This window comes from Pogonomyrmex barbatus, unplaced genomic scaffold, assembly GCF_055798465.1.
Source record: "Pogonomyrmex barbatus isolate J1 unplaced genomic scaffold, ASM5579846v1 scaffold3, whole genome shotgun sequence".
Taxonomy (NCBI): domain Eukaryota; kingdom Metazoa; phylum Arthropoda; class Insecta; order Hymenoptera; family Formicidae; genus Pogonomyrmex; species Pogonomyrmex barbatus.
In genome coordinates this window covers 3,679,361-3,967,718 of record NW_028297127.1, presented here as the reverse complement: position 1 = coordinate 3,967,718, position 288,358 = coordinate 3,679,361, and the positions used below count along the sequence as shown (strand labels likewise).

Here is a 288,358-nt window from a genome sequence, read left to right as displayed (position 1 = left end):
TAATTTGTTACATTATATCTATCATTTATTTTGGAAACACGGAACATACAATAATACATCCAGCGTTGCGTGGTTAGAGTTACAAAATCCATTTGAAAGATTTTGAGATAGTTAACTTGTCAGTTCAGATAATTATCTCTTCACGATATACGTAGAAATGATTACTTACATGTCAAATCCCACACGTTTGTGCATTAAATCGCGCAAAAGGCCAAGAAATTATCTTTTCAAATACTACCTTTTGTAAAATCTTCTCCAATTAAATTTTTTTCATTCGTGTCTGGCACATTCCCCTATTAATTACCTCGTCCATTTCTCGGAAACTGTTCGAACCTATCCATTGCACAAAACTTCTATTTCTATATTTAACATCTAGCCGAAGGATATGATATGCGAAAAAAAATGCTGGTTTCTTCGTATGCCATATATCAACCTAAGCTAAAAAATCTTTAGAATGAATCTTTAGAATGATAATTACATCACAAATAAACTTTTTCATAGTTCTCATGTCCTAAGTCTAATTTCGAATTATAAAATTATTAATAAATGATATGGCGATATAATAAAGTTTCTCTCATAAGCTGACTTTTCAATAGTAAAATTTTTCTTTACTTTCGTCGAAAATCAAATCATTTCAAGTCACTTTATCATTTTTACAATAACTTTATATGACAAAATCCCAATCGCATTCGTTAAAATCATATTGATCGGGTACTTAGAGCGTTAAATTTTTGTTAATTTTTCTCAAAAGTTCGCAAGAGAACTTTAATACAAAAAGCAATCGCTATTCAGTCCGCAAAAGCAATCCGAAAACGAATTTACTATTGAACACGCGATTACACGAACGAAATAATGACATATTAATGGGCACTTCGTGAGGCACAAAGGTGCTGTTCATTTATTGAAAGCTCCGTTGTGCTTCGACGGGCCAATAGTCCGCTCTTAGAAATTTCCATTAACCTTATGCCGCGGCCGGGTGTTGCTGGAAAATGTCGGAATTGTTACAAAGAGCGACCTATCGTGCCAGCTGGTCCAGCCTGCGCAGGAGGCATGAATTAACTCCTAGGAACCACACCAACCATTCGCCGCAGGTATACATGGCAACATTCAGCGACTCGGCTACTTGTGTATCCTCTCACTTTACTAAAACGCCTATATATAGCCGTTTGATAAGCCAAACAACAAAAGCAACTAAACCAAATAATTTCGTAGCCCGTTCAAACACTCAATCCCTTTCCAGTTCTTATCCATTGATCCTCCGCACCTGACGAGATTTTCCACCCGCTCTTACAGCGGATTCTATGATAGGGAGTAATATTTCACGGAAATCCCATCAATCAATAGGAACAGATTGTTCCCTTCTCCCTCATTGTCTTTCGGTGATTTATTAAAAGTCACGTTATGTTAATTTAGTTAACTCGTACTTATGATATAGTCCAACTTGAATTCTGATTTCCCAAGAAAAATAAATTTCAGACAACAATTTATTATTAATAATTTTTTTTAAACGCCTACATCAATATCTGTGTTCGTTATCAGTATTCATCATCGTACTATGACTCAATATTCCTGGAAAACGGCAGTGATAGGACATCCCTGTTACGTCATTCTAACCCGCCGACTTAGGGCACGTGAATTATGACCAATCATTCGCCGCGATAAACCATCCGAATTTACGAGCATTGATTCTTACTGTCTGACTAGTTTGCCGACCACACTGCGAGATGGTTCTTTGAGTTTGACCGAGCACTGGTAACGCGAATAAAATGACTTATGAGCTTTCTAAGAACGTTAGGGGATTTTAGATAAATCCTTTAAACGTTTGTAAGTCCTCGTAACATACATGTGTGCCAGAAAGAGATTTTATTATCAAAAAAACTTTAAAATTTATGAATATATAAAAAGTAACAGTAAAAATTAATGAATTTCTTTCCTTACATCATGATTATTTTGAAAGAGATAAAATATTAGATTTAAAAAATTATATTATTAAATATTCTTATTTAAGAAATAATAATAATAATTCACGAACAAAATATGTAGCACATTATAAATTATGTCATGTTCATGATATTTACATAATATCTTTTGCTTGATCATTACATATACTTTTCAAATTATTCTCATTATTATCAAGAACGTAAAACAAAATTTATTTAATGTATTAATAATAATATTACATCACCAATGCATAATAAGTATTTAAATAGCAGCGTGTATTTTAAAGTTTCGTCGGCAATTTACTATTTTACTATTTCTTTATCGGTACGGTCGCTTTAACTCTCCCATCAGTAATGTAATAAATACTTTATTGCGATTGTAATTTCGTGCATCGTTTCAGTCCTGAGGGTCGTCGATCGTGCAGAGGAAATGACTCCTACCTCGTAACAAATGCTTCAATTTCGAAGTACACGGTTCCCATAAACATCGCCAGCGTTACGATCGCGGGACTGAGATTACAAATGCGCGGGAAGACATTACGACGATGTCGCAGAAAGACCCGTTTCGGCGTGCAGTCGTAGCGCGGATAATAGCTTGAAAGCTCGAATTAACGTCACGCGCGTATCCCGCAACATGGAAGCGCATTCGCAAGCTGAAATATTCTTACCGTCTCCCTAGAGTAATCCGACCGCCATCTCTTTTCCGTTCTCTCGGTTCATCCCGTCGCTGATAAGGCGGCAGCGGAATTGAAAGATCAAAGGATTACTGTTATTGCCTTGTCCTGCACGCGATTCACGTTTTTCACCGATGCGAATTAACCCTTTTTCCGCAAATTAAAATTTGCACGAGCGTATGTTCGGGTCTTTACAAACGTTATTGACATCAAAGCGCTACGGTCTTATCAACTTGGGAAATTTGTCATTTTACGAAGTAATTTCAGAATAATGATTTTACGTGATTACCCGTTTTCAATAAAATTGCAGTGACCTATAACATTTATACACATGAAATGTGTTGAAAGCGAGATCACGAAAGCTTAATATTCTTTGAGCTATATTGTCTCCGAAAGAGAAGGAAGGGCTAATTCAGAGTTGAAATTTGCAAATTTCGTCAAGGAATAGCCGGTATCATGTCATATCGATTTCTCGTTATCTTGATGCTTGATTTCGGAACGCGAACCATACCGAAAATAGAACCCGATAATATAAGAGGATAACCTGCGGCACTTTAGATTCAAAATTCATAAAAATTCATAAAAATTTCATGTATCTCATAATCGATGCGTCGAATTTAAATCAAATAGTAATCTATCTACATATAAAGAAAAATGTTTAACTAATGTTTAAATTTATAATTTTTATTTACACTTACCTCAAACATAACAAAATTAAGTAAAATTATCATTATATAATCATGATTACAACATTTCTATCAAGAAACTGCTGTTTCAATGCAATTATAATGACATCGATCGCTGTAGGCGAAATTTCAGTCATAACAATATCAAATACTAAATAAATAATACCTACTTATAAATTATAAAAAATGAAAAATAACTCATTCATAACACTGTCAAACTAACATCTTCAAAAATTCCCATAAAGATTCATATATTATTATTTATTTTATGATTTACTTGATTCAAGTAAAGATTTTAATTTAAAAAAATTATTATTTGCTTTATGTTAATTTCAAACAATGTTTGAAGTTCATTAAATAAAAATAAAAGAAAAAAAGATAAATTTTAATGTAATCGAAAAACAGCCTTGTCATAGATAAATTACCAATTCAAAAATCGAAACTAATTTTAAAATAATATTAAATTAAAATTGAAATGCTTATATAATTTGCAAAAATATAATATTCAAATTCAGTCATGTAGCATATCATACAGCATTAATATATATACATATAATACATATATACATATATATATACATATAATATATAAACAGTATTGAAACAAAAATAAATTTACTCACCAACCGCTACATGTAGGAAAATAATCCCCCTCGCTGAATATGTTGTTAAATTTTACTCTTCAATTCTTCAGGGATAAATATCCACAGATACAAAATCAATCACTATACATCTTAGTACGATCGCACGTATTAACACTGTATAACTCTCGATATATGTACTATTTTAAAATAAACACGCAGAAAACGATATAATTTTTATACACAAAAATATGATTGTTATTAAAAATTCAATATGTTGTTACTGAATGTCAATTTAAATTAATGACAATTGTGCATATTTATTATACGTCATGACTCAAGTTTTCAACAACTTTTGAAAAGTTCAATTATTTTCAAGTTCACATTAAATTTGTTAAAAATGTGTAAGAATATGATTTTTATCGACTTCAATGTATTATGCAGTATATTATGCAATGTATTATGCGTAATATGCGTTTAAAAGAGAACATCAAAATTTATTAATGTACGTCTTTACACATAATATGATATTTTGGTATTTATAATAATATTTATTCATAGTAATAATAACACAGTTGTAATTAAAATATTAGACACGTGATTCTATAAATCAGGACATTATAAAATTAATTATAGCGATCTCATATTTCTAATCTAAATTAACAAATACATACAATGATTAAATAATCACGGCTAATGTAGAAAATAATCGCGATTATATATATGCGATATAATCGCGATTAATTATTACCATACATTTTGATAAATTCATGCATATGCAATTTTATATGTGAAAGGACTTCAATATTAATTACAAGAAATTCTCGTTAATATAAAATAAATAATCAATAATAATTAATTTGACAGATACAAGTAATGATCTTCATTAATGCAAAATATATCAAGAACTACTAATTATTACTTTATATTTTAATTATGTACAATTTCATAACATGTACAATTTTTCATAACATAATATAATCATAATATTAATTAGAAAAATTTCCTATTTCTGATCTACAATAATTTCATAATCTAAGGACAAGCAATGATTATGGCTAATATAAGAAATAATCATGACTGCTGCCCAAGTGCATGAACCAATACTTTAAAATTTGTGTGTATGTGTACATAAACATATATAAAAATGATCATTTTTCATAAACAAATACTCTATATCTTAATTAAAATGTATATCCCATAATTAATCTATGAAACGTCAATCATATAAATAATATTATACGACCATCTGGATTCTAGTTAATAAATTTATAGCAAATATATTCGCGCTATATTCGACGTAATATCGCATTCAACGAACATTTTATTTAGCAAAGTCAATGTATGAATCTCGCATTACAAGAAATATATTATTCGGTATCGCTTGAAGTAGCCACTTTCACTAATCGGCCGAAATCCATTCAACTTCTTTAATTAAATCGATCAAGATTATTACCGTTTCCGACATACATAATCATCGTATTATAATATGGATATTTTCAGATATTATACATCTGATATATATCTATTTTGCATATGGAAAGTTCAACATCCCATCGAGAAATTTTTTATATTCGACAATTTACACGATAAATACGATACGTTGCCGTAAGCAATTTACACGATAAGCGATACTACAGCGATACTTTGCGTTCACAGAAAATTTACAGACGTGCAAACTCCGAACTCGGATTCTGAGCTGCGTAAGGCGAGGCGAAAAGTACACTCACAGTAATGCGACTGATTATGATCTGCTTAGCACGGTTCATGGCTCATGCCGTGACCGCCGCGTTGTACTGAAAGAGCAACAAACGCGAATTCCTGCCGGCGTTGTTTACGTCATTCGCGACGCACGGCCGCGTCGTGTCGTATTCGACAAAAAAAATTTTGTTTTCCTTCGACTTATGGCAAAGTACGCTTAATAAACATTAACATTTTCTACCCTTATCCATCATGTATCGCTATGTGCGGAATCGCACTTCCCTCGCATGAATCATCTCATTGTATAATATAGAGTTGTTAGGTATAGCGTACAAATGTTATCAAAAATCCATCGATTATTTAAAAGGCAATATATGTTTTTTTCATAAAATTTTTATAAATTTTTCACCAATTTTCTTTACTCATCTAATTTTCTTTCTTACACGCTATATTGGTTGACGACAAAAAGTGCATGTATCAAAATTTCTTTAATGACGTTTGTCGTATACTTATCGATTTTTCACGGTTTATAATTTCTTCACCTCGTATCTCTCGGTAAAATTCGAAAGCCCCGACGATAATCATGGCAAATTAATGTGTTGTGCACAACATGTAAATAAATAAATTTATACTTAAAGTATACAAATTTAACTGTGTAAAAAAGCAAAAATAATTAATTCAAGTTACTCGATAAACTGATGATCATATTATATTATTTTAATATTATTTTAATCATTATTATTTTACAATAAACAAAAATAAGAATTCACAAGTAGATTATTATTTCAGTCAGTATTTATTTCAGTGAAGTAAATAAGAAAAAAGAAATACGTAAAAATACCTTGATTTAAAAATTTAAATAGATAAACAAATTTGAGAGATAATATAAAAAAAAATAACTAATTTTAAATGTATGAATCGAAACTAACTTCGTTGTTTGTTTTTCATTGCTTTAGCTCTTATTACAATGATTATATTAAATAAGGAAAAATTTATTATATTCGAATATATATAACGTCGGTGCAATGAATATAAAACAATGAAAATCTCAAAAAATTAAAGTCATTAGTATAATCGGATGTGAAATAGTGATGATAATCCTTTTTTGAAGAACGATTATCCGCGTATCTTCGATCTAGTCCGTTTTGCGAGTCTCTGCATTTTGTATCTCGCATGTGAATATCGCAGACGTTCGCCACATGTCACGTAATATTCTAACAGAGAGAAAGAGAGACAGAAAGAGAGTATATACGGGCGGTCTTCATTACGTTGCATGGTCGCCGGGTATTTCCTATTTTAACGATCAAGCATATCGCGTCCGGCGTCGGTTCAACGAACCCGCGACATAAAATCCATTTGCGCCTCGAAGAAGAAAGGAAACAAAAAAAAAAAGTAACAGAGGAAAAAAAAGAGAATAAGTGAAACATGCGGCGGTGAGATAACCGCGGTATAATACATGCATGCGTGCTTGCGTACAACCACGTGCGTGCGTGTGGCAGGAGTTACGTCGCGTATCTTTCGCGAGGGTCACGTCGCCCGTCAGGTCGTACCTCGTTTTACGACATGGATGTATCCTCGAAGAGCGCAGGGCGGCTGCCGAATGTTTGCTTTATGAGCTTGTCGGCCGAACGAGACGCGTAAGTCGTCGATAAAATTTAGATGTTAGCGCACAAGAATGGGCCTGTCTGCAATACGCGTTTCTAGCATTTCACGTTGGCATACGGAATGTAGCATACGGAACTGATATGCAAAAAAGTATGCTGACGTTATGATGCATTGCCATGTGATTTAAATAAATAAATTATTTATGTGTCGCGGTTAGATATTATTAAAATATTGGCAGAACGCGGACGTTTTCTCAATGCATTCCGTCGAGAAGGACTTTAATTATTAATTGTAAAAGACATTAATAATAAAAATGCGCCAAAGCGCATTTGTATGTAAATATAAAATAATGTCTGTAATTAACTAATTAATTGATATTTTTAATTAAATATATATATATATGTAAATGCATCGATTTAATTATTAAAATTAATTAAAGCTTATTAAATTTTGTTTTCATTTTATAATGATTAAATTGTGTTAATTGTAATATTTATTACACATAAATAAACCCATTGTGAGAAAATACATGTAAAATATATTTAATTTTCACGTGAAGAAATATGTACTAAGAACAAAACAATAATGCTACTATGATGTTTAATTACAGTAAAACAACATTAAGAAATAAAATAATAAAGGACAAAAGATGTATTACTTTTAAGGAAAGACATAAGACGTATAATTTTTGCAAAAATATTTTAATCACGATAAAAAAGAGTTATTTTTTAAATATTATATTTTTCAATATACATTGAGTATATACATTGATTTATAAAATTAAATGTCCATATTTTTATATTATATTATTATACATACGTATTGATTTTTGTATTTAATAGAAAAAATAAACAATTTGAAAAAATGAATTATATTCTTAATGATATCGTTAAAATCTTAGCAGAGATCTATAATAGTTTACAATGTACCTACATTCTCTATGCATGCAATTAAATTCTAACGAACCTTCTCATACATACTTAATGTATTCATGCGAACAAAGGATCTAGAAAAATGGAACAATCTTAATTGTTTTCTTATATACAATTCTTATATACATCATTATTAACATTGCATTTTATTTTATATTCTTCCACGCGTATAATCGAAAATAAATTAGGACACCCACGAAGAATTCTTGAAACATCGATAAAAATTATGTCACATTGTCACGAAAATTCATTCTGCACATTGATTAGTTAAGGTCACGGGGAATAGGAAGCGCGAAATTGCAATGCTGTTACGAGACTCACGTTGTTCGATACATTTCGCTGCTCCAAATGCTTTTCACATGCGAGGGTGAGAAGCGCGAGAAAATGGTTGGGAGGAGGGGGACAGGGGGCCTTTCCACAACGGACCTGTCGGCGGGTGGAGTCTTTGGAACCAATTTCATCGGCATTGTACGTAAATATTGAATCATTGATGCGACTTCCTTTTTCCCTTCCCGATATTTAACGGCTTTTAAAGCTGAAAATCCGAACGCGCCTAAGAAGACAAAATTCGGTCGGTGAAACCATCATTTTTCATTTTCCCCTCGTCTTTTCACGCGATCGATTCTCGCGCCACAATCAAGTCCCACCCGGGGTTCTTCAGCAGAATCATGACTCGCTGTAAAATTGATACGCTCGATCAGGTGCGATCGTCATCTGAGAAAGCACGTGGACAATGAAGCGTGCAATCGTATATCTAACGCAGGACTTTTAACATTATGAGGATATTACACTGATCAATTTACAATTGACAGACAGAAACCGATGATTCCACGCTTAAACTAGTCGAAATCGACTAATTATTTTAATCTTTTATTTACACATTCACAGAATAATTTAATAATACAATTTTTTTTAATGAAATTGATTGAATATCAAACATTTGAGCATAAAGGTACTTAATTTCCTTTTAATCTTTGAAACGTAAAATTAAATGTTTATTTTATAGATTTTTTTATGTACATATTCTAGTAAAATATAAAAAATACATTAATAAAACATTTCGTACGTTAATCGTTTGTGTTAAACAAACCGTCGCGATGTGAAATTCCCATCCTATCAGACACATCTTCTCTAATTGTACTATACATCGGGATGTTAAATTTCGTTGGACTGATACCATACAACAAGCCGTTTGGCGTGATCGTCTTTATTGGTATCGTCGATCGATCGCGATCGATGTATAATTCCCAAATGCCGTCAGCCTCTGTTGGAATTTACGGGCCGTTCGTAGGCGTCTAGGAGTAACGGGAGAATTTCCGTGTATTTCGGCGACGATCGACATACGTCGCACGTGACGCTCACTGTCGACGATTCCTACCATTCCTGATGACGTATGCATGAAATTGCAGTTCGGTTTATCGCCCAGTTTCGTCGAAAATACAGATTGCAATGTGCCGCAGTGGCAAATTTAGACTTGAGCAGACTCCGAGTCTCACGATATTAACTTCACCTTGTTCAGTTGTATTCAATTTATGATTTATTAACGTTTCTGACTAATAATTTATATTAACAATTTTTGACAATGTTTTACGCTTTATTTCCATATAGTTCTATAACATTAAAATTTCACGTACGGCATACATTCAAACGTAAAAGTTTACAAAATAGTTTACAAAATAGTTTACAAAATAATAATAACAATTAAAATAAGACAACATTTTATTTCTTAAATAAAACTTAATAACAATCGATAATAATCCGTTTATTAAGAATGCTAGAAATTAATTAGGAATGCTAGAAAGAATATTCTGCATACTATAAGATACTTTGTAATATTCTTATATAGTATTACAATATTATAAAATATATTATGTATAATGTTTTTCATAATTTATTAAATTTATTAATTTTTTTTTAATTATTAGTTTTTTATTAATAATTGCGAAAATAGAAAACATTTCTGCTCACAATCAATTCAATCCTTTCCACGAGAGGCAACCCATACGTTAAAAGACACCCTGTATTTTGTGCGAGTCTCCGAGTTGTTTACGTTATTATGGGTATGTTACGGTGTATTGTACACCGTACACAAGGGCTTCGTGTTATCATTCGCTTGGCGACGTTCGAGCAAGAAGGTAGCGCTGCAGAACGTCTCTTATGCGTTCTTACTAATCTTCGAAACGCAATCGCGACAAATACTAGTACACCTCCAAATACTATCATTTTCTACAATTATCACAATTCACGATCACTAGCTCGCGCAATTAACTTCTGCGATTTATAAGCAGATCGAGACAACTATTTATCAAGATAGTTTATCGCGCAAATTACTCGTGTAATAGTAAAGTAAAAAAAAAACGCAGTGATAGAGGATCTCAGATCTCGTAGATCTTGTAATATACTTACGAGCGATGGTGATTTATTTAACGAGCGAGCTCTAAATTTTTCACCAACATAAATGTAATTAGATTGTGTTATGCTCGGATGGAGAAATATATGAATTGCCGAACCGGAATTATTAAAATAAATGAGAATCTTAACGTAATAGCTGTTCATTAATAATTTAGATATTATTACGCATATTTTTTATGAAATATTACGTGGTGATAAATTCACTGGCATACTATACCCGACGTTTGTTACTTGCGATGGTGTATTTGTGTCACCATACTATTGCGTAGATAAATCGACCGTTCTATCATTCGTGCAACAAGACTCGAGCAGGCAGGCAGCAACACGATCTTACTCCTCGTACCATCGAGTTATTTTTTAAAAAGCGATCATAACAAGTATAAAGCATGATCATTTCCTTAGCAATTAAGAAACCGCGTGATCAATTCTCGCACGATTTATCAATCGAGGCTACTTATTGAAGCACATTTTTGCGCGTTTTGCTCGTTTAAAAGAAAAATCAGGATAGAAATTTAACGAGGAAGTTATTTTATTGCAATATTTAAAGTAATAATGATTAATGTTTTGATTTGAATTTATCTTGTGTTATGATTTTGACTTTTCTCACAGATTAAAAGATTTCTCTATCATTTGCAGAGTGTAAAAATATCTGAATCATCAGATTGAACGATCTAAATAAACTAATGGACTATTGATATCCGTATCCGTATAATAATAATAATAAACCGTTACGTACGATTATAACATCGGGAGTGCAGTACAAAGTATTACGCGATCGTTCGCGTAGTTGTGTTTTCACGAGTGAATGTGAGTGAATTCAATGAAATAGTTTAAAAAGATGAGAACCTAGGAGGCATCGGGACAACTATGAGGTAACTTATTTTTTCAAATATTATTAAACATTACTTGCTATATCGCTTATATGTTTATTTAGAATTATTTATTCAAACAATGACAAAATGAGAAAAAAGTTTTTATAAAAATTATATTATAATTATTTTTATTAAATATCTGCTAAAAAATTAATTTTAAAAATTTAACAATAACAATTGCACGTGTACATGTGTACAATAACAATTTTTCTAAAATATTAATTATCTAAACGCGTCCGTGTTCTGTGCGCGACAGTATCAACGTTGACTCACATGTTAAATTTACAAGAAATACCACGGTGTTTTTGATTATTTATACGGCCTACATTTTATTCACACTCTCGTCCAACTTTCCGTCGTGCGCAACGGAAGGATACGGAGAATAGTCGCACGAGCAGTTAAAAATGCAGCATTCACCGTCACGTAACATCGATACGGCATGCTTCCATTCGCACTCTATTTATATATATAACAAACATAAATAATGAAACTATAATCGCCACGATTGTTATCCGCACGTGAAATGCCTTTATATGATATTTATCGTTAACGTGTCCGTTGAAAGAGCGTGCTCAGCGAAATGCGTGACTTTGCAAAAATCTTTTTTTTGTATTAATATTTTAAGTCTAACTCTCTATAGCAGATAATTTTATTGCGATATTATTTTTCATTGCCGTATAAACTCTCTCGGTAAAAATCTAAATCTTATATCGATCTTAAATCATTATAACGCATTGATCATTAATATTGCATTGGATTCTGCACTCTAACAATATAATTTTTGTTATATATTGTATTAACATTACTTAAATAATAATTTTATTGAATATTACTTGAATCTCGTTCTATTTTTTTTTTTTTATAATTTTGAAATATTAAAAGTAGAAGCGTTAATATATATATATATATATATATATATATATATATTTATCAGACATGAAACAAATCTATATTAAACGTGTGTTGGCAGGATTAAATAAAACATTTTAACGGCTACAAAAGATACAGTAGCAATAGACTTTATTACAAATTTTATTTTGCAATTTTACATGCATTATTATGTATCCGCGCATTAATTAACTTCATCTTCCGATTGCCAACATTTGTAAGATATTTCCAAAAATTTTATCACGGCTCTTCAGATTCTTACGAGATTCTAACAACTCACTTACGTTCTTCGAAGGATCGTTGACAACGTGATATTGATAAATTTAACGGAATTTAAAGTCGCCATTAAAGAGGAAAAGAATCTGCCGCATCACCGCGCTCAACGACCTCATCACGTGGAGATACCGCCGATTCCTCATCGACTTTACGAGACTCTGTCGCGGGAATGAATCGCTGTCGGTCGCGCTAATGACGATTTTGTCCACGTGAGCGTTCCACGAGACCACTCTGCATTCACGCGTGCATTCGCTCACGGCCTCCTTATGTTCACGAAATCGGAGTCGCGTCGCCACGGGGAATCACGTAACGCCGCAGGTGTGCCAAACACACCTTTTTCAGGTAACGTGAATGTCCGTCGGTTCAAAGTTATATGAAATTTCCCGCGGTGAAGCCCGCCTGTCTCTTGTAAATTTCCCTCTCCTTTACCATGTAGAGACATTAAAGGACGTCGTCGGAATCGATATGACATTCCTATAATACGACTTTAGTACATTGAATAAATTATTGATAAAGAATTGATATTCCTTTATTGAAACAAGGAATAAGTTTCTCGTATGAATAGGAACCAGTAAATTTAATCAATTTTTTTTTATACAATTATTATACTTTATTTATGATAATGTTGTCCCAGAAAAGAAGAAATTTAATAAAAGGAGGAATTTTTTGTTTCTAAAAAATGTTTCCTCATAGATACATTTTTCTGCAATACTGACTCAATTTATTTATTTGCTTTTATTTTATTTATTTTAACATATTATATTATTCTATAATTATTTTATTTCCTATTTGTTACATTTTCTTTAACAATAAAATTTGAAATTGTGTTTCTGTTCCATTTTACTTGATTGAAAATGATAGATTAATCATTTCCGACTTAAACAGTCATCATTTCTTTTGCGAATCGCAGTTAGAAACAGCGGAAATGTCTTTACTGATTAACGCGAGGAAGATATATTGCCGTCGCGAAACATAATCGTCGATATTCTAGTAACGTCGTTCAAATAACGAAGCTTTCCAATGTCGGAAAAGCGAGACACGTACATGTTCAAATTTATGTCGGTTAGTCGCGAATGCACGTCCGTGAAGTATTCCATCTAATGACGCTTTATGCGGACACGCGAACATAATTCACTGTGTGTGGGTTCTATCTGCCGCGGGGAACCGCACACAACTGCTGATGTAGCAAATATTTTCTAAAATACGTGAGCGCCATGTAATTCGAAATTACACGAGTTCTCTCTTAACCATAATAGTCGACACATTATTTCATATCTATCTTCTTTTATTCGCGACAAACACATTGCGCGAATTTAAATTGAGAACGATCGCACGAAGGTGAAATCATATTAATCAATTTTCATCGACATTATGAGATCTGCTCGTTTGTGTAGAGAGCCGTTGTTTTGTTAGAAAAAGAGCAAAACATCACGTTTGTTTATTATGTGATGTAACGTTATGCTGTATTGTTAACAGCGAACTTAGAATTAATTAATTACTTCTTTGCTCTCTTTTTAATCATATGGATGTCTTCTTTTCAATTTGCGTTAAAGAATAAATGAATAAGCTTGTTTGTACATCTATGACATCTATTCTTCAGAAAATGTAAATTTAACATTTAATTATATATATTATAATTTATATATATTACATTCGATTTAATTACTCTTATATAATTAATTATAATTATAATTAATAATTTAATTTACTCTAAGAGAAAATTAATTATACGTAAAACTTACTAAAAAAAAAAGCTTACTAAAATAGTTTTTAATAATTTAACGAATCGAAAGTAGGAATATTAAATATTTTGTGCAACAAATATCAATCTCTATAAATATAAAATTACTCAGTGGGGGATTCGTTAGAATAATATCGCTCACACTTCTCAACATAAACATATCATATATCCTAGTGTGTTTATCATGATCATAAGATCAGCTGCCGAGCGATGGATCAGCTATAGGGATGATGTAACGGTGCAGGTGTTCCAAATATTTTTTCAAGAAGCCCTAGCGCCTAAATTATATGAGGAAGTGCTTCTTACGGAAGGTCTGACCTCGCCTGAATCCGATTTCACATATCAAGGTTTATTCTTAGTAGGAATCGCGCAGAAACATCCCCGTTGCGCGACTCTATCGCGACAATACTGCAGGGGATGCATTCTCGTGCGAGGAGCTTCCAATATTTTTGTAATAATGTCCAAGCCGCGAGGATGGGAAGATTGGTACGGAAAGATGGGGAGGTACGGACGGTGACAGGAGCAACAAGGGATATGTCTCAATGTTTGGCTTGATCCTTCAGCTGTCGCTATTGTCGGCAGGAAATTGACAATGGCACGTTTCAAATGACGTTCTTAGCGTATATACCTGCAGCGTGCGGGCAATCCCACACCGCGGAGGTCCTATTTCGAAACGATTCCGTCCGCTTTTTGGGGACACTTAAGATCATCGTAGCAACCGAGCAGTTTGCTCTTTTGTGGCTCCGTTTATGAGCCTCAGCGCGCTCATAGGCCTATAAAGATCCAAAAAGAGATGGATACCTTCCCGTTTTCACCGAGGCCCAAATGTCATCCCGTTTCAAAGAAAGTTTCGTACGATCATTGTGACACGATTTTACAGAAGAACTAAATATTGGGAAATTTAGCGTATTAAAGTACCGTAAAAATTACTGAAGTGTTAAAATAAATATATTCGAGAATAGAAACTCAAAATATCGATTGTATTATTGACCCATAAAATTGATATTTCATTAAATCCTATTTAGCAGCATATAAATTTTATATTAATCTCATATTCAAATACTCTCGGACAGTTTTACAAAATTTCAGACTCGTTCTATTTCTGTATAACGTTTTTGTTCTAAAATAAAGTATTATTTTATCCTGTACTAATGTTAATAATTTTTAAGATATTCGTAAATTGGGATTTTTTTAGATATTCTTGTTAACGAGTAAATGCTCTATACAATTAAAATACTCAAAGCTTTATAATAATATCGAAGAATAGAGAAAAGGACTTTGCAATATTTTTTGTAAACTTACGAAAACTTTCCAAATATTTATAAAATTTTCAATATACAAAGCGAGATATTTAATATATTTTGTATATCATCCTAAAAATGTCGTAAATATATTTCTACCGACTCAGATAAAACCATTCCGTTCACTAAAATAACAATTCTTAAATTTCCACTTATTGTATCTGCCCACACGAAATAGTCCGTGCCACATTATTTGAGTCATCGCAGCTACATATATCATTACATCGTCAAAAGATAGTATTTCCCATAATGACATGATTGCACCGTTTAAAAAAAGGAACCTCTTTAATTCTTTGGCGTCGTTCCTTAAATCTCGAATCCCGCGGGCACGAAATGAAAGGGTACTGGGACTCGCCCACACATATATATATCAATCTTAGGAATCTCGCGAGATATTTCGACGGCGTGCCGGGCGACGTCCCAAATTACACGATGTTGTCTAAACGATAGAAACCAAATACTATAGTGCCTGCTTGTCAAGTTTAACGGCACGCTGCAATTATTCGATGGTCTCCGCCTTGTCTTGGCTAACTGACGTACGTAAGCATAGTTATTCAACCGAGAAAATCGGCCATCAAAATAATTTCGAATTAATTTGTAGAACGATCATTAACATCTCGTCTCACGCTCGTTAACGGCCCGCGGCTCCCGTTTCCCGTGAAACCCCTGTGAAATCCTTCGTGATTAAAAGACGGTGAAACGTCGACTCATATCGTGGCAAATTCGAACCAGCCGGAAGCGCGTGTCCTTTACGTGTTTTGACATCGAACTCGAAAGCGGCCAGCGCGAAAGAGGACGGTCTTACTATTTCTCTCTCTTCGCGTTTCATAAATCTTTCGGCCAGGGTGGCCGAAGCGGCGGCACGTTTGGCATCGAGTTTCGTGTCACGTGTCACACATATTTTATTGCCACGTTTGAAAAATCTCGAAAAAAATGGGAGCAGCTGTTTGTTGGATATATACGCCGAAAGGGTGCGAGGGACGCGTTCGTTTTGTATTTTTGCTGCGTATTTTGCTCGACGATCTTTTAATAGTAACGCTTTGATTACAAATTGATGGCGAACGAAGCGACTGGCCAAATGCGAAAATCGTACGAGTCGTTGCTGAATACTTTATGATGTTATAGCGTGCTATGGGTATTCACGCGACGCGGCCAATTTCGCAGCATATCTGATAAATATTTCCTTTTGACGGGAAGCAGTAGTTATTTATTTTAATCAAACGATCGTCGACGGGACAATAACTTCGAAATTGCCTTCAAACTGTTGTATACTGCAGATTTGCACTTTTACAAAATTGAACGCAAAATTTGCATTACATTTTGCAAATTATTTAGCGTAGCGTACAAAATAAATCGACATTGTTCGTGTTAATCTTTACAAGCTCCATTCCCAAAGCGTTCCTGTTGATTGACGAATTTTTTAGAATTGATTAACTCGATCGATATCAAGCAGTTATTTTTTAGTGGCTACATCAAAATCACTATTTTTTATTTCAATAATTAATAACTTTTAAATTCCTTATACAGAATCCAGAAGGCAAAATTAAATTTTGATTTCTTAACACACTTCGTGCTTTAATATTTTTTTTTCTAATTGTTTTAATAAATTATTTATTGCAAATCGTTCGATCATTCTGGCAGCGACATTTTGCATATTGCGCCATTTTAAAGGAAACGGATATGAAAAATAGATGTGTTCTGGTAAAGTTACAAATTACACCAAATTTTGAGCAGAAAGATGGGAAACATGATAACTGAAATTCCACACAGCTTGTTTTCGCTTCCCGAGCAGTCGGGAAAGATACTTTATAATCTTCGTAAAGCAAGCGTTGCATACCATAATATGACTAAATTAGAAAGTTTAGAATTTGCGTAGAGAATCTATTGTCTTTTTAAGAAAATTCACATTATTTGATTTTTATGTTATCTATTTTCAAGTATATCACAATAACTTTCAAGACAAAAAAGACCAATATTATTTTATTTTAAATTATTAAAATTAATCGAGCATTTCATATTTATTCATATAATATTTTTTTCTTTCTTTTTCCTTGTTATTAAAAAAATAATAACATACATTTTTTACAGTTTTTATTTTAATATAATTCTTTTCTGTTTCAAGTAACAATTGAGATATCAAACTATTTCTGCTTTTAAAAGATTTTATTGTTAAATAATAAATACATTTTACCGATTTATATAATATTTATTTTTAAATAATTTGTATTATTTTGTTTGTTATGATGTTATTTTTTAAAAAATTTATATGTTTTGAATTTTATTTCTTCTAACTCTGCTTAATAGAATCATTTTTTTTTTAATTAATTTTATTTTAGATTTACTACATATAAATTCTGTATCAATTTTACTAGTTAATTTTCGTAGAACTTTAGTAAAGCTTTTTCAAAATCGAATCAAAAATATATTTGTGTATACTTAGCTTGTTTATAATATGCATTATGTTCTGTATTGTGCCAACAAAATTTTCTTCAATATGGCCACGTATGTCTGGCGTGCGAAAACAGCGTTACGCCCGTACGCGCCAGAGATCTCCGGACTAAATTTGCGAGGATTAAGAGAAGGGGTTTCAACGCGGACGGATCTTTTTTCCGGCTAAGCCCTGCGTGTGCCACCCTTCTGTACTCGAGTGCCTCGTAGCTTTCCGCCACGAGCGACAACACACTCGTCATTTACAAAAGCCGCTCGGGTGAAGCTCTCGTCGGCTCTCCTCTCCGCTCTTCGGTATATTCTCCCTTCCATCAGAATAAATCCGCATCACCTTTTTTAAGGGTCGTCCGCCTGTCGTAGGGATAACTCTCTTTTTCTTTCTCTCTATATCTCCCTTTCTTTCTCGCTCCACTGTCTGGTGTAATCCGCCGGCGTGTTGCGCCTCGGTGCGCATTTCCGGAAGAAAACGAATGCGCACCGCAGTCCTATGATTAACTTCCATTCACCGATGGCTTAACCGACCGCGGATTTCAAAGAACACATTGGAACAATTCCTCTCCCCATGCCCGTCCCGTCCCATCCAATTTGCGAATGCCTCGCGATTCCAAGATGCAATTTGATATCGGCGCCCTATATGCGGCTATATTTTCTTCGTAATCCGATGCGGCGGGGTGATCCTGCCATACGATGCAGGGCTGATCTAATTTAATGCATTGAATTAGCGCGATTGGCTTAGCGTGGTCGATATTTGCACTTGGCTGATTAGTTACTGTGTTCGCATTAAATGCGAGCATTGTTTCTTGTTGATTAATCGGCAGATAGATTACTTTTGATCTTTGGAATGGATCCTATTATTATTATTATTATTATTATATTTTCATTATAACGTTTGAAAGAAGAAAATAACCTAAATTAAATTAATATTTATAATGATACGAGTGTTTAAATAAATTTTCTTTTTTTTTTTGTTTATGTATGCATATTATTATTTATATGAAAAATGTGATATATAGAGTGAGTTGAATTCATTATTTAAAGGTATACATTTCTTTTAAATAAACTCAATGATATCTTGCTCTAGTTTTGAAAGCAAGCCTGAAATGTTCTGAGATAATCACAATGCAGTATACCTACATATATTTACTCCGTTTGTTCTCGAAATTTCTCGTTCCAAGGAGGGTTTTAATTTCCGGAAACGCGTAGTCAAGTACGATACACAGCAAATGGTGCACTATTGAAATGTTCCCTCGGTGATAATGTAAACACTACAATCTTCCGAACTGCTATTGCTGCACGCGGAATTGCGAATGCATCGTTGCACCTGAACTCTACTCTAAAAAACAGTTCCACCATCATCTTCAAATGTAACTTGAACAATAGAAACGTATTCATTCATGAAAAGCATTTATTAGCGAATACAAGATAGGAGTTATTAAAAGTTACACTACATTCGTTAGCAATTATTCTTAAAGACATAAATTTAATTTAATAATAGGAAAATATAAAATATGTTTAAAAAAGTGTATGTATATCTTTAGGTTTAGGCTTGTATAATTATATATATAATATATATAATATATTTTATGATAAGAAAAATTAAAAGAAGAAATATTTATACATTTTGTGTATATAATATGCATGAATACTAAATTTTGTTATGATACAGTTTAAATGCTGTCATTGGGGATAAATCATACCTGCACATAATGCACTGAACTGCTTTCCAATAATTATGTATTCTATTTCAGTTATAACAATATTATAAATAGGGTATCTAAATTTGTATCTAAATGTGTAAGCTTAGCATATTAAATACACTAAACATCATAAACACATGATACTCCACATAATTTTATTATTAATTTTGTCGCAAAAAGAGAGTATTTCTCCAAAAACAGAATAAAAAAAAAACATTAATCTAATCTTTATAAGAGTTTGTCAGATCTAATTATAATTAATATTTGAAATTTTGTTTTGAATAAAAGTAATACGCAAAACTGATTTTCACGAAAAATATATAACGCAATTATTTTATTTTAATTTTCCTATTTGTTTTAAATATATTATTTACATAGATGTAACGATTGATTTATTATTGACGATAATTGCGAAGATTTAGAAGATATGCGTTCACGCAGATAATTGTCGGGGCACATTCAAAAGGAAAACGATTGCGCCATGAATGTGTGCACGTCCAGTTTAACTAAAACGCTTGGAGATTCTCCCGCTTAGACACGGCTCTCATGACGCTGTCATGTCTAGATTGCACAAAGTTTCCCACGAGCCTGAGTCTTAATGAGCGCTTAATTAATCGGACAGCTTGCATACATCGCAATGTCTATTGAGTTTCAACATGGTCCCTGTCAAAGAGGCAATCAGCGACACTATTGACACAAAGTCGTTTAAATTCCAAAGACTATGGAATATACGCCCTGAAGGTATTACCTTTTATTCGGATCGAAAAAGGTATTAGTAAAAATAAACTTAACATACGATTTTTTTCAAATTTTCTTGTCGAAAATCTTTGATCATGCAATTGAATATTTAACTTAATAATCAATTTAAGATACAATTTAAATTTAATTACTGAATTGTAACGAAGCTTGATAACACTGAGTATTTTTTTATATATCCCTTCGGAGAACATTCCATATTTACAGCAAAACTTTGAATTTTTTTCTGACAACGTAATATTAAAAATATAATATTCGTTTTGCTTGAAAGTGTATGAATTTAATAGATATGCACAGAACAGCAAAGTGTACATTTTCTTGTGAATGGCTTGCGCCACAAGACGTGACAAACGTCTTCGCAACATCGCGAATGCTACAACATCGTTATGCCTATTCGGATTTCTAAAGCTTGTATACGCGATTCCAGCAGTTCCTGCGGGAATTCCTTGGTTCGATAATAATGTTTGACAGGTAATCCGAATGCAATCTGTAATGAGAGCCTTTACCGCGAAACACGCGTATTTCTTCATTAACTCGCCTTGCATTGCAACGTTCCATCTCACGTTGTGCATAAGCTGACGTCCTTAACGCAGCTCGATCTCATTTCACATTGTCGTCTCGTCGCACGTCCGCCCATGTTCCTACCTTAATAGACGAAGGTACCGAAGTGTTTGGCCGAGCAAACGAGCGTGTGTAACCGAGAATAGTCCGCAACGGATTCAAGTTTTCGTGCTAGACGAGAAGCTCGTTCCAGCATCGCTGAAGTTTGCTGCAGCCTTAATCTCCCACATTAAGGACAGACGAGGGCTTAATTAAGGGAGAGACATAAATCGCAATGTATCCCCGAACGAAACTCTGTTTGACGTCGAAAACGAGCTATCAATAAAAGCGTGATAGAGATAAATGTCTTCTAAAATATAATTGCTTTTTTTTTTCTTTTAATCTTAATTTTCTCTTAATCTTTTGACTTTTGATTTGACCTTTTTATTATTACGGATTATAGAAATTGAAAGAAATTGAAAGAAATTGAAAGAAGTTATTTCTATTATTACAATGTATATATGTAATGTATATATATATATATATATATATATATATATATATATTATTCACAATATATAAATCTTTAAAATTATTTTTGCAAATAACAATATCGCCATTATTTATATAATTTTAACGAGAGCTAATAATGATTCTTGTTACGAGGATAAATTCTGAATAGAATATCTTTTCTAATAGCACTTTGATATTTTTTCCTTCCTTTCTTAGTAAATATTTGTAATGATGTAGCCTCTCGCGTATTATTCCTCTTTATTATTTCAAGAAGATTAGCTTACAACATTTAAAATCGATTTAGCCTTATATATTCGAGAAATAAGGTTTGGCAATATCCGTGTTTTTTCGATATCATCAAAACACGCCGCCATAATACTGTTGTCCCAAAAGAGACATCATTAAGGCTCGCTATTTTCTCATCGCGAGCGGTGAAGATTACTTTGCTATCTCTGCTGCGTTTTCTCATTTACTTCGTCTTACCTCGAACGGATATGTCGGACGAAATCGGTTTACGCAGTTTAGTGAAAAAAGAAAAAAAGATCTATCCAGTAGGTACGCGATCGCTATTAGTTACGTAAGCTCTTAATTGAGCTGCACGTATATATCGATCTACCCACTCTTTAACTTTCGTTACAGAAAAAGGCTATCAAATTCGATGGTCATTGAACCTGACTTCGCCGCGAACTTCGTTACCTCGTTTCACGAAGCCAACTACTTCAGTAATTTACCGTTCCTTCTACTTCATTCTTTACAGTATCTTCTTCAAACATCCATCTTTTAAGATGTAATAAATGGATAATTATAGCGATGTAACAACATTTTATTAACATCAACAGATAATTATAAATATTACTAAAACATTACAAAACGCGCGCTTTGCGTGCGCCATTTACCGTTAAAAAAAGTATAAAATATTTTTATATAAAATATTTATATCACATATTATATAACCTCACTACTAAAACCTTACACAAGTACTAATATTAACATTTGATAGTTATGCTCGTAATACGAAGTGAACAAAGCGAAAGAACAATCAACATCACAAAAAAGCGAATCTAATATAAAATTAACTCTTAATATAGTCACAGCATATTAATTAAATTTTGTTTGAAATATAAAAATTTGCAAACATCGACAAATATCGTCGAAAATTTTTTGAATAATTTATTCTGTTATAATCGACATACATATAATAATAGATTCATGATAATTATGAACGATTACTTTTACTAATGATCTAATGATCTAATTCAAATCTTTAACATTAGGCACTTTTAAATTCTTATTCTGGATTTTATTATACGTATAATTTGCATAGTATTTTGTAATACATACATATATACATACAGCGACAGCTAATTTATTTATTGTAACAATTATTTATTGTACACATACACACAAGATATATAATGTTTACATATTTATCTCTGATAAGTCGTAACGAATTTATGAAACAAAACGATAAATGGACGATAATAGATTATTCAGGATAGAAGGTTTGAAATTTTAAATATTAAATTTAAACTTAAATATAATTTTAAAATTATTAATATTATAATTAAAATTATTAATATTATTAATTTTATAATTTTAAAATTTTAAATATAACAAATTTTAAAATTAACAATTACAGCATTTTAATTTTTATTAAATTATCAAAAGGCGTCTCGCTTTAAATGTTATTCGTTGTAATATTGTTGAATATTTCGCCTTACACATTGTTAGCCTTGAGAATTGTTTACGCGCCATGGCTAGCGCGCACCATGGTGTGTGTATAAAAAACAGAGAGTCCCGCGCGTGTTTACGAGCGATTTACGTGCTACCATTCACTGTCCGGCGTTCGTACGGGCAGGTAGCAATGCGCGTCGCTTTGTATTTCTTCACATTTCTTCAATGTTAAATGATATTAGCCGTTGCTGTATCTCACGAATGTAATAGTAAATGCTTATTAACTGACACGATTGATGACTCGTAAGCGTATTGAAACGACGATTCTATAACAAGATATGGTACATATTTTGTGCGACTTGTTTGACTATTCTTTTAAATTATCAAAAGGCGTCTCGTTTTAAATGTTATTCGTTGTAATATTGTTGAATATTTCGCCTTACACATTGTTAGCCTTGAGAATTGTTTACGCGCCATGGCTAGCGCGCACCATGGTGTGTGTATAAAAAACAGAGAGTCCCGCGCGTGTTTACGAGCGATTTACGTGCTACCATTCACTGTCCGGCGTTCGTACGGGCAGGTAGCAATGCGTGTCGCTCTGTATTTCTTCACATTTCTTCAATGTTAAATGATATTAGCCGTTGCTGTATCTCACAAATGTAATAGTAAATGCTTATTAACTGACACGATTGATGACTCGTAAGCGTATTGAAACGACGATTCTATAACAAGTTATGGTACATATTTTGTGCGACTTGTTCGACTATTCTTTTAAATTTATAACTTTTCTAACTGATAACCCCCTCTAAAGGGTACGGCCTTGACGTGGCAGAGGGGCTTAGTATTCCGAGGGGTTTCGTACCCCAAAGACGAAGAAGCTAACAGTACCCATTGCACCGTTATTGATAACATTAATATTACCGTTGGGTAATACTAATGTTATTAATAATGTATTAACACAGCATAGCCACGAGTCGTTCAATGGCTCTTATGTGGCAAATTGTGTTTTACGCAATTAATTGTCGGTTTTTAACACCGACATTCTGCCGTCGATTTTTAAGTGAATGAACGAACTGCAGCCAGTTCGTCGTGTCGCGCGTTTATTTCGGGAGTGCCGTACAAGTGATTGGATTAAAAGATTTTTTTTTTGTCCAGCAAGGGCTCGTTCGAGAAGTACCATAGTTCATGCCGGGATTTAAAATTAGTTTACGCGCGATTATATTAATTCGCGAGTGTTTCTCGCGAGTGTCCTGTGCTACGAGAAGGCCTGACGACGTAACATCCTTCTGAGAGGAGGAGGAGGCCTAGGAGAGGCATCAGGCACCGGCGGAGCAACCTTGCGGTAAATATACATTTTTTTCAACGTAAAATTAATCGTTTTCTCATTTGGATCATTAAATTTCAATAATTAAAAATTTATAATTTGAGAAAGAAAAACAATTTAAAGTTTTATACGAGTTTATTTGTATAGAAATCTTTTTTGAAAATTTTATAATTATTTTAATAAATATCTAATTGAAAAACGTATATGTAGATTCAATACGCGTTATTTTTCAAAATATCTTTTATTTAGAGCTCTGCTATAATTTGAATGTTCTGTTTGTGTGTTACAGAATCATCGTAGCTACGTGGCAGATTTACTCCGCTGTTGCGCATCGGATCGGTGAGTGACGAATGTTTTTTTATTTGAGTAACAAATCTGTGAAACTTATATTAGATTATTTTTATATATTCACTATAAGAGTATTGCAATTGGATATATATTTTCATAGATTCGTTATCTTAAAATAGGCTTAAGATAAGCTTAAATATGCGAATTTGCGAAAAAACATTATTATTAAATCAAGTTTCTAAGAATCGTTATCATAAATTTCATATTTTATTAACATTTGAATGACCCTCGCGATCGACACGATTTTATAATCAACGTGCGCGTATAAAAATCAAGAAAATCTGCCAATATTGATAATTAGTCGGTATGAGGAGTATATCTTTTTCTTATCATCTCTGGCTTTATGTAGCCAGAATTCCTGGTTATGCAACTAATGATGGAGTAATGTGGCCAGGAGTAACGAAAGATAAATTCAATCTGGCCTGAATCATAAAAAATTAATCAATAATATATCAAAATGAATTAAAATGTAAATAATTGATAAAGATTTTTATATATATGTGCGATTGCACATAATTATGGGGGGAAATGATAAAATGCCATCTATTTTTGGAGATTTCTAAATATTGATGTTGAATTCTTGAATAGTTGAATTTTTTTCCTATATTTCCCATCTAATGATCACGAGTTAGGAACTGCGTTGGATTAGTTAGGGATTTAGTTAAGTAGAGCGATTAAGAGAAAATTTGCCGGTAGATAGAGATATGATAATATTAAAATTCGCGGATAGATAGCAATATTATGAAAATTAGGATAAGGTTAGGAAAGAATTGAAGCAGATAGGAAAATAATTTAAAAATTAAAAACTCCACGATGAATCCATTTAAAACATTAATTAATAAATAATACAAGTAGATAAAGATTTTATAAAAAGGGTAGGATAAATAATTTATAATTATAAATATTATTATAATTTATTTCTTGATCTCTTGTGTAAAATATCGTTTTACATGAAAAGTGTTTCTATAGAAAAAGAAATGTGATATTCATTACTGCTTTATAATTGAGTCATCCGCTAAATGATGTAGAGAGAAATTGTAACCGCGTTGAAAGCACATTCAGCCGAGGTGAATAGATCCACACAAAGTCAAGTATTCCAGCTTATGTCGGTTAATTTATTCACTTCTCATTTATACAACTGCCTTTCCATCAAAAGCTCCGTACTCATTCTTAATTCTCCTTCCGTCCGCATTGCAGCTTAAGATGCACCTCCGTTACGCTGCATTACCGGATGGTTAATAATTAATAATCATAAGCGTTTGAACTGATTCGGTAAGAAAACAGGAAACCACAAACCGCTTAATCTTGAATCTAGCAGAAATAATTATTTTATTAAGTATCTCATGTAAATATCTCGTGATTTTTGTCAAATTGTTTACTTTATATAAAGATATTAAAAATTTCAAATAAATATATGTGTGTCAAAACTAAATATAATTACACACTTAAACAAATTTTATTTATATAAAAAGATATTCTAAATTTTAAATAATTCTGAAATGACCTAAGTAGATAACTTTTGTAAAGACTTTATCATTTAATTATTTTTATTTCAAAAATCTTACAATATAATTTTATAATAATAATGTTTGATAATTACATTAACAATATATATATATTTCATCTTTAAAAACATGTGATACTTTAGTGACAATCCATTATAAGAAAATATAAAATATGATACCACATAATACATTTTAGCACAAATTTTGTTATTACGACCATTTTGATCATGTACTTAATTAAACAAGGAATGTACTATAACGTTCATCTTATCTCTTTCTTCGCTTTTCTCATAGAAGAATATTGCTGCACGGTAATCTCATGAACTTATTACATCTCTCCACTACCTTCTTATATGAGAGAGCAGCGTGCGCAGTTTGCTACCATAATACTCGTCCTCATTTTGCATTCCCCTTTACCAACTGACTATGTCATAATATACCGAAATCTTATTTAACCGCTTTCTTCAAGGACTTTTGCAATCTACATTGTGTATTCACTCGATGCGCTTGCATGTCGTCCCTTCCTGCTGTACTCATGCATATCCATTGATCGAAAATCTTATTAAAAGATTGGATGCACCGAATGTTTAATTAATAAAAGAAATTGTTTAAATAAACAAAAATTATAATATTATGTTAAATAAAAATTTAACTATTCTCACAAATATAATATGTAAAATTGAAACTGACTATTGCTATTAAAAATAATGAAAGATACGTATACGAAAGTATCATAAATATTAACGTGATTAACAAAAATGTATAATTAAAAAAAAATAAAATTCTACACTTGAAATCTACACTTTATGTAATTTATAACAAATATGTTTAACAAGAAAAAAATCCAAAAATATTTTCAAATCTCTCTCGTTATCGTTATCGTAGCGCTTTGACTTTCAACGGTACAGCAGAGATCAATGTTTCCGAAACAATTTCGTTACTACCACGACTTGTCGTGTTTCGGTGTAGGATGCAAAAAAAGAGCGAGTACCCTGTTCTACTCCGTGTTCCTCATGTTCGATCCTTAGGGGCTACCGTGCACGCCTCCACAACTCGTTCCCACCTCCTCGCGTCGCTCAGGCGCAAGTTTGCTCTTCCTGTGTAAGCTCGGACGTTCTGCGCGGACAAGCGCTTAATTAAGCGAATAACATATATCATCTTAACGCCTAACGCCCACCTCCAACTTTCTCGACTATCTTACCTTGTGGAGGTACACGACCGGAGCAGGCGGATCCGTACGTACGTCGGGCAGCAGATCCGTTCGGTTTCCACCTACCCCGCCCTCCCATACCACGAGAGCTTTGAGCTCCGAAGCCACCGAAGATCCTTGTCCTCGTTCTATCACGTTCGACCAACGCGTCTTAATATCTTCTCTACGTTTACCGTGTTTCCTATTACCGCGGACGCTGAAAATCTATGAGGTCACCCAGGAAACGTATTACCCACTTCGATGATATTAGAGACGTTTACACGCTGTCATCTGTATATTGAGAGAGAAATTTGTATGCGGATAAAACAAGAAAAATTATTGTGTGTTTACGATCTACTTTGCAACTTTTTGTTTGGAAGGATTTAAAAATAAATTGCAATTATATTGCAATTATAATTATTTTGATAATAATTTGATTATAATTATGTTTTTAAAACAATTACTCAATTCTCTCTTCTGTTCTTATTTAATTGATTTATTTAGAGATTTAATATATTTAATTATTAATTAATAATTTTAAATGAATCTTATCTTATTAACTTTAATAGACAAATTTCTCAGATTAAATTGTAATAGGTAAAAAAAAATTAATTGATAAGCGCACGCGAGATATTCCGTTCTTCCGTTCTTTGATATCTATAGCTTTCAGAAATTTCTAGTGTTCTATATGCTTTTAAGCGGTTCGATCGTAATGAAGAGCTTGTATACGATGTAGCCTTAGGCAATGCGAGGGTGAGATAGCGAAATGAGGTCTTCCCCTGATTTCCAAAGAGATCGAACCGTGCGTTTATTGACGAGCCTCTCACGTCGGTGATTTCAAAGTTAAGTTTAGCGATAGTAGTACGGAGGAAATACTCGATAGATAATCACTATAAAATATCGTACAAAAGTTTTTCGCATCATGTTTCCTAAGGAAACGATTTTTTCTTTTTACATCGTTTCCTAAGAAAACGATCTTTTTCTTCTTGCTTAGTAATATCAATGAAAACGGTATAGAATTTCTATCTTACAATTTTATCGAACGAAGAACACAGAACGTAGAACAAAACTTTATCTCCAATAGCAATAAATAATTTAACGAACATAATATAAATATTTGTACATAATCTATGAAGATTTTAAAAATCTTTCTTCAAATTTTTAATTTGATTCAATATAATTTAATATTATTTTTACAATTAAGAGAATTTTCCTAAATTTTTAATGTCTATAATGGCACTTATTTTTAATAATTAATCACATTCTTAATATATATATTTGGTAATAATGTGATTAATATGATAGAGAAATTTAACGTCATGTTTCATAGCTTAAAGAGATAAAATTGAAATATGAGAAGGATATTACGATAATGTATGTATAAGTAGTAGAGAGCAGGGTAATATTAGTTGTATTTGAGGGAGAGAATGGATGTCGTCACAAATGAGGCAGTGGATGGGGAAGTAAGAAACGTATGATTCATACTACCAAATGAAATTATCAAATTATCTCGAATATATTCATTCTTGCTGTTTAACACATCCGTGAATAATCATTTTAAATGAAACATTTCAAGATTACTCTCAAAATAATAAATCCGAGATATATTTTACGTAAATTGAATGCAAAATAAAATCCTTCTCATACTTATATTACAAAACATAAATATATAAAAATCTAAACAAATTAATAAATCTTTTACTGAATTCTTTAGCTTCTTGAATATTAATAATATTGATATGCTCAAGAAGAAAGAAGAAGAAAGAAGAAAGAGAAAAAGAACAAACGAGAAATTTGTTTCTGCTTGTCAGAAGCAAAAATTACTTGTAAAAATCTACCTCTCTGGATCCACGTTTCTTTTCTAACTAATCTCAGATACGTTATTTCCTCCGGGATTCCGGGAACAAAATGTTTTAAGCTTGCTAGTGCGCCGGGATTCAACGGCGACCTCTTCGTCCGTTAATACGCGGAAAGGAGCTAGCGCGATATTGAATTATCATTAGCAAATTCCATTATAGGACAAACAGCGCAGTCCCCCTGCTAATTGTAACTCGTTAAAGCCTTTAACTATTTGAGTTGGAAGTTACCTTCCTGTAATTTCAATGGCGCTTTCACGGTCGTTCTCTATTCATGCGCGACGAGAGAAACTACTGTCACACCGCTGGGTAAGGACTCTTCCTAAAGACTGAAACGTGTCTAGCATAATTGAGACCATTTGAAATGCCTGCATGAACATTTTCAGAGCTCCGCCGACACGCCTGACCTCTTAATAAAGTTATATTATTCAAAATCGCGATGGAACGTTATTTTCTCTCATGAATAAGCGCATTATTTAAAAATTCTCTTACACATTTAGAATCTTACAATTAATATTTCCCTTGTCTTGAGGGTACAGCTACGAATTTATAATAGGAAGGTATTATCTTTTAACAATGAGTAGCAATAGACGAAACTTTTTTTTTCTATAGATATTTAATAAATTAATATTATATCACATAGCATATGAAAATTCATGACGTCAAAATAATACAATATAATTTATAAATATTAGATCAATATTTACTATCAATATAATTGATTGTGTGAGATTTTTAATCTGATTGCATGGAAGTTAATAGGATCGTTACATTGTTGTTATCTGTCAATTCATTCGTTCGATATGGGGATATCATTCATCATACCTGAGAAGTGATCGCTTATATTTTTGAGCTGCTGACAAGTAGCCATCTATTTGAAAGAATGGTCGAGAAGACATGTGATTAATGTGAGAGAGAGAGATAAGAGAAGAAGGTGCGACTTCCGAACAACTGACTTAACTTACTCACACAATGCGTACAATAAAATCACAAGCGCCACTTAATGAAATTGTCAAATTTACTTTGCGCTTCCTACGAAGAAACATCCGCGATCGCAAATACGGAAAATTCGAGCGCTATCGGGAAAATAGGGATTTGTAGGGGAAAGCTTGCACGCCTTTTCCTACAAATATTTGAAGTTACTTCCCAATGTGTCCCCGTTTGTGCCCCAAATAAAAATTTAATGGATAAGCCTGTTACGTTTAATGTCATTTTTACTGTAAAAATGTGTAAATTTATAGAAATCGTTGCATTAAAGCTATACATAAGTATTAAGAATAATATATCATGTCTTTAAAATATCAAAGATAATTGCTTTTAATATAATATAATTATTTACATTTATAATGCATGAGTACATATTTAAACAAACTTTTCAAAATAAATCGGATAAAATTTGATAAATACTTGTTCGATGAAAATTGAAATGATTGTTGTGTACGTATAGTAATTAATAACGAGATGAGTAATTAATATTTTATGATTGGTTTTGAATCCGGTTATAAGCATTTGCGATTTCACCAAGTCATTTTATAGTCGTTCTCTATAACGTGTATTTAACCGCATATAAATTGCAAATTTTATAATACATGATAATCGTAAGTAATTAAAATTTAAAAATATCAAAAAAATGAATTATTTTATTATTAAAAAAATAATGTATATATATATATATATATATATATATACATATATATATATATATATATATATATATACTATATTGTAATATACTTAACTTTGACATTTTTAAAAAATGTTATTTAATTTTGCATTATACTCTATTGTACACATTATTTCGTAAAAAATAAAAAAAAATCTTTTTTTTTCTTTCTTTCCTAATATATCCACATTTACTTAAAGAAATTGATTTACTGAAAAATAAATCTATCGCATTTATATCTTTACACACTTAAAATTTTACACTATTTAAAATTCATGAAAATATTTCTATAGTTAGCCGCGTGCTCGTATATATATATATATATATATATATATATATATATATATAAAATAGAAATAATTGCAACCGTTTAAGAAGTACACAGCATAATTTATACGCAAATCCCCGTACAAAAAGCTTCGTAACGTAACGTAAGCACAACGGCCGTCAGTGGAGTAATTCAATGTGTCAGCGGTGATTAAGTTGGTTCGCATTCGGCGGGAATTACCGCAAATCATATATTTCGCATTTAGTTGGTGTCAGCGGCAACGTACTCGCATATTAGTTATTACAGCTGGGAACCAAACAGCTCGAGTGTGTGCTCGCGCTCAAAGCAAATCCAGAATGCTCCGTTCTACCTCTGATCGTTGCACTCTGCTGCGGTCTGCTGGCGGAATGCGCGCACTTCGAGACAGCCTTTAAAACCCAGCGTCAGGAAAGACATCAAAGGCTTTGTTTGGCGCAATTACTATCGACGCACCAGTACACCACCCCGCCGGCAAATCCGCTTCGCGCTGGACCAGAACCGTAACGACGCGAATGAGCAGTGCATTATAAACAGTCGAATTCGTAAACCCTTGCCGCTCGAGGTTATCCTCGCTTTATCTGTTATCTATGGATCGGCCAATTTGAAACGAATTTTTTTAATCCTGAGGCGGTATTCATTTTTAACTAACAAACGATTCGGAAAAATAAAATGTGTAATGTATCTGACGATTCTTTTAATTCTCAAATTAATCTATCAATAAAGGGATGTGTTTAAAGCGGTATAAAAAATTTACAGGAAAAATCAGAAACATATAACAAAACTTGGATAAATTTTTAATAATCATTTTATAAATTAATACAACAAATAGGTCTCACTACTTTAGCAAAAAATATCTTATTGTTATTAATGGCCAAATGTTTTATACTTTTATAAAGTGTTTCTCCATTTCACTTGATCTCATAATGATGAAAGTCTCACGTCGGACTTCAAGTCATCGATGACAAAATCTTAGGCTCATGACACGTCTGTTAGAACGTGTCATTCGAAAACACGTGTTTATGTTTTTCCCGGTGTCGTTTCGAGAGAGGAATTAGGGTTCAACAGACAGTGACACGCGAGAGTAGTCGAGGGTCATGTCCGTCTGCCAGTCAGCCTCATGGCAGGAACTTTGAAGTTGATCGATTTAGCAGCTGCAGTCATTCGGTAGATCGTACCTCTTCTCTTAAGTTTCCTATTAATGAACGAGCCAGTGGGAACAAAAATATCTCACGATTATTCCGTACGTTACACGTTATTATTTACGCCGCGTCTGTATTCCTCTCACGTTTAATTTTAACAAAATAAGATGTTTTTAACGCGTTTTCCTTCTAATTGGCTCTACCAGACAACTAAAATTGACATAATTACTCATTATTATATACGTACGTATATATTTGGCCGTCCCTTAACAAGAATACGGAACAAGTCCGCGTTAGGGGTTGATGACTGTAGAGATAAAGTGTTGGGATAAAAGAACAATTATTACGGCGTCTGATTCTATTGTATGCAAATAAGAATATAAATGCGGACTAATTTCACGTCTAGCACCTACGATGTATACACAGCAAAAGGTCCATCTTGCTCCTCTATTCATACAGTAAAAGCTCATTACGACCAGTGCCTCCGGAGAAATAAGAACAGGAAAAAACCTTTTAACATCATTTTTTTATCCGGCAATACCATCTTTTAATGTAATTATGCAGAACTGGATTGTGATGCAATTATCTGTTCATTATCAGGAGGTACATTATGCGCAAAAGCGAGATACAAAAGGATGAAATGTTTGTGAAGATACAATATAAATCAAGAGAATTGTATTAGTTTAAACACGCAAATTTAAATGAAGACAATCCCAGGTATAGCAGTATCGAAATATAAAAGTTTTGTCGAAATTTCTTTATCATCAGCAATCTGATTATCGCGATTATTTTTAAATCTATCATACGATTCTGCTATAATAGAATAATTTTGGAAATTGAATAAATATTGATAAGAGATTTTGTCTTTCCAGCTCTTTTCGTATCGACTTTTTAAAATCTGTTACTTGATGTCACATGTGAATTTATCTGATAATCATAAATTATACTGCAAATCACGTGTTCTGTCCAGCTAGCTCCCTTGTCCCGAATTAATTTGCGAAACTTCAAATTGTGGCCTGATCTTTTTTCCGACAGATTCAATAAACTTTTCCAGCGCTCCACTTAAACGTTATCGTCCGAATCGCGGCAATTTTTGCGCGGAGATTTCCATACGGACGCGCAACCAAGTGCAGGTGCATCGGACGATCCCCCACAGGTTATTTAGGAAGCGTTTTGCATTAATTATTCAAATGAGCTTGCGCGCCGCCGAGATTATCGCAAGTTACGTGGCTCCTCTTCTTTCGACGACTTCATTACGGGACGCTAACCGACAATGTAAGAGAATATATTTGAAAAAATCGAGAAGTGACCAACTGGTGTCGCCAATATCACTATCTCACCGGTCCGACGATAAATACTTTAATTTTCCATTTTAATATTTAATTATTCGTTATTTGTTATTTTATCATGGTTATATTTTATCATCTTTTATTCTCACTGTTGTAATAATTAATAATAAAATTGCGTGAAAGTATAATGACGTATTAAAGATTACTTATGAAATGAAATAGAAAAAAATTCGATGACACGCGGTTGATTTCATTAACATAACTTAATTGAACAAATTGAATTAAAACGTCAGCCGAAAGTTTTATCAGTATCTTCTTTTGAAAACTCGGAAACTAGAAACTGTCGGGTGCAATGTCAACGGTTTAAATTGGCTTAAGAGACAAGCTTTCTTATGCGGCTGCTATTTAGCCGGTGGTATTACCCGATTGCTATGCGAAAGTCAAGAAAATTTCATTCCGCATCCAGTCCTATCGCGTAATTTAATATTACGTCGTTGGAATATTGGATATTCAACCTCGACAGGCGCTGTAGCCCGCGGCAACAGTTGTCTGTTACTGAGCTCGCTGGTTAAATATGCAAAATTCATGCTGAACACGGTGGAAGTGTCCAAAACTACTCCCAACAACCGGACAGTTTTATGATCATAAATATACTTGCGTATCTTCGTCATTCTAATAACAGATCGCGTCGCTATAACCTATTTTATCGTCGCACTGAGACATTAATTTCAATTCGCTATGCTAAGAGGATTTATTATTATTCAGTTTTGTTCCATTTTTCGTAATGACGTTGGAATATTTTTATAATTTCTCACGTAACGTAAGAAAATGACACAAATATCTTTGTGTTAAAAATAAAATTTAACTGTGACAAATCAAATTTTTCACAAGTGTAATTTATAAACTACTTTTCGCTTTTTTCCCACTATTTTGCCAATTTTATATATTTCACATATAATATTGATTGATATGACGCTGCAGTCAACACTTTTTAGTCATAATTTTGCACGAAATGACTATTTGCGCAATGACATTTTCTGGCATCCAATCCCGATCGTTATATATTGCAATTTGATTTCTATTAGTTCTGTAGTTTTCTGGGGGAAAATATGAAGTTATTTGGGAATACATGATATTTTAATTTGGAGCAGACAATTTTTTGCATTGCTTTATATATCGTAATATGAAAATAATGTATGAAATAACAGAAAAACTTACTTAATCAAGATTAAAATGTGCGATGGTGAAAACGATTGCATGTATCGTAATGGAATTATCCCCCCTCCCCTTTATAGAAAGAATTAAGCACGTCTCGGTCTCCGACGCCAGACGGCATTCTTTTTTATTTCACACGCCTCTCTATTCTACCTGTTCGAACCAAAAGTCACACGTGGTGGTGGCTTTTAAGAGGCGACCGGTCGAAGGATGTGATATACGTAATAAAATACGACATGGCTCGAGCACTTAGCGCCTCAATGTAGCGATATGCACGGGGACCCCGGACGAAATCACCGTAAGGCCCGTAAACAGCGGTCGGCGATTTGACCAGGAACGAGCCTGTCGCGCTCGGAATTAAGACATAATTTAGTGCCACGGCGGCGCTCATTTACGTGCCCCTTTTACGGGAAAAAGATAAACACCGCGCCGAATGCGAGAGATGGCCCTCACCGTGAAATTACGCGCGTCATTAAAAAGCTTACTTTACGCTGATTAAGCGTTTAACAGGGCTGCCGTGGCGTGCGCGTATACGAGAGCGTTTTCCGTACATGAATATGGATGAGTTCTAGTGTAACCGCGACAGAGGGAGAGAGAAAGAAAGCGAGAGCTACGAGATGGTCGCTATCGATGTGATCGCGGCGCGGAGTGGCTTTATCGTGACCGATAATCGGCCCGAGGTTTCTCAAGGTGTGGAAGAAAAAAAGAAAAGAAGGAAGCTAGCTTTCTCATGCGACAACGTGTCGACGAACGTGTCGTGTGGAACACGTAAGTACGGAAAGTATGTGCCGACTGGTTCGGCCGGCATCGGGAAATATACTTATCGTGTTGTAAGTATTCCGATCGGCGGAGTCACGCTTGCGTATAACTCGGAGAGAGAGAGAGCACATGGCGTGTATTTTTCCACGTGGCTTACCGTAATAAGATCCAAAGCTGCGTGAACGACCTACGCGAACTGAACGCGATACTAACGCGCGGGGGCTGTATTAAACGTATAAAACACGGGAGATATGCAGATCTCTTTACGATTCTTACGATGAAAGGTAAAATCAAAGGGGATTTCTCTGAGCGCGATCACGAAAATACCACGGATGCATTTATGGGAACCTCGTCGCAAATTTAGAGCTGTAAAATATTTTTCTCGATTCTACGATATATCTTTTTCGGTATTGAATTGTCGAGAGAATTATCGGTGAAGAAGATTTGGTTTTATGGAAACGTGGATACCAGGAGGGCACGTTGGTATTAGAGGCGCGTGGTTTCAAGGGATCCTTGAGAAATGACGTCGTGTTCAAAGATATTTTGCGACATAAACTTAACATAATTTTTCAAGTACCGTTTGGAAGTAAAGCACTGTGACAGCGCAGAAGCTGTTGAAACTTCCCGTCTCTCTAGAAAACTTAGTTGTGTACTTACTGCTAAAACGCTTGACGTAAGCCGGCGAATAATTGAACATGAACCAACACGTAATTTTCACGATAAAAAAGTGCAACGTAGCATAGTTGTAAGCTTGAAGCAGAATAGGAGAGTAAACAATTTTTAAAGTTGTTGAAAATGTCCATATTTCGAATCCCGATTACGACGCCGCATTTTCATAATATAAATTCGCAAAAACAACATTAACGATAAAATTGCGAGCGCAGATATCATTATCGTTGATTATTCATCTATGGACTTAAACTATGGAAATATCAGCATATTTATCATGGATATTTTGAAAGTATACATGAACATATATATAGCGCTATCGATCGCAAAACTACACGAAAAGTACATCTCGCCACGAAGCTTAATCCATGGTTTATTCTCTCTTCATACATGTTACATCACTATCAAAAAATACACAAGTTGAAGTTAAAAATCTTTCATATATACTCTAATAACAATGATAAAAGAATATCTTACGTACCAAGTAATTTTTCGAATCACTGACGTGTTTAAAAAATTTCCATAAAATTAACTCTGAAAAGATCATAATAGCAATTAAAATTGATTTAATACTCTTTGTGAATATTATTTTTTTCTAACAAAAGATTATATTTATTAATGGTAAAAGCAGTATATTTTTATAACAACACATTTAATTTTTTGCAGTTTGATATCGTTTCAACATTTATATAAAAGTAACAACGCGATATTTTGGCACGTGATACATTTCACAAAAGATATCGCAATCAAAGAAAAATATGAGCGCAAAGCATTTTTGCTGGTGCGAATAAATCCGAATAGTATCAAGTATCCAGTATGAAAAGTTCCTATTGATGAGAAAAAGAACATTAAAACTCGTTATGTACGTTATCGTATAAAAAAATTCTGCTTTGATGACATCAAATCCTTATCCGCGCGCGCCCACCCGTTCGAGGAAACATGAAAAATGCAAATGCTCGAAACACGCTAAGAACTTCGCACGAGAACGGTCGATCACGTGTCTTTTTCTCCATCCCTTTCTTCAACCCCATCCATTACGTCTTGTTGCACCCGAAGAAAGATCGCAGAGTGTTGCGTCCCATGGCACAGCTACCAACAACTTTCGCCGCCCTAATTTCCCCTGTCTGCTCGAACACTTTCGACCCTTCGATGTATCAGTTTCTTTCCTCGACTGTTTCAGAACATTGGCAAGATTTTTGTCTGTCTAAAAGCGTGTTTGATATCAAAAAGATTCTAAAATTAGAAAATTTTGATTGAAGTTTCTTTTTCTTTCTCTAAACAAAGTTACTAAAGATTTTGGAGTAATGGACAAATATCATTTTATTTTGCTATCTCATATCAATGTGAAATGTCATCATGAAATATTATGATAAAGAAATTAAAAATAAAAAGTAGTCTTGTTTAACTTTTATTTAATAAAAGTTTATTTGCTTTTTTACTCATATTTTTTAAATAATATCATACGAAATATATAAATATATAAAATAAATATATAATAAATAAATAAATATATATATATATATATATTTATATATATATATTTATATATATGTATATGTATTTTCAATTTATTCCGCGTTTTCAAGTCTTAGAGTCACGATCCGTCATTGTACGAACATGAGTAAAATCCGTTGATTCTAAGGGAAGAAAATGTTGCTCGTGTCTCCCGAAATTGTCTAGCGCGAGAAAACTCGCCGGGAGCGAAACTGACGAAGCAAGTAATCACGCAAACAACCAAGTCTCACACACCGAAGAAACGAAGGAAAGCGCGACACTAGGGTGGCCTCGAGCGTTTCTATAGAGACCTGACCGGAAATATATCGGATGCGAGAAACTGTAACCATGCTGCTGTAAGACCAATGTTAACTTCGAAAAAAAAGTTTTGAGATTTTAAAACAAATATCGAACATATTTTGTTTTCTTTTTCATAAAAATCGTTTACAAGATCTTAGCGATGTTTATAACAAAACTGCAGGAAGAATTGTAATTATTAAAAAACTTATATACCGATGTTTTATTAAATGGAAATAACTTAAATAAAAAGTTATTTATTTTTATCGTGAAAACTTGTGAAAACTAAATTAGTTAAAAATTTATTGTGAGTTAACAAATTATATTTTTTAAAAGAAGAAACTTAAATGAATTTTAGCATGTAAATAAAATTAAATAATATTTGGAGCGCACATTGCAGAGCAAAAATATCTCGATTTAACAATATGTATATTTTATAACGTTCCACTTAGGCATTATTAACGGACCATAATAATGTCAATAATTACTAATTTAATCTATAAGATGCTAATTTAATTAGCATCTTATTGATGTCAACTGCACCAAAGCTTATAGTAAATTAAAATAAAATAAATAAAGTAAATAAAATGAATGATGAAATTTTATTGTTTTCTATTTACGTGCAATAAAGAGACACTGTAAGCTTATTAAGCTTTGGAAATTATTATAAGCTTTTGAAAATTAGATTAAACACAAAAATGTATGCTAATATTATTATTTGCCATAATATCTATAATCACTCATTAAAGATCAATTTTATCCATTTAATGATTGCGATAATCAAAAACAGATAAAAACAGTAGTAAAAATATATTACGATTCAATTGTATGCCAGAAACTTTAGATCCTTTCGGTAAACCTCTTCTTATAAGAATCATTGATACAAACTGAGTCGTGCGTTTCAAGATCTACATCTTCGATGGACGAAAGTTGAGAGTGGCATCGAGAGGGGCACCTTCGACAAAAACGGAAAGGAAAAGGAAAAGAAGGGGTGCAGAAGTCGTTAGGGAGACACATATGTATATAGAGTTACGGGGGTGAATTTCGACAAATCTGAAATAGATGGCGAAGGCATCCGGACGGGCTTGCGGTTAATAGAATAGCCGTTTGCAGAAGCTGTGCTGCGGAATGTGTGCGCCGTACATGGACGCCACTCTCGCGAAAGAGATAATTCAAGCGTTTCCAGCCACGTACTCGCGGGAAACTATTCCGGTCTCCTCCGCACGTCCGGCGTCGACCCACTTGTGTGTGTCGCGTTTCTCGATACAACCCGTTCGAGAGCGAATCGATACGATGACAGGCATCTGAAGAATTCACTCGACGTCATATGGTTCTCTGAATTCGTAAAACATTGATATTCTCGGCAGAGAAGAATCACGCGCGGAAAACGCCTCGTATCTCGTATTGATTCGCAGTTTGGCTTCCATTCTGAATATATATATATATATATATATATATATATATATATATATATATATACATATGTTTTATATATAGACATATTTTTATGTTTTCCGTTATTGGCCTCCGTTATAAAATATATTTTTATCATGTCCGTATTATCGTGTTAAAACACTTTAGCGCATGTTCTCGATACAATATTCAATGACCAAGAAATATATAATATATCATTTGATGTGGTTTTTTATGATGATGGTTTTTTCAGTAAGGGAATATTTAAAGAAAGATATTTTTATAATTTTATTTTTTTAAATAAGCGCTTCTATAATTCTTATTATTTAAATATCGAGATATATTTAGACACACGATATATTTATTATCGTGAGATGAATTTTTATTAAGAGAATTTTCTTGGAGTAAGTAATAAGTTCTCTCAGAGTTTTCTTCATTTTTTTGCATTTCTTCTTTTTTAACTGGAGGAAGGACGAATCAGTAATTCATATGCGTGATAGCTCGCACTTTAGGTGCCATAACTTGTAACCAATTTGGCGTTTCTTTGAAGTGCATATTGGGAAAGTCTTTGCCTAAGTGGTTGGCTCTCAAAAGTAAACCGGCTCTTTCGGAGATCTGTCAAGTGGGCAGGCTTTTAAAACGAAAGCAGAAAATGGCAGGCTGCACGGGATATCAAGCGCAGATACGTTTGAAGAGACAACGGCGTGATTAGAGCGCGTGAGATAGTTGATAGCTCTTGTAAAAAAACACTACTAGTAGATATCAGATCGTATTTCAAACATTTTTATTAAAATTTTCGAGAAAGAGGATATTTTTATCAAATACATCAAATAGGTTACATCAAATTTATTTCAACAAAATGCATTTTATGGCAAAAAAATGAAGAGAGAAATCATTCTATGATATAAAATGGCATTAAGAAAAGAACAAATAAATATATTATTTATGGTAGCTGTAGGCGCCATGTAAAATTAAAAGCATATAAAATTATAAAGAAACGAATACCAAATAAATATTTTAGTTCACTTTGAAACATTTTCAATGAAAAATTAAATTGATTAATTAAGCTTTTTCTAATTAATTAATAATTGGGAAAAAAGTGAATAAATAAATTAAAACCTTTGACATTTTTTATATATAATTTTTATATATTCAACGTTATTTGCAGAAATCATAAATAAATATACCTATGTAGCTACTTTTATTTTTTAATATTATTAATATTAAATTATATATTATTATATTATTATATATTACAAATTATTATAACAAAAATTATAGGGGTTCATAAATATAAATCAAAGCACTCATTTTCTTACTTGTTATACTCGTATTTTTACATTTCTTTTAGTATTGCGAGTGAATATTATATCAATTGTATTTATTCATTGTTAAAGAGCCTCGTGACGTTTCTATGACGAGTACAAATACGACATAATTACGATCGGCACGTAACACGTAACGAATCACGCTTCGGGGATAATTTCGAAATGCTTGTAACAATCGCGAGGATACGTGACTTCGAATTAATGTCAGCAGCACAAAAGCCCGCCGAGAGGTCGGGAAAGTTTTCGGATAGAAATCGAAATCAAGAAGTTGCGATAGAACGCGTTAATTGTGCGTGCAATTGTTTATAGCCTTAATCGCGTTAATATAGAGTCGGCCTGCTGTTCGTCCTGCATCGATCATATTTGTAATCGATTTTTTAACGGACGATTTTCCCAAAACTCAATATGGTGATATATTGAAAACAATCGACTTGTACTTAACGTGCTATTCATTAGCAGCAGCCATCTCTTGTTCAGCCTTTCGTGGCGCGCCGGCGCTTCGTCCTTTATTCCGATAAGCGGGATCGGCGTTACTTAGCGATAATGTATAATTAACGAGGCATCCCGGCCGGAATGTTTAAAGGCTCGTCTGGCGCGTGTAATCCAATCGAATTCGCCGGCATATCCGAAGGTGATGGATGTCCGTAAAACACGAGAAGGTGGTATAATGAGAAACGGCCGGCGTTGTAGCGACGATCGTCGGGGAATTGAACGAATAGAAAATCGGATCATTACAGTTGCGGATCACGAAGAAACTGCGGGACGAAAGGTGTCGACGAAAAATGCAGGACTGTATGAGATGCTGCCGGAGGAGCCGTATTCATTTTTCAGAGCAACAAGTCTTGAAAATGCAGTTGAAGTAAATTCTGCGCGAGATCAGAAAAATTCACTGTCTTTCTTCAGAAAAATTCTTTTTCGCCTGAAAGCTAAATCTTTTATTTTATAAAATGTCTATTAGAGATTTATATGTGCGCGATTGTTCCTTTGATAATATCTCTTTAAATTATATATATATATTTTTATCTTCTTTGTCTCGCAAGGAATTCTCAGCATTTTCATTTCACGCGGCAACCTTTCTTTTTCGTATCTCGCTGACTATAAATCTCACCAGACAAAAGCAAAAAAAAGATGAGAAACATCAATTAAAGTCAGGCTCCGGCTTGGTTCGATGATATTTGGAAATTCCGCGATGACGGGGGCGTGCGAACCCCTGGGGATCTTCAGATCTCACAACTGACAACATATGTCCGCAAGATGTTGTCCGCACATAATTACAGTTTACGGTCACTATGTTCTATTCTTGGAAGTTAATGATATGTCCATATTAATTAAATTTATGAAAGAGAAAATATATTACCAAATTTGTATACTTTTTTTAAATTAAAGTACTAAATTGTTTGATTTTTATCGTGAGTATGAGCTACAAAATATTTAGAAATCAATATTTTTATTAAACATCTTTTTTGCGATCTTTCTTGAGCATTATTAAAAAAACAAATACTTTTTTACATAAATAGACTTTCTTTTTTTATAAAAACTGAAAAAATATAAAATATTATTTTAAGTTGATAAGGATAAAAATAAATACATATTATTGAAATGTTTATAACAGACATCTGAATTATAAATTGTAATTGAAAGAACTATATTTCCTAGCGACTTTATAGTCAACATCGGCAGATGAACGACTCATTCTCGCTTACTAATAATACCGGAAAATTGGAGTCGTCACAATTAAAGTCACATTCGTTGCATTAAGTTCAGTGGCTGATGGAAAGCACACAAAATTTCCGGTTCGTTTACTAATGTCCATCGCGGACGGAGGCTTTTTCCTTGCTCGTACCCCGATGTATTTCTGACGGGACCGTATCCCGCTTTGAACTTTTTCCTTTTTGATGAAATGGTTATTACTACCGCAATGGTGAACGATTCTTTTTCGTTCCATTTCCAGGTCACAAGCATTGAGACATCGACATCAATGCTTTCGAGTAAACCGATCTATACTTTGCGTCGAGACAAATATCGCGAAGCAGCCTGAGCGTCCATCAAATATTTCTATATAATACACATCTTTTGCTCTATATATTTTATATACACATATATATATATATATATATATATATATATATATATATATATATTGAAGTCATTTTCTCCTCTTCTTTTTCTTCCTTCTTTCTTTTTATAAAAAACAGTTATTTAATTTGTAACATCAATACGATTAAGAAAATAAAAATATACTTCATTAAGTATATTGCAGATGATAAATAAATATGTAATGAAAAAAAATTTCTTAATATGTAAGCTGAAGAAAAATAGTTGAAGCATAATCGTAATTGTACAATTTTGTAATATTGAGAACAATGTAATTACTAATTAAATGTATACTCTGTAATGTATTTAAAAAGTTTATTAACTACTTTTTAGTGATTTTATAAATTTTTGTTATATTTTTGAAAAGTCATCATCCAATTTAGCTAAAAGTACTATTTCATTATCAAAGCGCCTTGTTAAGAATTTTTTTCTGAGTATTTGTTTAACCCTAAAAAGAATAATAATAGAATAGAAAATGTAAAAAAAAAAAAAGAAAACACTTTGTTCGAGCCGAGTTTCTCGCTCGATAACGAAACGCCGCATTTAACTCGCGAAATGCATAGAAACATTTCCGTCTAGGAAAAATGCAGGGTATTAGGAAAGTAAAACATTCTCCGTTGCGGCCGCGGCGACGGCGGCGGCACCGGAGAAAAGCGCTTTTTACTTCGGCAATTTCAGCATAGCGCACCGCGTCGGTCGGTGCTGAATTTTTATCGAAACGTAGCCGATAGCCGTCCTCCGGACGTAAGGATTTTCATTGTCCGGTGGTCCCGGAGATGCAGCGCGAGTATACGCGGAATATGTATGATCCCCGCTTACGGCACCGCCGGCGAGTTATGAATAAAAACATTTCGCGTCCGGTAAAGCAAACGGATACCACCGGCCGACATATGTACGCGTCCATTTTTCTTTCCGTGTCAATCCCCGCACGATAATGTGCCGCGCTGCGGAACGAGTACGCGGTACCGTGTACCGTTCCGCGTTCTCGATCCCATCCCTCGATCAGATCGCGACAGCACCTGCACGCGCGAAGCCAGCCACCTGGAGCCTACCGTATTTTTTCTGCGAACGCGATTAATAATTTATTTCCAGCGCGTGTCACCCGGATATTGTCCCGTATGCATGTCACTTTTTGTTTTGTTTAAACGCTTGCTCGGTTAATGATTTCAGTGGAACGAAATCGCGTCAGCTATACTACGCCATTTAGAGACTTGAGAGTATCAAAAATTCATAAAGTTCATAAATGCCCGCGATGATTAATATCTTTTTAAATGATACTGGAAATATTTAATGCTTTTTTTATTATTAATCAGATTTATGTTCTTTTGATATTTATTAATTACTAATAAATATCGAAAAGATTATTGGTCAATATATTTATAGTCAATCAAGGTAATAATGATTAAATAAGTGATATTATGATCTATATTTTTATTAACAAAATTAATAATATTAATTATGATAGCTATGAAGTAAATAATTATTATTTTTAATAATTATTTTTAACAATCAAACAAATTTGATAATAATTATTTAAATTTTATAGTAACAATATATTATAATTTATATTATGATTTTAATTGTGGTTAATTTTACTAAATCCTAAAATATAGTATTCTCAATTGTACAATGTTATACACATAGAAAACGCTCTCTTCATTACAAAAATTTATAAATAGAAAAATAATATTCTTCATTTCAGATCGATTAATATTTTTGCAAATGGAAATCTTTTCATATCAAGCTGAGAATTGCCAGCGAAAATGATAATTTAAGAAAACATTAGTTATAATACTGTAACATTAAACATTAAACATTAAACATTAATAATAATGTATTTCTAAATTTATATCAAAGAAAATATCTTGATCTAAATAATAATACTTTCACAAATTCTTATAAACATATGCAACACAAGTGATACGAAAGAATAACGGAAACATATATAATTCAAAATATATACATAGCTGTTTTTCCCGTTTACAAAATCTATGCTTGACTTTTCTATTTGCACTGTGATCTGCATCATCCTAAATAAATCATGCTTTCAGTATCGTCCGTTTGCTATCATCACGTCGAAACACATAAGGCTTCCAGCTGTTGATAGGCAGAATTCATTGCGTCACAGCCATATCGGTCGGTCTACCTGCCACTCGCGAAAATATGTGACTTCATAAAGTCGATCCATGTAGGGCGCCTTATCTCGTTTTCCGCAAAAGCTACCGCGGTAAACATTAGACAAAGACAAAGGAGGAACTAAAACGGAGGAGAATGATTCCGTTTTAACAGTGAATTTATGGCTGCGCGTGATTTTCGGTTCCGAGGAAGATTTCTAAGAGAAGGGGGGGGGAGAAGGAAGAGAGACAGAGACAGAGAGAGAAAGAGAGAGAGAAAGAGAGAGTGGTGGCAGGGCTCGAGCCCTCTCGTTGGTGTTCCGCAACCGTGAAAATACTTTTCCTCGCCGATAACGCGGAAACGAGGCCGAACGAGATTGCAATAGCTCCGCCGAATGTGTGCATTATAAAGAAATAGCGCAATCTTCGTCATGTACGCGCGAGAGGGAAAGAAATGAAGAAGAGAAGGAGAAACAGAAAGAGAGTGGAAAAATGCGAAAGAGAGCAAAATGGAAAATGGTAAAGAGAAACATTCAGGTTGCACGGTTGTCCTGGAATCGTTGCGCGTCGCTGCGGCACGCGTATCTCCGATTCACACGCGCCACACACACACACACACACCACACACCACACACACACACACACACACACACACACACAACTCTCGCGTGCGCGCGCGCGCACGTTGCACTTTCTCGCTCGCGAGTCCTCGGCTTCAAGGCATTTGCGAGGCGTTGCCGTCGCAAAGAGCTCTTCCAGCCTCGGCGGGTGAGATATGGATCTTCCGGCTCGTTGCACATACAGAATAGAGCGTAACGTTATGCGTTAGGTCACATTACGTTACGTCTGAAGGGATAGGGTTGCTGCGGCAGCTCGGCCGATCTCGCTTCGGAGAAGAACATGTAACCACAACGACACCCCCTGCCGGACGGTCGTTCGACGTTATTATTAATACGCGACAATCCAGTTGCGCCACGGTAAGGGTGCATTAAGCTTCGCTCTCGCATGGAGAATACTTTATGAATGATGAATGTCGAATATCCCACAGCGCAGAAAGTATACGTCACTTTTTTGGAGTTAAATGCTAGATGTGATTGTTTCGTATATCTTTTAATGATTTTTTGTTACTGTGGTTCAGAGTTGATTTATTCAGCTTAAGTGAATTCAAACGAAATCTATATATATATATATATATATATATATGTATATATGTGTGTGTGTGTGTATAAATATTACGATTAAATAATAATTGCATAATTTTGGGAATATAAAATACATATATTTTATTTGTATATTAAATGTATACAAATAATTAAACATGTATATTTAATGTCTTCTCTTTCTGGAGATTCTCATTTCTTTTGAAAATCTTGTGAAGATCCTTTTTCTAGCATCTTTTTGCGCGTTTTCAATATTAAGATGTAAATAAGTAAACATCAATGAAACGTACGTACGTTGTTCTGAGTAAGTAAAACGAATGGAGCTACATCTCATGTAAACCCCGGAGCACTTTAATCCTACCGTCGTTTGGGCTCTTTAAAGTTTCAAGCATTTGAAGATAGCCGTTTGTGCTTCGCACGCGAGAGCTTTATAGATATCGGAGCTTAAAGTACCGCAAGATAACGGATATCTCAATAATAATACGCCAGCGTGGTGCAAACACAAACGCGATGTTGGATTACCGTATACCGGAGGCCCTGCAAACCGAAAGACCGCGACATCGGAATGAATTAAAGCTCTCTATCCCCTTTAAGCGTTTGCACAAAGCCCGAAGTTTAAGCGAGACTCGTCGGAGAGCACTTCGGTGAATGCGCGAGATAAATCAGCTTCATTATAGAGAGCGGTTGCGGCCGCGCGCGAAAGGCGAGCGAAAGAGAATTGCGTAATACATAATACGAGAGTCAAGTATAACGCGATCTACTATATGTGCTTTCCACCCGGGGGTGGATGTGCGGGTGGTTCAATTAATACGCGATTACGTACAACGTAGCTGCGCCGCGTAAACGCACAGCCGGAGGAATTACGACAAAGTAGCGCGCGCGCGCGCGCACGGAGGAAGAAGGAAATCCCGCGCGCGTCGCTTTTCGCGTTTTCCGCCCATTCGCGTATTTATTACATCGCCCGACGGCCGACAAACATGAGATACGAAGCATGCAGCGTACGTGCAGCCCGCGGCAAGTTTACAGTCTCGCGAAAAGCACGCGCGGAATAATTATGCGCGACGCATCGCCCCGGCGTATTACACCACGATACTTCCTGTTTAATCCTTCCGTTCTCTCTTCTCCGTTGCCCCATTTCAGTGAAATTTCCACAAACTTGAGTAACGTGATTTTAGTTTAAATAGACGCACGTCTATACATCGTTTAATTATCAAGTATTAAAAGATATCAAGTAATAAATAACGGTGGAATGTTAAATAAGGGCGAGTAATAAACGAAATTAATTTCTTCTTAAAGTTGATAAGTTAACAGAATCGAGTCGAGATAAAATAAATTCCTGTGGAATTGAAAATATCTTGAAATCAAATATTATGTTAGAGAAATTCTTTTATATACGTTCTTATATATACGTACTTATTCTATAATTTTTAAATTTTTATTCAGTTCTTGTAAGAAATAAAAATAAATGGATAACAAGATAAAAATAAAAAAAATTCACATTTTCTCTAAATAGCAAATTTTCTCTAATAGCAAATTTATAGTTTTGAAAAATCGATAATTCATTGTTTTAGCAAATTATTAAAGGAGTTTTGATCATAATTTTTTCACGCGAAAAGACAGTGAGAAAAGAAAGCGAAAAGAGATAAAGCGCGCTCAATTAAAGACATTTTGTAGAGTGCAATCGTTCTTTGATTCGCAGCAGACAACGGACTTTGCTGCATAATTTTTTTACATTTACGTTTAATGAAAAGGTCACTTTCGTATACCGAATAACGTATACCGAAGCAGACTGCCAGCTACCATCAGCATCTCTATTAATCTCGACAATAGGACTCATCGTTGAACGCCCGGGCAATCGTGCCTTTCAGTCCGTTTCTCAGTTATGCATCTCAGCAATTACTCTCGCGCGGCCCGCAAGCATTGACGCACAAATCGACCGTGTCGTGCAAATCAAAAGAACTACCTCCAGGAGGGTCCGCAGTAACGAGCAACTTTAAGTCAAGCGCTCGCGATTATTACAAGAACAATTCTCTTGTCGGCGTCTTTTCGATGCAAATCTAATTGTCGTCGGTATCTAGCGTGATATCTCTCTCAGTCAAGTTCATCGCATTGTTCTTCACGGGTCTCACGGGTGGCCCGTAGATGAGGACGATGAATCCCATCTGTCCGTCTGCCCGTCTCTTCTCGCTCGCGAAACAAGGCCCATGTTAATTATCCCCTCCGTTTCGCGTCGCATCGATTCGAAGTCGTTTGTCGTTGGTAAAAAAGGTAGACAACAATGATGAGCGCGCGTGATCGAGTTGCTATCTCGTTACGTTGCATTTCCGCGCCGCGCCGAACGATCGACTCGACACACAGCCGAATAATAGGTATACGCTAGATGCCCAATATGGTACTCGTTCACCGAAAACTGGAGCATAATCTCGTTTCCACGGTTTCGTGAATTCAAAGAGAGATCCGCCATAACGGCGGCGGCGGCGGCGGCGGCGGCGGCGGGAAGCTGCACCGCAGCGGAAAATCAGTCCGATAACGATAACGACATTTGCAACGTTGCTGTGAGTTTGCCCACCGGCCGGCCAACCGGTCGTCGGTCGATCGGTTGTTCGTCCAAACCGAATCATCCTGTATTTGTCCCATGGCTCCTGCCGTAGCGATCGGAAAGAAGAGTTTATCGTTCCGTGAAATGCAAACTACCCGGAAACGTAAATAAAACGTTTAACGTTGTCGGGACCCATCGTTGAGGCGAATGCAGCCTCTCGTCGCGAATCGTCGTGATAGTTCGGTATAATAAAATAAGAGCAATCCACCCGTAGGGAAATTGTAATCAGATTTGATTATCTCTTTCAAGAGAGAATTTTTTATTCTTGTACAAAGTTTATTTATAGATATTTAGTACGAAATGAAATTAAATTATATGTAATATATTTAAATAAAAAAATATATTAATAATATAATATTTTGTACGTGACGTTTATTTTGGATATTCTCTGAAGTTTATATTTTAATTTTACCTAGATTTGGATTAATTTTTCATAACGTTATAAATGAAAGAGATAAAAAAAACTTTGGAGGCATTGGGAAATAATTTATGTCAGAATCATTATTGGGTTTTTAGAATTTTTTATTTGAACCCATTTTACATATTGGTATATGAGTTGACACGAATATATGCTTTAAATAATCAAGAATATGCTTTAAATAATATCAATAAGTAATGATACTTTTTTTGAAAATTTTCGTGAAACGCTTTTGTAACATTTTTTTCCTATAGTGTTTCATGTAGACTAATCCTCACGACAATTGCCTCGCGAACGTTGTTGGGAAATAAAAAGTTGTGAAATATATTTGTCGGATGGGCGATGAATGCCCGCTCGTCCATTTGTCTTGCAAGTCAAAAGTGATTAGCGCAACGAGGCGCGACTTTGACGAATCGCGCATCAGCGAGCCTGCCTCGATAACGATAATGACATTCGCGCCGTCCGATGGGGATACTTTATATCTACCTACCGGGCTGCACCCCGACGAACAATTATTCTCCAAACGGAATCGCGCAGTCTTGTTCCGCGACGTGATCTCAATCGCTATGATCAGGTCTGGAACGGGCGTGCATCGGCGCGTGAAACACAAGCGGAATGATTATTTCAATTATCCAAATGAACTTCCGTATCGAATTAGGCGACCATAAGCGCCGCTGTCGCTTCGTCTCGTGGAGGCTTCAAGCAGGTACCAAACTCTCTATTGAGGATATATATATATATGTGTGTGTGTGTGTGTGTGTGTGTGTATGTGTGTGTGTGTGTGTGTGTGTGTGTGTGTGTGTGTGTGTGTGTGTGTGTGTGTGTGTGTGTGTGTGTGTGTGTGTGTGTGTGTGTGTATATACATCTTATATATTGCGCGCGCCCAAGAGCGACGCCTTTCTCCGGATTCTGAGCCGTTCTCCGATGAACACGGCGATGAGAGTTTTCGCCTGACTTGCCGGGAGTTTAATTTCGCGGGCGAGTCTCCTTGACGGAAATGACGAGGAGAGCACGGTGGATAGAAGGGAAGAGGGTTCTATTCTTACCGCGAAAGGGCATGTCTCCTCAGCGCGCGAAAGAGTTTAATCCTAGTAAGGTTGAGTGATAAAAAGAAACGTCAAGGCGGAACTAGCAGATCCACCGTAATTGAAACCGATTGGAAAATTTTAGGAAGCTTATTACGAACCGACGCATTAAAGTAATGAAAAAATATATTTTCTTACCGTCGATAAGAGCTCTTTGACAAGCGCAATTAGTGCAATTTTGAGATTTTATGGAGGAACGAAGAGAAAACTATAAATAAGCTGTAAATGCTTAGTTTTAAGGTAAAAATTAATTTATTGTTATATAATATTTTTTAAATGAAAATAATTCAGCGAAATATTTTCTTTTCGTTTCTATTTAAACGGATTTAAATAATAAATGTAAATAATAACAGATGCCAAGTTATATACTAAATGCATTACTTTATATTAAGGAAATTATTATATCCAATCAACAGAGAAAGAGAGAGAGAGAGAAAAAGAAAGATCAAAATGAATGAAATTTAACGATAATTTTATTAAATAATTTGGTACAGCAATTTTTCAAGACATCTTATGTGAATATAACGGCACAATGTTCTTCCGAGCAAGCGAGAAACGTGTGGAAGGAGTACTGCTAACAAAAAGTTAATTACAGAATCACCGGAGGCAAAGAAACCGCATGGATTCCGCTTTCCTCTTTGCTCTCTTCGCGATCTTTCGGTTATCGGCTCCCCTCCTCGGCGTTCGAATTCGATGCCAATCCCATTTCTACCTGCTAATAATGTGGGTTCTTGTCCCGACGAGCCAGAATGCAAATTATTGTGCGTGAATAAAATTTCAGCTGCCGCCATCCGGACTCTGCGGTTGCCTCCTCTCCTCCCCATCTCTCGCTTGCCGATCGTTTGGAAAATAATACTTGCATGAACCGCCGTATGTCCTACGAAATGTATGTGGAATTTGCGTGTGCGATATGCACACGTGCAACTGATGCGCGTTGCTCGCGTTAAAATCTATCGGTGTAAAGAATGCGATAGAATTTCGTTGGTCCAAATACTTTTAACTCCCAGTAATCGAAACAGAAATTGTTTACTACTAAACATATTAAAATTAACAATTTACATATTTTACGAAAAATTTTTTATAAGTTATAAACATTTCTTTTTTCCCCAAAAGCTACAAATCTATATTCTTTATTAAACAACACAAATTCCTATCGTATACAACACGTGATTTAGTACCGATAAATTTGGCTAATTATTGAACGTATATATTATAAAAAGAAAAATTAATATATTTTTTTAAAAGATACCAATATTTTTTTAACAGGAATGCTCAAAAGATCGGGTTCCCGGGTCAGATCTTGAAATCAATTATACATTGTTCTACATAAAAATAGAATCACGCGAGGACGCAGCGCAATTTTGTAGGACGAATGATTAAATACGGCCGCGCAAACTCGCTGTGCCATGCACATGCCAGGCGGCTGAAAGATCGATTAGGCGCGTTGTCTCTATTTGAACTATTTTGAACTGCGAATCCATCCTCGGAGACAAACGGGCGTCGCGCATTTGCGCGAGTGGTCCAAGCGGTCGGCCATGGTTGCGCAGCTGGCCACGTTCCTCCATCACCGATATTAATACGTGCGCATACGTCATTTCGCGGCGTGGCTGAGCAATGTTTATCGTGCGTGCAGATCAATCACTGCGTCGCAGCAGTACACCAAATTGCTCTATGATCTCTCACAACTATCCCGATCCGGGAATCGCGGCGCGTAAGAATGTCCCTGGGCATTATTGATCTTCTCGCTTCGGAGTTTGTTTATGACAGGGATATGCCGGCAGGGGGATCGGACACTGTGAGTGCGATCATGAGGAAAATCCGACAGTTGTGGAGCCAATGTGCGTGACAGTGGATATAAAGCACTACCCATCATCTTTTTTTTATACACTGATTGTTAGTCATTAATTCACTCGAACCGTAGACGTAATAAAACAGGATATTCTTTTGACGTGGATCATCTCTGTCATTTCAATTGCGCGGCGGACGAGCTCGAGAACGTAAATGTTGAATCGCATCAAAAAATTAAATGTCATTAAATCTCTAGCGTATATTTAAAATAATTTTTAAACTCTCGACCGATTTTACAAATTCTTTTCAAAATGCTCATATATTATTCGATCCTTTTTTTATTATGAAAGGAGGATACACGTTGTCAAAACATGAACTTTTTGCATGAACAATTTATTCACGAGACATTTTCAGACAAATCCTCGACATACCTAATATAATCGAATATCGAATTTCCCTGTGAAAAAAAAAAAAAAAACTCTGATTGAATGCGCTTACTTGACGCTTCAAGTTAAACCACCCATCCAAATTACACAGCCGCCGATTCGAGCCGCCAATCCACAATCGGTAAGATCCGTTTACGCCAGCCGGACACCTACACATCATGCCGCAGGGCCAACTATTGGATTAGACTCGGCGGACTCGACTCGCGCGGGAAGATATGTGCGCGGCCCAGCTGTGATTCTCATTGAGCGCGCTCATCAATCACTTAAATGTAACACGCACGGCGGCCCGATATCGCGGGCAACCCCTTTCTCTACCTTTCCCGCCACGCATTCTCCGCTCACTTTGTCCTGACATCTGTCAAACGCGACACACGGGGCCCACCGCGCGCGCCGCCGCGCTTTTCTTTTTCCCTTTACGCTCCACCGCACGGCCCGGTCGCGTCTCGCGCGCATAATTTCGTATGCGTCCCTAAATAAGTCCGCTCGGACGGTCATTACCATTGATACCGCTTGTCTGCCTCTCTCCTCACCGGCCCTTCCATTTGTTTCGCCCGGCCCGAGGCCCGAACGCACACACACACGCACGCACGCACGCACGCACGCACGCACGCACGCACGCACGCACGCACGCACGCACATACACATACACGCGCGTGGCCATCACGATTCCGCCCGAGACAGGTTCGTAAAATATGAAGACTTTAATCAAAAGGGCGACAGAATAAGAGCGAGAATCTCGGATGAAAACTACCGCGACGCGGACAGTGAAGAATTAATGATCGACGCGACGAGAGAGGGGTCGACGATCTTTGAAAATGAGCTGGCCGCGATATTTTGTGTCCTTTTGTGTAACGAACAAACGTATGAAACGTACGACGTTCTAGGTTTGTCAATGCTCGGCGATTCTGTCCGTTTGTGCGACGCGACTTGCTACGAAGATTGATAAATGCATCGCTCTCCAAAACGACTCGGCAGCGAGAAAAATATTCGAGAGAAAGGGTCGATTCCTTTTCGTCGTCTATCGCTTAGCATGTTTCGTACAAGCTTCTAAAACCTGTACGGTATAACATTATTGTGTGAGAAATTAAGGATATAAATTAAGATTTCATTGCACAAAGAAAAGATCTACATTGTTATTTTTTTTAAGGGTACGTATATATAAAATTAAAAATGGCTGATAAATGTATATATATGGGTATTTATATATATACTAAATAAAAATTAAATGACTTATGTTAAACATGTATCTGTCTTTATCTATCTTTTTACATAGATAAAGACAGATACATATAAGTCTCGCTTAAAAAAACGTTGATGCAATCAGGCCTTATAGATGAATTAATTTCTATGTAAATTACAAAGTATTTTTTTAGCATTTTTTTGTTACGAAGAAATGTATATTAATACAATTTATTCGTTATATTGATCCTTCTAATTTGATTTCTACGTATCAATGATTAGATATTTTCTAAAGATAATTATTGCTTTAAATACACATTACGATCAGATAATCAGTTTTCTAATGCAATTCGTTTAAGTTTTCCAAAAGATTTGTCCGGAGAAAATGTACTTATTCGCTGTAAAGTACTCACTGTAAAGTTCTGTCTTATTTTCAGAAAATCACTTATAAATGTGATGTAGATTCTTTTCTGAAATAACATGTTTAATAGTACTGGTACCGTCGCTACTGGAATTGCGTTTTTATAATCCGTAGAACAACTTTTGCGAGGGAAAATGCTCGCGTTAATGGGGAAAAAGGGGTAAAAGGAAGATTTTATTAGACAGGATAATTAAAAATGTAATAATTTACATCACTACGCGAAATGAAGGCTTTAATGAAAAGGATAAGAGGCGCGAGCGGGCGGGAGCGATCAGAGGAAAATTGCAGCGACGTCCGGAATAAAAAGTTAATGAACACTGCAAGACTCGTCCGACGTTATAATGCATTCCTTATTGATTATCTTACCCGTTCTGATGGCCCGGTAACGTAATAATTAATTGCGGAATATTGATTACGTACGAACTCGATGCGTTCGGTCTCATCCGTATACGTCGAAGCGAAAGCTTAATTTTACATTCTTACAATGAATTATTCCGTCGCCTCGATCGTTATTCACCGATTTCAAATTAATCCATGCACCAATCGATTTCCCATTTGCTATATACGAGAATCGGATATCCACATATCACAAAGTTATACCTTCTGTTACGACACACGACAAATGTCGAATTCCTTACAAGTACCTACGATTTTGGCCATTTATTACTTATTCAACTGTAATCTTGATAAAGGAGTACGAAAGGTAAATTTCTTTATGATGTTTTAGCTGCCTGTATGGGGTTTTCTTTCGCCGTGGTAATGGAACAGCTGAAAGTGCTGAGAGTAATAGCTCGTGCTTGGGAGCAAAATAATTGAGAAACTGTGTACGTCGGTTTACGTATCCATAAAATATCGAGACCTTAATTAAAACAGTAACGAGACGAGAAAGAACGGAATTGTAGCGACAGCGACAATGAAAAATTAATAATAGATGTAGGAAAACACTTGCTTCATACTTGAGACACATTACAATTTATCACTCGACTTAATAGGTTTCTCTAATCAGATGTTATTTATCCAAAAGAGGATATGACAACTTTTTGAGAGCATTAACAAGATTGCTTTGCTATCATCGCGCTTTAATTTATAACTGCATCTTGTTTGATTTTCGCTTTTACCAGTAGTTATTAAACTAATTGACATATTGTTTATATCTATGCATACTTTTTACATCACATCTCATATTTAAGTTTAAAATAGTATTTTTGTTGACAAAAGTTTTAATAAAAGAATTTATCTTAACATTGTCTAATGTATTATATTAAAAATCTGATTTGACGGTTTTGATACACTAAATTTCGTGAGAGACGGATATATTTTTTCTTCAGTATGTTTCTCGCGCGCAATCACAATAATTTCTCCGCATAAATGGAATGTCCGCCTCAGCTGTATTTCATTCATCTCACGAGCTGGCACAACTATTATTTATGCATGCCGCACGTACCTATTACCTGCTGCATCCTGCGTAATCGCAGCCTAAGTCGAATCTCGCACTAGCTCCCAATATATCGAATCAGTTTGCAAATGCAACATGGGGGGGGGGAGATCCGCCGGGGGTAAATGTAATCATCTATATCTAGTTTCCATACTAGACTGGGACCTAGTTAAAGCCACCTGTCTCGCAGTAACGCCATGATCGAGTCGTAATCATAGACAACCAAGTTGCCAATCCGCGAATTTCATATACTTCCTCAATTAAAATAAACTTCGCACATTCGATTGAATTGGAATCTTGCAAAAAACATCATCTCTTTTGATACTAGAGACTACGATAGTTTTACAAAAATAATGCAAATAAATGATCTTACAACAGTTAATTTATTTTAAAGAAAAAAAATATCAAAAAGGAAGGAAAAAGGCTTCTGGAGCAACATATACTTTATATTTCATAAATGTTTTAATTTATTACAATTAAAATGTATAAACATAAACATGGAATTAATATAAAATACTAAAAATATTAAATACTAAATATATTGTGAAATAATTATCTAATATATCATCTCTTGTTACGCTTTGTTCTATCGTAAAATCGAAATAACAATCAAGTCTCATACTCGTGTCCTCGACGATTGCGAAGATTGATCGTTTATGGCACTCTTACCAAAAATTCAGCGTGTGAGAGGGCGAGCATCAATTACCTCCATGCTACAGTAACCGCGAAAATCCGTAGCAGAGAGCAGTTTTTCTCTTTCCACTTTCAGTGATTGCCAAAGAGATTTACTGTCGGTGTCGAGGATCGTTTTCGATCGGGCCAAATACGCAGGTAAGATCTACACCTTGGAATTTATTCCACTGTCTGACGTAACACACGCGCATGGCAGTATGCCTGTGGAATTTGAACGCCGCAAACTTCGGCGGCTTGATTTACGTGCAATAGATAAGTTGTAACTCACCGTTTATATCGATACCAAAGATAGCGCGCGTGTTTGATCTGACATTGATATGTTCTCGTCAGAGGGTTTAGGATCCACATTACTTAGCAGTTACAGCTTCTCCGGGAAATCTAGAATTGATCTTAATTTATTAAAGATGCAATCGAAAGCTGTTTTTTTTTTTTTAATTTAAAACATTGGAAAATCTGATGACAATTAATTTATAAATTATATTTAGACTAAGGCATGTGTCAGTAAAATCGATCTATATAAGGCTGACAAAACTTGAGATATGAAAAAGAAATTTATTTTGTCTTTATATTCTAATTTGATGGTTGTGATTTATAAATTTATTTGTACAATCGAGTTTAAGTTTAATTGATATTTTTGTGATTTGCAAAAAACTTATATTAAGTTTAAATGCATTTTATATAATAGACACGTTACAGTAATGACATACTTGTTACTTTCTAAAGAGCAAAATCTTTCAAATTTTCGATTTTTTTGTTGACGCTACAATCAAAACAAAAATGATTTAATATAATATTATGACAATAAACTTTTATACATATAAAATTTAATAAAAATAAAAAGATGAATGTATTTGTACTTCACATGTAAATTTAACTATTTAATTCATATGCAGAATGTTCTACAACCAGTTCTTCATATTTTGACATATTCCGAAAATTAATTAAATCTAATATGAAAATGTCAAATTAAATAATTTTCGCAATAGTTTTCGAATTAAACGATAAAAGTTAGTTAATAATTTTGTTTAAAATTTGAAGCATATCTGTGTGTCCTTTATAATAAGAAAATAAAAATTATAGATAATTTTTATTATAATTTTCTTGAACATCTTTTTATTTAAAAAATGAAATTGTTTGTGTTACTTTGATAGATTAAACAAAAGAAATAAGTTTCTATAACTTTTATGATAAATTAATTACAATTTCACAATTTATTTAAAAGTTCTAAATAAAAAGAAATTTATTAGAAATTATAACTACTCTAATACAATTCCTTATAGAACATACAAATTTAGTATAAAATGACTAATATATAAAATGGACTAATTTACATATATACTTTTTCTATTAATGTACAATAGACTTAATTTCATTCTTCAATTAAGCTAGGAACTTAATGATGATAATACATAAATTATTATAAGAATTAATTTGGAAAACAAGATAGAATAGATAGATGGAAAACAAGATATTTGACGTACTTTGATTTAAAAATACATTAAATATTTCGAAATAACAATAATTCGACGATCTTGATATTTACATATATTGTAATGTGATGAGCCATAGCGGATGTAAACATTATCATCCATATATCTATATTCAAGCAAGCTGTTAACCGCTACTTCGTTATATTATGCCTTGAGACACGATTATTCTCCATAATTATCAATGATTATCAATCCATGATTTATTAACTCTCACGATTAATGACTTGCAAATGGATGAAGGCAACAGGTATTTGTTGAAGCGGTATTTCGAGCAATTTACTCATATAAAGCAAGAACTAAACAATGGCGAATGTAACAATAAATTATTGCTTCATCATTATGCGATATTTATAAGCGACATATATTTTTATAAATTGCTTGCTTTCAAATTATATTATTTTTATCGCGCTTTGTATTTTACAATTTAAATTGTAATTTGCCTACTAATTTTAAATAAAAAATGTAGAATAGTATAAACGAATTGCCAAATTAAAAGCGAAAAATTTGATAGGATTGCAAAATAATTTTATCAAAATTATTTTGCAAAAGGAAAGAATATTTATACATTTCTGCTAAGTTAAATATTTGTATAAATTGGAGACGTGCAACCTTGTCATTTGTTTGTTTACGCAGCGCATTGTCAAAGTTTCATATATATAAGATTTCTATGTTATCGCTCGCTTGAACAGATAGCAGTGTAGGCGGATTCATATATTTTTATATTATTTTTTAAAACGCTACATTGAATATCAATTCCGAAGTTATTGTACAAAATATATAATATTCACATTTTGATCATCATTAGTTTACGCACGATCGTAATTACCTATCTTTCCGCGAGTCTTATGAACATATGAATGTAAAAATGTATTAAAACAAACAAAATGTTTAATGTTTTTTTTTAATAATATTTTATATACCGTAACGAAATTACACAATTTGCATATTATCAAAAATGCCGAGCAAAGTATCGCATTGTTAAAAAAATATTAAGTTAAAGTAATGAGTAATAATCAGAATAAATATAAAATATGATTTTAACCGAATTAAATAGCGATAATATTTTAAATTTATTTATATGTAATATTTTTTTATAATTCATCATAGTAAGATATCTCTTTCTTTATTCTGGAACGATGATGAATTAATTGGTGTTCGGATATTCATTTTTCAAATATACTTATGATCATCTTTCATTGATAATCACTCCATGGAGACGACCTTGAAATGGTGGAAAGACTCGGTATCTTGAAGGGTTCAATATCATAACGGAGAAGCCAACGTTCCCATCGTCGTCAGTTTAACTGAATAAACGAACCGCAGGCGGCTCGTCGCGTCGCACGTCAGCTTCGGGAGTGTCGTGCAAAAGTAATCGGACTAAAGGACTCTTGTGAAAGCCCCTTTGATTGATAGTCTAGCTCGAGCCGATGATTGCATTTCTGATATAAGATAGTATACAATTTCACATTGAGACATTGCTGAACGTTTTCACGTCCCAACTTAATTATTGACTTGAAATCGACTCGATAGAAATTAAATATCTTATTATGGACTTTATAAATGGGAGTACTGTACAGTATCGCGCGAAAGACTTTTATTAATAATTAATCCGCGCGTGATTGTAATTATTTGCGAGTGTTTTCTGCAAGTGAATGCAAGGAGAAAATCTAATAACCTAAGATCAAACATCCTGAGAGAAAATCTAAGAAAGGTATCGGCGGCGGAGCAACCTTACGGTAAGAATTATTTTTTTCATCTATATAAATTATTCTTTTTCTACTTATATGACTTGTTTATTTTAATAATTTAATATTAATTAGAGAAAAAGTAATATACAATTTTATAAAAGTTTTTCTTAAAAAATTTTTTTTCACCAAAGGCGTATTTATTTTAATAATTAAAAGACGAATAAAAAATACCATATATTTAAGAATCTTATCAAATATTAGTATTCTTTAATGAAATATAATTGACGTAAAATTTTCTTTCTAATTTTTGATATTTTTTATTAAAAAATTTAATTACACATTTTACACATAATTCTTTTTCGCAATATGATCAAAATGCACATTTAAGAAATGGGCATAAAATATTTACACTTATCTATCGGAATAGGAATAATGAACCAATAATAGAAAGAATTTCCTTTCTTTTCAATTTCTGATTCAAATACTATATAATCAAATAAACTAAATAAATCAGATTACGACCAAGATTAAAGAATGAGTTATATTTAATTACAAGATAAAAATGAAAATTATAATGAAAGCTTTAATAATTATTAAATGAAAGATGCAGTAAAATGGAACACTATTCTCTCATTCTCATTGTATGAGTATTATTATATATTGTAGCGCATATAATCATAATAATAATTTTTTCTGTCCCTTGAAAAATAAGATACTTCTTATATCTCAAGAGATTGCGGATAGATAGTTGAATAAAGTATTGATCAATTAGTAAATACAATAAGTAGAAATACAAGTGATTATATTAAATTACATAATTAATTAAGAATACGTACAAGAAGAGATGGAATATTATCTATATCTATATATAATATCACTTTGAAATAGATAAATTGAGAGGTTAATATTCAGAATTAAGGTAGGAATGCTATAATAATTCAGCTAGATAGAAATATTATAATAATTTAGGTACGGATAAAAAGATTTACCTATATATTTGGTAAGTAATAGATATAACTTTGTGACACTTCTAAATTTTTCATAGAAAATATTGGCAGAACTAAAATTAAACGTCGCAAAATTGTAACTAAGATTTTAAGCTGGATATATAAGTAAAAATATATAAAATGGAACATATAAAGATGTTTAAAGATAATTTTATTATGAATCGAATTATATATATAGTATGTTAATTACATATAATATATTAAAATTATAATCTAATTAATATTAATTTAAATGAATGTCATAGTTATATAATAGTTTTTTTGCAAAAAAACATTTTAAATAAAAGAAAATTAAATTCAATCCTAATATGAATATATGGAAAATTAATTTAATGCTAATAACATTTAACTAAATTAAATTATAAAATTGAATGTAGACGTATATATTGTTATGTGAAAAAATAAATATATGAACTTTACATTAATGCGATTCTTATTTTAATATTTATTAAGGAATTTTCAATTTATTTTTATTTCTGATATCAAATAGTAATTAGTAAATTTGAGATATCTTCGAAATTATTTTTGATTCCGAAATATCGTCAATTTTTATGACATTTGACTGCCAGTAATTAAATACTAGTTTTTCAAAATTTAATGTCCACGGTTTTTTATATTGCGGAATTGAGAATAAATTTTACAAAATTATTATGATTTAGGATATGGAATTATCACCGGTTATAAAAAATCAAAATTTGCGAAGCGAGATATTTTATCTTGTTTTCAATTAAACGTATTTGCGTATTCTGTGTTGCATAAAATGTTTGCTATATCGACTTTTAAATTAAATTTTGTAATAAATATTTATTGAAAACCGCGGAAGCGAATGTTTTCTATCTTCTTGATGCAATCGCTGTCTCGTAAAGAAATATTGTTGTTCTTCGTTATGGATGTTAAATGCATGGTTTGTACTGAAATAATCTTTATCATGAAGAATTATTTCCCGATTTCATTAATTCTCTTGAAATCTATTCATGATATATAATTCGATGTTCCATTTAATATCTTCTACCTTTAATAAAATACAAGACCGAAATTAAATTCGAGTTTTCATGACAATTTTTCGAAACAATTTTTTTAACTTGCAAAATTAATTGTATAGTATATCCTAAGAGATATTTTTTCCATAAAACGTTTTCATGTTAATATTAGTATCGTTTTAATAATGAGAAGACTTAGCAGTTAGAGACTTAGAGTAAACAACAATTGTTTACAGAGCCATTTTAATTATGAAATAAATTAAATGATTATCTTCTTTTAAAAGTTTTGAAACAGATATCACATAGATATACAGGTGACTCATATCAAAGTACTTTCTCTACAATTGAAAAATGAAATAAATAAATTTATTAATGATTTCTTTGATTGCGATTGTTTGTGGTAAAAAACTTAATAAATTACATGAATATAAATAATAACCAATAATTTATATTAAACATCGCATAATTAATTATTGATGTGTCAATTACAAATAATATGCGTGAATAATATACATGACATAAAAATTATAAAATTTATTGTTATATTGCTATATAATTTTACACTAATAAAATGTTTAACATTGTAAAAAAATGTTATGTTGTAATAAAATGTTTTACATAATAAACAATTTTAAGAATATAAATGACACAAATATTTGTATTATTTGTAAATTTTGCATTGCAATTTAATTTATTGAAAATTTTTCCCAGGATTCTTACAATAAAGTCTGTAATCTCTCAGAAAATAGATCGAAAGAAATTGAATGAATTGCCAGCTATATATTGCTTTATGCAGAATCTTTAAATATAAAGTAAAACGATAAAGTGCTCCGTCACACAGTGCAACTTCGTGGAAGGATAATAATTCCTTACGTACACGCAATCCAGACGGAGACTGCGGCGACGTGTTCGGAATCTTCCACAATCGAACCGGAATTTGTTGGACGTCGATCACGGAGCGGATTTTCTTGGCGCAGTCAGTAATTTCCCTAAGGCACCGGGCCCGATCAAAGACGAAGTTCGATATTTCAGTAGACGACGCGCTGCGTGGATGCAAAGATAGGTGTAGGGGAAGGGAAAAGCAATAATCCGTACATCGGTACGGAGCAATTCATCGGCGAGGATTTCGTGCGGGATTGCGTCAGATTTAACCGTGCTATCCGGTTAAATTCTCGCGTTTCAAGACTCTGCGGACGACTTCGAGACTCGTGAATGATTGGAGAATTCAAAATCCGAAGAAGAGCGGCGGTCGCGCGCGCGCGCGGGATAAAGATAATACTTTTCAATTTTATTCCGCCACTTGAAAATCTCGCCGAAGGGCTGCGGCTGTACATTCGCGATCGCCATGATCGGCAACGTGAATAAAAGATGTTAAAAATAAAGGTAATATTCACGCGCACAACGAGCGTGCCTGAGAAACTCGCTAACTCCCCGAGGTTTAAATCTTTCTGCGTTAAGGAACATTATATTAGAGCGAACGCCGGGATAGCCACTTTGCACAAAATTTTCGCCTGACTGCTTCGAAATGCAATTCTTGATGTAACACAGTCACAGTATACTAAAGAGAAGATAAGGCAATTTTCGAAAGACAGAAATTCGCTTGAGCGCAAATCGTGCGCGGACCTAAATGAATTCTGCAATCGCTAGTTTAATTTAAACTGCTGCGTCGACATCATGTACCGACGAAAGTTGATTTAATTCAATGGAATTTAATATAACGCGCGTAGTATGTAGTGTGAATTTGCATAGGTTAATTCTGTTATTCTATACCAGTTCATATCTCGTGTCAATTTTTCTCGATAACATTCCTCCATTATATTCATTTTGTCCTAAGTAAATTATGCCACTGCTCCACGTCTGCTGTTATATGCCAATATCATGAAATTCAACAATTATGTAATTAAACATTTCTTTTCAATTGGTGGGCATGAAAAACCTTATTGAAAAAAATTATTACATTCGAATATATTGCATGTTTTAAAACATACACGTACATCAATATAAAAGTAACCTAATATTAAATTAACTGCCATGCCATTCAATCTCTACCAATCAAATTTGTAATACAAATATTAATTTATCGACCTTTGATTTCTTATACATGGCAAATTGAAAAGCAGAAGGAAAGAGAACAAATCTTTCATTGTATTTCTTTAGTTGAAAGAATACGTGCCTATTGTCTATATATTTAAATTATTTTAAGCTACTTAGCAATTTAACGAGCAAATTAATATTATATTTACATTTGTTTAAATAAAAATCAATCTTTGTTAAATGCAATTAATTGTACGATGGCATTTAAGATTTAGTTAATAAATTTATTGCATTATTGTATATTAACTAGCACTATAATTTAGAACATTTTTTGTTATATTTCTTTATTTCGAATAAATTAATTATATATATTTACTCAATCTCTATAATGAAATTAGCTACCTTTGCAGCTCGGAGAAATGAATGATACGTTTCCTTTTAAGAGACCTATAGTACTCATTCAATACGTAAATCAGCTTCAAAGTGAAGCCATTATACCAAAGCGCCCATCAATCGGATACCCTCGATATCGCGCCGAAATAATATGGCAATCGCGTCCCGCGCAAGAATAAAAACCGGTCTTTGTTCCGGCGCAATTAGTTATGCTGCAACACTTCGAGCTTCAATCGACAGCAAAAATCGCGCTATTATATCGCCACGTGGAAAGGAGAAAGAGTGAGCATTGTGCGCGGCCGCGATCTCTCGCCGCGATTTATTTCTCCAAAGGCCCCGCGGGCGTGCGAAGTCACATCGTAATGCGGCTGACGCACGATGATACGACATGATGAGATTTAATTATCGGAATCGATCACGTATATACGGTTTTAATCGAATGGGCGTGGACACGTCGATCGCACGAACAAAGGACCGGGGAAAGGAGAGTTGGTCCGATTGAGAGAGATCGGGGGAGGAGAGATAGCTCAAACCGACTTATGGCCGACGTATAAATTGGGGTAAATGCGCACTCTCCCCCCCCCTCTCTCTCTCTCTCTCTCTCTCTCTCACTTCCTCTTCCGTTTTGTCCTAAGCAAAGGGTTAAACGCTAGACGAAAGGAAATAGCAATTAAGCCTGAAGTCGATCGAATGGACGTATCTGAGATTTTCATTGGAATCGGACATTGTTTGCGTCTACCATCATTGAATAAGCGGCTCTTAAACTTTTATTTGATAGACTAGAAAAGAGGGATTTTTCTAAGACGAATAAGTAAACGAATTCACTGCGAGTATGTGTCGAGCGCAGAGCTCTTGTTATATATCGCGATATGTCAGAACGAAACGAAATCTAGAAATATATAGTATTAAATATAATCTTAAATAAAAAAGATTTAATATATGTAACTATTATATAAGGGACTTGAACCATATACATATAATAATCAGTGTAATAATATAATTATTAAATTGAACAAAATATTGAATAAGTTTTCATATTTTTATAATTTATCATATTTTTTAATGTTATTTATTACATTTATTTCTTTTTCTTTACAAATTAGATTTTTATATAGTATTATTCAATCTACCACTCAACATTTTTAAATTCTATTCGTGATATATAACAGAACTTTTTTAAATTAAATCGCAAATTACAACAATCAAGATCGAAATATAAAACATTTCCTATATAATTTTGAGTCGGATATTAATCATATCGTGAGAAAATGCGATGTTATTAAGTTAACATTATAAAAAGCGCAAATTTCGTATTTTATTAATATTTGAATAGCTCTTGATCGACACGATTCTAATTGACGTGCGCATATAAGAATCGAATTTGGCATTGATAATTAGTTTGTAATAGAAAGAATATTTTTTCTTATCCTAGCTAAGTTTATGGTCAAAATTTCTGTATAGTCAGAATTGACATGGAGCAACATGGCCGAAAATGATAGGTCCAATTTAAAGAATAACAGTTGCGAAAAATAAATCAAGATTGATCGAAATGGATATATAATTAATTGGCAATGATTATGTTACTAATGCACGTAATTATAGTCGGAGAAACGGTCGGAGATACCGTCCACGTCCCTCTGTCGCTAATCTCACTTAAATCCCCTTGAATTCACATTTCCTATCGGATGATCGCGAGTTAAATGTCCTGCTGGATTAGTTGGATTTAGTTAGGTAGGAAGGCTGAGAAAATTCACGAATAGATAAAAACACTATTAAAATTCGTGGATAGATATGAACATTATGAGAATATAATAGTAGAGATAAGTAGGAATACTTAAAGAGTATAGACAGATAGGAAAACTGTTATAATTTGAGAATTAAAAATCGATATTTTAATTAAAAAACGTTAAATTGAAAAAAATAATATAATATCGATAGATATAATTCAGGTATATTTAATGATTATTATAATTTATTAATTAAAAATTGATGAATCGCTTAGCTTCTTATCAGGTAGAGACACTAAAAATTTCAAATAGATAATAAAACTATTATTGTTACAATCTAAAATCTAAAAATTAAAAAATTTCTTAAATACGTTAATAAAATCTTTATTTATAAAACATTTATTAATTTGAACTGAATTTGAATTGAAATATAATTTGCAATATTATATTAAATTGTGTAAAATTGTGTTTATAAAAATTCAAATAAATAAAGATACTATGAGAATTTAATTGGATAATGAAATTATTATGATTTGCGATTTTAAAATTAGAAAATTTAAAGCATTAATTATAAAATACTAATAAGAATATTAATTACTTATAATTTATTAATTGTAAGTTAAACTAAAATATTGTTTGTAAATATAATATTAAAATCGTACTTCTATATTGTATGCTTCAGAAAAACGCAAAATATAAATAGATAAATGCAAACTCTAGAAAATGATTGTAAAATATTTTAGATTTTTTGTTAAATATTTTACAAATAATTAATTAATTATGTTCCGTGATAAATATTAGAGCATTGCAAAACAGACCGCATTCTTTCTGTTTTTGGTCACGATAGAGAGAGATCTTATTGTTGTTCCTCGCGTGAACATTAGCAAATGCCCGGTTTATCGGTGAAGAATAAAATGATTTTAATAGAAAGTTATTTCTCATCATTGTCGTAAAATTCATCTGCGATATCTAGTTCGGCAGCTCGAAAGTTAGAGGGATTTTCAACCTTTACAGAGCCGAAATTAATTCCGAGTTTTCTTGATAATTTACGGAACAGTAATTTCGGCAACTAAATTAGTGACGACTAACTAATATTTTTTTAAGACTGAATCGCAGAATTACTTAAATATTCAAAGAGAGGTTATTCTTTTCTCTATACCTTTTTTTATTTTGTTATTAATATATTATTATATTGTTATTAGTATATTATTATAGTTATATTATACTTAAGATAAAAAGGATTAATAGAGTACAATGTATAAGAAAGTACAATGAACATAAATAATAGTTGTTTATAAACTTTTTAATTATTAAATAAATAGAATTATAATTAAATTGTATTTTTTTACAAATTTTTTTATAAAATATATATATGGTTATGAAGAAGTATATTTTATACTTTAACATTTGTTTTCTTTTTAAAAGTCATTTCCAGCTTTGGGAATTCTGCCATCTCGGAACATTAAGAATAGTTTTGAAGTAGGTCATAATATAATTTATTTTAAAATAATATTTTAATATGTGTAAAATGCAAGCGCAAATAATATCTTATTTATCATTTTTATAAAATAAATGCATATTTTTAAATATTTTAAAGTGGTTTTATTATTCAATATGTATGAGTACGTAAAATATTCGAGAGAGAAAAGAAATTGAATGATATTAATGTAATATTATAACTTAAAATATTTAAATGTTAATATTTAGTTAACATTTAGGTATCTTTATTTAACATTTGTCTGTGAATGTTATATGAAAATTTTAAAAAGAAGTAGAAAAACAAAACGATAAATGTTATATTATCAAATATTGAAATATGAAATTTTTCAACTCTCATTATTATCGCTCTTGACTTAACTCGCACAGTTGGTGCCCAAGACTTCTTTGTATTCGCAAATATAGTAAAGATACATGTATTTTAATATTTTTAAATATATCTTTTGTAATCATTTTTTTCATAAAAATCTGCGTTCTATCTGCGTATTTTTTGGTAAGAGAAAATGTTTTTAGTAATGAAGAACATATTTTCTCGTGCGAATTTTGATTTAAAAGTGATGACAAAGATGGATTAAATTAACACGAAAATATTCGGGAATTGTATAATATTTGCATTACGCAAAAATTTGAAAAACGGTAACTGTCGTTAATTCACTGTCGAAATTACTGCTGTTGGAAACAGTCCGGAAAATTTCAAATTCATTTCCTCCTAGAACGAGTTTACTGACGTTTGGCGGTTCACTTAACTTTCCTTCGCAAATTGATTTCGCAGAATCTGATGTAGAAATTGAATGATATTAAGAGATCTAGATTACTAAATTGTTCTCCACTCAGATGATTATTCTTTTCTGTATCGACTATCCAACATATTATTTGACGAAAAAACTATGATTTGTTCAATTAAGCTAGTTTTCTTCCATAGAATGCGACAATAACATAATCATTTTCAAACGCTTATGAAACTCATTTTATCTTTAAAATTAGTATTAATTATTGAATAAAGCAGTAATTATACATACTTGTATCATACTAAATTATGTAATATTTTATGTATTATTAATCATATATTTTTTATTATATTTTATTATTGTATTATATAATTTTTATATTATATAAAATATAAAAAACATCACATAATGTAACAAAATAAAATAAAATAAATATATTATTTTGTATATTCTATTGAATTTTGTTAAATAATTTGCATTTTTATTATCTTTTATTTGCTTGTGTACTTTCATATTTAACTTTATATTATATTGTTTGGTAAACTAAATTGTATATAAAAAATAATAAATATTGCAAAATTTAAAATATACATGCAAAGAAAAGAGGGCTGCCGATTAAAACTGATAGGGCTGGTAGAGAGATATAAACTATAAATTGATCAGTTTTATAGGATAAATATTCTGACCAAGCAATAACAATTTTTAACCAATTCCACACAACACAATGTTTTTATTGGATAAATATTCTGATCAAATAATAGCAATCTGTTAATAAGACACGTACATGTAAGTACATTACTAACAGCAAATTTTTAATATTGTACGCACAAATTATATAACTGTTTGTTTTAACAAAAATTTAAATAGTTGATCATTATTGCATAAACAATTTAATTTATTTAGTTTTTTAAACACAATTTAAAAGTTTATTTTGAAACTGTAAATATTTAATTAAAATTATTATTTTTAAAAGAAATAAAAAAGCACACTAAGGATTACTAAACATCCTACATTAAACAAAAAAAAGATTTTATATATAAAAAAATTTGAGAATTGTCTAGATATTAGATCTAGAACTGCCTAGTACTAGACATCAATTTATAGTCGATAGAATTTATAGTCGATAAAATCTAATATAGCTATTGTATGTGTGCTTGTATATATATATATATATATATATATATATATATATATATAAAATTATATTCTTCTGCTGTAGATTTCATTTTAAATTCTAATTGTATAAAACAATTTTATGACCAAATTGATATATAAAAGCTTCCCCAAAGAGTATGGGTACTTTTTTATCTTTTTTGAAAATTAATTAATTTTAATGGTATCATAGTGGTATTATAGTTAAAACTCGCGTTTTCTGATATCTTATTTAATGCAGACTCAAAATGTTATAATTAATAAAAAATTAAGTAACATATATCTATTTTATCTCTCTTAAACTTTATTTTTTTTATAATGTTGATCGTGCGATATTGATTATTATAATTGAAACCGCATTTTCTTAGAGACCGCATGAAATCGCAATTGGTAATGTGCGAATCATCCAGTATTTATACTGAGCCAAATCGAAATTCCACGTCGAATCCCAGGCGGGTTGCCCGTCGATGTTCAACTAAATTATCAGAATTTTGGCATACTAATTCGCTAGTAAATCCAGCTTTTGAAGTTACGTATCGCACACATGCGGTCGCTCGCGGAGCATTTTGCGTCCGCATGAAACTCGCAAATTCGCATTCACGGGATCGCCGCGAAACCAGCGAGGGCGTCGGCCAGGTCTGACGGCAATCCGAGCCCAGCGGGAAATCCACAGAATTGTAATGAAGGCGGAGAAAGGGTAAAGAGGGTATATATAACATCAAGAGTAAGGGGCGAGAAGAGGCGATTAATCCCCAAGACATAAGATTTCCCGATATCCCCGTCCCTGGCTTCCCCCAAACGGTAAATCACGGTCGCCGTCTGCGCCCAAAACGCCCGCCGCTTTTCCGGCCCGTGCTAGTATTCGCGAAATCAATAACGTCGATCGCGTCCCACTTTTCAGCGCGGAATGTTCGCCGTCGCCGCTGACAGAGAATGCTTTATTAAAGTCCAATCAAATCGCCAAAGGCTACACCGGTTATGGCGCGAGCGTGAGCGCTTGTACGTTATTGGGTTTATCGGAAATTTGCTGAGTTCACGCCTTGCGAGCAACCGATGGCTTCGGTTCTCGCCAATGATTCCTCGCGATGGAATGGAAAGCTCGTCTTTAACTCATGAGCATCAAAAGAAAAAAAGGTGAAGAAAGAGATGTAAGAAGTTCTCTTTCTCAAAATTACAAGAGCAGATTTAATACTTGCGAGTAATTGTATCATTAAATTAAGTGGCATACAGTTAAAAATGTACAATAATAATAAATGGTACTTTAAGTATTTATTTGTATAAATGCGCTGAGAAAAATTTAAAACATATTTGAAGTAAAATTGTAGTTAGAAAAACACGGAATTTGTAAGAAAAAGAAGTAGATGGAATGCTATATATTTAACTTAACTACTCATATCTTGAAACCGAGCTCTGTGCACCGATGGCACAACATATTTTCTTACAACAAAATTGCGCGCTATTAGAGATAATTATAAGCTTATCACGGTTTACGAACCAGCCTACGACCAGCTGCTATCGGCCGATGATTCCGCCTTCTGCAAACGACGTTAAACGCTCTTTGATCACCCTAGTTGGGTTTAGACGTCGCCGGTTATTAGTTTGTTTTAGCAGACAAACGTTTATGCCTCCCCCTTCCTTTGCCCCCTCTTTTTTATTGGCAATTATTAGGCCATCATCATTCCAAATGAACCTTTCCCGGGCGTGATTTAATCAGTCCGTCGTTCTGTAACACTGTTCATTGCAATTAATACGAGCACGTCAAACGAAGAAACAGAGATTCGATGCGCGAAATTCCTTCATGATGGCCTATAATTATTCTTATATCGAGCAGAGCGATTTAATTGCTTTTTAAGAAGTAGTCTCTTCGCGATCGTTTTTATAATATGCAATGAATATACACAAGGTATCTCCAGGTATATGGTAATCAGTGATACTCTTTGATGAATATATATATGAAATGCATAATCTCTGACATTGAGAAGATCTCAGTTATCTGAACTAATTTTTTATTAAAATTCACGCGTTTTATTAAGGAAAAGTGTAAGATTTTGAAATAATATAATCTCCTAACAATTTGTGATATATTTTTTTATAATATTAAATTATGCTTGCAATTTTTTTTCGCAGCTTTATATCTGTACAAGCAACCTCAACGTTATCAAAGCGTCAACGTTGCATGGCGAATGGCTATTCGTCATTCTAATCTGATCTGGACTTTAACGTGCGTGTATATTAAAGCTATTTGCGTATATTAAAGTTTATTAAATTTTATACTTTTCATTTGCAATTGATTCGACTTTTTTCATGATCATGTTTGCTTTAACAAAAGAGTCGTTAAATCTAAAAGCACAATATAAAAACTTAATATAAACTTGAAAGTTTAATCTAGGAACTTAATCATAATATCACAAAAAGTAATCTTCGACTTTTATCTTATTCTATTATAGGATATTTATTTTCAAATACAATTAATAAAGTCGCTAGTATTAATATTATATTATTTGATCATGCAGATAAGATTTTCGATTTTAATTTTGATAAAAAGTATAAATATTTATTAAAATAATATTTTATATATATACTATAATAGACGTTTTATGAAGTTAGCTTTTTACAATAGCATACATATAAAATGTAGATTAATTTTATACTCTATTGTATTGACTTAAATTTTATCATATATTGTTATCAATTAATTACATATATATGGCATTTCGTTATTCTTACAATATTATTTTAAAATTATATAATAAAGAAGTAATATTCGCATAACTATCGTACTCTTTGCAATCTCCTCTTCATTCAACTTTTTCAAACTCATCCATAAACTCGTTTCAAGAAATTCGAGAAATTGCACGTGTTTTCACAAGAAATCTTACGTTCGTTTACACGTCGTCGTACGCGCAACCTGCCGTGCGATTCAACCTGAAAGTAGCCGATTTCGGGCGGAGATTTCATTCCCTCCTTTCCCCCGTAAAGCTTCTTCCATCGAAACGATAAATTTGCCTCATCCAAATGGATCTTCCACTGTGAACGCAATCGCATAACGTCACTCTGCCTTTCGTTCGCCGAGTGGATTTAGGGATGACGAGCCTCCGAAATCCATTTGATTGTCTACCCCCGCTTTTTTTCCCTTTCCGTTCGCATGTATTAATCTCTTTTCCTCATGCGTTCGTGTCAGATTGTCGACTTTACCCTCCATCTGTAATCAAATGACTCGTTAGTTTTTTCTTCTTTTTTTAATCTCTTTATTTGTGTAAAAGAAGTAAAATCTCTTTCTTTTTTACAATATATATATATATATATATATATATATATATATCTGACAATATTTATTCATAATACAAAATATAATTTATTATATTTTAATTCGTTCTTTTAATTTTTGTAATTTAAAATTCTATTTATCTTTTCGTGTTTGACTTAATCATACTTTATTTCTATCTTCATTAATATATCTTTAATTAATATTATAAATTGTTAATTATCATCATTTTTATTTTGGACAAATGTATGTTATAACCTATCTAACAGTTTTAACCAAAATAAATATTTTTGAAACTAGTTCTACTAACAGCTTTTATCCGATGAATATTATAATAGACGCAAATATTTTTAAAATTATTTATTCAAATAATTCTTTATAAAGAATTTATTTTAAAATTTTTTACATTGGCACACATATTTATTTTGTTGCACGCGTGTTAAACTATATCGTAATTTTGTGTATAAATTCATGTATAAATAAACTCGAAACAAAGGTAGTACAAATGATAATACTAATTATGCATGAAAAAAAAACATATGTTCTAGCCTAGCATAAATGTTCACAAAACACTCCAAATCTTTTATTAAAAAGAGGGAAATATCATTATATACATTATATCACTTTTGAAAACGCGTTCATATGCAACACGACGCAATTTGTAAGGGAAGTACATAATTGTACCCCGTGGCAAGACACAAAGTTGTAAAGTGTGTCGTCTGCGTTATTGCATCCGGTGCTGTCGGCTTTTGCACAGACAGTTTCCCTTGATTGCTACGTCAGACCCCGAATCTTGCACGATCGTCCACATCAGGGTGGTAAACGCAGGGGGCCAAGGGAACGAGAAGGCAAAGGACGTCGGAGGCATGGCAGCGTCTAATTATTATCGGGAAAGGGGAGGGGGGTCTTCGTCGAATGAAGGAGGACCGGCTGCATGACACGATCTCGGTCCTCCACATGTGTCTCCAGTCGTGATTGCACATCGCGCTGTTGCCTTGTAATCTCACCTCCTCCACTCTCGATGCACCGAGATCTTCACCCTCCACCTACGCTCTCCACCTACATTTCTCCATGCTCGCTTCTTCGTCACCCTTCCGTCATCGATTCTCGATGAGCGGAATCCATCATTGACCGTAATCGCGTCATGTAATTGATTTCTTGGTTTTGTCATGTTCTCTGAAAAAAAAATTTTTTTGATCGTACAGTGCCTAGAATTGATAATATTGATTGATATTTAATATGGATTAACTGCAGAATTAAAATAAATGAATTGAAATACAGATTTAATATCATTAATGAATTGATAAATTTTAATTGGCTCAAATGAGGTAAAGCGGGACTTTATTATATTGATATTAATAATATCAATATTAAATAGAGTAAGATTTTATATTTTTTAGAAGATTTTAAAACTTTTAGTCGTTTCGACCAAAACAAATTTATAATATTCGTAACATGGAAATTTTATTTCATTACTATTTTATATTATTCCAGAATCATTCCTACATAATGGTTTGTTACATAAATGGTATATGTTTACAATGTAATTTTATCTTACAAGTTTTCGATTTCAATCGGAAATCGAGTCACGGATCGACTTACTGGAATTTCATTACTGCACTGTGAACGTCCGTGTACATATTATTGTAATCGCCATTATGAAGGATCGTTCAATAACGCATTTAATGTAATCTCACGGCACCCTTGTCACCATCGAGCCTTCGATACATCCTCATCCTTTGACATCCTAGTATGCCCCTCTCTCTCTTGTCATTCACGTTGATGATCTCGGACACACAAGTGTCATCGAATACGGTTCTCAACATCGATTCTGTTCTAATCAGTATTATGCAATCTGTTCGTTTTTATTGTTAATTCTTTCTCAACGATCATCAAACACTACTAAATTACAAACAAAATATAATATAAATCAACGGAATAACAGTGAATAAATATCAAAGAGCGACAAAGTGGTAAACAAGTATACACAAAATAATATTTACAGTTAAAATTATATTTCTTAGCGCTCTTGCATAAATTAATGTCAAGCAATATTCATTTGCAAATTAAAAGTTATCAAAATGTCTATTTTATTAAACATTTTTATAAATTTTTTTAACTTTGTATTCTTACCATCCAAATTAGATATATTTTAATGTTATAGTTTTAACAATTTTCATTAATATAGCACATTTGATGTTTAATATCTTTCCGTTAATACATTGATGCATTTATCTTATAAATGACTGCATAAAAAAAATCTTTGAATACCAATATTTATCGTATCATATTAGGACTGACTGATTTTCAATGCGCTTTTATTTTGCTTTTCTTTCACATCCGTCATATAATCGGCTTGGCATTACTGATCTAACATTTGATAGTAGTCAGCGATACTTCAGAATAATCGACGTGAATGACGGGAGCGATTGCGACGTCAAAGGACGAGGAGATTGAAAGAGAGGGTCATGAGACGTCATGAAAGGAACATGTCAGATTGTGGACAGTAGTGTAGACGCAATTTCAAATTGCAATCGAAACGAGTATCTAGCGACGTAGGATGTCTAATATCCGTAGGATGTCTCTATGTAATGTCTTATCTTGTTATTTATAAATAAATTGTTATTATAAATAATTTGCTGTATTATAAATCATGATGTTACAAGCCATTGAACAGATTCTATGTAAATAATGTAATTTTGAAATGTTCTTAACAAATTACTAAAAATTTGTTGCAAGGTTATAAGCAGTTTATAAAGAAACATAATTTTTTTATAAATTGATATATTATTATATAAAAAAATGTATAATTATAGTAATTAATTAAAAAATGTTGCTAAAATATGAAGGAATAGGATATAAAATTAATATGAAGATAAAGATTTTATAAATATATATTCTCATTATGAAAGTTATAAAATTGTAATTTTTTTTTTTTTTGGTATAGATTCTCGCTTCTTACATTCTTACTTCTTAATTACTTCTCATTATATTCTTTTAAATAAAGTATAAGAAATCATACGGTATGTGAATCGAGTTACAGATAAGTTGATAGTTAAAGTTGTGGATTCGATCATGCTTATTTTCGCGATAAAAAAAGAATCGATTCTTGTTTCCAATTTTTAACTCTTTCATAATTGAATAACAGCGCTCACAGCACCATCTTCTCATTAAAAAAGTTTTTCATCCACCATCTGCGCTACTCACTCCATCTTCATATTTTATTCTTTTAAAGGCATATATAAGCAACTTGATAAAAAAACCAATTTATATTCATCTAAGTTGGCTGCACGGAATTCGTCATTCTTATTTATTTTTGTATTTTGCACATCTTGTCCGTAAAACGGATGCCCGGATTCTTTGCGCGACAATATAAATTCTACTCAGTTATGCGCATTTAAAAATTTTCACGGATAAATATATTATATGAAATATTTTTGCGCCTGATATTATTTTACGAAATACTCGCAACTACGTTATTATGAAAAGTTGTATTTTACGCGCGCTAACTAATTTAAAACGTATGCAATACACATATTTACAAAATAATGCATTAAATTATAATAATGGATCGTTTTGCTAAAGGTGCAGACGAGACCGTATTTTCAGTTTTAAATATCATCACTTTACGGATATTTACATAAATAATGGTATCGATATATGGAAATGTACGAAAAATATAATGCGGCGAGTACGAAGCGATATGCACTCTGATGAGAAATAGAATAAAAAATGGCGGGATGAGAGAAATTAGCATTACATTTTACGAAAGATATTACGTGATTAATTTTACTAACTCCATCTCTCAGAACTAAGACTTTGGTTGTGGCGACGAAAGATTGAGCGGTCGACAATGTCAGATGCGTGCTCGTGATCAAAACACGAATATGATAGTACCACCAATACTGATACTTATGGTCGGTGAGAACGCTTAAATGTATACGTGATCTTTTCGATAAGAGATGTATAATAGCGCCGATCACCTGCTGACTTTCGTCTTCATCCTGACTAGTCACCGCTCAACAATAAGCGTCTTCAAAGCAAGAACTTAGCCACGACAAGCGGTCACGTTAACTGAGCAAAGGGAACTCTCATTAGCTCTCCTTTATTAACGCAACCTGGCTATTATCTCCGCGCTCGGACTCATCACGTCAATAAAACTTCAAACAATTTGTCATCGTACAAGAGCAAGCTCGAGATGTTGTCTGTTACTGAAAAAAAAAAAGGAACTTGAATAGAAACTATCTAAAAAAAAACTTAGATATTTATTTAATTAAATTTATTCAATTAAAGATTTTATTAATTTGGACATTTAAAGTAGTTTTTATGACGTTTTAAAATAAAAATTTGAAATCTAATTGTTATGTAAGTGTATAATTAAGAATATACATGTGCGCGCGCTCGCTCGTGTGTTTGTGACGACTGGACAAATTCATTGTGAGCGATGCTTTGTAATTGTTAACAGAACAAAACCAGAAAAAAATAATCGACAATACATAATCTGCTACATATACTCGATGCTTCTTCTACCACTGTGCACTGTGCACTTTAGGTGCAATTTTCATCAGTAGGCAATATTTCCTGTTATACCTCAATCGCGAGTAAAACGAGCTAAAATCACACGACGACCGAATGGAATAAAATCAACACGTCGGCCTGTAATTTGCGAAAATGTCCGGCCGGGCGTCGCCGCCGCGTTACGGCCCGGTGTTTGTTTGAACACTTTCAATATTTATGCCGCTTCTGAACGCGTAAAAGCTCCAATAAGCCGGGCTTAATCGTGCAACAGCATTCACGGTGAGCTGCTAATCCGTTGGTGAACGAATAATTGAACGAACATCGAGTTTCGCTACCTTTTGGCAGGTAGAAGGGGCAGAGGGAGGGGGCGAGTTTTGCGGGGGGGGGGGAAGGGTGAACTGCAGCATTATCGAACTGTTCCTATATTATATTATAGTCCCGCGTTAGCTGCATCTGATGGCGATTAGGCCAGTATCAATTAACGCGCGCCCGCCTGCAATTGCTCGCATTAATCTCCCTCCCTTAACGGGTGTCCCTAACAAACGGCAGTAAATCCGCCGGCTCTATCTCGCGCTGTATATACGCGCACGATCAAATATTCTATTAATCGCATACGCTCGTCAAATCGTTATCACCCCGTGTCACTCATACGCTGCGAGTTACTGCTAATGAGGAACGACGAGCGTGGAATATTAATCTCGCTCGCCGCTGGCGAGTTAACCGCATGAATTTTTAAATGCATTTGCTATGCACTTAAGTCTCTCATATACAAAGTGTTCGAAATATGCAATACGCGAAAAACACTCTATTTTTTTAGTTATACGTTATACGATAAGTCTTGAGATATTGTTGATTGCATAAAATTTAACACTCATACACCAGATAAGTTAAAAAATTTTTAGATGGTTATCTTATTCACTTGTCTCTTCTTGTCTCTGATAAATAATAATAAAAATATTAATTTTAAAAAAGTTTTAAAAATTTTAATATTCTAATAATATATATATATATATTATTATATATATAATTCAAATAATATATATTCATAAGATTTTTATTTAACTTGAATTATTACAATACAGTTAAAAGGTTTTTTATTTAAATTATTCTCTATGTATAAACTATTAATAAGAAAGCTGATTCTTTTTTAAATAATATTTTATTGCAAAAAGGTATTCTCCAATACATTAATACAATATATATTTTTCAAATTAATATTTTTCTTTTAGATGTTCTTTTTAAACAGCATTCTAAATGTTAAATGTTAAATTCTGATCTTTCTTGAAAGCTATTTTATCCTGTATATCAATCCTCGCTCGTGTCCATCGCAAATTTTTACTGCGGAAGGAAAAACCTTCAAGTAATCACCACTCACCTTTAAGTAGGATCGAGGTCAGTTGTTACTTCGGTTAAACTAACTCTGATCAGCAATTCTCTCTTCCCTTCCGGATCGTAGTTCTCGTATAGACAGACAAGGAAAATGGAATTAACAGTGGTCAGCATTAACTGGCTCTGGCGAAACCGTAATGTGAAAATACCCTTATCTTTTCTTTAAAAGCATGTTCCCTTTTGAAATCATCATTGTGAAAATATTTACAAGTGCACGCAGCATATTTTCGATAATCTCGACGAGAGTGATATACTCACGCTTCATAATCTCTTTGAAGCATGATTGTTATATTTTACATCCCATTTAATCGTTGCATTCTGTTGAATATATCATGTTTTGCGTTTATCTTCGCTAAACATAAAATAATCATATCGGTAATATTTGTTAATAATAACAAATAGTGAACAGAAAGTATACTTGACTGCAGGAAAATAGTTCAAAATTATTTGGGCTTACAGAACTAGCTGTAACGCCATTAAAAGAGATATTTAATTTTTGTCATTTATGTATGGTGGTAACGTATCATTCACATAAAGTTTGCTCATTATTTAAAATACGTTAATTGCCGGATTAACTCGAGACTGTACGAGATATAAGGGATTTAAACTGCGAGGATCGTTAAAAATAAAATGTTGCGGGGATGCAATGCACCCGTTCAGATAACGGAAGCCATTAAAGTGGCGTTTGCGACTAATTCGCGGTATTTGTAAGGAGGACCATCCTTGTTCTTGTATCTTATTGCAGTATCTTTACTTTGCGTAACTGTTCCATCTGGCAATAAGTAACAATTAGACCGCTGTTTATTCTTCTTCTATATATTGTATTGCGCTGTTGTTACTCATTAAAGGTGTACTTTTGTAAGAAGCTAATAGCCCTCGATTATACGTTTCATTCAAGTTTGTGGCGTTATATCACACGATGCAAACTGTAATAGACAGGTTCGAAAACGTATAAAAAAGCCGATAAAAATACGTTTTTTAATAGGTTGCGACTGATTTTCTCTCAGCAGTTATCTGAGATTGTTCGCAATCTTTTACTTTTTCTTTTTTACTTTTATCAATATCTGTCCATTTTAAACAATATCTTCTATCAAATGCAATTAAGTCTTGAGTGAAAGTTTTATTAAAATGAAATCTGCGTCTAAATCAAGCCAGAAATGAGATTCAATTATTCATTCAGACTCTCGAGCTTGAATTCAATAAACTTCTATTCTGCGACTTTATAATTTCTCATTTTTCTTTATTCTTGCACTATCAAATTTCGAACTTTCTTATCGCGTATTTTTACACTTTTTTTCTCGCTTTTTTACCTCATAGATACGAGTTTAGCGCGACTCGTTGAGAGGCGAAGATTGATCGATTCTTTAATATCGCAAATTACCGTGCCTCGTGAGGACGTACACAAGAACGAAAACACGTTACAATAACTCCATTGATCTATCCATTGATCCTATTTTTTTATTCTGAGCTGGGCAGCCGTGAACATTTCTAGGAAACCGCGCAAGGTTACAGAGGGGATGGTGCAACGCTGTTGCGCGTTGAAATCGATAAGTGCATGTTTGCGCGAGAGATATAAAAATATTAACGGCTGGCTATACCCAGCTACGATCATTATCGCGTTCGTAGTAATAACCGTAGTGAATACGATCTCTCGATTTGCGACACGCAACGAACGATAACGTATTCCCTGATATTGTAGAACGACGTAAGTTTACAGAGCTTATGTTTTTCCATGGTATTTTACGCGACAAAAATTTTCGCTTCTTACAAGAGTGATTAATAATGTGACATTTGCTAAACGCGCCTTTCTAAGGGAGCAATAATTCTCGGATAATTTACGTATATTCCTGGATTTACGGCAAAAACTGTCGGGTTAAAAGTGTCGCTCTCGTGTGTTTCGGATGTGTGCGCGTATGTCCATTTACCTTTCAATTTTTTTTTTTTGCGGTGAAAAACGCATCTGGTTACCTACACATCGATATCAATGAAAATACACCTGCGACCGGGGACAGAATTATACTCCCTTATAGTTTTTAATGTCTCTCGAGACGCATATCGGCGCCAAGTCGTATTACGCGACCACGAGATCCACGTTATCCGAGATACACACTTGTACGCGCGTATACAAATATGCGTATGAGTCCACCCACACATCCGCTAGTTCGCACGTGTATCTGTATGTATCCCATAAAATTCCATCTCCGTTACGAGCGACGTGTGTTCCGCGAGAAGCCATTGGAATAATTGAACGAAATGGGGAGGCACGCGGGTGTTGCGTAACACACACACATATACATACGTACGTATGTGCATGCATGTGTGTGAGTGATGTATGTACGATGTATGTACATTGGCCGAAAGCAGCGTCAATAGAAAAGCGGCGGAGCGTTTTAAGCTTGGAGTAATCGTTAATTTCACCACGTCCCTGTATCACCCCTTGCTTGAGTTCCGGGTGAATTCTTGCGATACAGCGTCGACATTTCAAGCGATTCTAAAGCCGGTATGTGTGGCCGTAATGCAACCGAATAGAGAAGAGAAAGAGAAAGAGAGAGAGTGAGCGAGAGAGAGAGAGAGAGAGAGAGAGAGAGACCAATCGTTGTAATTAATTAATCCTTCGAACCGCTGCGGTAATTTTATGCAACCGCTTCATGGGACTTCGAAAATTGTTGAACGATATATCGATACAGAATCTCATAATTCCTTGCTCTTGATTGCACACATACGTGCATACGCTCTATAAAATAATTAATCATGAAAAGCCAGCAAAGGATTCATTGAAATTCATTAAACTTCTGCCAGACTCATATACCGTGTTTCAGCCTTTCAATGAATGAAATAGATATTCTAAATGTCGGAAATACTAATGAAAATTACAGTTAGAAATACGAACACATCGACACAAGTAAATACAATTCCTTAAAAAAAAAATAAATAAATAATAAGCGCAGATACAAAACTAAATGTTCCGAAGTATAGAAGTGCTGTATTATACAATGAAAATCAACTAACGGTGGAAGAGTAACGTAAACTGACAGTGTCTATTCATCTCACCGACTTCTTGCTTCGCTCCTGCTCGCCTTCTTCGTCCCACGGTGGTAATGGAAATCTTCTCTAGTACGAAGGAAGGAGCACAATTAGAAGCTTTTTGTAGGTCGCGATCTCTTAATTACGGGATCGATCGATCGGTCGAGTCGCCCTGGAGGCGGCGCGACCCTTCGATAGCCGAAGGAGGGCCGAGGAGTGAACCTTGATGAGGTTGGAGTACATATATACATGCACACACGCACACACACACACACACACACACACACACACACACACACACACACACACACACACACACACACACACACACACACACACACATTTCTATCTGAGAGAGAGAAAGATATATATATATATATATATATATATATATATATATATATATATATGGTGGGGGAGAGAGAGAGAGAGAGAGAGAGATTGCGAGCTCCGGGCGGTCGAGATGCCTCCCGTCGAGCGGCGTTCTACCACCCGCGGCTCTTTGTCCTTGTTTAGATCCCGCGCATCCCGACGAACAGGCGGGCTTACCGAAAGAGACCATTATATCGGCCCGCAAAGGCCCGCTCATTAATTCCCGTAAAACGACCGTGGAGACCGCTCCGTTCCGTTCCGTTCCGCAGCCGGTCCGCGATCCGCCCGAAGGCGGACTCGCGTGTATACATCGTGACTTAGACTGCGCCAAGACGGTTTTAGATATAAGGCCAATCGAGATAATCGCGATAATGATACAAATGCGGCACAGAGATAGCTCTCCCCTGATTATCTATCAAACCGAGATTGCTTCTTCCGAATGGTAAGACGCCTGTTCTCTGCATACGTCATCTAACAAGTAGATAAATATTACAACTGCTAGAAAATTAATACAGAATTACCGTTTTATTTTATACAGTAAATTAAATTTATTCTGAAAAGTTTTTCTTCGATGCAGTGAAATGGAAAATTTTTAAAAAGCATAATTCCATTATTCTTAACTCTGAAATAATGTTATTGAAAATAAAAATTACTTCCCTTTCTCTCTCTGTTGCCTTCTTCACGCGACTTTATAAAAATATTACTGGCACAAGTAACATTAGTGGGGATATTAAAAAGCAAAATTTATCGGACGTATTAATAAAATGAAAAATGCGTAGGCATGTGTACATTTTCCATCTGAAAAAAAATTAATTGCCAATCAAATCCGGATACGCGAGTAATTGCGGCATAATGCGTACAATTTCGCGGCACAGCAGCCGTTAAAAAAAAACTGACGACTGCATCGATCACCGTACGTCTACGTATCGCGACGTAAAGCACGTACGCATTTACTTCACGAATTTGTGTCTGTACGTGAATATATGTATGTATGCCTTCGGCATACCTAGGTCGCACACACAGCCGAGGCGCTGAAAGGGTGCAAGGGTGTAGATGAAGGCCCTCGTGGACGTTTGAATTACGTCCCTTGAATACAGGCGAATTCAAGTTTGACCTCTATCCGTAGCTCCGAATGGAGATATATCCCGAGCAGTTCCTGCGATTTGGCTTTTCACGTAATTCGCAAATGTTAGACCGAGATCGAACGAACACGATCTTCAGCACATTTTCACCATTTGCCTCGGTATTTTATCGATTTTGCCTTTTCACGAGCGTGCGCGTATATATAGACACAAGCTGGGAGATATTGTTGCTCTTTACGCAAACTTTTCCGAATTAATTCTAAAATATCGCATCTACTTATCGAAGAAAAATTAATTGATTTTTCAAAAATATATATTTACAGCTTTTCATAATGGCTATATATACTTGACAAATATACTTCACTATATCAGACATGATATTCTATATGATATAAACCGGATGTTAGATTTTGCCTGTAAGCAGAAAATCAATTAGCTTTCAATTGTCAATAAGTTTAGAAAGTGCACATTATTTGAAAACTTTAAATACATATTTGACTGAAGACCATAAATTTTTATGACATTTATCGAAGCTCCAAAATTGAAATTAATTTTTTTTTTTAGTCTAATCTAGATTCTGAATCGAGAATTAAAAATGATGATTGATTTGATCGGGTAATAATAAATAATATAAAACTAGAATATATCTTCGTGTAATTAATATTATATAACGCAAATTATCGATCTCGCGATAGCTGGCAAATAAAATATTTTTTATCAAGTATGCTAAAAATTTTTCGCGGTTAAACATACAATATAAAGATAATAATAATTGGAGGTTTAATAAGAGGATAATTAAGGAAGCTCGCGTGTAATTTTACGCAATTAGAGAGAAACCGCAGGTAAAACCGCCATAATATCTCAACCTTCAGCAGCTCGGCATAACTCACAAGATTTATGAGTCGAAAATAATCCGCCAAAATTTATCTCGCTGAATTAGTAAATCTGAGAATTTAGGTGCTTTTTATAGATATGATATAAGCTGCTAAGAGAAAATACGATATTAAATTTTATTACAATTACAATTAGTTTATAGTGATATTGTTTACAATTTTACAACAAATTTTCTTTCTATTTAATTCCAAAAAACAGTTTTATTTGTGAAATAATACTGAAATCTATTTTTTTAGTAAATATTATGAGATATTTAAATTTGTATTTATATTTTTAAGCAAAATCTTTTTTGTTAGACGTTTAATTAATTTTCTTTTTGCAAATAAATAAACATTCATATTTGTTATGGATTGTAACATATCAATGTTAAAATTGAAATATCATTTTTATTTATCATTTTATATATTTTAGAATCAAATTGCAATAAGCATATTCATAAGATTATATCCTTAACAAAGTCGTAACCAAACTGTGTAAAACTTTTTAATCCTTGGCATACTACTCGCTTGATACTTTACAAAACTGTATTTGTTTACTTACTCATATCGTCCCAAAATGTAAATTTATCCAGTTACTAGTTATTAATATACTTAGTAGTAATCTATCTGACAAAAGAGAATAAGGCCAACATTTGTAGTCTGTTTTTGTTGTTTAAGAAGTAAAGATTTATGAACAAATCAAAGAGTCGTATTTGCATCTTCAAACATTATTTAAAAAAGACAGTTTTAAAATAAATATGGCTTATGAATACAAGTCTAAAAAAAATGATTGATGTTAAAAGTTATTTAGAATTTTCGGCACTGTTATAACTTTCCATTCTGACATCATAAAATGCAAAATGAGGAATAAGTAGATAGTATTTTCCTTCTTTATACATTTGTTTCGAGTCTATTCCTTTATTCTTTATATCTAACGAAAATTGAATTCAATGAAATTATATCGGTTTCGTGTATCAAGATTAGAATCGAACGAACAGCAGCTGTGAATCGCCGATCAATCCGGGACTCGCGAGTTAAGTTGAATCATGCGAGACAGCGGAAACGTCAACATCCTAAACGAGTGGTGGATCGAGGCCAAAGTGGCGTGTAATTTTTAAGCAATTAGAGGAGGAACTTCTCGTCGATCGAGAATGACGAGCCGCGATCTGAGTTTGACCAGCGGCTCCCCCCCTCCCTCCTCTTTCTCTTTCTCTCGCTCTCTCATTCTCGATCTCTCTCCATCTCTCTCTCTCTTTCTCTCTCTCTCTCTTCGATCTCTCTGTTTCTCCTTCTCTTGAATATAATGGCCCCGAACTCGATAATACACGTCGTGCCTTTTGACAGATGGTGCGAGGACCGGCAAATTGCCGCTTTAAGCTCGTCCGCTGCGTTTATCCCTTCTCACGCTAATGCGAGAACGCGGGCCCGAGACGTTGTTTTGATAATTTATTGAAATCGTCGAGGGTCTAAGTGCCGCACCGCGCTCTACGTAAGAGCGGACCCACCGTCCGTGAAATATATGGCCCTGCGAATTACACGAGACGTCGGACCCGCGTCAGTGGGCAACCCGACGATACGAAATTTCCCGGCGGAGATACGAGAGCGCGTTTATATCGCGCTAATATTCTCAGAATATCGAGTACTTGAGATATATCTTGACACAGAATACCTTATTAGCAGCTGAAAGAATTTTAACCCTTTCGCAGCTCGGCAGCTCTAATTGCGAACGCGCCACTTCTTCATTTGCAACACAAAGAAAAACTTATTGTTTTAAAATAACAATAAATATTTAATATCAAATTAATCCATAGGTCCGTATATTTGGAAAAATTTTGAAGAATGAATGAATAACACAATAGTTTAACTCTCTATTTTTAATCTACACAATATATTATTTTATTATTAATATTTTTAATATTTTTATTATTAATATTTTTAATTAATATTTTACTGATAACTTTATTATTTTATTTATATTAAAAGCAATTTTTTTCGATTTCATGAACTTGCAAATAGACTTGATATAATAATACAATTTTGTTACGTTATTATTTTGATTTTTTTCATTTTGCTAAAAGTTTATAGAAACAAGATTATATACATTTATTAAAGTGACTTAATTTGGAAGGCCGCAAAATACCAAGCAAGCATTTCACTTATACGAATATAAGATGGTAACAGCGTGGAATTTGTATTCAATCCGAGTTCCCAATTCGGGTATCCGGCGGGATTAAAAGGACCTTGATTTAAGCGAGACCGGGATTATCGGGTCTCCGCTATCTCGCACGTAAACTGCATAAAACACAATCGTATCTTTAGACGAGCGTTCTCCGCCGCTGTTTAAGTCCAGTATGTCATGATTTTGTTAAAATGACAAAATTAATACTTTTCTTATCAGCGACTTAAATTTTTATTACTTCATACTACTTAACATGTGAAATCTGAATATCTGAAACAACCTTGTAATAAATAGAGAAACATAAAAATGATCTAAATATTTAATTTCCGTTATTTTTCAATATATTGTAGCTGTATATTAAAATAAATATTGTGTAATTAAGTGTTTACGAAGCATTAATACATCTTGCGCGCGCTGAGTTTATCGAAAGTAGCATACAATTATCGAGAAAATCGACGAAGTCTTCGCAACGAATGTCTGACGTGGAATCTAAAATAAATGAAAAAATGGAAGCATTTTTATTACAGGTCGACATTCGACCGGTTTTCTAATAACTGCTTCTCGCAGACGGACTGAATTTAATAGCTAACCCATTGCGTTGAAGGACGCGGAAATACGTCCGTCAATCACGCCGCGATTTTACGCGACATTGCGATGACGGAATTACTCGGCAAATTAATTCACTACTCCGCGCGTCGCGTTTTCCTACACGTCGATCAGCAGTGTTATATTCACAGATTTTTACCACGACGATGCGAACGAGAGGTTGGAATGCTATCGATCCGGCCGGGATATATAATGGCTCAGATTTATTGCAGCGCGCATTTTAGAATGGCAGGTCTTGCCGGACGAATATCACACAAAATTAAGAAACGTACGTTAAAAGGTGTAATTGTGGTAACAGTAATAACCCCTTCGTTCCAATCTTCGAGAACTTTATATCCGTTTGTAATATTATACAGCAATAACCCGTAATCCCGTAAAGAGATTATCCGGAATTACGATTTAATAATGATAAAAAATGTAAAAACGTAAATGTAAAAATAACATTTTATATCACAGCGGAAATTTTCCGATGATTACGTCGCTTTTATCAGCGCTGCAATTTAGTCTAATTTATGTTAAACGGCTCGAAATCGGGGGAGGATCATAAAAGATCGATCTTCCGCTTTATTCGTGCAACTCGCCCGTTTCCCTCCCCGGGGGAGGGTGGGGAGGGGGAGGGGGAGAATCCCTATCAAAACTGAACGTGCATCGACCCGGTCGACTATGGAAATGAATAAATAATGTCTAAACTGGTTAAACGATATTGCACTCCTGGAAGCCGCCGCGCGGCGCGAGATCCTGCATCCATTTGCTTTTGAGAGGCGATTTTTTTCGTGCCTGCGTCTATTACTTGGCCTCTGGAATGATTAAAAGCGTCGGATAAAAGGTTAAAAAATGCTGGGCAGAGAACGCGCGCGCTAGCATAATCTCCGTGGACGACTAAAGAACGCGATGAGCCAGAAGCCAGGGGATCAGATTTGATGTATCGTGTCAAAGAACATATTACTTGCCATTTGAATAAGCTCTCACGCTAATAGTTATTCCTCTTTCGAAATAAATAATGATACCCTTTCACGATCATCATTATTCTAAACTGCTTATATTTTTATCGTATACACGAACACTGAAATCGCTCGTTTTATGCTCCCCACGATTTATAAAGAGCTTTTAATACGACTTTATATAATGTTTTTATTAATAATTTTTAAAATTTTAGTATTTAGTTATATCAATCAGAAATTATTTTAACGTGCGATCTCGTAAAAATGTTAAATACTCTTTAACGGACGTGCTCTTTAATCGACGTAATAATATCGCTGAAAAAATATTTACTTGAACATTTTCTAGCATAAATCTCATTAAAGAGATGTAATAATCGTGGCTCTCTCGTAAAAGAATAATTTTTTTTTTTTGTATTTTCTTTTGCGCGCACAAGTGATGATTCGTTTCGCGGCTATTTTCTCGGTAAGGGCAATTACCGAAAACGATAACGAACGCGAGGAGGCAGACTGCCTCCTCTGTAATTGCGAATAATTGAATGAAAAGCGCCGACTTCGCGCAACAGGCGAAACGTCAGTGGCGGCCTTTGACGTACCGACGCACCGTTTCGTTAAATCCCCGCACCAGCCGTAGTGATGGCGTCGATATTCTCGCGTGCAACATCGTAAAATCGATACTTTCGATACGTATAACAATGATAACGGGAGATGATGCACGTGATGATTTCCAAGACCAACTGAAATCGGATTATTGAAGCTTTAGCTATTTGAAAATTACCAATACCGCACGATCAGCCACGCGCTCACGATTTTGCTCGAAAATCGCGACACGCCTTCGTCGCTACCAATACATCTATATGCCTTCTCGTCACGTTCGCGACGCGCATTGCTCGGCAAAAACAAAAACTCGTACACGACCGTGGAAAGCATCCGCACCCCGACGTGCGTGCAGCGGCGCGCGTCGAGATGAAAACGCACCGCATACATCGACGCGGTGTCAGTTCTTTAGCTCCCGCGAACGGCTACAAAATGGCAAACGGCAAAAAACACAAAAAAAATTTTAATAGTTTTAATTATTGCGAAATTGATTAACCTTTGCTGGTTGAAAAAGCCTCGGAATTTTTCTCAAGTTGCAGTCATAAAATAAATCTTAATAATGAAATAATTACTATTTTTTTATAACAGTAAAGGTCTCTTGAATAATTTAATAATTTTTCAAGGTTTTTTTTTTGAAAGATGTAAATAATGCATCTTTTGCACGTTTTGTTTAAATCTAGCATTGCGTGATGGAAAATAAATCGCCATATTCAATCTGACAAGCGATGAAAGTGATGCATATTGGAATATTGTATCATATATATCGTACGAATGTTAAAAAATTTGACACTTAAACAGTCGAAATTTTTGCCAGTGATAGTTTACAAAATTCACCTCGCAAAATTGAGCCGAACGAGCTGTCATAAAAATGGTTCGCCACTTGACCCAATTCGTTCGACAGATTTTAGTGATTATTGACATTTTGCGAGGAGAAAGATGTTCTTCAAAGGAAACGATATCTCTTAAGTAATGTACAATGTTCATTTTAAGTTATCCTAATTTAACAGCGTTGCACGTGTCAGATATCGCCGGATTGAATGAGTTCACGTTATCCGCTTTTCCAATATCGGAACTTCGCGCAATGAAGTGGGTTTTAAAAAAAAACCATATATACTTTTTGCAAGGATCATCTGACACGTTTCTAAAATCGCGATCGGAAATTTTGTCGCTGGCAAGGATGTAACGAAACGTTTGTATTTTTTCTTCCTTTTTTTTGTTTCATCGGAAATACGTGCTCGTTATCGACTACCATTTAGATATCATCGATTAAATAAATCCAATATGAGTCTCGCGAATGTCGGTAACGGGTTAGCAATTTGTACGTCTCTCGTCGGTACACTAATCGCCAGACTGACCGAGCCATTGCTTCTCACCTCGCTCGAACCGGCGCAAAAAGAAAAACAGACACGGCGAGAGAGAAGAGCGGTTGTTTCTTTAAGTGTGGACGCCAGCAGGCAAGTGGAATCGCTTTAATTTCCGCAGCCAACGCTGTAATTAAGGACCCTAGAGCGAGACGTAAGGATCTCGCAATAATTAAAATAATGACTAGAGTGCGGCGCAACTACGAAACATTTAACTCGCGACGTGTAGGAACCGTCGGTTCTTGATCTAAATCGATAGTTTTTGGACCCGTAATCGGCCCCGCTTTCCCTCGTGGTCTTAATCGTTATTGATTGCTCCGTCGCAACGGTACGCGGAATAACGATAAATTAGAACCGAGTGAGTCACTTTTCTGTAAGTCCGGGGTATTCGTAATAACACGCTAAATCGTGCTCCGTGTGGCGGCGGGCTTGATTGCGGCCGCGGGCACAACCTTCCGAGTAACAAACGTTAGCGTTGCACGACAGGGATACGCGCCCTCGGGACGGTACGTGGCCTTGTAAAAATAAGGAACGCGTTAAGGAACGAAGTGACGATGAAGGGAAGAGCGACTCAATGTTAAGATGGCGTGACTTGGAAATAAGAGTAAAAGTAATGTTAGAAATGTTTTATTCAGCATATCATGAATTTAAATCGATGTATCTCGTTGAAAGTTAGAAATGAACAAGATATATGAGAGATACGTAGAAATCGCGGAAATAGTATGGGGTGGATAATGAAAGCAGCATTCATGGCGAGGCGGTGTTATACAGAACTTTTTTGTTATATGTATAACGACGATTATGGAATTTAAATTGGTAAATTTACTAAAAGTTAAATAACATATTTCTTTAGCATTCAAAAAATATTTGTATAAAAAAATGTGTTCGTATTCGAAGGACAGCCATAGTCCTCGTTTTCGCGATAATAATTACACGGAATGAGTGGAGAAAACGCGCGCGGGATCGAACGACTGACAGGAAATTACTAGGCTGAGAATTTCGGGAACGAGCCAAATTAGGTTTAGCTCGTTTCTCTAAGGTTGCGAGGAGCAACAGTTGTCTTCCACCTATTTCAATTCCCCGATACTTCCGAACCGTGGAGAACGTGCTACTTCGCGGCCGCCGCGGTGGCGGCGGCACAATTCTCCATTGTGCCGTCGACAGTGCAACGTAATGTCAGCAAACGCCTTGAAAGGTCCTCGAGGGAAGTGTGTTCAAAAGGCCATTGTTCCGCCCGTGAAACAAGTGTACGAGTCATTCTTTTAAATTTGATTTGGCCGCACAACGGCACCGCAATCACGCATCTCTCTCTCTCTCTCTCTCTCTCTCTCTCTCTCTCTCTCTCTCTCTCTCTCTCTCTGTCTCTTTGTACTTCCTTCTCTCTCTTTCTCGGTTCTCGGTTCTCTCGGTTCCTTTCCGTTAAACCTTCGTCTCTTTCTCAACGACTCGCAAATCGACTTGAAAATATTGCTGACTAGATATTCGCTTGTATATTAGCTATCACGATTATCATGATATATACTTAAGTATACAAGAGATAGGTTCTCAGGATTTACATCGAAATAAATAGAATAAATAGAAAGAATAATGCGTAAAAAAATAAAATTGAATAATTATTTATTTAGAAAATATTTTAGTTCTCCATTTTTTTTTTAACAAATATTAAATTTATTTTCATTTTATCAAATTTTTTTACCTTTCTGACATTGTGTGAATATCAAATTTTAAATATCTCAGACGTTAAGATTTTAATAATAAATAGATAACAAATAAATCTAATATATATTCTATTTTCTTTATTGTACTGCTACATGGAGATTCAAGAACGAACTTCTTTGTCCTTCTTGGTAAGTTCACGGTCGTAACCCTGAGTTATCTGCTTGCAAATTAGCGCCGTCGATTCTTTGAGGGATGTAGATGCGCCGCGGATATGGTGTAATAAAAATGGAAATCAACAGAGGTATCCTGAGAGATTTCCAAGAGCTTCGGGATTTTCGCGCGTAGCTCTCGTCGATAAATCAGAGGTTTAACCCGGATGATCCTAACAAGGACTCCGCGAGCTCTTATCTAAACCATATTGATTTGCTCCGTCGCGAAAAGTAGTTAAAAACTACTCGCAGTTCTATGATGCAACTCGTAAAGACGATAAATTTCCTTTTAGAGACCTTTACGAGTAAGAGGCATCATTCTGATCTTGTTCTGAACCTAAGACGACTTATAATCTTATCTGACAAATCTGCATTTAATATAGCATTTGATATTTGAAACGCGTTCATTAAGACATAATTCTATACCGCTAGTAAAAAATTTTTAAATTTTTAATTTCATTTTCATCATTAAAAAAGATATTAATTTAAAAACGAGAACACTTACTTAACTGTGTATGACTAATAAATAGTAGTTTATCAAAATTAAGATATATATGTGCGTGTAAGTAATGAAACATTGTATGCCTCTTTCCATTCGCAAAAGAAGTAACACCTTCGTTTCTAATGAATCAATTTTTCCTTCTTCGTAATGAATATTCATCGTTTCGCCACGCACGTCTTTTTAGAAAGAGGAGCTTTGTGGTCTTAGCAATATGCAATTTTATTCCTCTTTAAATAAATATCATAATTGTGTCGCAAGAAACAACGGTAAAATTACGCGGAGTCACGCTCAGCGTGCGATTCGAAGCAATCAGGCTCTTTCTCCAGGCTAGATGCGTATGTATACGTATATGTATATATATATATATATATATATATATATAGAACTTGGCGAGTATAACTTGCTTCAAATTAAAATGGTCTATATTCGTGACCTACGACACGGAGCTCGTTGCCGCACAAAAGAGACGAACTATGTCGTATTTAGTAGACACTTCGCAAAGATATACGATTCGGCAAAGTTCGCCCGCGGGCAAGAAATAAAAGTTTATTCACATTCAAAACTTTACACGCGGTATTCGCGACGGCGAGGGGCGGGGTGAGGGAGGAAGGAGGGGGGGGGGCGGAAAATGGGGATGGCGAGAGGGATGATGGTGGTTGAGGAGGAACGGAGGGCGCACGCTTCGTTTCGCCACCGTTTCCATAAGTTCCGAGAGCAGAATTTCCGTTACAGGGCAGACGTACTTGTCATGTAGATACTTGGCCAAGTACTTCGCTCCGTTCTCAGTCAAAGTACCCACGACGACGGCGAGATGATTCAAAGGCGGTAGTCAAACGCAACTCTCTTTCCTTCTTCTTCTCTCCTCTTTCTCCTCTCTCTTCAGTGAGAAAAATGTGCGCGTCGGAAAAATGCCGGCATAGTCATGTATTTTATTTGGAATCTCGCAGACTTTTCACGGGTACCTCAAAGCATCCTAAAAATGTATCGCTGCTCAACTTGTGCACATCGAGAAAAGAACATTCGAAAATATCGGAAAACGGAAATCGACGTTTTTGGACAAGTTAGTTAGTGATTTAGGTGACCATTATTATTTTTGTTATTTTAATTATTATATAAAAAAATAATATAGGCTCCTTGCAAAGGAATAGGAATAGGAATAAGAGGATTAACGGACAAGTTTGAGCAAATTAAGATAGAAATGATGAACTATGAAAAATTAATTATGTAGACATCTTAAAATATCATGTGATTAATTTTTTTCATTATTAATTGTTTCTATCTTAATTCGCTCAAATTTGGTCGTTAATCCCCTCGTATTACTAATTATCATACATAATTGTAATAACAATCATGCACATTGTTATCATTTTTGGAGTCTTGCTTAATGATTCTCTCATATGAGCTCACGAAAGTGATTTCTCCTATAGATATTTAATCTTGTTGTTGATAACAAGAATTTCTCCATTATTCAAGAAGCAATCGCTAAATCATACCACAAAAAATAATTAAACGTCCTTTACTAGGAACTCGATGAAATATTCTCTCGCTTTCGCGAAATTACACTTCCGCGGGCGTAGAATCTGTCTGTTAGATCACCTACATTTCCACACATCTCGATCAGATTTTCCACATCGGGAAATTATCAATAAATACCGTCGTGGTAACGAGCTGTGGCGCGAGGTGGAGGAAGACTGGAAAAAAAGGGGTCGACGAGCGGGGGGGTCAAACCGTTAGTAAAGTGCGCGTTCGCGGACGTCTGTTCCCCATCGGCGTGATAGAAAGAGGACAGGAAATTGTATCAAATTGGAGAGCGGTCCACGGATTAAGGATCCCTCGAAGCTCTCGTGGCTTTTTCTTTCTTTCTTTCTCTCGCTCTCTCTCCGTCTCTCTTTCTCTCACCCGAGCGGTAAGTTCTCGCACATGCCGCACTGATCCGGGGCATTGTTGTGCAAATCCAACAAAAACCGAAGCCCCTCTTCCCTGCCTGTCCCCGTTGCCTAATCTTGCGAACCCACTTGAGATCGCAACATGCGGCCGCGAGGCCGCACAATTAATTTATGTAGCATCTGAAGCACTCACGAGAAAGAGAGAGCTCGGCTATCCGCATCGTTCCCCGTTGCATCTCCCGCTCCGGATTCTCGCACGAGTTCGTCGTTGCCATAATCTCGAGTAATCTCTCTGTGTCTCTCCCGAATGTTTTTTTTTTCCTCCTTTCTCGATCTCTCCCTTGTATTTGCATTCGAAATCGCTGAGGATTATTTCGCAGCAGGGTATTGCAATCTGAGATTAGAAGTCCATACATTTGATTGTACATACATCATGAATTGCATAGGGATGAATAAAAAGATATTCGATTCTCATTTCGTTTATATTCGACTACAGCTGTCTAGTAAACAATTCGCGCACAGATACTGCACAAGTTCATATTTAACGTTATTTATTTATAGTATTTAATGTACTCTTGAAAAATAATAAAAAAATCAGAATATTCCGAATTCAATCAACTGATACGATTTTTAAATTTTATCATGATATCAAGATAGTAAATATTATTGATCAATTATCGTGTACAATATGATTAATTTGTCTGATCTGATGATGAAAATTTTATTTTATTACGACATATGTCTTTTTATTCATTTTGTTTTATTATAGCTTGTTTCTATGCAATCGATTTTATTTCAGTTTTGAATTTATATCTTATTTCATGTTTTTTAATGATAATAACATACATGATAAATATCTCAACTGATAACAAAACATATTGACACGAACATGTTATTCTTACTCTGTACATTTTCTATATGTTATTATTCAACGTAATTTTTCACGACGATGCCGATACATGGGCGCATACGCCATTTAATTACAAATAGCATCGATTTAATTCGGTGACTCGTCTCATTATCACATCTCATATATTTAATTATAAATGATTTAATTAAATCATCACATATTCGTTAACGTCGCGTTAATTTGATAACACGTTTAATTAATACGAGACGACTTGGTAACGTGAATCATTACTAACGAATATGGGTGAATTGAGCAAAAATAATGGTTAAAATCACGAAAACATATAACGAAAATTAGAAGTTCCCATAATGAATTATATTATATTCATTATTAGTTAATTATAGCAATGAACATAAAGTGTAATCAATGTTCCCTACGTAAATACGACTTAAAATTATGCTCTGCATAGAACTCGATTCTCGAATATCTCAAATGCCTAAAAATCTGCATTAAAAATATCTATTTTTTATAATGTCCATATTTTTATATATTTATTATTAATTATATTAACAGAAGTATTTTAATTCTATATTACATAATTTTTTTTATAATTAATAATATACATATATGTATAATATAGATTTGAAATTTGTTATACATAAAATACGCGGTTTTGGAAGACTAAAACGATATTTAATCAAATTTATCTCAAATTATTACATTCACTCTTTACTAAAACAGTTTGTAATATAAATCATATACAGAGGCAACCTTTTTTTGTCGTACTCGATAAAATAAAGTAGAATCTCGAAATTGTTTAATTACACCTAAAGCGTTATAAAGCAATTTTTGAATAAGTGAAAATATAAGATTTATATGAATTACATCATTTAATTGTTTAATGTGTGCTATGCAAGAGTAAAACGATTCTGATATCAAGTTAATAAAAAATGTATGAAAGTATCCTGTTGCGCGCGGAAAGATTGTTAACTTTTATTTTCCCAATTTAAAACTCGATATATTTTCCAATTATAAACATTTTCATCTTACTACAACCGCAAATTTGTTCTGTACCGTGCAACTGCCGCATTGTAATTACGATTGAGACCAATATAGACTTTTTTTGTTATGCGTAACAATTACGTGATGCGTTGACATTATTTTTATCTCGTGCTATGTAATATCTCGCGCACTTTCCATTTTCAGGGAATGCATTTCTGCTTGGTCGAACCGCGTTCTCGCGCATTTGCATATTGAAAAATCCGTGAGCGCGCCGTTTTACCAGGAATTACGATAAAACTGTGTATGTAACTCATTTGACGCGGGACAACGCCGAATTGGATTTCACGTGGCATTGCATAATATCATCCAATCACAATAGTGATGCTCGCTGATTACTATCTGAAATGTCACTTGACATTTATGAATCTACAAGCCGCGTCCGTTATATATTGTGTGTATGCATTATACAAATACACTGCGAACGGCAGGTTCGCAAATTTATTGCTCGTTTTATTTTAAAAATATCACCGGGTTGGAAATTTACCGGTTGCTGCAGTTTTCATACATAATATCGCTCGAATAAAAATATATTCCGGCGCTTGTGATATGATATTTAAAAATAAATGTAGAAATATTTCCTGGCTAAATTGATTTTCAGAAAATTATACTTGCAGAGAATTAATACCGTTAATATCGTAATGCACTTCGAAATAATTATATTTTCAAAACAAACTCATTAATATACTTCTTTAACGTCGTAACATTAAGAACCTGCAGAAATATATTTATTTCAAGAATGTTTATATGAATGTTTATATAATTTATGAATCCATTTTAAAATTATTTGTATTCTACATAAACGCAAACAACAAATTAATATTCACACAGTTAAATAAAAAATTTGAATGTTTATTATAAATCTGAAAGAAGAGAGAGAGAGAGAGAGAGAGAGAGAAAGGGAAAGAGATTAGTTTGAATCGAGATTCGCTGGATTACCATCCCTCGTAAAATCCTGATTCTGAGCGGCCGAGTCGTCGACCCTTCGAAACCTGCTCGTTTTTGCCGGACATTCGCAAACGGCGCGATCATACCCCTGTATTCGTGGGCGCAGAAGCGCATTGTACCATTGTAAATATAAACTGCGTCTATCGCGCGAGCCGTTTTCCCGACTATTCGTCGCGTTTCTCGGCATATTGCACGCCGTAACCATTTAACTGCGCTCGCGCGCGCGCGCTTATTGTACACGGACAGCATATGGCACGGAAGGTAACGTCTCTATTATGCATCTCTTCCCCTTTTTGCTACTTGATAAATGGCCGCTCGTATTTAACGCGACTAATCGAGCTGCATGCATCAATGGAAGAAAGTATCGCGCGAGCGAAAATGGACGGTAGGGCCACAGCGAAATGGAACACATTTTTCTTTTTTTAAACGTGTCGTCTATCAACCAACCACTTTTGCCGGAATTACGTGTGTCAATTAGCGTAATATGAAGACTAGATTGAAAAATTAGTGAATGGAACCCCCCCCCCCCTATCCATATTTTTAAACTATTAATAACCGGTTATTGGACTTTTCTTCGGATTTTAACGGATGTTGAATTAACATTGATTTGACACTGTTTAAGGAATGACAAAAAATAATGAAAATTAACGATAACGGAACCTATACGATCGATAAAATATAGGAAGTCGCATTTAAACATTAATTAAGCCATTATTTGGCAAAAAAATATGATAAGATAATAAAATTAATTAGTTTTTAAAGCAACATTCTGTTGAATAAATAAAAAATTAATTCTTTTCTATTTTAGTTTTGTTTAATTCTTAAAATTAAGTTCTTAAAAAATTTTTATTTATTAATGTTACATAATTTGCAAATATCTGTAATTTGTTAAATAAGATAGCTACAAATTATTTTAATTAATATTATTTGTACATATACATATTATTATTATTATTGAAAGGCTTAGATGATTTTTTGATCCCCCGATAGAAACGCAGCGGGATTCGTGATTTTCTGTCTTTTTTCCTACGATCATAAAGAATGGCCACGTAGAAAATACTGGGCAATTTAGTCGTAAATCAACGTTGGCTATCGGTGACAACGATTATTTATAGAACGGCGGAAACGAACGCATGTTTGGAGAGTTATAGTATAGGAAGTACGCTATATAAATATAGTGCACTCGATCATAAAATAACCAGACACTCGTTACCTTTTTTTACGGTTAAATATAATCATTATTTCTAACGTTTTTGTTGAAATCAAAGTTAGTAATCTGATTTGTTTTATCGGCGAACAGAATTATCACATACTCCAGCACGATTTTGTAACTGATGTAACGCGACAGCATTAATCAAAATGTGTCGTGAAAGTTATTCCAGAATACGAAAATTATTCTAGAGATAACTTTTTAAAAAAGTGAATACTACCTATACGTTTGTCATACGGCTTACGAATTCCCCGTTATAATATCAGAATACATTGCAACCACAGCATCACTTTTACGAGTCCACATGTTCCGTTCAAGTAATCGATAATTCACTTTGCCGAGGGCCGAGCAATTTCGTCCCTCGAGCGCGTGGATCGCTTCATTCACGATCGTCATGGCCGTGAAACATTTCTTCAGCCGTGGTACGGAAAATCCACCGGATGTGATGAAGCCTCTTCACTTGGCGAGTAGCCATGCCGGTTGCGTGGCACGCAATCACCGAGCAAGATTAACGCCGCGAGTACCTGGCGGCTAATTGAAAGAGAAACGCGTTGCAGGCGAGATATGCCACATGCTGGATACACTATGTTATCAGCGGAATCTAATAAGCGCCCGGGACCAGAGCATATATGGATTCTTCTTTCGTTTCGAGCGAAATCGAATTGCCGTCATCCCCAGTGTATACAATCGCGATGCACATAGAATCGACACGGCCTCGCTATAACGGTCCCTCCATCCTTCGTTCTCTCTTTCTCTCTCTCTCTCTCTTTCATTCTTCTATCTGTCTCTTTATCTCTCTGCCTCTCTCACTTTCTCGCACTCGGTCCCTACTGTTCGCTCTCACTCTGCAACGAGATTATGGTAATTGACTATCCGACTTGGAAACCCCCATCAGGCATATCAATTACGTACGTATGCATCCCAACCGGGAATTTGCCTTTGATCCGCTCAAACTCCGCAGTAACACAATTCACGCCTGCGTCTAATCTCAAATGGGATTGCCTGATGGCACAAGGGACCATCGAAATGGGCTTTTCCGACTTCGCGGGGCCGCGAAGTCCTTTCGAAACCGTCGTACATCGCGAAGAACCGAGGCCTCCCCCCTTCTTCGTGAACAAAACGTAATCCGATCGTTCTCGTTCCTTTGCACAGGTTTCCAAGAGGCGAATCTGGGAATCTCGATAGTTGCAGATGCATAGTCTCATTGTGTGATCAATATCTACGTGATTTCGATAGTTTACTGTATACAAAATCTCAATCTCATCAAAATTTAAATTCAAGGAATTTAGTGCGTTAATTTTAATGCGGAAATAATGGAAAATAACATAAATAAGTAAATTAAATTTTATCATACATTTTTTTATTTAGATTTACAAATATTAATCTTATATCTATAGATTATTTTTAAAAATTTGTTTTTGTTTTTAGAATTATTTACACACACACCACACACACACACACACACACACACACACACACACACACACACACACACACACACACACACACATTTTTATATAGAAATAAAAAAATTTAATATTTTATAAAGTTATACTAATGAATAATTTCTTTTTACAATTTACTTTATTGTAATTTTAAATATGTAACATATGTAATTGGTTTAAAAAAATATAAAAGTAGAGATACTTCACATGTATTTATTACATTTATTGTTACCGTACATTTAATTCAGAGATTCAAGAAGGACGATTCTTTATCTCTTACCGAAATTTACTGGTATGTCTTTAGTTACGCCAAATCCAGCAGATGCTGCTATAAACTATTGTAATCTGTTGTAAGTGAATCATCATTTTTAAAAATTGTAGAAACGTTAGAATTTAAAGTGGTGTTTATGCGAACAGGAATCCTCTTTTTATTTTTTATCCTACATTAAACTCCACAAAAACATCCAATAATATATAAAATCAAAAGCAAAAGATATATATGTTTAAAATATATTTAAAATTTACAATTGATTATAAAACGTTTTAATTCTGTTATAATCAATTTACATTAAAAGAGAAAAGTATAAAAATATCTGTTATATAATAATTTATTTATTTTAAAATAATCTTTACACAATTATGATGCATTTATAATTATTATTATTGTTGCAATCATAAAGTTAATGATATTATGAAAGAAAACGCTCAAGCAATATTTTTCGCAGAAATGTATATAAATTTATACAAAATAGTTACAAAAATTAAAATAATAGTTTGGTGTCACTGTGATAATTTGCGTAATACAAATCACGATTTATTGGTAGTAAGCTCGCTAATATCACGTACATGATAAGAATATGAGGATGACACGACGATAAATTGAGGTTCGTATCGTTCCGGACGTGATTAGGAAATTTAAACCGAGATATTTCTTTCCGCAACTTTGAACAGCATCAATACATCACGAGATAACACAAAAATTTATTACATGGAAGGTGGCAGATAATTTAGTTACTAATTAATTTAGTTACTAATCGTGTTAAATGTTGATTCCTTGTTTTGATACCTATATAATAATAATTCACGGAACATACATAGTAATAATACGTGGAACTCTAAATTGAATGCTTGCACTCTTATTTAATGTTTATTTACTAAATGATTGCCAAATGATGATTTTTTAAATGAAAACATGCGTGATAAATTCCATTGGATTAAAATAATTTTCAAATAACAGAACAGAGATTTAAAATAATTTTGATTTTTATATTTTTATTTTACACATAACAAAATATTTTATTGTCTGGAACTTACTAAAAAAATACAAACTATGATTTAAATGAAATACAAATAAGGAGAAATAATAAGAGTAAAATAAAATAAAAAAAAACAATAGAAAAATATTAAAATAGATTTTAAATATTGAAATAGATTTAAATCATTACTTTGTTTAATATTAGAATTGAATTATATAATTATTAGATTATATAATTTTAATATTATATAAAGATATGTTTCTAAAAATATATTTAACAAAGAAACCCAAGGAAGTGTTCTCTTTCGATATTAATGAATCTTTAATGTGTTATATTCTAGATCAAAATATGGGACACATATTTTTTTATACTCATGTGAATTTTTAGAGGGTCAAAACATCTTTTTGAACAAAAAATCGATAAAAGATAAAAAAAATGTTTTGAAAAAAGTTGAATAATTGCAAGAGTTTATAATAATAGTTACAAATAAATATGTTACAAATAATTTAAATAATATTAAATTTCTATTAATCAATGCATATAGTGTTACTGCTAATATATATTGCATAGATATCAATGCAGTAAAGTAATAATATTAAAATATGAAGAGTACACTGATAAAAGAGGTGTTTAATTTTAAAACATTAAAGTGTTTTATTTCTCCATTTCTGAAACATTTAAAGACATCTTAAACGGATGTGCCATGATGTTTAAATTTAATTTTAACATTTAATTTTAAAACATTTATTATTATTAAACGTTTGTATTGAATAAAACGTTTTAAATTTAGATGTTTTCTTCATGTCACTTTTTACGATGTAAAATGTTTAATATTTACAATATTTTATATTTATCATTTCGCGCGTGCACTTTGGATCATTCATATCTTATTTTTCTGCTATTTTTCAAAGTTGCGTATCAAAGTTGCGACATTATGACCTTATCAAATTGACCTTATTCAAATATTCAAGTATTTTTCTTGTTGTACGTGATGAATAGTATAGAATAGAAATGTGTTTGTTTTAAGAAAGTGAATAAGGCGTGTCATATAAAAAATCAGACTGATATGGATAAGCGTTTATAATTATTTTTTAAAAATGATATGTCAGAAAATAATTTTATCGTATATGATTGAATTTGTATTAAAATAACTTTGAATTAAGAAAATGTAAAATTTTCAAAAAATATGAAGTGATTTATTTAAAAAAATTTTTTTTTATTTTTTATGATTACTATTATAAGTACGCTTGCAATCATTCAACTTTTATTCAAAACTTTTTTTCTGTCGCTTACTTATTAGTTTCGAAGATATTTCCTTCGAAAAAAAAATTACTATGATTTTTTTCAAAAGGAATGTTTTACCCTCTAAAAGTATGAGCACGTATAAAAAACTATATGTCCCTTATTTTGGCCCACACAGAATACAACATATCAAAAGATCATCAGAATCGGAGGGGACACTTTCTTGGGTTTCCTTGTATTTCTTTACTTCTCTAGAAAGTAATATTTTTAATAAATTTAAAGACTAGCATAAATTATATCAAACATCATGTTTTTTAATTTCATACAATCTTAATACTAGATCTACATAAGCATTTTGTAGTAAAGGTATATTTGCGCGATTATTTAAACGTCAGCTATTTATAGTCAGTTATTTATACGAGTTTAATCGCTGACGCGTTAAATCACGCGTTTGACTATCGTTATATAAAAGAAATCATTCCGTCGCTCGGCCAGTCAAAGTCATCGTCGCTTATTCGGATAGCATGACGCGCTTCATCGTTTTCGTGCTTCTTCTTCTGATCGGGCGCCACGTCCTCGGCGTAACGGGTAAATCGTTAGATTTATAGTTCTTCCGCGGTTCCACCCTTTCCCTGTAGGGCCGCGGCCACCCTCAGCGACCCCGTCCTCTCTCCTGTCTCTCTCACCTCCCTTCTCGCTCGTGCGGCTTCCCCATCCCCGCGCGCGGCGGTTCTCTCCGTGCAAAAGCCTGCATCCCACCTTTCGTTTGTTTCGGAATTTATCGAGCGTCGCGTTTTTCCTCGACGAGCAAAAAAAACGAGATCGGATCCGTTTCCGCCGAAACCGTTCCCGGTTTTCAACCGCGGTGATCGACGAGAGGAATGCTCGAGTGAATCTCTCGTCGCACACCGCTACGGGTGACATGCTAATCGGAATACATCGAAATGATATACTTGCAGAGAATATCGTGAACTTTTCTTCGGGCTTGGACAAGGAGCTGAAAGTTGAACCAATCAGGAATGTAGTAAGATGCGCCCTCGAAACTAATCAGGACAAAAAATTTGAATACGTACCCTTAAGAGAGTATCACGGAAAGAGTATCAGAGAAGACATCTCAATGATAGATAATGTGTGCTCAATTCGCATTTCCGGACTTAACGAAAGTCACGCGGGTGTATGGAAAGTGACAGCGTATACCAAGAGAGAAGAAATTAAAGAGAATGTTACTTTATATGACATTATTCCGGAAGTATTCTTGTTCAAACTGTACATTCACGAGGTAAAACTTGCACCACACTATCGTCCAGTTTGATCTGATTTTGTTTTCGCTTGGATGTGACAAATGCGAGAAAGTTTCATGGAATTGATCGCCGCAAGTTACACCATACGATCGCTTTTATCGATTCGCCGTCTATTATCCACTTGTTATATCAAAAAGAAAGAAAATTGACCGCTGATAGAAAGATCTGCATGTATCGTAGATACATGATCTATATGTGTTTCAGGAGAAGCAGGTTTTACCTTCACAATATGTTGATTTGTACAATAGACCATACAGAACATACGAGAGAAGGGAAATGCAATACATCAATGTGTACGATGGACGTTACGTATATATAAAATACAACGAAAATTATAAAAATCTTAAGGCATGCAATCTAACAGGACCTGTGGTATGTTAATAAAAGTATAAATAAAGAAGACGCGAATTAATAATTAAGATAAATGTTTGTGATTTCTATTTAATATTCTCACACTTACCAAAAGTTGAAGTCTGTTCTGATCTGATACTTATGAAATCTGAAAATGCTATTACAAAAAATTTATAAAGACTGCAAAATATTTTATTAAAGACAAGAATATTTTATTAAAGACAGCTCAAGTTAGCTATTGACTTCTTTTATTATTAATATTATTATTATGTTTATCGTTGCGTTTTAATTTTGCCAAAGTTTAAATTAGCATCCAATCTGTTTATTTATTTTAACAATATTTATATCTGAAATTTGATTTAATGATTAAGTTAGATGAACTTTTTAATTATGATATTACAAAAATATTTTGATGTTATTCAAAAACTTGAAATTTCGGTATTTAGGTATTATCAATAGTTTATTGATATAAAATTTGTAAATTTTTTACTTAAATTTTTAAATTTAAAGTATTTTAATATTTTATTTTTATTATTGCATATTGTATCGTAAAATAAATTTTTCAAATACAATATATGAATATAATATATTTCATAGATATTTGCCGTGTGAAGTAATTTATAATAATTATTCTTAACAACTACACTTAATACTACATTTATATTATATTTAACAACAATTTAACAAATTATATTTGAGTTATATTTTATAATTGAGTTCACTTTTACGGATAATATGTTCAATTTATAGATAAATTCCACAAATTTACTAACAGAGAAACGAGACGATTTTCAACTTTTCGGTCAATGTGGTGTCCGTATGAAAGTGAATGACACTTTCAAAGGATCTTGGAGACTTGATGCAATTATTAATGATTATGTATCATATTACATATCCTTCTATGTCCATGTCCATCAGAAGAAAGAAAAAGCAAATCTTAAGAACATGGTAAGTTCACGATTTTCACATACGCTTTAATTGTATTATCCAACTCTGATGCTCACAAATTCTTTACAATCGTTCAAATTCTTCACACATCTTTCAATGCACAAAAAATTCTATAAGGTGCATATATAAATTATTTTCTATACTCAAACCATGCGAAATCATACAAAAATGCATTTATAAAATAAATAAATGCATTTATCATCATTCAACGTAAGAAATATTTGATATATTTTATAAAAATATATATACTTACATTTTTACCGATGATTTATTATGAATTATTTGATAAATTAATCTTTTTATATTACATATATATATACATATATACATATATTAATCCGCATCACATCATCACATTATACAGTATTTAATTAGATTTTTTTTCTTTATTAAAATTAAAAGCATCTTCAAATTAATTTAAAGGAAATTTTACATTTTTACATTTATTTAAATGAATACTATTTATTTTAAAAACTAAGATAAATAAAAATTAAAGCAATTTAAATTAACTGACAAATTTAACTAATTTAGCTTAAATATAATTAAAATAACTAAGAAGCTAAACGTAAAGAAGTAAAACATATTATTATGCTTGATTTGAAATCGAAAGAGGACATTTTCTAACTTTACAAAATTTCATGATTTACACGATAAATTCGCTCTGTAGTAGTGATTGTCTAACTATGCCGTTTGTCTGCGACTCAGGTAGCGAACATTGTACCTAAGTATATCGCCTTATGTCTTATCGCTTGCGAGTTAAGCTGCGGCCAGCGGCTTAAAGGGCAAGATCAAAATCGGAAGCGTACATTATGGTTAGCAGATTCGATCATCGTCTGCGATTACGGCGCGACTCTCCATGTATGTCGATTCGCTTTTATCGCGACGGTTTGATAAAATCGGTCGGTATCGCCATAGTGTGTCCACATATACTCGTACACACACACACACGTATGTATATACATGCAGACATTTACGCACACATTTTCGGAAAACAAAATAACGATCAAAATGCGACCGCTATGAGAGTGCTAATGGCAAACGTTTTCCGTCGAAATGGACGCGTTTCGAAATAGCACGTTGAAAATCGCTATCGAAGCACGAACAATTGCCCTCCGCGATGTGACGAGTAATGGTTTAAAATCTGCTAAAAGGATTGACGTGACGAGTTTAACGGAGAAACTAAAATTGCGTGTACTGCAATAACATGACAACTTATTTATATTTATATATTATATTGGATCAATGGTTCTAGGGAGATATAAACAATGGAACGGAAAATAGCTACAACATGTAACTGGACAATAAATTTGGGAATTTGGTGCGGCAAATACTATCAAATAATTTATTTGTTTATTTATTGTATTTAGAATCGGCAATTATTGATTATCCATTTGTTTTTTCGGACAATCGAAATTTTAGGGGAAAAAAAATAATTGAATTTAGAAAAAAAACGAAAAAGAATTTGTGATGTTTGAAATACGGTGGATACGTGTAATTAATAATTAATAATTTTATCGTTGACAGTTTTAAACTGTTTTTTCTCGTACGTGTTCCGTTAAAAAGATTGTAATCTGTGGAGAAAAACGGCCGGAGATTGAGGGGCGATTATTTTCACGATCGTTCGCTTTTTCCCTAAATTTTTCCAAATTTGGTGCGTCGGCGATTGCGCGGACGGGGCAAAGGCTCGTAGCAATAAACTGTCGCAAAATAGCGGCGTAAAAATAAAAGTAACGATCAAGCTTCGGGCAACATTGCAATTGGCGTTCAGACGTTTTCCACCGAAACGCCGAAGCTTGCTCTCAAAAAGAGCGCCAAGCTTTTAACTGAAAGCTTGGTTCGCGTGAAACGTGCGGAGCTCGCCGGGCCTTGAATGCGTCGAATAATCTTCGATGTCGCTAACGAGAGGGGTTTACACCCAACGCCAGGGGTTTACAGGGGAGTACCGGGCCGAAGTTGTATCAACTCACGCCAACTTCCTATAATAGACGCCTAACAAGATAGCCGAAGCTGAACGCGAGCTATCGCTGTTTCGAGAAACACGTAGCTATCGTTAAATACGTTGTAACAAATGTTAAAAAAAAAAAAAGAGGAAGGAAGGATACTTGTAATGTTAGGTCTCACGCTACTTCCTCGTTAGTTCAAGAGGGAAATGTCGCAAATAAAAGACTAAATCAGCAGATGAAAGAAAGAAAAAGTAGATCATTTTATGACTCAGATATAAGAAAAACAGGTTTCATATAATTGTAATAACAATTTATAATATTGTGTGCTAAATGTGCTATACGTAAGTTTAATTTTCAGAAAGAATTGTAAAAATTAATATAGATTAAAATTTAATTTAATTTAAATATCAGAAGAAGATTTTTTTAACTGATCTCTCTCTCTCTCTCTCTCTCTCTCTCTCTCTCTCTCTCTCTCTCTCTGCTTTTTTCTTCTTTTTGTAATATTTTTAATATTGTTTATTCATGATTTCATTTGTAGCAAATTGTGGAAACTGCAGTAATCCGTGCGATATGATTATGATCGTGATAACTGAATTCCCATGATGCAGGTGTAATTAACATGCATTAGGAACTTGACCATTGCTATCGCTACGCAAAATCTGATCAAATTATTGGAACATGTAATACAATACACTGTTAGCACTGTTTCTTAGTCAAAATACCTGATCAATAATAAACCTTAATTTAAATTATACATATATAATAGTTATTTAACAAGATATATTTTATTACATACATATTTACATATGGTTTGATATTTTTATTAATATATTACTTTATACAAAATTAATTAATTTTATTCCTCTTCCTTTATTATTCTTATATAAAATATCATTATCGTAAAAAAGTATAATTAATTAATAAAAATTAAATAAAGTAAATTAAAATAAACTAAACTAAATGAAATTATATTAAATTTACTCGTGGAATTGCATTTGTTAACACTTTATTATTTAACTTTTTCTACTTCGAATCTTTGTATTATGCAAATACAAAGTAATTTGTATCTTAATTAGAAGAACAGAAAATAAATTAAAATTTTATTATTGTATATATACTAATATATACTAATATATTGTATATATATTAATATATATATATATATACATATATATATATATTAAATTTATATTTGTACGATTTTGAATTAAGTTAAAAGCTCCCACATCTAATTATTGATATTATCTAAATATTAAAATTAACTAAAATGGATATTTAACAATCTATTGTATATAAAGTATATAAAATATTTAAATAATAATATAAGTTTCACATGTCTACTCTAATATTATACCTATGATTATAATAATCTACAAATTTAAAAATTAATACATTTCTTCCTAGCAATCATATATAGATGTATACATATGTATATGTTAATAATATACTTTATGTTGTTTGACTTTTATTTTATAAGACAAAGGAACATACTCGTTAATAACAAGATTTGTATTATTTGTATTAAACAAAATAATGAAAAAGTGGTCTCATCGAGAGAAATATTCTTATTAAATGTGAAACTATATATTAGATTGTAAAATAATCATGTACTAGCATGATCAGCATCTCACATAAACGCATTAATTAATCTCATTACGAATTATAGCTGGCACAAAATTATCGACAAATATATCTTCAACAGTAATTAGGTTTCAAACTATTGCGTCGTCTATTTGCTTTGATAAATATTATAATGCACTACCGGGAATTATAGATGTTTAAAACTTATTGATTTTGCTAAAATTATTTAACATGTACTTGAAAATTTATACAATATACTTTCGACTAAAAATTTCTAGTCGATTTAAACAATTTAGATTTAGATAATTAGTTTTTAGTTTTAGTTTTTTAGTTTTTAGTTAGACAGTTTTTACTTAGATTTAGAAAATTATTCGCGACTTTTAAGTTAATAAAAACTTATTATTTCTAAAATACATTACTTATTAATTTGTTATTTCTAAAATATAATTTTATATGATGAAATATGTATTTCTAAAAATATTAATTAATGATATTGTTACTTTGTATACAGATGCCTTTTTCAATCTTTCATATAAAATTTAAGAAAAATAAATTATTTCTGTAATAGTTAGTTATACAATGGACTCGCGGATCCCCAGGCATAATTGAATTACCAAATCGAGTATCAGACCAATCAAAAATTTGTCAAATAGTGAATCCCAATGGCATAATTGTAATAGTCTTATTTGGAAAATGCTATTATCGAGTAGAAGTTGCTACAATTGCACACAAAGGTATATGGCTTGCTCGTTACAATGTAGACGGGATGTTGGAACCTATTGAAGAGGAATTCAGAATTGAAGTCAGTCCTGGTAAGACTTTTATAAACAAAAAAAATTTTTTTTCTGATGAAAACTTATTTCAACTCAAGATATATTTGATCTTATAAATCTGAAATAAATTTTCTTAAATTTTAAGCTAAATATTTTGAATATGATTTATAATTTCGCAGTTTTACAGTTGTATTGTAGTTTGTAAATATAATTTATTAAATTATTAATTATAAAGAGTGGCATTATGTAACAGAATTGTAATTTAATTTAGAGTAGTCGGAAATTTAATCAATAATGATATGCTATTATATTAATTGGAATATACAATCTGAATACATATATATACACTCTTTCTCTTTCTCTTTCTTTCTCGACGCGAGTGTGTGTGTTTAAAGTAATAAATTTTATTAAATTGCTTATATATTTTATTAAACTTCTAAATGCAAATAAAGAAAAAGATTAAAAGAAACAATAAGATTATATCAATAAAATATTTTCAGAACCATTTATCTTCAATGCCAATGTCACTCACACCAAGAACGATAGCGCCACATTAGTCTGTCGACTAGAGATGAAACAATATTCGGATGCACAATATTCGAACAGACAGAAGTCATGCAATTTTGTTAGACCTGATGGCATGACTTTTTATCTGAAAGGGCCTGGAATAGGTACTGAAAGGTAAAATACGATTAAAAATCCATGATGTTAATGTTAATAACATAATAGTGCTCATATATAGCTTATAGCAGCTTAAAATTACACATACTTCCAACATTTATTTAAAAAATGAAAATATAGGCAAAGGATTAACAAATTCTTCAATATTTTAGTAAAATATGAATTATTGTTACATAATATATAGATACATCGCCTACATAAATTCTACTGTCGAACAACCCAAATATGGAAGGAAATTATGGAATAAGACTATGGAATGTGCAATAACAATACGAAAGCTCGAAGATGTCGATTACGGTGCATGGCGATGTTATCTTGAAACACACTTTTCCGACAATCTGTATGGATCCATGCTTTACGTTGACTATCCCGATTCTCGCGGAAATATTGATCCTAAAAACAAAACGGACATTGTGCATGTAAAGCGTGACGATCCGTTTACGGTAAATTTACTTAAACGTAGAGCATAAACATAAAGCATAAATTTAAAACGAATCTCATAATGCAAGCGACATAGAAAATTATTTTGGCAAATATTAAAGATCAAAAAAGAGATTTTGCTTTATATAGGATTTATTTATTAACATATCAGCTATCTTAATTTAGATTTTTAATGTAAATTTGATAAGATAATTGATCAGATTACTTATATATTTCGTATATATTTATTAGATAATAAATGTTTAATCTTATTTTTTTATGTTAATATGTTAATGTTCGGGTAATTTAAATGTATATTAACAATTAATATACTATTTTACGTATTATAATACTACCTGTTTAGTAAAATAATGTATTATCAAAATCCTGAATCTGACTATTTCACAAGCAACCTTGGAAACATAATTGTCATTTATTAGATAAAGTGCGTTGCCGATTCTGTACTGAAGTATTGCTGGCTGCGAAGTCCGAATGGAACTTCTTATCTCGTCGCACGAAATAACGAAGCTGTGTCATCATCTGTCTTACACTATCAAAGTAATGGATTCACATACGGTGAATGTAAAGCAGAAATTTCAGCAGCCATGGATTCTGATTATGGACAATGGACTTGTTTTATGGGAGTAGCTGACGGAAACGAGATATCCATGACAGTATTAGTCATAGTAACAGGTTAGAAAATTTATTATTATTAAATTTATTATTATTTGATGAAATCTTTTATCAAATGCAATAGACATGTACTCTGTTTCTACTCTATAAAAAATATTACACATGAAAAGATCTAAACAATACACAAAAGCATAGTATACAAGCATATTAATTGATAAAATATTCAATATACATTCCTCTAAAAATGTGATAACATTAAATATTTTCAGCCGAATTATTTATATTAAGCTTTCCTAATTAAATAATTTTATGCATAATAGTCTTCATTGCCAATGTGAAATGGCGCGACTGATTGAGTTTATTATTTATTTATCACTGTATTTGTTCCTTTGTCTTTTAACTATCTTAGATTCTTTTCTAATCCAACTTTGTGTTTTAAATTTCAAAATTTACAGAAACAAAACTACGCGAATATCATATATTTTTTAAACTCAACCATAACATTTGCAGCATAGAATTGTTTATACATCTAGAGAATTAATTCCCTCGGGCTAAAAAAAGGACATAGAATTCTAGAATATATCGTCGACGTCGTTACCAGCAGTGAACTTAATAGCGCTTCTTTCACGAGCCAACGTATAATCGCGAAACTAATTAACTAAGTAATCTCAAGATGAAGAGATAACTAAGTTATTTGCTGGGATGCTCTGCAAACGCGCAACGCTTGACAGGCTTTACCTAATGCAATGGTTGCTTAAAAAGTGCTAATGTCTGCTTTTATATATATATATATATGCAGAATTTATATACATGTATATATTTAGGTATAGTTAACGTAGCAAGAACAATTAACGAAGTTTTGTATAATAATATATATATATATATATATTTGTCGCCCATTTTACGACCCGTGAACATCCTTTATGCATTATGAATCTCACGTATTATTTTCGAGTCTTTTATGCTTACAATCATGAAAAGCTTTACTATTTTACTTACTATTTTTATTTTATAAAATAATTTTATAACAAAATAAGGTTAAAATTAATGTAATTATTAATTAAAATATTTAATTTTTACGACAACATATTGTTGCACTTTTTATTTATTAGATATTTTATCAATGAAAATATGATCTTGCAAATTAATATTTTGTTTTTTTTTTTATATAAATAGCGTAAATTATATGTAATTTATCATTTAAAAATGTCGTTTATTTTCTAAGTAACAAGAGAAAAAAATAAGTAAGTGAAAAAAATCACATTTACATAGTGAATATATTTTTTCTTACATGAGATAATTAAAATCTTAATATTTTAAATAATAATAGAAATATTAAAAATTTTAGTATTTATATTTCGATATGTCTATGTGATAGCTCTTTTAAACTAAAAAGTTATTTCCATATTATTCGTCTTACATAAATGTGATTAATAATATGAGAGAAAACAACTGATAAAGGAGCGATTATATTTTCTTTCTTTATCAACTTTGTGCTATCAAGAGAGAAGCGAAATTACACGTATCGACGACGCGTTATTAGACATTTCCTCTCAATGAAATACGGTATAAACGGCTTTTCAGAAACCTACCTAGTGGCCGAGCAGACGGAAATAGCCGTCAGCCCTCGAAACGATCCAGTTCTGTCTTGCCACATCCTTCCGCGCACGCTGGACAGAACAGTTCATTACTGCCGGTGGATCCGCCCCGACGGATATGGAATTTACAATGACATAAGCCATCGATATACGACCAACAGCAGCTACTCCCAGTGCAGATTAGTCATCCTGGGTAAGTACCACGGGCACGGAGCCGCGCTACGTGCGTCGTAATGTAACAAAGTCATCCTAATTGCCATGCCGTGTGTGTATGTACACCGCGTATGTCGCCAAACGAACCGCACGTAAATCACTATTACATTAATATTAATTAACGACGCGCCGCGATTGCAGTTTCGCTAGAAACTGCGCGTTGTCATTTTCAGTTTCAACCGTATTATGACTGTCATGATATTTTGATTAAATAAGATTAGATAATACGGAGTTTAATTAGAATAGAAACGATATGTTTTATATCCCTAGTCTTATATCTTTAGCCGCTTACGAGTACTCCAGAAAGATCTAAAGTATTTAATATATATATTAAATAGCGAAACGGAAGATTATTTAAATATTAAAATATTTTATTAATATTAAGAATGATTGTAATGTATACAAATATGTTTAATTTATTCTTAACAATTTTATTTAAAATTGATGCATAATTCTCTTACATGAGAGTATCTTAGAGTAGTACATATTTAACACAAGATATTTTTTTACATAGAGAAATAAATGTTTATTCGCAGGAATACAATATTTTAGAAGAAATATAAAACATACATAGTATAAATGCATATTTAATACAGTATGACATAAAAATTTGAAAGCGTGCCAGTAATGAAAATCACTATATTATTAAAAGTAGATTACATATTTATAATAACTATAAATTGCACATAGTGGTAATGTTTACTAAATAGATCAATTAATTTCACTTAGCAATGGACAACATCTAAACACGCTTACTTAAATAATAGTGCATTCTAGTTACATTGTGCGAAATAAGCTTCGCAGAAATAGATTATTATTACATCAGCATTAATTAACGTCACGTCACGATTGCAATTCGCGCAATATACCTATCCCTCATTCAATTTCAATATTGTCATGATTATTTCAATATTTCGACTGAATAACTCAGGACAAATCCGCTTACTATGAACCCGTTACATTAATAATGATTAACGACGCGCCGCGATGCAGTCGATTACGCGATATATATATATATATATATATATATATATATATATATATATATATATATGCGCGGCTTCCGTATTTCCATATCATTTTGCGATCATTTCGATATTCTAATCGGATAACTCGGTGTACATTCGTTCAATCATGTTTCGAGGTATGAACGCGCGTAATGTCGCGCGGAAGTTATGCTCGCGATATGCCGACGGCAACTTGATCGAATTCTGGGCTGAATCCGTTCTGGCGAAGATGCACAAAAAGATTACAGCTCACCTTCCCCCTCCCCCTTCCCCGGTCAGTCGTAGAGAAATCACGATCTGTCGGATCGGGGGCGGAAATTCAGCGCGAGTCCTCCGTAAACACTCGACGACGAGTGAAACTTCGTCGTCGGCGGAGAAATAAAGAACTGCGAAATTCCGAAAAGTTTCTCGTCTTTATGCCGGAATACCAACTACCCGATGTACTCATGCACGCTCGCCGCACCGAATGAAATCGATTCGACCGGGATGAAACATCCATAAAATACGAGAAAATACGCGAGCTCCCCTTTTTCGCTGTTCTCCTCCTCTGTTTTCTCTCGCGGACTCCGCTCGAGAACACCGGCGAATTCTCGCGACACAACCGATTCTCGCTTGTCCGACCCGTTCCTGTAAGTCTCGCAGGAGTTTCTCTCTTCTCACAGGCCACTGTCGCTTTATATTCATTCCAGAGTACCGTCCCGAGGAAGACAACGGTAACTGGACGTGTGTGGCCGGACTTATGGGTAAGAACGATCAAGTGCAGGAAGCCTGGGACCATATCAACGTATATGAGATATCCTCATCATTAAATACGTCAGAGATATCCTCATCATTAAATACGTCAGAGTTATTAGCGTCACACTGATAATTCTTGTCGTCATTGGCTATGCTTTGAGACGATACAAAGTCCGTCGATCTTTGCCGAAAAAGTCACCAGCTTATAACATGCATATTATCCTCCGAAATCGCTTCGAAAGCTCAAGGAATATTAATATTGGGAATATCAATAATAGGAAAGATAAGTGTTAGTAGTAATAAAAAACAATATAACTATAGCGTTGTTTATGCTGCTTCAAAAGTTAAAGATAAGAAATAATGCTTAATTTATAAAGAAGAGTTAATAATTAGAATAATTAATGGTTAGATTAGACTAAAGAGTCGATTAAATTAATTTTTAAGTTGTGTTGATTGATTGATAAAACAAATATATGCATGTGAAACTGTTTTTTATGTTTTTTTTTTATATATGTATTACGTTGAACAAAATTATTGCTTTATATTTTAGCTAGCTATATTAAATCTGTCATTTAGAAATTTGATTGCAACGTTTAATTAATTTCAGAAAAATAATTTATACTTGTTTAAATAATTTTTCTACGTATAATAAAGGACGTGAAATAATATATTATTTTGATAAATCAAGATATATTTTTTTTAATTGTTAATTAGATACATTTCAAGACAAAATTTCTTTCAAATCTCGTTAGAATTATATTGCAAAGTAAAATTAATAATTAAACGTCTCCGTAAGACGCAATCGTATAAACAATATCTTTTCAAGGATTTTTTATATATTAAATGCGTCCTTACTAGATTTAAATTAGATACAAAAATTCTGATTCAGTTTCTACTTAGTTTGGAATCAATTCGCGAAAACTTCGTGAAAGTTCACCGTTGTGCGGACATGTAACTGTAAACTCATTTCTGGACTTTAATTCTCGAAATCGATTTCGATCTGGAACTGTTCGGAACGCTCGTTTTGGCAAATTAGGCACATTAGGCTGGCTTTTCAAACGTCCATCTCGGCGAGCTCGTGCAGCACACCGCTGGACGACTCGCGAGACAGGCTTTTATGTCCACACACGCTACTTTCCTGGAGTCATTAGTCGCTGGACGCGATCCCTTTTCAAGATTCATCGGTTTGCTACCAGAAGATTCATCCGGTACCATCAAAGTTTCTTCCGTTCGTCCTCAAGCCGGAGCATCCGCGAGACTCAAAAGAATCTCAATATTGATCCCGATTCCCCGCTTATATCTGACAGCCTCAACGAATCAAAGTCCGTCCTGTAATTGGAAACGGCAGCGGCTCGTTCGACTGGAAGATTCACGACTGAATTGTCGTAGAAACACAATTTATGATGGCGCGCGCGGAAGGCGGAAAGAAAAGGGGCGGCTATCTTGCCGCCGCGCCGGTGTAACTTTGATATTCCGTTCTTGAGCGAGGGAAGATATGCTAACGATCTGTAAAGAGCCACGGCGCGCAAGCTGAACGGAGATTCAGGCTTCGTCAAGGCTGGATAAATCGTGAGTGAGATTAATCGCCGCGTTGTTGCGGTCGCGCAATCAATATACAACTTCCGATCTGCGCACCAAACTGCAGTTTGCAAAAGAAAACTTAAACATAGTATAAGTACTGAAAACAAGTAAATAATTTAATGTAAAAAATTGTTTAAACTTTAAAAGCTATTTTTTTTTTTACAAAACGATATTTTTAATAAATTTGTAGTATAATATTAATATTAATATTTTAGAGGAAAATTAATATCAATAATTATCATTTTATGGAATAATTATAAATATCAGTATAATATTAATTATAATGTGTTAGTGTAATGTTAAATTGATGGATTATATATTCTCTCGATAAAAAGTTTATAAAGTAATTTTTTCATCGAACACGCAAAGTATCACATTTTTCGGCATTGATATTTTATATTATACATAAAGCGAAGTCTGCAGTTGTTAAATGAAATAAAAATTTACATATACTATTACATTTTTGCTGCGCATTGTTGAAACTATTTTTATTACTTGTGTTCGGCTTTTAATCTTGATCTTATAAAACGATGTTAAGGAAGGTTTAGTCTGAAAGATTATTGTGAGAAGACGATAAGAGAGAAAAGACGAAAACAACTGTCGGAAAATAAATATAACTGCGATAAATCTGAGCGTTGGAGTGAATTTGTCCATCGGCGAGTGAATCGCAGAGCCGAGGAAAAAATAATTTCAATGCAGACTGCTGTTGACAGTTTTCGTTCGTTAAGAACTGAATTTGTAAGCACTCGATTTCGCAAAACTCGATTTTCTTGTCGAGGCCCGGGGGAAAAAAAAATAGGACGGCGCTCGTTCTCTTTTTCGCGCGCGACGACGATTTCGGAGTGACGGAATTATTTCCGCTCGCAGCTAGCCGATAACGAGTTATTGAACTCGAAAGATGGAAATTGTTGTTCGCCGTTCGCAAAGACTGACGTCGAGATACACAAACGGAACGACGCGCCGATAAATGCGAAATGCAGTCATCGACTCTAAGGCGACCCGAAATTAATTAACTCTTTCGGAGACAGCAAAAGCTTTATACGCTAAATACGGTTTATTATTTTAAATTCATTTTTTTAATCAACAAAATCATCTTCTATATTAATCAAAAACTCTCGTTAGAATCAAACGTTTTGAATCGCATCACTCTTAACATTGATGTCTCATATTTCACAGCATCAAGCGAGGAGAAAAATAATGGAAAAAATAACGAAAACTGAAAGTAATTGATTCGATTATATCATATATTCTTTATGTTAAAATAATGCGTTATTATATATTCATTTTTCATACTGGATTATGCAGGCGGATATAAAGAGCAAAGTATGCAAGCTCGGACATTTTTATCTTCCATCATTTTTTGCGTTACTCATCAACGTTTTCATGTCACATATCGGTTTATGTACTCGAAAATATCAAAGGTGTTCATTAACGTTCACATTAATAACGCAATTTATATGTAAAATCTCGAAGGAACATATCAAAGGCAAACAAAATTCCTCAGCAAGTCAAACGTTTTTCCCTGCTTTACGTTCATTAGTTACGTATTATCACGATGAATCGATACGCTCGTTTATTCACAAGGCAGAAAGAGACTTCTCGGTTTTAAAAAGCAACGTTTGGATTTAATCCCAGAGTATATGAAGAGCTTATTTGCGCGAAAAACACATTATGTGACATTTGATTCGGTTAACAAGATGGATTAACATGCGAATTGACAATAGCAAATTTTAAAAATATCGTCGCGAAGTTCTCATGACGGTCTCGAAAATTATATTCATTTTATCTAAAATGCATTTATTTATAATAAAGTAATTGAATATTTAAGCGAGATTATCTGCACACAGAATTATATAGATAAATTCATTAGATAAATGAATTTAAATATAATTTTACATTTAATATATAAATATTTATTTTACATGTCGTAAATACTTCGTTTTAATGGAGAAATAGTGTTTTACTATTTATATTCCGCTGCTTATAACTTCCGTAATGATGCTTAAAAGTATTTAAAACACTGGCTATAAAGTATCGTCCAATGCTAAAGTTCTTTTTCTACATGGTTGACTTAAGCAGATCTTTTCCACGCCATAAAAAATAAATTATAGTGCTCTATGTCAACCGTTCAGCGCAAAAGTACTTAACCTTCTGTTTTGTAGCCAGTTATAAATTATATCTCTATTAGTATTAATAAGCCAACATAGAAAGGATAGACTTGTGCATACATTGGTAAACTAAATCTGTACGATAAATGCTTGCAGCGATCAGATAATTGTCATATTGAACGACATTAAATTATAAATTTTTAAATCAAATTTTAAAACTATGATATTAATTAATCATCAAATTTTATTAGTTCAAAAATTCAAATGGTAGCAAAAACGTTTTACATAATATTTGCAAGTAATTTAATGATAATAAATACAAATGTATTTTCCGTTGATTATTAATGATGAAAATTAGAGACATAAAGACAGTATGATTACTTAAGTTTAGTAAACAGATTTATTATTCACTTGATTTATTAAATATATGCTTCTTTTTGAGACTAAAACATAATATAACAACGAAAACAATATTTTCATTTAGCAAAAAAGTTCGATTATCTCTGCAGCTGACAAGCTACAATCTCTCGTTAACTCGATTCCGTATTAACTCGAAATGGAGTTTCCACGTCTCCGAGTTTACCGCAACGTAAGGCCGTTCAGTTCTATCCCCCCGCACGCACGTTCACGTGTACACCCCTCCCCGTCTCCTCCTCTCTACCGCGTGCAATAATATTCCATTTGCGCGTACGACGATTATGCGAGCGCAGACAATCAACGCGCGCGCGCGCGCGCATGCAGCCTCCTCCTGCGGACGATTATCCTCCGTGCTTCGTGGACCGTAGCTTGTTCTCTCTCCCTCCTTCTCTCGTCCTCGTTCTATCCTCCGAGATTCTCATTCGCGTGCGTATCTCCTCGCGCCGCAATAACAGCGGCGCCGCGTGGCGCGGGATAATAATAAGGAAGGATAAAGCGCCGAGTGTGTGCGAAACTTCCACCGGCGAGAACCAATTAGAGACAGATTGCTCAGAAATCTGACAGTCGGCTGAGAGTTACACGGCTTTGTTACGTAAATTCATCATCGCGGCGCGAGGAATGGCGATAGGCGACGCGAGCGGAGCGCCGATGGTGAAGAAACTTTCATTCGCAAATGATCTGCGATTCTCCGCGAAACTGTGCCGCTCGAGCTGGACCAAACCGAGCTAGATCCGAGAGACAAGGAGATTATTATTCTCTCCTCGGAATTTTATTTCATTGTTTTCGCGTACGGAAGCATTGCTGGAGCAAAGCGAGAATTGAAATTGTCGAGAGTATTTGCAGCAAGAGCGTGTACTACAGCGATGATGTAACGATCGTTCGTTGACTCAAGATAATAGGTCTTGGTGTATGTATGTGAGCGTGTGCGCGCGCGCGCGCGCGCGCGTGTGTGTGTGTGTGTGTGTGTGTGTGTGTGTGTATTTGTGTATATAAATTGCGGAATGTTGGAACACGTTGCACGAACGCTTGCGTTGGTATTGACATGTGCGTATGAAAGCAAGACTCCATCAAGATAACATTATTAATTTAATTAAGATATTGTTATTTACCTGTATCTCTTATTTTTTAAATTATTGATCACTTGAATCATAATTATTTAAATTAGCAAATTTTATAAAAATTATGTAAAATATTCCATCTCTAAAATCTATATCTAAGAATTGAAATCCAGTTAGAGATTATATTTGCATTAATCTTGATAAGAATTATAAAGCGATAAAGCGATAAAGCGATAAAGCGATTTATGAAAAATTTAATCAAAAGTAATTCAAAGAACAACACGGAAGAATAGCAAGACGTTAAATTTTGTTGCAACGAAAACGGCATACCCTGTATGCGATTCTATCCAGTTATAGAACCGTCGAGTTCCAGATTGCGGGCAGCAAAAATAACACGGGGTAGCAGCAAGAGATTGTCGGCGTTCTAGTAATTTCGCGGGATTAATATTTAATAACCGGAAGGGAAGCAAACAAGGGCGAGCACCTTTTCCCTTCTTTCTTCCCTTCATTTTCCCGAACAGATCAGATTTCTGCAACTCTCTTCCTTCCAGTTGATCCCTCTCTTGTCGGCAACGTTATCTCCAACAAGGGCTGACATATGCATCCATTTCGCTACCATCCCGGGGCGATGCAACCCTTGACCCACTGTTCTAGACGGTCCGTAGAAACAATGAAACAATCTGACGGCTTCTCATTTCGTCGCCGGCTTCTCCGATGAGAAAGCAAAACCCTGCTCGCAGAAATATCATACACGACGTGCTGTTCGCCCTCTCGTTTCGTGTACGTTGCCACAATCGCGATGAGTTTCCGTTTCGACCATCGCCGAACATTATTGCGGAAACGTTGCGGCGGATATTGAAACACTGCCGTGCGATGTATGACTGTCGTGGCTTAGCTGAGGAGAATATCGGCCGTGATATTATTACACTACCATCTCGAGAATATGGAGAACGAACAGAACAATCTCTTGTGACTCTCTTGTATTATTAAAATAATTATGCATTTCTAGAACAGATGTCAGATAAGTCAGGAAGAGTCTTTAAAATGGTACGGTATCGCTTTATATAGTTTTTGACTTGATACTAGATAAAAGAGCATCTCAAAAATATTCTGATCTTAAATAACTACTGGCTTACGAATCCTGACAAAAATTTTTAGGACAGACGCATATTGTATCATGAGAGTGTACTGAAATAAACACAAACTTCTGTCATACTAAAAGAAAATCGTGAGACATCAATAACATCAATTTAATATTTTAAAACTCTTAAAATAGAAGCTCTTAAAGTAATGAAATTGTTATAATATTATTTATTTAAATCTACATCTCTGTATTTCAATGTCCAATGCCTATAGATTTTTCTTTTATCATTTTGATACACGCACTTATACGAGATTTATTTAAATATTACATTACACAAGCACAAAAGATTTCTAAATCAGTTAACCAACTTAAAGAAGCATTACGAAATGTCAATGTTAAAATTTTCACAAAAACCTCATTTGTTTGTTCATTTGTTTTACAATTTCAGCTTAAATTCGAAAAGACCTCGGAGAAGAAGAAAGGATGCGAATGTCAGTCTCACGTTGAAGCGCGCAAATGTCCGAGAGACCGACCCTTCAGTGACGATCCGTTCTCTCTCTTTCTCTCTCTCTCTCTGTATCTGGTCCGTCCCTTCGTGCGGCTTTTGTAAAATGTTGGCAGACCGCACGGTACCGCGAGAACAAGCGTCGCTCGGCTATCTCTCACCCCCGTTTCAATTATCTAATTGAAAGTGACGGCACGCCGGCCGTCCGCCCCCGGTCGTTCTCCGCGCGTTTCTCCCTCGCTCTCCCTCTTTCCGCACGATTCCACACTCCAGATGCGCGTAACCTCCGATAAATCGTTCCGCACCTCTAGAGGCCTCTCTTTCTCCGCACGTACCGGCCAATAGCTGTTAAAGATCCCCCCATCTGCTTTGTTCCCGGGTGCGAACGACCGAGCCGACCAACGAAGGCAATCAAGCCCTCGGGGCTCTGCTGACGCGGGTGTCCGCGGCTTCGCAATTACAACGCGCGTCTCGTTACACGCGTGCGTCGCTACGGGGGCGATACGTCTCTCCGCTTGTCCCGATGCTGATTTCCCATCGCGATCGCGCGGTTGCTATCGCCATCGGATAATAATATCTGGCTCCGACGTTTCAACAGAATCGAAGAAGTTAAAGTGGCTCGCAGTCATAATAATCATATCTTCTTATTTGCCCTTCTCTCCAGTTTGTTGTTTGCAATAATGAATTTTGCATTTGGCGCAAGACAGGTTTTATGAAAACTTGCAATATCAGGGGGTCTTTATTCCGTTACGATATCTTTTATAATCGTTAATATCGTAATCATAAAATATGCGTTAATTATTTCAAAACCTTGTTCCGTCGTGATTATGAATTAAATTTTCTTCAAAAGATGAAAGAAGTTCGCCTTTCTTTTTAAATTAATATTATAGATTGAAGATTGCGTAAATAAAGAAAGGAAATATTTATAAATAGTTATCCATTTTCTTTGATAATATGTACCCTCATAAATCAAAGATGAAGGAAATTATATTAGATAATTAATATACAATGCATAATAATGTATTGCATAAAGGAAGAAAATACAAAAAAATGTGCGATAATTTTATTTTTCTTGCAGATTAAATTGTTACATGTATCTATAATTCATCTCTGTATAATAAAATGTTGTACCATTTATAATTTGAACATATCTAATCTAAAAGAAATTTACTTTAAATTGTTTGCATTAAAAAATAACAAAATAGTCTTCTAAATTACACAGAAATAATTTTCTTTAATATAAAGTTTTTACTCTCTTCTAAAATGTATCTTCAGACTCGTTGATTAAATAAAAATATCGATTCGAGTATCCAGATAGATATCGAGAAAACTTTAATAGTTTTCTGAGCTACAAAATTCTCTTCCCTCCTCCTCTCTCTCTCTCTCTCTCTCTCTCTCTCTCTCTCTCTCTCTCTCTCTCTCTCTCTCTCTATCAAATTTCTCAGTGTAATAATTTCTGTAGATTTTCTGAGCTCCATCTAGAAACAGTCCTGCTGCGTGTGCATACATGTCATGAAATCGAACATACGGCACATCGTTAGCACATCGAAAAAGCAACCCTTTCCTGCTTCCTCCTCAAGACGTCGCTCGGAGGTAGGAAAGTTTTTCGCGTAGCCTAGCGGAAATGCTGCGGCTTGTTTGCTGCCTGAATACGACGACGGTAATCGATGGTGCGTGTACCACATGGAGTTTCCCGGGAACTTGAAATTTCGAAATCTCTTTCAAAAGCTGCCTTTAACTATATTAGCTCTTTTTTTTAATAAATCCAAATGAAAATGTAACGTTAATAAAAACATATTCGTTAATAATATTTGTGGTTTTTTGTAATAATAAAATATTGAAACAAAATTAGCGGAATTAAAATTAAATCAAAACAATGGCAAAATTAACAGCCGTTATTTTTAGTAATACTGGATATGATTAAACGAATACTCATTATTATCAATGATATTTACTATTTAAAATAATTATTATTTTTGCTCATTGAAGAAGTGTGACTAAATATTGCATATCTTTTAATAAAGTATACCATTGAATATAGCACCATTGAATATAATTAGATTTTATCTTAAAGATAATTCAAAATTATACAATTACATAATTATTTTATCTAAACACAATTATTAAGAAACAGGAAATGCGCATTAAAATAAATATTGTTAAAGCACTTGTTTGAACGCTTTAAATTACTGCAAGAAATTTTTCTTTTACCGTAATGCACCGTTATCCTCGCAAGGCCAGGAAAGTAACCCCATCTGACATTACACATACATGTCCTCGAAGAGGATAGACAGTTTCGCACTACGGTTACGCCTCTACCAGCCTAAGAGCCGGCATAAAAATTCGCGTCAGGCCACGTCGTGCCAACCGTAACAAAAAGACAACCATCGAGGAGGAGAGACTGTGGGTAATCAAGGAACTCCGTAGAAAGGAAGGAGGAAAGGAAAAGAAAGAAGAAGCGGCAAGCACTTCGCGGGTCGGCTTGCATTAGATACTTTTCTCCTAAACTCGCTAAAAGCGGACCGACCACGAAACGACGAGACAGCTCTTTCTTTCCTCCGTTCGCGTCCATCGTGTCCGCCGTGCAAACGAAACGGCGAAGCGAACGGAGACGCGCAAACGGACGGCCGTTATACGTACATACCCGAAGGAAGCATACGTGCTGGCCGCGTTTTAACGGACAGGACGAAGCCCCGACGTTTTCGTGACGTCGACTAAAATAATCTGCCCGCTCAATTCGCGAGGGAATACCGCGGTGCTTCCGAGATTAGATTTGCTACTCGTATTCGAGAGAAAAAGATAAAAAAGGAAGAGAGAGGGAGAGAGAGAGAGAGAGAACTCCCTTTTCGCGGAGTTAGCGCGATAGAACTGATTTTTATTAAATTCGTCCACGATACAATTCCGCTTCGACGGCAAGATTTATCTTCTTATAGGTAAAGAAGATATTTCCGTTCTGTTACTCTTTTCTGGCAAGGATAAAACGCGCCAAAGAGAGTAAAGTCTTATTCTCGAATCTTGAGCTTGAGGAGACACACTGACGAGAAGTAAATTTAAAGTTATATTATGAAATATGTAAAGGAAGAAAATTAAACTAACAGATATAGCATAAAATGCTACTTTATATTGCCAAGATCAAGTATTGAAAGTTTAGCTTTATTAATAATATATTATAAAATTTTGAAATATTCAAAATTGCAGCTCTATGATAGATGGAAAGGATAATAGAAAGAGAAAAATATTAAAATGTTGACGTTAGATTTTGATAAAAGTTGTTTAATTATTACAACGGATAAATTAAAGCAAGATTTTTAATTAATGTATTCGAAAGACTTTTTAACATTAAAGATAAAAGATTTTTATTTAGTTTTTAATAAATTCAATATTTGAATTAGATACATCTGCATAGTGAAATAAACAAAATCGAAACTCGAACGTGTATTAATTTGATACGACAAAAATTGGCATCGTTGATATAATATTTCTTATCTTTCGATACGGCTGTATGAATTTAATCATATCATCAACAGTGAAATATATTAAATGAGCGAATATTCGATACGATTGAATATCGAATCTAACAGAGTTTAAACGAATGTGCATATTATTCTTATATTTAATTGATGATATATATTATTTTCAACACACATTCTACAAACTTTCATAAAATCAGAAATACGCGAAAACTAACAAAGAAAATAATCGAAAAGAAAAGAAAAGCGGTTCAGCCGTTATGTGTGATAGTAACCAGGGCTCGTGGAAAAATCGATTATAGTTTATATGCACCCAGGTCGCATGGATTGTAATCGTTAAATGTGAACAACGACTCAACATTCCTTCCTATAAATCCCGAGCGCCATTTGCAGTAAAGAATCACACGGCTGTCGACGGACAAATGTTTACGAGCCCGTGTATCTGTATCGAGTGCCAATTTCGAAGCGCATAGAACCGGTTTCACAACGGATTAACCCACTTTAATCTCTCTCTTTCGCGCCTTTATTATTCCTATTATAAATCTCTATTATAATCCTCGCGCAAAAATGAACATCGCGTTTATTACGTTACGGCCGTCACACGTCATGCGTTTCACTTCTCGTCGCGCAATACAAACACTGAATTTTTCTATTAACAATTTATTTTATTATACCCGTTTGCTGAAAGCCGCTTCGTCAGTGGATCATATCATAAAATGCACCGCAAATAAATAAATTGCACAAATAACAAACGATAGCACAAACAATAATCGACTTCTTCGTAATTTACTGAATTATGAAATTGTATCAGAAGCAAATAAATATTCTTCTTTGACTGATCAATAATCATTAATTAACAACGATAAATATCTTTTAATTAATTTTCTGTCAATTATGTTAGCTTTTTACTTCTTTATTTTATATTGTTTATTAATTTTCTTATTTCAGTAATTCCGTAAATTAGGATAACGTTAAGTTTTTACTTATTAATAATTCTTAGAAAATAATGCAAAAAATAAATTATTTTCTTTTTACTTTTCAACCTATTCGATATTTTGCAAGATACATATGGCTAATCTAAAAACCATATACATTGTGCGGAATCAATTATAAATATGTTAGTAAAAAAGACACAGTAAATAAGTCATTTGTTTTTTCCAATAAATCAATAAACCAATAATTCAACAGTTTATGACAGTAAAATAGATATAATTATATTTGTGCATAAAAAAGGGGTATCGTCTAAATAATAAGTGTAACATGTTTTGAATAAATTTATTTCTAACATTCGCGAAAAATCGCTCCAGAGTTTGCAACCTTTTCGCATATCCATTATCGTAATATTATTACAGGCACGGGGTAGCAAATAATTAATATTCCTGCATATCGGTTTTAGATACGGCAACATATATACCTACCAAAGAATGCTCATGCAACGCAATTGGAAGTAACGCAATTGAAACTAACGTATCGTTCCGCTGACGAAAAAAAAGAGGAGGAAGAAAAAAAGAAAAATATTTTTACGAGTCGCCAAATTTTTCATCGCATCATCGCTTTTTTTCCATTTTTACCTCTGACGCCTCCGTCTCATGCATATTCCGGCGAAATCAGCCGCGCAGCGAGAAATGTGAATTCGAGAGCGAGTTATTTTCAACGTGATATTTTAGCGGGGGTTCCGCCGGGGACGGACAAGCCGCGTAAAAAGTTAGTAAGGCATGAAACAAGAGATAAGAATAGCAAGAGCGGCATGGCAGCGCTGCGCTGCGCAGAGGAAGCAAAAGCGCCGCGAAAATACGTACTTCCTGAAGCGAAATACATCACGTTTAAAAATACGTAATCGCGAGAGTTCCGGAAAAGCACGTACTCGTTATGCAACTGCGTATCACCGCGAGGATCCGCGCAAATTTTCGTCAACGTACAACTCGACGACGACGGCGCAACCGTGCGTCATAATCTGATTTGTCGAGAGAATCGACTCGATTGCTCTCAGAATAACGACTGCCACGTCCGCCCGCGATAATCTAAACTCGTCGAAAATGCTCGACTTGAGCGTTGTAACAAGTCGGACACTTCAACATTCGGACGCTGTTCAAAGTTTGGAATAAAAGAATCGGGACAAGTTCGGGGCGAATAACTCGCTTTATGACTTCTATATGATTTTCTAATTCGAAATTCAAATTTTAATCAATTTCACGTAGAAAATACGTGAAAATATATATAAGAGTCCACAAGTTATAAAAAATATTTTAATTGTAAGAAGAAAAATGTCTACTTGAAGTTTTTAATAAATTATTAATGATTCATTTGGTATTGGTAGAATAAAAATAGTTTATTTTGAAAAGAAAATCATTGATTTTGCAAATCTTGCCAAACTGTCAATTCAAAATTAATTATATTATTTTTGAAATATACATTTGTACAAATATGTTGCATACAATAAATAATTATTATCAAGTTACACATTGAACACTAATGTATGTTAGATATATAAAACATGAATCCTCGTGTAAGAAAACATTTAAGTTGTAATCTCGTTAATTGTGTCAATTGATTTATTCTTACATGTAAAATTATAGAAAAGAAGGAAGATACAGTTTTGTTCATAAAATGATTTATCAAATGCGTATTTTAATATAAATTTATTATAAATCAAACATCACATCGGAAGACATAAAAATGTCACAAGATTAATTATTTGGAATGCTTTCAGCGTTGCTGAAAAATCAAAATATGAAAAATGATACTTGGAGAGTCAGAGCTGATTGTCGATGAATGACTGCAACCAGTATGCCTTCGTTATTCCCATTTCTTTTTCCTTTTCCATGACACAAAATATTTGCTAAAACCCCTAAATGCCTGGTGTTCGTGGTGGCGATACCTTCAATTCTCGACACCCTCGTTTCCGGTGTGTGTTCAATGAACAGCCCACAGGAAATGTCGAGTGCAATTCGAGGATTGGGCCTGTGGAAAAAAGCTCGCTAGCGAATATTTGCAAAGCGCGTTTCCATGTGCTTTTACGGTGATCAGTCCGGGCTTTCGCTGTATCACATCGAGATGAAAGCTACCCTTTATATACCAGTGAGACATATCTGTCCCTGGCGACAGATAGACAGGACATATGTGAACATTTCTTGGAAATTTTCTTAATAAAATATGTATTTTCTTTTTATGTATATTTATTTATACATTATTTTATATATATATATATATATATATTTATATTATATTATTTTTCATATATTAATATGAAAAATGTATAATATAAGTTAATGTTAATATATATTATTTTTATATATTTACATATAATTTTTTGTACATTAATATACATTATTTTAATCATATTTCCGAGCTTAATAAATAAAGATTTTCTTTAATATCTGCTAAAACAGCAAGCAAACCTAAAATAAATAAATTCTACAAAAGAGATAAAAATTTTTTCAAATTTCACGGAGACGCGACTACGATCTTTGGAAGTGTTAAACGTGGAATTCACGTCGGTTTAAGTTGGAAGTAGAACCGAGGTGTGAGTTCGGTGAAAAGGCCTGAGGATAGTCCGTAGCAAACTTTGCCTTCTCTCCGTCTAAACAATTCTCTTAATTCACCACGGCGCGTGACGCTTTCTATTTTCACCGTCAGCGTCAATTTAACATACAAAGCGGTATTTAATTGACGAGGAGAAATATTGGATACATCATTTGTCAAACAAATCTATTCTTAGAAAGCCTTTTGCTCACAAATTTATCGTCGCACTTTCACGTACACGTAATTCATCATAATTGCTTTTGTGCGCACGAAACATATACCGGCATTGCATTACAATTCGTCAATGCAATCATACCAAACGAATCTATTCTGCTACGTATTTATTCGACTCGATGCTCGTTCGATGCATTTGCAATGAGCAGACCGACGCTATTAAAATGCTATTTTTTCAAAGTTTCTTTCTTGGAAATTTATTTTTAAATATGTGACATCTTACTTCAATACTAATTACATTTACATGACGCGTTGCAAATGTCGTAAATGATTTTCAGATTTCATAATTTTTTAATTATATCCTTACGATGGAACATATTTCATTTCTATCTTAATCACGGATAAAAAATTTTAAAAATAAAGCAATAACGATCATATACGTATAAATATAAATATCTATGCCAACCGAAGCGCTTGATACACACACATACACATACATGCGCGTGCACATATACATGGATATACATATATCTTGTTATTGCTCACGACTTGTATCCTATTCCTTTAATATCACGATCCTCTTTTGCCATCGTACTAGCATACGAGAGATACATACAGATTTTATATTATCGACTTCATATATAGGACGAAATATTTGCCTTGCGGCCATGTTCGATAAAAACGATACGTTTCCCAATATTTCTACTACCGTATGCAATCTGATACACGTACAATTTGCCACACGTGTAATTTTATGCGTTACAAACGTCCTATCCCGTTATCAACGTCCTGTCATAGTATTAATAGATCAATGCTCGCGGATGCGCGGCATATCAAAAGAGAACAGAGCACGAATAGCAGCGGCAATTCTTTCTATAATATGTAGTCTAATCGGAAAACGGTTAATTAATTAATTAATTAATTGCGAAACCGATTTGCAATCACCCGATAATTAATATCGATTGTCATACCCGCAATAGAGTCCTAATTTGCTGTTCTTGCCAAAATTCACTATGCGATAATTATCGAGCTCAAAGCTGTGCGTTACTATATATGGGCGATTATTTTACGTAATATCCCAATACCTAATTCGCATAACGGTGAACATGTCCACGCCGCTAATTGATTTCAGAAACTTTTAGCAACCGGTGTGTCATCCTTATATTACAGATGGACACCATTATACAATTATACATGTCAAAAGCATTAAAAAGCATTATTCAAATTATACAAATTAAAAGCATTTATTTTATACATAATATAAAACAAGTACGTTTCTTTAATATCGAAATTTTCTGTCGGTGATAGCGATGAAGATTAGAAACTAAGCGAGTCTCTTCATCGCGGAAAAGTCGATGCGAAATGTTGCAAGTTTTGGGTCATTATGACAAGCATATTCCGAACGCACACATGCATCTCGGGCTGTACAAATGGGGGAGGAGAGTACACATTTATCCGGAGCAAGTCCCATTTCCCTACTCATTTCACGCAATTCCGAATAACGAGATTAGCGAGAGCCTGCGCTTGAGTTTTGTTTCCGCGACGTCGACGCGTTATCTCGTTTCGAGCGCGACTCTCGAGCTAATTATCCCCGCCGCTCCTTGAGTACGCTAATCACGAGAAAATTGGCACAAGTGCCCGTTGTCAACGTCGGCCTGGGACAAGCAACGCGCGCTGCTCTCGCAGCGAGAGAGAGAGAGCAAGAGAGAAGCGCGATCCGCGAGGGAACTTTCAGCGCATCATTATCGCCGGCGTCATTATCGCGAAACGCAATTTGCCGTTATGCCTTTTAACGTCTCGCGAGCGCCAGAGAGGATACGATCGCGGAAATTTTACAGCGTATATTAAAAGCGCGCCGATAATGCCCGCGAGCCTATAACTACGTGACGTGCGATATGCATAATGCCATCATTTTAATAGCCGCGCCGTCACCTTCATTTCGTTCATTGTAACACGAGCTCATCATACCTCCCCCGATCCTCACCTGTCCCGTTTCCCCCGTCCCGATTGCCCGATAAATACATTAGAGCATACGTGCCTGAAATGAATATTTAGTGGCGGCAAAATGCGCTTAGCCGGAAATGTTATTTTGGATCCGTAAATCGATTAAGCTCTTCGGCCTGTTAATTAACGCGCGAAGATTGATATTGAGATCGGTGAGGCGAGACTTATGCCTATCTATTTGGAGCCAAATAACAGGAATAGATTTCTCCAAGAAGGAACGAAAAGCCGCGACCTGGTAATTTAATTCGCCTTATAATTTATTGCAATTTTTATTTATTAGATCTCGAAAAAGATATAAATGATTGACACTTTTACGCGATTAAAAATTTCAGAGAAATTAAGGAATAAAGAAAGATTATGTCTAAACAATTAAAATCAATCTTTTATTTTATCAGGAAGACTTAAAAAATACGATTTCCTATTTTCTTTCTTGATTCCCCCATTAATTATTAAAGTTAATTATTAAAGTTCATCAATCTTTATCTTTTATTTGCTATGATTTTTTTCTTAATTAACGATATCACATTTGTTTGAAATTTTCACACATTGTAAAAGAAACTGTGTCCAATATTTTGACGGCTTAAAAGCGACATGTGAATATGTAGCTCAGGCACTTAAAGGGTACCGAGCATCGTCGCGCTCCAAAAAAGCGCCGCCTTATCCGAGACACGTGTTTCTAATATCTCAAACTCTGGGGCCCTCTTCTTAAGCAGATATATTTATATACCTAGAATGTTTTATTGCATTACCCTGAGTCGTCTCGGGTATTACATCCTTTGCCCTCGATGTAAGTCGACGACGCGTTTTCCTTTTGCTCGTCTTCTTCTCAACGTTTCTTGCAGGAACGGATCGATATAGAAACTAGCGAGACCTTAAGCTTCAAAACCTCCCTAATCGTCAACGAGAATAACAACATAATTTTGTTCAAGTATTGCATTGCGCATGATGCAATAACGTGCCTTTGCTTCGATCTCTATGTGTTACGAAATAAATATTAAATATTTATTTTTAAAGAAAATTTAATAAGTCTTGAATACAGCGAAAAGCTAATATTTTAATGATAATCTTATATTCTAGCAAATTTATATTCATATTCTATCTATATTCATACGTATATATTTTATTTGCCAATTTAACATTTTCCCCTGTAAAGTGCATCGCGATAGCGCGATATGCTGCTTATTTCGTTACTGTCATTAATAATTTACATCTTGAAACAAAAATTAATGTTCCTACTCGCTTAGTCATGCCGCTGTTGAAAATTTCCGGATATTCGTTAATTTCCTCAAAAAGTCTGGTCCGCTCCTGGTATCCCCTTTCCGGAGTTTTGCTATTCGCTTCACGAATTTCTTCACTGCTTGTACATTTTTCAACACTCTCTCCTTCTTCTTCTTAACACTTTCCTTGCTTCTCGTTTTGATTTGAATATCCACTCTGTAGGCTGACTCTCTGGAGACGTCAAAGAAGGGCGGGTCGACAACATCCTAATCATGATTCGATCTCGTGGAGGAAGTCGTAAAGACATCTCGACCCCCGGTTCGCGATGGTGATATCCGATATGTCGCAGTTTCCTCTCTCCATTCGCCACCCTTCCGAGCTCTTGCGTGATCTCGATTGTGTGATCGTCGCTAATGCGTTTACGCCAACCGTCGCCAAGAGCTATCTTCCTCCCCATGCAGATAGAAGGTATATTGTTATTACTGTTGCTGGGTATTTCATCTTCAGTCAATATATAAAGAAAGATTACAATTTAACAACTAGAATAGAATACTCGGTAAAACAAGATTTTTGGCACCTTTTTATTTTTGTTTATATATATATATATATATATATATATATATATATATATATATATTCAAAATAATTGTTGTTATGTCATCAACTATGTGCCATTTTAATTAATAATAATTAAATTTTTCATGTATCTTTGAAAATAATTAGAGCATGTATATATTAATATGGCTATAATAATATACAATTAACAATATGAAAATGTTGTAAAATTTTTTTATTTGCTGTCATTATTTTTGCTGTCATTATTGCGTTATTTATATTGAAGTAAACTTTATATAGAATTAATTAAAAACAAAACTTTTATTATTGTTATTTACCTACATTGCGTAAATATTTTTACACAATTGAAAAAATAGCAATAGTATAACGGAATAGTAGGCTGCAAATGGTTATTAATTAGTAAATATGAATACATATTTTTAAATCAAACGTATATATGCAACGCGAGTGTTTTTACTATTCTTTTATTATCATAAATAACGATTCATGAATCTAATTATTCGCACTTAGATGTATTTAATCCAGCGAAAGAGAGACAGCCCCGCCTAATCATTTTACTTGTCGCCGAGTTGTTCTTTTATTTTTCCCACCGTTCGGTATATAGTGGATCATAGATCGCGGATCACGCACAACCCTCCTCCAGGATATCGACGAGGGGAAGAACACCCAAATCGCGTCTTAATCTACTCGAGCAAAACGACGGAAACTCTCTCATTCTCGGTGATCCGAGTTTGTAAGGAAGAGAACAGTTAGGATTTTGTTGAGAGCAAGAGAAACAGAGAGAGAGAGAGAGAGAGAGAGAGAGAGAGAGAGAGAGAGAGAGAGAGAGAAGAGGTGGACCCTTCATCCGCGAGGACTAAGCCAGGGTTTGATCCCTCGCACGTAAAACTAAGTCTCGAAATAATTCAATAACAGCATTAGCAGGCAACGCCCCCGTCTCCGGTAGGGACGGAACGTGCCGTCCTCGTGTATCCCTTGGTATATGTATAAGCCAGCCCAGGACTCGTGTCCTGTGCGAGGAGGTGAATTAGTGCCAGCCGCTTCTCATCGGTCCATCCTCTCTCCCACCTACGAGTTTGCAAGATAGATCTGATGCTAATACCGGCCGACTAATTGCATCCTCGTAGAACGCAGCCTTGAATAACCGGACCCACGTCGCTCATTCTTTGAAGGGAGTCAGCTTTAATAATCAAAGATCATCGCTCTTCTTGCAGTCTGATCGAGAATACGGACGATCTTAATTTTAATGATAAATTTTTCAGTCGATTCGTAGTTGAGTCCTCTTTCTTAACTGAAATATTATATTGCCAATAGTTATTCAATTATTACTAATTAAAAAAAAAAAGATTTTATTATGTGCTTTTGATTGATAATTAAATAATTAAACCTTCCAAAACTCTGACTTCAATCTGATAAATTAATTTTAATTAAGACAATTTTAATAAAATTTAAGATCCTTAGGAATATGTCTACAATTACATTTTTTCCAAAAAACTCAGTTAAAATTAATCTTGTGAGATGAAGTGCACTTTTGAAAGATTTTTTTCATATTTGTAGTTGAATGTGCCTGATATTTATGAAATCATGATTTAATTTCAAAATTTAGATTTGAAATTTGTTTTTCAAAGTTCAATAAAATTATCAATTCTTGATTATTAAGGTATTGTGTGATAATTTTTAAATTTTATAAAATTTTTCCCAAAATATTCTTTTTAAAAAGAGAACGATTATTTGTATATGAAAATTTGTATATGAATTAAAACTCAAAAATAGATTTAAATCATCAAAATTAAGAAATAAAACAATATTTTTATTATTACATTTTTATATATAATACATATAATCAAATTAAATACTATTATTAAGATTTAAATAACAATATTTCTATTTTAAAACTTTCTTTTAATTGAATTGATATAAAATCAATTATTATTTCAGATCATTATTAAGTGACATTAATAAATCCTTGAAACGGAACAGAATGTATAAAAAGGATCTCAATTATTTAAATTAATTAAAAACACAAAGAACAGTATATTCGACATATAATTATTTGATGGAAATAACGTTGAATATTTCATCATAACGAAATTGTTTGTCGGGCTTAGTGTTATCATTCTTGCGTCGAAAGTTGAGTCGATAAACGTCAAGTATTGCCGCTTCGCATATCGTTATATTATCTATTGAAATGCAATTAGTTCTTACAAATAGTTAGCTCCACTATAAGTATACAAATAATTATACAATTAATATTACAATTAATAATAAATATACAAATAATTATACAATTAATATTACAATTAATAATATACAATTAATTAACTAGCGGTTAACAATTGCAAATTTTGTGATTATCTTTATCAAGGCAAATATGTCTCGCGATTTAATTGTTCTATTAAAATATCGCATCAAAAGATGAAAATTATAAAGTATTATTGTAATATTTTTCTAAAACAGTTGTATAATACTTTAATAACATATAATAATTCGCGAAAATAATCGTAATACTTTTTATAATTTTGCGGAATACACTTGGAATTGATTTTTAAGCAAAATATAATTATTGAATTATTTGTATGAAACTTCATTCATTTTATCAAGTATGCTTTACGATGCGACATATATAATAAATATGATCCTTAATATCAACGGCAACTACCTTGGCTAATGCTATTCGAAGTGAATAAATTACAAGGAATTTGTGTGGAATCTGAAACATTCAATATATACGTGATATGTAATTTTGAGATGCAACATGGTTTACAATTTGTGTCGCAAAGATTGCTTATATGCGTAATAGACCGAAATATTTGTCCAAGTATAAATTCTTTGATAAACTTTAAACATTGATTATGTTTTAACTTAAAAAAATCAAAAGTTTAAATTTAAAAAAATCATCTTCTTCTTTATATACTAAAAAATTAATAATTTTTTTAGAATAATTAAAAATAGATTCATGTGTAAATATACTATATGACAATATACAATATTTAATGTACAGTATTTTTTAAGTAGACAAAATATTCAATTATAATTTTTCTGCAATCATTAATTGTGTCATAATAAAATCTCTCTCTCTCTCTCTCTCTCTCTCTCTCTCTCTCTCTCTCTCAAACATTTATTTAAAGATAATCAATCGTATCTCTAAAAAGATAAATGTGAAGCAATATGTTCCTACATTTAATATACAACATTGGATATATAATTACTGAAAAATATAAAGTTACTCCGTGTTTAATTAATTACAATCAATTTTACATTTTGTTCTTCTAAAAACCATGAAGACGTGACATTAATAGTTGTGCCTCTTACACATGTCTAAAACACGAGAATGAGCAATCATCTGTTACATTAAAATTGACTGCACATTAATAACATGTCCCCGCACATTCTCCTTTATAATGCATCATCGCATTAATGAAGGAAACGTCGTTTGCATCTTCTTTTCATAATATCCATTATCGATATACCCGGTGGCAGCAGTCGCATCGGCTGTTATTAACGACCCAGGGCATTAATTTTCGTGGCTCGAAAACCGTACGAAATTTTTCAGTAACAGGCGTCGCCGTTTCTCCCGCTTAGAGATAACCCAAATATATTCGATGTTACACATAAAATGCACATAATGTGTGTGGTGTGTGGTGCGCGCGCGCGCGCGCATATATGTATGTATGCAGAATACGTATGCGCGCAATCGCGTAACGTCACGTCGAAATACACCAACAATATGTAAGTATACTGTCAGCCACCGCAAACCTGCAATAAATCCGGGAAATGCCTCTAGCCTAGAATTTCCACATAATACATCCCGAGCCATTCGAGCAACATCGTAGCGAGACGTATCGGGATTATAATACGTCTCTCCCGTTGCGGTATCGGCGCGGCCGCGGCGGGCATTCATCTCGCGCGTTTACCATCTGCAAAATTATTTCTATCGACATTACGCGCATAAATTTAGGAATATATATATCTAGAAGCTTGTCCGAGAGGATAATAAGGCGCACGTGTGAATATAGCGAACTAATAAGTTCCATTCAAACGTCATGTGCGAGGCAAATTACGCGGAAGGATACGTTTAAATTTAATTAGGACGTAAGAGAGTAATCAATGTGTTCTATACAAGTATAATATTCGGATATCTATGTATAATGGAATAATGTTAAGATTAAAATCTGTCTAGTTAAATGGCTGCGAAAATCATTTTGTAAATAAGTCTTAAAGATAATTGTGGTATTTAATTTTCATCAATAGGATGCTGCGCAATATTATTTTCAACCTTAGAATAAGTCAAAAAATCAATATATTCATACTTATTTCTTTATTTATATCTTTCCATTCATTACATATTTATTACATTTATTTTTACGATTAAATAATAAATCAATTTCAATGTTGTTAAAAAAAGCAAACATTTATCGGTCTTAAGATAATACACGTTAGAAAGATTACAAAATAGTAATAGCATAAAAATTAAGTCTTAATCCTTCTGCATGATATTATTTATAATATTTAGCGTAAAATTAAATTATAATGTTCGCCGATTCCAATGACCAGTACGTGCAGATTTCCTAACCAAAGTACTAGATTCGATAATTCGAGAGCAACCGCGTTACCACCCACGCGAGAATTCATTTCATCGCATTCGCGAAGCGAATAACACTGAAACACGCCATTAATACACTTAAGCGACCACAAATCATCATTTACGTGGAGAAGAATTATTGTTCTTCCTCCTACTATAAAACCATCGGTATAGCGAATAGCTAAACTGCCGAAGCGCGACGTGTTCTTACAAGATAAAGGCTTATTGCATCGCAAACTACTGGTTACCACAAATTACTGCGTCTACCATCGCGCGAAGCACACTTGTGATTTTACGTGCTAAACGACAGACACAAAAAGATAACAAGTGCACTTTAGTCATCTTATAACATTTATTTTCACTTTTTTATATTTAACCTTTTATTTTCCAGCTTTTTGCTTTTCTCTGTATCTCTGTATTATTTTTCAAACTCTGAATTTTCGGCGAGCCATCCGAGTGTTAAAAAAGTAGACCATGGCACACGATCATATAATCCGTTTAATTCTAAAGGACCTACTTCAGCGCGTGCATTTACAAGATTTTTAATAATAAAGATTGATTTATCGAGAATACCTTTTTCTTTTTTTATTTGGTGCCGCGCGTCTAAAAGAATGTTCTCGTATTAATCTGTCAGAATAATTTTTCGTTCCAGCATCCCCTCCGCGGGAGCAGAGATATTTCATTCGGTCTCGACAATTCCTAACAGCAAAAAAGAAGAGGAGGGACGCCGACTAACCGACTAATCGTGTCTTACGTCTGCAGACGCACTTTTGATCCACGCCGAGTTCACCACCATAAATACCTCAGACGAGGCAGACTACGCGAGCAGACGAAGAGCATATGGCCCAGGTCCGAGGGCCACCATCGAAAAGACACATCCTGGACGGCGGGACACCATCGTCGACATCTGGTTTTGCCAGCGTGACGATAGCCTCGTTAGTCCCACTCTCTCGGAGTTCTCGTAATCTTATTATAGGTCGTGTGCTCTCTCTCGGATTTTATTCCGAGTCACCGGTTACCTCCTCGACGACCGCCGACCGACGCCTGGTCCACTTGGAATCTCGCGATTTACGACCGTTTCCGATACGCGCGTCCTCCTCCTCCTCCGCTTCTTCCTTCTCCTCCTCTTCCTCCTCCTCCTCCTCTTCCTCTTGCTTCGTCTTGAATGACGACGACGCAGTCGATATCGCGAGACGACCAGCTTCCATCGGCCACTCGCGATATTAAACTTTCAAGCGCTTGACGATGCTGCTATTAGTAGTATATGTAACACAGCTAGCAGCTGCGATGTAATATTAAAAGAAGTGGATTATAAAATAGCAAGAAAAACTTGAATGCGTGGTCAGACAGCAGCCGCGAGATCACGAAGGATCTTTCAGAGTAAGAGTATCACGACAATACTTGCGCAATTTTTATTAATATTACATTTTTTTTATTGACAATTATTATTATTATGAATTAATTTTTTAATTTGATAACAGCACATTTTTAAGTAGCACATTTTTAATGGTTGATGTGTAAAGATAAAGTCTTCCTCCTTGTTACGTTGTATAATGTTCTTGACAAAAGATACAACCGCATCTTCTTCTTCTCTAGTTTGTTCCTGCTTTGTTAGAGAAAATTTTACAAGTGCTCTTTTCCAGTTTTGACGTGAATTTTCCTTCATATGCAAGAGGATAGGGAAAATTATTCTGACCTACATCTCCCCTTACATAAGCGTAGAAAAGACCAGTTCGACAAAGATAATCCATTTGCAGAGAATAAGCGAAAATCACAAGGAATCATATAAAATTATCAAAGGAAATCTTTCTCTATAATCTCCATTTTTTTCTATAATTCCCATCCGTAAATCTGTCAAATCGCGTATTAAATTAACATTCAATTCATAATTCGGTGGCACCGCTTTCACGTCTATATCATTTTGACGCTTCGTGTGACTATATTCGTTTCGCATTACGTTGAAAAAAAGTTCTTCTCTCAAAAAGCTTGCGATGAGCGATCGCAACAAGCCGGGCAATCTGTATCGGCGGGCAAATACAATCACGGTCGGCAAAAAAAAAAAAAAAAAAGAGCGGAGAGAAGGTAAAAAACACAAATCAACCGCATCTACCTCGTTCAAGCGTCGAATGCGAAACAACGAACGAGCCGAAGCGCGGACGGCGGAGTAATTAGTCCGGGGCACTTACATAATTCAAAAAGCTCGAAAAAAGGTCTCACCGCAATTTCCCCAAGTCTTTTTTTTCCTCCTCCATCCCAACCCCCCACCCCACGGATTCCCTTTCTACCCAGCGCCGCACGAGAACACTCAATCACTGTCCCGCAAATAAAGTATTTTAATGCGCAGTCGTTAGCATGCTAATAAACGGTCGGCTTGCATAATTCTCGGCGAGAATAAAGTAGAAGAATGGTGCGGGAGGGAGATAGGGGAGAGGGACCGCGAGAGAGAGTCAATCCTTGGGCCTTCGGGCCCCCTCGCGATTAATTACCGCGCGGTCAGACCGTCACGGCCGATGAGAGTCATTAGTTTCTTCGGGAAATCTCGACGTCGAAGCAAACCCGGCCTGGAAAATCATGGGGCCTGATGCAATATCTTCGAATCCTTCCTCTTTCGTTACGATCAAGCACTTTTAATCAGGCGTAAAGTACAGTGACGAAATGATACATTGATCTAACACAGTCTGTCTCGATTAACAAATATATAATATTATAATGACATATTTTCTTCATCAGCGTAACAATTAGCGTCTTATACTCTACTTGTGCTACTTAAGCTTCACGTCGGGGATATTTAAATCCTCCATCAATTTACCAACTTAACGAATAAAAAATGCAGACAATGAAAAATCTTTCATACTAAAACTTGATGACAGAAACCCGTCTCACTACTTTGAAAAGTAGTAATACCCGCGTTATTTCTGCAATGTTAATCCTCCGATCCGCGCTTTGAAGCGATTGATCCATTTTTAATGGACGCAGATGGAAGTGTCTGGCTTTTTTTTTTCCTCCGGACTGGTAAAACGGCGAGAGCGCGGCGACACTCGGCTGAAACCGGCGCGCGGTTTTAGCGCATGCATCGCATGCATCGCGTGCATCGCGCGCGCATCGTCCCGACAGGCTTCGCCGAGGAGGCGAAGCGCGAGATTCCGCGCTTCGGCGCGAACGCGGCGAGGAGGATCGCCGGGTCGCGCGGCGAGGCGCCGGTAATTACGGCCGTTAGTTCGTGCATACATCAATTATCGATGACACGACGACACGGGTCCCGGAGCACAGCTTCCCGCCCCTGTCCCCGCCACCGCCCCGTCGCCGCCGATGGGAAACGCGGCCGCGTTGCGTTGCGTTGCGTTGCGTTGCGTTGCGCCACTATATCATCCGCACCACTTTCCGCGCGATCCGGTGCTCGATATTAGTATCCGATGCGGTAATCCGCGCAGATCTCTGCCGTCGAAGACACGTTGGGGATATTGCTCACCTATCGCGCGCAGGGGATTCAGCAGTCACGCAGATATCCCGTGACGCAGAGCTCCTCTTAGATTAGCCATAAAATTAGTTCGATTTTACGTGCGCGTGAAACGCGCGAGAAAGCGCGAATGAGAGAAAGAGAACAAGGATAAAAATTTTATTCTTCATTTTATATATATATATATATATATTTTTTTTATATGTCAGCAGGAAAACGGGTTACAATCAAGAGAAAAGGGTAAAAAATGTAAAAAAAAAAGGAGAGTTGGAGAGTTGAATGGTTTAACAAGATCACACGTTTTTCTCATAAAGTTTTCTCGACGATGCCTGGAAAATATAAGTATTTCCTTGAAATGTATTTCTTAAACATTTTCAGCTTACTTTTCTCCAAGGATGTTGAGGAAAGATATATCTTATATCTTATTTTAATATTTTTAGCTGCTTTAAAATAAAAACCTGGCTCGTCTACGTAAGAGACGTCATTAAACATTACACACGGGTGTTCAGTTTATTTTAATAAACGAAAGATTATTGCTTTTTTTTTATAATCCTTAACACCCAAATTAGGTGGCGCGTGTTTTCGTAATATTCAATGATAGAGAAGCGGAATCTCTCTCTCTCTCTCTCTCTCTCTCTCTCTCTCTCTCTCTCTCTCTCTCTCTCTCTCTCTCTCCCCCTCTCTCGCTCTCTCTTTCTCCTTGAATTACCCAAAACCGATGAAAAGCCCATTAGCTCAAGTAGAAATCAAGCCGACGTGACTAAAAACGCGTTTAATGGCCGTCGGCGCGCGGCACGGCACACCGGCGGTCTTTTCGTTGTCGAGTCATTAAGAGCCAATCTCTCGCGGGGCTTCTATTAATCATGTGCCATCGCCGGAACGCCGGCAGCTTCTACGATCGTTTCCGCGAGCACACGCATACTTCGCCACGAATTAATGATCGGTTATGTCGGTACGTGTTATTACGCTATACGAGCCGGAGCTTGAGTATAGATGCTTAATCGTCAATTGTACCGTGGTTAAATTTTGGTAACATAACTACCACCGAGGATCAGGATGGATTCCGATAAACGCGAAGAATATAATAAGTCATCTTAACAGATCGTAAGATAACGTCCACTTTATTTTCCACTCACGGCGAACAGGGAAAAAAATGAACATACGTGGAAGGAGCACAGCTGGACATAAAATTCAGTGAGGCATTTCTTTTTTTTTTTTTTTTTTTAATTATTATCTTAATACTGTGGTGTTTTGTATGCAAAATATTATAAAAAGAAACAATCGTAGATTATCTTGCGCGATTAATAAGTAAAGTTGAAACATCAATGTGCCCATAATTCGATAGTTTTCTTTCACGTATCACGAAAGATATCGAATTTAAAAGAGTCAGTATCGCAAATGGAACATCGACAGTATTGAAGAATCATCTCGACATTTCCAGAGGATGTTTTATGCAAAATTGACATAGTAGTAAAACGGACCGTTTCTATAAATAGAAGTAAGTTAACTTAATATTAAGTTAACCGGTCGAATATAATTCGAAGAGGAAATACGATGGGAAATACAGTTAAGAGAGAAGTGATATCATCGGAAGGAAATAGAGGACATCCAGCCGGATAAAAGTGGCATAAATCTGCTGAATCGAGATATCGAGACTGCCGAGTAGCAAGGTCGTTATCCGGCTCTTTATTTCCTAGTAGATCGTAGAAATCTTTAGAGACTTAGGATATGCTTCTCAATTAATTCATAGAATTAATTCACACTGTCTTATTTCACGGATGTAAATATTTCATTTTAATTAATAATTCATTTTATCTTAATTAACATAGCTTTTACGGACCGCGCAATTGATTTACTCGTGCTACTCATCCGCGCTTTGATATTCAAGATAACCCGGATACGTTTGTTCCAATCCCTTTGTTACATATTATTTGAAAGATATTTATCTAACGAAATAAAGTTGTCTCAACATTTTACACACGATGAAATAAAAAAATAACCAATTATCATTTTGAACTTCGACGGAAGAAATTAATAGAATATCAAAAGAATTTGCGATGATAAGCAACTCCGAAGCGCTATGTCGTAATCAGAATTCTTTCATTCGCATTTCGTGCTCAAACCAGATCTTATCCCGCGTGTCTGCGTCTAACGCGCTCTTCTTGTTATAAAAATAAAACTCGAGGAGTGGCACACATACAGACAAGTCGGTATCGAGTGTAACGATGAGAATACGAGCCGGAGTCACTCACGAAGCGTCTCGGAAGATCCGCTCGCGCATTTTCACACGTGCCGGGACTCACAAAACGCATTCGCTTCCTCCGCGGTGCAGATGATATCGCGGAACCGTAAAAACAATTCCCAACGTTGGTCTCCTCGGGTCGAGGAGCTGATCGCAACCAGCCGGCGGGGCGGTACTCTCGGAACCGAGAAATCCCTCGTTTCGACGGAAACGAGGGCTTAAATAAAGTCGCGCGCGACCCTTTTTTACGACTGATATACGTTAGCCTGGTCGTTAGCAACAGGGCGATCTCGACTTATTCCACGTTAAGTCGCTCGAAACATCTTCCGAGGATATCCGACGCACCTGGCGAATCGCTATGTGGGGTCATCCTCTTTGTAAGGTGACGGAGATCTCGGAGAGTTTAGTGAGATAGAATCGGTGTGCATTTGTGATATTATGGAGCCGGAGAAAATTATATTAAGGCTTTTTTTCAAATAAAAATCATGTGATAACGATAAACGAGAGGAATTTGTTCCGTTATAACAATTTTGTGTTTATTTAGATATTTACAGTATCACTTTATAATAATATAAATCGCATTTTGGAACTTTGAATGTAAGATTTTAATAATACAACTTAAAATAGTAAGATTAAGAAAGTCAAAGTTTTACATTGTTATTGTACTTTTGTATTTTTACATAACTTATGAAATTCTTCTTTTTTCTTTAAAGAAGAAATAAGTATTCATATTTTCTTAATTATTTCTTTCTGAATTATACATTTAGTCTGCTTGCACATTTTCGCGAATGTTGTATAAAATTAAACAAATATCTGACTACAAATTGGAAATGCAAATTGTTAAAGAATTCGAGTGCTAGAAATTACAATCTTTTTTTTATCAAAATGAAGGAGCAATTGTTTCATCTTCGATTATGTATTTGTAACATTTTTTTAATTTGTTGTATGAGATGTATCTCAATCCAATTCCGGAATCTTCAACAAGCAATGGTACAAGCAACGGTACAACGCTGGATGGGATAGTATAAGGGTGGCTGCAGCGCGGAACAGGACAGCAAGGGTCGAAGAGTGATGCTCCTCTTGACCGTGGACCATACGTAAAGCGGACGAAATTAATCGTGCAATAAAAGCTGACGGCCGGACACTAACGTGCTAGTGCACTCCAAATTCCGGAAAATATATCGTTCACACCTGCACGACGAGCAAGGTAAAGCCGAGACGTTAAGGTCATCTTTATTAGCCCGACACCAGTCTACCTGAACGCAGCCTGACGATAAAATTAGTTTCTTGTTAGAGAAAGTATGTAGCGCGTGACTAAAATGGCTTTAATTAAAATTGTAAATGTACATACATTATAATCTTTCTCGCAATTAACCAGGAAACGAATAACGAGTCATCCAAGGTGCATTAATGTAATGTTGTGCAATAAACGCCACGATATTTTTATGAAATAGAAAGAAAATCTCAAAAAAAAATAATATTAATAATAATAACGATAATAATGATAAAAACGCGATGCTCAATTAGAGCGATATGCTAAAATTTTCTGAACGAAATGTCGCCAGATCAATCCACCGAGTGTTGCGTGCCATTATTGCGTGCGACGGCGCGTCGCTCGTGGTCTTCGAAACTCGAGAAGAAACGTGTCGCGTCACGTTGCGCCGCTCCGGAAAGGAGCAAAGTGTAATTCAATGCCCGACGTGTGCAAGCGGACAGAAGTAACCGCGCGATAACACGATAACATTCCTCTGTGAGAGGCTAGTAATTAAGACCTCAACTGGTCCCAAGAGGCCGTCGTCCCGACGAGCGCGTTGTCCCCTTCTGTCTTATCGTGCGGCGCGCTCGACTGTTCGATCCGCTCGTGGCTTATTTCTCGTCCGTCCTCGAGGATTTGTGTCGGACGCGGTAGTGGCGAGTAGTTCTTTTTCTTAAGGAGCTTGTATCCCTGAATGCGGATCGATCGAGCTTAGGGTGGATCTTTCCGCAATGGAAAAAAAAAAAAAGAAAGAAAGAAAGATCGAAAGTCATAATCAAACGATTCTGCCTTCAATATCCCTTCGTATTAACATTTTCGAGCTTTAACCCTCTCGTATTCCGACTATCCTGTGTAATTTTTATAATATTAATATTTCCAAAATTTATCCATGTATCTAGAGGAATATAAAAAGGAAACGTTTGATATTTTTATATAATCTTGTATTTTTAATTAATTCTTATATTTTTATAATTTTCTGTACAATGTTTACGACGCATAGTATTTTCAATGTATATTTTTGACGCAACGTGCTCAAAGTTTATTCCCCCGTGGCGAATATTTATTCCTTTCTGCGGTATGAAAAAAAAATCATAAAAATGTTACAAAAAATAGGATACTTTTGGAAAATTTTAAAAAAACTTGTTTCTCTACGCAAACGCAGTATCAACAGCTTTATCGATAATTCCTTCTCGCGATGTTTAAGCGTACAACAGCAAATATATATCAAAAGAAGATTACGTGTACCGAAGAAACGTAAAAATGAACCGGAACCACTCTTAAAAGAAAATCCTCGAGATTTTGCGAATTATTGTCCCCGGCGATTTGCGCGCGAGTGCGGCGCGTGGCACGCAGCGACCGTCCATTAATTATCAACGTCAATCATTCTCGTTACACACAGAGGCCCCCTCGCACACGATCGGAGTACCGGAAATACGGCACATTATCCTCGTCTCGATCGTACGTTCGCGTAACGCTGATAAACGCGAGCCCGATGGAAACGATTTCGCCCCGCTCGCTCGAGAATCGCTGCCGAAACCGAACGCGGTAATAGACAGTTTACATTCGGCAATCCCGGCGAACAGCGAAACGTTTACCGTGACGGTAACCGATCGTTACGTTATCCGCCGTACGTTTCCCGATAGCGGCACGGCCCCCTCATGAGTTACTGAATTCGCAATCAGCGAGAGAGCACGGCGGCAAAACCCCCCCGAAAGATCGCATGCAAACGAACGGGGACACGGTGTATCGCAAATTTGCGATGAATATCGGGATCATCACAGGGATGCCGTGATGATCAAAAGCATTATCTTTTCAGGATGCTAGAATTAACGCGCACAAACAGAATGTGATGCGATGCAAATTTATTACATTGCAGTGCACGACGTCCGTTAGACTTCCTTTTCAGAATATTAATATTAACGCACGGTTTTCGACTTACAATAGAAAAAGATTATATAATCTTCTTTTAATTAGAAATACACAATACAATGTAGTGAAAGGGTCTATTGATCCAATTGGCAAATATTATTTTTATAGAATAGAATGTGAAGTCAAAGGCAAATTAAGAAATGATTTATTTGACGAATTTTTTAATATCATCGTTTGAAAATATGGTTTATTTAAAATAAATTAATAAAATATTTAAAAATCATTTAATCCTAAAATATCAGAGAAAAATGAGACAAGATTTCATTAATAATCGCTAATTAGAGATTTTATACTATATAATAAATATTCATATTGAATATTAATATGAGTTATACCTTGAATCGCAAAAAATCTTAATTTGAAATTAATTATTAAAAGGAAATTATGCACAACTACAAACGTATTAATTATACAATCTTATTTTTCTTTAGCTTTCAAGAAAATGAATATTTTATTAATTATCTCTTCTGCAAAAATGTTTACAGATCTTTAAGTTGTGAGACACCATTTTTATTTATTTCTATTTGTATGCTCTTAATAAAATAAACTCGTCGATCAGACGAAAGACGTTCGATGCCACGTGGTTAGGGGTTTCTTTAGAGGTTTCTCAAAGATCTCTTTGGGGATCGATGTTCTAACCGCAATTGTGATAGCCGTACGGCCAAGTCGACGCACGAGAGATCGACTGAATTAAAGTTTTCGACGATCTATCCGCGATCGATGGGACGTAAATTCGAGAGGGGGCTGATGCTCCCCATCATCAATGGGAGCAGGTGAGCCGGGCTGATGCTCACGCATGCATGAATCGGGCGGTTCCCGCTGCACTTCAGATGCATCCGAGCGCGATTGAAGCACTCGAAGATGCAGGATAGATTCGTGATTCGTTATTTTGATAGCGTACTCGTGCTTCGTATTCACGGGTGTTGTTCGCGCAGAGTGTTGCGTCAAATCGAGTTAAGGAAGGCACCCATGAGCCATGCCGTGAGAATGCCGAGGTACCTCTTCCCGTCGGGTGGCGGGAATTGCAACAATAAATTACAACTAAACAATTAAAGCGAGGACTACTAGACTACTAGAGTTAAACTCTCTCCGGAACGTGTGGTAATCAACCATGGTAAAATTACTTTGCTAATCAGTCTTGTCGCGGAAAGTTATTAGAGTTTTACGCAAAATTTTCACGATTGTCGCATTACGTAAGAGGTCATTTTAAGGATTATTTGACGAAATTTAATCTATTTTGCTCGCTTTAGTTGTTTTATCGCATATTTATTCATTTGCATCACATCGTCTTTTATTTATTTGTACAATTAAATAGAATTTGTATAATTATTGCTTTACAATTTCTTTCTATTAGACATGATACTTTACTATTTTATTATATTATATTATTATATTATATTATATTATACTATTATTATTTTATTATAATAACTATCTACATTCTAAAAATCTTGATTTTATTAGAGTAAAGTAAAATCTTATGTAATACATTATAAAAGTTCTGTTACGTCAAAAATTCCTCTTTTGCGATAACAAACTTATTTTCTTTTAATTTATTTTTTCCACGTGAAAAATATTTAAAATATTTTTAATTTTGTTCTTTATAAACGTTTAAAGAAAATTAAATATATAATTTATTTGTGCTTATTTGTGCTTCATCCAATCTCAATTTATCATGAACAAGATGGAAACTGTTTGCTTTGTAAATAGAAGTAAATAAAATGCTGACAGAAATAAAAGCATTTTGTCAGCTTTTCTCGCAATAATCCCGTATAAATAATATACGGGAATGAAATATTTATCGTACGTTCAGACTGCTTATTAAAACATATTCAATTATGCGGTCTGCATTTGACATTTCGTCAGGCATTGAATTATGATCGGACGAACATTCGACTTTTATCGCGCTTGAAATTTAATTTTTTGCAGTTTATGATAAACGCCAGTCAATAGGAAATAGTCACGCTGAATTATGACGCTTGTGTTCCTTCACGGAGATGTATTTCAGCAGATAAACCAGGACACCATTGTGTGGCGGTTAATAGAAAAAGGTGGAAATTTTCGGAGCGGGATACGTATAATGCGAAGGAGCAACGATGGTATGGTGTTGTTGTGTGCATGGAGAAAACTAAAGAACTAAGCATCCGTCGCCCTTAGCTATTGACCCTTAGCACTTGAAGCATGTAATGCATCTGTGCACCTACGTGCACAGTATCCTCTCGCCCTCTTCTCTTCTCCCCCTAGCGGTTTTCACGGCCTCGTGAACCCTTTCGAACGTGTCCGCGATGATCGTGAACGATAGCTCCGAAATATTTTGACCACACACAATCCCCTCGGTGCTTTTTATTCTTGAACCAAACTATCTCAAATGTGTTTACGACAGACAAATAAAAAAATATTATCCAAATGTGAAAATGCATATGAATAATTTGTACAACTTTTTCTAAAAATTAAGTCAATTTTGAGGCATTGAAAAGAAAAAAAGTATACGAGATGACATAAATCTCTCTTTTTTCACGCAATGCAAAAATTATTTTTTTCTAATGTCTTCATTTTTAATAATAAATATTTCCTGATTTTAGTTTCTAATTTCTATATAAACTCATGTAAGATGTATTATAAATATTGATCTCTCTTGTTATTTTAAAAACACGTTTGAGAAAAATACGTTTCGTTAAGGTGCAACAAAAATGAAAACCAACAAGAAACAATTTGTCATTACCGAAACAAGTTCGTTTATACGTTACGAAGGCCAGGAATTCGCGTCAGCGACAATTTTTGCACGAGAGTTTCGCGAGACGAGGAACTTAGGGCTAGCTGGCAGTTGCGCGCGAATAACACGCAAACTCCCCTAAACTGACGAACAAAACACACACACTGCACTTTCGTGCAGCCGCCAGCGGGTGCCGTTTCGCAAACGACAAAACTAGACGCAACGCACAACACCGGGCCAACCACCTCTCTTTGGTATTACTTCGGGCATGTAATGGAGCTCGCCAGATCGACGAGAACCAAAAGGTGCATCCTTTCCAGGCAAATACCACCGTGGTACCAGCAGCAACGCGAGAACAAATATTTGATAGAACGAACGATGCATAAACCTGCATCGGAGATCGAGGCTGGAAAGCAACGCCAGCGAATACGCGAAATCGCGCGAAAGATCAATGTTTATAATATAATGTAATATATCTCACACGAGTTTATATAGGAATTAGAAACTAAAATTAGAGAGTATTTGTTATTAAAAGTAACAACAATACGATTTCGACATTAGTTTTGATAATGAAATAATATTTCATTATTTCTTAATACTTCTACTAGTGATATTAAATATATTTAAAAAGTTTTCTTGTTTAATATTTAATTTAAAAGAAAATTAATTTCAGATAAATTTTGAACAAATCACAAGAATAGAATCACATTTTTAAATAAATTAGAAATCATGATAGTTTTAAATATCATTTTTAATGATGAAAGAGTTATTAATGGTTTATAGCGATATGAAATGTTCAAAAAAGTCATTTTTTCTTTGTATGTACTTTTATTATCATTAAATAATAAAAATCAATTTTAGTTTTCAATTATGTTACTTGAATTAATCAAAAGTAAAACCATATTTTGAAGTAAAATTTAAAATTTATAATCGTGACACAATATTTTATAATTTTTAATAGTTAAATAGTAGTTATTATTTTAGTAATATTGCATATCTATTCTATTTTCTAATATTTAACATTTTTTTCAAATTATACATTTTAATTTTTAAATTTAGACAAACTTTTAAATTTCAAAATTTAATTTATATATATATTACTATTAATATTACTATTAATTTGATAAAAGAAGACATGGTACAGTAAATTACAATACCAAATAGAAAAGAATTTTCAACGAGATGTTACTTGTCCATGTTATTTCGAAAAATACAGAAAAAATAATTTTTACGTTAAATAATTTTGCGTTCCCGTTTCATACTTGTGAATAACAGCTTGTAATGTTATCTCTTTGCTACATATGATACATGTTTGTTCAATGAAAAAAAAAAAAAAAAAAAAGAAAACAATTCTGAGAATACAGCACTTGCGATCTTGTTAATATTATGTATTATTTTATATTGTATTATATTTATAATTAAATATATAATTGGGTTTAATGTTTCTTAATTATTAAAATTATTAAAATTATATCCTATAATTTTTATGTACATATTATTTTACTGTACATATTCAATTTTATCCAGATGATATATAGAAAAAATTAACAAAAATGTCCGACACTTTGTGATAAATCTTGCATAATGAAAAATCCGCAATGCGTTTCCACTTTCAGTAAATGTACGCTTCCGGTAAAAACGCAATACCTCACTTACGACTCATTAACGGATTGAAATGGCCATAAAAGATACGCACATTTGCAATGATGCAAAACCTTTTAACAGTCCATATTCGAAATGCAAAATGTACTTTCGCTAAAGGGAAAGGTCGATATTGTGAAAAATTGGCGGACGACATAGGAAAAAAACAAGAGACGATGCTTTTCCTACTTCTTAAGATTTTTTGGCCTAGCGAAGGAAACTGTTCGTGTATATGTGATCTTTAACACTAATTAGTCTATTCTTCTAGAGGATATCCTTTGATAATTAATGAATTCTCGAAACAAAACACACATCATTTAATCCCCTGTCAAATTTATCATGGCGCAATGTTATCTTAATTAGACGGGAATAATTTTAGATATAACGCTAGAGAACGTAAATTATTACAAATATGTAAAAGATGCAAGAAATATGTATTTTTTCCTACTCAAGAATACAGCATACGTTTTATATAATAAAACTTTTTAATGTTATATGTCCATTATACGGTTTACGCACATCAACTAATGATATTTATTAATTACTTTCCGCGTAAGAGAAGACAAATAAAACGAGAAAAATGTAATGTTGATGAAAAGTGTATCGCGCTTTTATAACGGAAACTGAGTTGTATACTCTGCACTTTTCTGTAACACGAAATAAAAGAATTCCAACATATTGTATCATTTTAAAAATAAACTTAAAAATGTGTATGTATGTACATGTGATATGCAATTATTTGAAAAAAAATTAATAAAATGTGCAATTTATTTTAAAAGCAGGATAAAAATTATCACATAACTTCTCCGATTTTTGCAATTTGCTTTCTAAGCATCATAATTCGATGAGGTAATTTTCGTCCAATTACAACTCGACCCGTTCGTCCGCGAGTACACACGCGATGGATGAAATTACACAACGAGCGCAGACGTTACATTTAGCAAATTTGACAAATCCTTGCTTGCTCACCGATCATTAAGCTGAGTTGACATAAAGCGCAGCCGCCGGGTTGCCGGTCGAACAATAGAATGTTTTCATTTCCGCCGCATCTACCGTTTATTCGGCTCCCGTGTAATTTGTGCGAATAGCATTCCCAATTTATTAATGCTCGGCAATTAAATATGCAATAGGTGATTGTAATAAAGCGTTGTGTTAAGTGGTCAATGTATCATTTAATAAGGCTACACAAAATAATGACTACAATACATCGATAAATATTATCTTAAGTAGGTTATCACAGCAAGTAGCAATAATTTATAAAAATATAGTAATAGAGATACTCTTGCGATTCATTAGAAAAAATAATACACATAATTCGTATAAACCAAATATTAATAAATTAGCGTAAAAATATAAAGTACGCTTTAAAATGCAATGCAATATAAATTTTTGAAATATTTTTAAAATATTAAAATTTGATGTTATACAGGTAATTTAAAATCAATTTACGATCATGCCAATATTCTTTTTAATGTTATAATATAAATAATAGGCTTAATAGAATCTCAAATATATAACATTAGTATGCTTATTAATAGTATAAAAATAATTAATAATCTAAAATTAATAATTATTAATAAAATAATTACTGTATTTATGACAATATAAGAAGTACATGGTTAGCAATTGCAATCACAATCATCTTTTTTTTTCTTTTTACATTCCATTTCTATGTTTCCATCTCTATCTTCACTTTCATGCTTGCATTTGTTACGTTTTTTCTTTAAATAATGCATATCAACATCGCCTCCAGCAGGATCTAATAAACGGAAATAATCATTTTATTATTTATGAAAATCTATTACAAATATTTTATATCTCTTATTTTATATCTCTTATTTCTTTATTTCTTAATATTACCATTATCTTGTTCCAATGTAATTTGCTTCATTTCTTCTGATTCTTTCAATTGTTGCTTAAGTAAAGTATTCTAAAAAATAATATGTATATATTTAAATATTGTATATATTTATAATATTTAGAATTCTCTCTAAATATTATAATATATTAAAACAGTAATTTTTTAACGAGAAAACAAGTAATTTCAATTATAATTTAATCAACGAATATAAAAACAAAATAAATAATATATAAAACAAAATAATTTTAACAATAACAAAAGAAAGTAATTAATACCTCGTAAATCCGATCAATGCGTTCTTGTTCTTTAGAGCTTTCTCTGCCCTTTATTGCAAATTTAAAGAATGGTCCAATACCAAAATTAATAGATCCGCCAATCCACGAAAATGGTATCAATATTATACATATGCAGATACTTATGAAAATAATGATTATAACAGGAAACCTATAGAAAAAGTTCAGATTACCTGAAATAATGCATGATGAAATTAATAATTTAATTTACTGTTTGGATGTATTTACTATTGACATTAAAATAATTTACTCACCAGTAGCATTATCTATAAATTCAGATATAGCAAGTCCAAAGTATGATAAAGGTTGGAAAATAACTGTACTGAGAAAGTGAGTCAATGCTAATGCTGGTGTCACTTTCAGTCTAGGATTAGTCATAATTGTTTCATAGTATTTTTCACAATTTGTAGCTATAAATAAATTTTTATTTACAAATAAAAGTAAATAAATAATAAATTGTTTTGTTTCATATATTATAGAAATATTACTTACGAGAAAACCATGTAACCATTTTATCCCAAAGATTCATTTTATGTGGTTGACAAGCAATCGGCATTTCTCGAAATTGCGCTTGTGCCGCCATGAATTTAATTTCTGCTTCCTACAAATGTTCAAAATAAAACTAAGATATGAAATTATAATTCTATTACAAGTATACATGAATTTTTAATATGCATCATATAGATGTTTATTTAATATTTAATACTTTATTTAACCAATATATAAATATATAAAATATCTTTTCTATGATAAAAAAGTATGCAAATTACCTGTATAAGTCGCCACCAGGTCATAAAAAAACTCATTACAAATATAATATCAATTATGAGAAAGATAAGCAAACTTCGGGACCATCTTTGCCTTCTCAAAATCATAAAACTAGCTATGACTGTAAAGAAGATTATAGTTATGTCCCACTGTAACAATTTAAAAGTTGATTAAATTCACCTAAATGCATAAAACTTAAAATATCACATACATATTATTAAATACCATAAATATTCAAAATTATTCTTACATGTTCTTTCATAAGCGACAGATAACGCACCCAATGGTCTGATATTTTGCTCACAAATAAATCAAAGTAATGAAACATCTCAGCCATATAGTAACATGTTGAGTATTCAGATTGCTTTATCATATCATCGAGTATTCTATCAACTTCTCTTATAGAACCTTGGCCATTCACGAAGTTTTGAAGGTATTCGAATTGTGCAGAAGACATGCTTATGCTAAGCGTTCCAACTAATCCATTATCAACTTTCTACAAATAGTTTGTCAATTTACTTTTCCATTATATTTAATATTATATCTAATTAAAAATTTTATATGAGATTGACTTGGAATAAGGGATTATTACTAATATTTTTAGAGATTTTCATGTATTGCAACTTGCCTGCATCGCAAGATTTGATAATAATAAAGTGATCAAACGTTTGTAGAAAATTGCATCCTGGGTATTTTGTTCTTCCATATCTTTACAGTTGCATGGTGATGCCATGGCAGAGGATTTCTCATCTTTTCTTGCATCTACAAATGCACTAAAAATTGAACGAATCAAAACTGTCAACTTGTTTAAAACTTGATTGCTAAATTTGGTATATAGGACAATATATATATATATATATATATATATATACCTAGATAAGTCTTCTTTTGTAGATTTATAGAAAAATGAATGTATATTTTTGAGTTCGGGAGTAATTCTAAAATAAAAATATACATATATATTCAATTCTATCAATATATAAATTAACTTTAATATTAATTTAACCTACTTTTTATTATTTAGTTCTAAGAATTAAAAAAAATAAGTTAAACCAAAATTAAACTTAATTTATAAAATTATACTTAAGCTGGCAGAAATTGATAGTAAATATTTATATTATCTGTAATACATTTAATATTTATATATGGTATAGAAACGTATAAACCGTTTGCTTAAAAATAAAAAAAAAAACATTGCATAGTTTAAAAAGTTTAAAAAGAATGTATATATCTTAATAAATTTATTTACGACAGCAAAATACTAGTTAAAATACTTACGACGTGACATCATCGAGTGTAGCCTCCTCACAATAGATACTCAAGAATAATCCACATAGATACAAAACACCATATAATGTCGATTGGAGAATGTACATATCGATGCTTTTATGTGCTCTGCAAAAATCGTCTTACTATGAAAAAAATTCGAAATACATAAAATATTCTGCGAGACGATTGTTATGAAAACACATGCCGGCAGGGAAACTATTTTCTTCTAATATCACCAAATTGTTATAAAGAAATTCCCTATTAAAGTCTAGTCCTCTCGAATCTCGAATATCGATCAAATAATCGTAAAAAAAAGAGAAAGCGCCATCACATTGTGATTTAAGCCAACGGCACACGATGCTTTTTTTCTTGCTGGTTTGCTAGCTGGATTTGCATGCTTGTTGAACTCTTGTCTTCGATTGGTATATTTTTTTAGATCCAAAAGAATATACCAATCAGAGACAAGAGCTCAACGAGCACGCGAATCCAGCTAGCAAATCAGCAGGAAAAAAGTAAGCAATCGTGTGCCGCTGGCTTTAGACATTGCTAATCTTGGTTCAATAACTGTAATTAATCGCAATGTGCGATTAATCAATCTATTCATAAAAAAACATTAATTGACGTAATATTATATATTTTTTATATTAATTTTAAAAATTACGAATACTATGTCGTTATGTTAATTAATGTTTATGCATTTCATATAATAAATTATGGAAAAAATATTTTCATAAAATTTATTTTTTTTGACAAAAATCATAAAAATTTGTGTCAGAAAAGAAATTTCTCTGATTATGCACATGCAATTTAAATTTCTGAAATTTGGGATGTGTTCTTCATATTGATAATTACATCTTGCCTCTGAATTATGACTAAAATATTCCTTATATATGTTTGAGTTTATTCATTACATTCATTTACATGTTCAAGAACTTTTATCTCTCATTTATATTTTTATTCATATGAGATAAATACAAAAAAAGTATCGAAATGCTTTAATACTGAAATGATAATGGTATTAAAAAGTACATTATTTTCAATAAATCATTGTTTTCCACATATATATGTATAATAGCTTTATTGAAAATAAGAAAACTTAAATTAAGAATTGTAATCTAAATCGTCGCTTTAGTATATAACACCGAGTATCATTTAACAATCTTAATTTTATTCTTAGATATTTTATTCTCGACGGGCTTCACTTCACCGAATCTAGCCTTTCTTTTCTCCAATCGTTCAGCCAATTCAGCCTAAAAAAATAGATATTAGAATAGATAAAACTAATAACTAAAAAAGTATAAATAAGTCTTTGAAATAAAATGCATATATTTGCAAAAATAAGTATTTTTGTTTACTTTTTCCATTAAGGTTGACACTGAGCTTCCAAATCTTTCCGCGCGTTTCTTCAATACTTCGTATGTAGTAGGCTATAAAAAAATTTTCATTAATAATATAAAATAATTCTAGATAATCTAAAATAATTCTAATATTTTATTAAGAACATAAAATGAATTATTTCTTACCACGGGTGTCTTTATAGATGCAGCTGACTTGTTATTTTGATTACTGTTAAAACGAGCTAATCTAGCCTCCTTTTTTGCTGCCTCGGATAACGGCATTCCAAACTTCTTAGCCCTCATTTCTAATCTCTATTGAAGAATAGAAGCAATCGTATATTAATAATAAACAATAAACGATAAAAAAATTGTAGTCAGAGAAAATGCTTTTATTACTTAATATTCTATAAGAACATGATTTTTAGTTACCTCTTTTGTGCTGAGCTCTGATAGTTTAATAATCTTTTTCTCTGGTGGTGTGACTTCGGGCACTTTCACAGTTTTATTTTCTTTCTTTTCTACTTGGTCATTTTTTATTTCCTCCAGTACAGGTTTGCGATTCAGCACTATCTTTTTTGCATTAGTATTGTTGCTCTCTATGGACAATTTTCGCTTTTCAGGAATCTCCTGTGAATCCGGCTTACTCGATAATTCTTCTATTTCTTCATCCTATAATTAATCCAAAATTCTTGTATATAAAAGAAATAATAATTAATAAATATGTATAAAATAATAAAATTAAAAGTTAAATATATTATATCATCTCATAATCATATCATTATTTGATATGTGAATATTATTAACATTATCATTAATATCATGTTAATATTTATTAATTATGTGTATGTGTGGAAGACTTACACCAAGTACTTCATCTTCATCTAAAATTTCTTCTGTAGTTTCATCCAACGACAATGCAGAATCTGTAAAATATAAACAATTCTTTCAAATAATGTTTAAGTTTATATCAAAGTAAAAAAATAAAGTAAGAACAGAACCTCCATGGATTGCTAGTTGGAGTCTTTCTACCAACTCATTTTTATTGCCCGTAGTGGGAAGTCCTCGTTGCTTTAATTCAACTCTTAAATCAGCCACCTAATGAAAAAATATAACAATATATTACAAAAAATTTTATTAAATAGAAAAAAAAATTTATCCCACGATAAAAACTCAAAAAATTAAAAATTTTTCATGTTTCATCAAAGAACTATTGCTTCAATTAATTATTGCAAAAATTAAGATGATTTAAATTTCCAAAATTCAGGAGAAAAAAATCCATAAAGATGAGAAAAAAATTGTACATATTATAATTGAAAAGGGTGCATAAGAAATTTGCTAGCAAGCATATTTTAATTGACTTTCCATGTATTAAATTATTTTGAAATAAGAAAATAAGAAACAGAATTGAACATAGCTGTGTTCAACAGAACGTTTATGTAATTGAAAATCATCTGTTGATTATTTCTAAGAGTGTAATCAAATCTTTACTAGGAAATTTTTAATAGTTGTAAATATTTCGTGGAATGTAATCAATGTTACAATAAATAAAAGTATTTATTTGTCATCTATATCTATGTCATGATATACTTGTTCTGCTCTTTATCATTATTTCTAGGACATATTCCAATATTCACTGCCAGTACTAAAAATCTATAATCTATGTGACATGAACTATATATTTTCAGTACTATCAGCAGTAAATAACGAATACAGTCTACAATAGGTATAGTAAGTTTTAAGTAAGCTTTATGTTCTAAGCTAAGTAATTTGAGCTACTTAAGTTATAATCTCTAAGCTTTAAAAGTTGACCAGATTCTGACTATAAAAGGCTTAACAATGTAAAGAATACTTTTTGCCACAAATAACTTAACTTAGAATAGGCTTATTCTACCTGTAAATCGGGGATTATGTAGTCACAATGTTAGAAATGTAATTGCATGTTACACGTATAGTGCCCAACAATGTCGGCCACCAGTGACCGGTGTTGATCTTTGCATTTATGCCACATCGATCACCGATGACCGTTATAACGACAAAGGTATGAAAAATCAACAGCGGAAATGAATGAGATTGATCGACGAGCCACGTCTTGTTCAGGATTGAAGATTTTTTTTTTAAGTACTCCCCAAGTAGAGAGATGATTAAGTGCATCAATCATCTATCAGTTATACAGCAAAGATCTTCTTTTTTACTTTCCATTCTGCAATAAGTCCTATAATTGATATCAAGAATTTTCTTAAGTAATTTTTCCTATCCTCTTAATGAAATGATAAATGCAAGTGATCACCATTCTTAGGATCGAGGGGGAAGATCGGTGGTTAGGGTATCGCCGAGAAACAACGAGTCTCTCGCTGCACATACGAGTCGACTCGCGACGACTCACCTTCATCTTCGACAATTCGGTCAGTCCTTTCTCGTAGGACGAGTCGGCCATCGCGCGTCCGCCGTTTATCTATTTCAATTCGCAAGTGACGCTACTGACGAGTTGGCATCATATCGCTATACACGAGTTCGATTCCTCACGTAAACTCCGCTATGGAACGATTCGGAATTCGGACACAACACTCTAGTTTTATCGCCAGCTTCAGGAATGTAACTGCAGGAACGAACATAGTCGATCGATAGATAAACGCGTTTTAAAGCGCGACGGAACGATACGAAAATAAGAAGAAATATAGAACCGAGAGAACGAATATATATTTTAGCATAATTATTCAGAAAATTAAAATATTGATCATGATCAATTTTTCTTTAACAATTATTCAAATTTCAATATAATGTCACTCTTTCACTGAAAGAGCGGCGTTGGATTGGCGACACTGATGGCATCATAACCTCCAAATTGCGGAGTGATGAATGTTGTTGATGGATTGTAATCCGCCGAGATGGTAGACGAGTCGACGAAGAAGACTTTGAGTAACATTCCGTTATTACAAACCAAGGCGGGTCCTAGAGATAAAGATTTGTGGGTGCAGAGATTGAAAGAGGAGTATCAGGCTCTCATTAAGGTGAGAGAATTGAAAAATTCTTTTTTTCATTGCAGGGTTATAAATGTCACTTCCATATGGACAATTTTTTTATCTACTGTAATATAGATTAACTTTAATCTCGATTTAATTTACTCTTTATCTCTCTAATTCTTAGAACTAGAAAAAAACAAGAAGTAATTAAATTAAGATTAAAGTTAATCTATACTGGCAGATATTTGTTGCTCTAATTGGTATATTAACTTCAATCTCGATTTATCCTTTAATTTATTGTGACAAATCACGCCTACAGAATTTTTTCTATATAACAAATAATGAATTTAAAATATATAAATATTATAATAATATATAAATTTGATTATATTATGTGATTTTATTATGTTTTAGTATGTTAAGAATAATAAAGAGGCAGACAATGATTGGTTCCGACTAGAGTCGAACAAGGAAGGTACCAGGTGGTTTGGCAAGTGCTGGTACATTCAGAATTTCCTGAAATATGAATTTGAGGTAGAATTTGATGTAAGTAATCTTTATATCTACTTGAATTACAGAATTTTCTGAATAATAATTTATTTGTGTTTACAAATTAATTATAAAATAATAATAATAAAATTATAAAACTTGAAAGTGAAGATTCAGAAATGTTTACCCAAGAATAATCTTTTTCTTCTTTGATGATTAATGATAGATTCCCATTACATATCCTACAACTGCACCTGAGATTGCTCTACCAGGATTAGATGGTAAAACAGCAAAAATGTATAGAGGTGGTAAAATCTGCTTAACTGATCACTTCAAGCCATTATGGGCTCGCAATGTTCCCAAATTTGGCATTGCTCATGCAATGGCTCTTGGTGTAAGTTAAATGGTTAATGGTATTGATTACATCTAATACGTTTAATATTAAAACATTGCAAAAGCATTAAAAGATTTATTGATAATCTTTGTAGTAGAATACTATTGTAAAAAATGTAATTTTGTTTTTTTCAGTTGGGACCATGGTTGGCAGTTGAAATTCCAGATCTTATAGAAAAAGGCATTGTAGTTCACAAGGATGAGGAAAAGAAATCGTGAAATATATGTGCAAAATAACAAAAATAACAAAATGCGATTGTTGTACGAGTTATTTTTCATGCTTATAATTCAAGAAAAAAGAATTTATATTAATATATATATTTATATTGATATATTAAGTTTTTACAATATAGAATATTTACAATATCCATCGCGCTGTTAAATAAAGATTATTTAATGTCGGCTACTTATCGTCACCCTTTAGTTTTAATTTGTTTTTGATTATTTCATCGAGTTTGTCTAAATCCTTCAACGATACTTCTCCTGTTCCTCTCTTAAGAGGCTTTGGTTGAGATGCATCTGGTTTCCATCCTAACATATATATTATTTGAAATGTGGCAGGAACGAATGCAGTGTTATCTTCTTTCGTTTTTCCATAAAGCTTCTTGTATATAGCTGCAGCTGCAATCAACACATCCTTTGATAGATGCAAGTTACGATTTCTGGTCGCATTATTCTCAGCCATTCCTAAACAAATATATATAAATTATGGTAGATATTTATATACGAACGTGCATGATTTTTATTTAGTTAAAAATTTTATTAAAAATGTTATTTTACCTTTTAGATCCCACATAAGTTCAAACATGCTTGGATAACCAACGACTATTTCGTCAGTATCAATAGTCAACATAGTAAAGTTTGCTCTCGTTAATAAAGATCCAATGTCTCTGATTTCCACGAAAGGCGAGATATGTGGCGAGATTCCACCATTTCTCTCAAGTTCAGCTAATTGCAAGGAACTTCTGTATTATCAGAATGAATAAGAAATAATAGATACAAGTAGATAGGTCATTCTGAAAAATCCTTGATCTAAATCTGATTCTGTTATTCTTAAATTCATACCTCAATTCATAAAGCGTATCACCACCAAACATAGCTGCCAAAAAGACTCCATCCTTCTTTAGGCTGTCATTGATACGTCTAAAGCATCCAGGAAGATCATTGACCCAATGAAGACTCAAACAACTAATTACCATGTCGAAGCTGTCTGGTTCAAAGGATATATTCTCTTCATCAATGACTTCCCTTTTGACTTTGATGCCTTCCGTAGTCTTGGCTTGCTGCAAAAAAGTTGGACTCATCTCTGCCAGCACCAGCTCTTCAACAGACTCGTTAAGGATCCGCTTGGACACATGACCACGACCACATCCCAAATCAAGGGCCCTATCAAATTTTCGTTTGATATCGAATATTCGATCAGCCAATCTGTCACCCACCTCGTCCTTAATATAATCATATAGATGGACGTCGCTATTCTTGGCGGCGCGTTCGCGCTGCAGTAGTTTCGCATTCCTATCGAATACATTCATCGGACTATCAGGTGGCAATGTGGATAACGCGGCATCACACACATTGTTAGGATTACACTTGGTATTCAGCAGGTTCAATTTGCTACGGAACATCCGACTTGCCCCGCGAAAAGGAATCTTCGACATCATTTCTTAATTATACTACGATTTCAATTAATTCTTTTACAATTCTTTTTTTATATACTTTTAGATACACAATTCTACTGTATCTTTTTCTAATATTTCTTTTCTAATTTTTTTGTAATATAGGATTTCTCATACTCATGATCGAATTGTCAATGCTTTTCTGGTATTATTCATGATGAAATTTGATTAAATCAATGTTAGCCGCTATTTATTCGCAGCAGAAATCGAGGTTAGAAATAATTTAAACCTTTATGCCCGATGCTAGAAATCGCTCCGAAATCTCGGACGAAGAGAGAATTAACCAATAACTGCGAACACATGATTATACAACGGTGAATAATTGGTCTAAATTTAGGGCTCTAACCGTAAAAACTAATAATCATTGATCACTCACTAATGTTCCACTGAATGCATCGTTCCACTGATAGCTGCGTTCAACAGAAAAAATAGTTTGCAACTTTGCAAGATTCTTTAATATTGATTTATATATTCAGATCTGAAAAATCAAAGGTAAAAACCAAATATCAAAGATGTTTATATTTTTAGAATATATTCTATTGATTTAACACAGCGAACTTTACATGTTCTTAAATTAAAAATATTTTAATTAAAATTAATAAAATTTTTAAAATTTATTACTATATTTCTAAGGAAATTAATTGAATGCTTTTACATATTAATAAAATTAATTAAACACTTCTTTCAGTTCATTTTAATTAATGTATTAATGTAAATTTGAAATATAATCAGACATAATATATTACATTAACAACAATCGGCAGTAGATTTTAAAAACTATTACTATTACGTCAATATCTATGAAAATGTATTAATGTTAACTTTATAAATAATGCCGAGTTTTGAAAATACTGTTTGTAATAAGTATGACGAGTTTTTTCAATTCATAATGTGCAAATACTGCTTTTATAGGGTAAAGTTGCGTTTGCGTATAATGCGATTTATTAATCGATGAATTAAAAAACTCGCCTTATATTATATAATAGTTTAAAAGTACCGCTCTTACGAAGATGATGTGTCAATGGCGTCATTGTCGCTTCAGTGGCGCTTTGCTGCTAGAACTTCCTTTACGGTGTCGACGATTGTGCTTCGCATCGCGTTTAGCGAAGTACCACATTTTGTATCCGGCAGAACTGATAGAAATCCTTTGGATTTTTAGTTATAAGGATGGTTCAGAAGAAGGTAAGCTCACTGAGCCATCGCATACGAATAATATTTCTGTTAAATAATGTTCTTAGCAATAAATATTGATGTTCGAATCTCTGGCATGTTTCTCCAGCATGTTTCTCCAGCATGCAATTCGAAGATGTTTTCGTTTCGCAATCAATTGATTCGTAATTGTATAATGGGAATCTAGAAAATGCTCTTTTTGTAAAACTTCTGTAAAATTGTTTGTAAAATTGTAGCTACAGACTGGTCGATTTGCGTTCACATGAAATCAATTTAATGTTTTATAACCTAATTGCATAATACAAAGTAACGCTATGGTAACTATTGGAACGGCTGATTAGGGAAAGTAGGGAAGTTTTCCTCGTTTTTTTAATTTTTTTTTATTATTAGATAAAAAGGTAAATCTAAATTTTTTAAATATTTATTGAATGAAATTGGCAGTAATTGTAACTTTGATTAGTTCATATATTTTAAGATTATGCTTATTAAGATTATGCTTGTGACTATTGTAAACTGTTATTTGAACTGTTAACTGAAAATTATTTTTATTGATTCTTATTAAATTTTATTTTCAGCCGAAGAAGAAGGTAGGAAAGAAGGTAGCTGCCGCACCATTGGCAGTTAAGAAGGTTGAACCCAAGAAAGTGACCAATCCACTCTTTGAAAAGAGAACACGTAACTTTGGCATTGGTAAGACGAAAAATAATATTGTAGTTTATAACTTTCAAATTAAATTAATAATTTAAGTTTCAAATTAATAATTTAAGAATGAAGAAGCTATATCTTTTATTATAAAATTTTCCTAAAATTTAGGCCAGGATATCCAACCAGCACGTGACCTTAGTCGTTTTGTAAGATGGCCCAAGTACATTCGTATCCAACGCCAAAGATCTGTGTTGCAGAAGAGATTGAAAGTACCGCCAACAATAAATCAATTTGCACAAACGTTGGACAAACAAACTGGTAACTTAAATTTTGTATAATTTAAAAGATTAGACTATTAAATTCTATATTTATGTGATAAAATTTAATATAATGACATTCTTATGTCACTGTAGCTACACAGTTATTCAAAGTGTTGGAGAAGTACCGTCCTGAATCAGCTGCCATGAAGAAGGCAAGATTGAAGGCGAGAGCTGAGCAGAAAATCGCAAAGAAGGAAGATACACCGACAAAGAGACCAAATGTCATTCGCAGCGGAACTAACACAGTGACCACATTGGTGGAACAAAAGAAAGCTCAGTTAGTTGTTATCGCTCATGATGTTGATCCTATTGAGGTTAGTTATATGTTCAAATTCATGATTGTTAAATTTATGTTGTGATACATCTATATTCTGTTTCAACAATGATGCTAAATTTCTTCACCTGAAGATACAAAAGTCATATTTTATTTGTATTCATAAGATGATATTTGACATCTGAGTAATATTTTATATTAATTTATTTGCATGTAGAAAGGAATCATATGTAATTTAATTAATTCTGTCTTTATTAACACAGATCGTATTATTCCTTCCTGCCTTGTGCCGTAAGATGGGTGTACCATACTGCATTGTTAAAGGCAAGGCACGTTTGGGACGTTTGGTTAGACGTAAAACCTGCTCAGCGGTTGCACTTACTCAAGTATGTAAAATTATATTTAATTCTCTTATATTTTTGTTTTTTAATTTTGCACTTGATTGTATTATTTTATGATGAATATCACAGAGCCAATCCAATGATAAGTTATGATATTACCAAAAGATTTCTGATATGGCGTTTACAAAAATCTGATTTATTTTTTATTTCAGTTTTATCATAAGACGTATCATTGTTATTTCAGGTTGATTCTGGTGATAGAGCCAACTTCGCAAAGATTGTTGAAGCCATTAAAACTAACTTCAATGATCGATATGATGAAATCAGACGTCACTGGGGTGGTGGTTTATTGGGTAGTAAATCCGCAGCCAGGATAGCAAAATTGGAAAAAGCTAAGGCCAAGGAACTTGCACAGAAGCAAGGTTAACATCGTTGCCTATTTCATCTACAGGTTACATAAGAAAATAAAGGATAAAACATCTGGACATCTCCTACATTTATTTGATAAAATTGTCCCATTCATATCTCCTTCCACACATTTAGTATAAATGATTTTTATTATTTTAAGGTAAGAGAAAATTTTTTCTAAGCAAATATGTACAATTACAATGAATATTATATTTATTCTTAGATTCGTTCCTTGATGAGTTTCTCTAGCCTCTTGATTCTTCCAGCTTCATGTTTCGGGCTGCTACGTACTACTTGACTTTTCGTAGCGTTTGCGGCATTTGTATTTTCAGATTGTTTAAATTGCTCAAGCAATGGAGTTTGGTCCGTCTTTTTCAATCCCTAGAAAATAATACCAATTTTATTAGATATTTGATTAAAAATATAATATATAGTATTTTTATTTACATTACACGAATTACCTTCATATCTAAAATTTTTTGGAATTCTGAAGCTTGCAAACCAGGCAAGCGTATATTGCACTGTTTTACGAAATCACTAGGCGATTCGATCGGGGACATGACAATTTTTAATATCATTTCGGCATTTGCCATGCCTTTGACCACAACCTGCATGATAAATAACATATTAAATATGTTTAATATATATTTATTTTATTATTTACTTTTTAATTTATTTAATTACTTTGGTATATGTTACTGGAGCTTTTCTCTGTACTTGATAACCTGTCGATGGAAAATCCAGCAAAGCTGTTTTCAACATGTGGACATCTAACAATAACTGTTCTGCACCGACGGCATTCAATGGCTTACACTTAAATAATTGCTGTACTAATTTTGCTATGAAAGAGCTGAAACAAATCATATACGATATGATATACGAAAAAAACCCTAAAAGATATTTAAACACGTGTAAGATAAACGTTTTACCTAGCAAACTTGACGCAAAGCTGTGTGAAATATTTTCTACAAGATGACAGCCTGTCTCGTATAGTTGGAATTGTTTGTCGAAGGTGCGCTATTATGGTATTAACGTAATTACTTTGATCACCTACGACTTCCACTGAACTCCATTGTACCTAAAATAAGACAATTTTTATATGATATTGATACCAGTTTTATATATTATATTCTTATTGTGATGTTATTAATTTGATTTTTTTATCATAGAATAAGTATCTAAATTATTTTACGATATAACTAATTGTATGCTATTAATTGTGATTTTTTATAATTTACCTTAGTCATTGCAGTCAATGCAGACTCACATGCTGCTTCTAGATCTTGAACTAGTAACTGAATACAATTAGAAATCACTCTGAAAAACGGAGGGGATTAAACAATCTTGAAATTTTTTTAAAAATATGTAAAATTAGAAAAGACATACTCGTTAAAGATATCCTGTTCTTGACCTAAATTTATTTTATTTGAAAAACATTTATCTGTCTTTTCACGGAGTTTCTCCTCTAATTGTTTTGTTGTTTCTAAACAATATTCAGCCGTTGTTAAAATACTAAAAGAAAACATGTAATAATTACTCATTTTGAATTGGAACTAAAAAATTGATATCAAATGCTTATATATACTCGCTTATATATACTTGCCAGCATATACGAGATTGTTCTTCTTTGCTAAATCTAGCAGTTTCTCCCTCTTTTAAAAAACTTTGAAAGTTTTGAATAAAGCCTGAGGTTGACACAATATCACGCGTGATATTGCTCATGCTGGTACCAATTCCTGCACTACCTCCAATTCTACAACAGCCAGAGAGAGAAAGATATACACACATAATTACATTTCTAAAACTAATTTACATTATTGCTACACTCACTTAGGTAAATTATTCTGTAAGATCTTAACTGCATATTCCCGCAGATACTTTTGAAAAGTCTCAGCAAGACTCAGCATGATTAAACCGGTGCTAAGTTGCGTGCATTGCAACATGCACTTCTTATAAAATACAAACAAATCGGCACAGGAGCTCAAGACGCTGCTCGGGCCTTCAATGCCGTCAAATTCCTTGGCACCTGGTGGTTGCGTTTTAGAATCGGATATGAATTTGTCCATTAGCTCTGCTAAATTGCGATCCAAACTTTCTATATAAATATTCAGATATGGTTCGAAACATCTTCCTATTAGCTTCTCGAATGGGGATGGTCTCGATTTTTCATTTTCAACCTACATTTACAAAAGAACAATATTTTTAATGATGTAATGAATATAGATACACATAATAGTTGAGATATAACTATATATATATATATATATATATATATATATATATATCATATAAATGCCTTTCATACTTTCTCATTTTCTTCGAAAGAATTGCTCGGGACTTTTTCCACCGTGTCATTACTAACTATCGTGTTCTTAGCATCAGTTGTTTCCAAAGTACTACCAGTAAAACGCTTCGCTAATAATGTTTCGAAATTACTAGTTCTCTGAATTGCATAAAGTAATAATTTAACATCTATTTCATTGCGTCTTTTATTCATCAGTTTAGAGAGATCTTCACGTGTGACGTGACAGAATTGTACAGCTATCCGCTCGGAAATTTCCCAATCTTGAGGAAAAATTGTACCAAATTTCGACTCGAAATCGAGCAAATGTTTCTTGATCCATGCGTATCTTCGATCTATCTTATCCAACCAGGCAAAATCTTGATTCTCGTCAAATAAATGTGCATATTCTTGTAATTGTATATTTACAAACCATACGAGCAGATCTTTCCTTTGAAGAAAAAGATTATTTAAGATAATCAGAAAATCCTATTATTTAGAATAATATTATAAATATTTATGTAACATACTTCACTTTAGAGTGTAATATTGATAATACTAAGCATCCTTCTGTCAATTGATTGAAATGTTTTGGATTCTGGCCTGAAAAGGCTTGCTTGAAATCCGCTGTAATTTGCTGAGCCAATTCGTCTTGTATCTGACGTACCTTTTTCCAATAATAAAAAAAAAATGCATTAAAAAGATTAATTCTATTAACTATCAATGATATGATCCACGCCCTTACTTGGTCAGATAATTGTTTCACTTGTGGTATGTCCATATAGTTATTGAAATGCTCCATTACTTCCATTACTGCTTGTAAAGGTAAGATAATTTCTCCATATTGTTTTTTTTGTGTTAATACTCTGAAGTAATCAAAGAAATATAATAGATTTATTAAAGTCCTTGTATAAGGACTTTGACACAATAAACGGGAACAAAAAGAATTAAAAGTAAAGAATTAGAAATAGAACATTTTTTTTGACAGAATCTTAATATTCCTATATTCCTATATCCATTAATATTAAAGCATTATTTTTTATATGTGGAAATTTAATTCTCTGTTCCTAATTTATGTTTGTTTCTTTATTTCCTATTTCTTTCATTATGTTTAGACTCTAAAAAAATGTCGAAATAATGTTTCTATTGCACAATATATGCACCTTAAGGTATCTACTCCTTCCACAAGCATGTGCAAATGGTTTAATGCTGTTATTGAGGCAGTAAGATTCTTCTTGGCAAAATCCAATTGCTTGATGTCCCTTGTAATTTCCTTGACCACTTCCTCAGATTGCTCCGCCTTGTCTTTTATATCTTTTATATGAACAAATAACTGTTTTATCACCTTCTGTGCATCTTCTAATGCCGCTCTACCATCCTGACCCACATTTGTCTGACCACGTACAACCGACCGTATTTCTTTATCGATAGAATATATTTTATCTTCTATTTCATTTACCACATCATCAATATTTGACAATGATTGTTCTGTAGGAAACAAGTTGTTTATGTAGTCCACCACATTGAAATTGGGTTGATCTAACGTATCAGTGATAGTCAAGACCTGACAGCAAGAAAAACAGTGTTAGACCCATAAAAAAAACATAGAAATTTTAAACAGATGTTTGTAAATTATAAGCGAAATCAGCCAGATGACAGGTAGCTATCGAGGAAATTGGTTTAAGGAAGACATTGTAGTGAGAGAACCGCTGTATTGAGGACAACAGAAATTCATTCGTACAAAGAGATATTGTAAACGTTAAAATAAATCCGTAGGAGACTCAAAGAGAGTCTCCGTTACTTCAATCGCGCAGGATAGACGCAACCTGGCATCGCCGATGGTCGCCGAATGACCAAGTTTGACGAATCGTGCGTCGCAGTAGAACCTAACCTGCTCGATTACGTTCTGCACGTTCGGCGGGAACGTGTAGACCGTAGAACGGAGCTCCTCCAGCTCGTCCTCCTCGTGGTTCTCCATCGCACTGCGAGACACCGGGCACGGGCGTATCTCACACGTGCCGTGCACGCGTATCGCGACGGAGTAGGTGTCAGTGGGATGTGGCAGGTGACATGTCGACACAACGACACATGTCAATGACAGCGCCGCGCCGCACCGCGTCGCGCGCGCGCGCGCGCGAATGCCCTCGTCGCGACGAGACGATTTAAAGCTTTATCGAACAGCTTTATAAACTCTTTACCATCGCCCTCGATCGATTGACTCCGGGTAGCTTCGACCAAACTCCGCGATTAACTTCAATGGCGATCAAGTGGCTTATACTGTTTTATTAACGTGAATAGAATAATCATCTTTTACTGTTTAACACGTGATAAAAAAGATTAAATATGAGATGATGAATTACATAATTGGAAATGATGCGGCAAACTAAATAATTCTGCCAATTGAATTAATTATCGGTTAGTAAATAATTAAAAATTTCACTGTATTTTCTATTAACATAGAATTGTTAAATATTATTACAAAGAATTAACTGATAGAGTTTTATAACATATAAAAAGAAAAATTGGATAAAAGATAATAAATTAGCTAGGAATTTTCTTATAAATACTCATTTGACTTTTTTTTTATTAATTTTCGATCAAATTAATTAAACTTTGATTGCAGTCACTATAAATTGTAATAAATGAATAGAATTAATTACATAAATAATAACAATTTTATCGTCTATGATTTGATGAACTTTATAAATAATTTCGAAATTTTCTATCTCACTCAGACATTCAATCCCTTGTAAAATAAAGAATTGAAGCGTAAGTAAGTAGCGTAAGGAAAGAGGGAAGAAACGTGAAGGAATCTTCTAAGAAGTGTAAATTAGAACATTAGAACACACTAAAAAAGAGTTTTGCTTCTAAAATGCTTGTTTCGATGTTCCAATTTACGCTTCTTAGAAGGTTCATTCACGCTTCTACATCCCTTATGCTATATTTCGATTTTTTATTTTCGTCAAGGACCTTTTTTTGATGATATTACAAACTTGATAAAGTTTTATCTATTATTTGCATCGACTAATTGATCTTTGTGCGCTAAATATCTGTTGTATTTTTTTCTGTTTTATAATTTCTTATTCTTTTCTATTATTTCTATTATTTCTCCTATCAGATACGAAACAATGCAAATTATTTTATTTTTGTACAAATTATTTCACTTGTATTACAAAAATTTAAATATATTCTTATAATATTTTTTAAATATAATCTATATCTTTTATCTATATCTTTTATTTAAGAATGTGGAATAAAATCTCTTCCATTTTTATTTCTATTAATTTTGGAAGAATTAAATTTTTTATTATAATTATTTCATTCTTTTATTATACAAATTTAACAAGAGAAAGCAGAGTGATTAATTATTTATTTTTGAGTATTAAAAGCATCGAACAATAGTAAATAATTTCCAATATCATATTTCTGATATTAAATTAGATTTCTGTAAAAGAGGTAAATGTATAAACATTTATATGAAATACTGAGAAAGTACAATATATGAGAAAGTACATATAGGTATCTAACTCATAAAGACAAAATAACAAATGTTAAAATCTGTATGAAATCCAAACCGAAATTAAATTGAGGATAAAATAATATTATAACAGTAAAAGTTATACACTTGATAACTCAAAATATCGATTTTTTTTCTGATAAAATAATTTAATTCACAAAGCGAGCTCCACTAGATTTTATATTCCACTTGCAGCATCACGAGATACATGTTAATTAAAAAGAATTTACGTTTTATTCTTCAACGAAACCAAGGGTTTGTTTAATACATTTTACAATGTATTAAATTATCTTTTATATATCGTTTCCGAACGTAGAAAGAAGAATAGATATGATATAATAAAATAATACTTTTTAAAATAATTAAAAGAATTGAAAATATCTGTCACTTTATAATAAGAACCAAAAAATATAGAATATAATAAAAGTTCAATATATAATTTTATTATCTAATTTAACATTTCATAAATTTACAATTTCACGAGATAAATTCACATTCGCATCAATTCGCACGTACAAAAACACGCACATGCATACGTATGTGTACGCTGTGCACGTGCGCATGTACACATACACAAAATTCAATTTCTTTCCAGGGTAAACAATTTGTCATAATTATCGAAGAAATGAAACTAATTATATAGCGTACTTCATAAGACCATCGTTTTTATTTCCAAGTATTTTATTCTCTCGAAAGATGGACATAATTATCAGAATACGTGGGATGAACTTCCTCTTAATTCCCAATTAGGTTTATTACGATAATTGAATGGACCGAAGAGGAATCGAGATGCTCGACGATCTCGAGGAATCTAGTTTCTAATCTTATTATTGGCGTTATCAAAAATTCTCAGTTTCGCGGATTACGCCGTTATCAATAATTCTACGCCATTTGTTCGTTTTGCAGGATGGTCAACGACCCCTCGTCAGGTAGAACCGACGTCGGATCTTCGTCGGATTTCTCATTCCGGGGCGCACACGCGGCTTCCCTTAATAAACCGGAAGGCGGCCGGTCCCGCCTCGTGCGGGCGTCGCGACGCCCGAGCGCGCCGCGTCGTCGCGCGTCGTCCCGCGTCGCGACGCTCCCCCCGACGTTCGCGTTCGGTGGGGGGTCAGGTCGGTCGAACGGGAACGGGTCGGTCGAACGATCGAAAGGCCCTGCTCCTCGGCTCAGTTGTAGCGCCGACTCCCCGGCATACACGAGGTCGCGTCGTAGTTTTAAAGGCACACTCTTGTACAAACGTAGACACGCACGCTCTTTCTTCCGTACCTCCGCCTCGCCTACGCCTTCGCCTTCGCCTCGCCTCGCCTTCGCCTACGCCTACGCCTTCGCATCCGCCTTCGCCTCCGCCTCGCTACGTAGTGAGCAACAGATATTAAACGTGCACGTTGTCGTAGAAGCGAGCCCGACCTCGTAGAAAGCGAAATGCAGCGTCCGGCCGCCGGTCACTGGAGAAAAATCCTACTACTCGTATATAGTTTGCAATTATTTTCATGTAAGTGAACGTGCGCGCGCGCGCCCGCGCGCTCGCGCTCGCGCTCGTTTATCCCTCTCGATAACAAACATCGACACCCTCCCTCCGTGCACGCGCGTACCCCGTTTCCCGTATTGTATGTACTATGTTCCTTCATCCCTTTGAAGAGTCGTTGTTACGCGAGGGGTGGTTGCGCGCCGGCAACCGAATCAAACTGACTGAAATTCGTCGGCTCGCCGTCGGGCGTCAACTCGCCCTTCGACCCGGATCGCGTTTGCGAACATCCCTCCGTCAAACGGTTTCCGAGGCATGCCAATCAACGTCCATCCAATTTACCAATTAATTTTTGTAATTTTTGGGGGAGGGATGAAATTTTCACGTCATTTGTCTCCATCATCTTTTCCCATAATCCTTCTTTTTCTTATTCTTTTCAGCATCGAATTATTTTGGTGACTGATGTAAATGTCTTTGTTTTCTGTGTGACGTCCGCTCAGTATTTCATGAAGAATAAGATTCTTTGTTAGAATGATTCGCGCGTAGAAAGAGAAGCTTTATGTCTTTATTTGTTTGTCAATCGTTACCGATTGTGCCCGATTGTGCCTGTTGATTAAGAAATCAACTCCAGATTGATCAACACGTCCGGAGTAAATAAGAGTTCGGGATGGGAGTGGTTGGTGGGGACTGGTACAGCTTATCTTATCTCGTTAATCGTAAAGATAATACTTTTACTCCAAAGTCAGAGGAGTAACACAGATTTCTTAAATTTATTGAAATTTATTTTTATCGTAGAAAGTTAACACATGTAATCTTTCTCATAATTAACATCGCTACGTTCGTTATAGGAGATGGACACGATATTTTCTGTTTCTCTCGTAGAAATTGTTCTATTGTTTCAGTTGACGACCGGTGGAGGCTGCAGATTATTCCCCATACAATTCAGTACTCTGACAATATTACACATTTTGCACTTCATGACGTGTGACATATGTCTCGGCTTAATTGTTCAGTGCACCCTAACGTGTTTCCATGACGGAGAATAATTCTACGCCATGTTCCATGGGACGTTTTCCAGAGAATATGTGAAGCGACACCGTTAGCAAGTCTCACCGTTTATTTATACCATATGAATATTCAAATTAATCATTGCGAAGATAACATAAGTCTGAGATTTGCATTCGGGTAATAAAGAGCCTGATTTTCAAACGAGACACGCAACCGCTCTCAGAGGAGAAAAAAATTAATGACATCGTTAGGCAAGATTAATACATGTATGGACTTGTGTTATTTTCATAATGACCGATATTTATATATCTTTAATAAATAGCGTCACGTTGCGGAAACGTAAACGTGACGTAGTGCTTTTTCACCGATTGTTAAGGAAACAGTGTATATGCGTTGTTCTTAAAATGCTACTATTACTGTCGCAGCAAGTTTGATATCACAATAACGATTCGCTCGCTTCTTTAATGTGGAATTGAATAAAAATAGAACACTTTATCTCATGTACATGAGCTCCTATCATTCATACCACCCACGTAGAATTACTACAATGTACTACATTCACTATGAATCCTCAATGGCCTCGATTTGTTTGGACACGTACAAGCGCACACACGTACGCACACCGTTAATACATGTCAATACGAATGAAACTCGAACACGGCTCGAACAATCCGGCCGTCGCAAAACTTTTTTTTTTTTTTTTTCACTAAACTACTTTCGAACGCATTCGACTTGCCGCCACGTGTTTTAGGTCATTCCGTGGCAATTTCCTTGATCGTACGTGTTTTTCTCACGTAACGCCGTAAAATCAAATAAGTCTCCGTGATGAATACTGATGTGACTCAATTCGACCTATTTTCCTATCCAGAGTATAACAGCACGCGCCGTTAATACGCAAATTCATTACAGATTTAAGAGCATTATGAGTGTTAACTGGAAATCGATAGTGCAACAATCATAATTTTTCTCACGTGCCGCGGAAACAAAGCAAAAAGGCGTGTTTATATTCAACTAAATGAACGATTCCATTTTAATGCCAGATCGATAATGCGTTATGACACAATCATGCACACACGGTACAGACATAAGAACACTTTGTCAAACGTTTTGCTCACGGTAGGAACTTTGTACAAGTCAGTTACCGTGAAACTAGAACTACGGCTCGCCCGATGTGGAAGGTAATGTCAAAGGAAATGCTCGACATTGCTGCTTCCCGAAATTCCAGCAGACAAAAGGTCGCGACAATGGTCTGCCGTTATCTTAATCGTTAATCGCGGAATTCCGGAATTCTAGAAATTTCGCCATTCGCTAGTCCCTAACAATGGTTTGCTCGCGATCCGATTACTACCCGGATCTCACAATAAGGCGGGAATAATTCCCGGGATTTCTCCGGATTCGTGCAAACTACTATAGAGTTTGACAGATGCGATTAAAAAGTTTGGAATCGGGAGATCTCTTTGCAGTAACATGCGATCTGAAATTAACGTCGAAATGTAGAACTGTTACACATAGGATAAATAAGTAGAAAACATGAATTCGTGCACAGTATTAAAATATTTAAATACTTTATTACATTATTTTAAAGCACATAACACCCAGAGAATTATAAATATATATAAAATATTGATATATTAAATATATTTAAATCAATGTACATTGATATATTTAAAATCGTATTAAAATCGTGGAAGTATAATAGGATTTATATATATATATATAAAAAGGAAATTACATTCAAGATAAAAACTATCTTCTCTATTTTCCGTATTCTAATTGAATGTGGAAAGTTTCAAAGTTAATTCCATTTTCTGACAGGTTTAATATAATATAATATAATATAAATGAGAAATATATGCAAAGTAATATATTTTGAGAAAATAAATGTTAAAAACGCACTTAAATAAAAATCGAAAATCCAATTAAATTAAAAAATTAATAAATTACTTTAATTAAAACAGCTAAAAATACCGTCACTTTTTCGGTCACTCGCACACAGCGTCACTTTAAAAGCCATTGTGGCAGAAACCAATTATTCGACTATTTATCGATCCAATTATATTCACCCTAATTGCACATTATTTACATAAAAGAAACCGAGTGTCGGTTTTAATTATTATGAAATGAACAGAACATTCTCAACATAATACTTAAACATTTACATAAAAAAGACTAAAGTATTGCTATTATGTTACTGTACACTCTTAGATTAAAACATTTTATATTTTTGTTCAAAAAGAAAGGTTTAAAAGAGGTTTTTATTATTTTTCTTTAATTCTTCATTATTTTCTAATTTTAATTTAAAACTGTTTTTACATAAATCGATCAATACAAGTCATATTTTAAAAAAATACGTGAGAGGCAAAAATGATTATAGAAATCCTTGATGTAAAAATCAATTTTTAACGAGAAAGATTATAAAAAGAGTATTATTTTATCGTAGTGTAAGTCACACATTTATATACGTACGTATATCCTCTGAAATCAATCATTTATTCCGTACAATCTATATTGACTTATACTACTGTTCCAGTGGACGCAACATCGCAAAAAATCGGTCGATCCTAATTGCGAAGAACTCGACTAATGACATTGATGCGATCGGCTGTTCAGCTTTAAGTTGAAATTTTATCAGACAGGCGCGTAGAAAATCGCGTGGTATTAGCATTATCCGACGGAACAATCGACCTCGAAAATAGACCTCTTGTCTCGAAACGTCTCGAAATAATATACCATGCGTGCGGCGGTAACGCGCGCTTTCACTCTGATCGATACAGTAACACCTCCCAGCAACAGGGTGGACTGCCACAAGTAGTTACAGTCGGCCGAAGGCCCTCCATTCTTCCCGCCGTAGCTAGATTAATCCGTTCGCCGTCGTCTCGTTGTCACGTCCGTGGCATTTCGATGAAAATCGAATGCAACACGATCTTGACAGCGTTTAATCGAAATATCCAACGCCACTCTGACATCTCTCGTCATTGCTATATTATATATTTTATATCAGATAACTCGCATATAGCACGGCGAATGGGGAGACGCGTAATTCTTTTTATCGGATGTCACAGTATTTCGTACATACTACTTACGAATCCCACGATTCTCAATTTGGAATTGATATTTTCCGTTAAAGGAATATTGAGAGATACCGATGGTATTTTCGCAGTTATAAATAATTCACGGACGTAAGGATTTTTATAAATTAAATTTTACAAATGGTAAAAGTTGATGGGAATCTTATTCTTCGGTGAAGTTTCAGGTAAACCTTTTTTGACAGAATTTGATCTCAAAATATTATGTTACGTGCACGGAAGACACCCTATACGTGACCTCATATAGGTTTGTGGGTTACGACACCCCCTCGAGGAGAGAGTTAACCCCCGACGAATTCGATTCTAAATGAATATCGCATAAACCACAAGATATATGGCATCAAGTAACAGTTTTACGATTTTAAAAGCCTTGCTCAATTCTTTATTAAACAATAATCTTTCTGAATATTTCGAAAAAGTCGGAAACGTACGAAAAATGTCATACTTTCTAATTTACGAAATGGAATTCATTTGAAAATGAAAAATACACACGCATTCGATAACGTTAAATAAAAATATCTTGATAAATTAATCGTAAAATCGAAATCGTAAAATCGTTCGATTTCAAACAACAATTTCAAATGAATTGAAAAGCCTAAAAATATTGCAATATATCGAAAAATATATTTCATCTTTTTCTCTCAATTCTTCAGTGTAAATTTTTAATTTTCAACTTTTTTAGACTTTCTTTTTACACAACTTACGACTACCGTCATAGAATCGTCCTTCAATCGGAAAAAAGTTCGAAAGTCGTGCCCTGCAAATAGAGTACCAAATTAATGCCGTCAATGAACATTATAAATAATGCCCGCGACATTTCGATGTCAGGATTACACGGTAGATATACGAACGGTGATTTCACGATTTCCAGACGCGACATTGGCGGAGCACATGAAGGTGCAATTGATAGCGCCGCAGTATGTAACGCAGGGCAGCACGGCCATCCTGTTCTGCAACCACACTGTCACGGACAATTTGCTGCACAAAATAGAATTTATGAAGGGCGAGAGGAGGATATTTCAGTATATTAAGGAAAGAATTCCGCCGTATATCCCCACGCCGTACGTCGATGGCTCCAGATTAGAGGTAAGCGAAACAAAACGGCCGCACATAAAAAGTTACGATCTTTAAAGTATACCCTTTGTTAATATGCTACTACATTTTGTACCCTTTTTTTTTTATCTTATTATTTTATCGCTCGATTACTTGCTATTATTTAGAGAGCGAATTATTATCCAGCACGCACAACGGAAATGAGAGGAAAGTAATGGACGATTTCATTAATGAACTATAAACTTGATCGCTTTATCTGATTCGTGACGGTTCATAAATATTTCGGACATCCCTTATTTTGACGTATCCGTGATTCCTACTGTGACGTATACAATATTATCTCAAAAGCATCTCGCAGTCGGGTCATAACAGGCATGCAAGGTTCGATAACACGTCTACATAAATTTGTGTCAAATTTACACGGACCGAGACTGATGGCATCGACCTTTGCATCTCAATCTATTCACGTTATATATATATAAATATACGTGTGTGTGTGTGTGTGTGTGTGTGTGTGTGTGTGTGTGTATGTGTGTGTGTGTATATGTATATAATATGTTTCCTATATAGTCGTTTTAATCCTGGATGTTCTATTTTTGGGAACTTCCATCTTTGTCAGGCGGAAGTCGAATATGTCTAGACAAAAAGACAGATTAAACGCGTATTAGAGTTGGGCAATTTTACATTTGGCAGTGCACAATTTTAATTCAACGTGAATAATGTTCAATCTATCTCTTGAAAGCGAAGGAATATGAGATTTTCAAAATACTAATTCGTTCTTTTATGTGTCCAAAATCGTGTCGTATAATAACCTGATGACGTTATTTCGTCGTTATTAGACGTTATTTTAACTGCAAATAACGTCAGACTTTATCTGGAATGTAACATTGTGAAATTTTGAAATTAATCCTGATTCAATTCAATGGTGCCACATGAAGACTTATATAAATATCTTTTTCCATTTGTCACTTTATTAAGATACAATATTTCGAAAATATGACATTTTATTCTACGAACAAAATTTATCTTATATTAAACTAATATTTGCTTTTTTGTAATTTCTTAATTCCTCAAATATTTAACGTTAACTTTATGTCTTCTTTAAGTCTTCTTGTCAGTCTTTATACGTCTTCTTGTTATGAACATTTATCTTTTATTGCAAAACTTTATACTTTTCTTCTGTTACATCATGCATTTATTTATATAATAAAATAACATCTTTTTTTTAAACCTGACATTATTACGTGTACAGATAAAAATACAGCTTAGTATTCTTATCCATATCGGTACGATTTACAAGAAAAAACTATTGTAAACAAAAATCCAAAAATAACGAGGCTGCCCTCGATAGCGTAAGCTGAATATCCACAGGAGTCCTCTCCTGTCTCTTGCCAATGATTAAACGAGCAAAGCTAACGCATTTACCTAAGGCGCAGTCTTTATGTACATCGACACAAAGCAAAGTTATTTACGTACGTGTACATGTACTCTGCCACGTGAAATATCGTTCCGATCCCCCGACGGCATCGTGCAACAACGCATGGCAACGCAATTTCCTTCGCGAATGTTTTCGATAGAAACGAGGTGCAGATGGGTGATCTATTAAAAAAAGAGATAAGGTAGAGAAAACCAATACTCGTGCTAATCCATATGTGATACCACACGTCACGAAGGCGAAGCGTTTGTGTCGACGTGTATGTAGAGTCAACACATTAATAATGAGGCTACACGTGATAGAAATAGAACGCCCATTTGGCGAGAGTCTCAGGCTACTGACGACGAGCGATTGTAAGTGCCGAAAACACTCTTCGCCCTTTCTTTGCGAAGAAATGCCGAGAAATACCCTTCTGTACATGGCACTTTTATATATATTTCATCCTCACTGAAAAAAAAAATCGATCGAATTGCACGACCGAGTTACATGACACTTCTCTTTCTTTCTTTATGAATGTTTTTTTGGAACGCTCTTTTCTCCTATTACTTTTTTTTTATTTCCCATTTCAGTTTCCGTTTAATGGTTAAGTTTAATTTAAGACAACTATTTTACATTGTCATTATCAGAGGTCTTCGCCGTTGACAACAGAAAATTTGCGGCTGTTCTACACAACATCAGTTCTGAGATATCTTAAAGTTATTACAATATGTCATGATAGATGTAGGTAAAGATATGCGTAACAAATGGGACGCTAAGAATGATTAGATCTAAGTTACTTAATAACGAAATTGAGTTAATGTAATAGAAACTTTCAATTATATTATCTCGATAATACTATGATTTCTGTGATAAGCGATAGTAGTGAAAAAAAAAGATAGAAATTAAATTACAGAATTTTTCAAATATTTAATTTACGATTTAAAAGTTTATCTTTGTCATTGAAACGTTTATTATTTCAGTTCTAAGATGTAATTAATTATGCGTTCTAAAGCGAATTCTTGATAGATATAATCTAAACATAAAACAGGACCAAAAGTGGTAGAAAGTAACGACTATCGCGCTGCGACCTGGATTGCATTATTCAAAGTGCATTGTTTTGTACCTTCAAAGCATTTCTCTTTGTACTTACGCAGCCACTCGATATAATTGAAATAGCTTGAAATGAAAGGAATACAAGTGACAAATTTTGATGACGTAAATTGATAGAAAGTCATTCTTGTAAACTTGTACTTAAACATATCTTTGACACGCTTTAAATTTGACATGTCTTAAAGTGGAGGACTGACGTTAAAAAAAGAAAAGCGCGGAAACACCACAATGTAAAGGTATTTTATTTTCTCCCGTGCAAACGTAGCTCTTGCTTGCTTAATTACTAAGTTTGAAGGGCTCAGAAGCTACAGACGTGAATATGAAATTCCACGCTTTGAGAGAAACTAATTTTCACACAATTTTGTACACACTTCAGTTGTTTATACAGTATTTGTTACTTATGTATATATGTGTCATTTTTTTAATACAAAAGGTATCGCGATTAAAATGACGCATTGTCACTTTAATCGATCATAATGCAGTAATACGTCGTTATTTGTTTTCAGTATTCGCCAAATGGCACGACAATCAAATTGCACGATGTGCGTTTCGAAACTTCCGGTACTTATACCTGTGAAGTCACTATGACAACGCCCATTTATACTGCTGGCGCTGATCCCGTAGAGATGAAAGTGATACGTGAGTGACAGTGCTGGTTTTATAAAAATAAAAATAAATGCACATCTCTCTGCTGATGACATTAGCCGTTAAAATTATTGATTATGTTAATTTTAGAAAGTAGCAACTTAGATACTAAGCATATTAGTATCGATCTAACCGAAGCAATGTTAATTAATTTGACATGAAAGTTTTTGCTGGAATTTGTACTGTAGTATTTATAATGGCAGATTTCTCGAATTAAATGTCAAGATCTGAATGTTGATGAAGTCAAGAATCTTAAAATGGCATCGTACATCTCCGATATTTTTTTTGTCATTTTTTTTTTAGATCCACAGAATGGAATTCCTAAAATTTCGTTCAAGAAAAGCGTATACGTGATCGGCGAGAGCCTGGAGGCGAATTGTACATCCTCGCCTGCACGTCCAGTACCTTATATAACTTGGTTTATAAACGACAAAGAGGTAAAGGACAATAGAGATTAAAATGTAATTTCGATTTTAACAAGTCCATAAAAAGAATACTCGTCTACCATTGTCTGACGATTTTACCAGCTATGTATTTAAAGAAACTTATATATTTCTGATTTTTTTCGTATTTTTACGACATTTAAACGCTTTAACATGACGTTAATAGATTTTTTACGCGCTTTGTGTGTATAAAAATCTATTTGAATTTACCTGAATATAATTACGCTCAATTAAGTTCTTTAATATCTTTATAGAAATGTTCTTTACTCGATTGCGAATTTTCTGGTTATTGATTTCGCCAGGTGGATATTGCTTTAGTGACTCACTATCCGCATACATATCACAAGAACCATCTGATGTCCGCCACCGCCAGGCTGAAGGTGGAAGTTTCTGCGTTGCACGCTGGCCAGAATGGACATCTGGAGATCAGTTGTCGGGCAACGATACCAGATTTTGCCATGCACCACGAGCAATTTGCCGATATTAGGAAAAAGACGGTGTCGGGTAAGTTTTTCACGATGGAAAGATGTTAAATTCGACGAATTTTTTTTCGTATATTATATATATTACGAAATATATTAACAACTTTTAATCACCGAGTATGCAGGATGCCCGATTTTTAAAAATGAAAATTAATCCCACGCAAATAAATCCAAGAAATTATTTTATTAAACGACCGACGTTATCAGAAATAAAAGAAACACTAGTTCTCATGAGCTGATCTTTCTGTAAAATTTACAGTTTATTGCATTTACTTTGAAGGCCAAGGCTAGAACTTTCATATTCTATCAACAATTAACAATTTATTAACAATACGTTCCGTCTTTTGTACATACGACTTGTTTCAGTGGAAATCATACCAGCACCGGATGTGACGTCTTCCGCGGCGATTCTCATACGAGAACTAACGCTACTTATGATATTGTGCATACTGAGCGCGATGCACGAGTTTATTCCTTAATAAAAGTCAATTGCTCTAGGATAATTCGGCTGTAACATACGTAATCGTAAGGATACTAAGGCGATGAACGTAAGATCGAACAATCACAATGTCTTCCTTCGATAGATCGAAATACACGGGGGCAGTGGTTTTATTGTCTTTGCCGAAGTTTTGTAAACTCATAGACGCGGCTTCTTCGTGCGCAAACTATTTTCGATTATTGCTTATAACGAGCGTCGTCTATCTCGCGAAACATATCAATCCCATTAACAAGAGAAACAATATCCGATTACTCGGCAAGGTGTGTCGGAAAGCTATGTCTCTTCCTTCGATTCCATTCGAATCTATTTATTATGTAGAACATATCGAATTCTATAAATTATTGTCTGAAAATGAAAGCAAAAAAAATAAGAAAAACAAACTATACAAAAATATTTTTGCAACGTGAAATATTTTTATTTATAGTAAGAAACTGATGATACGTAATGCACAATGGTGTAAATACTCGTATTGTTGAATTAATTAAAATATCTTTAAAAAAAAAAAATAAAGTTTATTACATTTTTAAAGTAAAACATGACTTTATTGTTAAACGTATTGTTAAACGTATAAAGATCTGAGCTATATTAATGTTATTGAAATATCATATGAGATCTATACATTACGTAATTTATATTTTACTTTAAAAATGATATGGTTTTCCGATACGCGTAATATAACATTTCATCTAGTTTCGCCTCGCCGCTGGGGAAATACAATGTTTTTTAAGCTAGCAAATACGTTCGTGTTATTGCGGGCATTTTTATAAAAACTATGCAAAAAGATTCGTGACTGTAAAAAACGTTTAATATCAGTCGAATCGTTTTAATAGATTTTTCTCTTTCAGGACGATATTCCATTCTTCAATAGCAGTTTCCCATTTTTTTATTGGTAGATTTTTCTTTTTCTGTCATTTTCACATCGTTCGATCCATCAAGAGCGTGATAAAAAAAAAATAATTTCAATTTAATTTGCGATAAGTGTAAAGTGATTTGTTTATATTTTACGCCCCGTTTCATGATGTTTCATGATAATATACAGATATGAGATCAATTTTCCGACAATAATCTAGAGAAAAGTCAACCGCGTATAATAGATTATAGATTTTAGAGCAAACGTTCACCGTCATTTTACTGTCATAATCTGGAGCTTAGCGCTCCGTAGAAAACACATTATGCATAAGAAATTCTAAACAAGAATGGCGTAAGTCAAATACGATGATGTGTAAGACTCTTAAATTTTTGCATGTGTTGAAACATCCCCGAGCTGTTCTCTTTAATAAGCAATTATTTTAATAAATTATATTATACAAAACATATGAGCCGCATATAAGAACGCTCACTTAAGCCGTTCTTGTTTTCGAATCTTCTCTATTTCACTATTGTAAACTGAGAAGGATATCGATGAAACGGGATGTACGATTCACAATCAGTATTACATTACGACTTCCTTCGGTGTGAATTTTAGTATAGAGGCAAGCTTAAAAAACACCGCAACAGCGGCTAGGCATCTAGAGAACTGCGAGAAGAAGATATAAGACATTAGATATAAAGACATATTTAGACGTATTCGAGTCAGAGACTGATCAATAATATTTATATGATCGTTTATTCGTTATATATAATAAATATATATATTATAAATTTTATAAATATATAAAATTTTTAATATATTAAATATGTACATACATATAAACTAAACGATGATACGTAATTTCTTTCCGCTGAGTTCAATCAATCTGATCTCGTTATTTATCTTTTTGTAATTCAAGGGATGGAACGTTATATTGATTTTATTGGAGCCGAGTAAGAGACTGGCTCGGACTGATTCGATCGAACTCTGACTCGACCATCTGTAGAAGTAGCGATTACAGCCGCCGTGCTTGCGGCCAACTTTTTGGAACACTATTGGGCGCGTTATCCGTCGATGTGACTTTGACGCAATTTAAAAGACTTGACACGATGTACCATCTCCTCGGTATCACCGAACGGTGTCGCCATACGACCAAACCATGGGATTATCCTCCGTCTGTGTTGGCACTTCCTCGCGAGAAATCGTAATTCTCTCTATGCTGTCGGTACTTGTACTAAATACCAGCAACTTTAAACAGCCATATTGGCTATAGCGTAAGAGTATGTTAGTATGACTACCTAAGCTGACGGTACTTTCCAACATTAAAAGGATTATATCGACGAGCGTTATACTAGAGTGAACGCGAACGATGCTTTCCGAGGCTTTAGAGTACTAATCTAATCTTGATTATTAGGATAATCAGAGAGAACGTATCGTCGTCTCTAGTTAGAGACTAATTTTAACTTAAAAAAAAAAAAAGTTTTGATAGCTTCACGGATCGAACCTTACAAACATAAGTCTATAGCTACGTTATGACTAGATACTCACGCGAGATCGAATTCGGTTACAATTAATATAAAGTTAAAACGGCAGTTTACTAAGTGGTAAATTAATTGTCATAGTTAGAGGAAAGAGGAAACGTAGGGAACAACATTGACTACGTAGTGCTTTATAGAGGTAAAGAATATATTTATGATCAATGAATTTTTATGCATATTTCAGATTGCAACTATTTGCTAAAATCGAGATAACTAATACAATCGCGTGTAAATTCTTACATGCTTTCAAACTTGCAATAAATATAACTACTTTTTAATTTTTATTGTATTTACAACGTAAAAGAGCAGGCATCGGTCGTCTAAGCAAAGTTTGAAAGCTTAGTAATGATATTTTAATTGAAAAGTGCCTTTTCATATTGTCCGCATATTAGAGAATATCTCAAGCAGAATCTTAGTCTGCTGGGCGATGTTCTTCGCTCGGAAAGCAAGATCGCAACATTGAGAATTGAATATAGAAAAGAAATTGTCTTTTTTAACGACCTTTCACTCTCTTTCTCTAATAAAGCTATTCTTATTCGTTCCAGCGTTCACTCTAGCCTGTCAAAAGCGAAATTTACTACAGCGCGAATTTCATGCAAGCTTGCTCTTTCTGGCTGCGCCTTCCGCATATAAAATTGATTTTGAGGTTTGCGAAGAGAGAAAGGGATGAGGTATCACCGAGTATGTATGTGTGCGGAAAGGATTATATTCGGAGTACTTCACGTCAATCAATACATTCATACGGTACTACGCACATAAGGTTCTACTTTTATCTTCCGCGAGATATATTACGGATTTCGTTGGCACGTGCGCTCCGCGAAAGCGGAAAACCTGTCGGAACGCGATGATGACTTATTTATCTCGACCTCCAGCGGAAAACGTAAGGTGCACAGCTGGCGAGAGCAGACTCGATATAAATTAGCGGAAGAGAGCGGAAAAAAAAAACGAAAATCGAGCGGAGCGTGGCCACAGAAAATGGAGGATCCCGCTAAACTTTTATCGCGGCTCGCACGCGAGTCATGACGCTCCTCGCGGTGGTGGTCGTCCTAATATTGTATATCTGCCCGATTTCCCTAGTGACCGGCGTCGAAACGAACACGACGCCGTGGGAGTTGACGACCGACGTGGCGGTGCGCATCGTCGGCGGGGAGATCACCGACATCAAGAATTATCCGTTCATCGTACGCGTGCGACGCGCCCACAGGCCCTTTAACCTTTGCGAGGAACATCGGTACCGTTCCTCACACCTCTCACCCGAATGTGCGTAGCGTAATGATTCTGACGTCAAAAATGTGAAAGCAGTGCCGAGTGTATTATGCAAGTCCGGGGGCGTTTTATCAACCTCTGAAATTGACATGGCGAAATATTTAACGATTTTACGCGAGCACGGAGAACGATCGATATAAATCTTTTAACGCTCTTTCATGAAATCAGATTGTTCCAAACCAGACATCTCGATGGTAGCTTATAATAAAATAATATAACGATGACAGAGCCAAGTTTTGGTTGACTGGAACTTTGATCTTACAATAAACTAGAAAGTTCTCGGATAAATTCACGTAGGACCAATTTCTATCGGAAACTTTGATATCAGTTTTATTCCATAAAGCACAAGTTAGATTTAGTCGTACATTTTCGGCGCTTCTGATTTCTGTAATTTCTCATTTACGCGCATATTTAAATGTCGACGGTACCGATGCACTTTGAATGTTCAAATGCCAAATTAATTCTGAATATTTCGAGACAACCGAAATCTCAATTTTCAATATATAATAATTCAAGCATTATCTTGAATTGTGAAATACGGATGTTGCTGCGTTAAAATGAAATGCAGTAAAATGCATTTACTTTACTTGAAGTGTTGAAGAAATAGGGATTATTTGAAATCGCATGATTTGTATAAGAAAAAAATTGTACGAAGTGTCTTTCTTGTAGATGTAACAATGGAGAATGAATATAAAAGAGATGATAAAGGGTCAGGGGAAAATTATTGATGAAATTGAGATTCAAGTGGTCTCGAATATGGTGGTACTTGAATTAGGGCGCAAGGGTTAATGGGGCAAACCGATTCGACTCGGACTCGGCGAATCCGAATTTTTCAAAGTCAATTCCTCTTAGGTCTCGGTGCAACGTCGACGCTTTAGTCACTCGTGCGGAGGCACTTACGTCACCTGTAGGTTCGTCCTGTCGGCCGCCCATTGCATGGTCAGGTGCGTGTCACAAGACTGCGTTATGCATTTTGCGCTATATATGTCGCGAAGGGTGGTGTAGTCTCTCTCTTTCTAGCCGGGGCTGTAGCACTTTGTTCGCCCTGCATATTCCTTCTCAACACGCGATCTTTAATCCTAGGATGTATAAAATATTTGAATATTGGAGGCGGGATATATTCGGGATCCTATCCCAAAATACATCTCAGGATTAAGGTAATAATAGTCTAAAGCTGTAGGGTGAAAAATGAGCAAAGAATATTTCGCAGAAAAATTTTTGGTAATAAAGTATAAATAAAAATGCGTGAACTCTCCGAAGAAGATGTTAACGGCGCACGATACTTCTTGAGCTTGATTCTATGTTGATATTAACTGTGATCTTTTTAATTTTAATGCTATTGATATATCGATCTCTTGCTTATTTGCTTAATTCATAAATAAAGATGTATATAAACGCTATTCGTTTTAAAGGCTTCCGCGGCCGATTATGATTAGGAAACACTGCCATTATCGTACAGCGAATTTATCATCTTTTCATGTTTTTCTATGACATGATACATTTACTATACAAATTTGATCAAATTGATATTTGCGTTGTAATAATATTAATTTTGATAAAATCATTTTTTTAAATGTCTTATATTAAAAAAAAAAGATGATGTATATAAATCAATATACACGTATATTAAAATTTTATATTTAAATTTTTGTTTTACTTAAAACTCTAAATTACTTTATAATTACGCGATTTGGAAAGACTTGTTAATATATAAAACATTTATTTTTTTAAGCTGTACAAAATCATAAACTTTAGATAAATTTTAAACTTCTTGAAGATAAAGCAAAAATGTTAAAATTTCCTTTATTAAATGAAAATTCCATTTTCATTTAATGCCCGGTGTAAAGAACATGTTACGTCACGTATTTCTGTAGTTTGCTTTTAGCATATCTAGAGCAGATAAAATATTCTTAAATGTAAAATTTTTCTTAGATAAGTTGATAACTGTTTTACGCTTTCACTTTCAATCTTTCAAGAAGCTGAGAAAATTTTCTCAGTTTTTGATATAATTAATTCTTAATACGGAGCTGTCTATGATCTAAATCTTTTTAGAGTTAAAGTAAATTTTATGAGATGAAGAAATAGCGGAGGGAGGAATCTTTTGCTGGCTGAAATATAAATTACATTTAGGTATTCTTGGGAGTATAATCATGCAATTGTAAGCGAACCGAACGCCCTGACGTAAGACATTTTAGGATTACACCATATTACATGAGATATTAGTGGCCGTGTTTAACCTCCTTGCTACTGCAAAGATGTAACGTGTTTGTTCACAAGAAAGGCTTGTGTTTGATGTAATGATGTGTCTTGTAAGATATAAATCGCTTCCATTCCAGTGAAAAACTAAACAAAGTTGATAAATTTAAATTTCCAGTAATCTAGTTTGAAAACGCGTAATATATTTCAAGGGAGAGAGAGAGAGAGAGAGAGAGAGAGAGAGAGAGAGAGAGAGAGAGAGAGAGAGAGAGAGAGAGAAAAGAAAGAAAACCTCTGTCTGTAAGAGAAATATTTATACCTATACATTCTATTAAATATTTATTGAATATCGCAAAGAGATATATCTGAACAGTAATTCTGTAACGCGTAAGTCTCCAGTGTATTTATGACGATGATAATTAATTTTTATCGCGTACGCGAAATATACATGGAACACATTTGGATTTATATTTTCGCTACTAAATGAGAAATCCTCCTTTGAACTATACAGCAACACTCGAACGAACAGGATTGGAGGGTAAATCGAACAGGTGCGGTGATCAGACATAAGAATAATTGCCTGTTGACAATCGGCGTATCAATTATAGAGTGAATTTTGACTCGTCCCTTCCACCCTGTTCTCTATCATTGTACCTTATTTATTTCTGACTGTGAGTAGTGATGTACTGTCTAGCGTATATATATATTTCACGAGTAACGAGAAGGTTAGCAGCGCTAAATCCTAAGGCAATGATATCTGTCGCGGTATCTATCTGTGTATCGATTAGCTGTGTATGTATTAACGGTGAGATGTACTACTACTCGCGTGAACATAGTTTCTGTTTTACGTGTCAGCTCGGCCGCTCGTGATTGTACGTAGAGGAAATTGGGGCGCAATCAGACATGCACGTTTATACGACGAGCTACATAAGATATTGAAAGAAAAGAGATTTAAAGCGGATGATACAAGCATAGTAATCACGTCGAGACGATCTTAATGAATACACATACGTTGCTTAGCATCAACCCCTTCTTTCGTAGCCAAACACCAATTTTATCTAAAAGATGTTCATTATCTTTTTTTTAGTCTTTAAAAATAAAACAAACCACTTAATTTTTCTTGTTTTTTTATTTGATTTTAATTTTATCAAAAATTCAATTTTCTTATCTGTTTTCTTATCTGTTTGTTCAAGACACAGACTTGAATTACTCATATTGTAAGACTTCTTTTTTTGAAAAAAAAACTCTTTTTTTGAAAGATTTCGTAATTTTATAAACTTTATATACATCTCTAAACTTCGTCTACTACTGTCTTTTATTTGACTTTAATTTAGTCTTCTTGTCTGTTCATTGCTCAAGACTAATACAGACCTAAATTATTTATACTGTTTCAAGGCTTCTTCTTCAAAAAGAGCTTTTGTTTAAAAAGATTTCGCGATTTTATGAACTCTATACACATATTCTGTATATTCTTGGGAATGTTTTTCTAGAAATTATATACCTTCAACAGAAAATGCAGAGAAAAAGACCGAACTCTACATTATTCAAGAAGATTTTGTCATTACTCTTGTCTCGCATCTGATTACGTCTCACTTCTCTCTACACCGCTCCGTTGTTTAGATGAAAAAAAAAAAGATGTATAATTAACTTGATAATTAACTTGTTTTAAAGACCGTTGCTTGACGGTACGTGGGTAGCAGAGAATCCACGCTTCTTCTACGTGATCGCCGGCGCAACCTACGTGTATTTACCAATTTGGGGTCCCATGCAGATGGAATTTGTAGACAAGACATTGCCGCACGCAGAGTTTCGATACTCGGACATGCAAAACGATATTGGATTGTTCAGGGTGACTGTTTATGCCGTGTATATAATTCTGTGTCGATAATAAAGAGAGTAAACCTTGTAACTATCGTGTGTCTGGCCTCGCACTGTCATCTCTGCTCCGCTCTTACAGCTGAAGAGACCTCTTTACAGGAACGCGTACGTACAATATGTCGCACTTCCTCCGGAATACATCGCGAATATGTTCCAGATATACACGGAAAATTGCGTCGCCGTTGGATGGGGTCGACATATACCTGATTCAGACGTAAGCTAGTAGCTAGCCATTACAGTGTTTTATTTATTACAGCGATACAAATGGGGATAGTATATTCTGATGAAAGCACTTTGTATTTCTTTCTTTTTGTATGAAATGTTCCCAAAAGAGGTGGGATATCCGAATATTTTTTTTTTCCTCTCGCAGCGTCTAGAGAGTATAGCCTATCCTGAAATAATGATAAAGCCATTTCAGACTCCGTTTAAAGCGGACCTGTTTTTGTCAGTTATTTCTTCTCGAGAATCTGTTGTCGTGTTTTCTTTTAAAAGAAATTTGTTTTAATTAATAATTCCGAAAGCGGAGAGTTTTAGCGGAAGAAGCTGTATGACGAAAGAATAACTTATTTCTTTGATAATTTATTTATTTTCATGTGACTCGTTATTAGAAGGAAACTGGCACGTATTTGCGACATGTCCAAATTCCATTAATCTCACCCGAGGAATGCCCTATGCTGAATGTGCATAAAGAAAAGCAATTATGCGCGGGTCTTCCAGAAGGTGGTCGCGATGCCTGTCAGGTTTTGTATTAAATTTTGTAAATATATTATATTCTTATGTGAGGCTTTCGCGGGTATTTCTTTCGTTATAGTGGCTTGCGGATTACCACCGTGTCATCCACCATGATATTAACAATGATTCACAATGGTAACCCGCAAGTTATTATATAATTCTGTATACGTATATATAAAGCTTTTCTTTCGTAATGGCAGTAATATGTTTCTTTATCTCTTTAACTCATAATCTCTGAATTAACAATAAATCGTATTATTTTGTGCTGAACAAAAGTCTTAGGAAAACTACATTAGTATTCTGCTTTGGAGCTGTGTTTTCTTTTTATTACTTTTTCATTTGGCATTAGAATTCTATGCCACGTATATCGAATTTTCAGGGTGACAGCGGTGGACCATTGCTGTGTAACGGAACGCAAGTCGGTATTGTCTCTTGGGGCGAGGGATGTGCTCGTCCGAATTCACCGGGCGTTTATTCTCGCGTGGATTTTTATCTGGAATGGTTGAACGAGACTATTGTTCAAAATAGAGCTCCGAAATATGAGTTACAAAATACGATTATTTTTACATTTTATTGCTTGTATGCTTTGTTAACATGCTGATCACCATATGCAGAAGATAACAAAAAAAAAACAATAATTTTGTATTTAGCAATATGTAATTATTTATGTATTATTTAAGTTCATTGAAGATCCTGAATAAAAAAAGTCATTTTATAATTAAATACGTCGAATTATTAATTTGTATGCAAACGATTTAGTCATTAACTTTTATATCTCAAAGTCACTTTAGAAAATTATTTCTTGCCACCTTGAGAAATTATTTTTCTAGAATCTGTTATTTAGTAAGGGGCAGAAAAGGATTTCGTTCGTGTCATTAAGATCACGATAAGATTAAGATTCCTGCTGATAAGAGAAGATGTTTTACCACCATTTCCTCCATTCCTTTTGATATGTATCTTCATGCTGTGGGAGGACATGCATCTCAGAGCTGTCATGAGCGCCATCGCACTGCAATGTTTTCAGGTTTACTCTAGATTCGCCTCGTATCTTCTTCTTGTAATCTTTTAATTTCCCTTCTCTTTTCCCTATTTCCTCTTCAACTACTTGCCTTCCCTCATTCCCATTCCTTTTTTATCCTAATCTATTTTCTTTTACCTTTTCTTTACTTCACCGTTCTCTCCTTCCTTCTCTGTCTCCTACCTCTCCTTTTTCTTCTTCTTCCTCTTCTTTCTTTTTTGGGCTAATGTCTATTTATAAAGACATGCGTATCTTATGCAAAATGTGACGCGCAGATAATGTTATATTTATGCGCAAATATAATATTATATTTATAGAAAATCAAAGGAAAGTCTGCGGGACGAAGAAAAATAAATTTCCGGCAATGACGTACAACAAGTTCTAAATGCATCCTTCTTGCGGTCGTTCTCCTCGTCTCTCACTCGAGAATGAACAGTTACGAGTGAAAGTGATCTGGCCTGGCAAACGCACGCATATCTTGCTCCGAACAGTCTACAGTCTGCAACCAAACGGATCGGTGTCAATACTCTGTGTTAGCTACGTGTAATTAGCGATATCGGGATGATTAAGAAACACGCATTTTCGGCAACAGCATGACCGCTAGCTAAAATTCGATGTTCTCCGATTATCTAAAATAAATATAATACAAAAGGAACACGAAAAATATCGCTATCACTGTTATCGCGAGTTATATAAAAGACAGATTAATCACAGTATACGTTGACATTAGGGATTCGTAACGTCTGTCAATTATTGCTAATTCAAGTCGCGTTAAATAAAGTGGTGAACTAATAAAATTCAAGAACACGCTAAATTTGAGGAGGAAACGGCATGACAATCCGCAGTTTTACATCGAATGCCGAATTTTAGCATTTACCGTATTCGAAGTACGGTATTCTCCAATTCGTAATTGTAGATATTCCTTAATTCGAAATACCGTTGCAGATTGTTCAGAATATTAAATATAACGCAAACAGAAAATTTTTGCGTGTTACAATGTCCTTGAACAACGTGGCATTTCTACTCGCGATTCTGCTTTTTGGAATTTATGATATTCACGGTGAGTGTGCTACACAAGTTATATTTACTTAATGATTATTAATGATTAATTGGTATATTATATTTATGTAATAATGGCAAATATCATATATTATACAATATTACATGCGGTTAATAATATTAATTCTCGCGTTTACATATTAACAAGCGAAAGTAAAAGCCGGCATGCCACACAATGGGGACGCGACATTTTCATAAGGATCGCAGTGTACATACAGAGTGTCCCAAAAGTACCATTTATCATTGCTTTATTACAAGTTCTTTGATTAATATCATTGATGAATTTTTTTTTTATTGAGAATGCTTGAATATACCCTTTTCCATTTGCCATTGATATTAAATATATAATCGGAAATAAAAAAAAAACAATGTTATCAATTGATTTAATAGAATTTCTTTTTAAAATTAAATACAATATATAAATTAATATTATCTAAAAGAGGATTATTTTCTGAAATAAAACCTTGAAATACTCGTTTCAACACAAAATGATAATTCATAATTTTCAAAAAAACTTTATTGTTTATATTTATGTATTAATATAACGCATTTATTGTATATATAAGACAAAAATTTTCATTTTATTTGTCTATAATGTATGATTTTTATTATTATACATTCATTAAAAAACTTAATTACAACTGTCTTTAAAATAATTATATTAACTTTCTAAGTTTTTGAAAAATAAAAATTTTTGAGTAATGTTTTTTAAAATTGATCTGTTTGATTTAATTATATTAATTTTAATATGTTCTTTTACAGGACTTTTAAGAATAAAACATGACAATGTTGTTGTTTGTTATGTCGCATCCTGGGCAGCATATAGACAAGGAAATGGAGCATTCTCTTTAGAAAATCTCCGTCCGGAACACTGTACACATTTAATTTACGCGTTTGCCGGTTTAAATGCTTCCAATTGGACGATTAGAAGTCTCGATCCTTGGGCAGATATGGAAAAAGATGGTAATAGTAACCTTGATGTGAATTCAAGCTTATATCAAGTTTTATAATCATTTTAAAAAGTTAATTAATCATGAAGATATAAATAATTTAAAATTATTAATGTGAAAGACCAAGCAATATATTATAAGTAATAATTTATTTCTTATTACTTAACTATATTTATTTATTATTAGTTAATATATTTGATATAAAACTATTTAATTTAAATTATTAAAAAAAATAAAGCAATTATAAATAATTAATACATTTACAATCCAAAAAATGCTGATTAATTATTGAGTATCTAGTTAGTTTTATTAATTTTATATTAAATTCCTATACAAAATTTATAAATATGATTAAAAAATATTTGAATGAACATAGGAATAGGCAATTACAAGAAAATGACAGCGCTTCGCCATCGAGGCCTCAAAGTATCACTCGGCATCGGCGGATGGAATGAAGGCAGTAGAAACTATTCGATGATGGCTTCATCATCAGAAAGTAGAAGAACTTTCATCGCCAGCACTGTTGAATTTCTCAAGTATGTAATATATTTATGTAATTTTTTTAAAGAATATCTTTCTACTATAAAAAACCAATTTTTCCAAAAAAATCCTTTTTGCTCGAAAAATTGATATTGATATTGATCCAATAAGATTACTAAAGCTAAGTTTAATTTATTTATATACTTTGTATTATACTGTTGTTTGGATTTATTGTACATGATATTTGACATTAAAAAAAATAAATTTTGTCGCAGGATGTACGGATTTGATGGGTTGGATCTCGATTGGGAGTTCCCTGGAAGTCGTGGTGGTGCGCCATATGATAAACAGAATTTTGTCAGCCTCGTAAAGGTAGAAATATTAGATTTTATTTCTTTCATTGATAAAAGAGATAAACTTGTTTTTTTCTGCGATAGGAATTGAAAGATGCCTTTAGAGAACATCAGTATTTATTAACTGCAGCAATAAGCGCTGACAAGTCCACTATCAATATAGCATACGATATTCCTGAAATCTCTAAATATTTGGATTACATTCACGTAATGGCATACGATTATCACGGTGCATGGAACAAACGAGTTCTTCCAAATTCACCATTACGAAGCAAGGATCAATTAAATGTGGTAAGAAATAATTCCTCTTTAAAAATATTAATACACATTGTACATGGTACACAGACATGTTACAATTAAGAATAAATGGTTGTTTAGAGATATCACATTACATGTTAAAAATATGATTAAGCAAATTAATAAAACAACTATAAATTTAACAATTTTAAATTTATATTGCTTTTCATAATATATATTTATATAATAATTAAATTAAGAAACTGAATTTTAAGGAAATATCCAAGAGAAATCAGAAATTAAACAGAAAAAAATAAGAATATATTTATAAAGGAAAATTTAAAATTTCTTTAATCAAGATTAATTAATTTCGAAGACAGATTTTTAAAAAATCTCTTTTTAATAAGATTTTTTACATGTGGAATATAATATTATTGTATTCCCTTTTTCATAAATCTTGAAACTTGCTTTCTATAAATTTAGAACAAAATATTGACAAAAAATTATTTTTTAAATTATATTAATATTCATATTTTATATAATATTAATATTCATCTTAACATTTACACAAATGTTATACAGTATAAAGCATAGTGGCATAATTATATAATCATATAGTATTGATTGCATCTCTAACATCTAGGAAGATACTATTACATATTTATTGCAACAAGGAGCTCCAGCCAAAAAATTAGTCTTAGGGTTGGCGATGTATGGAAGAACATTCGTTCTTACAAGTGTGCCAGAAATGTCTAAAATAAATCCAATTGGTCTGCCTAGTCTGGATATTGGATTCAAAGGGCCTTATACGGGTGAAGATGGCTTTATGGGATTCAACGAGGTATTTAACTATTTATACAGTTTTATATTAGTCTTAGTTTACTGCTTTTTTCATAATTTACATATACATTATTGATAACAAAAAATTATCTAATTTCGTTTTTCTCTAATTATGATCTTACTCAAAACACGCAGCGGTTGCTCAATATATAATATATAAATTATTTATAAATTATACATTTCTGTGCAGATTTGCGAGGCGTTGGTATTATATCCGCAAGAATGGATAACTGGATGGGATAACGAGAGTAGTACAGCATACGCAATTAAAAAGGACCAAGTTGTAGTTTATGATGATCATAAAGCAATGATAGCCAAGGTACCTCTTCTATATTTTTTATTAAAAACTGCTTTTTTTTTTCTTGATTTTCGATTATATGTATAATCTACATACTTAGAAATGAATATACAAATTTCATATTTTTAAATACAGAATTATATAGTATATAAGTTATAATTATATAGTATATAAGAAGTATATAAGTTTTGAGTATTTTAAACTTTCACATGTTTCTATTAATAAGAATAATTTTTTCCCTAATATTCCGTAATTGTTTAAAATTACGGCATAAAATATTGAGAAAAGTCTGTTACTTTTTCAATATTCTTGCTTCGTTGTAGAGCGTCTTCAAAAATTAAGGTAGAATCAATATTAATATATATTAGCTTAATTGCACTTTGTGTTTTATCTTTATCCGCGCAAACTTAAGTGTCTGAAGAAAATTTCGACGTTAATTAACTCTACTGTTAATGAACTTCTTTTAGGTTGAATACGCAAAGAGGCAGAAGCTAGCGGGTGTTATGGTATGGAGCATCGACACGGATGACTTCCGTGGCAAATGCACATTGCTGCATGGTGACATGGCTTTACTTGATGGACATAATTATCCTTTAATGAAATCTATCAACACAGCCTTGGCAAACAATACGATACCACCCGTAGAGAAACCACAGCCAAGTTCATCGTCCGTGCAATTGCTCTCAAACAGTGTGTTCGCATTATCAATGATCACGATGATTTACCTTTCTCGTTAATTAAATGTACGAATTATCAATATAAATACAATTAATGAATAATTAACAATTGATAGCAATCGATAACTGATAAAAATTGTTAGAACGGCTTAACGCTCGTTCGTTTGTTCCTTTTATCGATATTTAGATTATAAAAATGTAATATTAATTTAAAATATAAAAGTTTTATATATATATATATATATATATGTGTGTGTGTGTGTGTGTGTGTGTGTGTATATATATATATACATATATATATATATATATATACATTATATATACATTATAAAGTTATTTATATATATATATATACATTATATCAGAAGAGATTCTGTTTGTTGTATATGAACGATTTGATAAAAAATATACTTAAAGTTAATCAATATAAAATATTAATTTTAATAACTGAAAAAATATGAAATATTATGTACAAAAACTTGACAAAAATAAATCTAATAAATTTAACAACATGTTCTGAATTTTATTTCTTGGATTACGTGATAATCAGGTTAAATTCATATCAAAGACGTCTAGAATTAATGTTCTTCAATAAATTGCGTATCAATAATGAACGCGTTGCGATGAATCGTAGGAATGCATTCAAACTGCTCCATATTTGCTCGATATAATAAAAATTATTCATTTCTATCAATATTATTAAGACAAAAATTAAAATAAAGATGATTATGAGTTAATATTTTATATAATATTCTATATATTGTAACTAAAACTTTCAAAATTGATTTTGAACAATTTATTATAATTTATGTCAGAATTTTGAATAGTATTTTTTTATAGTCTTACACATTGTATATAAAATATGAATTTATATATAGATACACATACACACACATACACACACACACACACACACACACACACACACAAAATAATAAAATACAAACATAAAAATATAAAGCATAAAACATTATAAATTATTATAATTATTATAATTTTTATATAAATTATCTACAGTTATTTCATCAAATCATTGTATAATTTTTATTCTATCATAAATCGTACGAGATAAATTGCAAGTTGATAAAGTTATTAAGATTGTTTGAGATCACAAGTTATAACATTTATAGAATTATAGATCATTTGAAATTATAAATAATTATATAGAATTATAGAATTATAGACGAAAGTGAATTTTATAAACATGAACAATAATTAGAATATAGCAATCTCTATCTATCTATCACAATTCAAATATTGCAACAGGTGTGCGCATAATCGATATAATTAATTATAGAGAAATGCCATATAACGTATATACACGTAACAATAATCTAACAATAATCGATATGCTTTGACATAGAAGTGACTTGAAACAATCAAGATTGCTTTGATCATATCCGGAATGCATACAAAAGTGGATAATCAATATCGATATCACCGATATTGATATGCAATTGTGTATAATGTTTACATTTTGCAAAAAAGGCCTATCGTCTTACAAACGATATTCTTTTTGCATATAAGATTCATTTTTGAATAACAATTGGGAAAAATACGGAGCAATCCGAATAGCATTCCTACGATCCATCGCAGCGTGTTCATCACTGATGCAAAATTTATCAAAGGACGGTGATTCTCGACATATCAAAGCTATTGATATGAACTTGATCATAATTGTCATATGATGAAGGAAATTCAGGATGTGTTAGTAAATGTTAAAAACCAGACAATTTGATTACAATTTATTTAATGCCTTCATTTTTAATGGAAAATAATATTAATATAATAATAATATTAAATTATAAAAAATATTACATTAAAAAATAATATTAATACTTTAATACAAAATGACGCGGACAGCTTACAAAACTTGCCATTGAATTTGATTTTCAAAAGGTTTTTGAATCGAGATGAAAATTATTATAATTTTTAATACAGCGTACTTTTTGAAGTTTTTTACAACTGTATTTTTATATTTGTATTTATTTGTTTTTATATTTTGATATTTGAAATGTAAAAAAAAGAAAAGAAGAAAAAAAAAGGAAAAAACAGGAAAAATATAAATAAGAATAAAAGGCAAAATTAGAATTTCATATAATGATGTAAAAAATTAGCCAAAATGGGTTTTATTTTCTAAATTTTTATGGATTTTATTTTTCTTTAAAGAATCATTTTCATCATTTTCGAATAATTTTATCGATCAATTTAATTTAAGAATTATTAATTGCAAATTGAAAACTAATTATACTACTTTGATAATATATCAATAAAATTAATCGAAAATGATGAGATCAAAAAACTCGGTGCCATAAATGTCATATCATAATATATATATAAAAGAGAAGAGTAGGAATGAAATAGTGATCAAGCGATCAACAGTGAATCAGTTTGATAGTAGTATACATCGTTACAGTATATACTGTGACATCATATACGCAGTCACAAAAATGGCGTTCACGGGTAAAGATGCTGCACCTCTGTGGCACAATGGGCCGACTCCTGGTGCATTTTATCACTTTCCAGGCAATCAATATAGAACCGGTGGATTCCAGAAGTCACAGTACGTCTAATTGTCTAATTATCTAATTGTAATCAATCAAATATTTCGTCCGTTCAGGTATCTACCTTTCTAACCTGCATATCCCAAAACTCGCATGTCATCTCTCGTACAGAGCAGATCGATGAGGGGAAATTTCAAATAATCGAAATTGCATTATATCAGATAAACATTGAAAAATATCGTAAAAATGTGACGGATGATTCTCCAATTTCTATCCTGTTATTTGCAGGACTCCAATAACAACTGGCACATCTGTTATTGGCGTACAATTCAAAGACGGAGTCATTATAGCGGCCGACGTTCTGGGATCTTATGGATCCCTTGCTCGTTACAGGAATCTAGAACGTATTATGAAAGTTAATGATAACATTATTCTTGGTGCATCTGGAGATTATGCAGATTTTCAGTGCATCAAGAGCTACATGGAAAGAAAAATGTGAGTCTTAATCAGCCTTTTTATATGTCTTCAATATTTTGAAAATAATAAATAATAAATAAAGTTTAGTTTATGTAGAATAAAACATACTAATAAAAGATTTTGAAGAGTTATATGAAAAAAATATATTAGTTCTAATATTAGTTCTAAGGATATTAATAAATTTAATAAAAATATATTAGAATTTTCAATGAATGTTAAATCACATTTTATGTTGATGCTTTTGTTTCAGTTTGGAGGAACAATGCTTAGATGATGGATTTAGTTTAAAGCCAAAGGCACTTCATTGTTGGCTAACACGTGTCATGTACAATAGACGATCAAATTTTGATCCATTTTGGAACAATTTTGTGATTGCTGGTTTAGAAAATGGAGAACCGTAAGTCTTACATTTTCTTAATCTCACATTTGTATCTTAAGGACTGTCTTAAATTATGATCTTATTTTTTAAGATTTTTGGGAACGGTAGATAAACTCGGGACAGCTTACAATGATCCTGTCATTGCAACAGGATATGGTGCTTATATGGCAACACCTATATTGAGAAAGGCTTATGAAGATAACAACCAAATGAGCCAGGAGGAAGCTATTCAACTTCTGTACAAAGTAATGCAAGTCCTCTTTTACAGAGATGCAAGATCTTTTCCAAAGGTAAATTATTAAAATTTGCATATATGGAATCGATAATCAATATTTTATTATTAATCTTTGCTTTTTAGTATCATCTTGGCATTGTCACGAAAGAAGGAGTTGAAATACAAGGACCGCTAGTTTTAGACAGTTACTGGGGTCCTGCAATTTTATAAAAATTATGTTTTCTTATTCCTTTAAAATAAATTATAATAAAAAAAATATAGCATATATCTGTTTCTCTTTTTATTAAATAAATTGAAAAAAGATATTCATAAATTATATGTCTATAATTTGCATTGTACAAAAATACAAGAAAATATTCTGATAGTAACCATATCAATAATCTCCATGTATTACGAATTATATTACGAATTTATGTAATTTTTATTTTTACGAGAATGGAATAACGCAAAAAGTAAAACATATGTGTACATTAATAATATATATAAATATTGTTTACAAATAGCATGATTGATAGAACTAATTACAGAATAACAATAATAATTATATATAAATTAAAGCGTTAGTACTTCACACCCAGTATCTGTTATTAAAACTGTATGTTCGACTTGAGCTGTCCTAGAATTATCGATGGTGCAAGCTGTCCATCCATCTTCTAGAATTTCTATCTGCATCGTTCCTTGACTTAATGCTGGTTCGATAGTAAATGTCATACCTGATTTCATTCTCTCAGGAAAATTATTTGCTGTAAAAAATAGATGTTAAAATCAGATCAGTATGTATAATGCAATTTGACTTATTTAGTAACAATTCATTTTAAAATTAAATTATATCCAACAAAAAATGAATAAGATCATTCTTATTAGTCATAAGTGTTAATGTCAATAATAATGAAATATTTTCATTATACCAAAATGAAAAATATCCGGAGCACCGTGAAAATAAGTTCCAATACCATGGCCCAAAAGCCCAGGTATTACATTCAAATTATGTTTATTTGCAGTCTCTTCTATCACATTACCTGATAAACAATATAAAAAAGATAAAAAATATTTTAGAGTATTAAAAATCTCTCTAAAATAGCACCATATAAATGTTAATAGATTTTTTTTAAGTCATATACGTATTATTACCAATATTGCAAAAAGGCTCATTCGGTTTGCATATTTCAATAGCTGATTTTAAACACAACTCCGTGATTGCTATCAATCGTTTGGCTTCTGAATCGACTTCACCTACTTGAAACATAGTTGAGCAGTCGCCATGATAACCATTAAGATATACCTTAAACAAAAGAATTAAATATTTTCTTATACTATCTGAAAGAAATATGACTTTATAGAAGTTTTTTTATAAATGACAAAGCTACTCACTGTTATATCAACGTTAATTATATCGCCTTGTTGTAAGGGCCTATTGTCTGGAATGCCATGACAAGCAACATTGTTAACACTTGTACATATAGATTTGGGAAAACCGTGGTAATTGAGTGGACTGGGATAAGCTCCATTGCCAATGATCATATCATGTACTTGTTTGTCAAGAAAATCGGTTGTAATGCCTGGCTAAGATAAATCAATTGTTTTAATGAATTCAAACTTACATAAAGATTTTATAGATGTATATATAATTCTTAGGAATGTCGAATTATGTTGATTTGTATTTATTAATTTTAAATACGCAACAACTAATGATAAATTTATAAATGAATATATATACAATGTTTATTTCAGTTGGAAAACTCTTTTTACTTCGACCTATTAAACTTATGCTTATAGTTTATTATATATCTTTTAGATATTGTATTCAGCTATATATAGAATTTCAGATTCATTACATCTTTCTTCATCTAAAAATGTATTTACGATAAAGTTAAGATAATAAGTCTGGTAACAAAGTTGAGATAATAAGTTTTTATACAATACATGATAAATAATTCACCTTAATTAATATATCAACTTGACGCAAAATGCGACTAGCGAGCTTACAACTCTGTCTCATACATTCTATTTGATTTTTATCTTTGATCTCAGGTATTGTCGGTTCATTTTTGGGTATTGACGATTGACTATAAGATGGTTGCGGTATATATGCAGGTACAGTAACTTGTTCAGAAACTAGCCAAGGTTGGACTATGGCATATTTTCCAAAAGAATTATCATTTTGAATATCAACAAATTTAGGGATTCTTGCATCTCCAGCCTAAAATGTAATAGTATATTTTTTTTGAAGCTAGTCCTATGCTTTATAATGAATTTTTTATATTGTGATTTTATAGTGTGATCTAATTATAAAAAGAAAATATATAAATAATAATGATAAATACATTATTTGAAGCATTACAAAATATCTAAATCATGTAACATTGTCAATAATAAGAAATACACAGGTTAAACTTTACAAAGAAAGAAATAACTAGTGCATAAAAATGCATCTTCACACTTTTCCTTATAAACCAAATTACCTAAAATAAAAACATTTAGATTCTTCAAGACAAAAATAATTAAAATAATGAATATTTTATTTATAGATAGAAAGAAAAAATGTACCCTTGTCACAGTCTTGAGGAAATTTAGGAGGTACGCTTTCGAGGATTGTGCCATTTGAATGATACCTCTGGTGGAGCGCATATTCCACAATATTTATTTAGTTCTGTTTATGATTTTATTTATTACAACAGCAATCAAATTAATTCGATATGCAAACTCTTGTCCTTACTTTTAGGAGCAATACGGAACCAAGTCGCGCATGTATGTTATATGTGCTGCAAAACTAACCTGAATCAAAACAATAAAAAATATATCGCAATTTTTTATTGTTTGCTTATAAAACAGCTAAAAATTCAATGCATAAAGCATTTGAACTAAGAGTCAAAATAAGAATACAAATGTTTAAGAGTTGAACTAAGATTATGAGGATTTGTGTTATATAACCTAATTGGACTGGTTGACACAAAAGTCATCATCTGGCAGCGCGTAGTAAACAAAAAAACCAATGAAAAATATATAAATATCGAAAAAAAAGAAAATAAGAAAGAACATATATTAATGATGCAAACGCAAGGAACTATGGAAGCATTTCTTAATGCATCGAAAACCGCTTTAGTAACAATTTGTTATCTATTATTATTTTGAATTCAATTCCTTTTCATTTATTATTGTTATTATATCACAGTTATTATATCACAGTTGCAATTAACACTTTATCAAACGATTCGTGTTGTCCTGGGAAATCAAACATGTGATTTGGATTCCGCTGTATGCGCCCTGGTCCAAGGATTATTGGAGTATATTGATGTCAAGATGCGTGGACTCGATAATGTTGCTGTAATACCAGTCATGAATATCCCAAAGAAGGAATTTCGTATTAAGACAGAGGTAGTTTACAGTTTAAGATCTCATGACATCCCACTGGATTTGTTAACATTCAGGTAAATTTTTGTATCTTGAAAACAGTCTGAGCTTTATGTTACTTGATTACGCTCTTGACAGAGATCAGATTGATTTGCAAAATATACAGAACGATGCCAACAAAAAGCTGGAGCTGATTTTAGTCGATCATCATACTCTCATGAGCGAAGATATTGCATTGAAACCTTCAGTCATAACAATTATTGATCATCGACCACTAGATCCAGCTTGGTCATGGCCTAATGTTCAGTTAAACATAGAAACTGTTGGAAGCTGTGCCACTCTTGTCGCACGTAATGCTCTGCGAAAGAATCCTGATATACTGGATGCTCAACTTTCCAGTCTTTTACGAGGCAAGTGTATAATAGATTCTTATTGATAGACATAATTTGCTTTTATTGTTTTTACAAAACATATCTTTTACAGGTCCAATATTGGTTGATACTTATAATATGTCGGATGAGGCTGGTAGAACAACTGCTACTGATATTGATGTAGTAAATGCTCTTGAGCTAAGTTTTATGACTGACAGAACCGAAACATTTAAGAAGATTATGCACGCAAAAACAGATATCAGTGAATTAACTCTTGACGAACTCATGATTAAGGATCTGAAAGTAACGAATGGGATACCCCTTGTAGGATTTTCCCTTCTGGTCGAGGTTAATTTTTGAATTTATTAATAATATTATTGAATTGATTCTTTTAAATTAATTTATAATTTATACCAAATTTTAGAATTTTCTTATGCGAGAAGGTGCGAAAGAAGTAATTGAAAAATTTGCTAACGAAAGAAACTGCAATATTGTTGTTCTCATCGGGCAGGATGTGAGTAGAGATGTATCTAGAGATATTGCGATTTTTTCAACGATACACAATCAACTGGCGAATGATGTAAGGATTATTTAATGCAATTGTTATATCAAAACTGTGTATATATATATATATATATATATATATATATTATATATATGTTCTTTTACATTTTATTTATATTTATTTACAGATAATTCAAACATTGGTTTCTTCAACACAACCACACTTAGATCTAAAATTAATTAAAGAAATTCAAGGCAAAGAACATAGCCTTTGTTTGTATAGACAAGGAAATGTGAAAGTAACGCGTAAACAGATATTACCGATTGTACAGAAAACGGTATTATTGCACCGAAGGAACGAGGAAATGTAGCATAAATAAATAAAATATAGAATGAAAAACATATTGTGGAGACAAATAAAACAAGTATGTACTTGAGTATATTCTTTACATCACACCTCTTTTTATCATGTAATTTTTCCCGCTCCTTACTCGATTGTATAATCAGTCGATCATAGGATTAATATATTTTGTTTGAACGCATACTTACGATTTTATAATCAACTTATGTATTTCATTAAATAAATGATAAATATTTAAGTACTTTATTTAACAATAAAATATAAGATCATTTATATGTTAAATATTTATTATTTATACATTTATGTATATTTAATACATATATCTGTACAAAGTTATACATGGAAATAATTAATATATGAAATAGACAAATATTAAATTAATAAAGCATTAATAGAACATAAAAAAATCACATTCGAAGAACCTTAGTCGAGGCCTGTGAAAAAATATCTCGATTATTGGGAATTTTATGATTTTGCGCAGTGAAGCACCGCCGCTATCGCCATTGGTTGTCGGAACGTCACACCCCTTAGCGTTATCACGTATCATCCCCTAAAGTTCCTTTCTCCCGGTGATATTGCAGTGGCTGTGGAGAATAATGTCGCGATTACCAGTGATTGCCTCTTGCTAGCAAAAATGTCCCGACGATGTGTGGAACCGGGATGCACCGTGAGGTCCGTGTGCAATCGTTTTGCATCGTGCAATTGAGACGCGAAAATGAGAGTCGAGCGGAGCAGTTAAAGCGCCAAACTCGACGAGCGAAAGAGGCTTATTACTAACGTGACGCACGTGTTCCATTTAAAATTATGAGACTGGCCTCGGAGCGTCGGCGGTTTCTCTCGAACGGTAAGAACATTGCGCAGAACGGGAACGTGCAAAAAAAATCGACTCAACGTCTCCGGCAATCCTTCTCGGCGCGGGATCGGACGCGTTTGGCAAAAAGAAAAAAAAAGACAGAAAAGGATAGAAGGGAAAGAAAAACATTAGCGAAATATTTCGCGCGTAGAATTTCGCCCACCCGCGAAATAACGCATATTGATCGTTCCATACTTGTTGCGCAGAGACAACAGCCGGGCCAAGCTACGCCGAGTATCAACATCCCCACCCTGTGCAAGAGCGAAAAACTGCATCACACCTCGTGAACACCGCCGTTCCGTGAATTGCATTCTTCCGCGTTTCGACGGCGCGCCACCCGGTGTCTCCCAGTGAGGAAAACGCGATGACAGTGTTCCTCGAGCTGTATTATGATTTGTAAATGCACTCGGAGTATCGGTACACGCCGCGCTTATCACATATCATGGAGACAGTACGCCTTTTGATAAAAGTCCTAATGCTGTTTAGCTGGTGCGCGAAAGGATCTGTCGGAAATGCTCTCGGTAAGTTCTTGAAATTTTTATCGCTTCATTTATCAACCCCTTCGTATATACAGGTTTGGGACAGTAACACATGAATTGTAATTCCATTACCGTTACAGTTTCCTTTTTCAGTTATAAATTGGTAATGATGTTATATTTTTTAATTATAATAATTTTTATAAAATATGGTCATTACTTTTATCGTTACTTTGTGCACATGTAATTATATTATAATTATATATATGGAATGGGCACAAGTGAGAGTTCTAAAAAACAGGTTTTGAAAAATTAAAGAAAATAATGAAAATTATTATTTACTAGCTATGACTTATCACTACTTGAGAAACAATAATGTTAACAACAATAATGTAATGAGTTATTTTTCAAAAGTAACTTTCTCAATCCTGCGTATAGATAATATTTATTTTATAATTTGCATTCTTATAGGCCGGATTTACGAGACTTATATAATATGTTTTTTAACACAAAATAATCTCTTCCTAATCCTTGAGATTTTTGAAAACTAATACGTTGTACTCATTATTTAATTATTAAACATTGATTACAGTAGACAATACAAATGAGATAATGCATGATAATTCTAATAATTATACTATTATTAATAATAAAGAAGTAATTTTAAATAAGAATATGAATAATTAACATAATTATTCACTTATTCATATATTTATATTTATTTTATTTACATATCTTTTTACGGAAATAAATACAAATCAAATAATTCAACTTTTTATGAAATATTCTATAATTACAAATCATCAAGAACATATATAAATTGCATACACTTTGATTCTGAAATATTCAAGATATAATGGTAATCATAATTTTAGAAAAATGTATTCTTCCACTCGGCATGGAAGAAGGAAAAATTCCGGATGAAGCGATCACCGCGTCGTCCAGTTACGAGATGAAATCCGTGGGTCCTCAAAATGCGAGGTACAAAGATTAACATGGAAATGTACATAATAATTATATACAGCCGTAATAATGATATATGAATATTCGTAGAATACGGCAGGAAAAGAACGGTGGTGCGTGGTGTCCAAAAGCTCAAATCAGTAGTGCTATACGCGAATATTTGGAAATTGATTTGACGAAAGATCATCTTATTACGTGGACCGAGACTCAAGGAAGATTTGGTAACGGTCAAGGTCAAGAATATGCCGAGGCGTTTTTTTTGGAATATTGGCGGCATGAAAAGTGGCATCAGTACAAAGATTTAAAAGGAAAAAAGGTATGCTTGACTATCGGTGATTAATTTAAAACAATTTAACAATTAAAATTTAATTTATAAAGATAGAGAAAACTTATAGTTAAAGATTTTATAAATCAAATTATACTGCTTCTTCACTTTTAGAAAAGATTAATCAAAATCTAATTTTCTTTTAATTTTAAAAACTAGAATATAATTTTGATAATTTTGATTATAATTAATTTCTCATCACATTCGTGAAAAAAATGTTTTTAAACTTACCAAAGATAAGAAACTGAATTGTATTATTTTCGTATCACAGGTCCTGCGTGGTAATAGCAATACATATCTAGTTGAGAAACAAAAGTTAGATTTACCATTCATCGCGAGTCGAGTGAGATTTGTTCCTTATAGTCAGCATCCTCGCACCGTGTGTATGCGCGTTGAGATTTATGGCTGCATCTGGAATCGTAAGTATTTTCCACATGTTATTTAACTTATATTTATTATAGTTATATGAAAGTATTTTGTTATATATGAAAGTATTATCATTCTCGAAATTTTATAATCCATATTTTTATACATAAAAATGTACAATCAGCAATGTTTTAAGATTTAAAGATAATGTAATAAATTAAAAGTGTAATATCTAGAGATATATTTAAGAGATTTGAAAATGGATGGATGAGTTAAAATAAAAAAAAAATGAAGCAATACAGATGTAATGAGAATATTCTTTATTGTTTATGCAGAAGATATCACTAGTTATACTGCGCCTAAAGCTGATAAAGATGGACCTAACGGGTGTAATGTCGAGGATACGTCATATGATGGGATGGAAATTGATAATTTAATGTTAAATGGATTGGGGCAATTAACCGATAGTATAGTCGGTAGCGAATCTGAAATTCTAGAATCCAATAGAGTAACCAATTGGGTCGGATGGCACGATCGGGATAATGTAGAAATATTCTTTGAGTTCCAAACTTCTCGGAAATTTAGGAATTGTACGATCCATGTGGCCAATCTGCCTGATCTAAGTGTTGAGGTTTACGATTACCTTACTTGAAACAAATTCTTGTAAATAATGGCACAATTATTCTGACTTTAGCAATTTTTAGACATTTGCAATGGTAAACTTCTGGTTTTCATCGGATGGCAAGGATTATCATAAAACCCCGGAAACTTTTCAAATGTTTAATGGTCCTAAAGCAAACATCATTCTTAGCAGCAGCAATGAAAAAGGTAGAAGTAAAAACAGCGCCTTGATATCTATTCCGTTACAATCAAGAATCGGCAAATTTGTCAAAATGGAAATAAAACCTCAATCAAAATGGTTGCTACTAAGCGAGATCATATTTCAAACAGGTAATTGATTTTATTATTACATATAAACCACATTTATACGAGATACATCGTCTTGTAAATTAGTTCCAGATGTAAAAAATGACACTGACGGAGCATTGACACGATTGTCATGGATATATAAAAATATTAATGAAAACATTTCCAAAACCATTAGTCAGGATCAGATCGCGAAAATAAAACAAATCGAAGAAAAAGAAACTAAAGACGAGACTAGCGATTTAGAAATTCAAACTGACAAAATCAGAGAAACTGGCGATGAAAAAAAGATTAACATTCAGCATGGACGTCCAATGACGGGAAAACCGAAAACTGACTCAAATGAGACAACATCGATATTAAATGAATCGAATTTGACGCCAGATGCATTTCCTGTGAATAATTCGCCAACGTATATCGGGCTGATCAGTGCTGCGTTGACAGTAATCGTCTTTTTCTCGAGTTGCACGATTTTTCTAGTAAAGCAGAGGGGTCGCAACAAAGTAGCTCTGTTACAAAAACACACCGTGTTATTATGCGGCTCGCCGGCACCGGGTATCACGATCAATACGAAGGATATCAAATTACCCGCGCCGATCGTGGTAAACAATCTGTCGCAATCTCGGTTGTCGTTGAAAAGCAAAATTGCCTCGAACAACGATTACAAATTCGGCGATGTCGATACGAGCGAGCAGCATAGCATTTACGAGAAGATTAATAAAATATCTCCGGAACAATATGTCAAATGTGAAGCGAGATCCAATTATAAAACGGAATATTTTGGTACGTACAAAATCGCATATTAATGATCATTAATGATCATTGGTATCATTAATAATTAGCTCTAATATCGATCGTGTCCAACCTGACGGTAAAAAAGCTTTGTTTTATTTTGTATTAAATACATAACATATCGTTGTATAATATCTCTATACAAACACAAGCGTAATGATTATCCTATAATTATCGGAATAATAATTTATTTGATTTGCGTCTTTCCGTTCTATTCGTACTTAATAATTTACATTTGCCCCAATTTTCCTCTGCCTTTCCTAATTGATTTTAATTTAGTCATGGTTAATTTCATATTCCATAATAGAAATGCATATTAATTAGTAAAATTAACGAAATTATTTATAGACTTGTAATAACAAGCATCATATTATTATTTGTTAAATAATACTCGTATTCAATTAAATATCTCTTACGTATGCCTCAATTATTTTCTATTATTATCGATTTTGTATATTTTAGATACTAAAACCAGTGAAAATTTTACTGATGAAGTGGAATGCATAATTCCAACAATGTCAACAAAATTGAGCCATTCGCAAACGGGAAAAATCAATCAGAGAGTATATGAAAGCTATTACGCAGCCACGGATATCTTGACGGTAAGAAGACTCGCAACGTTCACAAACGTAATGATAATTTAAATGATTTTGAAATTGTTAATGCAATACTCGTTACAGTATTATGGTATGTTGTAGATCAAGAGACGTGATCAACAATCCGTTGTTAGTCTTTTCACGCCGCTGCTTATTCGGGATTCGGTTGTATCGTACAAATGTGGGACTTACGATGTCCCACGCATATCTCGACATAGATTAAGAATCCTCGATAAACTTGGCGAAGGAAACTTCGGTTTGGTGAGTTATATACATTAATTTTTTTAGATATGAATCGCTATAAAGACATTCTTTCTCTCAGAAGTTTTTTTAGATGTCTACAATATTTTTTTGAAAATTATTAATGTGAAAATATAAATATATTTAGGTTCATCTATGCGAAGCAAAAGGTATACAAAATCCAGATCTAGGCATTCTTCAAAATCGTCAAGTAGTTATAGTTCGGTCCTTATGGCGCGGTGTGGTTGATTCTTTAAGGTAAAAGAATTAAAAATTTTGTTTAATGACCTTCTATAAAATCTTAATTTTCATGGAAACATACTGATTCAGGGAGGATTTTATGAGCGATATGCATATTTTGGCTGAAATACGTGACATCAATATCGCCAGGATAATTGCGATTGTTGAGGAGGAACCTTTTAGTGCCATTTTCGAATATGGAGAACATGGGGACCTGTCGAGTTTTCTAAAAAATCGTGATCGTGACGCGCCGATAAGGTAAGACTGCGCATAATTCAATTGAAGATTTTCATCTATTTTTTTTTTTATAAATTTCTCATGTGATAATGGATTCTGCAGTTATGAGTGTTCGTTGAATCTGATGACACAAATTGCTTCGGGTATGAAATATCTTGAGACTTTAAACGTACCGCATTGCGATCTAGCTGCCAGGTAATACATTCACACATGTTGTATATTTCGTCATAATATCACGTATATATGTTTTATATGTGTGACAATATATTTTATAGGAATTGCATTGTATGTAAAGATTTGCTGATTAAAGTATCCGATCAGGCCATGTATTGCAGTAAATATGATGGCGAATATTACGTTGACGAGTGTTATGGGAAGATACCACTGCGTTGGATGGCATGGGAAGCTGTTCTATCGGTAATTCTTTTTGTAAATTTCAAAGAAGAAAACTCCTCATTATGTAAATTTTAAGAAAGAAAAGAATTTCTGTTTAACATAATATAATTTAAAAGATTATTTTGAAAAAGGAGGATAAAACCTCCGCTTAAAACTGACATTTGATTGATACATCCGAAAATTTTGTAAGATTTAGATCAAACTGAGAATATTTTGCGTTTACGTTTAGGGAAAACGAAGTTGTCAAGCCGATGTCTGGTCGTACGGCGTGACGGTTTGGGAAGTGTTGATGCGCTGCGAAGACATACCGTATGCCGACTTGACTTCCGAACAAGTATTGGAAAATTGTGGCCTATGGTACTCATTGGACAACGGCGGTAAGAAGAAATGTCCGCGGATCCTCGAGCAGCCGGTGTTCTGCACAGACGATCTATATCGGTTGATGTTGCGATGTTGGTGTAAACGTGCGGAAGATCGATCCAGTTTCCAGGAAATTTATTGCTACCTCAAGAAGCTAACTGGATTAACTCTGGATTAAGTGTGCACAAATGCAAATGCATTTCTGCCGAAAGAGCACAAAGAAAGAACTACTCATGCTCCAATAACAGCAACAGCAACAGCAGCAGCAACAACAGCGGCGCGGACCAAATCGATTACAATCAGCTAAGAAGCATCCTGATTTCTTTCTTGATCGCTTTCGCAGATGACTCTAATTGCGAATTAAAACGAATCGAGGAGTCATGAATGCCTAAATACAATGTGGGATGCTCTCTGGCCACTAAAATTACTGCTCAACTAGATTTATCTAATTTTGATTATATAAGTATAGGAGCTAATAACGTAATGATAAAATGCGGCGAATAATCGCAGGTTTCTCGTATGATATTCTACGCGTATGTCAAGAAATAATCTCTGATAATCTTTCAATGATTATTTCCGTAACAATCAGTATTCGCGAGAAATACGCGATTTCGCGAACGAATAAGAGATTCACATCTATTTACTAATTTATTACTTTACATATCTTTCCTACGCTTACATATATATATGTGATACTCGTTATCGTTTTTACTGTTAAAAAATGTCGTTCCATTTCTTCTATATCTATTGTCCAGACAGCCAATCGCGGTAAAATGACGACATAAACAGCTTTGCAGCGAAATTTATCACAATACTGCTCGAGTTTGTTGCAGATTATGTGCAAAGCTTTTGTCGGCTGGATACTTTATATCATCCTCAGAATTCGTTGCATATAGCCGAAGCAAAATAATATAAGTAAAATCGGCATAAGCGAGCGTAATACTCAATTACGTCGAAGAATGACAATCAGTTTTGCTCACCTATTTATATGTATTTATTTTACGAAATATCATAATATACTCGTATTGATCGATTCAGCTTATCCATTTTAGGAAGAGGGCGGATCGTTTAATCTTTAATCAAATTTCGCAATGGCGCAAGATTTTTAAATAGGAATAATCTTCACATATATATCCTTTCTTATATATATATATATATATATATATCTTAAGCTAAGTCATTTCCAATTTTATTCGGAAATACATAATACACAATTCACGGGATGTATTTGGAACGAGAATGTTTACGGATTATATTATTGCATCAATTTTTCCGATTTAAAAATAGGCATGTTTTTAAATCTCATTTTTGTGCCAAATAATTATAACTCAGAATGAATATATTTTCAGGATATGATTTTATACGAATATTTTATTTAAATAGAAATCTCGAAAAAAACATGTTTCCATTTTAAGATACACCCCGTGCATAATAACATTACCTAAGGAAACAATGAAAAAAGGAGCAAAAGAACAAAAGATGAGAATCACAATTACTGATTCTTCACAATTACGATTATTGGAACAACAACGATGATAATAACGATTATGGTAAACGTACAATTTTTAGATTATATATGTTTATAACAGATGTAACATTTAATTAAATCAAATTTGTAATATCAACAATGCGTATTGCTTTGAAAAAACATAAATCTGAATTATCCGACATCTCTGCATGTGTATGTATAAAGATTAAGATTTTCATTAGATTTTCTAAAGAATTATTTAATATCGAAGGTTTCAACGAATTAATTTCAAAGATAAAATTTTATTTTTTATCTAATTATCTAATATTTTATCTAATTATTAACAACTAGATAATAATTATTTTTAACTTTATTAACAATTGTTATAATTCTATTTTTGATTGCTTACGGTTTTATACAAGACGTATGATATTCATTTCTTTGTGAAAATCCTCGAGAGGTTGTTCCCAACGCTCTTCGAAATATACTCCTAGCAAGAATTTGGCATTCAACCCAGTATTTATGGACCAGGGGAGATAATGATCTAAATACAGTCGCCTTTGTCTGAAATATTATATAACATACATAGGATGCTTTTCAGTGACACAAGTCGACATAAGTCTGATTATATCATTCTTATTTATTGAATGTTAAACAAAGACAAATGACAGACTTGTTTCAATTTGTATCTCTTATTGAAAAACATCCATAATAATTATGATGCACTAATGATAACCACAAACTATTGTATAAAACAGTTCACAAATTTACCTAGGACGCAGTCGACTAGCTCCAAATATCGCACCAGTTATACACATCGGCAAACGCGTTTGCAAAGCCTCTATCCATTTAACTGATACCTCTCCTAGCATTGTCGTTGGCATTAGAACCATAGCGTGAAAAATATCATGCACCTCTCGATATCGTTGCATTACATAGGCCAGCTCAGTGTCGTCAACGAATTGCACCGCAAGTCTATCATCAGGTGATACATTCTGCAATAGCATAATTCACTTAGAAAAACGTTAATTTTTTTATTTCATTATTCTTCAGGTGATAAGATGAATATCTTACATTGTCATCCAAAAAATCGCGATACGTTCTGCCCACAGTTCCCGGTGGTAGATCTTTGAGATAAGAAAGATCAATGGTGGATGTGTTTACACGTGGCTTTTCCGCAAGTATACGTTGACCCTCGTTTGTTTCCTTCATCTTTCGATGACAATGCATAAGGGCATTTGTACCGGTGGTTTCCCCGAGACATGCTATCATGTCACCTCGAAACGGATTTGCCAACGATATAGCCGCCGAGCCCATCGTGAGAAGCACACGTTGCAGGGGGGATAGGGATACATGGTGCTTGGCATAATCCCTCAGGAATGCCTCAGAGGCAGTCGCAAAATATCCTGAAACCGAGCGAGGAAAATAAGATTTGAAACTGTGTGTTGTCCGTCAATAAATAAATTTTATTTTCATTAAAGTATTCGTTATATATGTACAGATTAATATTTAAATTACACCTAATTTTGTATGGCGACGTTACATTTTAATTGACCTGAATGCTTTCCTAATTAGCCTAATATTTATATGGTAACACAATAATTTTACTTTGGTAGATATTACAGTCAGGTTATCGATTTTATATACTTCACGTCGTTTCCTAACTTGACAAGTTAAAAAGCACTTTGTAATATGAAGAACAGAAACATTCACAACAGCTAATAATAATTGGTCATATATACATTACACTCTGCGATGATCCAGCACAAAGAAACATAATTGATTCGTCTTATATCTAAACAATGATCATTAGCTGTTACATATTTCCTGAAGTTACAAAACTTCTTTGTACAAAAGTTTTATATTATGTGTTATATTATGAGATACATCACGCTCAAGTTGCTATAGCGTAAAAACTTACAATCATACAGCTTGTATCTTACTGGCCTGAGATTCAGTCAACAAAGTGTACTTTGGCTGCAGAGTCTCTCTTTTACGGAACGTTACCCAAGTATATACTAAGCTACCTATCACGCTTAAATTCAATCCTACAAAATTCAACCATGAAAATATATAGTCTCCGCCGATCACCATGCCGAGATATGTCACGCATATATTTTTTAGGCATCCGATTATGGTAGTCGTCAGTGCAGAGTTATACAGTGTACAGAGGAGCATGCTGTACAATAATATAAAGCCCATTATGCATGACAATATAAATTGTAAAATGAATAGCGGATCCATCCAGTTGGGAAATTCTACTGTTAAGGCTATGTCGCCCATCCACCAAGCTAATAAGACGGTTGGACTGAGCATAAACAAAGAATTATAATACATCAGTCCGTACTTTCCTAATTCCTTAGAATCTAATTTTTTCTTCATATATACGCCATTGGCGGCGGTGAAAAAATCGTTTAACAAAATAAAGATGTAGCCTTCGAGATTGAAGGCGAGATCATTCAGCGCGGCCACCACTGCACCCAGGATCATAGTATAAACACTTAATTGTATAGACATGCGTGCCTTGATGCCAAGGATATAGTATTCAGCAATCATCGTCATAAGGATACTGAATCGTCTCAGGGCAGTGAACATTGGTAAGCTCAGCTGTTTAGTACCACCCAATCCAAATATCATGTTGCCGATGTAAATCAATGGCAATGGCCATATCTTGGTGAAGGTCGTCACTTCCAGATTAGGATACTCAACATAACGCAACCTTTTGGCAATGAAAAGCACCAGTATCGTTGCAATCATCTGGCCAATTCCCAATACTTGGAATGATGGGAAACCATACGACGTGAGCACGGTTTTATTGATAACTGTTATCATGAACGATGATAGCCCGTAAAAAAACGCCGATGCAACCCGCACAAACATTGCATTCTGCTCGTGTTCCGTCATGGTGAAAAGAAATGAGACCAAGGTAGTCTGCCGGTCTCTCCGTCTTCCGACTCGCTCTTATTTGTCTGTACGTATCTCGTTACGAGATTGCCAAGAATGTCGTTACTGCGATAAATAATTACACACATAGAGGAACCTACGCTTAGATAACCTTATCATCTTTCCACCATTCATGGCACCGGCCGTAATCGGATTCGTCCTGGATCGTATTCAACAAGGAAACGAAGATCTTGACGATGCTGTCTGAAGCGAAACGTAAATTGTCAAAGCTCCAGGCATGTGATGTAATCACAAAGGCATGCTCGTCGCGATAAGACTCCTCGAATCTTGCCTTGAGCTAGCAGAAAAAAAAATAAACCATGACAGGTGTAAATACGATGGTGGACTCCGAAGGCGCGAATTCTTAAGCCAAGAGTCAAAAGAATCGTTAGTAATTAAACGTAAACTTCTTTTTTACAAGATTTTTTCGAAATAATTGTATTTGAAAATTAAGTTCACGATAATTAATCGATTTTTATTACTTTGTTTTTGGAGTTGAACTTGTTATATTATTTTATTTATTTTAATATAACAGTGCGACTATAAAAAAACAAGTATGTATATGTGTGTGTGTGTATATATATATATATATACTTTTGATTGTACTAAAATTACCGATTATATTATCCAATTGTTATTTATTGCGCGCCAATCTTCTCGTGATCTCGTATTCAATTGCGAGTATTTGACACTCAAGAATTAGAGAGATGACCTCCGAGCACATGTGAATATTGCCTTTTCAAATCATAAATTTCTGTTTAATCACTCTCTTCACAGAAACGCAATTTGATTGAAGTGAGTCAAAGCGCAATACAATCTAACGTTCTTCTCTCTCTTTCTACTTTTATTTTATTTCAAGAACACTCGTCGCACGACACGGCATGGTTCTCTCTTCAATTCTGATACCGAATCTCTGCTCTCTGCTCTCCACGTCGCGCAACGAATCCGCCGGCACGGGCGCCGCCATTTTTTCCCTCCTTCCACCCCTTCCCTTTTTCACAAATTCTTCGGGGATCGTCGTGGATCGTCGTGGATCATCGTGATCATCATGTAGTATGGATCTCGGGCGTCCAGTAGACGGCAGGGGTTAGGGGGGAGTGAGGAAAGGATCTCGTAATCCCCCGTGTATCCCTCCGCGGTCGCCATGGAAACGACCGGAACGCGGAACTACTTGCGGAAGTTCCTCCCGTTAATCCCGTGTCGGTGGTGGTCAGACTCGCCGGTGGCGGGCGACACGATTTTCTAACGGCGCCGCTGCTGATCCGTGGTGCGATTCCCGCGCGATTTCGGCCGAGCTCCGTGGAATCGCCGTGTGTCGCGCGAGGGTGGTGCCCAGGAATCCAGCCGAGCGATTTCGCGCCCGCTGTCGCCCGTCGACGCCGCGAGCCGACGTCGATCGGCCCTTCGTTTATAAGCCGTCCGTCGTCCACGGGACAGGAACACCCCGGGTTTCCCGATGTAAGTACGCGATGACAGCGTCGCGCGGGGTGCGAATCGGTTACGTCTGACGACGAATCGTTGACCAGCACATACGAAATGTCTGCGCGGTTCTTTGCGTGGAAGTAAATTCTATGCGACGGGATAGTTCCGCCTTGCTTTGCGGACATCAATCGATAATTGGACGTTGATATTGATCCTCGCGAAAATTGATTTCTTATTTGTGTTCGTTGCGACACGATCGAATCAATCTACAATAAATTTTTATCATTTTCGCTTTTATTTCTATCTCATTTTCGCAACAAAGGTCGATGACACGCTGCAAATATTTTGCAAATACCGTTTCCTGCATATATTTTAGAAAAAAAAAAGAGTAGGAAATTGTTTTTTTATACCTTATACATCCTTTAACAAAGGATTTCTTTTGATAAATAAAATACCAATAATGCAGAAAGAAATACAAAAATTTTTGATTTAAATATTTAATTCAGACAGAAAATTTATTTTTCAGTTCTTAGTATATGATAATTGAATTTCCAGGTCTTCCTTCAGAGGAATGTTTTTTATATTAAAATAGAACAAAAATTAAATTATTATGTTTATTGCAAATGTTTTATTATTTTTCACGGCATCTTGATATAGATACATTTGATTACAGTTAAAAAGCATTATTTATTTACATTAACATTGTTATGTTTAGTCTTTTTTTTTAATAATAACGAATTGATAACAATGTTATATTTTTATAATAATGATGATAGTCATGCAGATATATATTTTTTGGATAATGGTAACAAATATAATTATTTTGTACATGTACAATTATTATATTTCATGCATATATATAAAATAAATGCAAGTCTTTAAAATCGTCCCAAAAACCAAAAATCTTTAAAATTTGAGGAAAAAGTAATAGAAATTACAACAGCCTATTTTTTGAGAAACAATGATAATGAATTATTTTTTTCAATGGGTAACCAATATTATAGTTACCAATATTATTTTCAATAATGAATAACAAATTACTTTTCAAAAGTAATTCTCTTAACTCTGCTTTTAAGTAAAATTTTTACTAAGAGCAAGTTTAGAATTTTTGTCAAAAAAGTTTGTAGATAAAAAAATATTATATTTTTGCAAAAATCTGTATATATCTAAAACATGCGCTAAATTCATAGGTTTAGCCGTGATCGAGATCAAGGCAGAGGCCGCCGTGGCGGTATTGCCAAAATAGGAACAAATACCATCAGGAGTGATACTGATAGTGGACGTGGTGTCAGCAGATTTGGCACACCTAGTAGAGGAAGTATCAATAATATACGAGGTGGATTAAAAGGGAAGCAACCCGGTGGTGGCCTAAAGAAAGTAAATTGGGACCTTCGTACTTTGGAACCATTACGTAAAGATTTTTATATAGAGCATCCTGCAGTTAGGAACAGGTATTAATTACAGACATTAGATTAGCTAAAAACAAAATATTCACAAATTCAATCTTGTGATAGATCTAATGAAGAGGTGAACCAATTTCGAGAAAACGCGGAAATAACTGTGAAGGGTGAAAATGTTCCTAATCCTATACAGTATTTCGAGGAGGGAAACTTTCCACCTTATGTAATGGAAGGTATTCGTAGAGAAGGATACTCACAGCCTACTCCAATTCAAGCCCAAGGATGGCCTATTGCTCTTAGTGGCAGAGATCTTGTTGCAATCGCTCAAACTGGCTCTGGGAAGACACTTGGAGTAAGCAAAATTTATGTTTAACAAATATGAACTTTAGAATGCATTTTTATCCATTTATTTATGAGTATTTTATAATACACATTTTATGTAATTTAAATAAAATATCAAAAATATATTGGACATATTTTGAAGATATATTTTATGTTAGACGATCAGAGATTATTTTTTTTTTCCCCAGTACATTTTACCTGCAATTGTGCATATTATACATCAACCACGTCTAAGCCTTGGGGATGGTCCAATTGCCTTGATCTTAGCTCCAACCAGAGAATTAGCTCAACAGATTCAAGAAGTAGCCAACAGTTTCGGGGAGACTGCGGCTGTAAGAAACACATGTATCTTCGGTGGTGCTCCGAAAGGACCACAGGCGCACGATTTGGAGAGAGGCATTGAAATATGTATCGCCACGCCAGGTAGACTTATAGATTTCTTAGAAAAAGGAACTACAAACTTATGTAGGTATGTATCATTCTCTAAAACTTAACTACTAGTAGGAATTATCTATATATTTGAGATTATGTAAATTTATAATTAATATTATTTAAATTATTTTTTTATATTAGGTGTACGTATTTAGTACTTGATGAAGCCGATCGAATGTTAGATATGGGATTTGAACCACAGATACGAAAAATAATTGAGCAGATACGTCCTGATAGACAAGTGCTAATGTGGTCGGCAACGTGGCCTAAAGAAGTTCGCGCACTCGCGGAAGATTTTTTGACGGATTATGTTCATCTTAATATCGGTTCTCTGACACTGTCCGCCAATCACAATATTACTCAGATCATCGATGTTTGTCACGAATATGAGAAAGATTCAAAGTTGTACAGATTACTTCAAGAGATCGGTACTGAAAAGGAGAACAAAACTATCATATTTGTGGAAACCAAACGTAAAGTGGACGATATCACGAAAAATATTAGGCGTGAAGGGTGGCAAGCCGTGAGTATTCACGGTGACAAAAATCAACAGGAAAGAGATCATGTGTTGCAAGAGTTTCGCAGTGGAAAAGCACCAATTTTAGTCGCAACTGATGTAGCCGCTAGAGGCTTGGGTACGTAAAACTTTATTCGGCTATGTAGGCGAGACATTAAGAAAGTCACGGTTAAACTGGATATTGGCAACATTTGTTGGATTAGCCAGATGATGCGTTGTTAGAGCAAGGTCAGCCGACAGCTGTGTAGCAGTGTGTGATGCATTGGAACTTTATATCATATTCGTCAGTTGCATTGTAAAGCCACGTAAAATCGACATATATTCCCTCATATAGTTTATGTTCTTGCGTGTAATTTTTTATTTACATACATGTTGAACCGTTTTCAATAATTTTATTGATTTTGTTGCTTTTTGTAAATTTATTTTTATTCTATTATTGTTGTGATCCCTTCTTAATTCTTGTTGCAAATAAATATATATTCTTTTACTTTTATGTAAATATCTAAGAAACAGTAATGTTTTTGATGTTTAACTTATAATTGTATTGACTACTGATATATAATTAACTTTAATTAATTAATTAATGTTCAAATGAAGAGTTATATTGATTTTCATGATATATATATAAGAGCAAGGTTCTAAAAATGCACACAAGCTACCACTAAGTCTGTCTGCTTTTCTTTTTCAGAGGCACAGAGTACCCTAACTCAGCGCAGTGTACTGCCAGTATTGGGCAGACACAGTGACTATTTTATTTTTCTTTATATATTGTAACAATTTCCGAGTGGAAAGTTAGATTCATATACAATTTAACTTCTATTTTAATTGTCTCATTATTACGAAATAAAAAAATAAACTTTGTAATGATGACAAATACATTAATCAATAATCAATGTGTTAAATGATTAAATGAACATAAACATGTAACAAATATATATTATATATTTAAATATTATAGTAATTATAGTAATATATATTATAAATATATATTATATATTTAAATATTATAGTAATTATAGTAATTACATAGATTTTTTTTTAACAAGATTTTATATAGTAAAATAATGATATATATTTACAATTTTCATATGAAAACTCAAAAAGTGTAATAGCTGAATTTGTTATCTAGTGCCTCTAATTCTAACTAAGAAATTATCATGCAATACCTATCAAAACTAATGCATTCAGGCTTAAACCCTAAATTGCTGCCTCTATCCCAAACCAGACACAACCGCTGTGTCTGTCTAATCTCTAGGCTGCCAGTATATTACCATAAGAAAGCAACCAGAATTGCCCCACTTTAAAAACAAACGGGGTCGTTCTTGCTGATTTCACATCGGAATTTTCAAATGAAAGGTGGGTGTCTAAATCTGTTTTATTGAGTGAAGTATCAATAAATTCTTGGCAAACTCAGTACTGAACTTTAAATCTGATATATATTTAATTACTTAATATATTATTATTATAAATATTTTTTCTTTATTTAAATTTATCTTTCCTTTAAATAATTTTATTAACATCTAACGATATGTTAACAACATTGATAAATTTTTATATTCAAGTGCACTAATAATATATTTAATTGGAATAAAGAGTACCAATTTATTTTTATTCCAAAAAAGATTATAATTTAAAAAATTTTTTAAGATTTTGTAACCATTATTTATTTTACAGATGTGGATGATGTGAAATACGTAATAAATTTTGATTATCCATCTTCGTCGGAGGACTATATACATAGAATCGGTCGAACTGGACGTAGACGACAGACCGGAACAGCATATGCGTTTTTCACGAGTCACAATATGAAGCATGCCGGAGATTTAATAGAGGTTTTACGAGAGGCTGGACAAAATGTCAATCCGCGTCTTAGTGAAATGGCGGAGATGGCCAAAGCAGGAAACTTCAGCAATCGAAGTATGTTTTTATGAATTTTCGCGAATATCCATATTACAAATTCGTCTACATTTTTATTCTAATGATCCATGAGTACTCACTCTAATATGGCAAATGTGAATAGCAAGATAGTAGAAAAATTCATTTTACGAGCATTTAATTATAATGCTCATAAATTACCAATTATTCGGTTAATTATATCATTTATATTATGATAAGGTGGAAAACGTTTTGGCAATTCTGGCGGTAACACTGAACGAGGTAATGGCCGAAGAAGCAATAATGATGGAAGAGGAAGAGGCGGCGGTTCGATAAGAGGAAGAGGTCCTTCTCGCAGTGGAAATTCTTATCAGTCTTCTTCGAATGTTTATTCGGGATCAGATTACAGCACTTATAGTAATATGAAACAGAATACGTCTTTAAGCCAAAACACGACATATGGATATAGTACGCAGAGAAGCTATGGACAGGGAAGTATGCCTCAAAATTATGGAGGTGGCGATAACTATGGAAGTGGTTATCCATACAGAAGCACAACTTATTAATTTCGTTTTTATGATTGATAGCACGTAATGATTTAATAATGTAAAATGTGTCACGTTTAGTTATAGTGAGATTCGACAGAATGCAGATCTCATTAAAATCTCATTAAAATTACAGGTAAAGAAAAAGACATATATAGAAAACGAATATCGCAGAAATAATAAGTTGCAGCATAATAAAAAAAAATACTAATGTGATAATATATATTATATTATATTATCAAATGAGGGTTGACTAATATTTGCAAATCAACAATTATAAGTTCATTTAATGTAATATTTGTCCGTTTGTCAAATTTAATACAGTGAACAATTTCGATACAATTTTCATGCAATTGCAACTCTAATTTTGCAAGTTATTGTTTAAAAAATATTAGTCAGTATTTAACAAAAGTGGAAGAATGTAAATTCTTATGTAATATTAAGGTGCAATCACTCAAAAGTTCAATTTTTTTTTTCTTTAAGCAATTTAAAATTTTCTATCTATTTACGGTAGCTAAGTATTTTATTTATAAATTTTATGAAATGTTATAGAATTAAACCGTAAATAATATATATTGTGTTGATTATGCATCAGTTTCATTTATAGCGTATTATATTGATATTAGTAGATAAATAATCTTTCTGTCATAAGAAAGGATTTGAAAAGAGGGAGTTACAGTTGGAGATATTTTTGCGTCACATTTGTATGCAATATTCAGACCAAAGATATTTTATATAATAACTCTAAAACTTTTTTAATACTGTTGAGTTTCTATTATATTATTATCATTTTCTTTTTATTTAACAATCTTCGAATTATATTTTTGTCATGAATCAAAATTATATTATAAATTATTAATCATTTAATTTATATATCTTAATAATATTAATTCATTGTCATTTTATTTTATGTAAAATATTGAACTTTTAAAAAGTGTATTTAAAATTATGATGATAAATGACAGTATCTTGTATCTTTTGTTAAGTTATAATTAAGGAAATATGATACAAATTTGTCAATGAATCTGTGGAAAGAAAGTGCAATTGATAGACTATATACGAATATTAGTGTATTATTTATCTTTTAATGAGATTGTGAAAAGATTGATTCTTTGCAAATATGTAACCTTATATTGAATTCGATTGAATGTACAAATAAATACTGATATAAACATCTGTCTAAATGAAGATCATACATAATACATGTAATTAATTATAGCTGATCAGTATAATAATTAACATAAATTGTTTGATAAAATATATGTTGAATGTTTTAATAAGCAAACTGCTTTCATTATATTTTAACATTTGGATATAACAGACTTTATATAATTTATATCAGTGCTAATACATACAATCGAATTCGTTATTAGATATTGACTGGATAACTGGTCGATTGTCTTTAATTATTTGTGTGATATTAACCAATAATTATTTTTTTTATTATTATCTGTGATTCTTACTGTGACGATTACTGAAATTTCTTAGAAACAAAAATATTGATATGTGTCATCTGTTGTGAGTCTATGTTACAGAATTAATAAAGTTAACTTTCGCTTTCTTGGAAGAGCAGCCAAGTCCTTCCGTAATATTATCAGCATATTCAACAACAAGAATTCTAACAACATGTTAGAATTCTTGTTGTTGAATATGTTCTAAAAACATGTTATTACAATAACTTTAAGAATCTATTCAAATAAATTTGCAGTTATAAAATTCATAATCTATAAAGAAAGGCTAATCAAAATAAAAAAATATTGTATTGCTATAATTTTCATATTACTCATACAGCACTAACTGTTGCAAAAAAAGATTTTCAGAAACGTTTTAAAATTATTTCAATTCAATTATTTTTCACATTTCATAATTCAGAAAGAAATTCTGAAATATGAAATGTTACAATGGAAATGTTTCTGAAATCTTTCACAGTAAAAGTGAAAACAATTGCAAGATTGCCGTTAAGACATCCGTTTTTCATATGAAAAATTTAAGCTCTTTATATAAATATAAACAAAATTACTTTACTACTGACTTACTTACTGACTACTAATTAAAATATATTGTTCTTTGCATATCATTTATTGATACAAGATGTGTCTTTGCGGCAAGGAAATTACATAGAAACAATTTCAGCGATATCTCAGAAATGCGTTTCATTTAACGTGATTATCTCGTAAACATTACAAAAAACATTACAAAATATTTTTGCAACAGTTTTGCAATAGCAATATACGTGATTTTTGCGCTTGCTAAAATTTTATAAAAAAAAGATCTGCAACCTTCTTAAATATTTTAGTTTTTATTTTAGTGACTTTTGTTGTTTATAAAAAAATGTTGGTTATGTATTTATTAGCAGTAATGTGCGAACGTGAAGATTCAGAATTTCAAATTTTGGCGCAATTTTTCAATATTTAGTTTCACAGCTCAAGCCTTGATGGCGTTGTATATCATCTCTGCCTAACTTGCACTTCCGGCGTAGAACATTTATGCTTCTTTTTTCTTTATTTCTCGTTTTTCGTCACTGCAAATAGCGAAAGGACACTCGTCGACATCAGCATCATTGAATTCTAACATCAAGCGATAATTCCATTGTAAAAAGCAACGTGCAATAATACAGATCGCGAGTGTAAGTCACTTCCACAACTCGCGAAGGGACTACTTTTCGTCGGCCGCCATGACACTATGATGCTTACATCCTGTTTCTCGTTCCTTCAGCTGGCTGGACTATTCACGGGTGGACGTGTTCTTGCCACCCAACCCACATTATCACTGATATCGATAGTCACTGAAGAGTTTACACGGAAAATAGGATCACACATTCCCAACCACTGCAATGTAAGTCTACGTGAGATAACGTGAAACGCATTTCGCCCATATTTTTACCCATTTTACTTATCGAGAAGCTCCGCTACCTGCCCATGTGCTTGTGTTCATTCGCCATTTTGCGATCGGAAAACCTTTTGTCATGCTCGCGATTCGCAAAAATTCGTAATGGAAATTATTAATGCTTTCGAAAAGAGATTTTCAATCCAAGAAATGTATGCACATTGAATAGAATCACGCGATTCGGATGCTCCTGCAAGTCACTCCAGATCTCAAACATGTGCTATACCGGTGATATATTCTAAAAAAAAAGAAAAAATGAAAAAAGCTTTCGATGGATCTCGAAACGCATGAAAATTTCCAAATTCAATTAAATAAGTAAAGAGCAAGAGCAGCAAAAGGCGGGACCGTGATTGCAGAGCTAATCGTTATTTGTAACGATGCTTGGCTATAGTGTTAGAAAATTAGGAAACTTTATTACATAAGTCTATTTCATTTAATGTGTAAATTCTTTTAATCTGCTGCTTAAAGAGGAAATTTCTGGAATATCAAGAACTTTCTTCTCTATAACTAATCAGCATACAGGAGAAGTTTACATAAAATATATTAGGATAATAGAATGTGTCTTCTAAATTTTATATATATCTTTTTCATAGCGTTATGTTATACGTTTTGCGTTTAAAATGAGATAGGCACATAATTGGATATCAAGAAAAAAAAAGGAAAGGTGAAAAGTACACATTTGGATATATACAAGTTTGAATAAAAAAAAAACAAACATGTGTTCTACAAGTCCCTGTATTGATTGATTTGCTATTTGTAACAGTACATTCGTAAATACACTCATAATAATTTTCTAATGAAAAGGAAATTGATTTGTTTATATATATAAATATATATATATATATATATATATATATATAAAACAAATCAATTATATAGATTTTTTCTTCTTATACTTCAAAAATTTAATGATTTATTTTATTTTTATTTGAAAAAGGGCATATGGTGAACGCGAACGTTCTGATAGACGAGGAGGAGGAGGTGGAGGTGGTGGTGGAGCACGTGGTGGAGGAGGTAGATTCGGTGGGCGCGATGGAGGAGGAGGAGGTAATCGATTCAGCAGCAGCAACAGAGACAGCAATTTCGGGAACAATAATTTTAAGAACCGGCAGCCAGGAGAACGTCTGCGCAAGCCGCGATGGGACATGAGCACCCTACCACAATTTAGAAAGGACTTTTATCAACCACATACTAATGTAATGGCACGGAGTGTTCATACTGTGGAGGCATATCGTTCCAATAAGGAAATCACTGTAAAGGGGACTAACGTTCCAGGCCCCAATATTTATTTTGAGGAAGGTGGTTTTCCAGATTACGTCCTTAACGAGATCCGTAGACAGGGATTTGGTGAGCCAACTGCAATCCAGGCACAGGGCTGGCCGATTGCTCTGTCCGGTCGCGACATGGTTGGTATAGCACAGACGGGCTCAGGAAAAACGCTAGCATATATTCTGCCTGCGATCGTGCATATAAATCATCAGCCTAGATTGAGCCGGAATGACGGTCCGATTGCATTAATTTTGGCACCCACTCGAGAATTGGCGCAACAAATTCAACAAGTGGCGTCGGACTTTGGTATGTCTTCGCAAGTGCGAAATACATGCATCTTTGGTGGCGCTCCAAAAGGACCGCAAGCACGTGACCTCGAGCGTGGTGTAGAGATCTGTATTGCCACGCCTGGACGTCTTATAGACTTCTTAGAACGCGGTACCACGAATTTACGTAGATGTACATACCTAGTGCTCGACGAAGCCGATAGAATGCTGGATATGGGTTTTGAACCGCAAATTAGGAAAATTGTAGAACAAATACGACCTGATCGTCAAACTCTCATGTGGTCAGCGACGTGGCCGAAGGAAGTGCGTAATCTCGCGGAGGAGTTTCTAACGGACTACATACAGATCAATATTGGCTCCCTGCAATTGGCTGCTAATCATAATATTCTACAAATTGTGGACGTATGTGAGGAATACGAAAAGGAAAATAAACTTATGAAATTGCTGGAAGAAATCTCAAATGAACCAGAAAATAAGACTATAATATTTGTGGAAACTAAGAGGAAGGTAGATGATATAACAAGAGCTATCAATAGATATGGATGGCAGGCAATTGGCATTCACGGAGACAAAAGTCAACAAGAAAGAGATTATGTATTAAACCGTGAGTGCTATTTCTATGGCTTTTTAAATATGTGAGAAGCAAACGTCAATGATATTTTTATTTAAATATTACTTAGATGTTATTTTAAATGAACTTTATTTAAATAAGTAAAACACCAGAAAATTCTAATTACAAATAATGTGTAACGTTTAAAGTCTCAATATTATACAATGAATTTTCTATTTGTCGAAAAAAAAAAAAAAAGAAATTTATAATTAATTTATTCAATACCGTTCTGTTTGCTTATTTTATCTTCGATCAAATTATTTTTCAAAACTTATGTTATTTATAATACAAGAGACGTTGTTTTAGAGTTCCGGAATAGCAGGTCTGCCATCCTAGTGGCTACCGACGTGGCGGCGAGAGGTTTAGGTAAGAATTTGCAGATACATAGGTATGATGTAAGGGTCAGGCTGCGATGGTTATTCCGCATTTGTTCGCAATTCGTGGTATTGTAATGTGGCAACGGATAACGGCATGTGCCAGACTGATTGACATTATTCCCCTACCAGTGTGGCTGGAGATAATTTAATTATTCTTAAGGAATTCCAGGAACGAGACTAGTTAAATACCCCATTTGATTTTGCCATTGACATCTTCCGTTTCGTTAATTTTATGCTAATTCTTTCTTTTCGCCTACTAATTAATCGAGAATCTCAGTAGCGCGCGTTACCGAATTAACATCGCCATTATCTTTTCAGCGATTAGATTAATAAAAGAATAAGTTTTAACCGTTTTGTTAACTTCTTTTCTAAGTCTTAACTTCTTTTATTATAAATTAGCGTATAGGCGGATTTTGACGTTCTTTTAATATTTTCATGCGTACGAACGGTAACAACAACATTAAATAAAATCTTAAATGATAAAGAGATAGATACAATATAAAAAGAACGTCAAAATATTTCAGCTTTAAAGATAAGGAACCTTAAAGATAAGGGAACCAGGTAAGCGATTAGTCAGGTTTATCTCTTCCGATTTTGTACTCTCAGATCGAAACAAGTCCTGTCAGTCTGGTATTAACGTGCTGTTCTATGTGATTTCAGAGGCACATGCGACTCTGGAGTTTTAGAACTCTGCAACTAGCTTTGGAATATGTAATTGAACGGGGCGTGACTGCTGGTCGCCGCCCCCTCGCAACATGCTAAGCAAACGCTGTGCCTCGGCCACCTTTACCACTCGAAAAACACTCTCACTCTGTACCTGCGACGGTCCAAAGTATGGAAATCATAATGTTAGGGCGTTTAGCATGAGGACGAAAAAGAAAAGGAATAGATATTATTATCGGTTATACATTCGTTAAATCGAAATAATAAATTGCATCAAGTCGCGCTCTGCATTAATTGTGATATTATTCTAAACAATTATCAATAACCGTGATTTATCTCGCAAATTCTTTGGAATGTTAGAATACGATATAAACGTAAACAATATAGCATATCTTGTAACTTTCATATAATGAATTCGAATTGTCAAAAACTCTATAAAGTTAGAGCAGGTAAATGTGGAATATCAACAGCGATTACTAATAATAATTATTATGCCGAAGTAGGAGGGAATCTTCACAATATATTGCGGCGCGCAATTCTTGATGCTAATTTGATGGGGGAGTACATGTGGGGGTTGAGTGAAGAACGCAAGGTGCTCACTTGATGTTCCAACCTCTTCACCGAAGCAATGTACAAGGACCAAATTTCGAAATAGCGAGCACAGATCCATACTTTGGTGCGGGAGAGAAGGGTGTAATGTTGACTAAGAATAAAAATGTAGAGCTCGCTAATACGTGAAGCGAGAATTCCAATGAGAACCATCTGAGCTCTGATTCCTCTACATTTCCAAAAAATGTATTTACATTTCCAGCTTTAATCGAAAACAGGTAATTACATGCAGACTTGCTCTTTGTGGTCAACTTGAATGTTATATGCAAATTGCAAATGGAACTAAAGCTAATTTATTATCTGAGGTAATCTTTATGTTTTTGTCCGTCCTTTGTGTATCAAATATATCAAATATGTAGCAGAATTGTTAAAGAAGAGAGATCAATGGACAGATGATGAATTTTGTTGTTTTTATATGTTTTGTAATTGTTTCAAGATTTAGGTCGAAATATTCGGTCTATTATTTTTTAAAAACAGATTCTTTAATTCCATTAGCAAAGGCAGCGTCCTGGTAAAATGCTTGAATTTATTCGCTTTATAAGTTAATTGAACCACAAAGGAACAAGCGTTTTCCGTGTATCGTTATTATAATTTGACATATCTCGCAGATGTCGAAGATGTCAAATTTGTGATAAACTTGGACTATCCGTCCAACTCTGAGGACTATGTACACCGTATTGGACGTACGGGTCGCTCTCAACGTACAGGAACCGCGTACGCCTTTTTCACGCCCGGCAATGCGCACAAGGCTGGTGACTTAATCCAAGTTTTAGAAGAGGCCAAACAAGTTGTCAATCCGAAACTGTACGAGCTATCCAGAAATCCTGGCGTTTATAAAAGTGAGTATATTTGACCGATTCCATTGTTTTTCCATAAAAAGACCTACTTTTATGCTCTTTACATTTTAAATTTTTACTCAAATGTAAAAAGAAATTCTTTTTATTTGATGATTAGGAGGACGATATGGTGGACGCAGTGGTGGTGGTGGTGGAGGTGGACGAGGATCTGGTGGCCGTGGTGGTTCACGAGGTACTCGTGGAGGTCGCGATACAGGAGATAGAGGTGGAAGATTCGACCGCTCTTCCGGTACTGGCGCGAGTGATCGCGGCAACAAATGGTCCGGAAGCAGTAGCGGTGGGTTTTCAAAATTTAAGAAATTGATTGTGTGATCCTGTTTAATTTATTTGCTTGAATGAAAAAAAATGTTATCTCGATATTCTTAATCAGTAAATGTACCGATGCAATCAAGTCTCCATATTCTTAGCCCTTCTGTTTTTTTCCATTTCCCTATTATTTTTAAGGCTCTTACTTCTCCATATCGCCGCCATATTGTGACGTTCGATAGTGTAGGTTGGTGAAATTTATTGTGTCCTTGTGTAAACGTCTCGTGTACGCTTCACATAGGTGGCATGGGCGGGGCTAGCTATGGAAGCGGTAAATCGTTCCCTCAAAACAGCTTCGGGAGTGGAACTTCTGGCGGTGGCTCCAGTAGCTATAGCCAAAACAATAGTGGATACGGCGGGAGCAGCTACAGACAACAAAACGGCTATTGACTTCGAACGAATGGTTAAATGTGGGTATTATAACGTAATAAGAAAAAGAGAACGAAAAAGAGATTCTAAATAAATAAGGACTTTTCTAATTAAAAAAAAAAAAAAGTTATACTCAGGGCGATGGTTATTCTGTTTCTACATGTTTTTCTCATTTGTAACAGAATGCTCTCATCTGCGTCCCAGAGGGAATAGCAGTCGACGATTGATATGAGCTGGCGAGCCCAGAGTCGCAGAGAATTGTTCCAAAAAAATTTACACTCACATTCTCACGAACATTCGTCTCCTTTCTTTCGTTTCTAGTACGCATAAACTCTTCATTAGCTTTAAGTAATATTATAATATCAATTATACAAGTCACACATATGTGGTACATTTAGGATAGCTCCTTAATATATTAGGCGGTCAATTATATTGCATAATTGTCGCTATAATGGATATAGTATTACAATTTGATTGGCTTGCCGCTGTACATTCAAAAATAAAATAGTGTAAGAATGATACTATAAACTAAAACGTGGCGTTATAACTCTTTGCTAAATGGTTTCTCTATTCTGTTTCATTTTTTTGATGCACGCATATTTATTTTTTGTTATCTTTACGTGCGTATTTATTTATTTTCATTTCATGTGTATATATCAATCGATATATGCAACAATGTAAATTTTTATTTATATTCATATAATTGCATTAATTTATTTCAATCCTAGGATAAACATACATTTTCAGAAATCTATTATGTATTGAATTATATATCGAATTTATATATTCAGGAAGAATCTGAATCCTTCAATCTGCATTCAAATCAACGAATTGATTATTTTAACGAGTTGTATTATGTGTGAGAGAAGAGTCTGAATCACGAATGTCATCTCACACGATATATATATCTTCTTAGTATTACATTTACTAGGAAATATCCTATCTAAAAGAATTTAATACTCTATTAATTTCATTACGCTCTTATCACATAATAATTAATCTTTGTCGAGTCTCAAGAAAACCAATTCACTTCATTCATTGGTCAATCTTCTTATCGAGAATCATACGATCCCAGTCGGAACTTGCCCCTTGACTCAAATGACAATCTCTACTCTACTAAAGTTTATCATGTCTGAATAAACCATTTGTTGTGTCTGATGGTTATGTTGCGTGCTTTTCCTCGATAAGCCTTTCCAGCTTCTTTCCAATGAAATTGTTACAGTATATGTGTTTGTAGCGACAAGTAACATATATTTGTTTGTTGCTACAAATTATTGGAATATGTAAACTGCTGCTGCTTCTTCCTTGTCACATAACAAAGTTTAATGTAGCAAAATAATCTTAAAAGAACGATCGTTTTTTATGATAAGTTTAAGAGAGGTAAAACGAAATTGCTATTATTTAATCTAATTCCATTTCATTACTTTATCTATTTATTATTTTTTTATATAATTTTGAAATCTCTAAAAAATGATTTTGCAAATAAAACTGTCATTAAATATATATGTTAGATTGTGATGATAACAAATATACGACAATCTGATATGATTTTTCAGTATACCAGATTACGTGTAATTGCGGCTGTGACTATCGATCATATAATTCCTCTTTGTGTTCCTGTCTTTATTTTGAAACGGACTTTTGATATCGTATATTATAGTAAATAGATATTGATTATATATTAAAAAATATATATCTTCATTTCTTAATCTAGCTATTTCATATACTGAGAAAAAAATGCTGTTGAATCAACAGCATAGTCTAATTGGAAATAATTTCGTTAATTCAATGACATTATTAATAAAAACAGTATGTCATGTTCTTGTTTTAATAATCAAGATTTTTGTTTCATTAATAATGTCATTGAATTAACAAAATTATTTCTAATTAAACTAATGCTGTTGATTCAACAGTATTTTTTTCTCAGTGTATGAAATAGCTAGACTAAGAAATGAAAATATATATTTTTTAATAATATATAATCAATATCTATTTGCTATAATGTACGATAATAATAAATAAATAAATCATCGTGTGTTTGCTAATATTAAAAGTTTAAAAAATGTAGATACGAAGATTTAGTTTCCGAACAAATAACGAAGAGATGCAATCGCGATTTTTAATAGGCATTCAGAGTTATAAATAGGGTAGCAATAAATAAAATATTTTTATTTGTTTATTTGTGGAATGAGGAAGACAACATTTGACAGGTGCTATTTTATTCTTATTCTTATTATACTTAATGACTAGAATATAGTTTATTCAATACATTAAACGTGTATGTGTATACATATAAAAAGAAGACAAATTTATATAGAGTGCGTTCATTTTGAGCGCTCACATATTGTAAGCGTTGTTTTATCCTCCTTCAGCATGCAACGAATAATAAAGATAGAATTATGCTTATAATAAGCGTCTAAACGGAACGCAGCCAGAATGTCGGCTTATTCTGGCTATATATAACAATGCGGTAAAATCCATCACAGAAATACGAATTTGTCGAATATTCGTCAACTAATTAAACGAGCAGCCGGGTAATATATATATATATATATATATATATATATATATATTTTAACAACGTTAAAGGCGATTTATTTCATCAAGAGACTTTCCATATCTTCCGAAAAATAAAAATTAATCATTTAGGATTTGAAATTAACAAATCATCAATGAATCGTGATGGGACTAGAAATTAATCATGACTTCCACGTGCGCTTTATTATCACGTCAATTAATTTCACGATTGCCATGAAGGGTCATTCTCGATGACGTGGAGATTCGAGCTTCCCCGCGGAGTTGCGTCAGTTCTAAATCCCTACTCGACAATGACGCCAACTCGCCAGTGCGGGACGCGGTGGGATTTTAAAGGCGACGTGTGAAACGGCGACGCGCGCAGTCTGTCTCGTGACGGGGTCGGTGGCGGATCGTGTGTGAGGGCTCTCCTCTCTTTCCTTCCGCCCTTTTTCTCTTTGCACGATCAGCCCACGGAATATCTGGACGTCGGACGTCCATTTGTGGGATTCGGCGGATAGAGACTCATTAGGCGATATTAGGACATATTACTCGCGCTCGTTCCATCCACGTTCGTCATGACGGAAGAAGCCCGCAAGGAAGTCCGCGTCTGGTGCGACGGGTGGTGAGTATCGGACGCCGGGTCTCGGGGAGACACGCGTCGAACGAAGATCCCGAGGAGGCGACGTGCGAGGAGGCCGCCGAACGCGCCCGGCCGGCCGACGAGGCGACGCACACGTGTCGCCCGTCGCTCGCGATATGTCGCGAGACGCGCGGGGTGCGGAGTACGTTGCATTCTCACCGCGAGCTTCGTTAAGAACGCGGATCAATCGATATTATCATAGCTGGGCTATACGTGTCCAACCCTCCCGGCATAGCGAGTAAAATGGTGAATAAAACGAATTAAATGACGTAATTCCTGACTTTTTTCTCTCTAATTTCCGCGCAATTGTTAATCAACATGTAAACAATGTGAATTTTTTATAGTGAAAACTTTGAACGATAATTGAACAAATAATTTATTTTTATATTTATTTATTTTAATCGAAACAATAATTTAAATGGCTTATGAGAGTCAACGCTGTTTCCAGTGAACAGAATATCTAAAATCGACGCATAAGATAACTTCAAGATATTTTTCAGAGTTTTTTTTATGAGATATCTTAAAAATGTTTCCTAGAATTGTTAAAGAATTGTTAAAGATATCTTAAAGTTGTCTTATGCATTGATTTTAGACATTCTGCTCATTGGGTTAATATTGCGTATTTTATTTTTTTTAAAAATAACTTATTTATTCAAAACAAAAAATATATAACATTATTTTACTCTTAGATTTATTAAAAATTCACACACATTTCAAATTCGACTTATTTATTTTATATTATATATTTGCATTATTTGTTATGCAGGTTTTTCAGGTTTTGTTTAGTTTATAAGCTTTACGTTATGGGTGAAAAAAAAACAAAAGGAAAAGAGTCGAATGCGTTCTCCAGTTCTCGTTCTCTAATGAAATAAATTAGTCGAGTATAGGCGAAGATATATATATTCCAAAATCGCCTCGCGCGTGATTGGCAATAATCATCTGATGTCTCTGGTTGAAACCGGCGGTTCAACTGACACAATTCGCAGCATTCTCGCTTGACGTTCCGATATAAAACGACACATGATATGAATGACAGAACAGCTTATGTCGACAGCGCCGAAACTCAAGTTTTTACTCTATGACCTCGAAAACTTTGTCGTTTTCCTTGACCACATTTAAAATATTTGTATACTTCATGCTAAAAATAATCAAACTTCTTTATCTGTCAATGTCGTTAGCAAATAAATCATTTGAAACGCTTAATCGATTAACGAATAGAAACTGATAGTCATAAGCACATGAAACGTAATCGCAATTTCACACATGCAATGTAATCGATGTTCGTTTTTTTTATTTCTAATTTATTCCTTTTTTTTACGATGGCGCAATCCTCGATGACCCTCGAATGCGATGATTGATTCTAGTGTTTTCATTGTAATTCATTCGCTTTAAATATTTCACATAATTTATGACTCTTCAAATTATAATCTTAAGCCTATTTTTAATTCTGAATATTTTAATTTCAATTTTCATATCTTTAGCGATCAAGATATCGTTTGTACGTAGAGCATTTTGCACATCATTTATCAATTTTTAGATGCAATAGAAGAAACGCAGATGCATATAAATCAGCATGTTATCATATTTATATTTCGCGTTATCGCAATTCGCAGGACTGATATAATAGTTATCGAAGCTATTTTCTATTATATTCAAGATCCATCGATAGATTACTCTTTCTAAAATCATTATTGAATCATTATATAATATTTATTATTAATATTAATATATTCTTTGAACATTCTCGCGCTAAATTATGTTTTTTTTCTAGAATGCTATTAAGTTGTTTGTGATTTATAAATTCTTGTTCAATATTATTTAAATAAAAAACCGATAAAAACCGGTAAAATGCAAAATTACATAACTGCAAAAAATTGTTATTGGATTTTGTTATATTCTAATAATATTATCTTCATTAAACATTTTTATGCAAAATCCAGTTTTCCAGAAATTTTATTAGATTGTTCGTAATTTGCAAATTTTAGTTTAATATTATTATTATGAGACACAAATAATCTACATATCTACAGATATGTGCATCTATTCGTTATTCCTTATATATTTATGGAGGAAATATTTAATTTTCTGTTCTGATTAGATTACATGATTTTAGTTTGTATTGATTTTTACATTATTTATATTTATTTTTTTAATTCTTGAAGTAATTTTATTGATATTTTCACTAATAAAATATCAGCAACATAAATTAAATATTAATTGCAGTTACGACATGGTACACTTCGGACATGCAAATTCCTTGAGACAAGCGAAAGCTTTAGGCGATTATCTGGTGGTAGGAGTCCACAATGATGAGGAGATCACAAGACACAAGGGCCCACCAGTCTTCACTGAGCAAGAAAGGTACTTCTGTTGCTTCATTAGAGGAAATTATGTAAGGCATAATGACTACTCACAATTCTGATTGTCATTCCGGAGTCGGTTATTATGTGTTAATCAATCTTTGAAATTCTGTATATTTATTCTTTTGAAACATGTTAGTAGATACAAATGTTTTCCACTTCTATAGCACGTTTCTCTCCTACCATCGATTACATGATAGATGTTAGTGCTCCGATTCTAGCACATTATAATATACCTTAGTCATTGCGGAAGAGAGATGTTTACACGAGTTTCATATTCATATTATCATTTGGAGATAAAATATTTATGTATTCCGAAGCTATAATCTCGTGTCAGGAAAGAAGGTCTTGCTAGAGCCTTGACATTTTAGGTCAATATCTGTAAAAAAAACTGAATAACTAGAGGATAAATTACATTGCTTAAAGCAAAAATCTTGCCTCAGTCGCGTTTATATAAGTGTTACTTTCTCTAGTGTTAATTACAGATTACAATCAAGCAAGATTGTGCCGATATAAATGTAACAAATCTTCATGAAATTCTTACAGTGAAACTCGAAATTATTCTCACGAAAATTTCCATGAACAAACATGTTAAGCAAAGTAGATAAAATAATGATCATGATTACATATGAATTTTATAATTATGAATTATAATTATCATTAAGAAATATATCGAATTTTTTTTTTAGGTACAAAATGGTGCGCGGCATCAAATGGGTAGACGAAGTAGTCGAAGCCGCGCCCTACGTCACTACATTAGAAACATTAGATAAGTACAACTGTGACTTTTGCGTTCACGGCGATGATATCACAATGACGGCTGATGGCGTAGATACGTATCATTTAGTCAAGGCAGCCGATCGCTACAGGTACAGTTTATAAACTTTAACTAGATCGACATATTGTTTCATTAAATGTTTAGTTAAATGTTTAGTTAAATATTTCTTAAAAAGATTTTATACATCTTGCTAAGAGGACTTGATTATTTCACAGAGAAGTTCAACGAACAGCTGGCGTCTCAACGACCGATCTTGTAGGACGCATGTTGCTGATGACACGACAGCATTTTCGACAAGGCGACAACGAGTACAGCGTCGATAGAGAACCAAGCAAGAGCATGGGTCAGGATAGAACTGCCCGGAGTCCGTGGACCGGTTGTTCGCAATTTTTACCGACTACGCAGAAAATTATACAATTCAGTGACGGCAAGAGTCCGCAGCCGGATGATAAAATTGTGTACGTGGCGGGCGCCTTCGATCTTTTCCACGTGGGACATTTGGACTTCTTAGAAGTTGCCAAGAAGGAAGGTGATTATCTAATAGTTGGCTTGCACACGGATCCTGCAGTTAATCGATACAAATGTGGCAATCATCCTATTATGAATCTTCATGAACGAGTTCTCAGTGTGTTAGCGTGTAAGGTGAGTTTTTTTGCATCAGTCTAAGATTTTTAATGTATTTTAATGTATTTTATATATGTTTTTTTATATTTTCACATTTTTATATATTAAATATATTAAGCGTTTGTATATGATTAAATGAATATATAATTAAATGACAGCAAAAAATACAAAACTATAAAAATATTAGATTTTGATCTGCATAGTTCATAGAAAACTAATGCGTATTTTTTAATAGAGAAATTTGATAAGCCACATTTCTTAAAATTATATTTAAATAGATAAGATTGCAAGCTTAAGATTGAGATTTACAATTCAGGTTAATGTTTTTATACATAGTGTTCTCTCATAAAAAAAAATACATTTCTGTTCTTTTCAGTATGTTAATGAAGTGGTAATCGGCGCGCCGTACGCAGTGACAAGAAATCTGATGGAGCACTTCAATGTATCTGTCGTATGTCATGGACAAACACCTATAATGCCTTGCGAGGATGGTTCGGATCCATACGCGGAGCCCAAGAAACAAAATAAATTTAAATTGTTAGACAGCGGTAACGACATGACAACGGAAAAAATCGTTGAAAGAATCATTCTTCACAGGTATGTTCTATCTTTACAGGGTGTTATATCTATTTTCTTTTTATCAGACTTTCGAAGAACAATTTTTTAAGATTTTTATCTATAAAGATATTTCTAATCATAATTTGTATATTACATTCTCATAATTTATATGTTGTGTAGTCTTTAATTATGAAATTTTTGAATAGATTTAGATACTGCCTAATGTTAAAACAAAATATGTTTGTAAAAATTATCTATTTGTCATCTTTATTCGCGGTTATTATACGATTAAATATATTGTAATTGTTTGAAAAGGAATAATATAACGCGAGACACTATTATTTCATGAACAATATGTTACCATGTTTGATAACATATCATATTCTTCCGTCCCTGAGTCATCATGATTACATTATGATTTCCATGAAGTTGAAGTTAGATTTTCATGAAGTTGAAGATATTTTTTATATATTCCTCTGTGTTCCATTCCTGTTCGTACCTATAATAAAATTGATCTTGCAAAATTAAATTTTTAATTAGATGGAAAGATAAGATTTACGTATTAATTTTTCATATTCTTTCTATCCCCCTAGGCCGAACGAGCTTTGTACGGTTATTAAGAATTTCAACAAACGATGACAGTTAAAATCTGATTGTTTTATATACTTTATTAAATTATTAAGCAATCGTTGATGGAAAACAAATCTGGCATTTCTGTATTTTCCATTCAATTTGCAATAAACGCATATTTACTTACTTCTCATTATAATTTGTTGTCATTCATTCATTTACTGCTTCTAATGGGATATGTAAATTTCTTCATCTTACCAAGCATTTTTTCTTGAGTTCCACATTTTATCCCATTTTCATTTATCATGATACATGCTAATCTGTTTTGATGATAATACATCCACATATCCCAACTATTGCGAGTATTCCTGTCACGTGTTGATCTAGCGTCTAATTGCAGGTTGGAATACGAGGATAGAAATTTAAGGAAGGAGAAAAAAGAGCTTGCCGCTTACGAAGCCTTCATGAAGTCTAAGAAAAATGACAGGATTGAATAATTGTTTATTTTATTTCCGCGAACATTCGCATCGTGTATGTGTGATGATCAAATTTTATAAAGTTAATATGTAAATTTGATATCACACCGACATTTAATTTATCGTTTCGAAATGCCTTACATAGTTGAAGTGAATATTTATAATCAATCAACATGTTAGAAATGTCGATTAGCAATGTGGAAATTCGTTCTGTCTTTAATCTGTTGCAAAATGCAACAGAAAATACACAACGATTGTGAAATTATGCAACACTTTATATGCACGATGTATCAGAATTATTCGGTCTATGAATTTTTCTTTTATCAATTTATTTTTTTTTCTTTAAATAAATAAAAATTAATATATTATTTTTTGACTACTTACAGTAAATTATCTAAATTGATTTAATTTAATTATAGTAAATTAAATAAAATTTTAATTTTTGATACAAAACTGGCAATATAAACAGAAGTTGTTAATTAATTAATTTAAAATCATTATTTTATTTCATATTGTTGTAGTTAATATTATAATTAATATATACATACAAACTTATATGGTTACATAAGAAAGAAGAATTCAAGGTTGTATTTCAAGATTTTCAAATAAATTATAATTAAAAAGCTGAGTCCAAAATATTAAATTTTACTAATATAAATTGACTCTCGAAATGTATTTAGTGAATTATGTTTCAAAGCTAATTTTAATAGATTTTTTTTTTCAACAGAAACTCAAATAATTTAACTTTGAATTTATTTTTAGTCATAGTTCTGGAACATTCTACATATATTCGACATATCTCTAAAGAGTTGTCTTGAAGGTATATCATCTCGTATGTCACAAAGCCTTTGAATGTAGATATGCTTAGTATCTTAATTATCGTTCTCTCACGCGATGTGAACATTGTGATGTCGTTGTTTAATTAAAATGTTGAAAATCATATAAGCAATCATGCGAGACGCGTAGAAGCGAAAATCATATATTTTTCAAGTCAAATTGTCAATTGAATTTCAACTATTTTCACCACTATTCTCTTTCATCATGTGAATAATCTTTGTATTATTTTATCATCCTCTCGTTTTTATTCTTTTCGCATACATTAGAACATTTGTTTTTAATCACAGATATTTTTAAGCAAATTATGCACATAGAATTGTAGAGATAATGTGTTTGTGATTTTCAAGGAAAAATTATTATTAATCATTGTGCAATATAAGATATAAGATAATTTTTATATTAGGAAAATGTTTTACGCATTTAAATAGCAAAAATGCGAATTGAAACGCGAATTCCTTTATTCAGAAATTATGAAATAATCCAGATTGGCAAGTAAATGAGCTTCATTCGTGATTCGGTCTAATTAATCGAAAGAGTTCCTAAGCATTTGCAAATGCCTATTCACATATTTTTCAGTGATGTCCAGATCATTCGACTGACGACGATACTTACGACCGAGCGAACAATTCGCGGTTTGTAAAATATTTGGCCGGATAGAATAGTTAATTAACTTTACGACAAGCATTGTTCATCGGACAAATTATAATGAGTAATTTAAGTGTTAGAAATTTTCTAAAGATATTATAGAGTATCGTATGTCCAAAAATATCAACGGAGCCAAAGAAATTAGATTTACAGCGCGTGTCGAATAGACTGAACGAACACGAGTTACCGTTTATTTTCGAACTTTAACTGTTTGCGTTTATGAGAAATAAAAAAGAAAAACGAGTGGCGAGAAAAATACGTAACATTCGTTGTCGTACACGCTGGTTTAAGGATGTTCCAGATAAACTGAGCTCTCCAGATATTGGATATCTCGTTCTCACATATTAGATAGCTCAGATATTAAAGAATCGCGAAGACTTTTCTACTTTCAAAAGTAAGTAGAATCGGCAGTTAAGTCGACGGATAATCTGTGGCTGAACGGAGAATCTGGGACATTCTATATAACACAGCAAACAGGTTCCTCGACCTGACGTAGCGGCGATGGCGCCGATAAGCTTGTAGCGACAATTGGACTACATTACGCCGGATTAAAGATTGTACAGTTTGTGATTTTCTACAGAAGAATCGACACCGAACAGATTGTAACGCGCAGAAGATTGTCCAACCTTTTATTTTATAATAAATAGTCATTGTACACAATCACATCTACAATAGTCGTAAGTAATGTATATTATCGCTTCTTAATTACCTTCACGGATCGTCGCGGATTGATTATCCTTAGAATCGCGCGTGTGCTATTACGCGATTAGTTTTGTTCTCTCTCTCTCTCTCTTTCTTTCGCACAATCATTATTATTAATTACATAAAACTTTAATCCTTTCAGAGCGAGTCTTATCTATTTTTAGACAAATTTCATGCGTCAGACTTGAGAACATGATGATTTTTATTGTTGTCGCAAATTATTTTTAAAATAACTTCGAGAGAGAGATGAAGTTATTTAAAAATGCAACTCAGACATATATTGATTGCTCCAACAATACTTAGCTAAATGTATGATAATTCGATGAATAAGTTAAGCATGTTCTTCTTAAAACTGTAGGTTTTTTTTATATCTATCAATTTTTTTCCCTCTATTAGAAATAAATTAATTCATAACTTCCGTTGCTTTCTCTAAAATATAACTGCGATATATTATATATGGATTTCGTAATATATACGTATAAAACATTTGCATTTTAAAAGATATGCTATAAAATGCAAGCCGCATTTGTGTCTATTTACAAGGTGAGATAAATTCGTGCAACCACCCCAAATGTCCCGTTCGAGTTCCCTCGCATTCGGCGAAGATTCTTATTATTCTATTATACGAGCGATCCGCTCGTTTGATCAGGTCACGTGATAGCATTGCACGTTTGAGACTCATCATAGTGAGACCATCTTCCGCATTTGAGCAACATCGATAGACCATAAAAATCTCGACAGAAATTGCATGATGTGCGCAATATTAAAAAAAAAAATAGTGCATTAGAAATTAATAAACGAACGAAGTTCTTCGAGATATAAAAAAATATAGTTAAGTTAAACAGATCAATTTTTAATAACATTTTTTTACTTATCCGCTTGGTAACAAGACTTAATCAATTTTGCAGTCAAATATGATAAATTATTATAATTTATATATCATTAATATACATATACAACAAAGCAGAAATTATTCTTCTTGAGGACAATAAATATGCTTTTTTACTAGAATCGGAAAGTCATAAAATGAAAAATTAAACAAAAGATATAGAAACTTTTTATATATTCGTATAGAAGAATTTTTCGAAAAGTGCCTCCTGCTGAGGCCACGTCACGTAGTCTACTTTATCAATATTGTAAATCGCAGCAGATCGTCAAATCCGCCGATAAATTCTACTCATAAATTCTCCATTTATTTTCACATCTCGTTCATCGTTAACTAAATTAATTTTATTTTACACGGGAAGTACAATCGTTTGCCACCAGACATATTCGCGAGAATTATTTTTATTTCACGGTGGGCAATATCGTTCGCTCGTCTGAATGTTATTTTTCTCTCGTAGCTGAAAGATCGCTTCTTGATAAGACTGCAATGCGACTATCGTATCGTACTATATCAATAATGCAACGTTAAGATACATCATCATTGAAGTGGGACAGGTATCTCGCGTTTTTCAGGCGAGCAGTCAAGTAGCTCGTAAATATGACATTGCCCTCCTTCCGAGCCTAGCAAATAAACATTCTAGTCTCGAGGTAACGTTACGTTAATTATATACGATACGATACGCGTATCCACGTTGCAACGTTCGTATGATACAATGTACACCTCGCGAGGAGCATTCGACGCGAGAGTGATTTATGCATCTCTTTCGATCGCCCGTCGCTTTATTGCACCGTCGAACGACCGGTGTACCCGGGCGTGGTGTCGCAATATTTCCTGGTGCGATCTCGGACAAGCTCGTCGATGGACTTGTTCTGCTGCACCGTTGAGGACAAGTTGTGAAGACGCGACGCCAAGTAACACATGATAAAGGCCGATAGCACCAGTAGGGCACCCAATCCCGTCGCCACGTAGAGAAAACTTCCGCAGCTACCTTCGAGGCCGGCCGTCACCTTGTCGTACAAGTCTACGATAATGAGGGGAATATTAATTAGTTGCAGCTATAACGATTACGTTACGTATCTCCGCCTTTCTCCTTCGCCTTTATGTAGATCAAGGGGGTCGGCGAACTTTCATTAAAGGCCAGATAAATATTTTCTTTTTTCGCAAAATCGATGGATGTAGATAGTATCTTGTGAAATGTGAAAAAAAACGAATTTTTATTGATAAAATTTGAAACAATAATTACGCGGGTTACATAAAAATGTAACCTGATGGCTTTAGAGTGTGTTAATCTCTGATGTCAAATTATTTTCGATGTTTTTGCTGCAAAATTTCAATCATACGCTAATCTCGCTCTTTCAGTTATTTGTTATTGACGTTGGGGAAATTAATATCGATTATGCGGTTAAAAAAATTTAATTTCTTCGTAATTAAGCATTTATATAAAAACGTGGAACGTACCATCGGGCATCATGACTGTATACTCAATGTTTTCTTTGAATTTTGTGTATGGCGTGGAATCGTTGTACCTCTTGATCAAACGCTCGACCTTTGGAAGAAACTCGCTTGATACCTCAACATTCGCCTCGACGGCTCTCTTTCTTTTTTTCCCATGTCCGGAAGGTTCGAAAAGATCGAGACAGAAATCCTGCGAAAACAAAGGGTTAACAGATGACAATAAGAAATTCGATTGCTTTCGTATCTTAATAGAAAGCCTCCGTGTTGCGAAAAATTACTGTACAATTAGAATGAAAAATTTCGATTAACTAGTGTAAGCAAGTAATATAAATATGATATAAATAAATTGTAATTATGTAAGTAAAACAGGTAATTGTAACAGGTAATATGAACAAATTAATATGAATGTAGGTTGTATAGAGATTGAGATGACAGACTGAGATAGACATTGCTGGCACAGATAATTCCTGTCTACAGGAATTCATATTTATCCCTTTTTTCTCGATTTTTAGATTTGCAAAATCTATGAACTATCTTTTATGTTATGAATATTAATAATTAGTAGATTTTTTTATATTTCAGGTTCTTGCGCGATAGGGCAGATAGGTAATTTTATATTCAGCTATCCTGATCATATCTTTGATGTAGAATGTCATACTGCATCCGTTGTGATAATGGATTTTTGTATGCATGTCATACATACTATATCCTGAAACTATCGCGTTTTCTTTCTGTCTAGATTTTACCGGTGCGATATGCCAGTGCATTTGATGCATTTCATGTTTTGACAAATCCATCAAAATCACTATATTCTAATAATACGCAGGATATGCACGCACTACAGAGTAAATTAGCGGCCAGCGGCAAAATTTTTTGACTAATGCTCTTTAAAAAATGGTTCTATTGTTTTCACAACAGCTCAAAATTTTAATTTTAAATAGAAAATTGTGTCTCTCTTGTGGTTTCACATTTCGTTTAAATAAAAATGAAAAATTTTTTATAACAATAAAAAAGAAGTTTAATTAAGAAATAAATAGTTAGGACATGCAAATGGTAGATTTACATTGTTTTGCTAATAATAAATTCTAAGTTGCTAAAAAAATTATACATAATGTATTGTTGAAAATTTACATCTGTTTTTGATAGAGATGTTTTAGAATTACAATGGATATATTGCCAGCTTGGATATATTCTATCTTGTTATCCAACAATAAATTACAAATTTTCTTAAAGAATTCCCTTTTCAGCAAGTAATGCTAATAAGGTGTGTACGTACGTGCCTTTAACAGAAAAATATGTTACTAATATAAATATTCTAATTATTAAATATATTTCCGATGTTTCGTCGTATGACAAAATGCAATTCTGAGATATTATTGACATTTATCATACGTTTATCATACATTCAACGATCATCGTTATCACCTACCGGTTGACAATCCTGCGGCTCCATGCACGCCTTAATCTGCGAGTGGATCCAGAGGGTGGAACGCTCCCTCATCGAGCTCAGCAAGAAGGCCTCGAAGTCGAGGAAGACTTCGTTCTTGCGCTCACGGTACCTCGCCGGCTGATGTGGAATGATGGACGCAAAATCGCGATTTCTGCAGCCGTCCTTCACGAGTACGACGCTGCCGGGGGCGTGGGGCTGATCCGGGTCGGGGCTGACCGTCACTTCCAGCAGCTTGATGTAACCCCAGGCGCTGTCCGGGCTAATGCGAGCGCGCAGCTGCAGCTTCGTGCCGATCGGCACCGCCTGATCGACCGTCTGTGAATTATCGGACACGTTGCCGGTCGCCTCGCGATAAAGAGCCACCTCGTACTCGAGACGGCCCGGCGTCTCCTCCACTACCCCAGACACCCTGGCGCCGTGTGGACTGAAACGATTAACCCTTTAAAGCAGACGCGCGTCGTCACATCAGCGTGTTGCACTCCCTTGTTGTTACATCGATTATCATTAATTTCGAACTTTCGCACGAATCTCTCTCATTTATACATGAATTAAAAGTCACTTACACTTTTCTATTAGTTTCCCTTAGTATCGCAATATGTATCGTCTTCAATTTTGTCCGAACAAGAGGAAGATATTTTTCGCGATTTAGTCACACAAATCGTTCGAGCGAAAAGCAAAGAATCGTAATACATTTAAAATTTCTTCATTACGTTACGTTTACATTATTATTATGAAATGTGATTATTAAATAAAATGGAAATAACCGTTTCTTCGAGGAACTCGCGCAGAAATGCCGCTCTTCGGCGAACGTGAAATGCGAACGCGGCGTGGCGTGGCGGAAATAATGCTCATCCATTACTCGTGAAGATTTCGCAGAAATATCGTACACGCAGAATGGGTGTGACTTACAAAGTGCCGGCGAAACCGGCAGCCTTGTGCCTCAGCAGCGTCGGCTCGGGCGGCCGACACATCAGAATCAACTCCTGGTCAGCGAGCATCACCACGCCGGGAAAGGCGGGGAACCACACTCGCAGGTGGATGAATCCCTGACGGCACAATCAATTCCGACTTAATAAAAATTTATCGCGCATAAAATTTCATTAGTAACAAGATTTACCGTACGCAAGTTGCCGCAGTCTTTCGAGCAACGTTGGAATTTTTATAAGGACGCCCCACCTTCCGTTCCCCCCCGCGTGATACGTCATGGTTCAAATATAGGACACTTGTAGCAACGATGCGCAGGAGAATTAAATGAATAGTTACAGTTAATGTCCGTCTTATCAAGTAGCGGACGAGCGCCGTTGGTTAATATATCTCTTTTCAAAATAACGGCGCTCGATGCCTGATATCAGATGCGCAAAGCAGTTTTATTGGCGTCTATCTACGATGGCGCGGGGCTTCCGCGAGGGAATCAATTGCGAATTAGAATCGCTATCGACCGATCGCGACTCACGAAGGTTGGTTCCGTGTCGCGAGATACGTTTGTGCAACGTCAGCTGCAAGCCCCCGAGAAAACGTAACGAGCGCATCACCGTGGGGCGTCCCTCCGTAAAAATCCGTTCCGCGTAACTCGCTCGATCGCTCGATGACTCACGTTTCTCTTGAGGATGCCGCATCGGGAGAAGTCAGTCACCTTCAGGAAGTAGTTATCCTCTTGGGGATCGTTCGGGTCCGGCCTGATCTGGCAGTGGATGTCGGCGAGCGGATTCGCCGATCTGTCGTCCGCGAAGAGCGGCGCGCCTCTAAAGCCGACCGGCCTTTTGATCTTCGCTGTCAGAAGATCGGCCGCCGATCCCGCGCCGCTGCACTGAATGTCCGAGACCTCGTAATCCTGGGCAACGGCGGCGGCGATCTGAAACAAGCGAGGAGTCGACGATGATGTTACGGCCACGACGGAGCGGCGGCGGCGAAAGATTTCAGGGCTCGCTCGCAGGGAGCGATTTGCTCCTCCCATCACGCGGCGTTTCTTTGCTTTCTACTATCGGTCTCATCTCTTCTCGAAACTGTCGCGCGCGTTTATTTAGTCGCTCCCCGAACAACGTTCGAAGCGGCGTTTAATGACGTCCCTCGGCCTGCTCCCTTTCGCATCTCGTTCGCTTTTGCACAGCTTAACGATCGCGCTTGTAATTTGAAAAGGAAAATTTTTGTGAGTGCACGGAAACGCATTTCACGTTGCACTTAAATCGTACGAAAATTTTTCTACGCCCTGACACACGTTTGACACGACGTTTGCAACGCCGCGGACTCGTTAACAATATCTATCTTATTTGCATACAACGTTTTAGACGCGCGTCGATTTATTTTGCAAATAGTTAATCGGCGCTAAAACGATGTTCCAGCAGATAGATTTAATGTAAATAGTGTGCTGATGAATACAACACAGATTACGTACGGCGTAATGCGTTCAGTTCGTTCAGAATCGTGAATTACGGAATAAGCTCGCGTAAATAGCGGCTAAAACCTAACAACCGTATTGTTCTATAACTGTTATGCAGCCAACATCTATTTTTTTCACGGCAATTTACTGCCGTTCAGTCGCGCTCGCGGCACTATAGCGGATCGCGCATTATTTTCAATTTTAATCAGATTTACTTTCTACTTAGAAGAACCCCGTTGCCCTGGTTTACCAAAATTGCATAAACGCTTTAATCGATTTGAATTTCTTTCCGCGAGAGCGATGCGGATACGAGGTCAGGAGGAACACGGGCTAAATCGCCGTATGAAATGCACCGGACATATTGCTTATTCCAACTTAAGAGAGAGAAATTCTCATTGATAAAATAAAGCACATCGAGGTATATCGATCGTTTTTGCATTATTAAAACTGGAAGCTCTCTTCCGAGATTGATGTAAGGATTATAATCAGAAGATATTCAATACTTCGAAAATTAAAACAATTTCTTTTATATCCCTTAACGAGGATATTTATGTTGTATTATCATTTCGTGCTTTTATCATTTCGTATAATTGCCAATCATGTTGCGAAAAATGGAGCATCGCGATTTGTCTTGAACGAGCTACTTAAAAAATAACGACAATTTACGTACAACTTACGGACAATGGTCCATTATGGATAATGATCGATTTTATCATTGGTATATATATACCGTCGCGTTTATTCAAGAGTTTCAATTATTTCACTCAAACTCCCGACACACCTACACGAGTAATACGAATGTGCGAATAATTATTTCTCTTTAATCGCTTCTTAATTGATACTTTGTATGTATTGCGCGCGCCGCCTTGGTCGTTTGCCTTGCATAAGCGCACCAAATAGCGCTGGAATATACGTTTATTATACTTCCGGAGGCTTCCTCGCGAAGTGCGCGATACAATAAAAACGATTAAGCTTCCAATTAATCTACGTTACGATACCCGGCACGTCGGCCTTTCGTCGGCGACGCTCGCATTAATTATCGCCGTGAAAAGCACTCGCTGACTCGGTGACTCGGAGACGAGCCTCGGCTGCCGGCGACATTTATAATGCCATTACGTTGCCATTGGCATAAGGAACAGGGTGACCAGCACGCGACCAGAACCGAGAACCCACTTCGATACGGTTAACGGTGTAAGGAAACGCTCTGGTGACCGCGTAAGATATTCGTTATGTGCACCATACACATTATATATTACATGAGCGCCTGCCGTACATTGGCCGTGCTCATCGTACGGGTCATGGTAGGCCGTATTTTTCGAGATAGCTCGCTCGCAATCATACCGTATCGCGGATATCAGATCGGCCTATAAGCGCATCCGCATTTACCACGTAGGCGTATTTCGCGTCGTGATCGCCGTTTGACGTATGCGAATTAAAGGGGGCTGCCGGTCGGAGCGACAAGTCGGCGATGCGAACGAGTGTATTGTTGATAGAAAGCATAAAGCGATGTTCTCATCTCGTTTTAAGACTCCAGGAAAACACATGCCTTATCGATTTTATTTATCGATTTCATAATGTATTGATTATTGATATGTAGCAATTACTGAATTATGCAAGATTATTTATTGAGATATCTGCAAGGGTTAGATTGCTGATCTTTATGTTTTCTATTTAAATTATATACTGTTAAGAACAAAAGTGGATAATTGTTTAAGAAAGAAGATGTCAAAATAATTAATCGAGAGAATTATATAGGTAATAGATTATTTTTGAATGATTAGTGAAATTTTTAAAAATAGGATCGTGTTTCTTAATTAGTATTTTAGTAAATTTGTTAAAAGACAAGATCTGTGAGAAAAGAGATGGTGAAATTATTGATTATAAAGGTATCTTATTATTTGAAAATTATTTGAATTTGAAAAATATTTCAAGTTTAATAGTAGACGAAAAAGATTTATATCATTATGTTTGTAAAGTGTTAAAAAGATTCATAAATTCATGGTTGTGTAAATAGCTGGGGCAGATCATTAAATTCATAAATACGTAAATAGTTCAAATCTTAGATTACTAGGTTTGCACCGCAAGATCTGCAAATTCACAAATCTACAAATATGCAAATTATTTTACACATCGCTAATTTCACGGATTGTTAGTACTTTTGAAGTTATAAATTATTGTACCCCTAGATCCAACAACAACAACAAATCATTTGATTGATACTTCTTTAGACTCATAAATTTTTAAAATCTATAATATTCTATTTGATAATTTATTTTTATCATAGAATAATGATTTATATTGTATCTAAGCTGATTTATTATTTCAGCTTTATTCTTGTGTTTTTCTTTTTAATTTTTGGAATAACTTTGTATAGATAAATAATATGCCAGAGAATATTACGAAATCATCTTGAAATTATCTAAGAAACAGTTTGAAATTGTGAAAACGTCTTATTGATCTATCAAAAAATATTTGCATGGCGTTTTTATGTTTTAATTTATGATTTTGAGATATTAAAATATTTTTAATCTTACTTGGAATTACTTTTAGATGTGAGTGGAAGTAATTTTTTTTCAAATAATTTTTTCAAATAATACAATTTATATATATATATAAAACATATTATTTACTTCTTTTTTTTCTATGCATTTTAATTAAAAAATCTAGAACATTATTCTTTTTTTTTATTTATATTCTTGTATGTTCATATCTTTATTCTGTTTTTTACGTTAATAATATATATATTTATATATATATATATATTATATATATTTTTTACATTTTAATGTGAAAATATATGTTAAAAGAAAACTCTTTTTGTATCTAGCATATGTTTGTGCAAATTTATTCTTTAATTCTTTATACATACATGTAATATTTTACGCTGTTGATAAAATTGGAAAGGACCGTAATATTAGCCGTGTTTTTGATGGTGTTGTTAATGGATAGGTTGATTATCTTGCTTCCTTTTATTCTAGATTAATGTTACATATTAATATTCAAGAATATTAATAGCACATTTTCTGCATCAATTCAGTTATGCTTTATCTACATATATTTTCTGTATTATTTGATCCTTCTACTGAAATAAATAAAATAGCATCCATCGTATAATTTGTCGAAATAATTGTTTTATTTGCTATAAAATTATAAACAATGCATTTTAACATTATCAGTAGATTAATCAATAATTAATACGTATAGGTACGTATAAGTACATATACATAATATATACAGATAATATGAATAGAAATCAGAAATTATATATACAGTATAACATAACATAATAAAACATACGTATATATAATATAACATAATAAAATCTCATAAATCATAAAATGTATAATATGATAAAATAGTATAACATGATAAAATCTCATAATCTAAATTTACTTTAGGACTATATTTAGAAAGTATTTAGAAACAAATTAATATACATAAATTATTAAAGCTAAAATAAAATCATAAATTTAATTTGAATTATATCTAATTACTTTTTTATTAATAAAAAAGCATTAGTATGCAAAAAAATTTGATTACAATTTGTATCCATATTTTGTATTGTATTTTATTTTTGTTATATTTCATCTTTCATTAATATCTTTATATAAAATCATACGTCAAAAAAATCCTTTTTGAATAAGATTTCTCTTCTTCTGACATTGCTGACATATTGATATATTAATATCGATAATAATTTATTTCACACAAGTGTGAATCATTTTTTTATCGATATCTTGAATTTCAAGACAAATTTTACGTGAGTAATCGTTCAGCTCGTTAGCTGAGTAACCTCAATCTTTAATTGAAACGTTACTATTGAATTGTCCGCATCTCACAAGTACGAATTTTTACTTTGAGCAAATCATCTAATATACTTTTAATACAAGATTTAATAAGGACCATAATTATATAGCTATACATACATTTTAATATAGTATTTTTAATAATTTATTTATTTTTACTTTACAACATGCATAATTGTAATATATTGAGCCATGTTTATTTTTTATTATTAATCTATTATCTTCTTGTAAAATAATTATAAAAATTCTTATTTTAAAATAAATTTTCAAATTTTTGATAGAATAATGTTATTTTATATTTTTTAGTTTTGATTGCATTTGAAGTGTTTAACAAAACTGTATTACATCTACTAATAGAATTAAAATAACTGGAATAAATGATAATCCGTGCAGGTGCTCTGCGACGTGAAAATATCAACGACCAACTTAAAAGGCAAGCTTGCGCTGTAAATTTGCATTTGCGCATTTGTCAAATTCATGACGCTCATTCCGTTTGAGATAATTAATGTTTCTTTAAAACCAAAAAACGCATTTGATATAAAATTTATCAAAGGGATGTAACGTGCGAATTATGTAAAAGCAGCACTGAGACGTCTCCTTTTTTTTCGAACGGTTGCAAAATCTAGAATGAAAAAGAAGATATATAAGAGAAACTAAAAAAAGTATCAAGGTAATTAATTCTTACTTTTTAATATAATTCTAACTTTGGAGAATTATTTCGTCTGCAAAAAATATATTTCAATAAAAGATAATAATCATTTCACAAAAATATTGTTAAAAATTTATAAATTTTTCATGAATAAAATTTTTTTTTCAAATTTAAAATACTTTCAAATGTATTTAGAATTTTAGGAACAGTCTCTTTTTTAAAAATTTAATTTAAAATCAAAATTTATACTGGTTTTAATTGAAGATAGAATTTAATTAAATTAATTAAAATTTTTTGCTATTTTTCATTGTAAAGAAGAAAATGGATGACGATGAGCAATCTAATTGTAAATTATTCGCTAAATCTGTTAAGTAAACGCGTTTGGGAACGCGAAAGAGTGGAATATCTAAATAGCGATTGACGATTATCGGCGACTATTCAAAAAGTATTCGTAATGCAGACGCAGTCAATATTCTTAATGGTTTCGACAATAAGCGATTTCGCTTAATCGAAATATTTAGGTGTTGGGCATCCGGTTGTGCGCGCGTATTACGTCTTTCAACGAGCAACTTTCATCGAAATGCTGTTTTCCAGATGAACTTGGTGCCAAATTGATAGGAATTGCGCGACTCGTCGGAATTTCGGCCGAGCGATTACGCGTGTCGGCATGATAGCTTGAGAAATGCGCAAAGCGAGAGGACAGAGTTTTACTTCGAATTAAGCTGAGAGCCGAGAGATTAATTCTGATAAATTAAAATACGAACTCTGGATTTTTGCACGCTGCTGCGAACTGTTTTTCTCGATATTATCGCATTTCTCTCGGGACGCTACAAAATTTTACAGTACATAATGCAAATGAGTTGGATATATATTTTAGCAACTTCTCTTTATTGCATAAAGATTATCAGATGAAAAAATTAAGAAAAATGCATAAATTAGAAAATGCAATTAAATTTAAATATAGTAACTACGTATTAATTATATTTTACATAATTATATATTTTATAAATATATGTGGTTTATTATAAAAATATTTTTTTAATAATATTTTCCTAAATACGATTTCTTAATAAAATATTCAAATCAAGAGAAAAATTCCATCATAAAAATTCTATTATTGAAATTTAGGTCACAACTTTTGGAATATATCGTATCACGTGTTCAGGTACGATCGTAATAATTTGTTTTAATTCGTAAAACTATTAATAGATCAAGATATATATACATTCAAGTTTTTTTTTTTTTTTTAGTCGAGAAGCCGGCAAACGTAACGGGAAAGGATAGACAGCTCGAAATCCGCCACGCGAGACGAAGCAGCCACGATTGGTCAGGCAAAGCCGGACAGTACCCGATCTTTTATTTCGGTCTCATTCGAGGAGAACCGCAAACCTTCTCTTTATGACTTCATAAATCCCGTTTTTTTAATGCCACTTTAGCACTAAAGCTCGTTCATCCGCGGCATCGGTGTCGCTCTTGTCGCCGGTACACAATTCGGTACAGTTAAATCTCTCAACGCGCGAGACGTGAATCTATTCGCCGAATAAACCGCTGGGACGACCTGGAATTTGACGAGATAAAAATATGTTTAATTGGAGGATGTAAAACGCGAGACACAGAGTGTTCCGAGATGCGTCGCCGTATCGAAAAATTTTATAGCGGGCCGAGAGAGAGAGAGAGAGAGAGAGAGAGAGAGAGAGAGAGAGAGAGAGAGAGAGAGAGAGAGAGAGAGAGAGAGAGAAAGAGGAGCGAAGAAATAGGCTGTGAAGTAAGATAAAACTGACAAGAAGTAACTGTATTTAAAAGTAGTATTTAAAAGTATAAAATTGTGTGTGCTGTTGAATTGAGTATTTCATTAAGAAAATAAGCCATCTCTTAGTGTCGGTCCACAATAAGTATTTAATCTTTAAGCCGTAAGAAATTGACTAATCATAGTCGAGTATTCTTTTCATATTCGATTATAATTGATCAATTTCTTACTTTTTAAAGCTTAAATCACTTATTGTGGATCGATACTTAGAGCCATCCATTAGAAATACTTGACTTTTATTCGAATACCTGTTGGGATTTAAGTGTTATAAATATTGTCTTCATGTCTTTATTAGCGTGATGATAATTCAAGATGTAAAAAGATTTGCCAGTATAATTTTTTAAAGATCTTTTTTTTTCTCTGTGACATCAGGTAGAATTATAAAATAGTAGCTACATTAGCGAGAACACATTATTTTAATAACAATACTGAGATAAATCTTTTTATGCTTTTGCAAAAGAATGGAATATCAGAAATAATAATATGTTTGGATTTACACATTTCTAATAATTAATTCATCATGTAATTCATCCAATCATCGCGTAAACGTTATATCAGAATGCGGCGTCTTCGCGCGTTTCCAAACTCGATCAGATTTGTATGCATAATTAGAATTTTAATCATCTATATCTCGGATTAATTTTAATTCTAATTTAAACTTTAAGTCGAACGTATTCTAATTAAATTTCGGTTAAACTTTGTGACGGGGAATTGTTTTCGGTAACGCGCGGATGCTGTGCGAATCGACGGCGTGAGAGCGAATATTGTTCGCGCGATATATTTCAACGAATCCATTATATATGAAAAATTTTTTTTCCGCGTCCGCCATTATACATTGTTACGCGATGTCGCGTGTAATGGAGGTATATTGAAAAGAATGACCAAGAAATATGCACGTGTACATGAACCGCTTATACGAAGGAATTATTATATATTATATTATATATATAGATAATTCTTTCGATACTTTTGCGTGCGTGTATGTGTTAAAGCATTCCGACATATCGCGTTTCATGGGCGAAATTAATTGCCGCATACCCATCGCGGGGAGATGTCCGACACAATTCAATTATTTCGTCATTTGAGGAAGTCATTAATATTTCAAATGTATCAAACGTACCGGCCGGCCGGCCGGCCGGCCGATACGTGCGATTCGCTTTAAATTGTCCGTTATCGTATTTCATCACCTCGAATGTCACGTATTAATTGGGTGCATTTTTAATTATCCCCAACCGAGGCATTACGCGTACTTCTACACGCGCCTCTTTCTTTCATTCTTTCTCTCCTTCACGTTTGGGAAATGAGTTTGGGTTTGGGAAATTAAAGTGGATCGACGGGAGGAGAGCGCGTCGATGGCGCATTATTTTCGACGCGGAATGATTTAATGGTGTAATATAAAAATACATCGAGCTTGTCGAACGCCGGGTTTTTCGCAAAATGGAACATCGTTCCCTCGTGCGCGCGTCCCAGTTAAAACGAAAACCGATCATTTCTTTAGCACAAAATATCTTCGAGCGATCGCCCACGCGCGCGGTGGCCTCTTTCGCCAACGGAAATTAATTGAGATTGTCATTATTGGCAGATATTTCAAAATCGCGGCGGGTATCGCGTGAAAGAAAAAACGAAGAGAATTCGACGGGAGCAAACAAATAAAAAATAAAAAGAATAAGTCGCGAGATGCAACTGAGTGTAATTAAATGTCGTAAAACGAAAATGATGCTTGAAGATAAAACTGATAATAGTAAAATTCTTGTTTCTCACTAGCTCTGTTTCGATAGCATCAAGTTTAATCGACAGAAATTGCGATTTTTTTTATTTCTCACGTTCGTAATCATAAATTTTACGATATTTGCGAGTACTTTTTTCTTATATTAAAAAATTACGCGTCAAGGTTGACAGAAGTTAATAGACGAGATCAGTGACAGTCCTTCAATGAAACCAACATTTTCTAAACAGTGTAGATTCATTGCGTGACAAACTGTCATCACACGATGTCAAACAAACCCCTGGCGCCGCGCGACAAACATAAGTCACCAAGAACGGATGATATGGAAATCTAACGGTCGTCCATCATCCACGATCGACCTGATTTATCCGCAAGAGTCGTCGAAAAACCGTCCTTCACATTGATAAAGATTGCAAAGCGTACTTTAACGCGAAAACCGGACAGCAAAAACATAAAACAAGTGAACATTCTCGACTAAAAATTCGTTAATTTAATAGGGAGTACAAATTTTATGCTTATCTTCACTGAATAAATAAAAATCAAAGAAATTAATTTTTTAATGTGACTTAAGTGACTAAATAGTTTAAGAGAATCTAAAGAAATATTAATTTCAAATTAATAAAACTAAAATTAGATGTTTCCTGAGGATTTACCTTACAACTTGGGAAACTTAGATTTATTTTCGCAAAAATTCGTAAAAAAGGGACTTTGCACTGAGCTCTTCGTTTGCCTCATGACAGATTTATGTTAAAGGCAGTAGCGAAACGGTGCAAATCAAATAACGAGTAACTTGCTGCTTCAAAAGAAGCCTGTGAAGCTTCAATATCATGAATGCGCGCTTTCAAAGTACATTAAATAAATGAATATATACATATATAGTTTCAATATATATTTAATATATTATTTAATATACTAATTTAATGTACATATTAAATGCAAAACTTATTCATTTTAAATTGTATTGCTTTTACATTGTTATTAGACTAGAAACAAGTATGAGAAAACTTTTACTAGAATTTATTTCTTTTATTTCTTTTCTTTTAATATAAGAAAATTTTAATGGAATTAATTTTTTCTTTCACTTTATTACAATTTACAGAATTTGTTCGTTCTAATTAAAAAAGCTGTCAAAACTAATAAGTTTTAATTTAAGATCGGTCAGAAACTCCGTTTCGCTTTTCAGTAAAACGTCTAACGATTTATCCGATAGATTTCTCAAATTGCTTTTGTCGTCGGTACACGCGGAAAGAGGGAGAAAAAAATTAGTCATGGTCCCGTAGCTACCGACGTTAAAAATCTTTTACTTCCACCTCAGAAGGAGATATCCGTGGCGTTATCAGCGCGAATATTAGTCGCCCTCAACGTCGTCACCCGTAGAACAGACTCACCGTGCAAAATCCGGTGATCAGAACCCTCCACATGATCTCGTCGAGCTATTTGTCCCTTTCTCACGTCGTCGTTCACTTCCCCTCGTTAATTCGAGAAATGTTTACCAGACACTCGAGACACTCTTTCGAACCGGAGGACGCGCCGTCGGCAGAGGGATGCAATTTTGACGAAGACCCTCGATGGACTGAAGGCGCGTGCACCGAGTCCGGACTCCTTTCCCCCGGTGTGTCCGGCCGAGCAGGCTGTCCTCTCCGGCGAGAAGGGGCCGCGAGCGGCGGCAGAAGCCGGGGAACCAAGAGAGAACCACCGCCGCACCGGCCCGTCCGGAGTACTGTTAATGCATGCTCAGTGCCTCCACTAACAACCATCCTCGCTTCGTGCCTCTCGCGCGCTCGTCCAGCGACGGCCTCGAACGAACACCGCGACTTCTGTCTTCGGACCAGGGGGATCCGAGGACCTGACCCGAGAGAATGACCAGACGTCCTAGTTTCCGAGGACATGTCGGGGCCTCTTCGAGATGCGCATGCGACCGTCCTAATCCAACTCGATCTTGCTCTGGTTGTCTCATTCTTTGATCCTTCTGCGTTCCATCCGTTTGATAATTCATCAAATCACGATTCAACTTCCTCATCTATAATTTTGTACTCGGAAATTTTACTCTTTTACTTTTCTAATGTGAACAGTGTGAATTAACACATTGAAAGAATAAAGGATAATTGCTTGTTATTATTGTAAAGTTTGAGTAAAGTTTCATTTATTTCGAGGTAATACATTATAATTTATTTATTTATAATTTTTTTCCAAACAATTTCTTAAAAGGTGCAATTATAAAATTTAATTATATCTGTTGTAATTATTAAGGTTAATTTAATTATAAAATTTACACAGTTAAGAAAATATTAAGAGATAACATCTTGTTTAAAAAACAGCTAGAAGCGAATTTTCTATTGCACGAGTAAGAAGAACGCGTACATTTTTAAAATATACTATGCCCACTCCATCTTTTTAGCTTATTTTACGAAACGGTTATGGTTTATGATTATGCCTTGCTGCCAACGTTAAATCAAGTTACGGGACTGATCTACAGTCGCAAAAGAATTTCAACAATTTTGCTCCCTCTGTTTGCGGATGCATTTCGATCTGAGAAGACCAGCGGAATCAGCGAGTCGCGAAATATTATACGACTCTGACACGCATAATAGGTGAATTGTTTAAGCGGTTATTGACTTCCACTGGATGAATTCTGAATCAATATTTACCGATTGCAGAATATTATATTCAAAAGAGTCAAGCAAAAGGAAGTTAACGAAAAGTCACTATTTAAAGATTTAGTTTTTCATATTTATATTTTTGATTTTAATAATTAACAAAATAAACTATTAAAATTAGAAGATTAATAAAATTTCATTATAATCATTCATTATAAGCAATGAAAATAAATGATAAATATTGATTAATTATTGTAAATATTTAATAAATGTTTATAAATTTTATTTTATTTAACAGAAAAAAGAAAGTTTGAAAATAATTTTTAAAACGAGAAAGAATAATCGAGAATCAAGATTAAAGATCTTTTTCCGTTTTTTTCCACTTGATTAAAATTCACGCCGTAACAAAACACGTAACAAAGTGTTATCTATTAACTGCATTTTCATAACTGCAGCGTTAAACACAAAAACTTGTCTCTTTGTGTTGTCGCTCTTCTCTCTGGGGATGTGATATATCGCTACATGGAATAGTGGATTAAGTGCTTATCGGCGTCATGTGCTTCTGTAAAAAGTGAGAATGACGGTCCCGGCGCCGAACATTCGCACGGACTTTACTGTACTTGTCATTGACTGAGTGACTGATAGAGCACGATGCGGTGTCACGCATTCTCGAAACGCGCGTAGTCGCACCAGCAGTCTACTCGGGAACGAAGAAATTGCCCTTCCGTTATTTTTCGCATGCCTGCCCCGTCGTTTAACTCGAGAGAACGCGGCAGTTTTATTTTACTATGTATATTCGGTGAAATAAATCGTTTTTATCCTCGTTGCATACTGATACACATTGCGTATCATTTGTACTTTGGAGTAATTCCCCGTACAATAATTGCGAGCGATTTGATTTTTTTTTAGAGAAGCATTTTGCTTATTTAATTCGTATCTGTTGCAAAAAAAAAGTTGAAATGTATACATATTATTTTAATATATCCCATTCCATCATAGCGTATAATTAACTATAAATATGTAGAACTCATAATATGTAGAACTAACCAGGAACTTGCTAGACATGACGGATTTAAATTTACTCTGATTGTAAGCTTTAACAAATCCTCCATCTGCCTTCCGCAATGCATTTTAATTAGTATACATTTAAAATATTTAACTTGAAAATAAATTATTTAAAAATGTTTTTTTTTAGATTCCTCCCGCTCTTCTCGCGGCGCGGCGTAAGACTTTAAATCACGGCTCGTTTAACATGCATATAAATTCAGTTCCGCGACGTTCACGGTTCTAGATTAATTTTCTCGCGGGCGGCGAGATGATCGAGGAGAAATGGTCGTCCTCGTCCTCAGCTTCGGTCCGGTTGTCATCCGCCGATTCGCCGAGGTTCGTTATGGTCCGTGACGTTAGGAAGGCTCGCGTTGCACGCGCTGTTACATCAGCGACGTAATAGCCGGCGAGGCGCTAACAATTACGTCGTTAATCGTGAACTTGCTCGCGAGCGTGAGGCGAGCGAAAGGCCTCCGTCGATCGGAAGTCCGAGGCGAGCGAATTCTGCGAGCCGCGCGCGCGCGGCTCGCGGAAAAGAACGCGAGGTGCAAAAACTGCCTCGCTCGCGCGCCGCTGACCTCGCCGCTGCATCCGAACGCGTCTCTGCGCACACTTTTTTTTCATCGCGCTCACGGTCACGGTAAGATTCATTCACGGCCGCGAATTCGACAAGAGCGAGCCGTTGACCGCGATAGATCCTGACGGGGATCTGCTTCCTAAACGACTCCGAAACCGCGAAACGCAAACCAACGCTCTAGTCCGTTAACTTAAATGAAGTTCTGCGATAATCAAGTTTCTTTAATACTTTAATGTATAAATCTGGTATAATTCTGTTATCCAGATAATTCTGTTATATTATATTATAATTATTACGCCGAGAAAATTAAAAGATTACCCTCGAAAATGGTTTTATTATTATTATTATTATTATCGTTTAAAATTATATTTCGTTGCTTCTGTCATTGATTCGCTGGCTTTGTAATTTTATTAAAAAAATTTATATAATAATAACGGAATTATTAATTAATTTTAATATTATACGTGATATTTATTTATTTATCTAGAAAAATAATATTTTTGCACATCATATACAAATCAACAAAACTTTTAATTTACTCATATCGCTATTATATTTCCGTCACAGTCGATGTCAAGTCTCGTACGTGCCTATCAACTATTAGATTAATCAGTGTAAAAGCATGGTTGCAACTGTGTGCACGGACAATGACCGCTTCCGATACCTCAATTTACAGTGTAAATAAATACGTTTATTGACCACTCCATTTTCTACATTTTGTGCAGTGCGCGTATTATTCGTATATGTAAACAATTCATTCTCTTTCTCGTGATCAACGAAAAATAACAGATATCAATGTATTAATAAAATTCTGCAAAATAAATTTTTAATCCAGTTTCCATCTCTAAAGAAAATCTTCTTTAATTCATCAATTTTTTGCAAGCTGCGATAATATTGTAGCGAGTTGAATTCAGTTTTTCGTGAAATGTCATTACGGGATTGTTTTGATCGCTAAAGTAAGTAAACTATTTTATTTGGACTTGATACAAAGCAATTTAAAAGAATATTGTGAAAGCGTCATATTAAGTTTCCACTATACAATTATAAACTCATTCTGAGATTAATTAACTGTACATTGTACTAATAACGTACAGTCAATTCAAAGAGTATGTAAAATTAAGAAAGAATTATTTTTAAAAATCTACTGTAATTTTAAAAATATATGATTTAACAATATATTCAAAATTTGTAAGGCATTTAAAATTAATGAATATTTAAAATTAATACTATATTTAATATTTAATTTTATTATTGAAAAATTTAATTAACAGAATATTGAAATAACTGGTTAAATTTAAAATAAAAAAAAAAATTTTTCACTTTATATGGCATCGCTTATAAATATTCCCGAGTGTTATTGTAAATATAAAAACTTTATAATTGTTCTGCTTTTTCAATAAAAGAAAGTTATTTATATTTCACTTCTATTTATTATTATTAAAAATTGGCATCTCTTTAATCAAATATAATTATTTTATTTTATATCCAACTAGCACTTACATTTTTTCGATAATCTCAAATATATTTTTAAAAAATGTGAGAAACGTACCGCCGTTTGGTATTCGCAAGCAAGACTTGACGTAAAATAGACCGGACAATGGAAAATAGAGTGAGGCCTATAATTTCTTCCTACAACAAAGAGGTATTCTAGCTCTAGCTGGCGGGGATTCCGCAACGCGAATCGCAATATTGTTTCGTCTCATCTCTCTTCCCCTTCATTAGGTTGTTAGAGCGAGGTAACGAAAGCGGGGGCCGCGTGGCAGCGGTTAGCCAGCGTGTCATTAATTATCCCGATAGCTTCGGCGCTGCGCGCGCGTTATTATCAATTAAGGCAGCCCTCGGACGCGGCAATTTCCTTCGCGCCGCCTGTTACAGCGGCGATCGCGATACGAGCCATGGCTATTTTGCTCGCCACGCTCGGCCGTTCGCGAAAAGAAATTAGACAGGATGAAGGGCGATCGCCCGATAATCGCGTCCGCACGCGAGCGGATTGAACCGGTAGGGATATTATCGGGGTATCGCGAACCAAATCGACAAATGCGCCGATAAACCCGGATTTTATTTGTTGCACTTGAACACTCTCTTATTATGTTCTCCATTGAATTATTCGCGAATTATTCTCGAAAATTATCTCCATGTAAAACAAATTTTAATTGTTGTATGATAGCGGATCAATCATAATAATTTATAATATTAAATTAAAGCGATAGCTAGAAAAAATATACATGATTCTGTTAAAAGAAAGATGAATTTACGATATTTGTTTACTAATACCAGGAATCCTATACAATTCTAATTGTTAATGCAGTTATGGTTACTTTGTATGAGAAACTAGAAGTATCTTTCGTAATGTATATAGCATGTCTGCTTCTTAGCTACTAACATTTTCGCGATTGCTAAATTAATGTAATAACGCGGAAATACCTTTGGCGCTTCGTTTATTTCTAACGTTAAATAAGAGTAAGGCGGTTGGCTACAGCCGTCGATTAACGCTCATCGAAGACATCCAACACACGTGTGTAATTGCGGGCGCGCGATATAATTTTCTGTAAAGGAAATTTGCATCCTAGACTGCACAATTGCACACGAGTGCGTGCAAAATTACGAGGGAAGGCGGGTCTTAAAGCATTGCGCAATAATGACGCTGAGCGTAAATGAGCGTAAGAAAAACACAGTAGTAATGCTAATTACTTATCGGTTATATTATGCGCGGAGCAGAAGGAATCTCGCTTGTTCGTTCTTTTTATATCGCGCATCATCGCGCACGATAATTCCATTATTAGGATTATTACTAATTGAAATAACGCGCAGCCTGTAAACGTTAATAATGATCCAATCTTGCGTGTAACACATGTTAATGTATACGTTTTCGCTAATTCGCGGTGCTTCCGCGGGAATCCTCGTAGATTCAATTATTAATATCAATGCGTTAATACTAAAACCCTCCAATTAACGTTAACGTCTATGTCGATAATCGCTCCAACCGGAGCAATAGCGAAATTACGCGATCGTAATCACGTCCGAAATTAATCGCCCCGAACTCACATCCGTTTTACGTCCGCTAGCATCGACTTCGTCCGCTGCCGGAGATGTCATTTATTTTCATTCCATATTCCAATTCCAGGATCGGAAGATATAATACAAAGGCGCTTTTGTGAACTGTACGATTAGGAAATTGAAATCTTAATTCATTAATTCTTTATGTTTAAGAGAAGTTTCTAGAGATAGAACATAAATTAAAAATCCGGAAAAATCACAATGATTCGCCATCTATAATGTGATTTGAAAAGAAAAAGTACATATAGAAGATAAAACAAAAATGAAGATAAAATTAATAGAAAGAAATGTACAAACGAATACTGTACTGTATACATCTTCATGTCCGTAATTTGTTTCATTTCAACGGAGACTTTCACACTTGCTCCTGTCATTTGCTTCCGATTTCAGCGCTTTCCTTTCCTTTTCATTATACAGTAAAATTTTGAAACGTTTTTCTATAAAGTTTTGATTTCTTCCTTCTCTCTCTTTTTCATCACCTATTCTTCTCCATCTCTTTCTTGTTTCCATTTGTATAATGACGTTAATAACGTGACGACTTTATAAATTACATTATATATGCAATTGTTTTAATTGTTCGCTAGTATTTTCTATTTTCTGTATTCATTTGTGTTATGTATAAGTTAGTAAAATTATTATTATTACTATTATACACAGGGAGTATCGAAAAAACTTTATTTATAGTTTGTAGTATTCACTATGGGGCTTAAATGGAACGTATGATTTATGGAACTGCTATAAAACGGGATTCTCCGTAAATTCCGGGTCCGTGTTGCGTTTCGTCCTTAGTTCCTGGAAATGTTCCGACTACCACTATTATATTATTACTGTATATTACTGAACGGATTCGCTCAGCCATCGAAGGGCGATGATAAAAGTCGACATTTCACGCTTCACCGAGTCACCACTGATTTCCGGTGGATGTGACAGAACTTCTTCTTGAGAGAATCTTTCATCCATGGGATGGTATGTACTGATAGTAGATTCGGTGACCACATCTCAAGATATATTTTCCTTGCAAAAATATATCGTTACTCTGAAACTGTTACAATTATTAATAAGATTATCATTTCTTTTATCCTCCGAGACGCCACAAACAAATTATTTAAAAATCCTTTATTCAATAAAATAATCTGAACGCAATGTCACTTTCGAACATCAGGGTGAAATTTTCAATAGTCATTTGCACAATTTGAAATATGTAAGTGCTTTTCTTCTTTTTCATCCCTTATCCAGAGAACCTATTTCCAAGCGCGCGCGCGGAAACATATATTATTTCTGAGAACTCTGGTTATCTGGAGAACTCACGTTATCTAAAAACATTATACATATATATAAATATAATCTGTTTTCCTACAAAATTTAGATTATACCTCCTATATATATATATATATATGTGTGTGCATGAGACTTTTATAAAACCACACATTTGCATTCTAGATTGTAATTTTAGCTTAAACTTAGTATGTCACTCACGTCTCATTAAATTAAGAAGCTAATTTTTTTCAAAAAAAAAAAAAAAAAAAAACATTTTTCGTACTGTAATGTAATAATGAGAAAGGAATCAACTTTTCACGCTGTAAAAATTATTATCCAAGCTTTACGTTGTCACGTAAAATCCAATTGAAACGCAGTCGGAAGTATCGACATGCCTTTGATTGATACTTGGATACCGGAATTAAAATCGAGCTTCCTGTACATGAGAGATCTGTTTTTCCAAGTGCGCGCAGTTATTCCATGATATCGGGGGGGGGGGGGGGAAGAAAAAAAGCCGCGCGAAGTTACAGGACGGTACCCCGTCTAATCGTAGTTATGTGGAAAAACTCAATTTTCTAGCCGAGCGCGTCGCGCTCGCGCGGATCAGCTTGATCCCATCGTACCCGCTCCAGAAGGACCACGGAAGAATCACACGCGTTTACCGAGGAGGGAAAAAAAAAAAAAAAAAAGAGAGATGTTTACAATTCTCTCCTCCTACAAGTCCCGTTCACGCCTCGGGGCGTTTTGACATGCAGCATGGAAATCCGCGTGGCGGATGCGCGCAACGGTTCACACACATATTTAATTCATTTCCGCTTTCTCCCGAGGATCGATAGCGCGAGGGGGAGAGGAGGGACGCGGGAGGTCCCGCCGCGAGGCACGCGGAAAAGCGCACGCTTTTTCCGATCGTCGCTTTCCATTCTCCGCTTTTTCCCATGTGGCTAAGTCCCGTTAAACCGACGACTTTTTGCTTATTAAGAACTTTACTGAATCACGTTTGGGTTCCTGGTCCCGAACGTTCCTGCGCGATTCACGCGCTGTGGCATGCGCTCTCGTCGCAATTAATACGTATACTCTGCATGAAAATAAATCGCGTCTGATATTATGCGAGTAGCACCAGGTATAATCCTTCTAGCAGACCCAGCAGATTTCCTGGCAGAAATTTGAAAATCTATTTCTTCGCAAGATTTATCACGCATTTTTAACGCTAAATTATCTTAGATCATTGAGTCATGTGATCCGATTAAAAGAAATTGTGAAAATTCTATTGTATTTATGTCTGTTAATATTTAATATTTTATTTATTTATGCCGCCAGGCTTGTTCACATGTCCTATATTTAATGCTAAATTCAGTCGTTTAATTTTCAACTAAAAGTAACATGAAATGAGTCACAAAAAGATAGAATGTATATGATTTTCATTTAAATTAAACTCAAAACCAGAGATGACCAGATTTGCTTAAAGCCGAAGCACAAAATACAGATATGGAAGTTTATTTTGCACCGAAATAAACGTATCGCATAATCAACGAAATGAAAGCGAGTTTATGCATTTATGTGTTATAAATTTAAACTTGTTACAATTTTAAACTCCAATTTTTATTATTCAATGTTCATACAATGAGATCTCACAGCAAAAATGAAATTATATATTGCATGGCGATACAAAAATATATCTCTCTAATACTACTACACGCGCCTCACGCGCGACTTAAACAATAAAAAGTAGAAAATATCGTGCACACTACTGTACACATCGTAAACTATACGGTAACACGGACCTGTGATATTTCCTATGCCTTTCACACTTAGAGCAGTCTATTAAACGGACGCTCTCGCCACATAGCGAGCGTACAAATCCTCGGGATAAATAAAAGAGAAAGAAACAATAAAGAGAAGGAGAGAAAACAAACGAGTATAAAATTATGAAACCTAAACGATATTAAATATCTTTGCGCGTAACAAATTAAACGTCGCTTAACGTGTTATTTGTACATTGAGCTAAATTCGACGGCGTGTCTCGTAGGAAATCTGTCCTTTTTTAAATCATGCCGACGAATGCGAACAAAAATTAAAAAAAAAAAAAGAAAAAAATGAAAAAATACAAAACAAATAACACATTTCTGATCACGCACAACAACTTCGTCCATCGGACGACCGTAAACTTATTCTAATAAATTTACCCTAGAATTACCGCAAGAATAAAGCGGAGATCCCATCGCAGCTCATTTCGATCGAGCATAGATTTAGCGATATTCTTACAGCACGCTTTATATTATAGTGAGTCCAGCTAAATACAAGCTGTATTTGATGCGCTAAATCTACTCTCGCATTACTTACCAATTTTTCGTCATCCGCGACCGTTATGGCAACAAAAAAAGAATCCACGTTCGTTCGTACGGCCGATGGTCGTAACGAACGACAGACAAATGATGCCGCGAGGTGCTCCCGCTTTGCGGTGCGTAAAAGAGAAATCGAGTAGTATTAGTAGCATTAAACGTGTTCGGCACACTCTTGCGTCAAAGAGCATGACTCTGGTTTAATCTCAACGTTGTCGCCGTTCATTTTCACGGGCGAACCGGACGTTGTGGTATCAGGACTGTCGTGGCCCGAATCACTTTTGTTATTATTCTCCTTGTCATCGCTTATCTTTTTCTCGTTTCTTGACTTGATACCTTTCTTCTCCGGCGTTCTACCTTTCGGCTTCTTCTCCGGATCGAAATGGCGCTCGAGGATAATCATCAGATCCTCCATCCTTTTCTCGTCAACTGTCGGGAGTTTCTCCTTCATAAGGTGCTCCAGTCCATCCTTCTTTGCGTTGGTCCACGCATCCTGAAACCGCGAATGATCGATAAAGAGATTCATCATAAATCGAGTCTTCCATAGCGTGACACGAGCTCAAACATTTTTATCGATTCTATCCAAATTGAATGTTAATTCGCTCTCCGGATGATATATCTTGACAGCGGATCAAACGTTTTACGAGGGAAACCGAGGAAAAAAAGCGAAAACACGTTCGCTTGATGTCGCGTGGCGTAAATGAGCCTGATTGTTAGGACGCAATTAATCATGCGTAGACGGACTCACCTGTAGCTCCGAGTACACGATTCCGGCCTCAGCTAACAGTCGCCGCAGGGGACTAGCGTGTTGACGTTCGCGGCGATTCATACGGAACAGTGCGCTGAATATGGGCCGTAAATTGTTCTGCCGCTCGAATATCATCTTTAGCTCTGCAAAAAAAAAGTTATGCACTGCGTTGACTTCTCATCTCGACAGTTGCTAACTTGGCTTTCAAATTACGACAAATTTGGGTAACTTAAACTATTTGCTTAAACAAGAAAAATGAAAATCTAAAATTTAAATATATTAAAATAAAATTATTCATAATTTATATTTATTTATTATTAATAAATAAATATAAATAATAATTCACAAATATATCGTTACACAAATAGAATCGTTTTATTTAATAAATCTTTTTGAAGCAGAATTGCAAGTAATTAGCCTTTTGTTGAAAAATATAAATATGAAAGTGCTATATTTGTACTGTTATTAGATATTATTTTTTTATTGTCAATAATCAAACAGCTAAGACTGTCAATGAAAAGGATGTTATAATCGAAATTACGTAATTTACTACGCATTTAGTAGTATATATATATATATATGTATATACCATTGTGTTCTTTTTCTTCGATGTCAACAGGCTGTGCGAATTCTCGAATACACTCGACTGCTCTTTTCATAGCTTTTTCATTGTCATTTTCGCTCTCGCTCGCATCTTCGGTCTTCTCGCTGTCGATCGAGCACAAGTATTGTGCTATTTGTAACGCCAACGACGCTCGATGTTGCGCATTGCCCAGATTCGCTTCCTTCAAGCATATTCACAAATATGTATCATTATGGAAAGATTACATATTACTCGTTATCATATTTTTTCATAAAATCATTTACACACAAATATATTTACTACACAAATATAGCTATTAATATTTATAAACATTTTTTTATTTCGCATATAGAGAAATAAAAAATGTAAAACTTTGAGAGAAAATAGTTTTTCTCTCAAAAACAAATCTTTATTCAAATCGAGAATTATGTTTTCTGTTTTACAATCGGACGAGTTTAGAATTATTAATTTGTTTTGTTAAATGTTATTTTTAATGTCCACAATCGATATATATTTTTCTTACCTTCTTCAGCAACGTGCGCGATAAAGTGCGAAGAGAATAAATGTGCGCCGAGTTCGCGCATTTTTCTTCGGCTATGTTGAATCCGTTCGCGAATCCTTTGACTGTCTGTTTGAATCGATCGACTAAATCGTACTTCTTCAGCGATTCAAGCAGCATCGCGGGAATAACCTTGCGTGGCTCATGGTAAACCAGAATTACACCGTCCGCGGCGTTTTCCTTCATAGTTTCTAACCAGCTCAGAAAGTCTGTAAGTGCTGACACTTCGCTTTTGGATTTGATTACCTAAGAGAACAAGTATTTTTCTTATATGCACGTGTATTTTTATAAACAAAAATATATCAGCAATTTTTACTATATTCATATAATGCTTATGTGCTGTGTGTAATTAAAAAAGAAGGTATCAATGTTTGATTTCTTTTGATACTTGATAGATTCTTCCTTATTACATCAAAGAAGAAAACAAGTTGCTTTTATAAAACAAGATAACAATTATTCATATAGCCAATTAATTATAAAATTATATTTAAAAATATTCAAAGCTCGTTCTAATTTAAATTTAAATTGAAATCTAATTTACTTTAATTGAAATTACTAAAAATTTTTTACATGTTTATAATTAATTAATTATAAAATTATACTTAAAAATATTCAAAGAGCGTTCTAATTAACTTGAAATTTTAATAAGAAAATTCTTTGAAAATTTTTAAAACATTTAGAGATTAACGATTGGCGGCATGGATTTCCTTGCCCTCAAACGGGAAACAAATCAATAACAAAATGGCAACAATCTCACGACTTTGCTTCGTACCTCGTTGGTCTTGCTGTTCCTGAGCACGCGGAATTTGCCATTGGTCACAACCTTCATGCTATGACGTTTTATGGCGGTCGGATTGAGATCTTTGTATGGCATCACGTACTGGGAATAAGTGGCGCTGGGAGTGTACGCGGCTATTTGGCAGATCTCGTCGATGACCTTCTTGCCGGTGGTGTCCATGTCCCAGCCGACCAGGCGATAATCGCCCGGCGCAATGCCCATCGCGCCGCATGATTTTTTCACCGGGCTGGCTTCCGTCACTGTCGAGGATACCATCGTTCACGGAGTCACTTTCCTGAAAAGTGCAAACGTCTGCGTATTCCTCGAGTTGATTACCTCTTTCTCCAACGTCGTCTTCACGCCTCCGGGAAACCCGGGGGCAAGAAGATTCCAAGGCTCTCGCGACGTCGATTAATTCGGAGAAAATCATAGATAAACGCACGAAAGCAAAAATAATTTTTTTTATACAGATAAGAAAAGATAATGTTCATACCAGAGTATCAATGCTGAAAAAAATCCCAGAAGTACAGTAGTAAATATCTTTTATTGAGAAAAGATTAAAAGAACTAGATTTTTATTGAACATACTCAATTTAAAAATATTATTATGAGTTTTATCGCTATGTTACATTATTGTTATATTATTGTATTTAAAGCTCATTTTATGTGTAACATTAATTTTAAAGTTGAAATAAAAATTTTTTGAAGAGTGATTTATTGTTTGAGTAAATTACACGGTCAGATGTATTTTGTGAATTTAGGTTTCTAAAAGAAACTTTCTACAAGTTTTCATTTGACTATATGATCAACAGATAATCAGACTTCGTCACCTTTGTTTTGTCAACCTTGAAGCTTACAGTACATTCCGCGATAATGTAAACACGACCTAATTGACGAAGAATAATATCTTGAACCATCATTCGAACTAATCTTGTCATCGAACGTGTTATAACGATACAAATATCTCGTCTTCATATATTTTGGCTCGCGTCCACCTAAACGTCACGACGTTCCCACAAGTTCTCACGTATTCTGTTACAAAAACTTGCGAAACCATTAGATAAATCTCGAAATTAGAATTACTTGAGTTTAATAAAGAAAAGTTTGCGAAAGACTTTCCTTTTATGTTCCATCGATGACTGAAATGTCTGTTTTTATGGATGAATTAAAATGCATAAATCAATCTAAAATTTTAAAGATTGTTTAAAAAATTTCTGACTTTTTTCAATTATAAAATAATCTCCTAACCTTTGTTATCTTTAATTCATTAATCAATGAAGGAACAAGATGTGTTTATAGTTAAGTATTATAAAAGTATCTTGTAATTTTTAATATTAAAAGATAATAGAATGTATTTGCATGTCAAGAATATTTACGTAGAAATTTCTAGAGATGACATCATTATTAATATACATTGGGTTTTACCATAAAAATGAATCATTAATTTCATTACATTTTAAGATTATATATATAATATTAAACATAATTCTGTCGATTACCTTAACGATAATATAATAAACAACGTAAAGAAAATATGCAATATATATGTCAAAACTGTCATCAGTTCTCATTTTTGTGAATTGTCCGATCGATTCGATCCATCCTTTTTCCAACATAAATTCAAAAGAATTAGTAGCTTTAGAATTAGTTTTCTAAGTTATAAGCGGATTAAATCTCGCCGAAGGATATCATTAAAACCTTATTTCACAGCTAATTCCAAGTCCATTTTGAATCTAATAAAACTCTCATCAAGGATTATTTTTGGATTAAATAAAAAAATTCTTTTTCGAAAAAGAAGTCGATAAGTTTTTTTCGTTTTTACGAGTTTTTTCGCTTTTAAAGTGAAACAAGTTAATTATAAAGAAAAAGAAAAAGAAATTGAGAGGAGAGGAGAGGAGAGGAGAGGAGAGGAGAGGAGAGGAGAGGAGAGGAGAGGAGAGGAGAGGAGAGGAGAGGAGAGGAGAGGAGAGGAGAGGAGAGGAGAGGAGAGGAGAGAGGAGAGAGGAGAGAGGAGAGAGGAGAGGAGAGAGGAGAGAGGAGAGAGGAGAGAGGAGAGAAGAAAGAGGAGAAAGGAGAGAGGAGAAAGGAAAGAGGAGAGAAGAGAAAGAAAGGAGAAGAGAGGAGAGGAGAAACTCAATGTGAATAGCTCTAATGATGATATAGTTCCAGAACACTTTTTTCTCACTCTTCTTTTCACATTCTCTATCTGCTTTCTGTACACACACACACACAATCAATTTCGTGATGCATCACGGAAGCGATGCAAAAAAAAAGAAGTGAGAGACATTTTTCTACCTAGATTTGCGTAACGTCCGCCGCTCTTCTCCCACATTCAAATAATCCCGGCACTGCTATATGAATACACCGACGATACGGAACACGATACGCGAAAGGCATACGATTAAACACCACGAATGCTGATTCGCAATGTGACGGACGTAAAATGTGCAACGTACGTAAAGACAAAAGCGAGAGCGGCGAGGAGGAACCGAGCCGGAGATAAGATGAGGCGAGAAAGAACGGAGCTGAGGCGCGCCTTCTCGCACGTAGTCGCGACGCGAATGACAATCGACGATTGCCTCTCTCGGCCACGTGGTCGTCCTCTCGCGTATGCTAACAAAAGACAAGATATCGCGCGCGCGCACATGCAGATGGATTCCGTCGCTAAGAAACCGTTCCCTCGCAGCAATCTGATAACAAGAATGCAATGAAAACGCGTCGTGCTCCAGACATTTGGGATCCGAGTATTTTCGCAGAGCGTTTCATTAAACAGATGTAAATAATAAGCTCCGGTAGCGTTGCATGTATGGCCGGATTTATCTTTTTGATTCGTAAATCCGAACGATACTCAAATTTATATTTAAAAATGTCCATAAGTCACAAGCTAATGTTTTCTTGAAGAAAATAATGAAAATGTTAAAAAATCTAAAATTTTTATTTTAGATATGCGATGGATTTTTCTTCAATTTAATGTGAATTTTGATAAAATTTAGGTTTATTTTTTAAATCTATCCCATATTCATAAAAGAGTTTGCCTTAATAACAGCTTACAAAGTCGTCGATCAAACACGAAGGTCGAGGAAACAGGTCGAATGTTATTATGTTTATTCCTGTTAGACCTTCCGATATACAATTCCATCATCCACGGCAAAAACCCAAAGGTTAAATTGCCGTAAATAAGACACAAGATCTATTCAAATTCTGAAAATTCACGTGAAATAATAATTAAAATCGTACGTGTAGTTTATTAAATGATTAAAATTCCGCGACACTTGTTTGCGCATCGACGACTTTGCGTGACACTTTTGCACATTTTTTTGCGATTGAACAGGACGATCTATGATCTAACAGTGGGATATCTAATCGCTCGAGATGCATTTTATGCGATCGATAAAAAAGCGTAGCTGCGCGTTTACTTGGATTGCGCAGAAAGTGGTCAGATATTACAGACCATATGTTGCCAATTAACGACTGCAGACTTCCTTTTAGAGGTGTACAACACTGTTGTAAGGATAATTACTCCAATACCTTTTCCTTTTAAACAAGAAATTGCACGATCATGAATATCGCTAGCACAATGCGACGTAATTAGACGCCGTTCGTCAAACCAACATGTAGAATTTTTAAGAACGACAACAAATATGTTTACTTTTTCGAAAGTCAACGACATAGCCTACCAGATCACCTTGACGCGATTAGCAATCGGTTTTGCCTTGATTTAATAAACTTTTCAGCAGTTGGAACCAAGGAAGACATGCGAGAGTTGGTTAGATTTATATCTCGGATAACGTCTCCGCGTGTGTCGTTTTATAAATAACATTTTTCGAACATAGGAACAATTTTCGTTGTTGTCTACACGTAACTAGCCATCGTTATTCCTTCAACGAGCCGCGTTTTTCTCACCGTTTTTCTCACCATCGCGAAATACCGTTAGCCGTAATCACGTGAACGTGCGCATTCCAAGTGCACGTGGTCATCGCGCGAATAAGGCGCGCACGGCTTCCGTATATGTAGCGACAAATTAAGTCACCCACGCTTTTTTTCCTCTCTCTCTCTCTCTCTTTCCTTCCCGTGGATAAGATAATTTTTTAAAGGACTCGCGAGGACTCACCGATTTGTCTCTCTCACCTCTGTCGTTCGTCCTTTGTTCCTGCCGGCCTTCGCCTTGGTCGTCGCGAACTACGCAGGCACGCGTGAGCGAATCGCCCGAGTCACTTATCGGTCGCGCGAGTGATACTGAGCGATCACGGATCGCGAATCGCGGGCGGTGGGCCACGTGCCAGAGCGGCGTGGCGCGACGCGGCGCGGCGCGGCGTAGCGGGAGCGTGCCGTGCGTCGCAGTGCGCGTGCTCGCTGGATCCGCGCGGGGTCACATGTCTCGGCACGTTCGCCGATTCGGTCGGTGCGCGCGGAACGCAACGTCGGATCGGATTACCGCCTCGTGAATGGAGCTTTCTGTTAAACGGTCGTCGATCATTGGCGTCGATTAGCGAGAGCGCTCGACGCGAGGTCGATCGATGTTTCGAAGCGGAAACGAAATTCCGCGGAGAAACGTTCGTTTCGACATAGGCATAGGCGAGAGATATGTTTTACATAGAAAATTTTCGGAAGAAATAATATAATGAAAGGAAATTGCGAGAGTCAAACGTGCGAAAGAAAACTTCAAAGCGGATGTATGTATGTATGTAAAAGAGAATTTAGAATAGATTAGATTGAGATAAAGGTATAAATAACTTGATATGCGAATATTCTTTTTTATATAAGATGAAAGATAGCTATTTTGAAATAATATATGAAAACTTTAGGCATGATTATTACAAATAAATTAATATTAGAAACAAAGAGAAAAAAATAATATATAATTAAAATTTTCTCGAAGAAAATATTAAACGTTATAATTTATGTAGACAAAATTGGGTGTAGACAATTTGAAAAATTATATTGTTATCTCTAGGACAGAAATGGATAACAGAACTTTATTCTTCGTTTAATTTCGGTCAAACTTGCTTTAATGAAATTTTGATACTGTAGAACTAGTTATATCTATAAAGCTATGTTTTAAAATAGCAAGTTGCAAAGTTGTAAGAAAAGATAGATTTTAGCTATCTCTAAAGAAATTCTTATTAAGGAAAGATTAATTTTAAAGCAATTAAAAAACTCTGGATGAAAGAAATTTAGAATATCCGATAAGCGCGATGCAGGCGCATTAAGGAAATACGCAAACTAATATCGCTACATTAATCAACAGAATAAATTAATTAATCACGTATTTGATGTTAATCTACGGTAATGTGATTGTGTATATATGCGATAATGCCAATTAATATGCAACTTCATTAAAATATTTACTCGTGAAATCAATATCATTAAAGTATGATGCATTTGAATAATGAGCCACTATTAACAAAGTTATACGTGTAACGTTATCACTATCGTTAGTTCAATAATTAATTGATTTAGAAGATTATTGAATTGCACATGTAAGATAATTTCACATAAGATTAACATTCAATACGCATTTTAGTTAATTGCAGCATAAACGATTATCTTTAATAAACACGAATTATAATGTCGAGTCATATTTGATTGGGAAGAGATTTACAGAGTTTTACAGTTTCTACGTAACGTCCGGGAAACGACAACAATGATATGTAAACTTCCATCGTGTTCTAAAATTACAGTCGAACTTTTTCAGAATATTGTTTGTACTGCTTTACGGGCTTGCAAACACAATCGTACATATAACGTACATCCGAGAATGTGTTTTCGTTCGTGCGTTGATGAGGTCAAATCGCGAACAGATGCGTATTAATTCTTATCTTACTCTTTATCTTGGCAATTACAGTGGTATAAGAAAGCCATATGACAATCGTTCATCAAGCGACTAGTTTCCTCTCTGCAACACAGAGTCTTTATCTCACTCGATAAATATCACGACCGTGCAAGGAAAAATGCATCCGCACGTAAAGTTCAATTTTGCTTGAAACCATTTCTTTTGCTTCGCTATATCGCGAACTTTTTTTTTTGTACTCATCACAGAAATTATTTTCGCTGCGATTGCAAAATATAGAATGTCCTGAATCTACAAATCCCTTGGCCAATTTGGAACGAATATTTTTTTAATGATGCACTTGTAATTTATTCATGATTGAAGTTGGAAGATTTTTCAGAAAATAAACTTCAAATGATGCAAATAAATTATAATTCCATTGGTTTAATTTTAAGCTTAATTTGGTCTCTAACAGACTTCTAAAAGGACTTAAAAGGACTAGAAATACGAGGTAATATTTGAGAATACTAGAAATATTTAATAAAAATTTAGTAAAGAGTATGAATAATGTTCTTTATTTTTTATAATAATAAAATTAATAAAATTGACTCTGAATTTATAAAAAAATTGTATAGACAAAATAACTCATTAGTCGTGAAACATTTTATATATTAACTTTTTAAATTTAACTAAAAAAATACAACTATCACATTGCCACTAATATTCACAATAAATTTTGGAATTAAAAAAATGTCTGTTATATAGATGCATCAAATATCTCTGAAATTCTTTTAACATGAGATAATGCAAAATAATTATTTTTGTTAGTTAACTTTTATGCAGAATGTCAGATAATTAGTTGCTTTAATACAATTTATCTGATGTAATGAAACATACTTTCAAACATATATACTTCAATGTATATAAATATCTACTTAAAACTTCATCATTAAAATTGAATTATTTTGTGTATCTCTCGTATATTAATGTCAAAATTTATAAAATTAATCATTACAAAAACGTTTTCAATTCTATTTATTAAGTGAATATATAAGATACTTTCTATTATTCTTTCTATTATTCTTTTTATGTAAATAAATAAATATTTTTCCAAAGTGCACGTTAAGATCAAAATTCGAAAGTATTGAAGTTTGCCTCTTTTCAGCGATGCTGATTGGTTGTTTAGTTATGCTTATTTTGTGAATAACTGTTATCCCGAAGATTCTATATTTTGACAGTTTTGTTGTATAGTATATAAAAATCAAATAAGTAATAGTTTTCTATTATAATTTTTATTTTTTCTTAAAAAGAAGAAAGAAATAGCGCGCATTTGTAATGTCTAATCTATAATTAAGCTGAAATTACACGTAACATTATAAATGTAATAAATGTTTATTACATTCTTGTTGTATTCTGTGTTATGGTTTCATTATATTAAACTCTTATTTTTGGCATATTTGTATATCATGTATATCATTGTATATCATTATAATATTTTTTTCACAGGTAGTTTTGATTTTGCATTTTGCGTTGGGACAATTGTAGTTGGCGATAATTGTATATCATGATTATCGAACGTATAAACTATATTACATATAAATGGGCGTCGCCGAAACCACCGCACTGGACTGCGGAGAAAGTGCATTACATTACATCACGCCTGGGACGGTCGATTAACATGCGATCCAGTTTGCGAAGTGCGGGAAGTCGATAAAAATCGACCAGCAAAACGTGTCTGGTCGCGGCGAAGTGTCTTTCGTGAAGGAGACGCAAACGGCGCGCACTCTTATTGGGAAAACGTGCATATTGTCGTTTCAGTAGTTACGGAACTGCATTTTTCGCGAATTTCAATTACGTGTCCGAAGTATTCGACAGAATAAACACAGTTGCTATATTTCCTATTGAAAATAAGCTTCTTTTGAAAATAAAACTTTTTCATAGATCAGCGGATATTTTCTTGATGTTAAAGCTTGTGATAAGCGTACTTTGAAACAAACTTTTGTTAAGGCCCATGTAATATCGGCTGAAGGATAAGAGATTTTGCTTAGGATTTTATATTACCTAATTGTTTTTATATCTATCATTTTATATCATAATTCAAGTTTTTTTTCAATTTTTCAAGTTTTTATATCATAATTCAAGAATTATTTACAAGTCTCTCTGTATATGTTTATTTCAAAAAGGATTATTTTAATTCTTTAATAAAGAAATAACATTATATGAAAACCGAGAAATTAATTTCTCTTAATCGAACGAACGATTACACTCGATCGGAAGGACTAATTTTATTTCTTTTGATGACTGTAGATCCTTTATATTTTCGTAAGGGGAATCTAATCCTTATTATCGTGACTGAACCGGAATTGAACCTGGGACCTTTCGCTTTCTGGACTACTTTTATCATTAAGCTATGTAGACCTCACGTATTAATACTCTCTGTCAGGAAGCAGCGTTCTAGGGATTGTACGTATTAGGCAGAACGAGAGAAATATTAAGCGCGGAGGAAAAAAAAAGAAGAGGACTAAGGGAAAAAATTGCACGCGTTTGAGGGTTGCGTTGCCTCATGTGTCTTTCACATCTTTGCTAGACCCTCCCAAAGGATAATAAAGAACTCAATTAATTTGGCAAGATCTTCGAACGCATCTGTGGCTCAGGATGGTCCACGAATGTCGAATAATCTTTATTTCCAGGATTACCTGTTGGCGAATTTCACGGAAAATTGCCTCATGGGTCTGATCGTTTTTATCTCACAAAAACACGGGGAATTTATCTTTGCGTATGATCTTTATATTTTATTGTGTTATCTTTTACAGGTTTTCTTCGAAATGTCTTTTACATTTTCTTTTTTATTAGAAAAGTTTAGTTTTCCGTGCGGTTATTCTTTGCATCATTTTATCTCGAAAGAATCTTTGAAAGTTCCGAAAGTTTTTTTAAACATTTTCCGTATAGGAAACTTATTGTACCATGATGTCGTTAAATTTTTTTCGGAAAAACTTTTCTCATGATTATTACACTTTTATCTCTCGTGTCTTAGAAAGCTCGATAGTTCAGTTTAAGCAAAAAAAAAAAAAAAAATCTGTAGAATGTAACAATAAGTGTAATTTAGCAGCATTCTGTTATAATCTTACTTGTGATCAATATCCGATATATCAATATCCGCAATAACAAATTCACGAGATAGAAAAATTATATTTAAATCATATAAAAATAGATATGTATTATATTATATGTTAATCCTAAATTTTAAAAAAGACAAGGATAATTCAAGCATTTAGCTTAAAAACTGACAACTTTTATTATCAACAGAGGAATACCTGAATAGGTGCTTCCACGAATGTAATGTTTCTTTGCGAGTTAACAATACTCCCGTTTATAATCCGATAAGATAAGAGAGAAAAACACCTAGAAGTCAGATATACGGTGCAAGCGGAAGATCGATGAGATAAGAAAAATTTTTTCTTAATAAAAAAGAAAAACAGAATATCTTACTAACAAAATCTGCTACAATAATTAATTAAAAAAAGTCAATTTTTTAAATATACATGATTTTAAGAATTTTTAAATCGTTAGCCAATTACGATAAAGTTTTTAGTTTCAAGCTGCATGAAAAAGATTACGTCGGTGCGAAAGCATTTCTTTACTTATATGCTCTTAATTCTGTAAAAAAGTTGTTTAATATGGAAGAAAAGATATGTGTACCGCGCAATTTCAAAGAGACGTATGCATCTCGTTAATCACGAAAGGATTATTTCGCTCTTGGTACAACCAGGCAGTAATAACCAACCGATCGGAATTCCATGCAGGAAATGGAAACACAGGATTATCCTCGAATCCCTCGCCCGATTGGTTAATATTCAAGCGAGTTTCCGCAAATACAATGAAGAAACCGATTGGGGCGACGTGTTGCTTCCGATATCCACGATATGTCCGCAAGAGAATTTCCCTCTGCGAACATCTTTTGCGCGAGCATAAAATTCTTGGTAATGTCGTTTTGTAATTTTATGTTTCATGTTTTTGTAATTATTTAATAATAGTTATCGTCGTGTATTAATGTTCGAGAAGAAGATAAATTTTCTCTTTAATTTTTTACGTACTAAATTTAAATCTTTTTATTTATTTGATGTTATACAGATAGTCAGATCAATAAATTTTAACTGCAAGTTATTTATCTCGTAAATAGAAGGATTAACTTAATTCTGGTAATTCTTTAGAATTATCAAATATTTTTTTAGCCAGAAATATTAAAAAAATATAAGAAATATTTCCTTTTCACCGTACTAATAATCGCGAAGATGTTTGATGCAAAAGGTGTAAGAGATGAAATCAGAAAATTGCAAATAGATAAGTTCGTTATCAGCTAACTGTAATTGCATCTCGGTATTGCAGCAGATTAAAAATAAACGCAATAGGTAAGAAATGTCACTTTCATAACTTATTTAATCTCTTATCTATTATTGCGTAAGCAAATCGCGTGTTTAACACTTCTCTAAACACTATAGTTTAGAAAAGCCTTTCTTTAGCATGAATGAGAGAAAATTATACGATAACCAGGAAGAAAATGCGAAGAAAAACAATGGGGAATAGACATACCGTATGCTATTTCAAATTATATCTGATCGAGTTCGGAAGGCGTGTGCAGTTCGTGACTCCACAATTGCTTCTTTTCCCGATATCGCCGATTGTCGGCCGTTCTAGAATAATTCTTCGTTTCTCCCTCGCTCGTGGTTAAACTGACTGAATTCAACGTGCGTGACTCTTCTCACTCGTGATCTTTTTCACTGTGATACGCATCGCGCGAGTTTCGATTTATCGCTCGACAGACGAGCGTCGTCGAGATTCGATAGCCTGCTGTCTGGCATGTTTCGAGAGTGTCTTTACACAGAACAACGTTTTTAAACGTTTTTAAATCAAACACGTATTTCTTAGAGTTTATGAAAAATGTCGGAAGGAAAATAAAAGGTTTCTGCAAAAATTAAACTAAACAGTTAAAAAGAATTCGAATCAGGATGCGTGAAATGAAATAAATGAAGCAGAATTAAAATAAATGATAATTATTTTAAAATTTAGTTTATATTTCTTTAATTGGAAAATGATTTTATTTTATTGTTTTACATTTTAAAGTAAAGTAAAGTAAAGACAAAAATCTGTAACAATGAAAATGTAAATTGTGTTTATAAGAGGAAGCTGCTCGCTTCTCTCTTAGTTTTTGATTGCTTTATCTCTAATAAATTTTCCATTGCGTGTTGCCATGTCATTGTATTGTTGTTGTTACAAATGGCACATTTTGTACATCGATACTCTGATAACACAACTTGAATCTAATATGTAATTGAAGCAGATTTAAATTTCAATTTAAAGAAATAACTGATATTAATAATTTTTTATGATTCTTAAAAATAAAATAAAATTATAAATATTGAAAATGATTTTTACATTGAAGTACGAAAATACTACTGTTATTTTATTAGCCACGAATGCTATATCAATTATTTCCTTATATTACAAAGTGTGATCGTTATATCAAATATGATGAAATATGATGCAGCGAATGGCAATGTGTTTTCTCAACGAAAACATATTCCAATTCCATTTCGGAGACAGACTAGGCTTTTACCAATAAAATGTCTCCATTAATATTATTTGTATATTTCTATCGCGTACATTCGGACTTGCATTATATGATGCGTGAATATAAATTTGCGTTTTGAGCAACACGAAAATCTTATAATACGGATGTTATTATAAATGCGTGCAAAAGCATATTAATTAAATTCACATTTGTAACAAAACAATTTAAATTGTTTTATTAGATCTTTGCATCGATAATGATTACCAAATTAAAATAGCAGTCGGAAGAATTACTCATAAATGCAAATGTATCCTAAGAATGACTGTTTTTTGCATTAATTTTTAATGAAAAAATATAATGTTCTCATAAATAGTAGAGATATTAATATACCCGTTTAATTTCGAAATTGATATGGAAATGCTTAGTGTGTTAGTTTCGCTTCTCTGAGGTGAATGATTGCCTGGAGGAACAAAATTGACGTTCCAATAAACAAACCTCGTTCAAAAGTAAATATTTAGTTGATCGAACATATTACACAATTAATATAGTAAATATTTAGTCGATTCAATGACTGCGTTTATTATGCGACTGCGTCAATAAAATTACTGTTGCATGCACGTAATTTGTTTAATCAATTTGATATTTGTTTTGACGAGGACAACCGTCAATTTTGTTCACTATATTTTCCTCTGTGAATATGCTTTTATTTAGAAATGATACACAATAAAATACAAAAACATACAATTTCCGTTTAACTTAAGTTATTAAAATATTGTATGTTATAAAAATATTTGCGTAACTATTTTTGAAATTATTTTAAGTATTTATATGTAGAATATTTCGAACTTACTATCAATCGTTTAATTAACAAAAAATAAATATAAATATCAAATATGTTATAAATAAATATACAAGTATCTTAATATCATGATTTTAATCAAGATAAGGGGATTTTTGCTATTATAGCTCACGTGTCTCTATTGCAAGATTAAATTTTCTTAATGCAAGGCTATAATAAATCAACAGGTAATGTTACTTCAGGCGTACAAGGTATTCAACCCTGTTTGTTCGTATAACTGGTTCCAAAAGCCCTGGTCAAGCTGCCCAACATTACTTGGTTATCCCTGCAGGCTATACAAGGGATACATAGTCGACATTAACTGTTAACTCGCCCTATGAACAGTACAAGGATTTTACACGACTTTATATGCGCAATTATCACAGAAATCTATGGCTGCGAGCGTGAAGCATCGTAATTAACTTTTTGTGTCTCTTAACTAAGAAGATAGAAAAAATAGCGATTTTGTGTAAACAGAAAGCGATTATTTTTAAAAATTCCTTAGCAGCCTCCAGCATAAAAGATATATTAAGAAAAATTGCAAATATTTGAACATAACTCTTGAGGAAATGATGTCGAAGTTTCTTCCATCGATTAAAATTGATTTGAAATTTTTCTAGATTCAATTATTGGATAAAATTTTATTGTTGCCTCGTAGAAAGTTTCGTCTATAAAAAAGAATATAACAAAAACGTTTTAGATCAAATCTTAAATTTTTAATACTTCTTTCCCTCGAGATTTACTGCTTTCTTTTTCCTGTCTGCAGGAAAGTACCATTGCCCGTTCTTCAAGAACAAACGCGCTCGCGTGCGCTGTCTTTTTATCCCAGCGCGATTATCCGGCCGCAAAAATTTGCGGTCTGCCTGCTTGATCGCACGGATTAGCGGTCCGGATTTCTTTGGTCCATTAATTCCTGCCGGCGAGCTATCTCGCGTTAGACGCTTTTTCCGCGATGCGCGACGCGACTTGCGCTTTCCGCGTATCGGTCGTTTCTTCGACGACGACGACGACGACGACGACGACGATGACAGCAACGCTGGCAAGACGCTGGCTAACGAGGCGGAAAATTCAGGCGCTCGACGTGTTGTCGGCCGTGATTTCTCATCTACATGAGACGAATCGAATAATTGGCGGTAATTTTCAGACGAGGAACGCGTGGCGATTTCTCCATGTGGCACGTGGACACGAGCTTGTGGATGCGATCGAGATAATTCGCGCGCCGTTCTCGGCTTATTTGTCCTGACCTTGACCGCGGCAACTAATAAGGGATTCCTTGACCCTTACGCTCGGAATTAAAAAGAGGCTCGTCAACAACCTCTTCTGCTTCCAACCTCTGTTGCTTTACACACAAGTTTAAACTTGATTAAATTGATTTATTATTTAATGTCATTTAAAAAAAGAATTCATGTCTCTTTTTCCTTCTTTTTTGGATCTTTATAAATTTTTAAAGCGGTAAAATTTAAATTTATATTTTTTTTACAAATTATTACAAAAATATGAAATAATATTAAATTATTCTAGCATCTCTCTTATTTTGTTGTAACTGCTTTCTTTTTAATTTTTTATAGCTATCTTATTTTTTATATAAAATATTCTGAAAAAATAAGAAAAAATTAACTCTGTAAATATATAATTCATAATTATTGCATAAGAGGAATAACTTCTTCGATACGGACATGATGTTCAGAATGTCAATATTCGCAGATCAATTTTCTATTCTGCACTAACTTCAACTGCAATGTCGTTCTCGTCAAGAGAAATAATCGATTTCTCGCATTATGCAATTTCATTCATCGACAAACTTTGCCGGCGCGGCGTCACTCGAGGGTGAGCTGCTTTAATTTAAAGTTTTATTTACCATTTAAACTTTCTAATAAGACACTTTACCAACGGTAGCAATCGTCCGTGAGAACACGACATCGGGTTCTGGATTCCTTCTTACCCTCCCAATCCATATCATCCATGTCATGATCCACCCCGCGTTCCATCGCGGATGTACGTTTCAGATCAGATTTATAACTGCAAAAGTTGGATGTCGTATTTTACGGGTTTCTCGCTTGCTTCTTTACGAGCCAATACGTAAACACATTTTCACGTATACGTGCCTTGATCTTTGTCTGTCTTGACGGCCGATTTTTGATAGAAGTTGATCGAGACACTAAATAAACAAAATCCAACTTGATTTTATTTGACAGATTGATCTCTCTTTTTTTCTTTTTCTTCCTCTTTCTTATTAAGTTCTCAATTTTCCTGTTAAATTCTCATGAGGTTTTCTGATATCTTCTGATATTTCGAATTGATAAAGAAAAAAATTAACATAGATAGATAGAGAAAAAGAAAGAGAAAAAGAGAGAGAAAAAGAGAGATAGAGAGAAAAGAAAATTAATTAATTTTAACAATGTTAATTATATTTATTTATATTCTCAGAGAAACATTTGCAGAGGATTGTTTCCCACGAAAATAATATATAAATAAAATAATATGTATTTATTCTATTTTATTCTTCCAATTATTTCTTGTCTGTTTTTATTTTTATCTAGAAAATTAGAAGAGTGTTAAGAATTTCTCCAGATTATAATTGATTGCAAATGAACAATGATCCTTCTGTTGACGAATCAAACATTATAGAACTTCATAATAAATCACAAACTTTATTCTTTAGTTTTATTTTTATAAAATTTTTATTTTATTTAATTATTTAAATATTTAATTGTCAAAATATTGAAAATTGAAGAGCAAAACAAATATGATGAGAGTAAACAATAAATTAAATTATAAATTCTTTTATACTTTTTTGAAAATGAACTTTTGTTCTAGATTTAGATAATTTTTAATTATATTTTATATACAAACTTTATCGATCATTGCTAGAACACATAGAATGAATGTATACAAGCTGAATCATTAGAGTATTAAAGGAACTAAGCGTGATTCGAGGGGTAACCGAACGTATAATGAAATAATGTGAAGAATATTCTACAGAAGGGAATTCTTTAAGAAAAAAATGTGAATTGAATTTCAGTGGTATTTCGCTACTCTGAAAAGACGACATCAATCGAGCACGATGTTTTAGCTATGGCATCAGCGATGATATCACTGCCAATTCGCGCGTCGGTGATGTAAGTTTTCGTTCTTATGTCATCGCCTTATGTCATTCATGCAGTCATGTCCTTTTAAACATAAATTGTTGTAATTATGCGCTGGGTAAATAAACATGTATCGTTCATTTCTTTGAATTATATTGATATATCATAATTATTATTATTATTATTAAACATATAACAGCATATTGATATATCATAATCATTGTTATTATTAAACATATAACAGCAATATTCACGAAATAAGATATTTGTGGTAAAGTAACATTATTATTTTTTCTGATTTATTTTTCAAGGCATGATTCAGTCAAGATGATATTGACATTTGTAATATATTTCGAGTGTGAGTTTTAAGGATTTGCGAATTAAACGCGAGGAAGATCGACATATCTCGCAATCGGTTCGCGCCGAAGTAGACGGCACGTTAATTACGGATTCCTGATCGAGTGAACTTTATCTGAGCCCCGATGGAACGGGAGTGTGATTTAATTAATGCGATTCTTTGTGCAATCCGATCGAGAAATCCGCGTTTACGGGCGATTTACGGGCGTGTTGAGGCTCGTTTCATCCGCGGAATTCGGCCGAATCGTTACGTTTGTAGCACGTTATTCACAGTTATTCACAGCTGTTACTCATCGATACGTGAACGGCGTGTTTGCCCTGCGTGCTTTGAAAATCTTCCTAACATTAATATCAGAGAGAATCGATTATATTTTTAATTTGAAAGTATTAAAAACGATTAGAGAAGAAACACACACACACACACACACACACACACACACACACACACACACACACACACACACACACACACACACACACGTGTGTATGGGGGGGGGGGGTATATATATGTAACTCAATGCTCAATAATTGATTTTTGATTTTCGTCGTTTTAGTTTTCGCTAATCCTTTTTCGTTTTTCAGATTTACTATTTTTTGTCTCTGTAATATATAAGCCTCTCAAAATCGCGCAACCCCCTGATCAAGCGGCTTTTTCTTCAAAGTTGCACGGGAAATATGGTAATCCCGAATGCAAATCCGGCTCAGTTTTCATCCGTCCCCGCGTCTCGCAATGTATTTCCGCGTCCTCTCTTTCGTGCCCTTTCGATCTAACGCCGAAAACGGATCGCGTCCCAGCGGTGGAATTCGAGCCGAAGTCGCGGGGCTTTATATCGGCTCATCTGCACGTTACGCGCGCTAGGGCCACGACGGGGGCATTAGGGGATCATTTATCTTACTTACGCGATAGGCGATGAGCCTGACCCATTACGCGGTCACCGGGGACCGAAATTTCTCCTCTCCAGCGCGATGCACCGCGCCACCTCCTTCCGGCCTCGAAAATGGGTCTCGTCGGTTAGTCTCGCGGAATCAATATTCATTAGGTGCAAGGAACGCGATGCACGCAAGTCCTTGTACGTATAGATAATATTTAGCGGCCCGATTGACCGATCGCACGTCGCCGAAACTACTTAATCACGGATATCCTACTCACGGAACACCTGCCGTTGAGCCCGTAATCGAAAAGGTCTGCTTCGATCGCTTCGACCTCGCTCGCTCGCTCGATCATTTTCTTCTCTAAACATCACGACGGAAATTTATACTGGGAATAATTAATAGCAAAGCAATGAAGAAAAATATAAAATAATTCGTAAAAAATTAATTTTGTCCCATCCAATATTTTATTTAATGCGCTATTTCTTCGTCAAGATTTTATGAACATGTGGTTTGGGATGTGTATATCTCTCTAGAAGCGAAAGGATTAACGTGCGAAATTTTTTATCCCTCAGAAAAAAATTTATCAAATTTTTTTATTTCTTTTGCACTTTTTATCGTATAAGGATATAAAATATTTCAAGCGGTATAAAAAATCTACGAAAATGCAACAAAAATGACGCAAGCGTGCGAAATACATAACTCGGTTTAAAGTCCTGTTACGCTGTATAATCTTAACTCTCAAAATGTTGTAAATAATAATTAATAATAAAAATATTATTATACATTAAATATATTTCTATTTTAACTTAGAATATAAATTAAAAAGATAGATCGTCAAAAAGGAATTAATAAGATTTAAATCAACTTACTTTCTTCTGGATAATGTAAATAAAATATAAAATTCGGCCTCTTTCTGAAGGGAAATCGGTCGAGCCGCGAGCTCGTTTTACCGATGCGCTAGTTACGTCGATTGTGAAAATAATGCAATTACGACGGATGTTAAATGAAGTTATGGGCGTGGGTTCTTTGACGCGAGAGCGCTAATTAACGTCAAAACGAATTCATTCATTTTCTTCATAAATGCCAATGAACGTTGCACGCGGAAGAGGGAAAAGACTGGGGTACAGGCAGCGGCACGGCTCTTTATTATCTTTGTGGTATTCTCATCGAAGGCTATAATTTCCCCGGGTAGAACGTTTCTCCGGGAAGAAGCGCCGCTCCGAATGTCGACCGATCGATACTCATTAAAGGCGAATCCCGATAAGCCCGTTCATTCGTTATATTTAGCGGAGCCACTTGACCGTTTCTGCCGTCGCCCGCACGTACTTTCGAAAGCATTCGCACATTATTGGAAACAATGTCGCTAATTAGAATTGCCTTGCCGAGTTTGACGATGGCGATCGAGTGAAAACTTGCCGGAGACAGATTAACTTTTTTTTCCTTTTATTGAAAAATATTCGCGATCGCCTCTCTACTTTCAAACTTGGCAAATTTGTATTGAGAGAGAGAGAGAGAGAGAGAGAGAGGGTGGAAGGAAAGAAGAGGGGGGGGGCGGGGAGCTCATAAATTTTTTTATAATAATCGTAAAATTAAAGTTATAATTGAAATTAAAAACTTCCCCATACGTTCGATTTTTTTATACATTATTTCTAAATATATCTCATGCAAACTATTCTGTCGCACAGACACATATGCACTTGACATAGTTTGTATTTAATTGCCCGTCACGATAATTATAGTTAGACAGTGGTATAACTGATCGTAACTATTGGCTGTCATGTAAACGGAATGCAATAGTCCTATCACGAGATTGATATGATTTACTATATCCTGTTTTAGTGATAAGTTACCGTAACCTAAACAGAATGATATCTTTCGATATCTTCACGCCTATTTGCCTATAAATTACTTTACTACTTGTAGAATAATTACATATATAATCTCATATCAAGTCATATTTTAATCCTCATCAATTTTATAAAAAAAAATTCATGTATCACAATGTTTACACACTAGCCTAACGCTTTAAATGTTGCATTAATCGTGCCGTTTAAAGCGCAATTTTATAATTATAAAATTGTACTATAAGCAGCACGACACATATTTCTCTATGTTTATATCTGTTACAAAAAAAAAATTATAGTTTTATCTCTCCATAAATATTATTTTAATTAAATGACAAGTAAGCTGCGCGAAATAGATTTAAGAACGTGTATCATTCGTACGTATATTTTATATTTCAGAAATCCTATCGCGAGGTGACAAACGCCGATTATTGGTTGCTCCTTACTTCTTCACTGCGGTGCGATTGAAATTTATTTATCGCTTCTCGACGGCGTGGGTGCGGTGTGTTTTCCCTCGTATAAATCTCTGAATCTCGGACTCCATCGAACGATATACCGGTGTGTATCGATTTTAGTGTTTGATATCGGTGGAAATGGGGGTGCGCACACGAGAGGGAGAGAGAAACGCCGAAGTAAGAGACATTCACGGACCGCTGTGTAAATGTCGAGAAATGTCGGAATTCGTACCGTCTGGTTATAACGCGAGATTTGTCGGCGGCTATTAATGCCTTCTGAAAGGTGTGCACCGCTGAAGGAAGTCGTATCAATTCGCATTGCCGTTCGATATAAATCGATTTTTATCACTATAATCCTATTTAAAACTATTGTTGCATGCTACACTCGAGATTTTCGCCTGTTATTTCTATTGTGCGAGCTCGACTTCAATACTCGATTCATAGAGTTATACAAACACGGCCAAATCGACTTGTGCAATTTTTACGGAAAATTCTTGGCAAAGAAAATAATGTTGAAACATTAGCACATATTAACATGGACAGCCGTTTTATGTGTAATATACATCAGAATTATTTGTTTTCTTTTTTAATATTATATCAATCTTCCTGTATTTAAATATAATGTAAAAATACAAAATTGTGTATATTGTTTTATAATAATAAATTTTTGTTGCAATTTTTTGCAATTTGTTGCAAAAATGTGAATTATTATGTGTATTTCATTACATATCATTGAAACATAGGAGATATTATTAGTGAAAATCATTGAAGGATGTTTAAAAATGGATGATCTAAATATATATACAAGTATTAAATACAGGAAAATAAAAATATCTCAGGCTTAAAAAGATATTTGCAGCTTATAATTTGCTATATCTTGCGTTTATAATCTCATTATGTTCTTTTATATTCGCTTTCTGCTCTTGCTGCTTTAATAGAAATAATATTTTAGTATTACTATTTCCCTGTTGCTCACAAAAATATTTAATTTGCAAAACAAAGTTTTTTGTCCGTTTAACTTACTTCGTTGAAAAATTTCGATATTTACGTCTTATTATTTCGGATATTTAGGCATCTTTTGCAATATATCCCACAATAAAAATATATAAAGTTGTATATTCTATGTAACTAAATACAAACGTTATTGGCTTTGTAGAAATCAATTATCGATAAAATATTTACTCTAACCGCAACATTTTAAATCGATCCACTTGTGATTGAATTATCTTTCCATTGCGAGTTGCGGTTATTATATTGATATTCGGTGCTACGTACGTATACCTTTAGGTATACTTTTTAAAGCTTTTAAGCTTTAAAAAGTTTACATTATATTTCCTATGACGCAGTATCGTCATGTCGTATCGTATGATACTGGCTGAATGATTTAGCGTAAACTTCCCCTCGTCATAAAAAATTACCGAATTTTTGCGTGTAAAGAACATTGATACTCTTTTGGGGAACGAGCTTTAATTTCTCTCTCGCTATTCTCCCATTTTCCTTCGTCGACATGCACGAATCTATTTCCTGTTCAGTCGCGTGCAGGAAATCGAATATGCATCGCGATCGGTACGAACACTCGGCGTCTCGATCCTTTTGTTAGATAATTTTCCTTCTCCGTTTTTTTTCTTCTCTCAACCCACCATTCGATTCTTGACGAAGTGAGCTGATAGCGCCGATCTCTCTTATCGCACCCTTAACCCTTGCACCGAGATTACCCGGCATTCTGATTGCGGGTTTTTCTGCTCGTCAGCTTTTTTGTTTTTTCACGAAAAGATCTTTCTACTTTCATTCTTTCCATTTCTCTCTATCGAGTAAGAATGTGAAAAAACTATTGGAAAAATCTATTCAGCTCAAATAAATTCCAAGTTGTTTCATCCTGTACATTGTTTCATCCTGTACATTACGATAATGTAAAAAAAAAAAACCAAGAACTTAAGATATAAATAACTGGAAAAAAAAAATAATAATAAAATAGAAAATAATTATAATAAATGTCTAAATAAAAGATCGTCAAACTTAGAGTCTAAATTTACCAAAAATTGAATGGTTTGTTTTCTTGTTTCTTATTTCTCTGTTAAAATTATTGTATATATATATATAT

General features: G+C 33.8%; 21 protein-coding genes across 30 annotated transcripts; 12 read left to right on the top strand and 9 right to left on the bottom strand.

Moving 5' to 3' along the window:
- Window positions 1–102,091: 102,091 nt before the first annotated feature.
- LOC105430681 (uncharacterized) lies at window positions 102,092–114,392 on the top strand. Its single transcript, XM_089079288.1, has 10 exons — window positions 102,092–102,217; window positions 102,589–102,908; window positions 103,135–103,302; window positions 104,032–104,229; window positions 108,322–108,565; window positions 109,027–109,207; window positions 109,392–109,650; window positions 110,068–110,320; window positions 111,845–112,051; window positions 113,768–114,392. Exons 1-10 carry the CDS (start codon window positions 102,154–102,156, stop codon window positions 113,941–113,943), a joined length of 2,070 nt encoding a protein of 689 aa, XP_088935414.1. The 5' UTR covers window positions 102,092–102,153; the 3' UTR covers window positions 113,944–114,392.
- Window positions 114,393–150,496: 36,104 nt separating this feature from the next.
- LOC105430680 (uncharacterized) lies at window positions 150,497–153,786 on the bottom strand. The gene is made up of 10 exons (XM_089079213.1): window positions 153,550–153,786; window positions 153,144–153,209; window positions 152,896–153,044; window positions 152,522–152,763; window positions 152,274–152,420; window positions 151,996–152,104; window positions 151,758–151,913; window positions 151,486–151,676; window positions 151,210–151,279; window positions 150,497–151,108 (listed from the first exon to the last, which is right to left on the bottom strand). Exons 1-10 carry the CDS (start codon window positions 153,645–153,647, stop codon window positions 150,969–150,971), a joined length of 1,368 nt encoding a protein of 455 aa, XP_088935339.1. The 5' UTR covers window positions 153,648–153,786; the 3' UTR covers window positions 150,497–150,968.
- An 815-nt stretch (window positions 153,787–154,601) lies between these two features.
- Window positions 154,602–157,462, bottom strand: LOC105430679 (SAP domain-containing ribonucleoprotein). Its single transcript, XM_011644352.3, has 7 exons — window positions 157,261–157,462; window positions 155,876–155,972; window positions 155,739–155,800; window positions 155,307–155,546; window positions 155,064–155,189; window positions 154,896–154,967; window positions 154,602–154,790 (listed from the first exon to the last, which is right to left on the bottom strand). The coding sequence occupies exons 1-7, from the start codon at window positions 157,309–157,311 to the stop codon at window positions 154,689–154,691; spliced, it is 750 nt and encodes a 249-aa protein (XP_011642654.2). The 5' UTR covers window positions 157,312–157,462; the 3' UTR covers window positions 154,602–154,688.
- A 147-nt stretch (window positions 157,463–157,609) lies between these two features.
- Ufc1 (Ubiquitin-fold modifier conjugating enzyme 1) lies at window positions 157,610–159,125 on the top strand. Its single transcript, XM_011644350.3, has 4 exons — window positions 157,610–157,885; window positions 158,252–158,383; window positions 158,553–158,720; window positions 158,855–159,125. Exons 1-4 carry the CDS (start codon window positions 157,763–157,765, stop codon window positions 158,936–158,938), a joined length of 507 nt encoding a protein of 168 aa, XP_011642652.1. The 5' UTR covers window positions 157,610–157,762; the 3' UTR covers window positions 158,939–159,125.
- Window positions 158,976–160,907, bottom strand: LOC105430676 (arginine-hydroxylase NDUFAF5, mitochondrial). 2 transcript variants are annotated; one of them, XM_089079745.1, is made up of 4 exons: window positions 160,772–160,907; window positions 159,785–160,685; window positions 159,500–159,684; window positions 158,976–159,406 (listed from the first exon to the last, which is right to left on the bottom strand). In XM_089079745.1, exons 2-4 carry the CDS (start codon window positions 160,378–160,380, stop codon window positions 159,123–159,125), a joined length of 1,065 nt encoding a protein of 354 aa, XP_088935871.1. In that variant the 5' UTR covers window positions 160,381–160,685; window positions 160,772–160,907; the 3' UTR covers window positions 158,976–159,122. The 2 variants fall into 2 exon arrangements, with proteins under 2 accessions (XP_088935871.1, XP_011642653.3); XM_011644351.3 differs by lacking the exon at window positions 160,772–160,907 and having other exon boundaries at window positions 159,785–160,765.
- A 512-nt stretch (window positions 160,908–161,419) lies between these two features.
- RpL7A (ribosomal protein L7A) lies at window positions 161,420–163,630 on the top strand. Its single transcript, XM_011644348.2, has 6 exons — window positions 161,420–161,577; window positions 162,141–162,255; window positions 162,379–162,528; window positions 162,624–162,844; window positions 163,068–163,190; window positions 163,390–163,630. The coding sequence occupies exons 1-6, from the start codon at window positions 161,563–161,565 to the stop codon at window positions 163,570–163,572; spliced, it is 807 nt and encodes a 268-aa protein (XP_011642650.1). The 5' UTR covers window positions 161,420–161,562; the 3' UTR covers window positions 163,573–163,630.
- Vps53 (vacuolar protein sorting 53) lies at window positions 163,625–168,016 on the bottom strand. Its single transcript, XM_089079741.1, has 13 exons — window positions 167,726–168,016; window positions 166,998–167,398; window positions 166,580–166,700; window positions 166,365–166,501; window positions 165,859–166,285; window positions 165,384–165,730; window positions 165,157–165,306; window positions 164,940–165,065; window positions 164,792–164,870; window positions 164,483–164,631; window positions 164,238–164,403; window positions 164,015–164,161; window positions 163,625–163,934 (listed from the first exon to the last, which is right to left on the bottom strand). The coding sequence occupies exons 1-13, from the start codon at window positions 167,810–167,812 to the stop codon at window positions 163,773–163,775; spliced, it is 2,499 nt and encodes an 832-aa protein (XP_088935867.1). The 5' UTR covers window positions 167,813–168,016; the 3' UTR covers window positions 163,625–163,772.
- Window positions 168,017–170,454: 2,438 nt separating this feature from the next.
- Window positions 170,455–188,318, top strand: LOC105430672 (uncharacterized). 2 transcript variants are annotated; one of them, XM_089079748.1, is made up of 6 exons: window positions 170,455–170,846; window positions 175,785–175,999; window positions 178,997–179,129; window positions 179,439–179,572; window positions 179,881–180,082; window positions 188,081–188,318. In XM_089079748.1, the coding sequence occupies exons 1-6, from the start codon at window positions 170,777–170,779 to the stop codon at window positions 188,104–188,106; spliced, it is 780 nt and encodes a 259-aa protein (XP_088935874.1). In that variant the 5' UTR covers window positions 170,455–170,776; the 3' UTR covers window positions 188,107–188,318. The 2 variants fall into 2 exon arrangements, with proteins under 2 accessions (XP_088935874.1, XP_011642649.1); XM_011644347.3 differs by lacking the exon at window positions 188,081–188,318 and adding an exon at window positions 180,427–186,664 and having other exon boundaries at window positions 170,460–170,846.
- A 117-nt stretch (window positions 188,319–188,435) lies between these two features.
- On the top strand, window positions 188,436–190,066 carry LOC105430696 (serine protease 30). Its single transcript, XM_089079752.1, has 3 exons — window positions 188,436–188,501; window positions 188,896–189,027; window positions 189,399–190,066. The coding sequence occupies exons 1-3, from the start codon at window positions 188,436–188,438 to the stop codon at window positions 189,618–189,620; spliced, it is 420 nt and encodes a 139-aa protein (XP_088935878.1). The 3' UTR covers window positions 189,621–190,066.
- On the top strand, window positions 189,645–195,033 carry LOC105430671 (putative chitinase 2). Its single transcript, XM_011644346.3, has 9 exons — window positions 189,645–190,043; window positions 190,355–191,097; window positions 191,859–192,059; window positions 192,423–192,582; window positions 192,802–192,898; window positions 192,964–193,170; window positions 193,760–193,957; window positions 194,147–194,275; window positions 194,722–195,033. Exons 2-9 carry the CDS (start codon window positions 191,034–191,036, stop codon window positions 194,989–194,991), a joined length of 1,326 nt encoding a protein of 441 aa, XP_011642648.2. The 5' UTR covers window positions 189,645–190,043; window positions 190,355–191,033; the 3' UTR covers window positions 194,992–195,033.
- Window positions 195,034–197,334: 2,301 nt separating this feature from the next.
- On the top strand, window positions 197,335–198,791 carry Prosbeta7 (proteasome subunit beta type-4). The gene is made up of 5 exons (XM_011644342.2): window positions 197,335–197,494; window positions 197,724–197,930; window positions 198,163–198,309; window positions 198,383–198,581; window positions 198,650–198,791. Exons 1-5 carry the CDS (start codon window positions 197,382–197,384, stop codon window positions 198,734–198,736), a joined length of 753 nt encoding a protein of 250 aa, XP_011642644.2. The 5' UTR covers window positions 197,335–197,381; the 3' UTR covers window positions 198,737–198,791.
- Window positions 198,792–198,990: 199 nt separating this feature from the next.
- On the bottom strand, window positions 198,991–201,214 carry LOC105430670 (methionine aminopeptidase 1D, mitochondrial). The gene is made up of 6 exons (XM_011644344.3): window positions 201,074–201,214; window positions 200,466–200,726; window positions 199,898–200,089; window positions 199,658–199,808; window positions 199,435–199,545; window positions 198,991–199,269 (listed from the first exon to the last, which is right to left on the bottom strand). The coding sequence occupies exons 1-6, from the start codon at window positions 201,152–201,154 to the stop codon at window positions 199,079–199,081; spliced, it is 987 nt and encodes a 328-aa protein (XP_011642646.2). The 5' UTR covers window positions 201,155–201,214; the 3' UTR covers window positions 198,991–199,078.
- Window positions 201,215–201,494: 280 nt separating this feature from the next.
- LOC105430695 (exopolyphosphatase prune) lies at window positions 201,495–203,192 on the top strand. Its single transcript, XM_089079743.1, has 6 exons — window positions 201,495–201,628; window positions 201,713–201,954; window positions 202,016–202,287; window positions 202,361–202,596; window positions 202,673–202,828; window positions 202,941–203,192. Exons 1-6 carry the CDS (start codon window positions 201,572–201,574, stop codon window positions 203,121–203,123), a joined length of 1,146 nt encoding a protein of 381 aa, XP_088935869.1. The 5' UTR covers window positions 201,495–201,571; the 3' UTR covers window positions 203,124–203,192.
- Window positions 203,193–203,815: 623 nt separating this feature from the next.
- Window positions 203,816–211,512, top strand: LOC105430666 (discoidin domain-containing receptor 2-like). The gene is made up of 15 exons (XM_011644340.3): window positions 203,816–203,957; window positions 204,173–204,487; window positions 205,318–205,423; window positions 205,496–205,721; window positions 206,002–206,149; window positions 206,432–206,727; window positions 206,801–207,047; window positions 207,111–207,806; window positions 208,278–208,417; window positions 208,514–208,672; window positions 208,800–208,909; window positions 208,982–209,149; window positions 209,231–209,323; window positions 209,404–209,545; window positions 209,754–211,512. Exons 2-15 carry the CDS (start codon window positions 204,367–204,369, stop codon window positions 210,060–210,062), a joined length of 2,961 nt encoding a protein of 986 aa, XP_011642642.2. The 5' UTR covers window positions 203,816–203,957; window positions 204,173–204,366; the 3' UTR covers window positions 210,063–211,512.
- LOC148935926 (ubiquinone biosynthesis protein COQ4 homolog, mitochondrial-like) lies at window positions 205,135–215,049 on the bottom strand. Of its 2 annotated transcripts, none has more exons than XM_089079750.1 (5): window positions 214,911–215,049; window positions 212,427–212,758; window positions 212,124–212,347; window positions 211,762–211,916; window positions 205,135–206,141 (listed from the first exon to the last, which is right to left on the bottom strand). In XM_089079750.1, exons 2-4 carry the CDS (start codon window positions 212,667–212,669, stop codon window positions 211,766–211,768), a joined length of 618 nt encoding a protein of 205 aa, XP_088935876.1. In that variant the 5' UTR covers window positions 212,670–212,758; window positions 214,911–215,049; the 3' UTR covers window positions 205,135–206,141; window positions 211,762–211,765. The 2 variants fall into 2 exon arrangements, with proteins under 2 accessions (XP_088935876.1, XP_088935875.1); XM_089079749.1 differs by lacking the exon at window positions 214,911–215,049 and adding an exon at window positions 214,397–214,536.
- Window positions 212,798–214,399, bottom strand: LOC105430694 (UDP-sugar transporter UST74c-like). The gene has a single exon (XM_089079746.1). The coding sequence runs from the start codon at window positions 214,254–214,256 to the stop codon at window positions 213,276–213,278; it is 981 nt and encodes a 326-aa protein (XP_088935872.1). The 5' UTR covers window positions 214,257–214,399; the 3' UTR covers window positions 212,798–213,275.
- A 442-nt stretch (window positions 215,050–215,491) lies between the features above and the next one.
- On the top strand, window positions 215,492–222,395 carry LOC105430668 (uncharacterized). The gene is made up of 7 exons (XM_011644341.3): window positions 215,492–215,753; window positions 216,908–217,168; window positions 217,232–217,469; window positions 217,648–217,928; window positions 218,033–218,526; window positions 220,083–220,325; window positions 220,524–222,395. Coding segments are annotated over exons 1-7 (1,845 nt in total). The 5' UTR covers window positions 215,492–215,751; the 3' UTR covers window positions 220,850–222,395.
- Window positions 222,396–223,523: 1,128 nt separating this feature from the next.
- LOC105430665 (uncharacterized) lies at window positions 223,524–230,225 on the top strand. The gene is made up of 7 exons (XM_011644338.3): window positions 223,524–223,663; window positions 224,652–225,874; window positions 226,187–226,246; window positions 228,138–228,368; window positions 228,484–228,663; window positions 228,934–229,102; window positions 229,244–230,225. Coding segments are annotated over exons 1-6 (1,845 nt in total). The 5' UTR covers window positions 223,524–223,661; the 3' UTR covers window positions 229,083–229,102; window positions 229,244–230,225.
- Window positions 230,226–231,922: 1,697 nt separating this feature from the next.
- Pect (phosphoethanolamine cytidylyltransferase) lies at window positions 231,923–239,738 on the top strand. Of its 4 annotated transcripts, none has more exons than XM_011644335.3 (6): window positions 231,923–232,200; window positions 234,442–234,579; window positions 235,268–235,447; window positions 235,572–235,998; window positions 236,357–236,577; window positions 237,132–237,307. In XM_011644335.3, exons 1-6 carry the CDS (start codon window positions 232,154–232,156, stop codon window positions 237,175–237,177), a joined length of 1,059 nt encoding a protein of 352 aa, XP_011642637.1. In that variant the 5' UTR covers window positions 231,923–232,153; the 3' UTR covers window positions 237,178–237,307. The 4 variants fall into 4 exon arrangements, with proteins under 4 accessions (XP_011642637.1, XP_011642639.1, XP_011642636.1 ...); XM_011644337.3 differs by lacking the exon at window positions 237,132–237,307 and adding an exon at window positions 237,496–239,738 and having other exon boundaries at window positions 231,924–232,200; XM_011644334.3 differs by lacking the exon at window positions 237,132–237,307 and adding an exon at window positions 237,509–239,738 and having other exon boundaries at window positions 231,926–232,200.
- Window positions 239,682–256,026, bottom strand: LOC105430663 (uncharacterized). Of its 2 annotated transcripts, none has more exons than XM_025219178.2 (6): window positions 255,313–256,026; window positions 245,154–245,411; window positions 244,469–244,605; window positions 243,539–243,998; window positions 242,113–242,299; window positions 239,682–241,675 (listed from the first exon to the last, which is right to left on the bottom strand). In XM_025219178.2, the coding sequence occupies exons 1-6, from the start codon at window positions 255,343–255,345 to the stop codon at window positions 241,434–241,436; spliced, it is 1,317 nt and encodes a 438-aa protein (XP_025074963.2). In that variant the 5' UTR covers window positions 255,346–256,026; the 3' UTR covers window positions 239,682–241,433. The 2 variants fall into 2 exon arrangements, with proteins under 2 accessions (XP_025074963.2, XP_088935868.1); XM_089079742.1 differs by having other exon boundaries at window positions 243,539–243,983; window positions 255,313–256,022.
- An 8,007-nt stretch (window positions 256,027–264,033) lies between these two features.
- On the bottom strand, window positions 264,034–271,751 carry exu (maternal protein exuperantia). 3 transcript variants are annotated; one of them, XM_011644330.3, is made up of 6 exons: window positions 271,594–271,751; window positions 267,461–267,761; window positions 266,653–266,934; window positions 266,136–266,331; window positions 265,547–265,689; window positions 264,034–265,291 (listed from the first exon to the last, which is right to left on the bottom strand). In XM_011644330.3, the coding sequence occupies exons 2-6, from the start codon at window positions 267,740–267,742 to the stop codon at window positions 264,953–264,955; spliced, it is 1,242 nt and encodes a 413-aa protein (XP_011642632.2). In that variant the 5' UTR covers window positions 267,743–267,761; window positions 271,594–271,751; the 3' UTR covers window positions 264,034–264,952. The 3 variants fall into 3 exon arrangements, with proteins under 3 accessions (XP_011642632.2, XP_011642631.2, XP_011642634.2); XM_011644329.2 differs by having other exon boundaries at window positions 271,577–271,727; XM_011644332.3 differs by lacking the exon at window positions 271,594–271,751 and adding an exon at window positions 269,761–269,966.
- Between the last annotated feature and the right edge of the window lie 16,607 nt (window positions 271,752–288,358).

Excerpts from the sequence above, each read along its gene's own strand:
- LOC105430681 (XM_089079288.1), top strand. The coding sequence starts at position 102,154 with ATGACGCGCTTCATCGTTTTCGTGCTTCTTCTTCTGATCGGGCGCCAC. Across the intron at positions 108,566-109,026 it reads CAGAATTGAAGTCAGTCCTG|AACCATTTATCTTCAATGCC; the intron begins GTAAGACTTTTA and ends AAATATTTTCAG. Across the intron at positions 110,321-111,844 it reads AGTATTAGTCATAGTAACAG|AAACCTACCTAGTGGCCGAG; the intron begins GTTAGAAAATTT and ends ACGGCTTTTCAG.
- LOC105430676 (XM_089079745.1), bottom strand. The coding sequence starts at position 160,380 with ATGATGTCGAAGATTCCTTTTCGCGGGGCAAGTCGGATGTTCCGTAGC. Across the intron at positions 159,685-159,784 it reads GATACGCTTTATGAATTGAG|AAGTTCCTTGCAATTAGCTG; the intron begins GTATGAATTTAA and ends CTGATAATACAG. Across the intron at positions 159,407-159,499 it reads ACTTATGTGGGATCTAAAAG|GAATGGCTGAGAATAATGCG; the intron begins GTAAAATAACAT and ends ATATTTGTTTAG.
- Prosbeta7 (XM_011644342.2), top strand. The coding sequence starts at position 197,382 with ATGGCGTTCACGGGTAAAGATGCTGCACCTCTGTGGCACAATGGGCCG. Across the intron at positions 197,931-198,162 it reads AGCTACATGGAAAGAAAAAT|TTTGGAGGAACAATGCTTAG; the intron begins GTGAGTCTTAAT and ends CTTTTGTTTCAG. Across the intron at positions 198,310-198,382 it reads GGTTTAGAAAATGGAGAACC|ATTTTTGGGAACGGTAGATA; the intron begins GTAAGTCTTACA and ends TTATTTTTTAAG.
- LOC105430666 (XM_011644340.3), top strand. The coding sequence starts at position 204,367 with ATGCACTCGGAGTATCGGTACACGCCGCGCTTATCACATATCATGGAG. Across the intron at positions 205,722-206,001 it reads AAGATTTAAAAGGAAAAAAG|GTCCTGCGTGGTAATAGCAA; the intron begins GTATGCTTGACT and ends TTCGTATCACAG. Across the intron at positions 209,324-209,403 it reads CATTGCGATCTAGCTGCCAG|GAATTGCATTGTATGTAAAG; the intron begins GTAATACATTCA and ends TATATTTTATAG.
- Pect (XM_011644334.3), top strand. The coding sequence starts at position 232,154 with ATGACGGAAGAAGCCCGCAAGGAAGTCCGCGTCTGGTGCGACGGGTG. Across the intron at positions 234,580-235,267 it reads GTCTTCACTGAGCAAGAAAG|GTACAAAATGGTGCGCGGCA; the intron begins GTACTTCTGTTG and ends TTTTTTTTTTAG. Across the intron at positions 236,578-237,508 it reads GAAAGAATCATTCTTCACAG|GTTGGAATACGAGGATAGAA; the intron begins GTATGTTCTATC and ends GTCTAATTGCAG.
- RpL7A (XM_011644348.2), top strand. Across the intron at positions 162,256-162,378 it reads AACACGTAACTTTGGCATTG|GCCAGGATATCCAACCAGCA; the intron begins GTAAGACGAAAA and ends CCTAAAATTTAG. Across the intron at positions 162,529-162,623 it reads AACGTTGGACAAACAAACTG|CTACACAGTTATTCAAAGTG; the intron begins GTAACTTAAATT and ends ATGTCACTGTAG.
- LOC105430671 (XM_011644346.3), top strand. The coding sequence starts at position 191,034 with ATGTCCTTGAACAACGTGGCATTTCTACTCGCGATTCTGCTTTTTGGA. Across the intron at positions 192,583-192,801 it reads AGCACTGTTGAATTTCTCAA|GATGTACGGATTTGATGGGT; the intron begins GTATGTAATATA and ends ATTTTGTCGCAG. Across the intron at positions 193,958-194,146 it reads GCTTTATGGGATTCAACGAG|ATTTGCGAGGCGTTGGTATT; the intron begins GTATTTAACTAT and ends ATTTCTGTGCAG.
- LOC105430694 (XM_089079746.1), bottom strand. The coding sequence starts at position 214,256 with ATGACGGAACACGAGCAGAATGCAATGTTTGTGCGGGTTGCATCGGCG.
- Ufc1 (XM_011644350.3), top strand. The coding sequence starts at position 157,763 with ATGGTAGACGAGTCGACGAAGAAGACTTTGAGTAACATTCCGTTATTA. Across the intron at positions 158,384-158,552 it reads AATTTGAGGTAGAATTTGAT|ATTCCCATTACATATCCTAC; the intron begins GTAAGTAATCTT and ends GATTAATGATAG. Across the intron at positions 158,721-158,854 it reads CTCATGCAATGGCTCTTGGT|TTGGGACCATGGTTGGCAGT; the intron begins GTAAGTTAAATG and ends TGTTTTTTTCAG.
- LOC148935926 (XM_089079749.1), bottom strand. The coding sequence starts at position 214,430 with ATGAATGGTGGAAAGATGATAAGGTTATCTAAGC. Across the intron at positions 212,759-214,396 it reads GATGATAAGGTTATCTAAGC|GATATTTTGCGACTGCCTCT; the intron begins GTAGGTTCCTCT and ends GCTCGGTTTCAG. Across the intron at positions 211,917-212,123 it reads GCTAGTCGACTGCGTCCTAG|ACAAAGGCGACTGTATTTAG; the intron begins GTAAATTTGTGA and ends ATAATATTTCAG.
- LOC105430668 (XM_011644341.3), top strand. Across the intron at positions 217,169-217,231 it reads CATCCTGCAGTTAGGAACAG|ATCTAATGAAGAGGTGAACC; the intron begins GTATTAATTACA and ends ATCTTGTGATAG. Across the intron at positions 220,326-220,523 it reads AGGAAACTTCAGCAATCGAA|GTGGAAAACGTTTTGGCAAT; the intron begins GTATGTTTTTAT and ends TATTATGATAAG.
- exu (XM_011644330.3), bottom strand. The coding sequence starts at position 267,742 with ATGGTATCCTCGACAGTGACGGAAGCCAGCCCGGTGAAAAAATCATGC. Across the intron at positions 266,935-267,460 it reads GGAACAGCAAGACCAACGAG|GTAATCAAATCCAAAAGCGA; the intron begins GTACGAAGCAAA and ends TTGTTCTCTTAG. Across the intron at positions 265,292-265,546 it reads TCGTGTACTCGGAGCTACAG|GATGCGTGGACCAACGCAAA; the intron begins GTGAGTCCGTCT and ends TCGCGGTTTCAG.
- LOC105430680 (XM_089079213.1), bottom strand. The coding sequence starts at position 153,647 with ATGTACATTCTCCAATCGACATTATATGGTGTTTTGTATCTATGTGGA. Across the intron at positions 153,045-153,143 it reads ACAAAAGAAGACTTATCTAG|TGCATTTGTAGATGCAAGAA; the intron begins GTATATATATAT and ends TTCAATTTTTAG. Across the intron at positions 151,677-151,757 it reads ATTTATAGATAATGCTACTG|GTAATCTGAACTTTTTCTAT; the intron begins GTGAGTAAATTA and ends GCATTATTTCAG.
- Vps53 (XM_089079741.1), bottom strand. The coding sequence starts at position 167,812 with ATGGAGAACCACGAGGAGGACGAGCTGGAGGAGCTCCGTTCTACGGTC. Across the intron at positions 166,502-166,579 it reads TGAAACAATTATCTGACCAA|GTACGTCAGATACAAGACGA; the intron begins GTAAGGGCGTGG and ends TATTGGAAAAAG. Across the intron at positions 164,871-164,939 it reads GAACAGGATATCTTTAACGA|AGTGATTTCTAATTGTATTC; the intron begins GTATGTCTTTTC and ends TCCGTTTTTCAG.
- LOC105430695 (XM_089079743.1), top strand. The coding sequence starts at position 201,572 with ATGATGCAAACGCAAGGAACTATGGAAGCATTTCTTAATGCATCGAAA. Across the intron at positions 201,629-201,712 it reads ATGCATCGAAAACCGCTTTA|TTGCAATTAACACTTTATCA; the intron begins GTAACAATTTGT and ends ATTATATCACAG. Across the intron at positions 201,955-202,015 it reads CTGGATTTGTTAACATTCAG|AGATCAGATTGATTTGCAAA; the intron begins GTAAATTTTTGT and ends CGCTCTTGACAG.
- LOC105430665 (XM_011644338.3), top strand. Across the intron at positions 226,247-228,137 it reads CGTGGCGGCGAGAGGTTTAG|ATGTCGAAGATGTCAAATTT; the intron begins GTAAGAATTTGC and ends CATATCTCGCAG. Across the intron at positions 228,664-228,933 it reads ATGGTCCGGAAGCAGTAGCG|GTGGCATGGGCGGGGCTAGC; the intron begins GTGGGTTTTCAA and ends CGCTTCACATAG.
- LOC105430670 (XM_011644344.3), bottom strand. The coding sequence starts at position 201,154 with ATGCGCTCCACCAGAGGTATCATTCAAATGGCACAATCCTCGAAAGCG. Across the intron at positions 199,809-199,897 it reads TAATTAACGTTGATATAACA|GTATATCTTAATGGTTATCA; the intron begins GTGAGTAGCTTT and ends CTTTTGTTTAAG. Across the intron at positions 199,546-199,657 it reads TGAGCCTTTTTGCAATATTG|GTAATGTGATAGAAGAGACT; the intron begins GTAATAATACGT and ends ATTGTTTATCAG.
- LOC105430663 (XM_025219178.2), bottom strand. The coding sequence starts at position 255,345 with ATGTGGAGGGTTCTGATCACCGGATTTTGCACG. Across the intron at positions 245,412-255,312 it reads TGATCACCGGATTTTGCACG|ATCGCCGCCGCCGTTGCCCA; the intron begins GTGAGTCTGTTC and ends CGCTTGTTTCAG. Across the intron at positions 241,676-242,112 it reads TACAGTCATGATGCCCGATG|ACTTGTACGACAAGGTGACG; the intron begins GTACGTTCCACG and ends TCATTATCGTAG.
- LOC105430672 (XM_011644347.3), top strand. The coding sequence starts at position 170,777 with ATGCAGCGTCCGGCCGCCGGTCACTGGAGAAAAATCCTACTACTCGTA. Across the intron at positions 179,130-179,438 it reads CGTAGAGATGAAAGTGATAC|ATCCACAGAATGGAATTCCT; the intron begins GTGAGTGACAGT and ends TTTTTTTTTTAG. Across the intron at positions 179,573-179,880 it reads GGTTTATAAACGACAAAGAG|GTGGATATTGCTTTAGTGAC; the intron begins GTAAAGGACAAT and ends TGATTTCGCCAG.
- LOC105430696 (XM_089079752.1), top strand. The coding sequence starts at position 188,436 with ATGTTCCAGATATACACGGAAAATTGCGTCGCCGTTGGATGGGGTCGA. Across the intron at positions 188,502-188,895 it reads GACATATACCTGATTCAGAC|AAGGAAACTGGCACGTATTT; the intron begins GTAAGCTAGTAG and ends ACTCGTTATTAG. Across the intron at positions 189,028-189,398 it reads GTGGTCGCGATGCCTGTCAG|GGTGACAGCGGTGGACCATT; the intron begins GTTTTGTATTAA and ends TCGAATTTTCAG.
- LOC105430679 (XM_011644352.3), bottom strand. The coding sequence starts at position 157,311 with ATGGCCGACTCGTCCTACGAGAAAGGACTGACCGAATTGTCGAAGATG. Across the intron at positions 155,801-155,875 it reads CCAACTAGCAATCCATGGAG|ATTCTGCATTGTCGTTGGAT; the intron begins GTTCTGTTCTTA and ends TATATTTTACAG. Across the intron at positions 155,547-155,738 it reads ATGAAGATGAAGTACTTGGT|GATGAAGAAATAGAAGAATT; the intron begins GTAAGTCTTCCA and ends GATTAATTATAG.